Genomic DNA, 285,737 nt, shown 5'->3' with positions numbered 1-285,737 from the left:
ATGATGCGGATCTTTTTTTTTTTTTTTTTTTTTTTTTGGTTTTTGGTTTTTTTTTGTTTTTCGAGACAGGGTTTCTTTGTGTAGCCTTGGCTGTCCTGGACTCACTTTGTAGACCAGGCTGGCCTCGAACTCACAGCGATCCGCCTGCCTCTGCCTCCCAAGTGCTGGGATTAAAGGCGTGCGCCACCACTCCCGGCTGAATGATGCGGATCTTAAAGACGGGTTCAGAGAGGTTAAATGACTTGCCCTCGGTCCCAGAGCTAGCAGATAAAGGAGTCTGGCTGTAAACCTACCATTACCTGCATCCCACCCCGTGCTGATCCTAGCCTTCCAAACTGTCTAGCAGTTACAGGATGGAAGAGTCCCTGGGGAATAGGCAGGGTTCCCTTGCCACCCCCCTCTCCTGGCCAGGACACCTTGAAGGCTACCAATCAGTGCCTGCGACCTGATTCCTGCAGGCAAGCACCAGCAACGGATCTGTGAGAGGCAGCAGTCACAGAAGTGAGAAGGTAGCCCATGCTTGGCTTCAGTTTATAGTCTACTCTACATGGGAGCTAACCCCAAGCTAGGGAGTTTCAAGAACTAAGAACAGCCTGGAAAGAATGCAGGACCCCAGGTTTAAGGGTCTGGACCCAGGAGCTGGAGAGATGGCTCAGAGGTTAAGGACACTGACTGTTCCTCCAGAAGTCCTGAGCTCAATTCCCAGCAACCACATTGGTGGCTCACAACCATCTATAATGTGATCTGATGCCTTCTAGCCTGCCAGTGTACATGCAGGCAGAGCACTGTATACATATTAATAAAGAAATCTTTTTTTTTTTTTAAGGGTCTGGACCCAGCCAAGCACCCTGAGTCCTCCTCCTCCGTTGCCTCAGCCTCAGTACCCATCTTCTTTCAGACCCAGCCTTTGAGCTGGCCTTCCATAGCCCAGGTAAGTACAGGTAGTTGCCAGAGATGCTGGGAAAAATTACTTAGTCCTGGCCCCAAGGATGACCCCATATGGTTTCAACTCCCAGAAAGTCTGGGCTGCCAAGGCCCTGTCCACCTACAGGGGCTCTCATAAGCATAATATAAAATAGCATTCCCACAGCCACAGCAGGGGCTGACCCACCAGGCCCTGTCAGACCCTTTAGGTATGAGTCAACACCATCAGCCTGCATGTGACCACAGCTGGCTGGATGCTGAAGCCAGCCTGGCCAGGCCCTAGAGGTCTCACTAAATGGGGAGAGATGGCCCCAAATGACCCACAGGAGCACATTAGGGAGAAGGAAAAAGGCAAACTAGAGACATGCTAAACACCAACAGAAATGAATTCAAAGTCAGGAAATGGTCACCCAGTACGTGCGCGCGCGCACACACACACACACACACACACACACACACACACACACACACACACACACACACACACATACCGTAGACCCACACACAAATGCACTTGTTTCCGTATGTGCACTACCTTATGCTCAAGTCCATAATACACATACACGCATACTGTGCGAGCATAATTCCCTCCCTCCCTCTCTCCCTCCCTCCTACACTAGCAACCCTTGAGTTGACTCTTTGATTGCATAGCTTTTGCTAAATCTCAGGGTACAGCATTTACAACCTGACTTACTCCAGCATACAAGGGCACCCTGTCCTACGCGTCCAAAGCAAAATGTTTGTGATAACTGTGGCTAAGGACAAGCTAGAGAATCGAGGTCCTGGGCACTTCACGCTGGATTGGGGGTGGAAGGGAGACAAATCCAGGTTGTATGATGCGCCTTGCGCAGCCGCAGCTTGGCCGACTTCTGGGCCCCGCCAGGAGGTCGCCAAGCCGAGCGCAGCCAGGAAGTCAGCTCAGAGTGACAGCTCCCCCCTACGCTGTTTGTTTATTCATGACTCATTCGCCTCCACAGACTGGCTCTTCTTTCTTCTAGTAGGAGGGAGGACAGGAGCGGGCGGGCGGGCGTGAGGGAGGGGACGGGAAGGGGAGCGGTCGGCTCCACAATAAACAATGAGGCAGCTGAGGCCGGGCGGGAGCTGCAGCCCCAGCATCCTAGGCCGGCCTGCCCCAGGCTCTGTGTCCCCTATCCCGCCGCCACCTCCAGGCTACCCGGCGGGAGCAGCCGTAATTGGATCTTTGTCGCCTCCTCCCCTCCCCGCCCCTAACCGGGGAGCCGGATAAATGCCGGGTACCACGGTACCACCGGCGGATCGCAACCTGTGATTTGGCTGCTGGGCTTCCCCGGGGCGGCTAGAGGGACACCCTGCATGCCCGGACCCTCCCCCACTGCGGGTCCCGCGTAGGTCTCCGAGTCCTCTCCGAGCAGCCTCCCTCGCCTGCTCCGGGATAACTGGAGGAAGCTCGGATCCCAGGCTTCAAGGGCCTCATTGTTCTGCCTCGAGGGGCACATTGAAAACGCCCCAGGATTCGCTTCCTGTGAAAACAGCCCGAGAATGGGGCGGGGGGCCGGGGGGGGGGGGAGATCCACTGTGGAACCGCTTTACCCCAACTGAAAGCTGCCTAGATTAGACGAGGAGAAGGAGGTTGTTTTCATTGTTGATGGCTCTTTTCTTTTTTTTCCCCTTTCCTTTTTCCTGTCTTTCCTAGTTTGTGAACCCACCCCACACCTCCTTCTCTCCGCGGGCCAAAGCTGAATCTTTCGGGCTGTTGAGCAAGTTGGAACTGTGCTGCCGTTTTCTGCATAAATAAGGCCGGTGAATGGCAGAGCCAGATATAAAATCTGATTCAAAGATTCAAAAGAAAGCCGGGCGATGAGGTGGGCATGCCTGAGGAGGCATTTCCCCAGCATGGCCCTCTGAGTCATGTCTTGCACCAGGAGGGGAAAAACACATCACATCACGCCACAATATGTCACATGCCTCCAGCAGAGGCATGGGCCTGCACCGTGGGGGACATAGCTCCTTCCTCCCCAGCTGGATTCAGCATAGTGAGGAGCAGCAGGGACTTACAGAAATGAGGTCTACTGGTCCCAAGGCCTTCTCCTCACCCTTAACTAATTGACCTTGGATAAACACAATACTAACCCGGCAGGCACAGTGCACAGCGCCTGCCAGGTGCTGAAGCCTGCACCCTAATTTTCACCATCCTGCTATAAGACAGGTTCTTTTATACCACGTATCCACAGAAGGAAGCTGGGCCTAAAGTCACACAGCTGGTGGGCTGGGAAGTCAGCCCAGCAGGCTCGCTCTATGGGTAAAGATGTCCACCAACACATCCAAGCCCTGGACTATGGCAAGCACCTTAGGGACTTAAGGGTAGGGGTGGGGGTTGAGAGTGCTGAGCAAGGACCATGAGCTAACACTGCTATTAGGTTTGAGTGTTTGGTTTATTTTCCCTCTAATCCTTTTTATCCACCTGGAGCTTCTTCATGACCCACCCAACCATATATACATACACACATTCTCCCCATCAGAGTGACCATAGGGCCCCCTCCCTAACCCTCGGGTTCCTACCACCTGCTCAGATCCAGCTGCGTGAGAATTTTTTTTTTAACCTCCTCTGACTTTTATTTTTGCCCTAAGCTCATCACCCTGCCAACACTGCAAGCTCCATTCCTATCATGTTTGCCATGTTGTCTGCCTGCCCCCTTCCATGCCATCAAGAATGCAAGCCAGCTCCATGTTGTCTGTCTGCCCCCTTCCATGCCATCAAGAATGCAAGCCAGCTCCATGTTGTCTGCCTGCCCCCTTCCATGCCATCAAGAATGCAAGCCAGCTCCATGTTGTCTGCCTGCCCCCTTCCATGCCATCAAGAATGCAAGCCAGCTCCATGTTGTCTGCCTGCCCCCTTCCATGTCATCAAGAATGCAAGCCAGCTCCATGTTGTCTGCCTGCCCCCTTCCATGCCATCAAGAATGCAGGCTCCATGAGTATGAGATGCTGTTTAGTTCAGAAATGGATGAATGGATCCTACACACAAAGCCATGTTTGTGGCACAGAAATTTTTTGAATCTTGGATGGATGGATGGATGGATGGATGGATGGATGGATGAGTGAGTGAGCAGGTTTTCCCCTGTTCTTGTGGGTAACTCTTCCTGGGACCTGGCCATGCTTCTTACTCCTGTGCCTTCTTCCTCTGGTCACCTCCCCCTCACTGCTCTTTGTCCCTGCAGGCCTGATCTGCTCTCCTTTCTTTACCTCCCACTGATTCTTCTCCAACCCTGCTTCTTTTGAGGATACACCCTCTGTCCTGTGGGCCTCCCAGTGGAACCCATACCTCTTTAACATGGCTGGTGGATCCGATCCCTGGCCTCTCCAGACCATTAGCTCCTCTCTCCAGAGACCTCCTTCCTTAATGCCCACCTCCTGCCCGGGGCTCTACCATCACACTTGCTTCTCCCAGTTCAACCTCAAAATTTTGCCCTTTGTTCTCATTCTCCAACTGTCCCAGTATTTTAGTCATTTGAGGAACTCTCTCTCCTGTACCCTAGAACCCCGAGTCCACCATATTCTCCTCATTTACCAGGCTGTGCCTTTTCCAAACCACACCAACCACATCTTTCCCAGTCACAAGCCCAGATTAGCCTGACTAGCAATGTTGGGTTGTGTCAATATGGGGGCTCCAGGCTTGCGTGGACCCACATCATGAGCACAGTGTCCATTGGCTGCTTTGCTTTCTCCAGCTGCCTCTTTCCTACCTCCTCTGTGAGTTCTTTGCCTCCCTGGCCTTTTAAATTCATCATCTCAGGACTCCAGTCCATGCCTGGAGACACTGACTTTCATCAAAAACTGTGACACCCTTCTTCTATGTCCTGTTGCCCCTCACCACACACTGTGACTCTTCAAAATAGTCTTTGAAGAGAAAACTCCTCTGACCTCAGACAGACATCCTGCCATCCTGACCAACCTTGGGCAGGGCCTGCACTTGTATTTCTTCCAAGGAACCTTCCATGGCTCTGCTGAGCCTCAGAGCCTCCCTCTGTCCCCACACTTAACCAGTCCCACCAAGCTTTCTATCATGTTTTCACCCAGAGCAGACCCTCCGTGCATCCATCCACCAAGTCCCTATGCAGTAATGCAGTTACCCTCTCTCACTCTTGCAGCCCTGGCTTGAGGCTAGTGGGTTGGATACATTATTCTTTGTGCCTGGATCCCCACCCCTTATCCTCTGGTCTTCCCTGATCTCTTGTAGAACCTTCTTCTCCTCCCCTCTAAAGGTCAGGCTTAGAGGAGGCTGATATGCCCCTGCATTGCTGGTCTGCCTCCTCCAGTGGTTGTGGTGCCACCCCCCATCTTGCCCCACACCTCCACTCTAGCTACTGTGCTCAGCTGGGTCACGCCTTCTGACTTCCACAGTCAGCTACTGCAGCACTCCTGCTGTTCTTCCTACCTTGTAGCCTAAGCCTTACCACAGGTAAGATCAGCCCTGAGTCTGAAGCTTGCTCCAGCCTTCCCCATGCCTCCTGCTGACTTCAGCCAGGAGAAACTGGCCTGGACTCTGCAGGGCATCCAGGGACTCCATCTTGCCACCTGGCCACTGCAGGGTTTATCAATTCATTCTTTTCCAAGTCCAAAGGCAAGCCCCATTGTTTCTTGCCTGAGCTATTGCAGCAATCTCTCCACCTCTTGCCCTTGCTTACTGTGAGTCAACTGCCTCAAGACTGTCTAAAACAGGGACTTAAACAAGCCTCTTGCCAGTTCCAAAGCCTGCAGCATGAACTCAAACTACTAAGGGTGACAGACCAACTTGGTCTCCGAGACCTTCAGCAACCCCAGCTCCATTCCCAATCCAGGCACGAAGCACCAATCACTTTAAGCAGCTTGAGGTTCACTATTTCATGAGCTAGCAGCACTCGGCGCCCTGTCCCATGGGCAGTCTGCTCGATTCTTTCTTGTCTTTCAAGACTCTTTCTCAGGCCTCTCTCCTGGGAAGTATTCCTAAGTCCCTACCCTGCCCAAGGATGCTTTGCTCTGGGATCAAATTCCAAGGCTCAGGGGCCTGCTGAACAGGCCATCTTCTCCAAGTGTCACCAGACTCTTTCTTGACGTCTGTAACCTCTGCACCCAGCACTAATTAGGTGCTCAGCAAAGGCAGGGAGGAGAGTAACCTTCTAATGCCCAGCTGTCCTCATCAGCTGCTGCCCCAAGGACAGGCTAAGGGTAACTCACTCTTCCACCTGAAGTATTAAAAATGCAGGATGAGTTTCTTGGACTGGCTACCCTTCCCATGGCTGATGTGTGGGGCTAGCAGCTTTCGAGGCAGTCAGGTACAGTTTCTGCACAGGCCTGATTCAGGTCTTCCATCTGAAGGTCCTTGCTGTCATCAGTGCCTTCGTTGGCTACCCGCTTCTAGCTGTGTCCTCACAGCCTGCAGGCCTCCCCGGCATAATTTATTTTCCTAAATAGAATCAGTATGTTTCTGCTACTAACCCTGGTAGAAATCTGTACTGGTTCCTCTGGCTCTGGGCCTCAGTTTCCCCTTCATAAAAGACAGACACAGAGGAGTCTTTAACGTACTACATATAGAATTTCTGGGGACATTGGATGACATTTTTGTCTGCCTCGATAGGAACCCTGAAGGCCCAGGCTCCCCTCTGCTTTCTCTATGTCCTGTGCTTCATCTTGGCCCCCATACAACTCTGGTTGCCAAACACGAAAAACAGAGCAGAGGCCTGGGGTATATATAGCTAAGCTGCTTGAGTGCTTGCCTAGGATGTACAGAGCCCTGTGTTGGGTTTGGTCCTTAGTACAAAATAAACGGGGCAATGGTAGCACATCCCAGCACTAAGGATGTGGAGGCAGGTGGAGCACTATTCCAAGAACTGTATTTAGCTACATAGCAAGTTTGAGCTAGCCTGAGAACCATGAAAAATAGTATTAGAAGAAAGAGAAGGAGGAGGAGGAGGAGGAGGAGGAGGAGGAGGAGGGTGGTCAACCAAAGCAGCCAGCTTGCAGGGAAGAAGGGGCTGGTTTTGGGCGGTCAGTAGCTAGAATCTAATCCAGCAAGATCCCAGGGAGACATGGCTTGGCCACTCTGAGCTGGTCTGACCCAGAGATACAGGCCATTCTTTGTGGTGGTGGCATTTACTGTCTCCTGTCAGCACCACAGAGTTATGGCCGGGAACCCAGTCTAGGCATGTTCAGATCATCTGTGAGATTTGGTAGAAGACATGAGATGCTCAGTCAGCATTGGTCTGCTAGGCCAGCCAGCATCAGGAAAGGGGCAGGTGGGATGTGCCCCCCCCCCGCAAGAGCCTCAGCTGTGCCTTGAGTGGGGGGCACTCAGGACATTTGGGCAATGCTTCATAAAAGAGGTAGGGTTTCAAGAGAGAGAGCAGAGAGGTAGAGCCAAGGCACAATTGTGACCTTGTCACTCCTAAAAAAAAAAAAAAAGGCCTTCTTTGGCTCCTGACTGTCAAGTGGACAAAATCCAGACCCATCATGGTGGCATGTGAAGTCCTTCCCACATTGACCTCAGACTGACTTCTCTCTCCAGCATCCCTGGTCTCCTGGCCCCATCCCACCCTCACTCACATCCCAGCCTGGATGACCAGACATGCTAAGTCCTCTCTATCCCCAGTGACTTTCCACTTGCTGCAAACACTGACTGCTACACCCTTCCTGCCCCTCCCTCAGCCTGGTCTTTATCTCATCTCCATAGACCATTCCATCTTGTTCTTTGAGGGCCAACTCCAATGTCCCATTGTCCACAGAACCTACTCCAAACCCCCTGGAGCTGTGAACAATTTGTCCTGCCATCCTCCAGAGCAATGCTTTCTATGCCAGACAGACAAACAAATAAACAGGGCTGTGTTTCTAACCGTACAAAAAGCTGTTAACTAAGAGACAAGCTTGTGCTGCAAACCCCATCTTCTCTAAGACAGCAAGATGTGCACACTGGCTGCAGCACACAGTAGGAAGTCTCAGGAACCTCTGGTGACTTGTCCATGGCCACTTGGTCATTTACTAACAAATCTGGCTCTATATTCTAGGCTCCAAGGATTATGTGCCCAATTTGAATCATTTTTCTCATCTTCCCACCACATTTGCCTAGATCCTCATGTAGACCCCCTCAGGACCGAGGGAAACCCCCTCCTTTCCCCACCCAAGTGACCTAGAAGGAGTGGAATCTCGGCAGCATCAAGTGAGGCAACAGAAAGATGCTCCAGCCACTGGAGCAGTGGGAGGCAGCAAAGCCTGTGTGCTTCCTGGGCAATGGCCAGTCATCCAAGGATATAGAGTAAGAGCTGCTTTGAAGCCCCAGAGAAGAGGCATTTTGTGCAGGGACTTCACAGCTCAGGGACTCCAAAACCCAGATGAGTGAGACATCTCCCCAGGGAAGAGACCTTAACAACCATTAAGAAGAGCCAATACCTATATATGTTCACTGTGAGGTCTACTTTCCTGAAGAGAAGTTTGGCAGAAGCATCAAAGACAGAGTAGCTCCCCTGACATGCCCTTCTCGTGGGCTCCCTGCAGAGCTAGGAAGCATAAGACCATCAAAGCCCAGAGGAAGAAAGTGTGGACACCCCATCACAGTAGTCCCTATGGGAGTGGGGCCAGCCTTCCCAGTGAACTATCCCCACACCAGCAGCTTGCTCCCCAGACCAAGCCTCTGTGTTGGTATCTCTGGAGGTAGGAGACATCTCAACTGCCAGCAACCGGAGATAGCTGCTGCGAGGACAGCCAATGGAATAGTGAGAGGATGCCTCAGCTGGGTCCAGTTTGGCAGAGCCCAGGCACCAGGAGCTCTCTGTCAGCCACATTCTTTACATGCTTCAGCAGGGAGCTTCAGAAGCAGAGGGGAACATGTACCTCCCAGTGACCAGTGCCGTACAGAGCTGGGGTTCCAGCAAGGGGCTCTGCATCTGGCTGCTCCCCAGGGAAGAGAACAAGTCCCAGCATGGATTCCACATGCTAGGCACAGGCCAGTCAGTCCCCAGGGCTTCACCAGCTTTCACAGTTCAGACTCCACCAGGATTTAGAGGAACAGGAAGACTACTAGTGCCCAGTGAAAACTGAATTTCTGAGTGTCAGTGACTGTCAGTTTAAATGCATCCCACGCAATACTTGGGAGATACTTATACTGAAACTTACTCCCTGTTTATCAGAAGTGCTGTCAGCATCTTGTACTTTTATTCACTAGATTTTGGCAATTCTAAATGAGATGGCTCAGTCACACAACCCCACTTGTCTTTCTCACACGCACCCATGGCTTCCACATTGTTCCTGGTACCTATCCTTGGTAATAAGCTGCCCGGAAACTTAGTGTTTTGAGCCAGAAATTATTTCATGTTATGTCAAATTTTGTTGACTTGGAATTCAGGCAAGGCTTTGTCCAGTGAACCTCTGGTCTGTCTAGGGTAGATGGACTTCATTCTGCTGGTGCTGTTGAAGTAGGTGTGTCCATATGAAGCCTCCATGTTGGCATCACGTGTGCCTGGGGCCTTGGCAGGGGATGCCTGGAGGGCAGAGTGAGCAAGAATTATCCCTAAAGTCTTCCATATGCCCTCTGCAGCTTGGTGGCCACGGGACACCTCAAGGCTCCTACAGACAGTCCTGGGGCCCAGGTCAGCTTACAACTCCCACTTCCAAAACCCCAAATGTCACTTCTATCATATTTGCCTACAGACGAATTCTAGACTCAAGCATTAGACTGCTCGCCTTGTTGAAGTGCAATGACACACGACCATCTTCAGTCCATGCACATGGCCTCTCCCTGTCCCCTCCACACCTCCCTAGCCAGACTCCTGTGCCGGGCTGACACCCTTCCTAGCAGCCTTCAAGCCACTTTCTCTGACTCTGCCTTCTGATGTATTCTCTGCTTACCCATTTTTCCCACTAGGGTGTGCCCAGCACTTAACACAGAGCCTGACACATAGTAAGGGCTTGGGAAACAGCAAAACAAATATCCGAGTAACTGAGCTGTGCCATAGCATCCAAACTGCATAGCCTGGTCTACACAATTTTTGGCAATGTGCCCACCAGCCCATCTTGGCATCTTGTATGCGGCCCTATGGTACTTTACAACATTCCTCAAACATGTCATCTTCTCTGAATGACTTCTTATTGCCTATTCTTTGGGCACAGGCTGTCTTTCTCTTTCTTGCCTTGTGAACTCTTATGTACTCTTCAAAGCCTTACCCAACCATCACCTCCTAATTGGAAACCTCCCCAGACTATCCTGCTCTGGTTCTCATGTGAATGCTCAAATAATAACATGCAATAAGAGCCTGGGTTTTAGCTCCTCAGCTACATGGCTCAGGTGAAGGGCTGCCTGAGTTCCAGGGGCAGCCTCTCACTAGATCAAGCACACTAGCAAACACTATGAAAAGCAGTTAGATGTCTCTCCCACCTCTCGGCTTACAGCACATTTTGGCCTCACCTCTTTTTGCAAAACTTTCCAGACCCATCTTCCGCTTCCCACAAATGCCTCCTGTGGTCTCAAGCCCTGACTTCCACTGCACTCAGCCTGCACTCATTTGACCCTTACTGAATATTGGCAGGCACCAGCCACACCTCCATTTATTCCACTAATACCCCTGTTGGAGAGGAAGGCCTATGCCTAGGGCAGGAGCTACAGCCCTATTGCGCAGAATCCCAAGGCGAAGAAGACAGCTAACAAGGAAGCAGAGGCAGCCCAGAACCTGAGGAACAGCTAGGAAGGGATTACTCTGTGCATGGGTTGGGGACAGTTGTCAGGGAAAGGAAGTTAGCTTGAACTTTGAAGAAAAGTGTCCCCTAAGTGTATCCAATGAGTAAAGGCCTGGATCTGAGATACTAACTCAGGATGAACATTAAAGATTACAGTGACTGGCCTTTGAGCAGAGAGTAGGAGGGATGGAGGCAACCCCAGGCCAAGGTTGAAGAGCCTTCCAGGTAAACCAAAACCTTGAGGTTTGACCCAGAATCCTGGGTGCTCTATTAATATTAGGTAATATTAGCAGGAGTCCACCTGTACTGCCTGGACTGTGATCCAAGCATTTCATCTCTGCTTAATCTCACTGAGCCCTATGACCACTTGCCGGTGGAGGGTCTGGCATATGCAAAGGCCCTGTGCAAGATAGAGTAAGTTCAATGGGTGATGACTCAGTCCCATTATCTCATTCACAACCATGATGGATGGCTAATCTACCTTGTCAACTTGACAACACCTAGAATCAACTAAAAATCCAAAGTGGGAGTGTAAAGGAGTGTTAGGGATTTTCTTTTTTTCTTCTTCTTTTCTTTCTTCCTTTTTTAAAAAAGGAGTGTTTTAAAGATAAATTCAATCTTTTTATTTATTTTTTTGCTGTTTTTCTCAGCCTGCATTTTACCTATTTATTTATTTATTTATTTATTTATTTATTCATTCATTCCCTCCTCACCTCCCAGTCTCACCCTCCCTCCCTCTCCTCCACCCCCTTCCCCTATTCCTCAGAGAAGGAAGCCCCACTTCCACAGGGGAAGAGAACATGCTCAGTCCTGATGTGACTTGATGGGCTGGGGTGGTAAGGGTTTTTTTTTTTAGTCAGACTTTTTGAAGCAGGAAGGCCCACCCTAAATCTGGGCCACACCTTTTAGTGGCAACCCACATGGAAGAAGGAAACTTTGCTTTTTGCCTGTTTGCCATTACTCATACTGGTAAGCTCATCTACCCTAGAGCTGTGACTAGCATTAATCTAACTTCTTCACGGTTCCATCACAGATCAAAGGCTAACAGTTCTCCAGGAGGCATCCAGAACACCAGACTGGGAATGCAGAGACATCTAGTCTCGTGGACTGAACAACTGGATTTTCATGTAACAGGCACTGTTGGACTAACTGAACAATATCCTGTAAAGTCAGGCTAGTAAGAGTCCCTGTCCTTATGAATGAGGGCACATTTGAGATACGGTCTTCTTATGTATCCCTGGCTATCCTGGAACTTGTTATGTAGACCCGACTGGCCTCAAAGTCACAGAAATCTGCCTACTGCTGCCTCTCAATTTTAAGATATATTTCCACTTTAACAGTTGTGTTCCTTTAGAGGACCCTTGCTAATACAACAACTGTTGCAGTATGCAGTGTCCAGTCAATAGAGGCAGAGGCACCTCATGAAGGCCTGTGTTCCTGTGGGGGAACCTTGGCTCAAAACTTCTTTGTTGGATGCCAGGGTAGGGTCTATTCCAACTCTCCCTCCTCTTCCCCTGTCTCCCTCAAGAACATCCAGAATAGGACCAGGACCCTGCAGAGACCAAAGGGTGTTCACCCTGCGTTATGACACTAAGTCAAGGAACACATCTCCACTCAGTGTCTCTTAGCAAGCAGACACTAATCCCTTCCTCCTGGAGACTAGACAGAGATGAGGGACATGAACCTCATGTTGCTAGAGCCTAGAATGACCCACCAACAGGGCACTGTGACACTGCTGCAGGGTACACATCACTGTACTGTGAAAAGGCTCTGCCCCTAGTCTAGATGTCCTGACACAGGAAGGAAGGGCTGCCTCATGCCACACAGCAGATCAGTAAGTGGTTAGCCCCTGCACAAGACAGTAGACCACCATAGGAGGCACTGACATCACCACTCCAGCTGTACAGAGCAAGTGCCAGGAGCTCCTGTCTCAATGCCCTCTGCCAAAGGCATCACTACATACCCTGGAGAAGGGGTAAAGCTGAAGTAGCCCAGGGCTCCTCCGGATGCAGGGGGGCCAAGATGAGCACAGCACAGGAAGGGGGCCACACATGGGTCTGGCCTTAATTCATTCTCTGCCATCCTTTAGTCCTTTTCCATCCTTCAGCAAGGCCTCAGAGGGCACCCTCCAAATCTCTGCTTCTTGGTGTTTGCGTCAGTGGGCTGGTGACAGTGAAGACAGGGTCCTTGTTTGAGTATAGGAACTATGCTATGAAGGCTGGAGGTCACTCTATCCCTGAGCCATTCCAGTGTGCCCACACATTCAGGTCCCCTGTTTGTGCCCAGTCTGCTAGCAGCCTATGATGTCATCACCTGCATGTCACTAGGTGTGCCAGCTGCTCAGGATATAAAAAGAGCAAGCCCACCTCATCTCCCTCTCTCTCTCTCTCTCTGTCTCTCTGCCTCTGTCTCTCTCTCTCTCTGCCTCTCTCTGCCTCTCTCTCTCTCTGCCTCTCTCTGTCTCTCTCTGTCTCTGTGTCTCTGTCTCTGTCTCTGTCTGTCTTCTCTCTGTCTCTGTCTCTGTCTCTGTCTCTCTCTCTCTCTCTCTCTCTCTCTCTCTCTCTCTCTCTCTCTCTCTCTCTGGCATTCATCCCCTTTCCTGCTCTCCCATGCTTCCATAATAAACTTCTCCATATCATATTTGTTGCCTGGCATCTTGGTTTTTTTTTTTTTATATTTAATACCCTGGGGATACAGTTAAAAGGTATGTTCAGCAGCATCAACAGAGGAAGATGGAAGAGGCCACATGGCTCCACTAATGATAAAGCCAGGCAGCAAAGTTTGTATGCAGGTCACTCTCTGTTTGATTGAAATGGGGAGTGACTGGGAACGGGTACAGGAGTTCTTTGGGGAATGATAAAAAATGTTCTAAAATTAGACTGCGGGGACTGAGGTATAGCTTAGTTTAGTAAAGTGCTTGCCTAGCATGCATGAAGCCCTGGGTTTGTTCCCCCAACAAAGCACTGGAGTTTCTACAAGAGAAATCCATTTTCCCAAAAGTCTCAGTCTTCGTAGACCACAGATTCTATACATACTCAAAGCTAAAACCCAGCATGGTTTTGGATTTCGCTGCCCAGGGGCCTATGGGCTTAAGAATGAGGCTCCAGGGAAAGCAAGCACATGGAGATAGGCCATGGTACTCCAGGAGTGGCACCCTGTGCTGAGCCTGGTTGTTTAAGGACTGAGTCAGCATGGCCTTACCCACAGAACGCGAGCCTTTAGCCTTCCTTCTCTCCCTCCCTCCTAGGAGTGGGGCCCAGAGAAGTCCAGGGCTCTGAGGACCCAGGCAGGCCTCCTAACCTCAGCCTGGAGAGTCAAGCTCGCTCCATCCTGACTCCCTGCAGAGCCCTCTTCTCATGCCCCAAAGTGGTTGGGCTCAGAACAGGAGCCCTTCCTCTGTTCCTGTCTCCTCTTTCACAGTCTATAGCAGGGTGGGAAGGGGGGCTCCCTGCCTATCCTCTGAGCTCTGTCCTCATGCCCCACCCCACCCAGGGCCATGGTGGAAGCCCCAGGTGACCCTTTACTGGAAGCACAGCAGGCAGCTGGAGAGAGGCCTTCCTTCAGCTCAATGGACAGAGGACAAAGCCTTTCTGCTGAGTCCTGGCAGAGAGAATCTAATGACCCCAGTAGGTACAGCTGAGGAAGGTAAGGAGGGTAAGGGGAGAGGAAGGGCCTGCCTAGGGTCTCACACACACTGAGTGTCTGTCTGTGGTCAGGCCATTATGTTCAACTCAGACAAGCAAAACACACCATCACAGTGCAAACACTCAAGCCAATCTCCCTCCGTTCATTTCCTCCCTTCCTCTTTCCTTCCTTCCTTCCTCTCTTCTTTCTCTCTCTCTCCCTCCCTTTCCTCCTTCCCTCTCCTCTGCTTCCCTCCTTCCTTTTCTTTCTCCTTCTCTCCTTTCTTTTCTCCCTCTCCCTCCCTTTCCCATCAAGTTTGCTAACCACAGAGGGCAGATGTTCCCTCTAATGTTTCCGAGTTTCAAGGAACAAATCACCCAGAAAACAAAACAAAACAAACATAATGACATGATCGGCAGCGGTTTCCTGCTTTGCTCATAAGTCTAAGTCAAGCGTTGGCTGGAAGGCCAGTGTGTTTCTTCCACCATTCCCAGCCGAAGCTGCACCGCTCAGATGCTGCAGGAGCCTCCCAGAAGAACAGCACACCTGAAGGCTGCCAGATTGACTGTCAAGGCTGGGGCTGAATTCTTCTCCACAGACACCTGTGTGTGGGTCATGCTGTGAGCCCTTTGGTGAGCATGGTAACTGTATTTCAGGTCAGGTGCAGGGTCCTACAGCCAGGATGCAGAAATTTCTAACTCCTAAAACGCAAGGCCTTAGAGACCCACTCAGCATTGTCTGCCATATTTAACTGGGCAAGAACTTCTGGAAGTCAACTCAAAGGTAGCCCCCTCCCCTATCCCCATTGTATGCCAGAGGGTGCTCATCAAAAAAACAAACAAACAAACAAACAAAAAACCATACCATCAAAGTGTCCCATCCATGATTGAGGGAAGGTTTTTATTGTGGATTAAAGAAAGAGAGCATCCAGAAGCATCTGGAAGAGTTCAGAGCAGAGAGAAAAAGAAGCAGACAAGACAGCAGCCCTGTGGGGAAAAGTCATGCAGTTATATGGAGGGGAGGGACGCCCATAAGACGGAGCAGACCTGGGAGTTTAGGGTAGAGGGGGAGGTGAGAAGGGCCAGGATGCTAGTGTGGAGGCTTTGAAACATATGACAGGCACTTGTGAATGGGGACTATAGGAGCCTGGAAGCCAGCATGGGCTTTGATATAAAGCTACAAGTATGTGTCAATGGAGAGTCACGTCTGTCCCCTCTACCAGGGGCAAGGAAAGTGGCTCTTTTTGGCTTACAAGGAACCCCAAGTTCCTGAGGAATGCTAGATTTTATCTAACTGCCAGAAATCTTTCCATAGTTCAGCTTGAATTGAGCCTAGACTGCCATTTCTGGACATATGCACATCTTGAGTCCTAACATCCATTACAGGTGCGTCAAGACATTTAGTTTTTGTTTGTTTGTTTGTTTGTTTGTTTGTGTTTTTTAAAGATTTATTTATTTATCAAGCATACAGTGTTTTGCTTGCATGTACGCTTGCACACCAGACCTTTGGAAGAGCAGGCAGTGCTTTTAACCTCTGAGCCATCTCTCCTGCCCTTGTTTGTGTTTTGAGACAGGCTTTCTCTTTGTAGCCCTGGCTGTCTTGGAACTTGCTCTATAGATCAGGCTGGCCTCAAACTCATAGATCCACCTTCCTCTGCCTGGCAAGTGCTGGGATTAAAGGTGTGCACCACCATTGCCTGGCTAAGGCATTTAGTTTTAAGACCACCACAGTATAGAGGATCAAGATACAAAAATCAATTGTATTTCTACTAAGTAGTAATGAAGAGCTGGAAAATAAAGAAAATAACTTATTCATGCCATTAAAAAAAGAACAAAATATTTAGAAATAAACTAACAATTGAAATAATTATGCTAAGAAAACAATACAAAAAATAGTAAAAAGAATGAAAGGACACTCAAATAAATGGAAATCTAAATAAGTGTTCACAAATTGGAAAAGCAATGTGATTAACATGGCAATTTCCCCCTCCCCCCAAAAAAATTATCATTGAAATTCCTATAAAATCTGCATCAAAATCTCAACAGGCTTTTCTTGCAAACATTGCCAAACTGATCCTACAATTCCTGCAGGGATGACAAAGGGTAGAAGGGATCACACTAGTTGGACAACCAAGGGCCAAGTGGAAGGGTTCCCACTAGAGGGTCTGATGGCAGTGTCCTGGCAGGATCCAACTGGTGCAGCGACAGACAGGAGGTCAGCACCACAGAGTGCCATCGGGAGGTGAACGCTCACACATGTGTCCAGTTGTCTTTCAACAGAGGATCAAGTATATCTAATGAGGAAAATAGAGTCTCAATAAAGTGATGCCTCAACAACTGAATAATTATCTGCCCCCCAAAAATTAACTCAAGTTGTTTTTACCCCCACATTATACATAAAATAATTCAAAATGGATCCATGCTTTTAAAGTAAAAGCTAAAACTACTCAGTGTCTAGGAGGGAAAAACTTTGTGACTGATTAAGAAAAAGATTTCTCAGCTGCGACAAGAAGATGCGATCTACAACTTTAAAAAGAACGATGTTAGAAGTCATCAAAGTGAAAAACTTTGACACCTCATCTAGGGGAGGTGCATTAAGGAAATGAGAAGGGACCAGTGAGGTGGCTAAGCCAGTAAACATGCTTGCCACCAAGTCTGATGAGCTGACGGGACCAGCATGGTGGAAGGAGGGAATCAACTCCCAAAAGTTGTCCTATGACCTCCAGGAACATATGTGCACTCTTCCCCAAGTCCCCCCCCCCAAAAAAAAAGAAAAGAAAAGAAAAGAAAAAAAGACAATTACAAAGTGGGAGAAAAAGCTTACAAGTAAATACAGATAATGAAGGTGCCATATTGAGAAACATCTACAACTCAATAAAACGACCAACCAGTGCAGGGTTGGCTCAGTCATGGAGCTCTTGCATAGCATTCTAGAGGCCTTAAATTTACTCCCCCAAAGAAGGGAAGGAAGGAGGGAAAGAGAGAGAGAGAGGGAGGGAAAAATAAGCACATCACCAAAGAGACACAAATGAGCCATCAGCCCATGAGATGCAGCTCATCGTCATTAGGCATGAGGGAAACATGAATTAAAACCACAAAAAGACTCCCCCCCATGTACCTCATTTAAAACAGTTCTAATTAAAAAAAAAAAAAAAAAATAGGAAGGCACCAAGTGTTGGAGAGAAGGAAGAGAAACCAAAACCCTCACCCAATGGTAGTGAGCATGTACACACTGTGGTCACATTTTCCTGTTCTGTTTTGTGAGATGGGGCCTCACTATGCAACTGGAGCTGGCCTTGAACTTTGGACCTTTCTGCCTCAGTCTCTGGAATGCTGGGATTCCAGTGTGTGACACATCAGGCTTCAACAGCCATTTTGGAGAACAACCTGACAGTTAGTGTCCACTGACCATACAACCCTGGGCTATGGCTGCAGGGGAAATGGAAGCATATAAGCCTGTGAAAAGGATGGTTCATAAGTGTTCCGAATAGGATTATTTGAAGCTGTCACACCTTGGAGGCAATCCAAACATCTGTGAACTGGAGACAGAAAATATGGCATAGCTACCCACTAGAATACTACTTATCAATGAAAGCAACGTGTTGGCAAACGTGCCGCTGAAGTATTATAATAAGGCTAAAAGTTCAGACACAAACATTTATCATCCCGGGGGCCCGAGATGATGACTCAGTGAGGGTAATTACTATGCAATCACGAGAGGTCCCCGAGTTCGAATCCCCGGAACTCACATAAAACCGAGCCTGGCTATGCACACCTGTAAGCTGGGTGCTGGGGGAAGCAGGGCAGGAGCAGAGTCAGAAGGATGCCAGGATCCTGCTGCCCAGACAACCTGGCAGAGAAACAGTACACCCCAGGCTCAGTGAGAGACCCTGACACAGAAAATAAAGTGGAGAGCAGTTGAGGAAGACACATGACATTCATCTCTGGTTTCTACATGCATGTACACACATTGCTTATTCACTGGAAAAGACATGTGCACACTCATACACATAAACATGTATGCACCCATACACACAAAAACTCCCTCACAATGGTTTGAGTATATCAGTGATTTTTGCATTGGGTTGCATTTCTAGCTATCTTGAGATGCACTGGGCTGAGGCAGTGGTTCCCAATCTTTCTAATGCTATGCCCCTTTAATATACTTACTCATGTTGTGATGAGCCCCAACCATAAAAATTATTTTTGTTTTACTTTTTGTTACTGTTATGAATCATAATGTAAATAGTTTTGAAGACAGAGGGTGGCCAGTGGAGTCACACCCCACGGGTTGAGAAACACTGGCCTAAGGGCAGACGGCTGGATGCGCTTGGCAGCATCAGTGCCACCTGGGTGCTTATTAGAGGCTTGTTTAAGCCCCACGCGGGGGGATACTAAACAGAAACAGACAAGGGACCCACATCATTATAACAGCTCTCCAAGTGATTTGGTTGCCCTTCAACAGGGAGCCCCAACACTGAGAGTTCACCCTAGTCTGAGTCAGGAAATGTACTGAACAGGGGTGTGGCCTGAGGTCCTAAACGCCACCACACAGCTCTCAGTATAAAAACCAAACCACCAGTGGTGATGTTTCCGAGGCAGTTTCCATTTCCCCACAGGAAACCCTTACCGGAATGAATACAAAGTTGGACCTGCAATTTCCCCACCCTTAAGAGTTGACATCAACCTGTCACCCCCAGTGTGAGAAGCATTGTGTCAAAACAGCCAGGCAGCCTGGCTGCCTCGAATTGGCCCCCTCACCTGTCAGGCTCTGCACTACCCCACCCAGTCACAGCCTGCCAAAGCCGTGGGTAGGGATAGGTGGCTATTGTCTCTGTCCTTTCTTTGGCAGACAGAGCTTTGACACCGGAGCCTGACAGCTTCTGAGACCTTTGTCTCCCAGGCATGGCCAGTGGCCATAATTGATATGGATGTCAGGGCTTCCGTCCTTGCCCAGGCTGGCAATTAGCACTTGTGTTGGTGGCTGCCAGGGATTCCTGATGCTCCAGAGCAAAGGCTTGTCAGGTTTGCAGCCACGTGGCTCATTATATCAGGGACATGGGCTCCTTGCCTGCCCCCCTCCACCTCCTCCACCCCCACCCCAAACCTTGTCACTTCCACCCTTTGTTCAAGCAGGTAGACAGAGGCCGACGGTGACAACCATGCATCTCCATCTACAGTCCCTGGGTCCTACACAGAGTGACCATTGCGAAGGGCTGTGGCAGAACTCAAGTGGCATCAGAAAGAGATATGGCAGTGAGGGGCAGATGCCTGGGACAGTTGGGCCTGCCCAGCCTGTAGAGTAAGGTGGCCATGCTGTGTGGCCTTTATGCTAAAGTCCCTTGTCAAACAGTAAGGAGGAAGAGTGGGCCATATCCAAATTCTCTAAATTGCGGATCACATCCCCTAGTGGTCCATATAAGTAATTTAGTGGACTGAGGCAGCATTTTAAAGACCAAACACTGGAGAGATAATCCAGTGATAAAGATCACTTATTGCTCTAGCAGAGGACAGACATTCTGTTCCCAGCACCCACATGGTGGCTCACAACCATTTATAACTCTAATTCCTGAGAGTCCAACATCTCGTCTGACCTCCAAAGGTGCCTACTTACATCACACACACACACACACACACACACACACACACACACAAATGAATATTCTTTAAAAAATAAAAATGAAAACTAAGAACAGTGGCCAGGAAGCTGGTTCCATGGATAAAAGCTTGCAATGCAATCATGAATACTAGAGTTTGGATCCCCCAAACCCACATAAAAGCCAAGCAAGTATGGTAGCCACCTGTAAGGTGACACTCAGGAGGCAGACACGGGAGTGTATCCTCAGAACAAGCTGGCTAACTAGACCAGCTGGAATTGAAAAACTTTGGATTAAGTGATAGACCCTGCCTCAATAAATAAAGTAGGAAGCCACCAAGGAGACACTTAATGTCAGCTCCAGCCCTCATATGCATGTGCACAGAAACACAAACACGATGCTGCACATGCATATGTACACACACACACACATACACACACACACAAAGGAAAAGACAGGCCAGGCTGGTATGAGTGCTAGAAGATTAGATAGGACAGAATCACGTGCATTTTCTTCATTAAAGGCAAGTACAGTCTCCTAGATGTTTGTCCAATTACATACACATAGCACGCACATACAAAGACTGAACAACACAAACACTTTCTCTGGTTGTGTTTTTGGTGATGCTTCCCTAAGCAGCCTCCTAGGATGGGGCTGAGTACTCCAACCATCCCAGGCATCTCAGTTTGCAGAGGACTCTGGAGGAAGTTAAGGTAGAAGAAGGCTCAGATGTCTTCTGGAAGCTTCCAGAAGCTTCATTGCAGTAAGAGGTGACCAGAAAATCTAAGCAGTCACTTGAGGCCAAGAGTTCCAGCCTCCCCTTCCCGGCCCAGTCTTTTAATCATCTGGGAACTGGGCTGTCTGGACCAGACATGAGGTGTTATTGGCCGGCATCTTAAGTGCTCCTTCCTTCGGAGCCCACACTGAGTGAGGGATGCTGGGATGCTAGGACTCTGCGCACATGAGGAAGAACAGACATCAAGGTAGCACCGAAGCACACAGCAGATTCCATCACTATCAAGTTAACACCTACACTCAACCCAGCAACAAACAAACAAACCAACTAAACTAAACTAAAAAAACAAAACTCTACTCTGGTATGGTGAGAATTGCAGGATCCTTTAACTGTGTGGGGCTCAGGATCGGGGGCTGGGGGTCGGTGGGGGGCTGGAGGGAAGCGGAGGGCAGGGGGGGCAGGGAGGCATGTACAGAAAGGGCCCCTCTCTAACCCCTGCCTTGCACTTGTCAGTTTCCACACTTTCCCATACATTTGCTTAAACATTTCTCTTATACACTCCTCACTGTAAGATTCCTCTCCTGGTTCCCAAGTCACAGTGGAGGAAACAGGAGCCCCCCCGCCAGAAGTACAGCAGCAGCCTGCTTAGAGACACACAGCTAACAAGAAGATTAGCCAAGGCCACTCAGCCTGCCTGAGGTCAGCCTCACCCACACCCGCCGTAGTTATTATGCCACACCCTCCTGGACAGTTGATGATCTGACAAGTGTAGATATTTTGGAAAAATTTCTGCCAAGCCAAGTCAAATTTGACAGGGATCAACAAAGGCTTTATATTCTTTCTTTGATATGAAATCATACTTTCTTTTTAAAAGCTTAAAGCTACACAATTCACGATTAAAAGCAGCTAGTTCCAGACGCTGGTAAGGTCAAGACTAGTTTCCACCCCTAAAGTGTGCCTGGCCCCACCCCCGCCCCGCCTCCTGCTACCCCAGTGAGGCTGTATGGGCCATGAAGACAATTATCTGCCCTGAAAGCCAGCCCCTCTCCAGACAAAGGCACTCCCCCACTCACATTTATCAGTTTTATTCCCTTAATGATTCAAACTTGTGCGGTGATGTGCTGTTCAAAACGGAGGGTTTCATGGATTTAACAGTTTTATTAATTTAGGAGGTTTCCACTGAGCGCCAGAATGGCGCAGTGTGACAAAGAAGGTATCATAAATGAATTGATTTGTCACGTATCAGAATGTGATCCAGCAGCGATTTCATTATTGGAGTTATTTTCCTCCAATTATCTGCAAACTTAAAATGCTAAAGAGCACCCCCCTCCTGCCCCCACCCCCAGCAGCAGTCGGCCTGGATCATTTGAGCAGGAAATAAATGGAAATCAATGGCCCAAATTTGCTGCCACATGCAAAGGCTGCCCTGCCTCCCTCCTCCTCTCTGTGTAGCCACTAGGGGAAAACAAAGCCAGGGCACAGAGGCCACAAAGGCCACCTGCAGCCTTGAGGCATGCTGTGTCTGTGGGGCTGTGTCTTATCCCAGGGCCTGGCCCCAGATGACCAAAGAATGGTAGCAGACTGCAGGCCCGCAGTCTTGAGCATGGGGCGTGTGTGTGTGTGTGTGTGTGTGTGTGTGTGTGTGTGTGTGTGTGTGTGTATGTGAGAGAGAGAGAGAGAGACTATGGAGTGACTGAGTGCTGAGCACAGAGCCTGGAACATTCCAGACACTGAAAAATTGTCATACCATCCAAAGTGTGGGTTCACTTGCACTCCCAAGCTACCAGATGCTGTTAATCTCAGCCTAGGGGATACCCATACTTACCCCAGACCCCTTCTGTGTCCCCCACCACCCAGTCTTCTCACTATAGATCCAGCCAGTCCCTGCATCCTTTCTGTCCCAGCCTTCCGTACGCTTGTCCACTGAGTCCCCTGTCTACCACACTTCCTCTGATGTCACAGACTCCTCATCACCAAGATGAAAGTGGAAATAAATTCTAGCTTCCTGCTCAGGACACTGTCCAACACGCCAGAGCCCCTCCTCACCACTGAATTTGGTGTTGTGCCAGGCACCCATGAAGGTGGAAAGGTGGGTACCAGTTGCCTTTGGGGAGCCAGCCCCTCCTCCTGCTCTCACAGAGAAGAAGATGGGGTTTAAAGCCAAAACATGACTTGAGCCTAAACATTAAGACTCAAATTGACAGGGCTAACTAGCAACAAGAGGGAGTCATCAAGCCAGCTCCCCAAAATGAGAATTTTCCTCCCTACCCCTTGGCAAAGATCCAAAACCTGTTATCATCCACTAGGGTCTCCAGGGGAAGGCAGCAAGATCACGTGTGTGACACCTTTTCTACATGCTAGAGCCCTTCTCATTTTTTTTTAAAGATTTATTTATTTATTAAGTATACAGTGTTTTGCCTGCATGGACACTTGCACACCAGAAGGGAGCACCAGATCTCGTTGTGGATGGTTATGAGCCACCATGTCGTTGCTGAGAATTGAACTCAGGACCTTTGGAAGAACAGGCAGTGTTCTTAACCTCTGAGCCATCTCTCCTGCCCATGCCCTTCTCTTTCTTACAGATGAGATTTTTTGAAAGTGAAAGGAGAAAGGCTCAGAAAGGGAAAATGAGCTGTGAAAGGTCACAGCTAACCTAGCCCGGGTCTATGTGACCAGAGTGCCCCTCCTTACTACACTGGCTTATGTCCCAGTTAGTGGCAACTGGCATCTGGTGGAGAATCCAAAGGCTGCAATCAAGGAAGACAGGGCATACGGCAAGGCCAGTCCCTAGGGGACAGGTAGGGTTATAGGCGGGGTCCCACTTGGCCCATTTGTTCATGGAGTAGCTTCGTCTGTCCAGAGAGCAGAGACTGTGGCCAGGTCTCCTCAGTATTACTGAGTGAGTGGAGGAGGAAGTACATGAGAGACTGGGAGTTCCCTACCCAAGGTGCTGTGGAGTGTGTGTGAGAAAGAGAGATAGTGGGGGCAGAAAGGGGGGAATGCTGTGCATTCAGGAAATGTACTTGGTCCTCCAGTGGGGCTCTACATCTGAGCCCTTCCAAGCTACTCACACCTGTAGAGGGCAGAGGCAATGCCCACTCATTTGTCTGTCAACAAACTGTGTTCCTCAGGCTCGGTGTGGTGTGTAAGACCCAAGGAGAAATCAGAGTGGCAGGCAGTGGCAGTGGGGACCAAATGGAGATCTTCCTGAAGTATAAGCCAAAAGCCATTAGAGGCCAAAAGAGCCTCCAAATGGTCTCCCTGAGCAATTGTGATAGCTCCAGACTAAGGATCCTCACAGAAGCCCCCTTGAAGAACCAGGAAATAGGTCCCAGTGTTGAGGAGCACCCTACTCTATAGCCGACCATCCCACCTTCCCCCAGCTCAGTGTAAAGCTCCTTGCACATCGAAATCCACCGATTCACACGTGTACACACACATGTATGGTACAAGGTCAGTAAACTTACACAATTTCAGCCCCTGGATATTATACTCTGGCACAGCCATTTGTACACACTGTCCAGGCCTGGTGTCTACCCAGATCAGATCTGGCCTCCCCATCACTCTCTCTGTTTACCTGCATCGCAGCTCCAGAAAGCCCAAGGACTCCTAAGGTCATGAGCAGCATCTGACAGATGAAGAGCTGCCATGGAAACCCAGGGGAGATGGACAGGTCCCAGGTTTATCTGGATGGTCCCCTTCTGCCTCTAGGACTGCATCACTTCCCTGACCTCCAGCAGCCAATAAAGGTGTTTAATTCATGTTATACTAAAAATAGCTTCCTAATGGAGTTCCAGGCTATCTCTGAACATTACTGCCGTGACAAGCGATCTGGGTCTCCATTAGCCAATCTTTGGGTACAGAAATTCTCATTTTTTCCAGGGTGGGCTAATGCTTCTGAAAGTTTTCCTTCAGTAGGGACAAGGTACATACTGGAAGACACTAGAACTTGTCACTAGGCCAATAGAGACAACTGCCAACCAGTGGCTCAGGACAATGGCTGTGCTCCACAAACCATGGGGGAATGTGTGTGTCCCTCGTTTGAGATTCAGAGCCCCCTACTCTGTTTTGCTCTGGCCCAGGGCCTGCTACTGTGTGAAGAATGGAAGTTTTTTTGTTTTGGTTTAGTTTGGTTTGGTTTTTTGTTTTTTTCAAGACAGGGTTTCTCTGTGTAGTCTTGGCTGTCCTAGACTTGCTTTGTAGAACAGGCTGGCCTCGAACTCACAGCGATCTGCCTGCCTCTGCTCCCTGAGTACTGGGATTACAGACATGTGCCACCTCACCTGGCTCACAAGGAAAGTCTTTGAACTCTCCCTTGACACATTTTCAGCTGTTTCTAAACCAAGGGTCATACAGGGTTTTGAGGCAGACACCAAGAACAGCGTCCAACCCTCAGGCCTGCCAACTGGGCAGCAAGGGCTGGTCAAAGCAGACAGACAGCAACGACTCAAGGCTAAAGGAAGTGAAGGTGTACAAATGTATCCATGGTAGAGCCCCCAAAAGTTATAACTTACTCCTGTCAGGAAGAATCCAGGAAAGCTTCCGGGCGGGGGGCGGGGGTGGGGGGATGGTATTTCGTCATTCTTGTCCCATTCTGTGTTTGCATAACCCAGAAAGATAAACTTATTTTGGGGGGCTGCAGTATGCGGTTGAGCAGGATAGAACCTGGGGCTTTATACATGCTAGGCGGGTGCTCTACAACTGAACTATATCCCCATGGCTAACAGAGACACACTGTTTGGGGCCTGTGAGCCCCACCAGTGCTGACTCCTGGAATTCCTCTTAAGATTCACCACTGCATTTTCCAGGCAAAGCCCATGTCTCTGTCCACCGTTCCTAGACTCCTACCAGCATAGATCAGATCTCCCAGGGCAACCCCTGAAGGATGCTGAGCCAGTTAGAGCCATTCAGGTGAACTTCCATCTTCTCCATGACCCCATCCCTAAACATCACCCTGTTCTATCTACTCCTTTCCTCCCAGATAGTCTCAGTTCAAGCTCCCTCTTCCAGGAAGCCCGTCCTGGATGCAGCATGTCTCCTCTGCCCCAACCGGTGCCCAAACTATTGGAGATCTTCTCATGTGGAGTTTCTTAGTCTTGTAACTTCACGAGGGCTGAGGTCAAACCTGCACCCCCACACACCCACAAGCATGGTCAGCACATCCTCCATCCCCGCATGCCCACAAGCATGGCCAGCACATGGCTCTCATGCATGACATATCTACATTTCCATTATGTGAGATTCCTGTTGCACAGAGAGGGAGACTGAGGACCCAGAAAGGAGAAGCACTGCCCAACATCAAGAATCAGCTGCGACCCGCAGCGGGAGAACCAGGCCCCTCGTGCCCTTGAGCTGGGGGCCAAGTTTGAGACAATAGCCCTGAGAGGAAATTAGCTCACCTTGCACCACGAGACAGATCTGTCCTGTTTTCTGAACAACTGTTGAGTTTAGGGGAACCAGTTTCTTCGACACGGCGTTTCCTCTGCCTTTGCTGACAAAGGGGAAGAGTGAATCACCTTTTTCTCCCCTCTCCGTGTGGGCTTCCTACCAGTCTCCATGTGCCCACCAAGGAGAGAAAACAGCTTCCCTGTCTTCTCCCTGCTAGCGAGCTATGGAGAACCGCCTCCTGAAATCTCTTATTGCCAGGCTATTGATGTTGGCTTCTTTCTATCTGGGCCTGTACATCTCCAAAGGCTATTGCCCACACCCAGGAGACTGCAAGCTCAGTGGGGACTTCCTCTTTGGATATTCCTGGGGACATTTATCTGGACTCAACAAATCCCGCCGGGTGTACCCCCTTCCTGTGTGGTTGCTGCCTACCCTCTGCCATACCATGGTCCTTCCCAGAATGTCTTGCACAGAACCGGAAACACGGCCCAACAGCTCTGCTTCCTTTCAGAAATCCCATAAGCATAGAGGACAGTGAGGGCAGGGCCTCTCAGGAAGGGCTTTAGCTACTGTTGTCCCACGGTGCCCTTCCTGTGAGCATGTGGCATGACTCTGAATTGTCCTTCAATGTAGTTGTCACTTCCTCCAGGAAGTCTTCTCTGATTACTCCCACCACTCCCAGGCCAAGAACCCTGCTAACTCAAAGACAAGTGCAGAGACTGGAACTTTATCTGAAAGGCCATGGAAAAGCCATAAGCAAGAAAGGAGGACTTTCTATTGTGCCTACAAAGACCCCATGATCTTTAAGTAATGACATCTGGGCAGAGAAGCAATGAAGACTAGTGTCCTCCATTCCCAGAAGACAAGAGGTGGTGGCAGCTGGCAGAAGTGAAGGGGCAGTGAGATGGAGAGGACCCAAAGAGAACCGAGGGACATGAAGGACACAGACCTCCGGGCTGCAGATAAAATGAGGGGACCTAGGGGGCAGTAGAAGGCCAACAGGTACCCCAAGATCTTGTCTGGGGACTAGGTGAGTAGTGGGACGTCACTAACCTGGCATTTCCAGAGGGAGGTAAGAATTTCTTGAGACAGCCACAAAACTCTGAGTCAAAACTACAGCATATACAACTCATATTTTTAAGGCACATTGTTAAAGATCCCTATGTGTGCTGGGGCCACAATGGTGCACGCCTTTGATCCCAGCACTCAGGAAGCAGAGGCAGGTGACTCTCTGAATTTGAGGCCAGCCTGGTCTACATAGTGAGTTCCAGCACAGCCAAGGCTACACAGAGAGACCCTATCGGGGGCGGGGGGGGGAGGAGGGAGGGGGAAGAGATCCTTATGCACAAGTTAGCCAGAGAGCCCTGGGCCCACTAGTCCCTCTGATGACTACCTTATCCTTAATCAGGGTTTCATCCTCCTGCAAGAAGGAAGATGACCTCCCAACCCTTGGGGCTGCTCCCTCTGATTCTTTCCAGAGCGCCCTGGAGTCCAAGCTTCAGACAGACTCCCACCCGCTACTTAGTCACCTAGTGGGGGCCACCCTGCATAGATCCCCTTCAGAGACTGTCCTTCTGGCTATCACCATGGCTGCAGAGCCGAGCCTCAGGCCTGGCTTTGTAACCTGCGACCTGGCTGTTGTTGTGGAATATGTCTTTAACTTCCCTGGGACTCAGTTTCCCTACCTGTCGGGAAGGGGGTGTTAATAGTTAACACCCCCTTAAGTGCTCTGGGGCTCAGACAAGTGCCTACTGGGCTACAGTAACGGTTTAGTCCTGTGCCTGGCCTAAGTAACTCAGTGCATAGCCGCAAGGACTGCGTTATTTCTAAGATGTCCAGGGTGGCCCCTGGCCTGGGAAAAGAAAGAGAGCAGCTCTCTAAGCCTTCCTCTTTGCCCACCTGCTCATGATATATTTTAAAGGCTTTATATTTGCTCTTACGGGTGGCAATACATGGCCTGACTGCCATTGGCAATAGTGGCCACCCCATAACAGAATGGCATGCCAGCGGAATCTCAGGGCACTGGAGGCCACGTGCATATGAGGTCGTACCTTTTCTTTGAGAGCAGCAGTGGTTAACTTTGTCACTCTAGCATCCTGCGCTGAGCTCCTCAAGGAACCAAATAGGCTCCTCCCCAGCCTCACCTACTGTCCCCAGTGCCTCCACCCTGAGACTAAGAGGTGCCCTGCCCTCTCTGCTGCCTGAGATGCCTTCTTCAAGAGTGCACTCCGGAGGCTCTTATCACATAGGCAGTGGCTGAGCTTGCCAGCTCAGCACTCTGCAGCAAGGGACTGAAATTGCTCTCGACAGTCCTCCACACAGCTCAGCGAGCCAACAGGAGCCAAACAAAAGCAGAACAGAGGGAAACTGGCCAACTTCCTGCCAAGGTGCTGAGTGGACAGACAGGCTGAAGAAGACAGAAGAGGGAGAAAAATCAGTGGCCTTGACCATAAAAAGCATTGATTATCCCGGGATGCATCACAAACCCCAAAGTTGATGGAGCAGACTTAGCTGATCCTGCTTCCTGGTACCTTCAACAGGTCAGGTCAGGAGGGTTCAGTGGGCTGATAAATGTTGGAACAAGAGGAGGTTGGTGAAGGGTCTTCAGTTAGGAGCAAAAGACAGGACTTCAAACACACAGAAAACCTAAACCTGGGTGTGGGGAAGGCTCAATACGACTGTGTCTTGGCTTTAGATTCAAGTGGGACTCAATATAAATGGCCCTCTGTTCTAGCAACTCATGTTCTGTCTACAAGAACGTTTCCCCACCTGTCAAGCGGGAGTGGCAATCACATTTATTGAGAGCTTGCTGCATACTGGGCACCTGGGACCAACCTCACCCACAATAACACACCACGGCTAAGGATCCCACGGAGAGCAGCTGTTATCCAAGCAGCATTTTACAGCTATTTTTACTAGGGCCCAGAACATTAAATGTTTTCAGGTCCCACTGTGAGATACATGACAGCATTCAAATCCAGGCAACAGGTTGTATCTAGGCCCTTGTCCATTCTACTCTGCTACCTCTGGCCAGGCCACCGACATCCATACCCCGGGGCTTCTCAGGGTATGCTACAGGGCGTGGTGGCACACGCCTTTAGTCCCAGCACTCGGGAGGCAGAGGCAAGCGGATCGCTGTGAGTTCGAGGCCAGCCTGGTCTACAAAGTGAGTCCAGGATGGCCAAGGCTACACAGAGAGACCCTGTCTCAAAAAACAAACAAACAAACAAACAAAACAAAACAAAACAAAAGTTGGAATGAGAGCAGTCACTGTGTGTGAATGCAATGCCTTCACAGCATTCACACAGTAACCCTGCAGCGTGGGGTGATGCTCGCACAACTGTTTCCAGGGAAGAGAGAAGAGGTCTCACCACCTGCCTGGGCCACCAGGCTTGCAAGCAACAAAGATGGGAGCCAAGCACCCACCACCTTGCTCCAGAGCCAGCACTCTGCCTTCTGAAAAGGACCTGACTGGGCCTGCATACAGCAGCACACAGTGGGGGTCTGTGGGGATAGCCTCAGCAACATCCACCTCTGTTCTCTCTAGACAAACAGTTTCATACTGCAAAAACTAAGGTGGAATCTCTTGTGTTCCCTGCATGGCAGACTCTGGGAGATCAGAGCTTGGCTACATTGCTCATGCCTGCTCTGCTAGCCTGGCCAGGTACTAAGGTAATTCAGAAACACCCCTTGGTCCAGGAAAATTGAAAGAATCTAGAAGAGGGGGCTAACAGGTAGGTAATCAAAGAGTGAGGAGTAAGAGGCACCTCTGTTGAATAAGAATGACAGGCAGGCTGGCGAGATGGTTCAGTGGATTAAAAACAAAAACAAACAAACAAACAAACAAAAAAACCTCTCTCCCACTAGAAACACAGAAGAGAATTGACTCCTGAAAGCTGTCCTCTGTGGTGCAGTGGTGCACGCCTATAATCCTAGCACTAGAGGAGGCAGAGGCAGGTGGATCTCTGTGAGTTGGAGGCCAGCCTGGTCTACAAAAGGAGTCCAGGACAGCCAAGGCTACACAGAAAAAAAAAACCTTGTCTCAAAAAAACAAAAACAAAAACAAAAACAAAAAACCCTTCCCCCAAAAAAAGTTTAATGAAAGTGTGAACAGGTGAGAGGCCCTAGCCGACAGGTAACTTTCAGCAGCCGACAGATGGAAGGGCTCTTAGAACTTCCCATTTTAAAATGTCCATTCATTTTTGGCTAGGACAGAGTGACAGGGAGCAACTAGTGGGAACAGCAAGGTTGTTTCTGGCACACGAGTCTCTGCGAGTGACAGGAGCAGCAAGCTCCTCCACCCAGTGCTCAGGGCTCAGGCCAGTCCTAGCCCTGTCTTGGCAGAAAGCCTGGGCCTTGGGCCTGGGCTCACACCAGCTTCTAGCCTGGGACATACTGGAGTCTCTTGTGCTGACCTTCCTTTGGGGTTGCTTGTCTACAGCATTACAGCATGGTACTCTGAAGGTTATTATAATCAATAGGGGTGCTTGTCTTTCAGTTCCTGCAGGGGTGAGTCTGAGTGAGAGTCTGTCCCGAGGACCAAGGATAGGATCTCCTCCCTCCCAAGAGCAGAGATGGTGGCCGGCCCTTGCTTGCCCACACCAGGGTTCCCAAGCCTCCTTCCCAACAAACCACCCCGAATGACTTCTGATGCCTACCTTGCCTACCTCTGAATGTGCTGGGCACCTCCCCAAAGTGCCTATCCATCCTCATTCCATAACCAACTGGCCCCTTCAGGGAGGAGTCTCCATGACCCTTCTGAGGGCAGAAGTCAGCCTCGGTCAGACTCAAACACTTCCTGGTCTGTGGACAGTTCAGTGTTCACGCTGTTTCCTTTCCAGCTGCTCCAAAGGACAGCCCACTTAAAGAGTGGAGACCTAGCTAGGTGACTTCTTAGGCTCTGACAATATGTGGGTGGTAGAGGCAAGCCTGGATCTCAGAAGGTGTGACGGTCTAACTGATGTCACCTAGAGGAAGCCAAGCAGGAACCCTGGGCCAGAAGTTGTCCCTAGATGACCCCACATCCCCTGACTTCCTGGGTGTCTGTGCCCAATAGAGCATAAATCCACAGAGACATGGGCAAGCAAGTGGAATAGTCAGGCCTGATGTCCCTCAACCAGAACTGGAAAGGACAATATTGAGAAGGCCCCAAGGAAAACCGTGGAGCTGCCTCCTCACACACTGACACACACTGCCCACTCTGTAGACAATCCACAGGCTGTGATTGCCCATGGCCTCTCAGTAAGGAGGTGAGACCCAACCTGGTGCCGTAGACCCCGTGCTCCCTGAGCCCAGGTCTTCCCAGACTAATCTGTCCTCCAGGATAAGCCTGTTGGATCTGTGTCATCCATAGATGGTTATCTAGTCCAAGCAGCCATTGCCCCAGCTCAGGGCTTTCTCTGCTGTCCTGGGAATCACTCAGACCTGGGCAAGAGGCTCTCCTGCCTGTCCATAGAATCTTGGGAGACCTTCTCCCAGCTGCTTGAAAAGAATGAACAAGGCTGAGCCTGCATGGATGGAGTCAGGTCTGAAGTATTTATCTCCTCAAGGCCCTGGAGAGCCTGGCCTCCCAACAGCCCATCTTTCTCCCCCAGGTGGGGAGTACGTAGATAACTGTTAGTCAGTTTTCTGTTACCACAACCAATACCTGAGGCAAATCAACTCACATGGCAAAAAGGGTCATTTTAGCTCACAGCTGCAGAGGCTGCAACCCATGGTGACTTGGCCATGCTTTATCCATAAAGCAGCATATAGTGTTGGTAGTGCGTGGTGGGGCAAACTGCTCATTTCCTTAGTTAGCTATAAAGCAGAGAAGAAAGTCCAGGCTTCCCCATGGCCTCTTCAAAGACACATTGCTAATGACCTAATTTCTACTATGGACCATCCCTCTCAATAGCTTTGTGAGCTGATGGGGCCCAAACATTTAAAGAGGCCTTTAGAGAACACTCCAGACCCAAACTATAGCAACACTGATTCAGGAGCAGGAGGGACAGATCAGGAACAGAAACACAAGACAGAGTAAGAGAGTACTATTGGGCATGTCCTGTGCTCCAGGCACTGTCCTTGGAAACCAATGTGAACTCACTCATCTTGTCCCCAAAACAAGGGTATGACATTACTGCCAAGGAGGCAGACATTTACAGAGATTGTCTAACATGGCCAAGGTCATGGGGTCAATGAAACAGGACTTGAAGCTGAACTTGCTATGTCATCATGACTCTACGGCCCATCACGCAGGATGCTGACTCCGACCTTTTGTCAGGCTTCTGAGGGCAGCCCAGCATGCTGCGGGAATGGAATGGCACCCAGGCTGGAAACCAGCTCTTGCCTCTACGGGAGCCAGCCCAGTAACAGAGTCATTGTGCCAAAGGTAGGGAAAAAAACAGGTCTCTCTCCCTCTGGGAGAGAGCTTCAGAGGGCCCTGTACTGCTCTGTCAACCATGGCCCAGCTGAGTGTGGTCACTGGACCAGAGACTTGTTCTGTCTGCTGTCACCTCTGGATTCTTTAGCCCCTGGGGCCTCCCCTGAAGCACTGGCTCCCAGGCAGCGTTCTCTCACTGTGCTGAATGTTTGTCATCTCTTGACACTAATATTATTTAAGGCCTAAAGTCTAATGTAAGGCTTCCTTTTAGCAAGATTGTCTCATTTAATAAAACTCCCTGTCTCCATCCCCCAAGGTAATCATGTTGATGATAGCGCACTCCCTGAGCTGTGATTTGATCTGGGAATAGAATTATCACAAAGCCCAGCTTGCCTGTCACAGACACTCTGTTTGGGCTTTTCCCTTGAAGTAAACAGAAAGCATCCCAGTGGAAGGAGCAACTCAGCAGCTACTGTGGCAGCTGGCCTCCCAACTGGCCACTCTGTCCTCAGTGGTCACCATTCAACGACTTAATTAATAAACTTTTCCCAGTCTGTGCTCTGGGCTGCTGTTGATGCAGGTAAGTTACCTGATCTTGTTTCTCTCTCTCTCTCTCTCTCTCTCTCTCTCTCTCTCTCTCTCTCTCTCTCTCTCTCTCTCTCTCTCTCTCTCTCTCTCTCCCTCTCCCTCTCCCTCTCCCTCTCCCTCTCCCTCTCCCTCTCCCTCTCCTGCTTGTTTGTTTTACTGAGTGTGTTTTTGTTCTTTGAGACAAGATCTCATGTAGCCTAAGCTGGCCTCAAGTCACTTTGTGGTGATGATGGCCTTGAACTGCTGGTCCTCCTGCTTCTACCTCTCAGATGCTGGCTTATGGGCCTGTACCATCCCACTTGGTTTATACAGTGCTGGCACTTCATGCGTGCTAGGAACCCCCAACTCTCATTTACGGTGGGTGAAAAAACATAGACGACACAAGAACAGAAGGCTCAAACAGTCAGCTCAAACTGGTCCTTCCTCCTGCTACTGTGACCTGGATGGAGTGCCTTCAATTCTGCAGCCCAGTGTCAGCTGTGACATGATCTTCATCACAAGGATGCTAAGAATGGTGGATAAGCAAGTGAGGACCCTGTAACATGAACTAAAGAGGTCCTCCCTGTACATGATCCAAAGAGAAGAACCCTCTAAAATTTTGTGCACATTTAGGAAGAAGGAAGATTAGTTGAGATAATGTATGCCAAGTATTCGACCTGTGGTAAATGTTCAGGAAAGTGTTGTTGTTGTCATCATTATTATTCAACACCACCCTTGCCACCGTTGCCACTGCCACTACCACCACTGCCACCATAGCTATGTTTATCATGTTTATCACCACCACCATCATCATCACCATAGCCATATTTATCAGTGTCATCACCTTCGCCATCATCTCACCACCACCACCATCCTCATAACCATTATGATCACCATTAGCATCATTATCATCACCATGACTACATCCTCCATCACCTTTACCATTATCAGTACCATCATCATTACCTTCAACCATCATCATCATTCACCATCAACACCACCACCATCACCATTCCCATTCTCTCCTCCATCACCACTGTCATTGGCGTCACTGTGCCATCACCATCATCAGCACCATCAGCACTGTTAGTCTTCATTAGGTGAGTGGTGAAGCCTTTAGAACTCTAAGGGTTACAGTGGTTGGCTGCCGTCTCATAAGCTAGGCCTATGGGTTCTCCCCTTTCTGGCCTAAGTGTCCATCTGTGCCCAGCACTGTTGAACTTGGAGACCTGAGTAACTATGAACATATGTGGTGGCATGTCACTCACCTCACTATGCGGCGTCTCCCAGGGCTAGAGGACCCAGGAAAGAACAAGAGCCTACTGGACCCCAACTTATAAATGATACATACAAAGTCTCATGTGACCAGAAACTGGGCCTAGCAGGCAGAGAGAGAGAGAGAGTATTTGAGTATTTGAAGGCTCCAGGGGAACCAAGTCAGAGCTTACTGAGCTCTGGTGGGCTGGTGACTACAAACTGTGAGCTGTGCTCAGGCAAAGAGCACACTCAGAGCATGCCGCTGGGAGAGATGGGTTTGGGTCCTCTATCCTCCATGCAATACTGAGGGCCCTTGGGAACTCTGAGGCCAGGTGTGCACCTAGTCCTGTCAGAGGAATGTTCACTTAAGAGACCAACAAAAGAGTTAAAGTATGGGCAGGGTTAAATGACACCAGATAGGGGTGGTGGGCTTCCTTGGGGTTCCAGCTGTGAGAGCCACTTCATCCCAACATCCTCAAGGCCACAGTAGGAGGAGCATCGCTGCTGCCCATGGAATGCTGAGTGAGCCAGCGTGAGCCCGGCGGCTGACTAAGTCGGTAAAGGCCTTGGTTGCCATACAAACAGAAGGGCCTGAGTTTGGATGCTCAGGACACAAGTTTTGTTTCCTTATTTGTTTGTTTTGTTTTGCTAAAGGCATGGCAGCATATGCCTCTAACCCAAACTCTGGCGGGAGGGAGATGAGCGCACCCCTGGTCAACTGGGCTAGACAAATTGGTAAGCTCAAGATTCAGTGTCTAAAAAATAAGGTTACATGTGATTGCAGCTGATACCTAATGCCATCCTTACACGTGTACACACACATAGATGAACACAGTAGGGCAGGTCACACTTGCCAAATGCCTGTTTCATGTTTCTGAGGGTCCGTTTTACTGTCTGTCTGTCTTTCTTTCTTTTTTAATGTCCTTTATTTTCTGGTGTTTTGTCTGCATATATATTCATGTGAGAGTGTCAGATCTTGGAGTTACAGACAGTGGGGAGCTGTCGTGTGGGTACTGGGATTTGAACACAGGTCCTTTGGAAGTGTAGTCAGTGCCCCTAACTGCTGAGCCATGTCTCCAGCCCCTTCCCCCATTCTTTACTTTCAATGGGACTTTACCTCTTCTTGAATCTGGTTATATGTGTCGTTGGAAAAAGAGCAAAAATGACAAAGGGTAAAGTCAGACTTTGGTTCATGGAAGTAAGGCATCTTCCAGAGGAACTGTCACACTGCAAGGAAGCCCACACAGCCACACAGAGAAATGACATGCAAGTGCTCACGTGCTACCTTAACTGGGCTGCAGAGTCAGCACCATGTCCCATGGGAGGAGTGGAGGTGGGAGTAGCCTTCAGATGATGGCATCCCAGCCAGAGTTTCTAGAGAGTATGGAACAGAAGCAAACCATCTCTGTGGTATGCCTGACCGGCTTCTGGAAGCACAATCCGGCTCTGGTGGTTTCAGCCTGCCAATTTTCAAGAGGCCATTTTAGGCCACTGGGTAGTGAGTAATGCAGAAGTCCTATCTCTAACAGGCCACGCTGGCTAAACTCAGCCCAGGAGCCAGGGAATAAGTGACTCCATAAGGGACACCCTCCTGGAACAAGAGCTGGGGGAAAGGAACACAGGGCAGGGAGTCAAATGTCCACCTCATGTAGGGAATACGTGAGAAACAGGATGCTCCAGAGAGTGCGCCTAAACCATTTTGATGTGGAGTGGAGGCTGCATCCCACCAGCCCATACATGTATCCCAGTTGCCTGAACAGCCCACGACATCTTCCATCGTCTACCTGGTTCTCACTCAGCCCAGTTTTGTCACACTGCCAGCTTTGTCACACACACCTTCTCATCTTGAAACCCCAACTTCCAGTAGCACAAACTTCTTAGCCAGCAGAGCGGGGGAGGGGGGTTTGGGGGGATGTGGGGGGAGAGGGATGAGAGGGTGGAGAGGGCCCTGCACTGTGAATAAAGGAGGAAGGTGAGGGTTGTATTGTTGACTTAGAAGCTGGCTCCACCTCCCTCCGCATGCTGGCCTCAGCTCTGCTCTGCTCTTCCTTTGGATTTTATTGAAACCCTCCATGCACCCAGCCTCTTCCGTCACTGACCCTCTGAAGAACCCTCTCCCACTTTCTCTAAACCCCATTCAAAGAGGCAGTGTCTGAGTAGGGGACAGGCAGGACAACTGTGGAAGAAAGCCATTACCAGCAACAGGGCATTACTATGCCCTGCCACCCATATGTCGCCAGCATTTCACTCAGGCTTCTTTCTCCACCCTGAGGATCACACGTAATCGCTTCTTGAACTATGCCAGGCCCGTGGCTTCCTATTGTTCCCAATAAAACAATGACCTCACTTAGTAACTTGGCCACTGTTACCCCACTCATCATATTTTCTCTTCAGGAGCCCCACAGCACATGGACAGCAGCTCCGGCTCAGGAAGGAGGTGGCCACCCCAAGGTCATCCAAGTAATGAGTTGCAGAGACAAAGTCAGAACTCTCCCTATGTGATGCCTTAGGGCCTCTTCCCACTCCAGCACTGCACGCTGGTCCTCCAGGCAAGGAACAGGTACTCAATAAATCTTTAGAGAAAGACACAAGACTGTAGCTGATCCTCATAGTGTGGTAGCAAGCAGAAACCAACCTTCTGCAGCAATTTCCAATTCAAACACCATGGCTACATGAGTGAATCGTGATACACTGAGGCCTTTTGGGTTTTGGGAGGGGCGTGTGCGTTCAACAGTGAGAACCAGCACAAGATTGTCCCCAGAGGACCCTGGGACTCACTTGTGTACTAGGACTTCAGATGTGAGATGGAAAACATTTTACAGCAAACAGATTCAGCTTATCACAGAGAGGGGGAGGCAAGAACTCAGATCCCATTATTTAACAGGTGACAACGCTCTGCTCTTAAGGTCACTCAGACAGGGATGAACACCAGCTGCCTTGATTCCCAAGCTAGGGACAGAGCTCTTGTATATCCGGTTACCGGCAGCTCTTTAAATGACCTGCTCTGATTGGCTTTTGAGGAAAGGGCAGAGGGCACAGCCCTGAACACAGCAGAGGCTGTAAAGACGTCTACTCCAGAAATGGTCATTGGCCCAAGGACCTGCCCACTCAGGCCCCCAGTTTCTGTAGCAGGCGACCATCAGTGCACATGGCCAGAATTCCTTTCCTACATGGTGCTTTGTAGAGAAAAAGGAAGGGACTCTACACTGCCCATGGCCCCTCTCTGGCACCAGGGTGGTGTCACTTGACTCCTCAGAGGACCTTCTAGCCAAATGACTACAAACTTTCCAATCTCATCCAAACTATGGTACTTGGGGATGAAGGGAGTGTGACAGAGGCTGCTCAGCACCAAGAGGAAGGTAAAGCTCCTTTGTCCCTTGTTTGACCTTGAGATCTTGGACAAATTTCATCTCTTTAAACCTCCATTTTCTTGTGTGTTAAGTGGGGCTCACTAGAGCTAAACACCTTTCTTCAGGTGGGCTTAGTGTGAGATTAGCCTTAAGATCATACCTGCCCTGTCACAAACAGGCGTAGAATTGAAAATTTGACTGATAAAGAAGACAGAGCCTCCAAGGTGAAATATTATTCAAAGTGTCAGTCTTTAGACCTGAGCCTCCTGGCAGAAAATGCAACAAGGGATACATAACATCCATGACATATTACAACGTTATAAAGCCCCATTCTTGGGAAAGTCATAACTGCTTCTGGTTGTAACGCAGATGTTCTTCTGGGCAGTCTTCATTATAGAATGACACAGAACAGACAGAAAGATTGGGAGAATGACATCATACCAGCAATTTGTTCAACAAAAGCAACCCCATAGAGACCAAAATACTATTCTTTGGAATACAACCTTCCCTGGCTCAGTTTTAGGCTTGGGCAGATGAAGTCGGAGAGTTTTAAGAATGGGCCAATCTTGTTTTCAGTGTTTGTTTGCATATCAGATTTCATGTATGGCCAGTGAGATGGCTCACTGGGTAAAAGTGCTTGCCGTCAAATCTGATGACCTACCTGAGTTCAACCTCCAGGCCCAGTAGGGTGAAATGTGAGAACTGGCTCCCACAGGATGTTCTCTGACCTCCACACATATGCACATGCTTTGGCATGTACATTCATACACATCTGCACATGCATGTACACACACACACACACACACACACACACACACACACACACACAGAGTTCTAAAAGTCATTTGTGCTACTTGAGATGACCAAGCAATCCAGAGGAGGACTGGGAAGCTGAGCAGGCAGGCAGGCCTGGACCTTGCCTTCCTGGGCCTGAAGATGAGGAGAGAGACAAATAGGCAGCTAAGAACAAACTAAAATCTAATAAGAGTCTTTTTGTTGTTTGTTTGTTCATTTTCCAGACAGGGTTTCTTTGTATAGCACTAGCTGTCCTGGAACTTCCTCCATAGACCAGACTGGCCTTGAACTCAGAGATCCACCAGCCTCTATCCCCCCAACCTGCACCCTGAGTTCTGGAATTAAAGATGTGGACAGGCACCGTCTGGCCTAATTTGAGTCTTAAGGGGAGTCTTGGCACTATGCGGAAACAGATGAGGGGACCTCACGGTGCATTTCCAGGAGGGTGGCCTGGAAGAAGTAAGGTCAAATCCATTGGGTGAAGCTGGCTGAGTAAAACCTGACTGGGGGTATAGGTGCAGGAAGTGAGCAGCAGGCACCAGACCATTAGAATTAACTGCTGAGGAGCCTACAGGCAGTAGAGAGACCCCAGACCCCAAGCTGTTATCATGCCACGCTGTCAAGAGCAACCTGAGGCAAAATGGACCCAAGGTAAATATGCCTGCCCCTCATTTTCACAGACACGGGATATCTGGGTCCACCAGAGGAGCAATAGGCATTTGGATAAGCCACTCTCAGGCCTGAAACCTATCTAAGACTCTGAGGTGAATAAGTCCTTTCCCAACTGCTCAGGCTCCCCCACTTCCTAAGTAAGGGTCCTGAGGCCCAAGAGGGAAGGGAGGTATTGAAAGAGACCCAAGTGACAGGTCTGGAAGTACAGAGCCAGAAGGAAGAAGAGGGTATGGTGGCACTAGGCAAGTCAGCCAGGAACCCTTAAGGACAGTATTCTCAGGAGAGTAGAAGGGGCCTGAGCTTGGAGTCCATTACTGAGACCCAGGTCACAGGGCTACATGCCCCAACCTTGGATGGCACAAGGAGACCCCGCAGGTTACTGGGAAGAACTGAGGGTGCTTTGTAAACCATTAAGTCTTATGTGCTTCCCCAGGTGCCAGGAAGAGGGTGACTTCAGGGACAATGAACATGTGTAAGCCCACACTCAGCTCTGCCAGTGGCCTGTGAGGAAGGAAGGAAGGTGTCCCCCTAGCTCCTAGACCACAGAGCCTGGCTTCACTCACATGCCGGTTCGGACCCACGCTCTCTCTGGGGAAAGGGGATTCAGAGTCCAGGTCACACACCCAAGGGCACAGCAGACACACAACAGAAATGTGAGCAGGGAAAGCAAAAATCTAACCCCCAGGAAACGCAGAGACCCAGCCTTATGGCCTCCGGTTTAGGCAACGTTGTATGAGATCAGTCTAGCTCATAAACATGGAGCCAATGACCTCGAGGGGGCTCCCATGGCGACTACGTGATGTGTCCTTGGTCATATATTGTACGATAAAGCCCTCACATTCTCTGGCCTTAGAACAGTTTGATTATGTGTGTCGTGTCTGTGGGCCTGGGGTTCAGATGTGGCATAGCAGAGACCTTGTGGTTCTGTGCCACAGTGTCTAGGGCCTGGGTTGGAACACTCAGGTATCCAGGAAGTCTAGGAGAATGTGCTCCTGAGAGTCTGTGGGCCACCTTGCCTCTACCATGGCCTCTGTCCTTTGAGCTTCCTCAGGACATGGCAGCCTGGGAGGGGATACTTCGTACTCAAACAGAGCTTCAAGAGCAAGTGTCCTAGTGACACGATGGAGAAACTGGATTGGGGTTAAAGTTAGCATCTCTTCTGCCATGCTCACTGGATATGAAAGTCACAGATCGGCTCAGATTCAAAGAAAGGTAACAGAGACCAAACTTTTCTGTGAGGGGGGCAGGGGGGCAATGAGGGGGGAATTCTAAGGATGTGCAGTAATGCAAAAGCTGAGCACTGGCCACCAGCCTGGCAAGGAGGGTAGTGAGCCACCCTTCATAGACTGCTCAGAGAGGCTAATGGAAGGAATGGCATGGTTAGGGTGACCTAGGACCCACACAGACCCGTACTGCTCGTGACCCTGGCCTCTTACAGCCCATCTTTGGCTCCTATGTCTTCCCCTATAATGATCAGAAAGCTAAGCCAGGCACTCCCAAAAGCAGGGTCAGATCCCATCTGCTGTGGCCAGATGACCCTGAGTGAGCCATGTGACGCTGGGAGCCTTGGATTCAACATCTTCATAATAAGGCTATTTATTCCCTCCCATGGCTCTGGAGAGGCCCACAGGAGATGACATGTGTGAAACCCAGATGCCACTGCTTTTTTTCTTGGGGCTGAGGTGGGGCAGGATGCCCAAGGTAGGGATTGCATTTGAGATGCTGACTCACCAGGCCCTTGCTGCAGGGGTGTGTCTGTACTTGACACTGTGGCAAGTACCTCTCAGACCTGTAGTACCAACTCCAATTACAGCTCTCTGGACACACTTTCTGTTTGAGAGATGACAGGGACCCCTCAGTATCAACAGATAAGCAGCTGGCTACAAGACCTCCATCTCTAGACGTCTTTTAGAGTCCCTGATGGAGGAACAGACCCTAAGGTCACCCTGTCCTCATTCTGCCCCTGGGCTCACACCAGGCCACCACCTCAGCCATGGGATTCTGATCTCTACTTGCACAGATTCAGTGACAGGAAGCTTAACACTTCATAGCCAGTCTGTTCATGTCTAGGCAGCACAGGTAATTATAAGAATTCTAAGATGGGAGGTGGTGGTCCACGCCTTTAATCCCAGCACTCGGGAGGCAGTCAAATCTCTGTGAGTTCAGGGCTAGCCTGGTCTACAGCACAAGTTCCAGGACAGCCAGGGCTACACAGAGAAACTCAGTCTCATAAAAAACAAAATGAAACAAAACAAAGCCAACAACAACAAAAGAATTCCAAAATCAATCTGCCTTTCACTTCCAGCAGCCACCCCCAGGCCCACCAAAAAAGGGCAACCAGGAGCAAAGGAAAGGGTGTGGTCTCTGGGGTCAAGCAGGAGGAATTGACCACACTCTGGTCTTAACTCTGCCTACTCATGGTTTGCAGCTTCTGAGTGCTCAAGCCTCCCATCTGTAAAGTGAGAATAATGACACCAGGGTGAGGGCAGCTTGAGGAGATGAGATGTCATAACATACATGAAAACATTTGGCACAAATTATTCCACTTTCTATCCCTGCTTCTTGCTCACACTGTTCCACAGTGGCTTTTGAGGCTTGGGTCTAGTGACATGCTTGGACACACACGAATGGCTACTCTGAAGAGTCACCAATTGACTTGGGCAATCAGGGAATGCACAAATCCATGTCATCTGACACATGGTTGGTACTTCAAGGCAAGCTTGGGGGTACGGAGCTTTCCCATTGCAACTTCTAGCTGCAACTTATCCTGTAAAAGATGAAAACAAGTATGTGTGTGGATTAGTGGGTGGGTGGGTGGGTGGGTGGATGGGTGGATGGATGGATGGATGGATGGATGGATGGATGGATGGATAGGTGGGTAGGTAGCTAAATGTATAGGTAAGTAGATGAATGAATGGATGGGTGGATGGGTGGGTAGATGGATGAGTGGGTAAATGGGTGGATTAACAGATGAATGGATAGATATGTGGGTGGGTGAGTAGGTGGACAGATGGGTGGGTGGGTAAATAGATAAGTGTGTGAATGGACAGACAGGTGGGTGGATGGGTGGGCTGTGAGTGAGTAGGTGGATGGTAAGATCAGCAAGTGAGTAGCTTTCCTGCAGTCCCATTAAGAATAACCACCTCTTTATTACAGCTGTTGGATTCTCCTGGGGGCGGGCAGGCATGGGAATCATCTTTTCCTTGAGGACCGGGTAAAGTGGCAGTGTTGAAATTTGTTCAACATAAGAAGATGTTTTATGAGTCTGGGTTTCCAGAGTCTACCAGCAGAGGTTCTGACTCAGGGATCTGGGCAGACCTGAAACTCTATGTTCCCAGCCAGTTCCAGTTACATCTCAGCTGCTTTGGAGCTCCACTAGCTCCACAGACTAAGCCTTGTCCTCTAGTGAGGCTGGGAACTATACCTTCTGCAGTGGCTTGAATGATACTCTAATAACCTTGCAGACAGAAATGTGGCACAACTGTCATCTGAGAGGCTTTATCCAACAGATAATGGAAACAGACCCACAGACCCACAGACCCTCAGACCCACAGCCTAACGTTAGGCAGAACTCAGGGAAGTCTTGTGCAAGAATTAGGGGAAGGACTGAGGGAGCTAGAGGAGTCAAGGACACCACATGAAGACCTCCATAGTCAACTAACCTTGGCCCATGGGGCCTCATAGAGACTGAACCTCCATCCAAAGAACAGGTACATGAACAGATGAAGCTGATGGGCTGCTTGGTCCTCAAGTGAGTCACCTGACAATTGGAGCAGGGGCTCTCTGACTTGGACTCTGTTGCCTCCCTCTGGATATCACTTCCTTAACAGGGCTGCCTTGTCTTGCCTCAGTAAAAGAGGAGGCACTTAGTCCTGGTGTGACTTGATGTGCCAGGGTGGGTTGGCACAGGAAGGGGATATGGGCGAAGTGGGTAGGAGGGTGGGACTGAGAGGAGAGGAGGGATTGTAAGATGTAAAATGAACAAATAAGTAAATTAATGAAGAGAAAATGGCCCCCATAGGTTTATAGGGAGTGTCACTATTAGGAGTGTGGCCTTGTTGGAGTCTGTGTGGCTTTGTTAATGGAAGTGGGCCACTAGGGGGTGGGCTTAAAGGTCTCAAGCTCAAAACCAGGCCTAGTGTTTCACAGTTCACTTCTGCTGTCTGGGGTCAAGGTTTAGAACTCTCAGCACCTCTTCCAGCACCATGTCTGCCTGCACACTGACATGCTTTCGGCCATGATAATGACTAAACCCTGAAACTGTAAGCCAGCCCCAATTACATGCTTTCTTTTATGAGATTGCCGTGGTCATGGTGTCTCTTCACAGGAATAGAAACCCTAACTAAGACACCTTCCAAAGAACCTACCCACAACCCTCCAAACTGTACACACCTCAAGATCTTGAAGAGACTCCAAGCCATGGAGAAGAATATTTTCTGGGGTCCCATCCATAGATAGGGGATTCAGTCTAGATACGGCTTCTACCACCTTTCCCGAAGGTCAAGCTGCCCAGAGTCACCCTCGTGAATGAGTACTTGTGTCATGGGTATTGCAGGAGTGCTTGGAGGTCCTTCATAGACACCCCATCTCTGCCTGCTCGGTCTATCACTAATTCCAAGTGCCCACACATGACCCAAGAGTCAGAGGCAACCAACCGTGTATCAAGAAAGGAGATAAGGGTGGACTCTCTGAGCTAAAGCACAATTCTGCAATCCTGAAGCCAAAGGACACTTTGGATCCACAATCCCATTTTTTTAAGCTATGTAAGATAAGACCATGAGCTTGTAAGGACTCAGGACTCCAGAGATCCCACTAAGATTTGGCTGGAACCTCCCCCTGCCCCTCTGAAGAGGGGCTGAGACTGTATCCTCCTCTCCATCCTGCCTCCCAAATCATGCTGCCCTTACCCTAGCTGTTCTCAACCCCAGCATCTGTTTCTCCTTCTCACTCCTGCAAGCACAGGTTGCCAAGCTACAGAACCTGAGTCTTGCTCTGGGCTTTGTGTACACTTCCTGGCATTTGTCAGACTGCGGTGGGGCTGTGGGACACCCAAGAGGTCCTGCAAGTGCCTTGGGCATTGCTAAAACATTGGTTCTCCCTGGCGTCTACAGAGAATGAAGGCTAACGTGTTTCTCTTACACCATTTACTTTGCAACCTGCAATGGGACCTTTAGAGCTTTGTGACAAGTGATGTCAGAAGCATAAACACAGAAGCAGGAGTGAGAAGCCAGCTGTCCCCGCCTCAGGGAATCACAAAAAGAGAACGGCAACTCAAAGCAGTGGCATGCTTCCCCTGAAGTTGCTTCAGTTTTCAAAGCAGTTAAGTGTGTGTGCCTCTGTGAGCATGGGTAGTGTATGTGCATATGTGCATGTGGGTGTGTAGGTGTGCTCACACCTGTATGTAGAAGCCAGAGGCTGACATCCAGATGTCTTCCTCAGTCATATTTCTCTACCTTATTTCTTGAGACAGGGTCTCTCCCTGAGCCTTGCTTTGGCTGTACTAGATGGCTATCAAGCCACTGGGTTCCTCTTATCTCTGCACCCGAGTGCTGGGGTTACAGGTCCATGCCACCAAGCCTGGCTTTTACAAAGGTACAGGGAATGCAAACTCAGGTCCTCATGTCTGCACTGCACACACTTTACCCACTGAGTCATCTCCATAACCCCTGGAAAACATGGGGATTTTTTCCCTTGCTCCCTACCCCTTTTACAAAAATACTGTCAGCTTATCGTGCACACCTTTAATCCCAGAACTCTGGAGGTAGAGACAGATAAATCTCTGAGTTCCAGGCTAGCCTGGTCTACAGAGCAAGTTCCAGAATAGCCAGGGCTACACAGGGAAATTCTGTCCAACAACTAAACAAAACCAACCAAACAAAACTTTACAAAGACATGGAATGGCGAATTCTTGGTGCTCTTAAAGAAATATTGTATAATTTCGAATAGGACAACTATCAAGAGCCACACCCACATGCAACAGATGCTCTTTGGGGTTCTTGATGGTGCTAAAAATGAGACACAATCCGGAGAGGCAAGGTTTGGGAATGCTCTTTGGAGGAAGTAGCCCAGCCCTTGCTGATTGGCTAAGGAGGAGAGTCTGGCCAACAAGCAGCTAATCCAGAGTCAGATGGTGGTCTGGGAGATGAGGAGGGAGACATTAAGTGACCCTAGGTCATGGACCTGGAATCAGTCAGACAGCCTGGGAAGAGGGTCAGCAGCAAGGCCTAAAGAAGAGCCAAGGCCTCATATGTGAGGGGCAGGGCCTGAGCTCCAGGCCTCACCCACAGACAGGAAGAAGGAATGCAGGACTCAGTGTCACAGACAGATGCCTTGAGGTAAGGGAGGGTATGCTTCATGGCACATGACTACAGCTACAGGGACTTGCTCATAAACCGGGCATATTCTGGTTCTAGAAAGTTCCACAGTACACTCCCAGCTCTTCCTGCACCCCATGGGTTTCATTAAGTCCAGCCCTCACAGTGGAGTCTGGATTAGGCCCATTAGTCCTCGAGGTCACCAGTGCTCTTCTGTTCCTTGCCATCTTCGGAGCACAATCCAAACAGCTTCCAATTCTGTCCTGCCTCTGAGACTTGGGACAAGCACCTCAGATCCTTCACCATTGTCATGAAGCTGGCGAGCATGGCTCAGGGAACAGCAGAAGAACGCACAAGAGGCCTAGCAGTGTGGCCTGTGGAAGGGCCTGTCCAGGGGCTTGGCCCTGGACAGATACAGTCAGTCTAGGGATATTTGTACCTGCCTCAGCTGCCCATGTGACTATTTGTGCAAGTATTAATATCATGGCAGAACATGGTCTTTCAAGGTCAGACTCCCCAATTCAGTTTTCTTGTGTGATACAGAGGCAGTAATGGATTCAGAGTCCACTCTCCTGTCCCTTCCCTGTGCCCAATAGCCCACAGGTCCAGTGTTACTGGAACAAAGGACATCAGCAACATCCATACCCACATCCATCTAGTCTTTCAGAAGTTGTGGCTTTAAATACATCTCATAGGCCAGGCACATGCCAAGTGCTATCTGCCCACAGCAAGGCCTGGCCCCAAACTAGTTTAGTCAGTGCTTGTAGACTGATTCTTAGCCTCTCCCATCCGCCTGGACAATAAGAAGCATGACCACGGATAGGCGCTGGGAAAACTCCCATGAACAAGCCCCTGACCACCAGGAGCAAAACACAGCTGTTCCTCCCACAGCTCATGAGCCCCTCACTTGCTCTGACTTCCTCTGGGGTGAGCAAGGCTCTATTTCCCTCAACATAAGAGGCCACAAGGCATAGAGAGATGTACTGTCGGTCTGCAGACACACAGCCAGAGCTAGGAGCCTAGACGGTGCAAACCCCAGCTTCCAGAATGTGACCAGCTCCAGCAAGTAGAGATGTGTCAGAATGTACCTGGGAGTTGGGAGCTGAGATCAATCTCCAGGGCTGGCATCAGGCAGAGTATAAGAGAGGAGTCCTCGACAGTGCAGGCATCACTGGAACCAAACCCAGCAATGGCTACCTCTACCAGCTGCTCAGCTGGGCAACATCCTCTCAGATGTTTCATGTTAAACTATTGGGCATCAGTACCAGACAAAGCCTGCTGTCTGGGCGAGAAGAAAGGCAGAGCCATAGCATTTGCAGAGCCACTAGACATGAAGTCTTGGAGTTCAGGGTCAGTTCTTAGGGAGGCAGCAGGAGCAGGCAGAAGCAGAGTCCTTCTGCAGAGGGGTCAGCTTCAGTTAAAGCAGCCAGCCCCGAGGAGGAGGCTGGATGTTTCTTCCTCACGGGGAGAAAGCTAGTAGGATGAGGGAGCCTTCCAACATTTTCCCTGCACCTCACTCTCAGGGGAGGCACTATACATCTCCCAAGCAGGAGCCATGCTTTCTGAAGGCAGGCCCAGGTAGACAGACAAGCCAGAGTCTGAACAGACAAGCTCAGAAAGCTAGCTCCATATATAAAAGAGTGCCTGTCCCTAGGCAGCCACAAGCCTGGCCCTGGCTTCCTGTCCGTTTTTGGCTGTGGCAATCTAGTGGGAAGGCAGGGGGATGGTGGTTGGGGGGAGGGAGTACAGAGGAGAAGGACTGGGAGCTAGGCGACCTGACAGCTGAAGAGTCAGCAAGACCCAGGCTGGGAGTCAGGCCTCACTGTGCTGGCAGCTATCCAAACAGCTGAGACTAGCTTGCAGTCCAGAAGCATGTGACACCCCACTAGTGAGTGAAGCTACAAGGCTGAGCCTGAGCTCCCATGTGAGCCTGGCCACTCAGGGCCACTTGGCAGGCAGCAGGATGCTCTCTCCTGGCTTCAGGGTGGATTCCTACTTCTGGGACCTGCATACATGTGGGATCTATCTTGGCTGTACTGCCCAAGGGACACATGTCTAAGGTCCAGCCTTGTCCAGCTCTCTGGACACCCTCAGGCAAGTCAGTGACTGCTTGCCTCTGACTTCAGTGCCATGGATGAGGTCTGTGATGAGGTTTCTGCCTCCCCAGTACTGTTCGCACATGCACCATCATGTGCATGTCCACGCACACCCTGCACCAGTATGGCACTCCATGCAGAAGAGTGCCTTGCCACAGAAAGGCTGGCAAGATAGTGAGGCAGAGGGCCCACAGCAGGGCCCATAACAAAGGCGGGGCGTTGGCAGCTAGCAGAATAGGGGCGGGCTGAGATGGATGTGGCTTGGAGCCTAACAGGCCACCAGCAGCCGCAGCATCTGCTTTTTCTCACCTCTAAAGGGAATCGATTTGTCTCTGACTGATTTCCCTGACGTCTAGTTTTCTTCTCCGCCAGGCTGTCAGCCCAGCCACTGTGCACAGGGCGGGGGAGGCCCTGGCTGTCAGCCTGCCTGCCTGCCTGCCTGCCTGCCTGCTCCTACCTCCCCAAGCACCCACATCCTCAGGGCATGCTGATCTCATACTCATAGCCACAAAAAAGCCCACACCCCACAAACAGCCCACCCGCCACAGACACAAACCCCACAAGATATGCACATCACACACTTCCACACACAGACAGCCTGCCCACAGCACACACATCCCACCTAATACACATCACACATACACACAGACATAACAACCTGCCCACAACACACACATCCCACCTAGTACACATCACACATACACACGAGATACCAACCTGCCCACAACACCTTCACAGCCACACACAGGCCACTGGACAGTAACATGCCCACAACATACATATCCCATGTAATATATGTCCCATACATACACACACACACAACATACTTACAACATGCACTCTCTACATATCATGTGTACATACACATCCTGCCCATTAAAGCCCACAGTATGCACACCCCATACAAACATGTACACCTAACACCCACTTACACATAACATGCCCCAGTATACACACATCCCATACAGTATATGCATATACATATGTGTTATATGGAATATAAGTTATATATATGTATATACCATATACATATATATTACTTCTACCCATACACAACCTACCCTCAGCATGTATACCCCACACAATTCACATACAGTACAAACTCCCTTCCAGATGCTGTCTCCTCCACAGACATGCACCCTGCGCAATATAGACATACCATATTTTCACCTGGAGATGACAGACCCATACATCCTGTACAATTAACACATACCCCGCACACTCCCACTTAACGTGTAATGTGCCCATTACACACACACTCACATGATACTCAACCCACATAAATCAATCCACAGACAACCTCACCACAAACTTGCACATACTATACACATCATAACATGAAGACAGCTAGCCCACATTACGTACACAACACACAACACACCCCTCAACCTGACCGACAGACCTGCTGCTTGCCATACTCATGCATGCCAATATGCAAAATGCACACATTCCTTTACACTGTGCACACATGGACAGACACACATGACCTCCACATTTTCCTCCAGGCACCACAGATGGACCACCCACCTGACACACACCACACACTAAATGACACTAGAAGAAGCCACCCTTCACACACACACATTACCTTGCTTCTCTGACACAAATACTCCTATACTACACACATTCACAAGCTAACCAAGAAAGTGTCCATGTTTACACAAACATCTACAGGACAGAGACACAGACAGACAGACAGACAGACACACACACACACACACACATACACACACATGCACACACACACACCAAACCACTCCAGCTCTTCTGTTTCCATCTGACTCCCAACCCTCACATTGCTGACTGCCACACATGCATACACACTCTCCACCATATGCACCTTCCTTCCACTCCCCGAGACCTTGGTCACATGTCCCTTGCCCATGATTGAGTCTCCTCGGGTTCTCCTGTGTGTAGTGTTGTGCACCATTGGACTATCCGCTCTTCTACTTGTTATGAAAACCTGTACAGAGGGAAAGCAAAAATACCAGAACCCCACCATGTACCATGAGCTTGAGAGGAGGCTCCTGGGTGTGAACAGAAAAGGCAGCCATAGTCAGGTTGAGCAGGGCTCAAGGGCACAGTGGGACCTCTTGGGTAGCTTGCTACAGCCCAACCCAGGTGAAGTGCTGGATTCTGGCAGGGCTCAAGTCACTTGGGGCAGAATGGGGCATTTCAAATGCCCAGTACCACAGGATGGGGACAGGACTTCCTGTCACGGGTACCTGGGCAGGGCTTCCAGGTCATTCTCTGTCTAGCCAGTCAACAGTAATGACAGCAGCAAACAGAACTCCGTGCACTGGCTCTCAAGCCACAAGGCCATGGACTAGGGCCTGAGAACGCCCAAGCTTGGCAGTTCTCTCATCTCAAGAACGAGGAAGTCGAGATAACAAACTGCGGACAGGGCTTGCCTAAGGTCCCATACGTGTGGTCAGTGAGTTTAGAGTGTGACAGGAAACTAGTCCTACTAACATTATGTCCCAAAACTCGGATCAAACCAACCAACTCCATCAGATAGTGGATCCATCTGCCCTCAGAAACCTCCTAAGACGAGCCAGGTGCAGTGACGCATGCCTGTAATCCCAGCATTTGGGGAGGCAGAGACAGATGGATCTCTGTGAGTTCGAGGCCAGCCTGGTCTATAAAGTGAGTCCATGACAGCCAAGGTTACATAGAGAAACCTTGTCTCGAACAAGCACGCAAACAAACCTCCTAAGGCCATTCTCTCTGTACCATGCTCACCTCAGGAATCACACACCCTCAACCTGGACCAATGTGGTGTTGATGTGTGGGCTTGTACACAGAGCATTGCCTGACTGTTAGAGCACGGGACAGGGGTGCCAGGTGGATGGGTGGAACATATGCACATGTGTATGGCCCTCTGTGGGGATGTGAGCAGCCAGAGGCAGCTGCAAGTGGATATGGTTTTTATGCATAAGAAAAGTGCAGGTAGCATGGGTCTGTGCAAGAAAGAGGTGATGCATGTGCCCCAAGATGTACCCACTGGTATGCATGTGACCATTCACAAAAATTATGAGGTGTAGCTCCAGATAAGAGAGCAGGCTTCCCTCCTGAGCCCATGTCTTTTTCCCCTCCTCCTGGACTTTATCTGGCCAGGCAGCCCTGCTCTCAGCTCAGGCAGCAGATAATTGATTAATAGGACTGGCTCTTAGCTCTTCAGGGTCTGATTGTAGATAAGAGGAGACGGGAGCACCAGCACAGAGGGGATGCCCTGGATTCCAGGACTGAGCTCTGAAGTCACAGGTCATAGGTGCCCCTATCCCAATCCTTCACTCTCCTCCTTCTAATGCCAGGAATCCACAGCACTAGCATGTACAAGGCAGATGCCCCCAGTGAGAGCCTGGGGGGCAGCAGTAAAGCCCATCTTCACAGATGGATTGAGGCCTGCCTCCACAGCTGGAACAGGGATTACCTTCAAGTCCCTATGACGACTATACTGAGCCATGTTCATGGGTGCCTGTGCTCACACATGTCTTCACATGGTCCTTCTTTACTCTACTACCTAGGTAAACTGAGGTTGGCTCCCAGAGCCCCAAAGCCAATAGGCATAGATCTTGCCTCCATGACCTCCAATGACCCCTCTAGACAACCAAGCAGAGAGACTGCAACACCAACTCCAAATGCCCAGTCTAAGAAAAACATAGGGAAACACAGATCTGCAGCATGCTGGGGCCCAGGATCCCACCAGATGTCTGCATGGGACAGATGTGAAAGAGGGTTCACAGTGTGTCCAGGAACAACCCTGCTAGGAAGGGCCTTTCATTTGTTTTCTGTGTGGCTAAACTGTTTACATGACTGTTACATTACCTGTCCGCATCCTTGTGGGCAAGTCCCCATACCATCCCACTCCAGACTTCTCATCTGGAAGATGTGCAAGATCGAGGCAGGTGAGTAAATAAGATTTCATAAAGACCCCTGTCTCTAGCATAGCTGCTCTCTGAGAGGATTGAACCAGATGCTGAGAGTCACAGCCAACCACTGGGCAGAGTACGGGCGCCTTGTGGAAGAGTGGGGGGAAGGATAGAAGGACCTGGAAGGGACAGAAACTCCACAAGAAGACCAACAGAGCCAAATAACCTGGGCCCAGGGGGCTTGCGTTCAATGAAGCACCAACCAAGGACCATGCATGAACTAGACCTAGCCCCGCTATACATATGTACCTGATGTGCAGCTTGGTCTTCATGTACATCCCCTAGTAAACAGAGCAGGGGCCGTCTCTGACAAGGACTCTGCTGCATGCTTTTCAATCACTTCCCCCTGGTGGAGCTGCCTCTCCAGGCCACCGAGGAAGAGGATGCACTCAGTCCTGATGTGACTTGATGTGCTAAGGTGGGGTCGGGGGAGCTCCTTGTTTCTGAGGGGGAATAGAGGGAAGATGGAGGGAGGGTGGGAATGGGAGGAGAAGAGAGAGGGGGCTACAGTTGGCATGTAAAGTGAATAAATAAGTTAATTAATTTTTAAAAAGACCCCTGCCTCTGAGAGTACAAGAGAAATACTAGAGTCATTGGTAGAAGACATGTAGATATCCATAGATTCTTGCAGGATCAGATATTGAGTGGTTGGGGATCCCAGGACTGAGGCAAGAGGCTGAGCTGGAGAAGGTGGCAGACCACCCCTGCTTCAGTTTGGAATGGAACATTCACTGTCCTCTGCAGGGCAGAGCAGGAACATGTACCCATGTTCCCAGAACACATGCTCTGGCACCTCCAAGGATGAGTGCACCTCACAGTCCCCCATCCACTCCCTGGAGAGCTCTGATGGCTGGCCTCTAGGGAAAGAAAGAAGCTACCTCCACATCTACCTGACAAGTAGCACTCTAGAACTTTCTCACCATCCAGGCCTCACCTCAGCATAGCATCCGCTGCATCTGACTTCAGCATGGCCCACTCCCAGATGGTATAGCTACTGAAGCCAGGTTCCTGAGGCAGTAAAGCTTCCTTCTAGTGGAGAACCTGAGGCAAGAGTGCATGAGCGACAGTCAGGGTGAATATAGCATAGCTGGTCAGCCACAAGACTAGGTTTCCCAGGGGTTGGCCCCAGATCTCGCTAAAGCAGACCACATGACCCGTCTGCTTTCCACCTTTCCCCTTAGCATCTGGCCTTTTCTAGATCAGCCCCGCTTTCCTCTGCATCTCTTCTGCCTCCAAGACTTCCTCTTCCTCCTTCCGTTCCCTCTCCGTTGTTAATACTCTTGCTTAAGGGTAGCCATACAATCTCCTCTGGTTCTTGATGAAAGGATTTTTCAGGCCCTACTATTTGTGCTAGACAAGCCATGCCCTTTCTCTGTGCAATGGAACAAAATCCCCTGAGTTCTGTGGAGGGACATTCCCTCTCTCTCTCTCTCTCTCTCTCTCTCTCTCTCTCTCTCTCTCTCTCTCTCTCTCTCTCCCTCCCTCCCTCCCTCCCTCCCTCCCTCTCCCTCTCCCCCCCCCTCTGTGTGTGTGTATGTGTGTGTTGTGTAGACTATAGGTTGATGTCGGGTGTCTTCCTGCTTTACTTTCCATAGTAGTTTTTGAAATAGATTCTCTTTGCTGAGCCTGGGTCTCACTGAATGGCTAGATTGGTAGTCAGTGAGTGAGCTTGAGCTCTTGGATCCTTCTACCCCTCCCAGAACTAGGATTACAGGTGCCATGCCTAGCTTTCTATATGGGTGTTGGGAATCTGAATTCAGACTGAGGGCCATCTCCTCAGCCCTCACTTATTCTTTTGTGAGCACCACTCCCAAGCACCTGCCTTCTCTCTATACTGCCCGTCCTGGGAAGAAAAGAAGAGTGAGAAATTGGAGGGGAGAAGTGAGAAGAGAAGGGAGAAGGGAGACATTCGTCCCTACCGAGATTGTATTGGAATGTTTTACTGTTTGCTCTGGCACGGGCACCACCTTAGTTAATGGTGTGTCAGACTAAGGTATAAATTTATAGCTGAAGGTTTACATCACAGACAGCTGCAATGAATGACCATAAATTAATTTAAAGTGCTACCAAAGTATATGTGCTTATGAGCTCTGGACTAATAATTTATAAATGTACGCCTTTTATAATCCCGGTCTTAAGTCTTGAAAGCAGCTAGTTAAAAAGCAGTCACATGACATAAATTATTTTTATTCATATCACAGTGTATGGTGAGGTTGTGAGAATGGAGAGGATGGTGGCCACCAGCCCATGGCTCCTGCAGCCAGCCATGTCTCCCTAGTCCCTGCCCCCTGCTTCTAAGCAACTTAGACCTCTTCATCCTTGGCTCCATCCTAGCGCTGACCAAGCATGCCCCACATCCTGACTTTCTTTCCTAGGTTACAGTTAAATTCTCCTCCACTATGAGGTCTCTCCTCCAAGCAAAGAGTTATGGGGACATCTTCTTCTTGCTCCTTGGAGAGAAAAGAGCAAACATTTTTTATGTGCAGACAATCAGCACAAGCATTGTCACAGGAGGTTAGGGAGAGACTCCTTGATCCTTTGTAGCATTACCTCTAGAGGCAACATCACAACACACAGTCCTCGCAGGGCCATCAGAGGGGATTGAGGCACATATTAGCCCTTGGTAAAGTGTGCTTTCCACTACCTGCCCTATGAGGGCAGAAGCAAGTTCAAAGTCCTTTATGACACTGGCACCCCACCCCACCCCACTCCTGCATTGCCTGAAAGCTCTCCCTAACACTTGGAAGCTGCTCCTACCATGAAGCTGACTTGGTTCTTGCCTCCTTTGCTTGGGTTTGGCCTTCTGCTTTGACATTAGACTAGGCCAGCCAGGGTACCACACATTTCTGAGTTGGATAGCAAGGTGCCTTGCTTTCCAGTGGCCCTTTCCTCGGGTCTGTAGGCCTTGCCTGATTTTCTTCCCAGACCTAAAGGCCCAGCTGTTGCCTGGGCTTTCCTTCCGAAGGGTTTTCAGACACAGGACTCACTCTTCTAGCGCTCACCTTTGCTTATTTCTCCACATCCACCTGATCCTCCTTACTTGCTCTTCCTCCCAAGATTGGAACTGCCCTCTACTCTACTGCCAAGTTCCAAATCTGGTGCCCTGTCTCTGTCCACTGTTCCTACCTTACATACCCCAGGGTCAGCCCCAGGGTCTAGGAAGGTGTCCCAGTGGGTAAAGTGTTTATCTTGCTAGCTCAAGGACCCGAGTTTGAGCCCCAGAAACCAAGTAAAAATGTCAGACATGGGGACTAAAGGGATGGCTCAGTGGTTAAGGGCACTTACTGCTTCTTCAGAGGACTTGGGTTCAGTTCCCAGTACATACATGGTGGCTCACACCTGCCTAATACATGGTGCACATACAAACATGGACACAAAACATTCAAACATGTACAATAAAAGAAAACTTTAAAAAATTTTAAATGTCAGACATGGTAGCATGTATTTGTAATCCAAGAGCCAAGGAGGTAAAGACAGGAGGATCCCTGGAGCTCGTGGACCAGCTAAGCCAATGAGAGACCCTGTCTCAAAGACGGTGAGCATCACCATCCCTGACAATGACACACAAGGTTGTCCTCTGTCCTCCACAGGCACATGCGCTCACATACATGCACACACAGACACAGATGCAGACAAACACACAGGAGCAGGGGGGAGAGGAAATGAGAGAGAGAGGGAGGGAGGAGAGAGAGAGAGAGAGAGAGAGAGAGAGAGAGAGAGAGAGAGAGAGACAAAGTCTTGGTATGGCAACCTCTCAACTGGCCTTTATCATCTAATTGAAACTGTTTTCTCCAAATCTAGGTTGCTTGGACAGCCCCTCCCCCAACCCAACCTCTACTTATGCATTCAGTCCCTTCTCCACGGAGAAGACTTTAATTATATTGTTTTGTAGCTCAAATGCCTTCAAAGGTTCCAGTTGTCTTCCTAATAAAAGTCACACTTGGTGTGACATACAGGCTCTCCATATCTGCCCCCAGGGCTTCTCCAGCCTCATCGCTGACTCTTCCTTATACCCAAGTAGCTCCTCTGCCCACAAGCCTTCACGTGACTGGTCCTCCTGCATGGGCACCCTTCCTCCAGGGGCCAATAAATACCATCCATGGCAGGCCTTGCCCTCTCTAGGAAGCCTGTCTGAGCCTGTAATCCTTGCTGAAGGATTGCCCTGTGGGTTGCCCCACTGGACTCTCTCATTTCTTTTCCATCCCACCCACAGTCTTCCCGGCTCTTCCCTCCTGACCCACTGATCTGCCTGAGTAGTCTTTGGAGAGTAGTTTGTCCTTCAGCAACACAGGCAGCTCAGGGTGGGTGGGCAAGAGCTGCCTGTCCTAACCAAGCACAAGATTGGGAAAGGGATAAGAATACTCCATAGTAACAATTGACAAGTGCCATCGTCACATGCCTTCTGAGCCACACCAACGCCTGATTCTGACCATTTGTAAAGGAGTTTCTGCCTCCTGCCATTTATCTACTTGGCCATCTAACAGTCATCTGCTGGTTCATCATGTGCCAGTCCTGAACAGACACATGAATGACAAATGACTGAGTTAACAGAGTTGCCTAGATATCAAAGGGACAACGCTACTGAAACACACAAAGGCATGGCGACTCTCACCAGCAAAGCATTAAGAAAAGACAGACACAAGGGCTGCGTGCTGGTGGGTTCCGTTTCTGTGACATTTGAGAAGAGGCAATCTAGAAGTGAAGGAAAGCAGACCCAGTTTCCTAAGACTTGGGCCTCAGTAGAGTCAGGCAGAAGCTGAATTGTCTCTTGGCTCAGTGGGTAGGTGCACTTGCTGGACAAACATGAAAACAGAGTTCAAATCCCTAAACACCCATGTAAAGATCCGCCGTGGCCACAGTTGTGGTGCCAGTGTTGTGAGGGGATAGAGACACTGGGCCTTCAGCCCATCTATAGGTTCAATTAGAGATCCTGTCTTGAGGATATAAGGGGGAAGGTGACAGAACACAGCAGTCAGCATCATCGTGTGGCCTCCAAAAGCTCATTAGGAGATGGGCCACAGTAGAAAGTGGTAATCTCTGGTCTTGAGGACACAATACAAACTCCCAAAACTGAACTGCAAAGAAGAAAGAGAAGAGGGAATAGATGGAGAGAAATGGAGCAGAAGGGCAGGGTGGTGGTGGTGCACACCTGTAATCCCAGCACTCGGGAAGCAGAGGCAGGCGGATCTCTGTGAGTTCAAGGTCAGCCTGGTCCACAGAGTAAGTCCAGGATAGCCAGGGCTACTCAGAGAAACCCTGTCTAGAAAAACTAAAAAGAAATGGAGCAGAATATGCAGAACTGTAGGGCTTCAGACCATGTGCTGCCTGTGACGCAGGAAGGAACAGAGAAATAAAATATTTGAAGCATTAATGACCAAAAACTTCCCAGAATTAATGTCAGACATCTCACATAGACCCACTAAAAAGATAGTGAGTAGACTGTATTAGCTCTCTCTCTCTCTCTCTCTCTCTCTCTCTCTCTCTCTCTCTCTCTCTCTCTCCTCTCTCTCTTTTTCTCCCTCACACTCTCTCCATTCAAACTACAGAAAACCAAAGATGAAGGTGAAAATATCCTGAAATAAGTAGAAAAAAAGGAAGGAAAAAATGTACATGTATGAAATCAAAGATAAAGTTTGAATCATTGCTTTTCAGACACTATCCCTGAAGAAAGAAAGAAAGAAAGAAAAAGAAGTAAGATAAAATATTTAAAGAGTTAAGAAAAAATGTCAACTACAGATTCTGTTTCCTGCCAACTTGTCCTTCAGAAAGGAATGAAAAGGCAAGCCTTTCTCAGATAAACAAAAGCCAAGGAACCCTGTCTACACTAGAGCTGTCTTGTAAGATCTATAAAACAAAGTTTTTAAGAGGCTGAGGAGACGGCCTGAACACATGAGTTCAAATCCCTGCATCCACATAAAAATCTGACCACGGCTGTGCACACTTGTAACACCAGTGTTGGACAGTGAAGACAGGGAGTTCGCTGGCTTGCCAACCTTACCAAAATGACAAGTTTCCAGGTCAGTGAGAGACTTTGCCTTAAGGCCAAAAAACAGAGATGGATTCAGGAAGATACTTGACATCTATCTCTGACCTCTATATGCCAGTGCATGGATGTGTGCAGCTGTAGACACATGCACATGCACACACATGCACACGAAACACACATATATACTCACCATACACATATGCTAATGGAAGAACTTTAAAGAGAATAAAAATTATACAAGTCCAGGCCTCATAGCTACATAAAAAGGAAGAATATCAAAGAAAGAATAAGAAAAAGTAAAAGAAACCTTTTCTTATTCACAATTGACCCAATAGACAGCAATTTGATCAAAATAATATGAACAGTGTGTTCAAGGATCAAAACATAAATATGATCTGTGTCTTATTCAGCCATCAGCAGAGAGGCTTCCCCCTGCAGGAGATGGGAACAAATACAGAGACCCACAGTGAGCTATGAGAGAGAGAGAGAGAGAGAGAGAGAGAGAGAGAGAGAGAGAGAGAGAGAGAGAGAGAGAGAGACTGGAAACACACAGCTCTAAATGGAATCTCTCAATCAAATTCCTCCCCTCAGAGCTCAGGGAACCCCTCAGAAGAGGAGGTAAAGGAGTGTGGGAGCCAGAGGAGATGGAGGACACCAGGAGGCTCTCTAAATTAACTGAGGCAAGCTCATATGAACTCCCAGAGACTGAGATAGCAAGCCTAGGGTCTACGTGGGTCTGTGCCAGGCCCTCTGTGCATGTATTATAACATTCCGTTTAGTATTTCTATGGGGCTCCTGAGTGTGTAAATGAATGGGTCTCTGATTCTTGTGCCTCCTCTTGGGCTTTTGTTCCTTCTGTTGCTTTGCCTTCTCCAACTTCAATGGGATGGGTTTTGTTTTATTGTATTATATTGGCCTTTGTCATGTTTTGTTGCTATCTCATGGAAGTCTGTCCTTGTGGATCTGTAGTGGAGAGGAGGTGGGAAGGAAGTGGAAGAATAGAGGGAGGGGAAACTGTAATCAGAATATATTGTTTGAGAAAGGAATTGAGTCTTTTTTTTTTTTTCATGTGCATTCTTGCACATATGTCTGTGTGAGGGTTTTAAGTCCCCTGGAAGTGGAGTTACAGACAACTGTGAACTGGCAGCTGGGTGCTGGGAATTGAATTCAGGTCCTCTTTGGAAGAGCAATCAGTGCTTTTTACTACTGAGCCATCTCTCCCGCCCCAAGAATCTATTCTTAATAAAAAGAGAAAAATGTTAGAAAGGAAGGAAGGAAGAGAGGAAGAAAGGAAGCAGGGCTTTATGTGAAATTCTTTCTATACATAAAAAATTTTTGGAAGATCTTAACTAAGTAATCAGAAGAAAATATTCTTCAAGCAAATGCATGTATGTGAACCCAAGACCCGTCAAACTTCTATTGTCCTGATATAAGTAGAAAAAAGAAAAGAAAAGAAAGCAAGGTATATCTTATACCTAGAACAACTAACAAAAAGCCCACATGCTTTTCCCTTTGCTTGACAAGCTCTTTTCATTCTGCCAAGGCTTCCAGGTCAATACTATTGCCCCACTTTATATATGCAAGAACGGAGCCTTAGAAGACTCTGTTGGCAGTAATATAGAACTCACTTTAGAACAAAATGTTCTCAAACCAAATGTCACTGTTTTTTTCTACTTTTCCAATAAACATGGATTCCAAAGAACCTTCCACCACCCCCACCCCCACCTCCGCCCATCCCCCCAAAAAAAGGAAAGAAGAAAGGTTTAAAACAAAAAACCAAAAAAAAAAAAAAAAAAAAAACCTTTTCTCTTATTCACAATTGATACAACGGACAACTTGCTTCAAAATAATAGCAACAATGTATGCAATGAATACGTGGGAGGTGAAAGGAAAACCTCATAGGAGAGATAGAGGCAAAACCAGGAATACTTTGTTTCTACAGGGTACTTATAGATGGTAACACAGTATAACATTGTTTGACAAGAGAGTTAGAATAGTTACAAATATATATTGAGTGCCTGGGATGTGGGCCCTGGTGTTCCTATAAGCCCAGGATTCAAGAGTATGCTATACATTGGGGAAGGAAAATAAACTCTAGGACAGATAAATTTTTTAAAGAAGTATAATTGCAGCACTGGGGAGGCAAAGGCAGGTGGATCTCTGAGTTTAAGGCCAGCCTGGTCTTCAGAGTGAGCTCCAGGACAGCCAGGGCTACACAGAGAAACCCTGTCTTGAAAAAAACAAAAACAAAAACAAACAAAACATATAATGATATACTAAGGGGAAAATGAATCATATAAAGTGATAAATTAGAGCCACACAGGGCAGAAGGAGAAATGCACAAAAACAAAAACCAAACCAAACAAAAACCCAGAAGGCATGCTAGGAGCAAATCAAAAGCAGCAGCCAAACAGCTCCAGGTACAGCACAACAGGACACATGACTGTTTGCAAGAGCCATGGCTCTATTCACACTGGCAACCCACGAGGCCAGGGTCAAAATCAACAAGTATCCACCTCAACCTCATACGCTAAAATCATAAAACATCTAGAAGAAAAGCTGGGAGGTTTTCTTAAATAAGACACAGGACGCACATGTTCCTCGGATTAGGAGAATGGCCAGCTACACCCCAGGTATGGGGAAATACCTGCAATGCGCAGATTGGCAAAAATCATGTATCAAGAATTTGCAGGGAGACTCTTTGAACTCACTAATGACAAAACCAGCGACCCAGTCAATGCGGGCCAAAGATTCAAGCAGATACTTCATCAAAGAAGGTGTGTGTGCATGAGAAATGCCCAATATCTTCAGCGTCGGCCATCATCGTGCAGGTGAAAATCACAACAGCAAAGAGGTGCCATTGAATACTGACCGGAACAGCTCAGAGGAGTGGCGGGTAATGTCAAGTGCCTAATGGCTACAGGGCAAAGGTACCCTCCCTTATACATTGCTGGTAGCTGGGGTGGTATGAATACATGATCAAGAGTTTGCCTGCTTCTCTTTTTTCCCCCTTTTCATGGGTAGCCCAGGCTGACCTAAAACTTGCAATGTAGCTGAGGATGACCCTTAATTCTTGATCCTCCTACCTCCACCTCCTAGGTACTGGAATTACATGGGTGTGCTGCCCTGCCCACTTTTTAAAAATTGTTCTGGGGTTAAAGTCAGAGCTCTGAACAATGGGGCAATATCTCCAGATCCCACCAATTTCTTATAAAGTCAAGTACACAGTTACCATTCACCCAAGAAGTCCACTTATAGGCACTGATCCAAGAGAAATGAAACATACTCATCTATAGCAGGCCCCATTGTACATTGGTGCTCACAAGCGTTTTGTTCAAAAAAAATCCTAAAAATGAAAATAACCCACACATAGAATGACTGGCGAATGGAAAAGAAAACTACACTGTGTCCACTGACAAGAATATTAGTCAACAGTGGAAAGGGGCTTAGTGGATAAAGCACTTGCTGTGGGAGCCTGAGAACCAGAGTTCGGATGCCCAACAGCCACACAGATGCTGACTGGGAGTGGCAGCCCACCTATCACCTCACCACATGAGAGGCAGAGGCAGAGATGAGGTCCTCAGGGCAAGATGGCTAGCTGTATTAGCCAAATTGTGAGGCCTGAGTTCAAGTGAGAGATCTTGCCTCAACATAAGGTAAGGTAGAGGGCAGTGGAAGAAAACACCAACATCCAGCCTTACCAGAGGCAGCCATGGAGACAAATCTGGGTCCACAGGCCCAGAGTTAATTCCTTTGAGGATTTTCTTTCCCTTCTCTGGCACTGCCCCCCACCCCAGACAGGGTTTCTCTGTGTGTAGCTTTGGCTGTCCTGAACTCGCTTTGTAGACCAGGCTGGCTTCTATCTCACAGAGATTCACCTGCCTCAGGTGTGTGCCACTGCATCCGGCTTCTGTGCATAGTCTCATACAAAGTATTTTTTATTCTGTGCATTATTTTCAGGAATTATTTATTGAGCACCAACTGTTTTGCATATCCTACACACTGGGAGATTTGGTCATCATGACTTTGAAAATACCAAAGTCAGATTTTCTAGATTCCACCCTTGACTGGGTGATGTTGACGAAGTTCCACAATTTGCCTCAGTTTACTCGGTAAAGTGGGTCTCCTTGGGGGGGGGGGGCTTGTCATTGGTACTCAATGCAGTAGTACTGGAAATGAGCGCTGTGGTTGCCATGGTTACAATTCTGAAAGCCCCTATGCCTGTGCATCTTCATTCAGTGAATCCAAAAGCTGGGCTGTAACCCTGTCTTCACATCATAGCTGTGTGGCCTGCAGAGAGCTGTGTAGCCTCCTTGTTTATCCTCTCAGTGCCTCCAGTTCCTTTGCACAAGCCTCCCTCGTCGGATTGGTGGGGATGAAATGAGCTGAAAAATCCAGGGAATGCTTATTTCTTTATTTATGATATTTTATTTTGTTTTAGTTCATTGATACAGGGTCCTCTGTGCAGTCTTTTCTTCTTCAAGACAAGGTTTCTCTGTGTAGTCTTGCCTGTTCTAGACTAACTTTGTAGAACAGGCTGGCCTCGAACTCACATCGATCCACCTGCCTCTGCCTTCTGAGTGCTGGAATTAAAAGTGTGCACCACCAGCCCTGGCCCTCTGTGTAGTCTTGACCACACTGGAACTTACTTTGTAGACTGGGCTGGCCTTGAATTCCCAGAGATCAGTCTTATTCCACCTCCCAAATACTGAGATTTAAGGCATGCTCCACGATGCCTTAATTGACCTTGAATTTTTGATGCTCCTGCCTCAGTTCTTCAACAGCTGAGATTACAGGTAGGAATGATACCTGCCTTTAGAAATCTTAATTATTCATAGACTTTGTACAACTGATGCATTTCAGCAAAGAAAGCTGAATCTCAGTGATCAGATAATCAGAATCACACAGCAAGTCAGCAGGGACAGGAACCCTTCCTCCCAGCTCAGAGGAGAGTGTATCTGACCAGAGTCAAGAGAGTGTTCCTCCTGTTTCTTCTCTTCACACTACACCAGGGCCTCCAAAGACCCTCTGGAAACACTAGGAGTACGTTGCAAAAATAAGGCCCTACTTGTCTCTCCTGCCCTCCCCAAGGGTAAGGAGGTCAGGACAGAGGTAGCCAATGGTCTGTAGCCATACAATCTAGAATATGCCCGATCTCAGCTGATCTCAGAAGATGACCAAGTTTAGCCTGGTTGGTTGTAGGACAGAAGCTGAACCAGGTTAGCCCTGGGAAATTGCCTCCGTCCCAATTTGCATGTGACCCTGCTTTTCCAAAATATGAGAGCGGCTACCCAGACATAAGAAGAAGTAGAATCTTCTCCCTCCAGGACACACACACACACACACACACACACACACACACACACACACACACACACACCTACCTCAGGGGCAGGGGATCAATTGAGCTGGAGTCTCATTGGATCATATTGGAGGCAAGACATCCTAGGCTGGTTAGAAGCCTATCTAGACAGCAGACATGAGGGCCGTTGAGAACTCTACAAGGAAATGGCAGTTCCAAGTCCCCAGGAGACCAGCCTTGTCTCTATTCCAACAAGACATTGGATAGTGCCTACTATCAAGCCAAATTGCTTAAGCATCACTTGGGGGCCGAGCAAAGAGGTAGTAGCTTTCTCTATAGGTCCAAAGCCCTAGGGTCCAGCCTGGCTCTGGTCCTTCTTCCAGGGTGACCTTGGCGGGGAAATTACTAGAAACACAAGGTCAAGGGAGTAGGCACAGGGCTTTCTTGGAGCAGTTGGGTGGGTCATGACAGGGTAAGCTACAGGAGAGGGATAAAGGCCAGTAGCCTGTGGGCTCCAGCAAAGGAGATACGTGTGCTGGCACTGTAGGGGTAGGTAAGTGCAGGCAGGCAGGATATGCCATCTCCAGGGGTCAGTGTGTGCAGGGATATAAGATCATGAAGCAGTCATGCAGGGAGCCCTGCTGGGCTGCAGGGTGAGATAGGCCAAGTATGCTGAAGGAGGCCCAGGGTACCAACTGACTTCTGGCTTTGGCTACACTGAGCTCCAATGCTTGCCTCTGGGAAGCGGACAGATCAGGTACATCCATAACAGGTCACTAACCTCCTTCCTTCCACAGGCCAGGGGTTCCACCTGTTTTTTTTTTTTTTCAGCCAGCTCACCCAGGAAGCCACTGTGACTACACCCCTAGAATTTCAGACCAGAAGGCCACAAGGAGAAATTGAATCTAAGACCAAATTAGAAAACATTGCACTTTACACTCGGCTCAGGGTCAAATCTCAGCTCTTGGATATGGGATCCCAGATAAATGCTTCTCGGAGCCTACCCCTAGATCTATCCAGGAAATGTTACTTTCCTTATGTGTCAGAAAGAGCAGACAACAGGCTTCTCATTTCATATGGGAGGAAACCATGGCACTCAGGACACCTCAGTGACAGGCCTGGTGACAGCCCAAGCACATGAAGCTGTGCTATAGGTAGAGGTCAGAGGTATCCATTCCTCCCCACGTGGCACTAGGAGGGCATGATAGGCTAAGCTGGGTCTCAGCTATCTGTCTGTCCCACAGTCTTGCTGCTCAGGAGCTTTGACACCAGAGAACTGTGGTTCTGGCCCTGATCCTGTAGTTCCAAGAAAGAGATTTTTGAGATATCACAAACTCTCCAAGCCTCAGTTTCCCTGTCTGACACACAAGACTTGCGGTACTATATCTAGGGCAACCTGCTGAACTACAGCTCGCAGGTACATGAAATATCACACTACTTTTTGCCACAGTTTTAGGGGTCCCAGAGCCTCACATACACTAGACAAACACTCTAATACACAGCCAACTCCCCATTTTTAAAAAATCACACTCATCAAGCCTGGCGTCCTAGTGCACACCTTTAATCCCAGCAAAAGAGGGGCAGAGACAGGAGGAACTCTGCAAATTGAAAGCCAGCCTGGTCTACATAGTGAGACCCTGTCTTAAAATAAAAGAGAACAAAATAAGATATTGCACTCTTGAATTTCCTTTCGAGAAGCTTAGCTCTGACCATCCTGACTCCATCACTAGTACATTCTCACATCTTTGTGCCCCTTGTAAAGGCAGAAATACCCAGGAACCCAGGAAGTATAGGCAGGGTCTGTACCATCCAGTCTGTTTTAACCACCACTGAGGACCCATGGTCTGAGACAGTGTGGCCACTGGCATCTTGTGCCATCCTGCTTTCACGGGTCGAGGTCAGAACAAAGTACCAGACCCACCCTTACAGGGATGAGAAAGGCCAGATCATATTCCAGGCCTGGGCCTACCATCTGTTTTTTGCCTTGCCTGGCCCTCTTCCACTCCCAACACTCAGGAGCTCTCTGGAACTCACTCCTCAAAAGCAATGATAAAGGGGGAGGAGGAGAAAAAAAGAGAGCTTCTAGTTCCTGGCAGGCTTGGGGCAGTTCTGCTTACAGCCTTCAAGCCCTGAAGTAGAGAACTACAAATGTTGGCAGGTGTGTTGGCATGTGCTTGTAACCCAGTACCCAGGAAGCTAAGAAGGAGGAGCTTGAGTTTGAGGCCAGCCTGGGCTACATACACTCCCCCAAGGAAGAAAACAAAGAGAGGAGGGAGGGAAGGAGAGAGGACGAAAAGAAGGTAGAATAGAGGGGGGAAGGGGAAAAGGAAAGAAGAAAGGAAGGAAGGAAAAAAGGAAGGAGGGAAAGGAAGGAAGGAAGTTAGGTAGTTTGGACCCATTTTGCAGGAAACAGCCTGTACAAACTAAGCATTCCTTGGGCCGGAGAGATGACTCAGTGGTTAAGAGCACTGACTGCTCTTCCAAAGGACCCAGGTTCAATTCCTAGCACCCACATGGCAGCTCGCAACTGTCTGTAACTCCAAGATCTGACACCCTCACATAGATATACATGCAGGCAAGACACCAATGCTCATAAAATTAAGAAAAATAAATTATTTCAAACAAATTGAGCATCTGTAATCTGGAAATCCAAAGTCTGCGGCTTTCTGAGTGTGAGTACAATGCTCTCCCTGATTCCTGTCTGCAGAAGACCTCCTGCACTGCCAGAGGGCAGGCAGATGGTAAGTGGATTGGTGAAATTCCACTGTGGTACGTGTGGAGCTGTTTGAAGGACAGAGGGTCTTGCAGAATGTGGCTGCCCAGTGCTAGTTCACACAAGAGGCGTCAATTCCCCTGATATCTGTATCCTTTGGTTCTTGCGAGCCCACAAGGTATACCTTGCCGGGGATGATGGAGAGCTCCAGAGAGTACATGAGGCTTAGAGAAGCTTGTGCAGCTAGGCAAAGTACTCAGGGCATTGTTATACAGTGTTCCTGCACCACAGAAGCCCATTGCCAAGAGAGAAAAAGAAGCTGACTCGCGCTGTGGGTGTGTAACTGCCAGCCTTGTAGGGGATACAGGTCCCAATGACAGCTAAAATTAGAACACACTGGAGAAGCATTTTTATTATGAGACCTGAGCAGCATGGGGCGAGGAAGAGGTGTAACCCAGGTGCTGCAAACACTGGCTCAGGGACAGAAAAGACCTATGTCCTTCTTGCTCCTGTGCAGACCAGAAACCACGAAGGCAGCTTGAGCTCCTGTGCTAGGCCTTGGTTTCTCTAACTGGGAAACGGATTCAGTGGTCCCCAGTGGACTATGAAGACAAAGATGCCTTTATCCAGAGAAGCTTGCTGAGTGGGGCTGCGAGCTAGTTCAGTGTAGAAAGATGCTTGCTGCCAAACTCGATGGGCTGAGTTCAATCCCTGGGACCCACACTGTGAATGGTCTCTTGAAAATTATCCTGTGGCCTCCACACTGGACAATGGCACATGCTGCCCCTCCATGAATGAATGAATGAATGAATGAATGAATGAATGAATGAATGAATTGCTAAAGAAAAGGTGGCCTCAGTCTCATACCTTCCTTCCACCAAGATGAAGAACCAGGCAACACACTGGTTTTATTTCTACCTTCTTGGCAACTAATGGGAGGGTGGTGTTCAGAAGGGGCATCCAGAAGCATGCTCCCCAGTCATACGCCAGAAGAGGCCCATAGGGAATCAGCCCCAGGGTTAGAGCTGGGGGATGCTGCACCAACACTCCCCAGCGATGCCAGGGATGCTCCAGGCTGAAGGAAAGAAGAGTTCTCATCTCTTACCTACCTGCTGGAAGAGGCCAAAGACTGGAGATTCTGCCCCAGGTGGGCAGGAGTGAACAGTCTGACCTCTGTGATTCTTGCTCTTAGTGAGCAAGTGAGTCATTTACATTTTTCTGCAAAGAGTTGAAATTGTCTGGGTGACCTTCAGTCCTGTTCTGTTGTGCTACCTCCAGGATCTTTTTAGAACCAGAGCACTCATTGGCTCACCCACCTTCAGAGCTCCCTAGCACCTCTGCCATTTTCCTCCAACTGGCTGACCACATGAGCTTCCTCAGCACGTGAAATCTGTAGCCTCTTGCATCCTAGCTCCAAAGTCTAGGCTCTTAGTCTGGCTGTGAGAGTCTCCTCCATGACTTCTGATACCCAGAGAGGCTAAGGGTGTGGCTACAGGCCACACAGAATTCGAAGAGAATTGAAATCCTAGTTGAGCTCCTAAACCTCACCGAAGCCTGCGAGCTTGACACAGCAGTTTCTGAAAACCATGGTGCTTGGTTCTGCTGCACTGCCTGTGCTAGAGGAACAGGCAAGGAAGGGGGAGTTAGGGTGGGACGCTTTAACACCACACTGTACCCTGGGTAGAGACTAGACTAGCAGTTCAGAAGCCCGGCCCTCAGCTTTCTTCTGGCTCAGCTACCTGAGTGGGAACCAGCTGGCAGCTTCTGACCAACAAGCTTCCTTAAGAGCCTGAATTGACGCTACTGCACCAGAGCCTGGACCAGTACAAAGATCCAGAGTCCTCAAGGCTACGGATAGTGCCTGCAGTAGCCCCAAATCCCACTAGGCCCAGATGCTGCCCAACGGATCACCAGCACACAGCAGTACTCTGAAGCTCAGTCAAGTAGACCACCCCCACCACCAAAAGGAAGCATTTTTTAAAAGCAACAAGGAGCAAGCACCTCCCCTGCGCTGCATGCACATGGGGGCGGCAGGAAAAGACACATCACTTCAGAGAGGAAAGGGCAATGGGGTGGGGGCAGGGGCCAGGCTGAGGCCGCTGAGGAGAGAAACGGAGATCTGATAAAGAAGCCGCATGCTGAGCAAGACTGGGGTGTAGCCAGGAGGCTGATGTGCAGCATGCAAGTTGGGGTGCAGCAACAAGTCTGGGAGGCCAGGGGCATAGCAACAACTCAGCCCTCCTGACCTCTGAGCTGCTGGGGTAGCTGGGTAGTCGGGTGTTACCCATCCTGCAGTACATTCAAGTCCTGGGTTCCAGACTTGAGAGGATCTGAGCCCTGCCCCAGAACTGATTTCTGGGGTGTTTGCACTGACTACTCTGGCCTTGGCCTCCAGGGTACAGAAGGGAAACTGAGGCTGAACAAACCTCCCAACTTCAGTTGGTGTTGTCTGGGATTGCTCCTGCTCCTAGCCTGGGCTACTCAGAGAGGAGAGATGGGAATGGGCGTGGGACTAACCAGAGACTCTTATGAGCATGGTGCTGTTTACTCAGCTCCTCAGCTGACCTGCTCATGGCCCTGGGAAGCGATATGGCCCCTTTGCGTTCACTATCCTCCAGAGCCGCGTGTGGACCATCCATCTCATCTGAATTCTGAAGAGGTACCATCTAGCAGGTGAGGAGGGCAGCTCCCTGTGATGCAGTTCGTAGCACCATGGCTTAAGCCCAAACCATCCCAATTCAGAACTACATCCCAGGACAACCTCAGGCTGAGGCTCACTGTGACTGTCTTTTCCTCACACTCGGGCCTCAGATTCTTTCACTGAGACTCTAGAGGCCCTTGCCAGCCCCCTGCCTGACTCTCTCCCTCCTCGACAGACTACAACCTAGCTGGAGAGACAACAGCAAGCCTCTCCTGGGACTGTCAAGCATGTACTCAGACGCCCATGTAGGCTCTGGGGCAGGAGCCTGTGACTCAGAGGATCTGGGAGGTATGTAGCCTGGCCTACGGAGAATAATAGGAACAGTATCCCAATGGCAGCAGTGGTGCAGAGTGAGCCTCAGGTGTCACCTCTGAGTGCTCAGCTAGGTGGTAAATACTGAAGACCCCAATAGCCAAAATTCCAAGTCCACTCTCTCCATTCTTTGAATTCCTTAGCTGTGGCCATTGCCAAATGACTAGCACCAAAATAAACAGAAACAATGAAAGCTCAGTAAGCAAGTTGGATTTCTTTGCATTTTTTTTTCAAGCGAAGAAAGGCTTTTCACAGAAATGAGCGCCCCCCCTACACAAAAGGAGCTCTGAAAGTGAGTGTCTGCCCCCCCCCCCCCCCCCCCCCCGCCGCCACATGCTCCCTGATTTTCTGCACAGCTTCCTCTGAGAGGAGCAAGGCATGAGGTAAGGCTATGTGGTACCGTTCCACCCTGATGGGCATCCATGGGAGCACACATCACGGGGCATGCTGCCCGCTCCCTCAGTTTTGTCACTATGCGAAGGGAAGTCTTCATGTTCCTGTTAGCTCTGGCCTTTGTTTCAGGCATAGAACTGGTGCTCCTCCTGCCTCAGTCTACCTTGGTGCTGGAATCACAGGAGTGCAGTATAACACTGGGCCACATTCCACTTCCTTCGTTAGTAAACAGAGGCTGGGCAAAGCAAACCAATCTGCCTGTATTCTAACAGCGCCAAGTAGATAAGGAATATGCCTGATTTCTTAATTCTGTATGCTAATAGCCGAAAGCCAAAGGTTATACAGGAAATAGACCAGCATGCAGGGAACTGGGGACATGGGAAAAGGAAGCCAGGGGGTCTCCCACTACAGACCTCACCTCTGACTCTCTGTGTCTCCAAGGTGGGCAGGGAGGGAGAAAGGGTTTGCTGAGGTTGGGAGACATGTAAAATATGCTCACAGACTGCAGCAAGGCTCGCTTTCCAGACAGGAGCCGTGTGCGTGCGTGCGTGTGTGTGTGTGTGTGTGTGTGTGTGTGTGTGTGTGTGTGTGTGTGTGTGTAGCCATAGATGGGCTGTGACTCCCCGCCCCCAGGGCAGAAGAGGCCCCAAGCCACTATGAGGTGCCCTCATGCCACCCTGCATGCCCTGGAGGCTCCTGCACCCATTGCTTTTTTTCACCAGATTCCCTGAACAGGATTGATGAACAACGTAATAATGGGGCCAATCACATTATTCCTGAATGCATTTTAATAAAAATCAAATAAAAGCAATTATGTGAATTTCCAAGAGGATCACCTCTCCTCCTTTCCCTGAGGTAGGAAATGGAATGAATTCAGGAAATCATTAAAATCAGAAACCCAAGCCGGCTGCACAAAGGCGGCAGGAAAGCCTAGTTCCCACAGGCACAAGGCAGCCAGCAGCGTGGGCGCCTTTCTTCAGCTAACTGAGTGGAAATTCCACCTATGGGTGACAGAGGGTAATTAAGGGCCAGAAGAGTCACTTTGAAAGCAGGCCGCCTTTTGCCCCTCTAGTGTAGACTGGCAGTTTCAAAGGGACCTAGCCTCCCCTCAAAGGAACATTTCTATCACCAGCAGCCAGGGGCCTGGTGAGCTCAGAAGAGAGTTCTCAAACTACTCAGTGTCCCTCAGTGGGGACATACAGAGCTTGATTAGCCCAACTGGATGCCAGAAGACTGAGTGGCCTGTCCTCCGTCATTCCTCAAGAGCATAGGCGTGTTACTTGCAAGAACCTTCTGGTGCCCATCCGCTGTTCTTATCTCACCTAACCCTTGGGTTGGTACACACCTTTGAGATGGATGTAGCTGTAGCCACAGGGGGCTATGGTGACATGCTGAAGGCTCTCAACTGCTAAGGCAATGCCAAGTTTGGATGCTGGCTCTCCTGGGACCATCAGGGCAAGCACACATCCCGCGCTGCTGGTGGCCTAAACCCAGTGGCTTCCACCAGGCACAGGCCTTGCAAGATTCAACTGAGTGTCTCAGTTGTGTCCTGGGCTGGTGTGCTAATCTCAGGTACCACTAAGGCAGTACAACTGTGGGACAAGGCTTCAGTAAGGCCAGGTCCTTGTGTACAACCCTGCAGCTGGAAATGAGGAGTAATGGGTTCCACCAGGCTGCCAAAGTTCCCTGCCTGCCGAGACACAGGGCCACTAAGGGAGCTTTCACTTAGGCCTTCTAGGTGGCCTTTGGGAGCTAAGACAAGAAGGTGCCAGGCTCTATCATCACACTAATAAATAGCCCATACTACCATGTCCCCTGAAAAGGAAGGCCAGAAGGACCCAGAAAGGACTTCCTGATCAGGCCAAAGTTCATCTCCCTCAAACACAACTAACTACTTGAAACTCGGTCGCAGTAAGTGCCACAGCTGAAGGTCCCCTCTGGGGGCAGCCTGAGTAAAGAGATAGGCTGAAAGGTGTGTGTGTGTGTGTGTGTGTGTGTGTGTGTGTGTGTGTGTGTGGTATACATGTGTGTACATGTGTGAATACACTGTGGCAGGGATGACCTGGTTCCCAGGTCAGACATCTGGTGGTGCTGTTCTTCCCTGTCCAGTCTCGCTCTGCTCCAGGCTGTCCTAAGGCTCTGCTGTTGCCTACAGCCTTGCTCCCTCCTATAGGACACTTGTGGAATGTCATGGGGGGGGGGGGCAAAATCACGGCTTAGGTCCCAGGAAGCAGAGAAGAAGGGGGTGTTGCTGGCAGCTTCCTGCTGCCAGCTTCCTTGTGGAAGTAGGATTCTGGCAGACCCTGCACTGATGGCACTGAGAAGCCAGCACAGGCCACCTGGCTGCTGGTGTTGTGGTTCTGGCTGTACTGTTGACCTGCAGGCATTCTGTCAGGCGTCTGATGCTAGGGACTGTATATGGGAGGCCATGGTATTGGAGGCTTTTAGGGCTGGTGAGCAGTCTAGGATGACATGTGAAGTTATTCAGTCCCCTCAAGGGCCAGCTGCCTCAGCCAGGCCCTGTGGTCTAGTACATGACAGTGCCTTGTATGATGCTCAGAGATCAAACAGGCTTGTCCATGGAGAGAAGAAAGTCCCTACATCATGTTCCACACACCTGTGGACTTCATATCATGTTATACACATATGTAAGTGTGTGTATACATACACCCACACATACACACACACCTGTGTGTTAACAAGTGCACTTACATGTAGGCATGTCTATTGACGTACACATCCACCCAGCAGGTGGGTATCAAAGCAACCCCAACTACTAGGAGCCTCCCTGACACTTGCCTCCAAGTCCGCAGGCCAGCCTAAGCCACAGGTCCTAGGAAGAAGTCTGTATCCAAGGAGACTCAATGCCCAGGGCTGGTCCCCTGCTTCATGCACACTCTTCAAAGCCACTCTAAGAATGTCTGCTTTGGGGCTGATGCTCAGCTCCCCTGGGATCTGGGTACTAGATGGGTGCTCAAAGACACCCATGGGTACAGAGATCAGCTCTCCCAGAGAGGCCTCCCTGCAATGAAACCTTGGGGCTGGAGCTGGAAGAAGGAGCCAGGCATCCTAAATGGGAAGAAAGGGGTCCTATGGGTAGTGAGCACCACCCAGGCAAACACAGTAGCGTGCCTTGCTCAAGGAATGTCCAGCTGCCAGGTGCTGCCCTGCCCTGCTGGCTGCACTAGGAACACATGCCCCATTTCAGGGCATTTGCTGCATGAGGTTCTGAGTGGCCCTGAAGAAAAGAGAGACACGAGAGTACAAGCTGATCCTCAAAGGTCCCCTTTCCCTTAAAGAAGTCATGCCTTCTGGGATCGAAGAGTTTAATGCCATGTCTCAAAGGTGTAATCTGCCCAGCAGTTCTGCACATATATGCTGAAATGATTTGTTTAAAAGAGGGAGTAATGACCACATATAGGGGACTGGTTCCTTCTGGGAAGTAGGAGGCACACAGGCAGGTCTTCCCTAGTGCACAAATAGTCCATTTCTTAAGGACAATGGTCAGGAGCTCTCATTGCAATGTGCTCATAGCTCACAGATAGTTTTTTATATGTAGGAAATATAATGTAATGAAACTTTAATTGTGTATAAGCCCAGGTTTACAGGGCTGTTGCCAGCCTGGCTTGGCTGAGAGGTCACTATGATGCCCCGAGGCTGGCATCTTCAAAGGTGCCCTAGCCTGCTCTGCAGCAATGTGGAGGGCTGGGCTCTCTTCCCATCTCCCTTGCACACACAGAAGATTCTGGTCATGTCTAGAACAAGGCTGGGCATGGGCAGGAAGACATGCATAGAAGGCCAGCTCATTCTTCACATGGACTGAGCATATCTGCCTGGGCCTTGTCCTCTCTGTCCAGTGATGAGCTCTAAGGAGCTGCTATCCTAGGTTTGCTCAGACTGTACCCCTTTAGCACCCAGTTTCTCCAGAGACTCTGCCTCCCCATAGGCAGCACTATTGTAGTGGCTGTGAGGAATGTAAGAGACCATGTAAGGTCTAGTGCCCACCCCACCCCTGGCATTTATAATGCCTCTAGCAATGTTGGTTAAAAGCCAACCAAACGAAAACTACCTGAACAAAGCCCCTTCGTAAGGACTGGAGTCTGGAATAACTGAGCTCATGGCCTGACTCTGCTCTTAATGGCCAGAGCCTCTGGTTATTTCCTTTCTCCAGAACATACTGGGCTTCTGTGTGACATGGGACCATCAGAGTCCTTCTGGAGAGAAGAGGGTCAGCCCAGGAGAGGGAAAGTGAGAGTGAGAAAGTTCTGGCAAAGGAGAGTACAGTGCATATGCCAGGCAAGCGACTTGGGCTCTGATCTCCTGCCCAGGAATAAAACCCTTCTGCTTCACTATGGACATGCCTCACCCAGGGCTTTAAACCCAGCCCCAGTGCAACATTAAGGCTCCAGCTCAAACTGGGACTGTGTGATGGATCAAAAGCAGAAGACAGTAGCATCATAGAGAGCCCCTGAGGATGAGCCTGGATTAATTTACCCGTTCACTGCACCTCTCCCCACAGCCTCTCATGCCCCCCAAGGGCCCTGGGAGCCTGCCTGCGTTGGGGAAGGGTCACTTTTCATTGTAGGGCCCTGTCACACACCTGAAACTCCGTTCTTACAGGAGGCTGGAAGGGACAATGGTTTGGGCAGACTTACCAAAGAAAGCAGGTAATGTATTCTATAGCGCCTGCCTTCAGAAGACATGTTTTGCCTGTCCTGAACTGGTGGGAAGAGCAGGGCTCGGCATGGATCTGTCCCTGTACATACCAACAGAGCTGGCAAGCCTTTGGCAACAGAAAACAGGTGAGAAAGACTTGGCAGACTTGGTATCTGCCACTGTAATCCAGGCATGCTAGGCTCCTCCGGCCCGACCATCTCCTCTCTCTCAAGTACTTCCACCCACCCCTTGTCTCAAGAAGTTCCAGCTCCCACCCCTGGCCATCTGTTTCATCCTTCAACTGACTGCAAGGTCCACTCTTCCTGCCCATTCTGCAGGAGAAATTAAGGCTCAGAAAAAATGGAAAGATGATCCCAATAAGAGGTGAATTCTGAGCCTAGGATTCAGAACCCAAGACTATGGAAGCTCAGAGAACCTTCCGAAGAATCATATCATCAACTTAAGCCAGACCAGCCCAGGTCTTTGCTCTATACTGTCTTCAAAGATCCATGAACACCCCCACAGCCTCTGCTCCCCTGCCTTGTTCCTAGACGAACCTCGGGGTGTTCTCCCACTACACTCAACCATCATTTCTCTGCCCACTTTTGTCAAGGCCCATCACAAACGTCTCTTTCACTGAGCCTCCCATTGCTTTACCCATCAGTGGTCTCCCTGTCCCCTGGAGGTGCTCCTCTGTTGGGTACTAGCCACTTTACCTTTCGGGAGCCCCTGAAGAGCAGATCAACGGCTTCTCCACATCACTCCACCGCTTCTCAGGGCCAGGGTAAGGATGGGCAAAGTCTGGGAACATTATGGACACCGACTCCCAGTCACACTCCCAGCACTGGCATATTGCATCAAGTTTAACCGCTAGAGCTCTGAAACAGATTGTTCTGGATTCAAATCTTAGCTCCTTCACCCAGTATGTATGACCTTGAGCTTATTATGTAACCTGTCTGTGCCTTAAATTATTATTATTATTTTTTTTTTACTTGAATGACTGGCTGGATTTGGGAAAGGGTCCCCAGGCTAGCATCAATTTCCTGATATTTCTCCTGCCTCAGTCTCTGTCATGCTGGGATTATGGGTGTGTGCTACTGCACCCAGCACATTGTCTGCTGTTCATGGAAACAGATGAATTCCAATGTCCCAACTTGGAAGAAATGCACCCACATATGCAAGTCCTTGGACTAAGACCCTGTATTTTGCATTGTTACATATGTGTCTGCTGTAAGTGATAGTAGAGACTAATAATTAGACCAAGAAGAGGCAATGGCACAAACTTTATACAGAAGAAGATGGAAGAGCAGACAGGAACCGGAAAGGGGGGTTACATTTTAATCCCACCAAATGGCCAAAACCATGTTGGAAGTGGTTATCACCAGGCCTGCCTTGAAGATAAGGTAACTGAGGCTCCAAAAGGTGGTGTGAGCTCCAGAGAATGCATATCCCTAGGGACAGGGCTGGGATGGAAGGCCAGGTCACATGGCTCCAAAGTCCACACTTTCAACAGCCGGAGCTGCCTCTCTGTCTGGCAGAGAGATAAGCCGTGTACACAAATAGCTGTAATCCGAGGTAGAAAGTGATAAGTGCCAAAAGGGACGATAAAGGCTCTGGGAGGGTTTGAGAGGAAGGCAGGAAGAGAAAGGGTGGTGGTCAACACAAGCTTGGGAGAGTGGGTGTCAGTCTGAGTGGGGTCTGGGAGAGGCAGGGTAGGTGGAGGCAGGGGAATTAGGATATGGCCTGTGTAGCCACAGTACCTAGCACCATAGCGTCACCAAGGCCCAATAAATATTTGTGAAAGGAAGGGAGTAAGGAAGGAAAGAAAGGAAGTAGGGAGAAAGGGCAGAGGGAGAGAGGACTATACCATCTCCACTAAGCCCAGGTCTACACATCTCATGAAGTTCAGACCAAGATGCGAAGGGCCGCATGTGGACAGTGGGGCATTTTGCTTCATGCCAGAAAGAACTTTCCAGCAAGTCAAGATGCACCAGGCTTCTTTTGGGGGCGAGGGCAACTCTGTACTCTTGTACTGGCTCAGGAAAGGCAGCAGTTAAACTTTCACCAACTGTGTGAACTGCTAAGCATGCAGCACCAGGCCACCACGGTAGGACTATTTACACTAAGGGAATCAACAGATACTACGAATCAGGTTTTCCCCAGTCTGGAGAGCCAGATGTTAAACATTTACTAGCACACCGATGGGCAGAGGTCTGCTCTGTGAAGGAGCGAGCATTCTATCTCCTCCGGAAAGGGGGGAGGTGGGGGAAGGGAGACTGTTACTTCCTGGAAGGGATGAGGTTGAGGTATTCTTGCTTAGTGAGGGCTCAAGTCAGATGACCCAAGAAACCCCTCTCTGCCTTCAAGTGCCCAGGAAAAGTTAGGTTTAGGAAAACACTGCACAAGGATAATTACTTGTGCCAAGAAATCATTAACCACTTGATCTAGAAGGTGGGAGTAGGGCAAGGACCTAAAAACATGGGATGGATGTCAGGAAAACCTTTTCCAGTCCACATAGCCAGAAAGAAGAAAGTCCCTGGACCCTGGGCCCTAGGCTCCTTCTGGGGCACATGGGCTGAACCTCTGGGAACAGGCTTCTCTGCACAAGGCCTGTTTGGCTGGTTTCTTCCATCAGAATTATCAGATGGTGGCAGTATGGCTCACATCTGCCTTCTCTTTGTCAGCTCCCTAGCACTTAGCTCTGTGCTCGACACACAGTGTATAGCCAATAATTATTTGTTGAATGAATCAAAGTGTCTGAGAGCCTGTTTCCTGGCAACATCTGGGGCTAGGAGTGGCATCTTTTGAAACATCACTGCCTGGGTTGGTGACCTGGAATCAAATGATGAGGGTTCAAATCCTGACAAGACCCTGCCTCTCCCCCCCAACACACACCCACACACACCTGTGTGATACTGGATAAGCCACCAGGCCATTTTTCTTCTTCCACAAAGTGGGTTGTGCAATCTGCCTGCCTCCTGAGGATGTTGCTGCACTTACATGGGACAGAAAGTGCTCTTTACAAACGCAAGTGTTTTTTCCCATGGGAGGAGGGAGCTTGAGAAACCAGCCCTGGCAGCAGCTTCCTTGTAGACCCTAGCCAGTGACCACAGTGTTCTGTGTTCCTCCTGCAGGGCTGATCATTGGGGTAACCTGGGTCAGCCTTTACCCACGGCCTGGGAAGGTCAGAGTTCAGGTAAAAGAGGAAGTTCTCAAAAGGGGTGCAAGCAAAAGGAGACAGCCACGAGAGACTTGGGGAGTTCTTTCCAAGGAGCATATAGGTGGCTGTCTCTGCAGAGAGCTGTGTGATGTGCCTCTAGGTTCCTAGTCCTCTATCCCTGCAGATTGGCTTCCTTCCTGGGGGTGGTGGAAAGGCTCCCGTGTTCACCCTGGAACCAAACCAAAATTGAATCAAATTAAAGTGATATTAGAAGAGAGAGTTTTGCAATACCCCCGCCCCAGATAGGTACCATGGAGCTTTATTGGTAGAGTGGGAGCCTGACAGAGAAGGTGTCTAGCTCACCCAAGGCTGCTGGTGGATGAGAAAGAAAAGCATCATAGTGGGCAGTGGTCCTCCAGCCATTCCAAATGGCACTTGATGCTTGCAGAAGGTGGGAGGCAAGGTCTCTCGGCAGCTGGTTCCTACTCCATCCTATGCAGCTGATTCCTGGTTCTGGTTGGCACCAGGTGCAGTTGGGAACAATGCCTTGATTTCTCTTTTCTCTCTCTCTCTCTCTCTCTCTCTCTCTCTCTCTCTCTCTCTCTCTCTCTCTCTCTCTCATTTTAATTAAGGGGAGAAGGACTAGAGCCACTAACAGCCCAGCATCATCAAGATGTCTGGGACCATGTGTCCTTCAAAAAGAGCACAGTTGAAGGAGCCCCAAGGCAGGTTGCAAGGTGCAGAAATACCTATCGCTTTGGAAGCCTTGATACCATCCCACCATTGCTGAGATCTTGTGCAGACCAATACCAATGTTCCACTTTCATCTTTTTTTCAATAATTTCGATGAGAGCTTGCCTTCCAGACACCTGTTCAACATCAGTGGTTTTTCTTCCCTAAACCTGAAGACTGGCATCTGATCTGGGCAGTCTTTCCTGGGAGCCTGGTATGTCCATGTGTGTCCAATATCTTCATTGTAAGTTGACAGCATACAGAGATGAGCCATTCTACCTCTAAAGGTGGAGGGACTGGGTATTAACGAGCTCTCCACCATGAGGTGTTACACTGGAAACTGAGCTTTCCTGGGTCTCAGCTTTCTTATCAGTGAAAAGGAGCCATTGGCTCTAATTCTCAACTCAGGTGAGGACCAGAGTTCAAGTGTAAGAGCTACTGAGGATCTGGCCCACAGCTGGAACTTAACAGGCAGTCGCTATGGTCACACTGATATGGAGGCACTCTGGCAGCATTCAGGGATGGAGAAGATGACATAGACATCAGGGTAGGCTCCTGAGCAGGTGGCTGTTAAATATGGACTGGAAGGCTGGGGTGGGTGTGTCTAAGGAGACAAAAGGAACTTGTGCAAAAGCTGGCAAGGAGGTGGATGCATGTGACGGTGGTACTCCTGGAAGCCACGGAGCAGACAGACAGGTTAGGGCAGGAGAATTCGAAAAGCATGCACATATGAGATGTTGGGCCCGAGCTCTTATGCACAGTGAAGGTGCTGCCGGACGGAGGCAGGAAGCTACTGTACTCCACCCTTGGCATGTTGCATTTGTCTCCCCAGCTGTCCTTCACACAGCAGCCCCAGCCTGCTGCTTGATAGAGTGCTAGTGTAGGGAGAGGGTGCTTGCTGCAGGAAGTGGTCCGCCCTTCATGTTTTGTCTGTGCTTCCCAGCCCTGTGGCTCAGTGAAAGCTCCCACTTCTCTCTGTAGCTCACCTTAGTCACCCAGAGAAGTGCCATTGTGAGGATCAGAGGATGGCAAGGCAAGATGACACATCCTAGCTGGGTGTGGTGGCTCGCAGCTGGGGTTCAGGCAATACACAACTCTTGAGTTCAAAAGCCAGCCTAGGCTGTATGGCAAGACTGCCCGGACACCTGCCTCCCCAGGAAACCAAAACAAACAAGTCCTGGGTGGTCATTGCACTGGGAATCCTCCTCTGGTACACCAGTTTTCTGGTGTTCAGAGAAGGGAGGAGACTCTAGCAGGAACACAGAGGCTCTGTTCTAGAGGGTGCAGGTTTTCTGTGTTGGGTTAACTATCTACTCCTGAAAGGTATAGGCACAGAGCTGGGCAGGCCCCAAAGGTTCCTGGCCACCCACAGGTGAAGACTAATTAATTTCCTGTCCCTCACTGTCCAGGAAGGGCTTAGACAGAGATCCGGTCCTAGCAGGTGGTTACATCTTCCCCTGGACCACTTTAAAGGCCACCTCATCTCTCCCATACCTGGTAAATGAGAGGAGCGCCAGACCTGGGACCCTACCCTGGAGCAGCCAGTCCGCCTCTGTGCTCCTCCCTAACCCTGGACATACCAGCTGGAGACATGGAAGGAGAAGGAGCTCCAAAGCACCTGGCCCACGGGGAGCACTGAGCTGACTTTCACTTACCTTTTGGATCCAGGAGGAGAGTAGAGAGGCAGCAACTGCCACCTGTATGCCTGTTCCTACCTCCACCCACTGATGGCAGCATGGTCCAGAGGCTATGCTCACTGCACCCTGCACAGATCCTCTGCACGCTCAGAGTGCCCATGCCTTCCTCCTGGCCCTTGGACTTCCTGCTTCCTGGCACTCCGGGTCAATCCCCGCCTTAGCAGTGGCCCTCTTTCTCAGTCTCCATAGTTCCATGAGGGTAGGAAACTAGAAGCACTCAAGCTCCCTGGAGAGGTGGGTGTAAGCTGAGCCTGCAATGCACAAGCCACACTCCGGTGGGTACTGAAGCTGCCTTCTGAGCCAGGGGAAATCTGGAATCTGCACTGACTGGGCAGAGTGTACCCTCCACCTGTTTCAAACAAGGCCTACTGCTGCTGAGCCTGGGAACTCAGGCCATTGATAGCAGCAAGGCTTGATCACTGCTATGAGACCTAGCCTTTCCATCAGAAGGGACCCAGAAGGGGAGAGCAAGTTGCCTAGAGCTACATAGACTTTCTACATAAGGATGCAGAGCTGGGGTTGTTGGCTAAGAAGCAGCTGTGTTAAGGAGTGCCGGAGCAGCATGGGGACAGTAGTTCCTTTGGAGGGTACAGTACTGTCCCTAAGTGCAGGCAATAAGTTAATACTCATGATGTCCTTATCAGTACACAGTCGGCACTAAATAAGCCATACCATGCAGGACTCCAGAGGGAGCCAACTGGTTCAGTTACCTTCTGGGTGGGTGGGGGGGGGGAAGGTGGGGGGAAATAACAAGGGCCTGGGAGCCCCAATGCTTCCGGTGTGGGGCCCTCACAAGAGGCCTGGGTGTGATTTCTCAGACACATTGCTCCCAGTGTGGTGGGCTGGGAAGGCTGACAATGCTGACTCTGTCCTGCTAGACTCCTCTGCCCTCTGCGGCTACCTCTGGGTTTCCAGATGTATATGTTGGCTAGAAATAAGGAGGGGGGGGAGCAGCAAGACACTCATCATTGGCTAAAGGCTTTTGCTGCCAAACCTGAGAAACCAAGCTCATGCCCAGGACCTACGTTGGAGAAAGGGAAAAGCCGACTCCCAAAAGTTGTCCTGTCACCTTCGTGTGTATTCCACCCCTCAAATAAATAAAAACAATGCAACTTTTAAGAACAAAAGGGGATGGGGCCTCCTGGATAGGAGCTTTTTTGCACATGACTGTTGACCAGAAGTCGCCATTTTCTCCACCTCCTGGTCCTGGAGGTGACTACCTCTGGGTACTTACAGATTTGAAGAAAAGACTGGGAGGGCCCAGTGCCCTGACTTAGGTGGTCGTCAAGGAAACAGGAACTGGTCCCTGTGTGGGTTGGGGCTGGATTCTTGCATCCCAAGTCTGACAGGGGTTGTAGTGTTGGGGATGGAAGTGACCTTCTGGGTGTCCCAATGGTATGGATGTCTGAGGGCAGCATGGCTGTGGTTCCCTTCAGCAAACTGAATTCTTATCTTTCAAGCTTTCCAGGATTTCTGACTACCCTCCCCATCCTGGGCCACCCACGAGGTGTGTGTGTGTGTGTGTGTGTGTGTGTGTGTGTTTTCTTGGAAATGTACTGGGACCAGGTCATTTCAAGTGTCCATGGAGGGCTGGAAGTGATTTCATGCCACCCACTTTCCCCACGGATCCTCAGTTGCCACCTGTGGGTGGGTAGTGGAGCAAGTTGCTAACAGTTCATCCTGTAAGACAGGTCCAAGGACTGAGGCCAGAAAAGAGCACCGCCCCCGCCCCACCCCCACCTGCACCCGATGGCAGCAGGAGGCAGAATTTGCTCCTGGAAAGGTAGTTTCCCCTCACCCAGACACCCTACTCCATGTCCCTGTGGACCTAAGCTCAAGTCTACCCTCAGGAATTCCAGGCTGAGTTCACTGCTCTGAGAATGAATTCAAAGCTAGCAAACGCCTTTTGCCTCCTTGTCTTGGTGGTGGAAGGGGTGATCTCTCTGGCCCTGAAGGAGTTCAAGCCGAGGTCAGAGACGCCAGCCCTCTGAAGGATATTCTAAAATGGGGGGGTCTGTAGTGGGGGAAGCGCTCCGGCCTGCTCCCCCTGTTGGCCCGCCGTGCGCTATGATCACCACTCAAGGGGCTCAGGAACCCGTGAGTCTGCGTGGCACCTCTGCGCTCCCATGCGGACCTCGTCAATCAAACTGCGCCCGGGTGAGGCTGAGACTTCTCCCACCCGCTCCAGACCCTGAAGACCCCCGCCCTGGCTGCCAGCCCGAGCCCGCCCCCAGCGGTGTCATTGTTCTCTGACGTCACGAAGCTGCCCCGCCCCTCTCCCCCCACCTTTCCTCCCCACCTCCGGTTCACCCCGCTGGCGGCCAAGCTGCCTCCGACGACCCGGCAGAGCAGGGCTCCCCCCGCGGCCCGGCCGGGGCTGCGCCCCCTTGCGCTCTTCCCAACTTGCCTTTGTTATTCCAGCTCCCTTCCTTGCCTCGCCTCCGACACCGTGGCTGCCTGCAAAACGCGGAGCACGGAGTCATCACCACACCTGGATTGTCTAGCGGGCTCCTGCCCAAGCCTCCCCCGCCTGCCCTGGAGGGCAGTGCGTGCCTGCGTGCGCGCTTGTCCAACCTAGACGCTTGCTTGCTATCTTTAGGACTGGAGTACCTCTAATCAGGAGGGTGTGTGTGTGTGTGTGTGTGTGTGTGTGTGTGTGTGTGTGTGTGTGTGTGTGTGTGTGTGTGTGTGTGTGTAAGAGTAAGGATGTGTTTGTATGTGTACAAGAACGTGAGAAAGCTTTCTGTTTTGTTTTTTAAAACGTACCGAGGATGGTGTACAGCCATAGTTGAGTGTACAATTGTATGAGTCTGGGTGCTTGGGCATAATCGTGGATGAAAAGTGTGTTTGCGGAGGGGACGGGTTGCGTGCTCTGCTGAGAGGGTAGGTGCAAACGTGTGTGCCGTTTGTGTAGGAGTTTCTGTGTGAGTGGCAATGGACGTGAGCCAAAGAGAGTGCGCACTTGGATACTCTTGGGGGCGGGTCTGCGGGGGAAACCCCGAGAGTAGGCTCACCTAACTGCATCTTGAGTGCCCATCGCCCCTACAGGAGTGTTGTCCACCTCTGGGCTGGAAGCTAGGTTGGGTTGTTTCCACCTCTGCAGCGCGGGAGCGCTCGGCTCGCGGCGCCCTAAAGCGCTCCCTACAAGGCACTAGGGTATTCTTGCGTCTCTGAACTTCCAGTGACCATAGGAACGTATGGTTCTCTGCGCACCCCTCGCTCCCCCTCAGATGTCAATGGAGACGAGCTTCAGCCTCCCCTACGCCACCCGTGATGAAGGTTAGGGTTCTCCCACCCTCTCTCGGTCACCCTGTTTTAAGAATAATCCCAAAGTCTCTGGGGGAAGCTTCGCACACCTCTCTTTAGCAACTCAGTCACCCCAATTCGAGTAGCTGACAGCACCTGAGGCCCCAGTGCATTCCCGCAGGGGACCAGCAGGAAGCGGGGTACGTCTTCTGGCAGTAATTTTGCTATCAATGCGGTCCCTTCCTAGGCACATCAGTCTCCGGGCTCCAAACTTACGGGATGGGGGGGGGGGGGGGGGCGTTGTTAAAGAGCTAGGAAGGGTGGCGATAGGAGGTACCAGCAGCATAGTGGGGTGGGGGTGGCGCGGAGCCTACAAGGGTCGAGTAGAGAAAAGCTTTGAGAGAGCTGAGACCTAGGGGCAGGGAAGAAAGGGAGGAAAAGAAGAGAGGAGAGAGAGGCTGAAAGGAAAGGGAAAGGGAGAGCGCAGTAGGCGCTCAGATAGAGAGCGAACCAAAGCAAGCAGAGCTGAGCACCGGAGGCGCGGCGCTCCGCTCCAGCCGGTACTCCGTGCCGGATTTTGCGGAAGGCCGGCGGCGCGGGGCCCTTTGGAAATAGAATAGCCAATGTAATCTGACACTTCAACTTGCCCGGCTCCGGGCGAGTTGATTCACTTACTCACCCCCTAACGCCGAGTTCCTTTTCACTGTCTGTGGACATTAAAAAAGCAAGCGGCGGCGGCGGGCGCCCGGGAGAGCAAGCGGCCGGCCGGGCGGGCAGCTATCGGGCCGCAGAGCAAGCCACCAGCGCCGGCGCAGCGCGGTGACCCCAGCCCCGGCCGGCGAGGAGCCGGAGCTGGAGTCGGAGCCGAGAGAATCTCCGGGCTCTTGCTGCGCTCCTCCCGGCTCCAGCCGGCCCTACCCGGCGGCGGCGGCGGCGGCGGCGGCGGCGGCGCGTCCTCCAGCGGTGGCATTGGTGCTCGCAGCGCCCGGTAAGTTTGGGGACCGAGCCAGGCGCCGGTTAACACCGACGCTTCCACCCGCTCCTGGTAGATCGTCTGGGTGCGAGCGCAGGGTACTGGTGGGGCTTTCCGCTTAAAGGCTTAGACTTTGGTCAGGCGAAAGGGACCAGCCGTTCCGGGCTCCGTGTGCTTCCCTAATCGCCGGGGGCGGAGGCCTTAGCCACCAGCGAGCGCCAAGCTGTGTAGAGCAGCTTTACACAGAGGGAAGAGCGCGGGGACCCGGGGATCATCAGTGTGCGGGGCACCGTGCGGTTGTGTGCGCGCGGACTCGGTGCACGCCTCTTGCCGGCGCTCCTCCAGCCGCGGCTAGGAACAGTTGGGGGCCGGCCGGGAGACTGATTGCGAGGAGGGAAGGAAGGACCCAAGAAGGACTGGCTGGGTCTCCCTTGCCTCCTTTGGAAAGATGGGAAGTTGTGCTCTCCTGTGCGTAGAACGACCGGGAAGACGCCAGATTCCAGGGTGGCCAGGGTTGGTGGTGTTAAGTTGTGCCTCCGAATTTCTATGGAGAACACACTTTTGTACATGGGAGATGGGGGCGCGGTTAAGTTGTGTGTGTGTGTTTTTTTTGGGGGGGTGGCCCAAGGAAACGCGGCGCGTGGCTGAAGCAGGGCTAGCTGGGGGATAGTGTGTAGAGGCTTCTCGTTCGGGCTTCGGAAGCTGAAGGGGCTTTCAGGCCAACGCCTGATTGGGGCTGCCCCAGCCGAGAGGCGAGCCCAAGGGGGAAGATGTGTCTGTGTGTGCGCGCGCGCGTTACAAATACGAAAGTAATTTCTCCGTGTTCTTTCTTCCTCTCTGTCTCCGGCGGCGGTAGCCCCGGGGGAGTGGGAGGCCGGCCCGGGCGGAGGTTGAGGGGCTGGGCTGGAGCTGAAGCTCGGTCGGGATGGTATGGGGAAGCTCTGAAAGCCTGCTTCATATTCCTGGCGTCAGGGCCGGGGAGAAAACAGTGGGGAGCATGGCCTCGGTGTCGCGGTACTGGCTACGGGAGCGCGTCGCCCCCTGGCCGGGGACATCTGTCCAGGAAGCTGCCCAGGCAGGGAGAGGGCGCGGTGCAGAGGGCAGGCTCCCCGCCCTGGAGCGGTGGGGGCGCGGGCGAGGGGCGACCGCCTCTCCCGGCCATTGTGCGCCAACAGATTTTCACGGGAGACTGCCCCGAAGCCGCCGGAGAAGGCCTGGAGCCGGCCACAGCCTCGGGTTTAAAAGACACTCCAGGAATGTAAACAACACGGGCGGGAGGGCAAGCGGAGGAGAGCGCGCCAGGACTGCGGGTCTGGGCCCCTCACCCTTCCCCCGGGACAGCCGATTGGCGCGGCTACACTGCCTTTCCCTCTACCTGCGGCAAACTTTTCCCTCCTCTGCTTTACAGTTCTACCTTGTGCCTCCAGCCCCGGGCTGAGATAGGGCCTCTCTCAACCCAGTCTCAAGGAGTCTATCCTGCACCCTACCCGGGAGTTCCGGCGGCTAAATCTTTCCTTATGCCGGGAGCCCGGGCGACATCTGCCCTAGGAGCTGCAGCTTCTTGGGCTGGCAGAGCTTAGAGTAACTGGGGCTCAGAGTCTGCCCGCCTGGATTGCTTGCTCGCTCTCTCCCGCCCTCCTTCCCGCGGCTCCTTCCCCCGCTCTCCCCCTTCCCCTTTCCCCTGACTGCTTTTCCAATGCCCTGACATGAGGGAGGAAGATTTAACTTGGCAGCCCAAACAAATGTTCTCTCTGAGATCTCCAAGAAGCTGGCTGGCGGCTGGGCTGGCGGGGTGAGTGCACCGCTCGGCCAGCCTTTCCCTCTTCTCTGTACTGCCAGGGACATTTGGAGACCCGTGGGTGGACAGCCCTGGGCATGGACAGTGGGGACCAACCCCCGGGATTTGGAAGGGCGGTCTGTGGGCTGCGCCTGTGGAAGCCCCTGCCGTGGCGCTACATAGAGAACCATTGGCTCCAGCTGTCTCCTGGTGCCAATGGTTTTCTGAAGGGTTTTCTTGAGCAACAGTTTGCCTCTGCTGCAACCTGGGAACTGGGCCTGGTAGACCAGAGGGTTAACTAGTGCGGTCTCCTCCCTCCCTCGTGGGTGTGAGGACAGGCTGGTTACACAGGGCAGGGCAGGAGGCCAGAGGCTGTTCCCAGAGGTGCCTGGTTTTGCTTATTATTGTTTTTTTGAAGGTACAGATGAAGGGATGGTGGCTGGGGTTGGAGAAACAGGCGACTTGGCTGCTGGTGAATTCCCGCCTGCCTCCATGTGTGCTTGCATGGTGACTGGAGTGTGGAAGAGTTGCCTGTAAGCTATTTGGGAAGTTTAGATGAGGGAGCAAACCCATGGTCTTTCTTATCCAGGCTGTTTTATTTTTTTTTTAAGGAGGTCCAAAGCAGGGGACTTCCTGACTCCTTGCTCAGGACCCCTGGCCCCTGAGCAGAGGCAGAGAGCTTGTGAACACCCAGGAGCCTTGTGCTGACCTTTCCCTCTTCAAGAAGAGGATGTCGAAACACCAGCATCAAACAAAAGGCACATTGAAAGCCCTATCTGCCTAGGAGCTGGAGCTAGGAGTGCTTTTTGGAGGGAAACTGTGTTTTCCTCTGAGTTTTACGGTTTTGGTTGTTTTGTTTTTCCTCAAAAGACAGAAGCATCACTGGACCCGAGTCAGAGGGTTTGGAGACCTAATTTTCTCCTATAATCAGAAGTTATAGACTTGGGCACTTGGTGACTGGGGCTGGGGGGAGGAGCCACAGAGTTTCCAGGACTTGAGCTGTGGTTGTAAGACTTTCTGAGTACTGCTCACAGGCTCACAGAAGGGACTGGACTCTGAAAAAACTTTGAATAAATAGCCTTGTCTGTGCAGAAACTGCTGCTGGCTCATTTGTGGGGACAAAATGTTCTTTTTTTTTCCTCCTAAGGAAAAGGGGGGGGGGATCCAGGGCAAATGAAGAAAGACTTAGAAGCTGGGGTTTGGCTTCATCGCCCTCGTGGTGTGTGTGTGTGTGTGGGTGTGTGTGTGTGTGTCTCCGTGTGTGTGTGTGTGTGTGTACGCTAACACATGTAACACTCCCCTAGCCACAGCAAATTCACATTTATTTTTTTAATCCTTGGCCCCTCTTTAGATGACCCAACACAGCACAGTTGTCCACAGGTTCACTCCTATCAGGAGATTTGAAAGAAGAGCCCAGCTGAAAAGCACCACGAATGTCCTCCTCGCTCTGGCTAATGGAGGTGGATAAGGAAGGGAGATACTTTTTGAAGCCTCCCTATATCCTCAGAGTCTGGGTACAAAAGGGGCCCATGGAGGAAGTTTAACTACCTAGGGCCAGCCCAAGGGAGGTCCATTGGGTGGCTTGACCCAAAGTCTTAGGGCACAATGCTGTAAGAAATCTGTGGAGCACCAAGTTAATTGGGGGAAGTGTCTGTGGGCACGGTGTGGCCTGATACCAGGATGTAGGGTCTGCTGAATGGTGACTGGGTCCCATACATTTTCATTCATAACTGCTCCCATGGGTCCTTGCCAGGCCCCTGCCTCCCTTGCATCTTTATGAGACCCCTTGGGTTTTGTGTAGACAACAAAGGCTGCTACCCTAATTACCCCTGACCCTGACCCTGCTGCTGCAGTTTCTCCTGGTAACTGTTGGATCCTCTCAGCAGGACACAGTGGCCTCTACCCAGGCCCTCTCCTGGGGGGTGGGGGGGCGGTGAATCTTTGTCCAAGCCCTCTCTGGGGGGAAAGAGGGGGAATCTTTGTCCTCAAGATACCCTGAGGCTGGGGTTGTGGCAGTCTGCCTGGGTGCATGGAACCTGGCCTTGGATGCTCCAGTCACGAGTCTGAGGTTAGGCCTTCCCTCAGGGAGGCAACACACTGCAACCCAGACACAAGACAGGGGGAGAGAGAAAAAGGTCTCAAGGGGCGGCAGCCTGCTGGCCGTGTGGGACAGGAGGCAGACTCTGCTGGGCCTCAGTCTCCTGCTTGGTCACAGAACTCCTGTAGTCCCACATGGTTCCTGGGAGGATGAGGCAGATACAGCATTTGAGTCTTCATCCTGGAGTTTAGGCAGACTCTGATGCAGAATAGATAGATATCAAAAGGACCAGGTTGAGAGTAAAAGCTGCTAGAGATCTTTTCCAGAAGTTGCTTCATTATCCTTACTAACCTCCCCGATAGCTGACAGCTGACTGTTCAGCCTCAGCTTGCCTGCCTCCTGTGATGGGATGCTCACCATCTCTGGGCAGCCTCTGTACTCACTGGCCAGCTGCGAGTTGTGTGCCTTCTGGATTGATCCTGACTTTGGGCTTAAGATGCTGGGGCCTCTCCCAGCCACGGACTCATTTTTCCTTAATGATCCTGGGGTCCAAGTCCTGTATCCAGGCTATAGTGATATGTGTGCATGGGGGAGGAGGGAGACAAGTGCAGGGAAGGGGCTGCCCAAGAGGTTCTCTTCCTTTGGCTCTAGGGCACTAGGCCTGCCTTCTTTCCTTGAATTGCTTATGACCTGGGAGGAGCTGCATAATAAGGACCTGGTCAGGTCAGGGACCCAGGATTGACTATTCATGTGTTTAATGAGAGTTCACAGAGTGAAGACAGTGGCCCAGAGACCCAGAACTGTGCAAGACACTCTTAGGAGCTTTTGTCCAGCAAGGAAAGAAAGGCCAGTCCAAATAAATAATTACCCACCCGCCTCTGGCTGCCTGCCATGTGCACATGAGAAAGGGTGTGGCCACAGCCCCTTCCTTTGCCTGCCATGGCCCATCCAGAATCACTTTTCAAATTTGTTTGATCCTATTAACAACGGTGTCAGCTACTGTACGGAATTACTTTCGTTTACCAGAGAAGAAAACTAAAGCTCAGAGAGAGGCCAAGAGACTGTGGCTAAGCCTTACAGACCCCTGCATCACAGTGCATTGAGCAATGGCCCCCAACTATGCTGGGATGTGCCCCAGAAACCTGTGTGGGCCCCAGGAGTGGGAGTGAGGGGATGAGCATAAATAGCAGTTGTTTCCAGGAAGGGTCACAGGTGGGCAATACATGGTCTATGTCCCTAACAGCTTGCACTCGCTTGTGCTCTCTCTCTCTCTCTCTCTCTCTCTCTCTCTCTCTCTCTCTCTCTCTCTCTCTCTCTCTCTCTGTGTGTGTGTGTGTGTGTGTGTGTGTGTCTGTCTGTCTGTCTGTCTGTCTGTCTCTGTCTCTGTCTCTTTGTCTGGCCCATCTAGGACTTACACTGAGCCGCAGATGCTGCCTGCCTAGACGAATGTATGTATGCACCAGGCTCAGCTCTGACCCTGGAGGAGGAAGCAAAATTGTCCCTGGGCTGCTATGGTTTCTATAGATACAGAGTGTGACTCAAACTGCCCCTCCTTTGGCTGAGTCAGTCTCCTACACTATGTAGGGTGGCTGCCCTATAGGGCCCTTGGATTCTTTCCCCACCCCCACCCTCAACCCCCATAGCCAACACCCTTGCTTGCATCTGGTCATCTGGAGCCTAGCTGAGTGCCACCCTTTGACACCCACTTTGGTTGGTGGGGCTGTAGGCAGTGGGTAACTAGACAGGCTGAGATGGCACCTCCCCAGGATGTCTGACCTGGCCTGGTCAGGCACACCTGTACAGGTAATGATTGTAGCCTGGAGGGCTAGGAGCCTGCCCCTCCTATCAGGCCCAGCTGCCAGGGTTACTACAGGATTGTGCTGGGGGAGGCCGGGGTGTCTGAGCTAATTAGATTTCTTAGATTTCAACGCTCCCCTAATCCTGTTAGCCTGGCTGTAATTGTAACCACTTCAAGGTTTTGGCCATGGCAGGCTGTTGAGGACAGACGGTGTGTGGAGACTCTGTTCTGCCCAGCCCTAGCCCTAGACAGACAGCTGGGGATAAGGACTGCCTTTCCTGGTCTCTTGGGTGGTGATGGGAGGTGTGTTTCTACAGCATGTCTGTATCCCAAGCTGTCAGAACCAGTGAGGAAACTGAGGTTGAAGAGTCACAGAAAGTGACAGAGGGCTTCAATACCTGGAGTAGCTTGTTTCTGGGAGCATCAGGGCAGGCCCCCAGAGACAGGGATTGAGGGGGCCTGTTCCCTTGTTGCTGGTTACCCACTCCACTCCTCCCTCCCCCTTGAGCACACATGCAGGTGTGCACACATGCTGAGCTCTGCCTATCTCCCTCCCTTTCCCTCAAATATGGGAGCGTTAGATTCCTCTTGTCTAGCCGTCTTTCCCACATCCTTGTCAAATTCAATGCAGAGCAGGACACTGCCAGGCCACTGATGGGGAAACAGTGTCAGAATGTAACTCTTTGTGCTTTCAAAGGCTCTGTGCTGTCCAAAAATCATTTGGGGTGTCTGGCTTGAATGGAAACTGCTCACAAGAAGGGATTCCTCTGTGGTCTGCAGAACCCCTCCCTGGAGGCTCCCCCTAAACCCCAGAAGACTCACTCTATAATCTTAGCTCTGGACCATAGGAAGAAATGCCCCGTCTACCTCAGAACCCACTTCTCTGGACTTTGGACCCCTAAGCCTGTCAAGTTGGGGGACTGTCCGTCTTTTTCTAGCCCAAGAAATGGAACCTCAGAAAGCAATGAGTAGCTTCATTCAAGGTTAGCAGTACAGCTGAATTGGGCTCTGCCAGTTCATGAGTTCATTAGATATTGACTGGACATCTGCTGGGGCCAGGCCTAGCTCCAGTCTTTCGTGCACTTAAATAAAGGCAGTTTGTAACCTAGCTCAAGAGCCCAGCTGAACTGAAGGAGAATAGGGTGGCCCTGAGTTCATTTTAGGGATAGCCTCTAAACCTCTTTTATCACACAAGCTGCAGCATATGCATGTGGGTATATGTTTATAGGTTGAGTACAGTGCTGAGGTTAGGGAAATGGAATCAAGCTCCTCTTGGGAAAGTCCAAGCTTTCAACTGTCAAGACTTCCTCTCTCTTCCCTTCAATGCACCCCTCTCCCCCCTCCCCCAACCAATTTTATGCTGACTTTGAGCTTGTATTGCTGATGGCTTGTTTGCCTGCTGTTGTTTCCTCTGTGGACCAGGAAGCAAGGTTGGAACTTGCCTGCTCCACCCTCAGAGTCACCTGTGTCAGGTCCAGGTGACAGCTGCAGGAGGAAAAAGGGACTGGGCTCTGGATGCAATTGTCTGAACCTTGCCCTGTCCCCAAGGCTGCTCCCTGCTCCCTGGTCCCTGATTCCTGCTCCCTGGATGGACCTTGACCTCAACTAGGTCAATAGAGAAGCTCAGAACACCATTCAATAGCAGGCAAGGAGCCCCACCAAGAGACAAACACAACCAAGAGCTCTCGGGAAAGAGCCTTGACTTTTTCTCCTGGTGTTTGGAATCGCAGGGTGTCCTTCCAGAGTCTCTGTTTTTGTCTTTCTGGATGGCGGTTGGGGAAAGCCTAAGCCTGAAGGAGTTCAGGGATGGGTCCTAGGTCCAATGGGATGGCTTTCCTACAGCAGGGTGTCACAGCAAGGAAGCTGGAGAGGGGCTGGTTCAGGCAGAGAGGCTTGTGTGTCTCTGAGGTTGCTGTTTGCACACTTGAAATAATTTACTGAAAGCCCTCAATCCCTGCTGCCACTCCACTGTGTGTGTGCCTGTGTATTTGTGTGTGTGTGTGTGTGTGTGTGTGTGTGTGTGTGTTTAGGCAGGCCCGAATCTAATCTTAGTTATTTCTCCTGAGGACAGCCATCCACTTTCTGTTTGGAGACAGGGACCTTAGCTGATTAGGCTAAGCTGGTTGACCATAGAGCCTCAGGGATATTCCTGTTTCTGCCTACCAGCCCTGGGACCATAAGGTGCCCCCCCCCCCCACTTGCCTTTTTATACATGGGTCCTGGAGACTGAGCTAAGTCCTTTTTGTATTCTAATGGAGCGCATCAAGGATGGGGATACCTGTCTCCCCAGCTTTGTTTCAGGATTTTTCTCTGGCTTCCTGGAGTCAGCTTTCAACTCTGCATTTTATGTTTGACATCTGTGACCTTGGCCTCCGCATCCGCAAAAGAGTTATTCATGCTCTAACAGTGACTAACACATTGCCCTCCTGATAGGTTAAGAAGCCAGAAAGTGCCCAGTGCCTGGTATGTAGTGTAAGGGCTTAAGGAACAGTAGCCTTAGTCACTGTCATGAGTGTCCTCCCAAAGCCTCGAGTCCAAGGTACTGCTTCCTCAAGGTCAAACTGACTCGGGACCAACCAAAGCTTTCTGATTCAACCCACCAAGTAGCCTGTTGTCCCTGGAGAATGTTCTAAGTCATCTGGCTTCCTATTTTGAGAGCCTTGTTTTCCTTTGGGCAAACTGAGGCGGGAGATGCCAAAACTTCCCTTTTGGCTTCTGTCCGTGTGATAAGAGCCAGGGTGGACCAGCCCTCCCACCCCACCTGCTCAACTCTGAGCAGGGCAGCTGTGAAGGGGGACAGAGAGTGGTACCTTAGGCTGGGGCCCACTGGGCTTCAGTTTCCTTACCCAGCAATTACAAATGACATCACAGCATCCTCATGCGGGTTGATGGGATACCACAATCCCCCCTCTCCTGGAAAACTGTCAACCTAGTTTGCCTGAGAAGGAACTCTTAGAGTAAAGAGCGCTCGGCCTCATTCTGGTATCGTCCATCTTCTGGAGAGATGGCCTACAGCTTGCTGCAGTGTCAACACCCGGGAGCAGTATCAGAAAGATGCCCTTGCCCACAGAGCTGGAGTCCCTGGCCAGGAGAGGAGTAGCTGGACGTGTCTTGAAGCTCTTCTTGGCTACATCTGAGCTCTGTGTGTGACCTCTCCCTTCAGAGATGTTGTCTTTAGAGGCTTCTCATCCAACTTGACATTTTACTGGTGAGAAAACTGAGGTTGAAGGAAGAAAGGACTTGACTAAGGTCCCTAACAGAAGAGGTCTCCTGAGACATATAACCTGGTCCGGGACTTGCGTGGTCCCAGGGAATGTAGGGTGAATAGTCACAAGTATGGCCTTCTGGGGTAGGCTGATGTCCCTGGGAACTAGTCCTGTCTTCTGCGGCATGGGCTGTGCTGTGTCTGGATTCAGTCCCCAGCTCTTTAGGGGGATTAGATGGGGAGGATTTCCCCTATCTCTCTCTCCTAGGAAGGGAGCAGAGCAGATCAGAGCTGATGTGGGTCATCTCTTCCTGGGGTTAGGAGCCCTGCCACTGCCAAGAAGGATGTTCAGCACGTAGAAGAGCTGGTTGCCACGAGACACTGAGGTGATCTTCTCTGGGGGCATGCTTGGCATGCAGAGAGGCAGTTTGGGTAGGGCCTTGAGGAGGGATGTGACCCCCACCTGCCACTGTGGTCAACACGTCATTTCCCTGGCTCACAGAAAGTCACATGTTTCTGACTTTCTAGACTTTGGGAAGTGGACTGGGTGGTTGGCAGGGAGAGGAGGGTGTTCACTGGCCATCAGCCTCCCTATTCATTGTGCATGGACCATTGGAGCCCCGGCGCCTCATTATGTCTCAGATCCTGGGAGAAGGCCTGAAAGTCCAGGGGGAAACTCTAGTTTTGTTTTGACCATGGGCCTCTTTGCTGAATGGAGGGGAAGGGGACTTCGGGGCTCCTACCCAGCCTGTTCCTTGTTGCCTAGCTGCTCTCTATATGCAGGGGCAGGCCTTCTTCGAGAGTTCGAATCCGTCCAGGCCTGAGAATTCTTGGGTTTCCTGTCTTGGATAGTTTCCCTCTTTGCCTGTTCCCTGGAGCTGCCTACGTGGCATGACTTGTGCCACTCATGGGCTCCTCACACCTCTATTTCCAGTACTCCTAGGACCTTTGCGTCCCAAGTTCTCAAGCTACCTTGGCAGCCACATCCTCTGATGCCTGTCATATAGATTTAAGCCTGTGCATGACATCCCCATAGTGTCAAGTGTGGCCTGTGCGCCTCCAGGAACCGCTTCGTACTCCCCAGCAGTTCTTTCCCCTGGAAAAGTTCCATGTTCCGTGAGGCTTAAAAGGGTTCTCGAGGCCCAGTTCTCATACCAGAACCACAAAGAATCCAGGACTCAGCCCTCTCTTACACAGCAGAACTGTATCGCCCAAGTCTTCCTCAATGGAACCTAAGGCGGGAGTAAGCAGGGTGGACTCCCAGGAGGAGATATGGCTTTCTTTTGGCTCCGAGTTTCTTAGTTAGGGCTTCTGTTGCCTTGCCAAAACACCGTGACCAAAGCAACATGGAGAAGAAAGGGTTTATTTCATCTTACAGCTGGCAGTCCACCATCTGGGAAATTCAAGGCAAGAACTCGGCACAGCAACCTGGAGGCAGGAACTGATGCTGACTCCACGGAGGAGTGCTGAGCAACGCCTTGCTGCTCCTCAGGGCTTATCTAGCTTGCTTTCTTCAGAGCACCCACCAGCCCAGTGATAGCCCTGCCCACATAAGGCTGGGCCCCTCCCACACTGATCACTAAGTTAAGAAAATGCACTACAGACTTGGCTATAATGGTAATCTTATGGAGCCATTTTCTCAATGGAGAATCCCTTTTCCCAAATGACTCTAGCTTGTGTCAAGTTGAAATAAAACTAGCCAGTGCACAGGGTCCTTTTATTTTCTTTTTGTCAGGGCAGCTTGAAGAGTTCAGGCTGGATGGGGGAAGTAACACACTTGGGGCGTGGGATGTAGGAATGGCTAGGGGGGTAGCAGTGGCAGATTGTTGGGACTCAGGGGGAAGAAAGTGGCTGGCCTTGGCTGAGCAAGCAGGATCCTGTACTGCGTGCTTTTGGAGGACGGTTTTGTCCTTTGGGCCCTTCCTGTCATATTCATTCACCGCTAGAGGCGGAGCCTTGTCCAGGAAGGTGGGGGCAGTATGGATGCCTGCCTCCCACTGGTACTCGGTTGAGGCTAGTTGTCCCCCCCCCCATTTTCCACAGCCGTCTTTCTAGGCACATCCCACCCAAACAAGAATCACAACTTTTGGCACCCTGCTTCCCACTGTGGCATCCGTTAGGGGCATTAGATGGGAGCCCCTACCCTTGTCGGATGCTGTGCAGAATCCCTGTGTCAGACAGCAGAGCGTACTATTACCACATGCCCAGCCTAGGCTGACCTCTCATATGTCCACTGAGTCTAAACCCAGAGGGATAGGACCCTAGGTATCCCAAGCATGCAGCATGTTGGCCCCATGCATCTGTCCCTACACAAGTGCCCTCCCCCACCGGAGTAAGTGAGGTCAGGGACAGGGTCCTCTATGGCTGTCAACAGTGGTGCTAACCTGCTTGGGATTTCTGCTTTGTCTCACAGAGGTCTGGGCCTTGTACCTCTGACTCTTCTCTCCAGAGCTGTAGGGCCCAGGGCAAGCATGAAGGTTTTTATTCACTGTGGTCTCTGGGGTACTGCTGGTCCCTTGGTCATGGTCTGCCCTGGCTGCCATCCTATAGCAAGATACTTCTCAGTGCATATGGGGCTGTCTTGTATTTTGCCAGCTGGCACTTTGAGTAGAGCCAGGGCCCCAGAAACTGTTGCCTTCTGAGACTCCTTGCCCATGTGTATGGCCTATGTGGCCACAAAATGTTGCCTTGTACTAGATGACAGTTTGGATTTGTTGCTGCAGTATCAGGTGACATGGCCCCTCCCAGATCCAAAGGTGGCTAGCGGGGGTACGATCAGGAGGGAGTGTGGGAGCCTGTCCATCTCACCCTCCTTGTCCCTACTTTCCAGTTAGGAAACTGAGGCCCAGAGAAGGGAAGCAAAGCTAGCAAGATGCTGGGTGCTCCTACCTTAGCAGTCTGGCCTCCCTTCGCCTCCATTTTCCACTCTCTGAGGCTGGCCTCATCCCTGCTGGACCAAGTGCACACAGCATAAGGGAGCACAGACAGAACAGCAACCTCTGTGTGGTTCTCGAGGCTCTTAAAGTCATCATCATGTAGGCCAACCCTGCTTCCCCATGAGGGTTAGGGAGTGGGGGCAGTAAGGTTGTGTCTTACTAGTCTGAGAACTAGGCTGTGGATTTTTGTCCCATCCCCAGGGAAGAGTGGTATCTGGAACCCTTTAGGGTGGTCACCTCTCCTGCTACAGTGCTTACTCTACACTGTCTCCATGCCCATTAAACACTTGCAAATGGGAAGTGTCCTGGGCATCTGGCCTACACTTGGCATCTGGTCTCTTGTCTTTCTTTGTAGCCAGTGTTCAAGCCTTCATCTTGCTTCCTTCCCTCTTTTCTTTGTAGTACTAATGATTAAACCCAGGGCCTTACCCATCCTAGGTGAGCACTCTACCATTGAAGTCCCCTCCCCGACTTTTTGAGATTGGTTTCTGGTCTGGAATTCACTCTGTAGCTCCCTGAACTCCTGGTCCCCAGCTGCTTCCTTCCAAGCGGTGGGACTGTAGGCAAGCACCACTACATATGGGTTATTCAGGGTTTGGGGAAGGGGGGCCAGGCCCAGAGTTTTGTATATTGAGCTGCACCTCAATCCCTATTAATTTCTGATTTGGAGACATGATCCCACTCACTTGCCCAAGCTGACCTTGAACTTACTCTACAGTCAGTACAGGAGGGCCTCTCACTTACCTTCCCACTGTCTCAGCCTCCCAAGCAGCTGAGCCACCAGGCTCACACAGCACACCGCAGGGTTCTTATGTGCCAATTACCTCAAGCCCTGGGCCTTGACATTTTCTCTAGCCTCTTCATTCAGTCTAGTGAACTCCTATTCATCCCTGAGAAGCAGGTCAAACTGGGAGCTCCTTCCTCTGAGAGTGTGGGGTGCTGGGAAGCTTTCTACTGAAGATTCTCCCTCCCCCTGCCCTCCCCTCTGCTCTCTTTCTCAGTTGCTTGCCCTCATCCTAGGCTGGGGCTGGGGCTGGGGCTGGTACTGTGCCTCCCTTCACACCCCCTCTTTCCGCCCATGTCCTCACAGGTTGACCCAGGGCTGGCACTGAGGAGGTAAGGAAAACATTTCAGTGTATTCCTGGAGCAGTAGCTGGTTACTATGGAAACAAGGAAGTGTTGCAACTTCCTGAACTTGAGGTTAGGGTCAGAGTAGGCAACTCTATCTTGGTTCCATGAGATGGACCCAGGATGACTGTCCTGGGGTTCTTCATAACTCAAAGTTGCCTGTGGCAGCCACTTTCCTGTCTCTGAGCCTCAGTTTACCCTTCAGGAAAATAGAGCCATTGGATACTTAGTTTGCAGATTTAAATTAATCTGTCTTCTCATGTGGCAGACAGTCCCTTTGCCCTCTTGAGGCCTCAGTTTCCCTACTCATCTATTTCCCTAACAAGATACTTTATGCAGTGCCTAGACCCAAGTCTCTGTAGCCTGACTGTCCTTGCCTGCACCAAGATTCCTGTGACTGCAGGGGCACAAAGAAGGAAGTCCCCATGGCCTGCGTGGCAGAGAATAGAGCACGAGGTAGGTGGAGGGGTTGTGGGCAAAGCAGGTCAGCTGACTCTGGTCTGAGCCAACACACACTGGGTCACTTTCCCTCGCCCCAAGGGTGGCCTGAGCCAGCATGGGTCAGAGTGGCCCTTGACTATGCTGAACACTGCCAGCTTTGCTTTCTGGTGTCATGCTATGGGGACCCTGCCCTGCCCTGTCCTCTGAGGTCTGACATGATGTCTCCTGCCCACAGCAGTAGGAGAGCAGCACATTCTGTTTTCTCTCTCTGCCTCATTGCTTGGAGCCTCAAGTCATCCAAGCTCAAGCTGCAGTCTCCCCCTCAGCCCAGCAGTGCAGGCAGGTGCATCTGGGCTCAGCTGTGTCCACACACGACGAAGAAGCCGGGCCGAGAGTCAAGCAGCCTAGCCCAGACCCCACTGCCATGCATCCCTGATACTGAGCTAAGTAGGGTGACTTTGAAAAGCAGACCAGCTCTCCCCTACACCTGGGGCCAGTAGGATTATCAGGAAAAGGTTTCTCATCCTCTCCAGATCAGTTTACTAATCTATAATATAGGCACGAAGTGAGGCTGAGGAAGACTGCCTGAGTTCTCTGGAGCCCAGGCACACTCAGTGGGACTGTCAGTCGCTAGAAAAAATTTGGGGGGGGGGGGAATGTAAGTCCAAGTGCTGTGGTGTGTGTAGCTCACTGGTAAAATATTTACTTAGCTGACTTGAGTCAGAGATCCATTCCGGCACAAATGGAAGGAGAAGGGGTGGGAGGGAGAGAAGGAGATAGGAGGGAGAGAGGGAGGGAGGGAAGGAGGGAAAAAAAGGAAAGAGCGGTCCTGGTTTTCTTCTGTTTTTGACTTAGGAGCCCAACAGATGTCCAGCCAGGTCTTCCCTCCCTGCTGTTGCCAGCTGTGTGTCTTATCCCTGGGGCAGTACTGGAGCCTGGGAGCAGCTCTGGCCAGGGTCTACTGACTAGTTGCCCCTACTCTTGCTGCCTCTCAGCCTCGTAATCTGGACAAACCCTATGCTCTCCCTGCACCATGGGACACTGAGTCCGTGCCTGCATCTGGAATGCTTTTAGAAGCCTGTTTGAGCTGTTTTGTTGGCCGAGTAGGCAGAGTCATCACACTAGACACCCCCCATCCCCACTCAGGTTTCATGTCAGGTTTCATTTGCAGGAGATTCTCATATTGTGGGTGAGTGTGAGTTTGTGTAATTGCTTGCTGAGGCCAGACGACCACCTCAGATGTCATTCCTCAGATGCTGTTTGTCTTTTGTTGTTGTTTTAATTTTTTTTTATTAGTGAGAATACATATGTGTGCCTGGTGTGTTCATATGTGGATGCACACGCTACAGTGTATGTGTGATGGTCAGGAGTCTGAGGCCAGCTCTATGGAGTCTGGATCCTGGGAATGAACTCAGATCACCAGGCTTGTACAGCAGCAGCCTTTACCTGCCCAGCCTTCTTGCTAGGCTCCTTGTTTGTTTGCTTGTTTGTTTGAGTCAGGGTCTCTCACTGGCCTAGGCTGCCTGACAGTACTAGAATGATAAGTGAACAAGCCTTTTTTCTCACGGGCTCTGGGGAATAAACTCAGACCCCTAAGCTCTTAGCCCTTGGAGCTATCTTCCCAGCCCCAGGGTTTGTGCACGGCCACAGAAACCAGCTCTTCACAGTTTGGCCCTGTGAGATGGAACCTCTTACTTCTCTGTTTGCTGAGGTCCCTTTGGGGGCCCACCAGTGCTCTGCCTTCTTCCTGCTTTGAGGTATGTCCCCAGACAGTGCCTGGAGCACAGAAGCCCTGAGTCAAGCTGGGTGTAGCCTCGAGTGGTTGGAAGGAATTATCTACCATCACCCAGATGACTCTAATGCACAAACCCCCCAGACTCTCAGGGTGTGGGGTCTTTAACATGTTTTCCCGCTAACATTATGCTTTTGGGGATTAAAAAAAAAATTAGTTTTTTTTTAAGCCCCGAGCTATCGCTGATTTCTTTACCTTTGGCTAGTATCTAGCTGTCAAACCAGTGCTTTCTGTTTCCTGGTTGGGTATTTCCTTTATTTGCCTTGTTTGACCAGCTACTTTTTTTTTCTCTTTTGGATTCCATATAGTAATAAATACACGCCTCATTTTATTTAGATTTCTCATGCCAAAAAACCAGGAAGGGTTAGTAAACTCTGCCTTGCTCGTTCTTCGCTTTGGTAAGAGGCTGTTGTTGCTTGGTTGGTTTTGGACTTTACCTCTGTGTGTAGGATTTTACCTGCTATTTCTTTCTACCCGTGAGCCCCAGGCCTCCAACCTTTTCCATTGCTCACAGGAACGTGTGTACTAGTATGGCTATACGTGGTAGAGCAGGTTGCACACTGCACAGGTGGTGCTTATGTTGTAGCTCCCCACAGATTATATATTTATTAAATAACATCCTGGAAAATGGTGGTAGAGTGTTTTGGGAGGAGGTAAGCCTTTATTCTGATTTGCATAAAGACTCAGACTAGGGTTGTCATCGACTCACTGCTCCGGCTGCAACTTGGAAGTCACATTGATGTCACCCTAGGACTGCAACCATGAGATTGAGTTTCTGTCCCAGAAGCTTATCTTGTGGGAAGACACAGGAGCTCTGGATGAGACCTTCTGACTTCCAAAGCCCTCGGCCATGTCCTCCATATACTCTGTCCCTGTCCTCTCTGTCCTCAGCCACCTGAGTGGGTCCAAATAAAAGATACCTGAGCTAGCACCACCTGCCCTTTTTGCTTATTTCTTCTCTGTGCCTTACCACACCAAAGCCTGGCCTTCAAGGCTGTCTGGTATCCAGCCTCAGCCATGCTTTCACTTGCATGTGCTTTGTGCATATATATCTGTTTCCTCTGCGTTGTCTGCCTGGGGTACTCCTAGGCATCCTGCAAAGCCTACTTCAAGCCTCAGCCTGCCCTAGTGACCAGCCAGGTCAAGTGTATGCCTCCCCCCCCCCCCCCCCCCGCCCCTGCCTTGCCCCGATCCCCCAAGCACTCCTTGCTGACTTCTGTGGCAGCCTCTGCTGTCAGGATGGCCGCCACTTTCAGCTTCTCCTCGCCAACACACCCTGCACTATGTCTGGCAGCTAGCAGGCATTCCAGAATGCTCTCTGCACAATGAATAATAAGTGACGCCACCTTTGACACGGTGCTGGTGGGTTTTGCGGTTTGGAATGCACATCCTCAAATTCAAGAGGAATGAACGACCTCAGAGTTGGGATCACAGCTGGACCCTGAGCCTGGCCCAACGGCTCTGTGATTTCTTAACCTTCTTCCCCTTCCCAGTCGGAGCAGAGGGCCAGGCCTGGCTCTTGGAGCACCTTCAGGGCAAGGTTGTTATGTGCAAAGTGACCAGGTCTGTAGACACCTGTACTTGAGTTGTCTCCACCTTGCTGACTGCCCTGGTTTTGCTGGCTTGGAGATCTGTCTTAGTTTTAGCAGCCTGGCTAGGCTGAAGGGCCTCTTGGGCAAGACCCTGGGCAGATCTGGGGCCTGGGCCACATAGGCAGCCTACACACCAGGCGAGTCTATAGTAAATAGCCCTGCCTTGCCAGCTCTGGGGAGGGTAGAGGGAGGGCCACCTTCTACTGGGTAAACATGGTGTCCAGGCCTGCCTGGGCACGTCCCTGGCTCTTTCGGTTAAAGACACAGGACAACGTTTCATTCCACCAAGGCTGGAGTTGCTGGGCGGCAATGAGAAGTGACAGGCAGGGACATGAGGTAATCTAGAACCCTTGCTGGACTCAGCCCTGCCAGTTCTTACCAGACTAGGGCACAGGCTGAAGGAGGCTGTGGAGGGGACCATGTCCCTGGGCCAGCCTCTGACTACAGTACCTCCCATCACTACCATCATTTCTCTTTTGGCTGCTCCTGGGCCCCGGGGGAGGGTTAAGCCAGGTGTGAGTCTCATTGGAGATACATTTCAGTCCACTCTTACTCAAGGTGGCTCCTCATTTGTTGGGCTCTAGGCAGAGTTTTTTGGACTTGTTCTTAGAGATCTCATCCGTTTACTAGGCTTGGAGTGGAGCTCTGCACCATGTCTCCAGATCTTTCTCCTGACATGAGGCCTTCTGCTGACTCTGTGTGTGTGTGTGTGTGTGTGTGTGTGTGTGTGTGTGTGTGTGTGTGTGTTGCACACATGCCTCAGCTTGTGTGTGGAGGTCAGAGGGACAACTTTTAGGAGTTAGTTCTTTCCTTTCACTAGGCTCAGTGGCGTGTCAGTACCTGCTGAGCCATCTCTGGCCTGACTCTGTTTTGATCTGTCTGTTGGTGTGCCTGAGTAACATTCTGGGCGTAGTGACCAGAGTTGCCGGAATGGAGAGCCCTGAGTATTGTCTGGGCTGTCATTGCCTATTTGGAAAGCTTCTATGGTTTATGACGGAGGCAGAACTATTCCAGGCACTCTGTTCTCATCCACGGAGCTGAATGGTCTTGCTCCATAGCCCTTGACCCTCGTGTGAACAGATTCCAAGTCACCTTTGGGAACAGAGAACAGGGCTGGCACCCCAGCTCACGTGCCTTCCCAAGATATACTTGCTGGGCCTTGATCTTGCCTGTCTTCTGCAATGTAGGGCTAATGTGGCATCCTTGGTGTGTGGCCGCATAAGCAGTGATGCTTCCTTATGGTCCTGAAGGCTGAGAGGTTCCTTGAGATCACTCTCTTAGACCCCATAGGAGGCAGGTAGGAATTGGAAGTCCTGGGTCCTGGTGGACGGAGAGAGGCTTGTGATATGTGTGCCTATGCACTCAGGTGCACCAGCAAAATGCCTTTGCCACTCCATCATAGACCTTGGCTTGGCAGGCTAGGAACTCATTATCTGGAGAGCTAGCACCCAACTCTGACCCCTAGCTGTACCTAGAACTGCGGTCCAATTCCTGCCTTTGTCTGTGTCCCACTCCCCACTCCCAGGCTGCCACTCTTTCCTCTCATGTCCCCTTGACCATGTAGGCCCTCTGGAGCTCCTGGTTTTCTGAAGGGAGGGGACAGGTTGCAAAGATCCGGGAAGAGCTGGAGTGTAATTTTATTTCTGTGGTTTTCCTTTCAAGCTGTCACGGTAAATCTATTTAACTTGTCACTTTGTAAGTCATTATGCAAAATTAAACCTTTTACTAGCTTTTAAGGCTTCTGCAGCCACGGACAGCCCACTTTGCCCCTATGCTGCCTTCTTCTCTTCCTCCCGCCTGCCTGGAGAACCTCTAATGCCCCAGGCAAGCCCTGCTGCTGTTTTCTTTAGGCATGGTCAGCTAGATTGCATATGGGACCCAGGAAACAATGTGACACTGCTCAGTTAGCTACCGTGTTCCACGAATGGGAAAACATGGGATTTTGGGGTTCACATTCAGTTCCTTGAATGCCTGTTATTCCAAAAAGTCTCTGAAGTGTGGAGGCTCTGAGAGCCAGAGGGCATGGGGTGCTGAGATGGCGGGGGTTGTCCCCAGCATCCAAGCAGAGTGGGGCATCTCCTGGGGCTGTGCCATGCGTGCTCCAGACCTATGGGGATTCTACTTTAGATCAGAAGAGCTGCGAGGAGCAAGAGAAGGCCTTTCTGTCCCATCCCGGGCCAGGGTGGGTGAGCAGGGGTGGGTAAGCAGGGGTGGCCTGGAAAGCACACTGGGTACAGCTAGAGATGGGAACGTGGTATGAGATATCAGAGATCCTATATCCTCTGGCATATAGGATCCCGTTTGTTTACCCCTCCAGAACTCTGCCCAGCTCAGGAGGAACCCTTCAGCACCAGCACAATGGATCCGTTGATGAAGCTGCTGAGAGTTGCTCAGAAGGACCAGGCTGCCAGGCCTCCAGCTAGCCCAAGTGCATCTCTCACAACCAGTCCATCTGGGGAGGCCCAAGAGTGCCAACCCTGTAGGCTGCCACCATAGCAGAAGTGGATGAGGCTTGTGGTTGCTGCTTAAATCTAGGACCCTGGTGACCCGCTCTGGCCAGCCATCTTGCCTTCTGCTTTTTCTCATCCATGGAGATAGGTAGTCTTGCTGGAAATCAGGGCTTCCCGAGCAGTCTGTGCTGGTGACGTTTCTGTCACTCTGCCGAAGCTGTCCCCATATTGGACGGAGCGTCAGCACATGCCCAGCTTCTTTGTATTGAACCCTGACAGAGTGTCACCCCATTGGGAGGACCCACTCAAGTGGGGCCCTGGGCTTAGTTCAGTGGGCTCCCATGGGAAACTCCTACTGGTTCTCACTCACTCCTGCGTTCCTCTCACCACCAGCAGCTTCTAGGCTTGCCTGCTGTCTCTGCTGACACGGGGCATCAGGGTCTAGCATTGAGTGGAGGATGGCACATGAATATCGACACCTGGACCGTGGGTCTCATAGTTTAAATGGGAAGTTAAGCCTTGGGCCACTGGGAAGAGCAGAGAAGATAAATATGCAGAGCTCCACAGGTGACAGCGACGAGGTTCACAAGAGTGAGAAGAACATGGACCAGAGTGGCCAGGGAGGGCCAACTGGAGGAAGGGACAGTTAAGGAATGCTTTAAAGATAAGCCGGGCATGGTGATGCACGCCTTTCATCACAGCACTCAGGAGGCAGAGGCAGGCCTGGTCTACAAAGTGAGTCCAGGACAGTCAAGGCTAACACAGAGAGACCCTGTCTCGAAAAACAAAAACAAAAACAAAACAAACAAACAAACAAAAAATGGAGTGGCTTTGGCAAGATGGGAGAAGAAAGGTATTTGTGGGATGGAACCGCATCAAGGGAGGGACGTAAACGCATGGGGATTCAAGCAGTTCGACCAGTGCTGTGGACTCTAAGGGAGTAACTGTAAAGTTTCCTGGAATGGTCTGAGTAAGGTGCTGCCTGGGTAGGAGTTGGGGCTCCAACAGGGAGGGCAGGGGGATGAGCAGCATTTTAGGAGATTAATGCGGTGGCAGGGAGCCGCCAAGGCTGGAGGAGGAGCCCTGATAATTACACAGTGAGTCCCCTGCCCTGTACTGGGCGGGAGGAGGGTTGTCAGGGGTGGAGCTAGGAAATGGCTCCGCCTCCGGAAGTAGAGGAGTGTTTTGTATGTCTGATCTGGTATCCTGTGGGGTGTCATGAGGAGTCAAGAGAGGACATCTCTGTGAATTGACATTGGTATGTTTTTATCTGTCTGGAAAGCAGACCCATGTTGGTGCAGTCATCTCATGGCTGCCCGCATCCCTTGGGCTTTATCCGGGTTCCCTTCCATGAACGAGTCTGTGCTGAGAGGCCTGGCTCCAAGTGAGCATGCTACAGGTTAAAGGCTTGTTTTCTGTTGACAGGACTCCAGCCACCCCGCATGCGCATTGTCACGCCAGCATTTCAACTTTTGATCCACAGCCTTGGGCTCTCAGACAAGAGGTTCTGATGCACTCCTCTTGGTCTCTGGTGACTTTGTCATGTTTGCTTGTGCCTCCTGTGCAGTTCTTGGAGGCCTTCATGGTTCCAGTCCCCGACAAGCCTGTTACAAGGCCCGTGCCCCTCAGTGCTGGTCTAGATTCTAAGAGCAGAGGCTTTCTAGGTAGCTTGTCTATAAGATGGGAGTTGAGGTGAGTTTTGTTGTTTTGTTTTGTAATAAGTTTTGTTTTTCATGATGGAAGAAGAGGGAATCCAGGAAACTCCATTTTTAAAGCTAAAATGCCCCTTCTTCCCAGTGGCCCTCCCTAGCCACTCCTGTCCATGCTTTTCTTCACTGTCACCTCTAGAGCTCTGAGTATTTGTCCCCCCCCCCCCATACAAAAATTAGATTATAATACTGGCAGTTGAGGGGCTGAGTTGCCAGCCAATAGGAGACTGGCTCCTTAGTAATTCTTGAACAGTGGAAGAAACTAAAGCCCGAAAGAGCAGATGGTGTCATTCGGCAGCTGCCCAGCAAAGATGCAAATGGGTGGCAGGTCCAGGCCCTACTCAATGGTGTCTGTACCATTACAAGCAGTACACTTACTAGGTTCTCTCACAGTACCACACAACTTCTGTGATTATCTCAACTTATTCTCCAGGGAACTGTAGAGAAGGAAGTGTTGTATCTTCATTTGACACACCGACTTACTGGTGTGATGTCACGGCTTGATCACAGCTGCAAAGAGAGACAGTGTCCACAGCAGGACTTGAGTGCAAGTCTCTCTATAAGAAGGCTCTCTCCCGTTGCCCCCTTGGTGGCCCCTGCCCTGGGTCTACTTCTTAGGCCAGCCCCAGAAAGCAATGGGAAAGCATTTTCCTCTTTCTAGCCGTGGGTGGGAGGCTTTCTGTATTGGGGAGATAAAGAGCACTTTCAGGATGATTTTTATCAGCCTGAGCAAGCCTGCTTGACTTACAGGAAGAAGGCCGCTCAATTTGCATTTGGAGAGAGAAGGGCAGCAGTGAACACTGGGTAGGTTTATAAATAAACAGTCTGCCGAGGGCATTGTCTGTCCCCAGCCGGACAATGCTGGACTCATATTGACACCACAGCCTGTTCTGCACGTCAGAGCTGCCCTTTGGACAGAAAGACCTGCTTGGGTAAGAGAGCGCTGCTGAAATGCCAAGGAGCCCTTCCTCCGACTGGCTTCCCCAGAACAAGCCTGCTGGGTGAGTCCAGCTGCCACTGGGCCTGCTTGCTGAGGCCACAGCCTGGTGCCCTAAGTGTGCAAGGAGCACAAGATATACAGCCTGCCCGTGCTGGTACTGACTTGTGCTGTGAGGGCTGGACTAGGCAGCCTCTGCCCTTTTCACAGCCTTGAGGGAGCACCTGAGCTGGGTCCTAGGAGTAGGAAGTGCCCAGTTGCCCCAAATGGTTAACATTCTCTGGAAGAGGCAGGCAGACCCCAACTTCCACTACCACTCCAGGCTCTTCCCAGTTTGGTGCCTCCTCTCATTAGCTGGGAAGCTATGTCGGCTGCCTGCTTCCCAGGCTCTTTGGAAAGTGGAAGCCCACAGTAGCTGCATCAGGTGGCCTGGCCCTGTCAACTGGGTGGGTGATTTTGGTACAATTCCAACGCCTTTCTGGGCTTTCCTTTTTAGAAAGTATGTGGCCTGGGAAATCCTTCAGTCAGTAAAGCACTTGTCACGCAAACATGAGGACAGGCACTCAAGGGAAAAGCCAGGTATGGTGGCATGGTGCCTTGTAATCTCAGCACTGGGACCGCAGAGGTGGGAGGACCCCTGGACTTTCGTGACCAACCAGTTTAGCCTAATTGTTGAGCCCCGGGCTACACACACACACACACACACACACACACACACACACACACACACACACACACACACCCCAAGGTTGTGGGCTAGACAGTTGACTCAGTGAGTAAAGGAGCTTGCCACGCAAGCCTGGCAACCTGGGTTTCAGTCCTGGTGGCAACCCACTCCCAAAAGTTGACCTCTGACCTCCACCTATATCCTATGGCATGCGTCCTGCCCCAACAACAACAATAATAATAATCTTCAAAAAAAAAAAACCAAGGTGCCTGACAGCTACTAAGAAATGACACTCAAGTTTGACTTCTGGCTACAAGTGTGCTCACAGACATATACCTGAACACACACCCATTCACACCTGCCATATGGAGAGAGAGACAGAGACAGAGAGAGAGAGAGACAGAGAGACGGGGGGGGGGGGGGGGGGGGGGGGAAGCAAGCGAATGCTGAATGCTGGTGTGAGGCCTGGGGACCTGCATGCGTGTGCACTCCCACCCATTCTCACACATGCACTTGCTCATGCAGAAAGTGACTAGCCTGAATGCCAGTGAGAATCTCTGACCCTCAGGGCACAGGGCACGTGGCCCGGTGCCGCCCTAGGTTCACACTGCACTTCACACGTGCAGGCTCTTGGGCAGTGTGGCATATTCATTTCCTGGGGATAGTGGAGTCATTAGGGGATGAAATACAATAATGTATGCTTAGTGCTCACTGTTGAGCCAGTCCCATGGTGAATGCTTGTAAATAAATTATGTCAGTAATATTTATTTCAGGGGAAAACTCTATTTTCAAGTCAGAACACTATCTATTAAGTCAAATGTTCCCCTGATTTAATTCCAGCTAGCACTAAATAACAATAATCGCCATAATAGCCATGGTTTGGAGACTGCCCCAAGAGGTCCAGGACTGTGCCTCTGAGCTTGCTTCCTGATGGGGGCTCTTGTGCAGAGACAGCCCTGAGAGCCTGCCTGGCCTATCGTTTCCTGGCTGCCTGGGCCTTCCTGCTGTCCAGCTGGTCTATAGAGCAGCTGCAGGCGCTTTTGTCTTTCTGATGCTCTGCTGGGTGCAGCTTCTTCATCACCATCTCTGGACCTGAATTTCTCTGGCTGAAGCAACCACAGCCATGAAGAGGACACCCTGGATATCTTTTCACCCAGAGATGCCAGGGGCATCTGTTCCATTGCAGGGCAATGAGTCTGTCTTCCCCAGAGGCCAGTTCTCATGGACCCAAGCCATTCTGGGTTCTCTTCCTGGGTCCCCAGATATCACCCCCCTCGTGGTCGGCTTGAAACATGTACAGTAAGTATGCACTGCTCACGGCGAGCTAGGGACCCGTCTTTCCTGTTGAGGAACCCAAAAGTCCCTAGGGACAGCCAAGACCACAGGCCTCCTCTCACTCCTGATTTATGTATGGGTCAGAGGATTGGCAGAACTTACTGCTATTATGCGTTTTGTTTAATTGATGGGAGCAGAATTGGATCCCAGCTCCTGACCTCAGGTCCTCAGCTGCCGACTGGCCCTGCTGTCCAGTATGTTTCTAGGGAAAGCTGAATGTAAAGAATGGTGGGGGGAAAGGCGGGGAGCGGGGAAAGAAGAGGACAAGTCTCCACAGCGAGCTAGGTATGAGAATGTGTGGCACAGCTTCTGGCTGCCAGGAGAGGCAGTTCAGCTCTGAAACAACTGATATTTTTTTTTCCCCCAAGAATTTCTTTATCCTAAATCACTGCATTCAGGGATGGGCAGGGGCTTGAGGTTTACTGAGGCCAAGTCTCTGCTAGGCACTAAGGACAAGATACCGACCTGGAGTTAAGATTCTTGTCTGTGGGGAGGCAGAGAGAAAGCACAGGTAAAGAGCTGATTGCCCGTCCACGCCTTTACTAATCATAGTGAGTGCCAATGGAGAAACAAGTGCCTGACAGGAAACTCCTGGAGGTGGGTTGCAGGGGCCCGATAAGGGTGGAGAGTAACTGCGAGAAAAGACTGGGAAGTTGAAAAGGAGACCTGTGTGGCAGGGGACAGCAGTCAAAGGACAAAGTAGGGGTGAGATAAACATCTTGCACATCTTCAGTCCCATTTGTCCCTGGAGAGCCGGCAGAGTGATGAGTCTGTCACAGGCGTGCATCCAGTTGGGGTGTGGCCCACAGATGATGATGGGTTGTACAAGGGGCCAGCTTCCTGCTCAGCTAAGAGGCACCTAAAGATGACATCACTGTCTATTTATGCCTCCTGAAGGCCACCTCCTTCTTTGAGGCATGAATGGGAAGCCTGACCTTGGCCCTTGTTCTATTGTCCTTGTGAATACCACCTGCCATGCCCGAGGACCTTCAGCTGTCACAGAGGGTGTGTGTGTGTTTGGAGGGGGGGGAAGACTCATGTCCAATACATTCTCTGTGTAAGTTTGGGTTCTCCTGCCTGGGGTCACCTGGCCCTGTACCTTTGTTTATTGACTTTGGTTTTTGTTCAGGCCTGTGTAGGGAGCTGTGTCAAATGAAATGTGGAGAGCTGGGGATGATAATGAAATCAACTGGACTGTTTCCCCAGTAATTCCAGAGACTGATGCATCATTAATGTTGGTAATACAGTGCCTGTCAGCTCACAAACTTCTCAATAAATGTGCAGCTGGCAAGCTCTGATAGAAATTGGAGGCAAGGAGAGAATGAGATTTGGGGCCTTTGATATATGGGGTGTCAGTGGCACCGTGAAGTTTTTATCAATTTCTGTCACTTTGGGCTTTTGTGCGCGCTACATATGTGGTCTGCATGGCTCCTCTCCGTGGGCTGTTTGGATGCTGGCTGTGCCTCCACATTAGTGTGAGGAAGAGGGGTTGTTTACAGGGGCCTCCCAGAGGCTTTCCCCTGGGGCCTGTTATTCAGAGTTGCTCAGATCAACCCAGGCAGGCGGCACCAGAGGCCTCTGGACTGGCCTCATGGATCACTCAGCCACCACGTCAGCTCTGAGTGAGAGTCTGTCCATCGCAGTAATTCTCAGCCTTCCTGAGGCTGTGACCCTTCTGTACGGTTCCTCGTGTTGTGACCCCACCCTCAACCATAAAATTCTTCTTGTTGCTGCTTCATAACGCTACCTTTGCTACCGTTATGAGCCATCAATGTAAATATCTGTGTTTTCTGATGGTCTTAGGTGACCCTTGTGAAAGGGTCGTTCTATCCCCAGCGGGGGTGGTGACCCAGAGGTTGGGAACCACTGATTTAAAGAGACTCGGACTCCCAGATGAAAGCCTGGAGTAAAAGTTTGAGCTTAGGGGTGTGGGGATCAGAACTAGAGTGGAAATATCTGGGTGAACTACAAGTAGGGCACATTAGATAGGAGAACCTATGTGGATCCCGGCTTGGAACTGCAGATAAACCCAGACGTTTTGGGGAGTGAGGAAATGGACCAGGCTGAGCCTAGATGCATAAGTGAAAAGGAGAGTAGATTTTTGAATGCTGCACAATGTGATGGTCGGTGTGTGCGTTCTGGAGCCAGGCCTCAGCTCTTGTGTTTGCTAACTAGGCAGCCTTGTTCGGGTTCCTTCCTTCGTTAGATGGGGAACAGGAATAGAAGCGCCACATGCCTCGAAGGCTCTTGTGACTGAACATGAGTGAATATTTGTAGGATGCCCAAGTTCATTCAGCTGGTCAGACACAGAGCTGGGGTTTGAGCTCAAGTGACCCTCAAAGCCTGAAAGCTTGAGGAGGCTGCTGAGGTTGGAGTGCTTGTGGGGACACACACACACACACACACACACGCACACACGCATGCATGTACCAATGGCACATGCAGACACGCACATGCGTGGGCACATACACAAACTCACACACACAAAGGAATGAGGTCTCAGCTCTCTTCAGAGCTCTGAACCCAAATGTCACCAGCAAGGATGTTGGTTGTGGGAGGAGACCATGAGGGAGGGGTTCAGGCTCTCAAGGGCCAGAGTGTAAGTCCATAAGGAGCTTGGATGAAGATGGCAGGGGTGGCAGACACATGAGCTATACAAAAGCCAAATAGAGCAGGGCGGGGGCTTGGATCTTCCTGTCATATCCCATGCACAATTTGAAGCAGGCCCCGAGAGGCCCAGTCTCTGGAAACCGGAAACTAAGGAAGGACCCTTGGGTTGTAGGGAGAACTGGAGCAGAGGGTCCCTCTGCCCCAGCCACAGCGTCACCGACCTGCTGAGACCTGACATGGCCTAGGAAGGTGTTCACTGTGCTGGTGCTGGGAGAGCCATGGCTTGGGGGGCATTCTAGAAGAGGGGCGTCTCACACTCTGAACAAGGTGCTCTTGGGCCTTCTTCCCGCAGGCTGCCTGAGAGGTGCTTTTCCCTCCCCAGTCTCTGTGAAACCCCAGGACATGCCTCTAGATGCTTAGCCTGTGTTTGCTCTTCAGGAGGGCAGTGCGCAAGGCCTATGGAAGCCTCAGGAAGAAGGGTCCTCTACTACATGCCAGCAGGGAGCTTCTGTGCAGAGGCTGGGAGCCTTCCTTGTCTCTATCCCACAGCTCTGGAAGGCTTACCCTAAGGTCCTTGTGTCCTTAGCTTAAGGAAGTCACCCTTCTTGTCAAAACGCTCACTCCTGTGCTGTGGAAGGAAAGGTGGCTGTAGGAACATTGTAGGGGTCAGCCGCCTTCCCCTTACACCCAAGGGGCAAGTCAGGAGAAGAGCTGCAACAGCCCAACTGCTGCTGTGAAAAAATGTGCCAGGCCCTGGAGGAGAAGCCCAAACCAGGATCTCAGAGACTCACTGGGAACGAGACAGGTCAGGAACTCCCCACAACATGGCTGTCTGGTGAGCTCTGCCAAGGGAGTAGACCTGTTAGGGAAAGGCAGTCAGGGAGGGCTTCCCAGAGGAGGAGGCCTTTGAGCTACATCCTGAAGGATGCCTTGTTTCCAGCAGAAAAGGTCTAGAGAGGACATCAGCGCTACATCCACAGAGCTGAGGCCTTGGTATACATCATGGTGGCCTTGAGTAGCAACTGTTCCTCAGAGAATGCAGGTAAAGAGTGATGCCCGACTCCTATTAGCCACTGAGGGAAGGGGCAGAGCAGGAGCTGAGTGTGTCTACAGAAGACTCTTGAGGGAGCGTTGGAGGGGGCTGCGGGGTGTACACTTGGCTGGGGCAAAGAGAAAGGAGGAGCGAGCTCTTCCCTTGAGGGTGATTCAGCACAGATAGTTACAGCCCTGTGCAGTTGGGTTGAAGAGGGAAAGGGCTCAGCCCAAGGGAGCTACTGTCTCCTGGAGAGGTGTGTGCAGTGCAGGCTGGGAGCTAAGCTCACTGGTGGGAATGTGGAAAGTAAGGAGGATTCCTGGGCAAGAAGGTGAGGGTGGGGCATGGAAGCACAGGCAACAGGAGAATTAGTGAATGGGGGTACACCTGCAGAAGTAGGGAGTCAGCCAGGCCTCCCAGACAGAGATTAAAAGTCCTGGTGTCTGTGCCTGGACCCAAGGTGCTGTGCCCTTGGATGCTTCCGGGAGGTCAGTGCTTGGGTGACAGTGACCAGTCTGTGTGTTTTTGCATGGTGTAGCCAGATTCGTGGAACTACAGGCCAGAGAGTATGTCAACTGTGCACAGAGGGAGGTGCTCTCTCTAGGTCGGGTCCACCACCTGCCTCTTGGATGTTAAAGTCCAGGGTAAACCAGGTCAGGAAAGGAGGCACAGGGTCAGGTGACAGCTGTCCTGGCAGGTGTGCCATTATCTGGCATGAAGACTGCTGTGGGGCCCAAGGGTGGCCTCATTTCTCACCTAGCTCCCTGCTGTCAACATATACATACATGGTGCTATGGGTAGCTGGTAGCATGCCCTGTGAGGAACAGGTGCCCAATCCCCAAGGACCAGAGAAAGCTAACAACCTAGGCTAGCCACACAGCACACAAGTCTTCCATTTGCCTCCCGGAGTCCCATGCCAGCCACCATGATACTGGAGGCTTTGGGATAAACTGGTTGAGCCAGGATCTGGCCAACTCCTCTGTCATTCAAAACACACTTCCCTCAAAACACACATGCAGGGCCATGTGCCTACTCAGCGTGTCTTTACCCTACCTAAAAACAGAGGCAGCAACCAACTCAGGAGGGCTGGGCCAAAGTCTGGCTTGGACCAGGTCTCCTGGGATGGCAGTAAAGTTCCCGAGCCCGCTGACTGAGAGGCAGAGTCCCAGCCCTGCAAGCATAAACATGGCTATTTTTAGCCCTCACAGGGCTGTGAGTGCAGCAATGTGACCTGAATTTGGCTTGCCCCCCTCATCCTGCCCCACCCCAGGACAGCAGGCCTCTCCTGCCCCTGACTCTCCCTGTCAGCTCAAGGCAGATCTGAGAGTTACTGGACATGCTGAGGAAGGGAACCCGAACAAGCAGGGGTCCTCGAAAGGATGGCCACTATCATCCAGTCAGTCCCATGGGGCGGCTAGCTTGGGCTCCAAGGACAGGATGTGGTAGGTAGACAGAGAGGTGGCAATCAAGTCTCAAGAGGAGATGGGCAAGGCATCTGTGTTATACTGTTTTTCTCTGTGGTGCTGACTACCCTTCTGGTCTGGCTGGGCCTCAGGAAGCCTGGGCACCCCCCCCAGGGCCCCTTCCCCTGCACCCCCCCACCCGCCTCACAGATACCCAGCCAGCTGTGGCTGTTCTCAGTTCTCAGCACTTTCATCCAGGGAGTAGGGGAGTTGGCAGATGTCCATTCACTTTTTTTCTTTCAGCAAACCCTGAGCTACCATTTTGTGCCAGCCGCTGGACACGACCACAGAGATCATCAGCCTGACTAGATGCCTACACTCTTGGGCTGCTGTTGTGGGGCAGAGATGGGATGGGACCACGGAGGGCAGAACAAACACGTACGTAAGGAGTCAGCTTTGGGGGCATGCAGCATAGGAATGGTGGCATTGAGTGTGGTTACGGAAAGGCATGTTTCAGATCAGGGCACCACAAGGAGGGACTTCTTGGGAAACTGTAGAGCTGGTCACTACGTGTGGTCACCGTGCAAAGGCCCTGGGGCAGGAATTCATTTGGTGTCTGAAGGGACTTGTGGAATGGACAGCAATGGAGAGGCGTTTATAAAATGAGGTGAACAGGGACCAGGAGCACACAGGGTGGAGGCGGCAAACAGGACATGTTATACCGGTGCAGGGACAAGGAAGTGGGTAAGCATAGGAGCCAGTGACAAGATGGTGCCCTCCTGCCAGCAATGGAAGTCGGCAGGGTGGGGGTTGGGGGGGCGCAGTGGGCAGGTAATCACCCGATATGAGGGTCTCTCCGATGGTAAGTAGCTTGGCTGAGGGCAGCCTCAGACTTAAGGACAATTGCTTGGTTTCAGGGTCTTCCCTAGGAGTCTTGGTCCTGGGCCCCTGTGGGACAGACATCAGTTGATCTAGAAGGAACTGTGGAGAAGGAGGGGGGAAAACTGGATTGGGGGAGATGGGGACAGTGCAAGGGCGGTGTCATGGTGAATGCACTGGCTTGCCGTGTCTGTTGTAGACAGAGATTAACTTTACAGATCAAACCCTACGCTAGCAGGCTCCACTGCCTGGGGCGCTCTGCCAACCTCCTGGAACAGTGGGCAGGACAGACCTGGCCTTTGCTTCAGTGCATCTGGAACCATGGCTTCTCTGAAGCTTGGCTTCTAGCTTGCCTGGGCTGGGTGGAGCTGTGTGTAGTGGGTAGAGTCTGCAGCCTTGGTGCCAAGGGTTAGAAGCCCCACCAGGAAGTGTAGCCTTGGCACGCTCAGAAGGTTGCATGCCTTGTGCATGGAACACTGTTCACTTTCTCCTGGCCCTGGGCCCTGGGTGTCGCTGCTGCTCCCTGCTCTCCACTGGCAATTTCTGCTTGTGCCACAGCAGCTGTCTCTGCTGTGCCCACTGGGGTGTGGGGCTTTTCACAGCAGACTGTTTGCCTGTGTCATGTGGTGGCCAGCGTCTTGGACATGTCCATCTCCTTCTAGAGCCTTGGAGTTTCTACCTAAATCTCCAAAATGCAGTGGCAGATCCTCAGGGCTTTGGGACTGGAAAGGTCATTTTGTGAGTCAGTCAGGGCCAGTGGGCTGGGCCTGGCAGAGCCCATGGGAGCCGGTTAGTATGGGATTAGATAGAGCAGGGAGGGCTGTGACAGCTTGTTACTTTTGCTCATTGTAGAAGCCCCCACCCTCACCCCCACCCTTGATGATGCTGATGCCTTGCTGTGGCCATGGTTACTATGGAGGTCACACTTCCGCAAGCCATTAGCAAGTGCCTGGTTCATCCAGCTCCAGCTGCCTTTCCCCAGTCCTACACTCCAACTAGAATCTAAATTCGGTAGGAGGGCTCCTTGACTGTTGGGGTTTCTTTCTAAGAGTCATAATCCCAGGCCCGGGGCACCTTCCAAACCTAACAAGGAGGCTGTGAACCTCACTGACTCTTGTGGTAGCTTTGAGGACTGTCTGTGTTGTCTCTGCGTATCTCATGCAGTGCGTGTTGTGTTTGCCTCTCTGGGTTTGTGCCGCAGTAGAATGTGAGGAAGAGAGCAGATGTTACATCCACTTGTCACCAAACTGTCTTGAAATGCTATAAATATTTTTCTAAAAGACAAACTTCCCAGGCTGATGCATTAGTACCTGTTCAGAAGCTGATTCCTGAAAATTAAGACAAACAACCTCTTAAATCATAGTTGTTAACCTCAGGTGTAAAAGCTGTTAGCACAGCCACGGGTCAGGGTGACTCCACTCTGCCTAAGTGACTGTGCAGCTCAGACATGGCAGTGCAGCAGAGACGGGACACCGTGGTTGACTCCTCAGAAGGCTTCAGTAACAGGGCTCACCCACTCACTGCTGAGTGATTTTGAGTCAATGAGTCCACGTCTCTGAGCCTCATTTGACAACAGAGTGCTGCTAGTGGCCACCCCTCAGATCCGGTGAGCCTTGGTGAGATGACCTCACACCCCCAAAAGGTCCAGGCTGTGCTGTGTTCATTGCTCTGTTAATCAGGACCAAGGAAGCTTGTCTGTCCCCAGACCACTCCGCCTTTCAGCCCATGTCAAGGACAGCTTCCAATGCTCAAAACACTTGCCATCATCTTCTGATGGAGCTGGGCTGCTGGGGGCATCACTGTCCCTGAGTCTGCTCTCATCTTTAACTTCTATTCATGGTGGCTAAAGCTAATTTCATATTAAGGTAGTGCTGGGAATTTTTTTTTTTTTTTTTAAGAAATGTATTCTAATAAGAGTTGTGAGTTGACTTCAAGTAGAACATTCTGAGAACGGCCATTAGGAGGGTGGGAGCTGTGACGATGGATGGGATTATACCTGGGATGGGATGCTGGTGGGCTGCTCTTTCTCTGAGGGCTCATGCACGATCTTGAAGCTGTGGCTAAAGAGGACTACTGGAAGGATAGACTCCAACAACACCTGGAGAAATCCAGGCCCAGCGTCCAGGCAGAGGGAAGCTGCTGTGCTCCTACAGAGTTTGAGCCAAGAGTCTGGAAGGATCCAACAGCAAAACTGTCTCCTGCCTTTACACCCAAAGTGTGTCTCTCCTACAAATCTCAAACGAGGGTCTCAAGCTTGCACCTGCCAGCTGGTGTCTCCCACTCCAGAACCAGAACTAGGCCTCACCTATGCTGGCCATGGTGTGATTGTCACTCCTCCAACAGGGATGTCACTCATTGGTATACCCCATCTAGAAGTGATAGCCCAGAGTGCTATGTAGACTAATAATTCTAAGGCCACCCTGGAGCTCTGCAAGAGAGCACAGGGATTGATTAGTAATGCCTGCCATAGGTGTGGGACAGGAACTTGGGGACACTTGTGCTTTCACTAGTTGCCCCAGATCTTGTGGCTGGACCCCATTGCCCCTCTATAGCTGACCACTGGGATTAGCTAGCAAGTAATAAAACCTAAAAGCTCTTGTGAGGACTCAGAAGCTGCCCTTGGGGTAGCCCTTGGGGGTCATCATGGAGCTGGATATATGTGGGTGACCAGGAAGTATATCAGTCAGAGTCTAAAAGGATCAACTCACGGTCAGGAAGTACTACAGAGGTGCAGTCATGAGGAGTACTGTGGGGAGGGGCTAGTCATCTAATCTTCATGTTCACTAGGCTCCTCACCTCCATGGGCTTTTAGGTACACAAGTGCCCCAGATTTTTTTCAGGGTACTCCTGTTTCAGATCCGTGAATGTCTTTAGTAGACCCAGCAGCATTTGAGCTGTGGTTTGGGGGACCCCAGCTGTCCTTTGGTCCTTCTGAGAGCCTTTGATTCCACCATTGCCTTCATGCCTGCAGTGAGAGGACAGGCTCCATTCATCCCATCTGAAGAAATAAGGCCCCGGGGTTGGCAAGGGACTTGCTTAAGATCACACCAAAGGTGAATGCAGAAACCTGGCCTGAACCCACGGCCCTCATCTTGGGACCCCTTCACCATCCACTTACGTTGACAGCTCAAAAGATGGTGGCTCGGTCCCCACAAATGGTGTTTGACCTTGGCTGGCTCATTACCTTCAAGTCTGGGTGGCCTGAAAAGTGATACCTCTGCAAGCAAACGGCCTAATGTGCACTCTGCCCAATTCCTTTCCCTCGGTTTCTTGCTCCATCAGATGGGGCATCACCAGCACATGGGCTGTTGGGAAAGTCTGCATGGTGTGTATACGTGCAGGGTAGACGGGTCTGGAGGCCCCAGCGCCATCCACTTCCTTGCCCTGTAGAAGTGGGGCAGGGCACTCAGCAGGAACAGCTTGTGGTCTGACCACTGGGCAGCCACATAAACAGCTCGAGTGTGTTCATGTTCACAGCAAGGCCAGAAGGCCCGAGCCCACAGGACAGAGAGATGGTGGCTGTCCCCACTGTCCCCACTGTGGGGAGGAAGGTGTGGCAGAAAGACTCAAGCTGTGCAAGGAGACAGCTTGGAGTGGGGATGGGGTGGGGGACCAGGGAGGAGGACACCAGACAGGTGTAAAATAATGTGGCCAGCATCTGTCCCAGGGCTGACCCAGTCTCGCACCCACCGCATCTGATGCGTCTTTGAGTAAAGCTCAGGGCTCTAGGCAGCAGGGCAAAGCTGAGGAGCTAAATCTTAACAAGTTTTTCCCCCTGGGGGCAGACACAGAGAGTCCTTCCCTGAGGCCAAGCCTCAGGGACTGTCTGGTGTTCACTGTCTGATGAACTGGTCCTTGCCGTCTGTCTGTCTGCCTGCCTGTCTGCCTTCCTGGCTGTCTCCGCTTTTCTCATCTGTCTGAGCAGCACAAACAGCTCCTCCCCTGTGCTCCATCACCACAGGCATCCACTCTCAGGCTGGTGGTGACACCGGCAGCCCATTCAGAGACCTATTCATTCTGCTGCCGGGGCACCGGGCCCGGTTTTAATCATATGTGCTTTACCACGAGCTACAGATGGCTGTATTATTAATAGTCATAATTAATCAGCATCCACGAGATCTTTTCCCCAGCAGCAGATCCTCAGCTTGAGCAGCCCCAGAGGCCCCTGCGCCCATCCCTACTTTACAGACGGGAAGTGATGGGGCCAAGGGAGGGGACTCCCCTTGGGTGGAATTGACTGTGGGTCCCTGCTTAAATGCCCCATCTGGTGACAGCCCACAGGGTTCCTGTTGAAGAATGGACTGGCTCTCTCCCCTCCCCCACCCTCATGTACCCATAGGATACTAGTCCCTGGTAGAAGCTGTCAGTGCTAGGAACTGGAAGCCAGTGTCCAAACTGTGAATTCACTCCAAGGCTTGGCCGAACATGGAGGAAGCTAGGTTAGAGTAAGGAGGGCCTAGCAGCTAGCAGGCAAGGGGGTCTAGCTCAGGTGCAGGTGGGGAGGCAGTCCTGGAGTGTGTGTGTGTTGGGGGGGGGGGATGCCAAATGCCAACATCTTCCTTCTTTTCTGTCCCCAGCTGCTGGCCCTTTGTCCTGAGTGCCAAGTCCAGCAATGGCGATTTAAACAGCTGTGGCAAGTGGCTTCCTGATTTATGGGGCTGCTGTGAACAGTCCCATCCACTCAGCACCCCGGCAGTAAGGGTTCGTCACCCAGTCCTGTAGATGGCTGCCTGCCACCTGCTCTCTTTGTTTGTCTCCCTGTCCCAGCCACCTTCGGAACTACTGTGTCTGGGACCATGTGCTATGTGCACCAGAGGCTGGTCACATCCTTGCTCTTGATTCAAGTGTAAATGAACACTATGTGCCACACAGGTGTACCTGCCAGCACTTAGAGCAGTACTGGTCCTGTCAGGTGGATGTCTGCTTATCAACTTATATACATGCCTGTGTTTGACACATGTGACTGTCAGGGATGTGATGGGAGATGTCCATACATAAACACACATGTGCATAAAGCCACTGACTTGCCTTGTGCTATACACCCTAACAAGTCCATGTGTATGCAGACAGGGCATGTACAAGGAGGATATGTATGCATGCATATCCATGTGTGCATGTCTGTCTGTCTATGCACATGCACACACACACACACACACACACACACACACACACACAATATTCAGTGTGCATCTGGCCTGATCATAGGTTCATGGATAAGGCCTTCTGCCCTTATCATCATTAGGAAAGAGTGGCCATGCCAGCAACCCTGAAGGCAGTAGAGATAGCTTCATTTATCCTTGGAACCCTTTACCCATCTTTCTTGCCCCTGCTCCTTATCCCCACCCCCAAAGCCCCACACAGTCTCAGTTTCTCTCCTACCATGTCTACCAACTGTGATCCAGGCCATAAGAAAAACAGTGTGTCACAAAAGCCCATTCCCAAATCAGGCAGATGAGGGCACCAACCAGGGTACTGTCAGGAGCATGTAGCTCTTCATCCCATGTTTTCCTGTTTGCTGTTAGCTTTAAGGGGTTGCTAGCTAGATCACTGGGTTGGCCATGCTCCTTCCCAGTGAGGCTTGGGGTTTCCCATCAGTCATATGGTAATATTGACCCTCACTAGCTGCCTTGAGGAGCTTTTCACTGTGCCCTGTTTGTGGTGCTAGGGATGGAACACGGGGCCTCACCATACAAAGCAAACACTCTTTTTTCAGGCAGAATCTTAATAACTTACCCCGTCTGATCTCAGACTTGAAATTCTCCTGCCTCGGCCTCCTGAGTGTTAGGGTTACAGTCCTGAGCCGGCATGCCTAACTTCCCAGGATCATTTTGAGGACCAGATGAACAACGGGCTCTGACAAGAAGATGAGATGATGGCTAAGATGATGCCCACAGCACTTGTCAAAAGCTCTGAGCATGAGCAATGAGGAGTGTGGGGCATTCGTGATGGAGGCCTGGACCCAAATTCTCAAACAGCAATTCTGAGGTGTATCCTAGACAGTGCCTTTCTCTTTAGCTCCATCCAAGTCTCTGTGGAACTTGGAGTCTACCTTTCATGCTGCTGCTGCTGCTGCTGCTGTGCACGCCCCCCTCCTTCCTCCCCATTCACTGGAAGAAGGATAAGGGTGATGCGTCAAATATAGTGGCCGCTCAAGGCAGTGGCATCCATCACTGTTTTGTGGCCTGTTGCTATACAGGTAGCTCTGAATCTGGAAATGCAGGTGAGCACATGCTGAACAGCACCGCACCAGGAAAGGATGCTTATGTGTGAGGTTCTGTCTATGCCTCTTAAGTACACTAGAACCAGCTATGTGGTATCTAGCCCTTTGCAGGGTGGCACACCGAAGAATGAACCTGTTGGTTCTAGTCTTTGCTGGTTGAAAGCGAATTGGCATTTGGCACCATCCAGCTCCACCAATCGAGGCCTGAGGTCACCTTTATCTCCTCCTTTGGCCCACATGGCAGTTGGACACAGGCCCTGAAAAGAAGCCTGAGGCGGTGGGGAGCAGATCACGTCCCATCTTAATCTGGTGAGAGCTGAGGCCCTATACCAACCCAGCCAGCGGCCAGCCCTGGACTTAGAGCTGTGGGATTCAAACAGAGCCCTGCATCAGGTGGGTCCCTGGGGATGCCAGCTTCCTGGCAGCTGCAAGGGTGCAGAGGAATAGACAACATTCCCAGCAGAAATGAGTCCCAGGCACCCAGGGCAATTCAGGTAGCCCTCACAGAGACATAAGCAGGGCTACAGGCATTTGGAGCTGAGGTGGAAGGCAGGTTAGAATGCATGCAGACCTCAAAGGACAGCAAGGATTTGGCTAGCTGGAGAGGGCAGTATGACGGAAGGTTGTGGGTGTGAGGACGAAGGTTTGGAATGGCTCTCAGAGAAAGGCAAACTCTCTTCTCTTAGACATCAGGGATGCCCTGGCTCAGATGCTCTTGCCTCTTGGTGAACAGAGGCCACGGGGTAAAGCAGATGGCCGGTGGGGGCAGGGGCAGGGGTGCCCTCAGGCCTGAGCCAAGCTGAGCCAAGTGGCCCACATAGGCCAGAGTCGAAGGAAGACCTTGGCACAGGCACTTGAGCTCTCAACTTGAAAGTTAATGATTCATTTGTGGCCAATTTCTGTTGGCATTTGCCTGGAAATTCCCAAGCCTGCCCCTTCCTTTGGCTCGGGAACTCCAAGAATACAGTCCTCATTACTTTTGGCTGAGAGCTCTCACCCACTCTCTGGGTACTAGCTTTTAAAATTGCCCTGAGACCTATGCAGGTTATCTGTTAGGAAGAACCGGTTCTAGGTGGTGGGCTGGGGACTGACGTGGAGATGTTGAGTGTAATAAAGTTAGAGGCTCGCTCTGACCCTGTGTGCCAAGGGCTGATGAAAGGAACCCTGTTTGCATTCATCATGTCCCCCACTTAGTTCAGAACAGATGTGACCAGAATCCCGTCTCGGGTAATGTGTAATTCATGCAGTGGTTACAACCGGAGAGAGCAGGGTTTGGCTGGGTAGAGAACACACTGTCATGTGCAAAGGCCCAGGGGCATGACAGTCCAGGAGGGTTGAGTTATTGTGGTATGACTGGGGCACAGAGACTTCTGTGAACACAGCAATGAGTGAAGAACAGGGATCTTGGCAGCAACAGTGCTAGTCCTAGAAGTCAGAGCTAGAGCAGGCTGTGTGTGTGTGTTTTGGACTGTGGAGTCATTTGCCCATCTGAGTCTTGCTTTTGCTGGTCTGCAGGACTCTCTAGATAGCCTGATCCCAGGTTCTGCCCAGGGCCATGCACCTGTGTGAAACCTGGATTAGAGAGAAGAGGGCATATGTAACAGCCCAGGTGAGTGGTGACAGGGCCATACAGGAGCCCGGAGACATTGGCAAAAGCACAAGTGAGGGAGCAGCCAGAGCATGATGTCACTCTGAGTCTTAGGGTGAACAACGCCGTGTTGGTTGGAGTCAACCTCAGGAATTCCATGTGCCTGGCAGGCTGCAGGCAGCTACCCTGGAGGTCACCCCTTTCTCATGGGAGCCATGTTGCTTTCCCCAACCTGTGTACAGGCAGAGCCCAGGAGGGGACAATTGATGGCGTAGCAGGGCCTGGATTCAGGGTCCCACCTCTGCACTAGCTTCATGTGCCCAGACCCCTACTCCACAAGTTCCTGCAGCCTGAAGGATATTCCCTGAATCCCAGGCAGCTCTTTCTGCACGAAGGTCCAAACATCTGAGAAAGGGACCCTTTTCCGATCCCCACTTGGCAGACTGAAATCCTTCTGGTGATGCCTTAAGAGTCCCTAGTGTGATGGTAAACATCTACTCTCCATAAAACATCTCCCTGAGACAGCAGCTTGCTCTGACAAGGGTGTGATCCACTCTTGGCAGGGCCTCTGCCTCAAGTGACAGCCTTGAAAAACATTCAGGAAGACCAATATGTGCTGGGCATGGCGAGAGGAGCTGGGCAGGGTCCGGCTGAGCAGCCCAGCTGGGTCTGGGATCCTCACATGGCCTCTGGCTGTGGCTGGTCCCTGCACTGTGAGGTGGGGCAGTATCAGGTGTCTGCTGGCTCCCACAACCCTGGTGTTTGGCACAGTTAGGCAGCAGTGAGGAGCCTGTCTCCCAAGGGTAGTATTGCCAGGCCTGTCTGTGGCTGAACGCAGCAGGGCCTTGGACCTACAGCCTCCAGGCCTGCGTCACACACTGGCTTAGGTGTCCTGAATCAGAGCCAGGAAATGGATCTGCCATACCAGCGTAGTGGGGATACCAGCCCGGGCAGCTGGGGTAAACCCCAAGCTCCTGCTTGTGTATACTAAGGATGCTAGCCTCCTACCTATTATGCCTTCTACTCCCTGTGCCCAAGCTCCCATCCCACCTAGTCAGCAGCTGCCACTCAAGCAGGTCAGAGCTATTGCTTTAGTGCTACTCCCCACTTACCCTCAGAGCTATTTTCCAATCCCATCTAAGAATTTCCCCAGGAATTACTTCAATGTACCCTTCCTTGGCAGCTTCATCCCGCCACAGCTGTCCCCTCTTCTCTGCATTACCTCCCCGCGGACCTCTAGTTTGGGCTCCGTCATTGTGTAGTAGTCACACTGCCTTGCAATGGGTTCCTCACCACCTCCCGTTAGCCCCTGAGGGCCTTGTGGCTTGGTTATTTGTACATCCCTCGGGCCTGACTTATAGTAGGTGCCCAATAAAAGCAGGCTGGATTTAATTAAGAGGCTCCTGAAGGCAGTGCTGGAGTCTCCCTTTGTTAATGATATGTAGGAAAGAGCAGAAGATTTCCCATTTGCAAGTGAAAGCCTCACCTCCTTGCCCCCACATACCCTTACCCAAGGTGACTGCTGGGGCTGGGACCAGCCTGCTGCTGGCCTCTCTCCAGCCGTTGCCTTCCTTGCTGGCAGGAGCCAGCTCCCCGGGCTGCCTGAGTGATCACTCCAGAAAACACCCCAGTGGAAACTGCATGAATGATTGATAAGGGCTGAGAGCTGTTTAATATTTTCCTCCTGTTTAATGGCTATCAATAATTTAATACGCTCTCTGTATGTTTTTAAGAAATAGCACCCATTTTGCCGTCTCCGGTTTAGCGGGCTAAATGATTTAAGTGTTGGAAGTGTGCTCAGAGGAGTGAGGTGGAGGGAGTCAGAAATCTGGAGTCTGGAGTGGGTGGTAATGAGGACCACCACAGCCTCTTGGCCTGGCTGAGTGTGTGTGTGTGTGTGTGTGTGTGTGTGTAACAGGGCCAATGCCTTTCTGCTAAGAGCAAGATAATTGCTTTTTCTGGAGCCTCACTGAGCAGCAGCCCAACAGCTGTTGCTCCCCCAACCTTGTCCCATACTAAGCGTGTGGCTCTGGGGGGCTGAGGGGCTGAGGAGGAGCTGGGCTAGTACCACCACTGTGGGATGGATCCCCCTTGCAACGCTACCTCTCCTCCCACATCCTGAAGCTTTTAAATCGTTGTTAATGATGTGCTCAGGCCACTGCCCTGGAGGGCTGCTATCTTCCAGAGGGTTTTGGGGCGGTGGAGAGAGATATTCAAAGCTGATAATCTCTGGGCCCCAGAAGGACCTGGAAGGTCACCTACCAGTGCCTCCCATCTTTCCAAATGCTGAGGATCACCTGGGAGGTCTTGTTAACAATTTAAATTTCTGGGCTGTCTTCCAGACTCACATTCTCTCTGGGGAGAGAGGACAGGGCACTGTGGGCTCAGCAATCAGGCTAGTTATCTGAGTGATTTGGTCCTCAGGGGAGTCTGAGAAATTGAAGTCCAGCTTGCTTCTGATCTACCTATGACCTCATGGGCCCTCCCTCTGCTTGCATACCTTTAGGGATGGTGTACTCACCTCACCCACCCCTACATATACAAACAGCTGCCGTTCCTGCTGCTCTTGTATAGCTGGCTGTCTTCTCTCCTGTAGGACAGACCTCCCCGCGCCCCCAGGACCTGGTGTCCTTCCCTCACCCATACTGACCATACTTTGGCTCACCTATGCCTCTGCTCAGTAGGGACTTCCTTTCTTAGCAAAGGGTGTCTGAGGCAAGGAGTAGGTGTTATGGCCTGTGTGGAGCAAGGTGGCTGAATCAGATTGCTGCTAGCAGGAACTGTTGCTGGCCACAGTGGGGACAAGGTGACCCGAGACTCACAATCACCTTGACCTATTGGTATTCATGCCTTCCACTGGAGAAGGAAAACAGACCCATCAAAGATGGCTGAATTAGCCTACCACCACCAGATAGGTGGTGAGCTAAGGGACTAGTGGTCACACATACACTTAGAACAGAGCTGGAACTAGGAAGATGAAGACAAGAGGTCCACAGTGGGTTGGTTGTATGTACCTAGGACCTAGCATTGGGGCTCAACTGTTACCTCTAGCAGGGTGGGGAGGCTGCCGTGCAGGTAGCCTGGAGGGCTACCCAGAAGGACCTCAGAGAAGTCAAAGTCCTGCTCTGGCCCCACACCTCTTCCTTTGCCTTTCGAAGGTCTTGTGGTCTTAGTGTAAATAAATAATTATGGGAAATGGCATACGTTTATAGTTCCATCTACAACAAGAGAAACCCTTAAACCTTCCCACTGTCGAAACCTCTTTGCATCCCCAAGTTCAGCCTCCCCTTCGATCTTCACTGCGTATGGTGATGGTGGTGGGGTGAGTGTTGCCTTGTCTGAGCTGGCCTATGATCTGTGCCACCTGGAGACTGATCACCACAGGATGGGGGGTGGGACTGGGCGGGGAGAGACTCTTCCCTGGGGGGAAAAGGAGGTAGAGAGTACCACCTAACCCCACCTTACCCCGAGGGCCCTCTGCCTGAAGAGCCTTTGGAGTCAGAAGAGAAAGACTTAAGCCTCCTAAGACAGGCTCTGTCCCCTCCCACCCAGAACTGTATAAGCACCTGTGAGCCCAGAAAAGGATGGGAGGGAGATCCAGAGAGGCTCCTGGAGGAGGCAGCCACTGGCATGGTGGGAAGGGCCAGGGCATCCCAGGTGAGGCAGCTGTGGAGTGTGGAGCATAGGGAGGTAGGGCAGCAGGACAGTCCAGGGAGGGCCCAAGCCTGTCACTCAGGCCAGGGCTTCAGGATTTTTTTTTTTTTAGCTGCTATTGAAGTTATAACTACTTAGGAAAGTGTCTTACCCTACTCCTGTAGCTGGATAAACTATCGCAAAGTGAAGATGCTTGTGTAACCTCTGTTACACCTAGAAATGCAGCATTCCCTACTTCCCAGAGCGCCCTGTGTACCTTTCAGTTGCCACTCCTGCCATGCAAAGGATTATGACTTGGGAAGAATGACACTCAGTTAGCTCTTCCACTCTAAAAGGAGTGATCTGGGGGTGGGGGAGGGGGGAGAAAAGTAATCCACAAGAGGCCCCTCCCACTTGTCTGTGGCTCCTCCCTCCCCCCCCCCCCCCCCCCAGTCACCTGAGGTAGAGGCCTCTGCCCCACCCAGCAGTGGGTTGGGCTACTGGCTGCGCCTTCCTCTCCCTCTAGTGAAGTGGAATGTTTCCTTCTGAGGTCTCAAGGCTTTCAGAGAGTCAAGGTCAGAAGGTAGAGCCTCCTGTAGCTAGGTGTTTTTCACCCCAGTGAACTGTCACATTCCCTGAATCCTGCTTCCTCAAAGCAAGCTTGAAAGCCCACACAGATCACAGGTGAAGAGCGTGCCTATGCTATAGCACCCAGTCCCCTTGGTTCTACTTGACCTTGGTCTGAGTGGTCTCCAAATGTGTTCCCTCCCATGTCTGGCTTTCAGATCAGTGCTCTGTTGGTAGGAGTTACCCAAGTTGCTGGATATGGCTAAGGGTCCCATCCTCTCGATACTTTGAGGGAATACATGTCATGCACTGGTTGGTCCATTCTGTGCCTGATGCACCACACTGAACCAATGTGTGCATTGCTGCAGAAGTGGACTTGCTGGGTTGTGAGCTAGCCCACCAGACTGCGTTTCCACACTTTCCACACCCTCCTCTAAAAATGGCGATACTAGTGTGTGCTCCAACAGCAGTGTTTAGGGTCCAGAAGGGAGTTTTAGAAAGGCCTGATGTTCATCCACATCTTTGCTCATTGACAGCTGTGGAGATGCTGGGCCCTAGCATTGGGTGTCCAGGCTGGAGGAAGTACAGCTAGCAGGCTGGGCAGTTTGTCCTGAAAAAATCTTTCTTCCCCGTGGCACTTTTTCCAGCCCTTGGGACTTCCTATCTTTCACAGCTGACCCCCAACAGACGGCTGTCTGGAGACACAGTTTAGAGGAGTCTGTCAGAGCCACCTCTGTACTAGACTCTGTCAGCAGTGGGCAGAACTAGAAGACATGGTGTACTTCTGACCTTGTGCCTCTTACTTACTGGGAAGAACTCAGTTTCCTCATTTGTAAAATAGCAGAGAATCAATCTCTCTCTCTCTCTCTCTCTCTCTCTCTCTCTCTCTCTCTCTCTCTCTCTCTCTCTCACACACACACACACACACACACACACACACACACACACCACACCTGCCACAGCCATCACCATAACCACCATGTTCTGGAACCAGACAGCAGGGAGCCTTTGGGGATGCTCTGGAGGCCTCATAAATAAAGGCACATGGTACCTGATCCACAGGTTCACCCTCCCTGTGCCAGGATTGCTGATCTCATTGCTCACCCCTCCCCATACACCTCCTCTCTATCCAATACCGAATGGTCCCTGTGACCCTTGATAATAATGTCAGAGGAAAGGTACGCTGGACCTTCTGATGAGGCTTTGGAAATCTGGGAGAGATTTGGTCAATCTGCCGCAAGCCTGCAGAGAACAGAGGCAGGTGGTCAGAGAGGGCCTCCCAGAAGACCCTAGCATGGGCTCCTAGGCCACTCAGGCTTTGAAAGACAAAGGAGCTCCTGCTGGAGGCTGGGAGGCCTGCTGGTGGGGTATAGTGGTGGTGTGCACAGAGGTGTGACTGCCACTGCTGCATACAGGCTAGAGGCCACTGAGACCAATCTGGCCTCTTGAGTATGATTTCAGGACCCTGTGCCCAGTTTCCATGAAGCTCTCCTCTTGGGCATGTGGCTGTATTTTCTAGTTTAAGGAACCTAGGCAGGCTGGACCCAGAGGTCAGCTAGGGGACTTGGGCCTTGCCTGCAGGCCTGAACCGTAGCTCAGTCTGCTCTGCTTTCTCTTGCAGGACTGTGCAAGAGACAGCACTGTGCTCAGACAGCATAGAACCGACTCGGCACCCCCTTCACCACGGCCTACCTCTCCCAACATTGCAACAGCCTTGAGTTGTGACCGACTGCCAGAGGCCTGGGCAGGTGAGTGGATGGGCCAAGTATCTTGGTACTGGGAATCTGCTGCTCAGGGGTGGGCAGGTGTATGTGGCCACCTGAAATAGGCAATGTGCCTTGAGGAGCTGGATGGGGAAATGGTGGGTTTCCCAGTTTCTATTTTGTTCCTGGAATCCCAAGCCAGAGAGAAGAGGGCACGGGCCTGGGCTAGGTGTTGAACACATGGTTCTTGTCTGCTGTCAGTGCCCTATGTAGTCTTGCTAGGTAGCTCTTTCCCTCCTGCTAAGGGCTTTTGCCTTCTAATCTAGTTCACGGAGATCATAACAGTAGTCACAGCATTAGTGATGTCTCCCGTGGGTACTTGACTGTGCACTGGTACCATGACAAGCATTTTCTCTCCATAACTGCCCTTGAGAGAGTGGCTGTCACCATCACCATTGTACAGACAAGGAAACTGAACCTTGATCCGGAAGTACATCCTGAGTCCACATACCTTGCTTTGGTTCAGATCTGGGCACCTTTGAGCTCTGTCCTGGTCCCCCATCTATGGCACCTTTTTGATGGTGGTGCTGAGTGTCCTCAGAAGACACAACACAGTGCAAAAGGAGATGCCTTCCACAAAGTGACAGTGGCCGCTGGCTGCTGTGATCTAGCTTTCTCTGATCCGGCTCCCTCTGGCCATTTCACATTGGATGGGGTAACTGAGGCCTAGCGAGGGTAGGCTACACAGGCAGAAAATGACAGGGCCTGAATTGGTATGGACTGACCACACTGCACCCAAACCCCCCTTTCTGCTAGGATCCCTCCCTGGCATAAGAATAGCATCTATAGTAGGGTAGAAGGGCCTAGGAATGAACCCTGGGAAGTGGAGGGTGAGAGAGCCTGGAGAAGGAAAGAATGTTACTATGTTGCTATAGAGGAGAAACAGGAAGACCAAGCTGGGGACGCAGCTCCTAAAGAAAGACTCCCAGGAAAGCTGAGTTCCAGCCATTTGGACCTGCACCTGAGTGCCGGTGATGCAGACCAGCTGTATCATTTTCAGGGCTGGGTGAAAAATAAAAATCACAGATTATCAAGGACTTCCCGACAGTGATGGCGCAGTGAGGTCCCTTACAGCTGGAGGACTAATGTGCCAAAGGCCAGCCCATGAAGCCAGGCCTGCATAGAATTGGGATGACGTGGAAGCAATTGAGCACGTGTGCAGGCTCCATCACTTACACACCATATACAGGCCTGCTGACCCTGCATGGAGTCCCTTGGTCTCTGAGCCTCCTTGTCTACTACATGAACAGTGGTGTGCCCCTCTCACAGCAGGAGATCCTGTGATATCAGGGGCCAAGTTCTCTCAAGAAGTTGGGGACATGGGTTGTGTGGGAACTCTCTTGGGTGCACTGTTCAAGCCTGCCCTATAGTCTCTGCTCCCAAGTCCCATCCTCCCTAAAACTGGCAGCCTGGGTTTTGGCCTTTTCTCAAGTCAGCCAAACCAGGCAGCATGTCTGACAAGAGACAGAGAGAAAGGAAGATGTGTCAGCAGCAGAGCTCCAGCAAAGTCCAGAACTTTCTGTTTGCAGAGCTTCCTGTCTGCACTCCCTCCCCCTCCCCCCCCCCCCCCCCCCCCCCCCCCCCCCCCGCTCCACCCTCTGCCTGTTTCTGTTCACTTGCTCTTGTGGGTTGGATGCCTGGAGCCTTCCGTGACCCAGTGCTTCAACCAGGTGCTATTTCTTATGGTTCTCTGCAGTGGGCAAAGTGCTCGCACAACTCATTAGCTCTTGTAAAAGGCATTATTCCTATTGGCTGGATGCCAAAACAGAAACTGTGAGGCCTAAGCCCACTCTGAGCTTCTGGGCTGTGGTGAGATCCACTCAGGTCATGAGATGGCTAATGGCCATAGAGGGCCATACCTGAGCTCTGCCCTAGAGGCTGACGTTTTCCTCTTGGTAAATGTAACTTCAGCCACTGGTACTAGAGAGGCTCCAGGTTCGAGTCTGCTTAAGATGACCTGGCAGGTCTTGGAAGTCTTGGTCATTGAGAGGGGATGTGGCTCAGCCCATACACAAAGCTTGGGCAAGCCACTTACTGGACAGAAGAGAAAATACTTGAGTTGCTTCTAACCATTACAGTTGTAAAGGCCAGATGCAGAAGTGAGGATGTCCTGTCAGGTTGTGGCTGGTATGTATCAAAGGCACACTGGATGAATGCATCGACTACTACAGGGTTAAGAATGTAGGAATGGGGGCCGGGCATGGTGGCACACACCTTTAATCCCAGCACTCGGGAGGCAGAGGCAGGTGAATCACTGTGAGTTCGAAGCCAGCCTGGTCTATAAAGGGAGTCCAGGGCAGCCAAGGCTACATAGAGAAACCCTGTCTCAAACAAACAAACAAACAAACAACAACAAAAAAGAATGTAGGATTGGGGCCTAAGATTTGGGGGTATCTGTAGCTCCTTTTCCCCATTTATTATTGCCTCCTTCTAGTGAACCCCACTTCATCACATGCAGATGACAGAGGTGTCCAGTGGTTGCTTTGCTTCCAACAGGGCCTGTGGATGGGTAGTGGGTAGCAGGTAGGGTATGTGACATGGTTGACCCCAGCTGTGTGGCTACACGGGGGCAGTTCCGAGAGAGAGGCTTGCCTGTGGAATTGCTGAGAAGACACAGTGGGAAAAGGTGGTAGAGATCCAGTTGAGGAGGTGATCTAGTACATATTCCGTGAGCAGCCACATGACAAGAGCCACACTCCTGTCCCACCAGCCCTCAGGCTCCAGGGTATGACGTCAGGTCTCCAGGTCTCTGTAGTCTGTGCGTTTCTTAGGTTGAGCACAGTGTGGGCTGCCTGAACAGACCTTGGGTACCAAGGCCAACACACAGAAGGCTGGCTGGACCCAGCCTGAGGTCATGCAGAACTGGACTTCCAGGGCCGCCTGTGGCATGCCTGTCAGTCTTCAGTCCAGCTGAGAATGCATGCCCCAGCCCCTGCCCGGAATTTGTGGCCTCCGGGCCACCCCTCCACCAGCAGCCTCTGTAGCCCTGCCCCCCACCCCCTAATCCAGCTACTCCAGCCTGGAGCTGGAAATAGTCTACAACCTGCTGCTCATTCCTGCCCCAGTGGGTCAACAGGGTGGGGCTGCCTTTCCATCAGACCTGCTGTGTGACCTCGGATAAGTCCCTGCCCTTCTCTGATGCTGTTCTTTAGCCTATAAAACCAGAAGGCGAGGCCTTTAAAGGCATCAACAAGCCAGTGAAAGCCAAATTTGTCCTATTGTACAGGTGAGGAAACTCACAACACAGAGAGACTAGGAAACCTACCCAGAATCACACAGCCATTGGTGGAGCTGGGAGCAAGTCCAGTTTCCTCTGAAACCATATGTTCTCCCTGATGTCAGACTGGCTCTCACAGGCACTGGCACCACACTGGGCCCTCATGCTAAATGCAAATGGTGGTTAAGGCAGCTGGGTAAGTGTGAGTCCAAGGCAGCAGTCACAGACCTGCAGTGCATGGGCACAGAAATGCCAGCCAGTGAGGATGAGGACCAAAGAAGCAGCCAAGAAGTCTGCCTGGAGGAAGGGGAACAGTGCAGCGTTCCTTGCAGGTCTGCCTCGGGTGTCTGTGTGTCCTGGAAGCCTCAAACCAGCCGGGAAGATCTGTTTAGCCACAACTGGAAGCAGGTGCGGCAGCAGCTCCTGGGGCCCCAGAGCCCCGCAGCCAGTTTGGCCTGGCTTCTTTCTTCTGTAGTGGGAGCAAGAGCCTGGGACTTAGGATCCATCCTCAGGCCCCACACTGGATAGAGCCAGACCCTCGGATCCACCAGGTCTTGAAGCCCCCAATACCTTTTCTGGGAGGGAAAATTCCACCTACCCAAAGACAGGAAGCTAGTCCAAAGACGAACCAAGTGCCACCCTCTTCTGCCACCCTCTGCACATCTGTTGGTCCCTCAGTCCTCAGGGGCCTGAACTCAGCTCAGGAGCTTGCAGTAAATGTTCCTGATGGACAGGTTAGGATTGCAGAAGCCCAGAAACCAGCCTGAGTACACACTGCTGCGTTGTGGCAGACACAAGAGGATACGAGTAGGTGTCATCCTTCCCAAGGTGGGCAAGCTTGGGTTTCTCTCTAGCTTTACCACTTAGCTATTTTTGTAGGGATGAGGGCCCATAAAGAACTCAGAGATAGGGGCTGGAGAGATAGCTCAGTGGTTAAGAGCACCACCTGCTCATCCAAAGGTCCTGAGTTCAATTCCCAGCGACCACATGGTGGTTCAGAACCATCTGTAATGTGATCTGATGCCCTCTTCTGACCTACAGGTGTACATGCAGGAAGAACACTCTACATAATAACAAATACTTTTTTTTTTTTAAAGAGAGAGGGGCTGGAGAGATGGCTCAGAGATTAAGAGCACTGAATGTTCTTCCAGAGGTCCTGAGTTCAATTCCTAGCAACCACATGGTGGCTCACAACCATCTATAATGTGATCTGATGCCCTCTTCTGGTGGGCAGGCGTACATGCAGAGCACTGTATACATAATAATAAATAAATAAATCTTGAAAAAAAAAAAAAGAACTCAGAGCTTAATTCAAGCAATTTTTCCTCCCACTGAGGTTTCCCTGGAGTTTACCTTGCTTTCATCTGTGAGATACTCACTTCGGCCACACTTGTAAAGGACAGATCTGCCTGTGCTTTTTGTCTCTGGGTCCAAAGCCCCCACATTCCTCATAGGAAAGGAAAAGACCCTGAGCTGGCTGCTTACTGTCTTGAATCATCAAAATGTTACACTCTCTCCCAAGGAAGGAGTGTTTTTCAGAAGCCACTTGGCCAAGTGCCCTATGGTGTACAGAGACCTGAGGCCCAGAGGTAGAGATATACACAGTCATACAGCACAGCTCTCCAGCCTTCTACCCATGCACACTGCCCCCTAAACTACTCTGTCTGTGTGGAAGGTGATGACGCTGACAATGGGGACCAGCACTGTGTTTACAGAAGACCAAAGTCAACTGAGGCGCTGTGGCTGCAGAGAATGGGACCAGGGAAGGGAAGCCCAGTTGTCTGTGGAAACTTACCTAGAAGGGGCCGAGAAGCCCAGCTCTGTGAAAACTCATTACTGCCTTCTGTCATAGTCCTCCCAGTAGTGACAGCTCCTCCACCCTGACCCATTTGAGGACAGAAGTGGGCTGGAGATGAGAGCTTACCATCAGTCCCCAGCAGCTCCCTTCGCAGAGGGACACCAAGCACTCCCCCACCCTGCATCTTAGGAGGCTGTGGTATGGCGTCCCTGTTGCCTTGGGTAAGGGCCTTCAGCTGGTCCTGAAGAATGAGCTTGAACTGGTCTGCCAGTGCCCAAGCCACAGGAAAGCTGGGCAGTAGAGAGGCTGCCCCGAGGACCGTGTAGAGAGGGCTGGCGGGGGAGGTGAAAAAGGAAAGAGTGGGAAATGGCCTTGGACATGCAGATACCAAAGAATGGAGTTTGTACCTTTTTTTTTCTAACTCCCTAATGTTCCAGCTCTGTGCCTCAGTTTACCTTGCATTTTCTCTGGGCTTCAGGCACTGAGGAGTCACCTCCAGGCTTGGATGGGAACATTTGCCTTTGGTCAGCACAAGCTGTGCTTGGGTTTTTGCTGAGGTAGTGACTGAACTGCCTAGGTCCTTAGGAGAGCAGCTGGCTACAGAAATTGCAACCAGACTCTGGCTTATCCCTGGCTTCTGTAGGCCAGCTTAAGACTCTGAGTTTCCCAGCCTCGACCATCGAGGGATGGTCGAGACGGGCCTTACTGTAATTCTACCTGTGGGCTATGGATCTTGTTCCCTGCGTGGGTTTGGGGGGATCGCCTGACTTGGACATCCTATCTTTCCTCTGACCAGCTGTTTCTTGGCGGGGGGGGGGGGGGAGCTGGTGGTATGCAGAGGGTGGTCCTCCTAAGGCTGTGCCAGGTGGCCCAGGCTCTGATGCAAGTACAGTACATGGGGAGACCTCCATGGCTGCCACCAGTCTCCAATCAGTAACGGTGCTGGGGTCCTGTGGACTCCTCCCTGATCACTCCACATTATGTGACAAGTGCTTGTTCTCAACTCTCTCCTGTGTGTAGCTACAGCCACAGGCCCCTTGGACTTCAGGTCCTGGAATGGCATGACTCTCTCTAACAGTGTGCACAGCTGCCTACAGCAAGTGGGGACAGAAGTCCCTGAACTCAAAGCCTCTCCATGACCCCTTGATTCATGTCATTCTCAACAAACCCAGCTGGGTATAAGCCTGATCCCAATGGGGCAAACTAGAGTCAGAGAAGACGGGATATTTGGCCAAGGTCACACAGCCAATCCAAAATCAAACTGAGGCTCAGGGTTGGGGTGGGGGGCTGGCCATGCTTCTCTGGGGACTAAGCAAACGTTGTCTGTGTGTTAGGGGAGCCATTGGCTAAAGCTGCTGGAGGCCTGCAGGAAGCAAGGTCTTTCTCTTCCTCCTGGGCTTCATCTGCTCTGATTGGCCGCACGGTACTGGTGGTTCTGACATTTACCTGGTAAGGAGAAGGGCCTGCCCCTGTTGCATCAAGATACTAAAAATAGCTTGGGCCAGCTTCCCATAGCCCCTGCCCAGCCTACACTTGCTCCCCACCTCACTGACCTTTTTCCTGGGCTTGCATTAGGTTCCGCCTTGCAGTCTGAGGAGACTCTATCAGGTCTCCACATCCTCCAGCTGTCAGGCAGAGGCCCTGCTGGAACCCCGCCTCCCTTTCCTTGCCTCCCTGTGGGCACTCCCTGTCTACAGTGGTCACTCCATCCCTGGGCTCCAGCAAGGAGCATGCTCTGTTCCCCAGTGATCTGGTGCTCAACTCTCTATAGTGATCCGTGGTGGACCCAGTCACAGTGAGGCCTTTATCCCAGTGCTGTTTCTCCATCCTTGCTGCTCCAGCAATAAAGAGGGGCCAGGCTTTGACATGGATGTTGAGACCCAGAGTGCATCTCCACCTCTGAAATGGACAGCACCACATGACCAGAGTATAGCAAGGACATACTGAGGCAACATACAGAAAAGGCTAGGTCAGGAGCTGAGCCCCTCTTGGGGCTTTTCTCACACAGTTACTCTGGGAACCTAATAAATGAGAAGGATATGCGGGAACAGGAAAGGAACGTTCCAGAACAGGCTAAGGATTGGCAACTTGTCATCCTTCAGATCAGAGCCTCTTGCCCATTCCCCGTGCACTTTCAGCATGGCCTGCCATGCCTGCCTAGCCAGCGTTTGTCTGGTTCATGTCCTGGGTCAGCATGACCAGAAGTGTGTGGACACTGGCCTTCATCCAGTGGCTAGCTGGCTTTGGACTCAGCCCAATAGAAACAGAAGTGGTTTCCCAAGTTTGGGCTTGTGCCTGGCACATGGTCTTCTCCACTGTGCCTCGGTTTCCACGGCTGAACCAGTATAATGATCTAACTAACCCTAAGTAATCCGAGGGCTCAATCATTAACACATGAGCACGCAGAAGAGCGCGTGTCCAGTCAGCATGCAGGACACATCGGCTGGGCTTCTTGCTAGTGAGGCTAGTGGCACAGTTGGTAGTAATGACAAGTGACCACCTGCTGTGTTGAGTGACTGGTGTCAGCTGCTGAGCACAGCACATGGGATGCTGACTTCAGGCTCCAGACCTCCCCATACAAGGTCTCATTATACACTGTGTTCCAGATGAGGAAACTGAGGCACACAGAGGCCACCCATGGTTGGAAAGGGGTGGAATTGGAAACCAGAATCAAGAACAGCCCAGCTAGAGTGACCAACAGCTGAGCGTGCCTAGCACTGCCCCGGTGTCAGTTCAGTAACACAAGTGCCACATCCTGGACATTTCGTCTCTCTTCTGGGTGACACAGGCCAGGTGACACGGCGAGCTCTAGCTAGTCAGAGTGCCTCCTCTACACAGGCCCACTTGGATCTCTCTCAGCTTGGGGACTTACTTGGTGGGTCTGTGTGGACTTGGCCCTTCCCGTGCCTTATAGACTGCCCCCTGCTGTGTGATGGTCACCTCTGTTCATGTCTCCAGACCTCTACCACTGTGTTCCTCTCCGACTGCTCTTCCCCACCCTGTTCTCAGGAGGGTTCTAGACCATGCCAGTTCGGTCTTTTCCCAGGTTGCAACAGTAGCTGCCTGATTGATCCTGGGTTGCGGCTTCTCAGGCCTCAGTTTCCCAATTTACACAGCTCTCCTCCTATCCTTTTGAAGATTTCTGGGACATCATGTATGTGATGCGCACTCAAGGTGTTCAAGGGCCATAGTCACATGCAGAGGCCGCCTTCCTTCCACCTTGTTTGAGACAGGTTCTCATTGTTTGCCCCTGTGCACACTAGACTGGCTGGCTTGCGAGCTTCTGGGGACTCTCGCATCTTGCTGTCGGAGCATTGGAATTACAAGTGCGCACTACCGCCTCTCGCTCGGTATGGGACTCAGTTCCTCACACTTGCGCGGTGCTTTACCAGGACTCCTCCATCTCTCTAGCCCTAAAACTTAAGAGGGAAGGCAGAAGGAGCCCAGCCCCAGCCCCAGCCCCAGCCCCAGCCCCAGCCCCAGCCCCAGCAGGGCTTTTCTGGTGCAGTGATGGAGAACACCATTGACAAAGGAGAACTGTCAGCAGACGGACAGAACAGAGCTGGAGACAGCTGCTGGCCTGTGTTGCCCTTCCCCAAGCCAGGACTTCCTGGGTGAGGAGCCAGTGATTTTGGGGGTCCTAGATCAATTCTTATTGATATAGAATTCTGTGCATGTTGAGGCTGAGTCTCTTGTGGAAGAAGCCTGCGATGCCATCAACACTTTCCTCTCTCTCATCCATGTACTCTTTAAATTATCTCTGAGTCTGAGCCAGGCTTTACCATATTCCTGCCTCTCTGTCACCCTCTCCAACCCTCTCTTGTGTCCCCAGCTTTTCATTGCCACCAGAGGAAAAGTCCAAATTACAAGATAGCATCAAGGCCGTCTGAGAGCTGTTTGGGTCTCTCAGCCTACCTGAGACTTCTGAGCCTCCCACTTTTGGTAGTATGGATGGTGTGGCCCCTTTGTGAGGGCCTGGTTTTGTCCATACCCACCCTCACTGTGGACACGGTGTGTTTAGGACCAGAACAGCAAAGTTTTCACCCCACAGCCTTCTCAGACAGCACCTGGAACTGCTGCCCCCATCTACCCAGTGTGGCTTGGGCCCCAGCTTCCGGAGGCAGAAGCTGCCTGGCTGCCTGCATGGATGCTGAGTTTCAGAGAGGGGAGAATTGCACAGTGGGGAGTGAGCAGGTTTATGTGGTAAAAACAGGCATGTGCTCCCTCCCAGCTCTGCAGCTATGTGACTTTGCGCAGCCCAGATAAGCCTCCGTAGTGTAATTTATGACATGTGGTAACAATAGTGCCTTCATCACAGGATACTGGAGTCAAATAAAGGGACACATAATGAACGTGTACAGGGTCCTAGGATATTGTAAGGGTGACAGGACAGTGTTTATCTCCCCCCGCCCCAGAACAGGGAAGCACTTTGTTCTTGAGCTGTCAGCCATCTTTCAAAAAAGCCTTACCCAGTTTGTGATGTAACTTGCCTTTCTGCCCATCCCCACCTTTGTTCTGTCCTAACGTTCCGTCGCAAGGGCTCCTGACACCCCAAGAATCCCAGCCAGTGCTTGCTGGTCTGTGTTGTCACTTTGTCACCCCATCTACACCCGAGCACCTTCTGATCGAAACCCCCAGGGTTCACTCATTTTTCTCCTCACAGGTGTCTGGACCCCAGGGGTGGGGGCTGATGACAGTGTGTTGGGTGAACCCATGTTCAAGCAAAATCATCTCCAAGAGCAACACAGCTGTGGCCAGCCAGGATTCTGTGTCTACCCATAGGCGGCTCCGGACATATCTAGGCCACCTGGAACCAGGGACAGCACCCACCCTAGTTTCATGGGGACTCATCAGGCACTGTGGAAGGTGATTTGCAGCTGGCTCCCTGTATGGTTCAGAGCCTCTCTCTGAGCTCTGTTTTGTTTGCTGAGGTCCTGCCCCACCCCCACAGTCCTCTGTTAAATTGTGTTATTATATTTAAACAAATCAATTCCATTGCAGAGTTTTCCCGTCCTAATGATGAGTTTGCAGTGCAGATGCCATTGATTTCTCACAGCCCTGAAAACCAGCTGATGAATGGTGCCCAGTGCTTCTTTGGAGAGGCACTTAGGCAGCCCTGCGTGTGCCTCAAGCTTCCCGGGGACACCGCCTCACTCCACCCTCAGCTGCTGCCTGCAGTTGGGACAGAGGTCATGGGCCAAAGGAGACCCTAAGCCCCTCCCTGGCTGGAAGGAATGTCATGGCAGGGTCTGCTCCTGTTCCAGTGACACAGAGAATTTTTTAAAATTTATTATTGATTTTGGCCCAAGGCACGACTTACAGAGCAGAGAAGCTTCCAGGTGTGATCCTGACTGGCTAGAAATCCTAAGCGCCTCCTTAGGAGTTGGCACCTGGTTCTTAGATATGGTGGAGCTGCCAGTATAAGCCATTTGAGCTGCTTTGGGGAAGGGAGGTAAGGGAGGGTCCAGAGCCCTCTGTATGGGAGAGGTTGAAAGGACTTTCCTTTGGGGAATCCAGCAGAACCCATGGTGTTCTAAGGCACTGTTAAGCTTTGGCTCTCAGATACACCCTCCCCCACCACCACCACCCTTGCCTGCTTCTCTGGGTTCCTGGGGTAGGAGGGTTCCCAGGGTAGAGGAGTCTCCTGCCTGTCATGACGGAGGCACAGTGGCCTCTGAGAGTCAATACTTCTGTGCGTGTCACAGTGACAGGGAGGCTGCCCTCACTGCCAGCTTTCTCTTATCTGACCTGGGCTTCTTCTGTCTGTTTGACGCCAGGCCCCTTGCAGGTTTCAGACTTAGCTGTCCACAGCAGCACACCCAAGGGCCTGTGAACTGGGCTGGTGGGAGACAAGAGGGAATGGTGGGGAGTGTGGTGAAGGTCAGTGCTCCTGCCTGGCCTGAGTTCCTCTGAATGCTGATAATGGCGGCACATAACTCCAAGGGAGAGAGCTGGGGCTAATTCACTGCCCCTCCCCTCTGCTAGCTCACTCTTTGTTTTAGCAGCCAGCACCTCAGGCTGCAGTGGCTGCAGTTGGAGTCGGGGTAGAGGCTTGGGTATGGCTGTCCTGTGCTTCCCAGGCTTCGAGACCACCCCTCACTGAGGACCCCAGGCCAGTCCATTGTGCATCCTTCCTGTCCATTCCCAGCATCCACCCCAGCCACCTCCCTTCCTGCAGACTGACAGCTCCTGTAATCAGGTTAGCTTCCCTCTCTCTGCTCAGGGCTTGCTCTGCTGAGCCAGACCAGCTGCCTCTAATGGCCTTCCACCTGGCCCTCTCTGTGGTGCTGGGGTGGGGGCAGGGGAACTGAGGAAAGAACTGACAAAGAGGAGGCGTCAGCAGACGTCTCTCTAGGAGTCCAAGTCTGACAACTAAGACTCTGCTTTCCTCTCCCACCTCATGCCCCTGGGGCACCCATGAATGCAGTGGCTGCCCCTTTTCACAAGAAGATCCCTTTGCTATACAGTTCTTAGAAAACTTCTATGCGTCCTTGGAAACCCAATTCCTATCTCTTCCTCTGAACTGCTTCCCAGGCCTCCACCTGCACCGGGTGCCCCTTCTGTCCTGGAACTTTTCAGTGCCAGTGTGTTCAGAGAGCATTATGCTTGGATCCAGTTTCTCAAGAGGTTCAGGAATAAAAGACAAACACTCCCTTTCTCTGTACCTCAGGTGGCAGCTTGAGAAATACCCAGTAAATGGCCAGAGCCAGCCAAGGAAATAAGCAACCAGGGGAGAGAAAGGGACAGCCAGGAGGGTCAGGACAGCTGCTACCATCTCCACGCACACTACAGCCCACTTCCGGCCGGGGAGGTCCATTCCCAGCTTCTCTCGACACATGCCAGGCCAGAAATAGACTCATGGGACCTTGGTGGTGTCTTCATTGCCCCTCCTCCCTGCTGGGCACCTTGGCTCCTCCCATCCTGGCCCCTGCTTAGTGCCAGGACCCTTGCCAGCCAGTAGGTCCAGGCCATGCTTTCTGTCCCTACTTACTTTGCTTAGTGTTAACATGGTGTATAAGTAGCGTCTGCTGCACCCCAGGAGTGCGTGTGTAAGGATTGAGACACTACTGCTGGCATAATTGTGCTACCATATCCATCAGCTGCCTAGTTACCATTCATTTTGCATTTATTTCTGCTAATTAAGAAGAGAGGAACTCCTAACAACTTTTACGTAAATATATATTTGTTCTATGTAAAGATGGGATTCAAATTTGCTGGTGATTAGCTGACTGTCTAATCTTGTAGCTGTCACACATTATGACCTTGTCTCCCCTCCCCCCTCCCCAGAACCCAGATGCCCTGAAGGCTCCTGGCTGGGTGTTGGGGGAGGATGATCAGAAGGCCTGTCTGGGGCTCACGGGGCGGGGGGGTGTCACCAGGCATGTCAGATACCATGAGTGCTTGGGCTATAGTCTGAGTGATAGAGCTGGGGGGAACCCCTGGTTCACGCCCCTATACATATAAGGAAATTGAGACCCACGCCTCCCAGCAAGAGGTAGACTCCACTTCTGGTGTGTGGGCTCCATTCTAGTACCCACCCAGTGTGCTATGCACTCTATGGGGCCCAAACTGTCCCTCCTGTGGAAGATGCCCCCCCCCAACCCCAAGCCCTCACACTCTTCTAGAAGTCTCTGCCTCTTCTTGCTTCCCATCTGTGCTGCAGCTCCCCAGCAGCCCCTGTGCTCATGGAGGCACCCTCCCCACCTGGATAGAGGCTCCCCCATGACAAGCCTGCACCCCACCCAGGCCTTGCACACTGATGTACCAAGAAGCAGGTGTGGGGCTGATTTTACATTTTTAATATTATGTATTTATTTTCGTGTGGATTAGAAAACCTGTATAATTAGTATATAAGACCCATGATTTGGCAGATGATAGTGCTTTAAATGAGGCTAAGCAAAAAAGAAGGTGGTGCGTTTAAAATGATTTAAATAAAGATACACGAATTATTACGGTAGAACACAGATGGGCTTGTGCTATCTTGTGACAGAGGAAGGGGCACAGTAAAAGAGTCTGAATGACAATGACTACCAAGTCAGAGCCAGGCCCTGGCACTGGGGCTCCAGAGTCCTAAGTCCTGCCTGCTGTTTCCTGGCCTATAGATACCCTGCCTCATCCTAGGAGCTGATGGCACACCTGGGTCATCCCAGAGTCTCCCTGACTTTATTGGCCATAAGCAGTAACCCCTAAAAAAAATACAGAGTGTAAGTGGGAGGACCTGTGAAGTGGCTTCTGCCCAAGGTCACTTGACTCAGGGCACAGGCCCATCCATATCCCGGCCTCCATGGTGTCATAGGTTGTAGATAGGAGGTCACTGAGCCCCTGGCTGGCTCCCTACTATCTGTCTATCTTCCAGGCCAGACTCAAGACACAAGGGCTGGACAGCTCCAAGACTCCAGTGGCTTCTAGCCAGGGTTTCCATCCTGCCTGATGCTTCTGAGACCTTGACCTCCTCCTCTGTTCAATAAGAGATGGTGGGGCTGAGGCACTTTTGAGAGCCATGTGCAGAATGTGTTCCTTGGAAAGTACTCAGCTTGGCCATGGTATACTGTAGGTTCTGGGTGGAGCCCTGAGCCACCCAACTCCTAATATCTGTGGTAGGGGACCCCAGTGCTGCCAGATACCTCATCAACTCTTTGGTGATCCTGGAAGCCTTTGGGGCAAATGGGAGACAAAGGGAAAAACAAAGGGACATGGCCTGTGTGGCCGAAGACACCTGTCACTGCCATCTCTTCCTCCTCTCGCTCCTCCATCAGCCATCAGCCAGCCTGTTCTACCATCATTTGGCCTGCCCCCCCAAAAGACTAGCTACAAACCTCTCAGGAACTCACTGCAATTGCGGGTGAGCCCCTGTGGACACTACGCTCCAGCTACCTCTTGACTATGACATGGGAGACAATCTGCCAAGCTGCTGGGTGACCTTGAGCCTCACTATGATCGCCACGGTGCCAGCCAGTCTCTAAGGCCTCCGCCACTCCAAACCCTGTCTACCTGCCCTGGCAAGCAGAGGCAGTGTCCACTTCTGCCTACGCAGAAGACCCAGCGTGGTGAGGCAAGCAGGGGGCCTGCTCACGTGCTGAGGTGCCGGTGCAGGGTGGGATGAGTAAGTGATTTCATTCATGGGTAAATGCATACACGAATGGGTATACTTAGCATCCGCCCTTGGTTGCTGCCGCCATTGGAGTCTCTCCAGCTTCTCAGAGCAGTGGACGGGAGAACTGGCCAAGGACTGGCCACGGCACAGTGCCAGCCTGTCTGGGTTCATATCCTGGCTGTGACCTTGAGGTGTTTTCTTCGTGTCTTTCTCTGTTTCCTCGTCTTCCTAGGATGCCATGAGATGAAATGAATCAGTTGACATAAAGTGCATAATGATACAGCCAAAGGCCCTTTAAAGTTAGCTGTTGGTAACACTTTGCCCAGCACTGTGATGGTCAGCAGAGGACAGGGAGAAGCTGGATGGAGTCTTGGAGGCCCTGGGAGATATGGAATGTTAGAGGTAGAGAGGCGCAGCGAGCTGTGATCCAGAGCTTTTTATTATAAAGCATTTCTGGGAAATTGTTTAAAGAAGCGTCACCAGAAGCAGGACTTGGATCCCTTAGGATTCAGGAGGTTTTTTTTTCCCCCCTTCTGATTTTTTTCTAACTCTAACGAGACATTTACAATTGGAATACATTTTTCAAGAGGGCCACCAAAATTGCATAATCTTCCTTCCTATAGACCTGAACTACAGTTTGTCCATGTGCCTGTTTCTATGCTTCCTCTTCAGTGGTCCCAGCAAGAGGTGACACCGTCACTCTTAGCCTTAGACACCAGGCTGGTGTGCAAGCTGGCCTCTTAAATGCAGTCCTCTAGCCTGAGTGTAGCCTGAAGGATTCCAGGCATCCCACAGGGAGAAAGGGACCCCAGAACATCTCCTGCCAGGGACCTGCAGGACACCAAGAAAGGCAGTGCTAGGTCCTGTTGCCACTGCCTTTCTGAGCTGAGGGCCATTGCACGCAAGCTGGTACAACCCCCCCCCCCTCAACACACACACACACACACCCTGTGTATGCCCTGATGTGGGCAGTGGAGATCAGTTAGGCTATGGGAGGCAGGTTGCTGAGTTGTAAGATTGTCACTGGAGTGACTGTGTGCCAAGTTCTGGGTTTAATGTCAGGTAGGGACCCAGGATTGGCTTTGCCCTCAAGGATCTTTTTGGCCACCAAGACCACAGAATTCTCACCTGAAGGGTAAGGAGCAGACAGGAGAAGATGGGGGTCAGTCACCTTATCAGTAATCTCAAAGTGTACAGAAAACCATAGCTCAGGGCAGATGGAACTAGCTTTCAGGCCGTTAGGTGGGGAAGACCCCTGGGTAGGCACCATGGACACTTGCTGCCTCCACTGGCATCGGGGCCTCTAGACCCTGCTCTGAGAGGGACATTTATAACTCACAGCTGTGCGGTCCTGAGCCCAACTGACTGCGGTAAACCGATCTGGCTTCAGGAAGTCCCAACCCAAGGCCACTCCCAACTCTCCTCACCTCCTGACACCCACATCCTGTTCTCAGCCAGAGGGCAGGCAGTGGGGCCCAGCCAGGGTCTCCAGCTGCAAAGCACCAGGATGGCCCTAGAATAGTGAGGCCACCAACCTCATCAAACCCGTCCCAAAGACAAATATATAGGGAGACCAAGGTCAACAGAGGCCTGGTGGCGGCCCCAGAGGCTGAAGGCGCAAGGATCAGGAGTACAGGTGGTCAGAGGCATGCTGGGAGCTCCCAATATGATCCAAAGAGACTTTGGTGCTTCTAATCCCTGAGGTGACCGCTCCAGCCCAGAGAAGTCTGATGGAAGAGAGGGAGAGCGTCAGGGAGTGGTGAGGGGAGAGACCATCTTGGATCGCAGGCTTCCGCATTGCCACCTTCATTCTGTCCCCCTCATTCTCTGAAGGCCCTGCACCATCCCCTGAGATTGTGTGGAGCTGGACATGGGCTTGAGAGAGAGGCTATGGCTACAAGCTTCCAGCATGCTGTCACCTCCCTTGGTCCTGATGCTTGGGCCAAGCATTTACCTCTCTGCCTTGTTTTCCCTGCAGACAGACCTGATTCACTGGGGTGAGTTACCAGAAACTTGGCCCAGAAAACTCTAGAAGTTTGTGACCCAGATATTAAAACCAGAACCAGAAAGGACATACATTTTTGTCTTACTGGTTATGTATTTATTAATGTATATGAGAAACACACTAGAAATGCCTAACTATATGACAGACTCATTACTTTGTGGCTCTCCTCTGCTATACGCTGGTTCTAGAGGATGGGGAGACGGACACCGGTGATTCCGTGGGGCTCAGCAGCCAGCTAGTCCAGGTTCAGTGAGAGATCCTGCCTCAAAACAAAACAAAACAAAACAAAACAAACAAAACAATGTGGATGACCACGTGTAGTGGTGCACACCTTTGGAGGCAGAAGCAGGCAGACTACAGTGAATTCAAGGCTAGCCTGGTCTTCATAAGTGAGTTTCCAGGCCAGTCAGAACTGCTTAGTAACACCACGTCTCAAAAATGTAACAAACAAACCAACAAAAAAGATAGAGAGTGGATATGGAAGACACTCAACATTGACCTTCAGCTTGTGCACATACACATGTACAAAAATTTTTCAAAAGGGCGGGGGTGGGGTGTAGAAATGGCTCGGTGGTTAAAAGCATATAATACTCTTCAGAGGACCTAGCTTTGCTTTCCACCACACACATCAGATGGCTCACAACTGCCCTTAGTATTAAGGGGAGGATCCAATGACTCTATGCTCTGGCTTCCATGGGCAACTGGAGGTACCCTCATGTAGCCATACCCACACAGAGACACAAGTGGCTTAGGAAAGAGAAGCCCCGGTAGCTTGGGACAGCGGCTCTGATGGCTAGTTAAGGAAGGCCTTGTGTGCCTGTGCGCTTGGAGGCTAGTGCAGCGGGGTGGGGGGTGGGGGGGGGAAGAGGAGGAGGAGGAGGGTTTCAATTGGAGACAAGAGAGGGGATTAGAGATGTGGAGGCAGCAACAGTGGGGCATGGAGTCTTGAAGGCTGGTTGCCAGGTCCTCAGAAAGCTGGCAGTTGGCTTGGATTGGGGGTGCTGAGGAAGAGATGAGCTGCCCCCAAGTCTAAATGTTTCTGAAACCCTGCATCAGGCTCACTGCAGACTCAAGTGGATCCTGTGGCTCAGAGTTGGTCAGGGCAGACTGGTGGGTTTGGTACAGAGCCTGAGGAGAGAGATTGTCATTTTCTCATCCCTGAACTGTTGGGAGTACAGAGTGGGACCCAAGCACGCACCCAGCTCTGGGAAGGTGGAGGCCCTGTACCTTTGAGCCACAGAGGGCAAAGCCAGGAAGCAGCCAGACCTGAGTCTGGCAAGGGAGGCTGCGGTTGGAGATACACATTCGGGAATTGTTTGTAACCGGTGTTGCAAGAGACGTAGCCAATGAGGTCACCCCTAAGAGAGCGCTTGTTGAGAGCATGGAGGCTAGGAGTCGGAGTCGGAGTCTGAGTCACAGCCATCTGGCCCTGGGGAGGAGCACAGATGGGGATGGGGACAAGAATGGATGTCATGTCAGGGGGTACGGCCAGCGAGGCAGAGGAGAGGAGAACCAGCTCTAAGTGGACACACTAAGATGTCATCGGAAAGCTGGAAAGGCCACCGCAATACAGAGGGAACATACACAAAGGTTCAGAAGCCTTAATAGGGAAGCAGTGCTCAGCAATGGCAGTTAAAGTGGGAAGAGAGACTACAGACTTCCTCCTGTTACACAGGTGGAGGGGACCCTAGGCATCCCACTGGGCTGCCAGTGAGCCCACGTCCTGGTCTTGTGTATATCTGTCGAAGCCCACCATGTCTCTAGCCCTAAGGTCTTGAGCCATGGTAAGGCCTCTTCCTGTAGCATTTCTCTGGAGACAGTGCATGGGAAAGACAGAAACAGCCCCCAATTGCCTCTCTGGGCAGGAGCAGATCTTTGCTTTAAAAAAAAAAGAGAGAGAACCACTTTCCGGGGCTGCCGGAGGGTTGGAGTGCCAGCCCAGTCAGTAGTCATGGCACTCTGCCATGGCAGGGGACTGGGTTCTATCCCATTGTCATTTTCTTTTCTTACCTAAGCTCTGCCTCAGGATGTCCCCTCTGGGCCAGAACAAGGCTGATGAGACACAAAAAGAGCACTTGTTGGTTTGAGGACCAGGGGTGGAGTTGTAGGGGAGGTGTTCCCCCCTTGCTACCATGGCAGGACTTTGGAAGCTGGAACTGACCCCACGCTGGCAGTTGCAGGACCCAGCACACTGAGAGTCCCTGAGCCATCTCCTTTCTCTCTAATGACCCTGCCAGCTTCCTCATGTGCCTCAGGGCAGATAAATAAAGGAGATAACAATGGGTCTCCACCCCCTCCCATCCCCCAGAGCTTTTGGAAGTACAATTGAGGCTGATGGGGTGGGGTTGGTGGTAACTTGTAACCTGCAGCGTGCCAGAGCAGGCCTGGTACTCTTTAGAGAGGAGTGCTGCACTGCCTGTGGTCTCAGCCGGGGCACGGGCTCAGTAGGACAGAGCTTTGGACATTAGACATGGAGCTACAGGGACTGAGGCCGCCCCCGAGCTGGAGCGGACACTGGCAGTGGTGGTAAATTGTTGGCTTCTGACATTTCTAAATCTTGAGAGTTGTGTGGAACCTAGGTGAGGACTTGGTGACCCCATCTCGCTTGGAACAGAGTGAGAGGGGGGTGTCCTGTGATTCTGCATTAGGATTAGGGAAGCCAGCCAAAGCTGCTTTGATGCTATAAGGCTCTGTGTCGCCTCCATGGCAGGAGACTGTGGGTAATCTAATTAGCATGCCCCTGTGGATGGCTAAGTAATCCCAGGCCTTCAGAGTCACTTTCTTTAAGCCCCCTTCCACCTGTCTCTGTCTTAATCCCCTCCTGTCCTGATCTCTGGCGGGCTGAACTTATCGCCATTGAACAGATTGGTAAACCAGGGCTCGAGAGGACAAAGTGTGTAGGATACCAGAGCTAATTTGTCAGCAGGGGGGAGGGTGGGGCAGCGAGGGGAGGCTTTTTCCCTAAGCCACCTGGACCCAAAGTCTAGGAACTTAAAACAAGCTCTACCGTCTCCCACATTCTTCTAGAATATCCAGATATAAACCACCTTTTGGCATTCGCACTGCCAGTAAGAAAATGGAGGACCAGAGAAAGCAGGACACTGGCCCAGAGTTGACTGAACAGCAATCAACCAGGCCTAGCATTAGGATCCCACCTGGTACCCTGCTCCCCAGGAGAAGGCACAGTTCACCTCACACTCTGCCCCACACTGCCTGTAGCACCTGCTGCATTGAAACTCTCCAGTAATCCTCCCCTTTTGAAGGCACCCATTTCTGAACCCCAAAGCTCTCTGGTGCCCATTGTTTAAATATAGATTACTAATGAAATGCCTTTTCTTCGCCTACCCAGTGAATAGTTGTGTAAAGTTAATTTGCAGTGTTATGTAAATTCTGTTTAACTTCAATCAAGTTTCTAATTATGTTTTTACCGCAGTAATTCCCATTTGATTTGTCATCTCCTGTTAGGTATTTAACGATTGGTGGGCAGGCTTGCTTTCTACCGGCTCTCCATTTCCCAGCACCCACTCCCTGCTGACATGCCTGCCTTTCCCCCATCTCCTCCCCTGCTCTCCTGTCCATCGCTCCTGTCCCTTCCTCATTTACGGGGTTCCTTTTATCTTGCTCTTTCAATTTTTGAGTCATCCCTTCCCCCTCTTCTTTCTTCCTCCTACCAGCTCTTATTTCTCATACTTTCCTCTGGCCCTCTGCCCACCCAGGTCTCTCTCTCTCTCTCTCTCTTTCTCTCTCTCTTTCTCTCTCTCTCTCTCTCTCTCTCTCTCTCTCTCCTCTCTCCTCCTCTTCCTCGCTCTCCTCATCTCCACCCTCTTCTCTCCTCCTCCTCTCTCTCTCTCTCTCTCTCTCTCTCTCTCTCTCTCCTCTCTCTCTCTCTCTCTCTCTCTCTCCTCTTCTCCTCTCATCTCTCTCTCTCTCTCTCTCTCTCTCTCTCTCTCTCTCTCTCTCTCTCTCGTCCCCCTGTATTCTCCATTTGTAGCTCAGAAAGTGTTTCTTCTTCCTCAATTCTCTCTGTTCCCCCCCCCACTCCCTTTCTCCTTCCCCTTGTGCCCTGAACCATTATGAGGCATGTGTAGGGGCTAGTTTCTAGGGTCCCCAACACTCAGGAGAAAGTGAGGTTACTGAGTGTCTCTCCAGAAACCAGGGTCTGGCCTTGGAAATGTGGTCAGGAACTTACTAGGTAAGGGGCCTGGACCAACACTAGGGTAAATAGCTCCTGAGGCTGTGCAGTGGGACGTGGGTGAGAAGCATGGGATCTGACCGGGATAGGCAACAGCCTTCTTGTTAGTGTTGTTTCTCCGGCTTCGCCCGCACCCCACCACTATCTGTGATGTGGAGTGATGGGAGTCCTTATGCTCAACCATTGTGAGGATAGATGAGGTGACTTCCTCAAAGAGCTTACTGGGGCCAGATGGAGATGGCCTTTATCTGGGAACCCTCGGCCACGCCTCTCACTTTTTTCTATGGCTTTCTCGGGTTGCTTTTATAAGCAACTTCTGATCTGATATACAGACCAGGCCTAAGCCAGGGTAGGTGAAAGCTAGCTGCCGGCACTCACACAGATCCTACACACACACGCACACAGGAGGAGGGGGACTTTTGAGACTTTGCCCCATAGAACTCTGGCAAGGAAAGCACAAAGGCAGATGTGTACCTTCCAGGTGACAGCAGGCGCCCCTACCTTGACCTCAAACATCCCCAGAGTCATGCTGTGGAGTCCAGCTATGACATTTACATTATGTTTCCAAGTCCCTGAGGCCTCCTTTCTGGGCCTTGAGTCCAGCTCTGGCTCTGGGTTCCCCTTGATAGTCCAAGGGGCTACCTGGCATGTGTCTGCCCTTGGCGGGCAGAGGGAGGAAGGAAGACAGCAGACAGAGGCCTGGGTGGGCATGTGTCCCTCCTTGTTCTCATCCTGTCCTCCTTGTCCCCCATAGTCCTGGCTTCCCACCCAGCATGGCCAGGAAACAGAAAACAAACACCTGCAAGGATCACTTCTCTAAGTGAGAAAAAGCACTGGTCACTTGTCCTTCAGAAACCTGAGCTGGCCCAGCCTGCCCTGCTGAGCCCTGTGGCCACCTGACCCACAGTGGGTGTGTATGCCTACATGCGTGTAAGTGCAAGGAAACCTTGACCATCACGTGGCTGCTTTCCCCCTGTTTATTTAAGTAAGCATTTCAGGCCAGCTGAAGCAAGGAGGCAATGACAAACAGCAAAGGACAGAGGACAGGAACTATAGTGCAGTGGAGGGTCCTGAGCCAAGTGTTCTCCTAGTCCTGGAGAAGACTAGGCTGGGGCTGGCTCTGTACATATCCTCTCCACCAGGATCTCCAGCCTGCTCCTGCCCCATCCGACCACAGAAACCATCCTAGCCCCAACACAGAGAGGCTGGCAGCTCTGACAAGGCAGAGCTCCAAAAGACAACATCCTAGCCGGGGGGGGGGGGGGGGGGGTTGTATATAAAAGCTGCCTCCAACTATTGTGGTACCACACATACCCAGAAAACCACTGAGTGTGTGTTAAGTACCTACTGTGTGTCAGGCCCTGGTCTGTGTGGAGATAAAGGGTTTCCCTAGGGCCTCTGGGGGACCCCATGTCTGACATGTTTCCTTTCTGTTGGAGGATTGAGATCACCCCCCCCCTCCATGTTGAGGACCCTATGACATTGTCATGAGATGCCCTGCCCCACCTTCTACCAGTCAGGAGGCTGAAGCCCCAGTGTTGGGTCGGAGCTCAATAAGGCCCGTCAAGAGACTTGTATTTCTCAAGGACTGAGGACAGAGCAGGTGTTTCTAGCTGAGGAGGTGCCCTTTCCTCCAGGGAGGTAGAGCGAGAGCAGCTGTGTGCAGCTGGCAGCTATGCAGGCCAAGATGACGTCTGCACATCTGGGGCCTTCTATGAACCCTCCAGGTGGGAAAAGACAGCCCTGAAATCACTCAGAATGGGCTTCCTGTGGTCTTTACCACGTTCACCAGTCTTTGTAGGAACGGTGGTGCTATTCTCCCAGGCCCGGAAGGAAAAGAACTGTAGTGACCTTTGGGTGATGAGGGAGTCATATTAGGTGAGCTACCTGTGTTCATGTCTGTATCCCCTTCTTGCCTGATTCTTCTCCTCCCTCCTTTCTTTGATGAGCATTTCTTGGCCACGTGCTCCAGGAAAAGCAGCCCTAAAGGTTCTAATTGCAAAATCAATGGTGGCTTTCCGGATGGGCCAACAGGGTCAAGAAGGCAAGGCATGTCAGAAGTGGCTGTGGATAGGAATTGGGCTAGAAATACCCGGGCTCTGGGAGGGAGAGGGATTTGTGGTACTTGGTATCCACATGAGGAGGTACCAAGGACCACCTCAGACCCTGCAGGGCATCTCCAGGCTTTGCCCTGATAACAGTTAAGGGTACAGTATTCAATGCGAGAAGGTAAATGCAGAACCTCTGTGCAGAGAAGAGCTAGAGGGGTGTAGCCAGTGGCTGCCATCTTACTGCTCACATCTGAATGTGAGTGTTGGGCAGGGTGGCAGTGGGGCAACAAGGCTAGAGCCCACATTGCCATCTGGACCTTATTCCCAGCTCTGGCTCGCACGCCACACCTCCAGGGTTGGGCTTCTACTGCCCATGGTCATCTGGTAGCTCTAGTGCGCTGGCCACGTGCCAGGCCGAAGCCTGACCTCTGTCCTCCACCCCACTTGTCTGAGGCCACAGACCATGGGCCTTCAGCATCTCTGAGCCCCTCCCAAGCTTCCTGCCTCAGAAGTCCCAGCAGTCTAGATCAGGCCTCTCGTCCACAACTGGTAGCCAGAGTGTGGCTCATGTCGGTTCTGCCGAAGCTTAGCAGATGAACCTTCCTACCTGTGAGGGTTTCCAGGGCCAGGAGTCTTGCTGGTGTAACCCTTACTTACAAGGTGCTTGGACTGCCATGTATAGACATGAGAACAAGGTTCCAGAGGAGGCCTGGTCCCTTCTACTCTCAGTGAACAGGAGAGAGCCGTGGGCCTAGGGGCCAGCTAGGAGACATTTCTCACTCTGGTGTCTAGCAGCCTAATGGAGACCCATTGGCTGGGGAGCTGTGAGGGGCCAGGGAGGGAGTGAGGGCTTTGTTTATATCCTGCAAGTCCCCAAGACAGGCCTCGGACTTCCTTTTACACTGTAACAGCAGCCTGAGTGGGTGTGTCTCCAACTCCTGAGTCATAGAGAATGGGCTGGGGTCGCCTACACTGCTAGAGTCAGTGTGCACGGGTGACTCCGTGGGCCTTACCTGCATGCTTCTCAGGTGGTCTGACGTGTCAGCACTAGGCAAAGCTAGTTCCGAAAGGCCCTGCCCAGCCATGTCCAAGGTTGCATGCACAGGGGAGAGAAACCCAGTGGTACTTTTATCGTGGCCTCATCCTGTAAAACAAATGGGCAGAAGCCCAGAGGTCAAAAGCCACAGTGGCCAAGCCTGTCAGGCTTCCTAATCTGTTGGCCTCCTGAAATCGTCAGCCTTCATGCAGAGGCCTTGGAGACACTCCCTCCCCCCTCCCCCCGGGGCCCAGTGGAGCGGATGGGACAGGAAGCCAGGGCAAGTGGGAGGATAGGTCTAGCCCAGGGATGAGGTAAATGAAGCGTGTCCTGTCCTCAGGGCCACAGGCACAAGATCACCCCCACAGGAAGCCCTACCCAAGCACTACCTTGGCCCACCCAAAGTTCCTATTCCCGTGGGAGCCACCACCAAGAGTCCTAACCCTCTTGAGAAAGGAAGGACTGCCCTGGCCCTGACCTGTTCTGATTCCTTCCAGGCTGTCCCACGGGTAGAGACTCTTTGCCTGCACCAGCCCTCACCCTACATGTGCATGACTGGGCTCCTTCAGACAGTCACTGGCCTTCAGGCCCTCAGGGTAGGCCTGCAAGCCAGAGACCCAGAATGCAGATCCTATGTCCAAGATCGGCACTGCTTTGGTGATCCAACTGGGCAAGTCACTTGTCCACTCTGGGCCTCATATGTAAAAAGCCAGGGAGAAATAGACTCTGCCTAGGGTAAGCCATCGGTGAAATGAAACCCATGGCGGGGGAGGAGGACAGTCTGGCTTGGGTGAACACTCACAAGCCCCTCACACATTCCATCTCTCAGTCCACGAGGTGGAACATGTCTTACCTGTCCTTGCTTAGGCAGGTATATCAGATCAGTGGATCTGTAATTGTGTGTGTGTGTGTGTGTGTGTGTGTGTGTGTGTGTGTGTGTGTGTGTGTTGTGAGCAGATCCTCTAAACCATTATTTTCCCTTCTGGCAGATACTCCCACACCTGGGACATGTCCTCAAGCTGGGTAGCACCAGCCCAGCCCAGTACATTGTGTACATGGGTGTCTGGTCCCAAGGTAGCCAAGGAAAGTGGGTTCCGGTTATCGTGACTTGGAAGGGTTAAGGGAGATGGGGGCACCTTGAACTCATGTGCCTGTTGATGAACAGTGGTGAAGTCCTTAACACAGAAACCCCTCCACCTCAGGATCCACGCCGTCAACTAGGCCTCACAGAGCCTCTGTCACTTGGTGTTGTGGGGTGATCCCTGCAAGTCATATAAGGGAGACCTGAGCCTTCCCAGGAACAGAAGTGCAGAGGGAGGCAGACATGATACCCCTAAGGTTCGGAGACTGAGACATCGTAGGCTCTTGGGGAGAGAAGTTGGCAATGACCAGTCTGCATGTGCATCAGCATGGGGCCCCTGAGTCACGAGGAGATAAAATTAACCTGAGTGGAAGCCAGCAACAGGGGCCAAGGCCGGCCTTGGCCTCTCCTGTGGACTGGACTGCTTGTCCCAGGCTGACACTATGCCCCTCACCGGTTCCTTTGGGTGTCTCCTGTCCCACCTAGCCTTAGGTGGGTCCCATTACCCTCCCTGTACCCTGCCAAGTTTTGGCCACAACCCAGAAGCACTGATAGTGGGTGGAGCCATGGGATGGATGGTTGTGAGTCAGTTTTGCTGAGCTTGTGTATCGTCAGACTGCATGCCGGGCTGGCTTCCCCTACTGGCTGGCTGCCGCTTCTCTCCCACCCACACACATAGGCCGCTTCTCTGAGTGGGACAGTGCTGTGTCCAAAAGCTCAAAACAACCCAGGTCAGAAGAGCTGGAGGCTCAGCTCCAGGCCCCAGGATTCTCCCAACCCAGAGTGGTACCCTCCATCCTCAAGGTCTACTACTCCCAGTGGAATGGACTGATCATGGGCAAGCCTGAGCTATTAGCCCTGGCCTCAGGGGAGACTCCAGACAGTTTTGAGTGATAACGGCCTCAGACCAGTGAAGACAGGTCCTTGAGTATAGCCTGCAGCAGGCTGGGCTGCTCTGGTTTGGATAGCCTCTGGTGGCTGCCTTCTCAACTCTCTCCACGGGCCCCTGGGAAGACAGTCCTGTGGACTCAGGTCACAGAGGCTAGAGCCAGTGCTGACCACTTTCTGCACTTGTTGACTCTAAGCAAGTGGCCTCCAGTACCTGAGCCCATTTTCCTCTCTTTCACAATGAGGATGCCGTTGCCTGCCTTATAGGATTGGTGTGGGGGGAGGTATAAGTGTTTTCACAGTGGGCTCATAGGTATTAACCAATGTCTTTAGACTAGGCCTGGGGCAGGGGCAGCAAACACCATGTAGGTGGCAGCTGCTTGCCTCTTTAATCCAAAGAGAGCCCATAACCTCTAGCCATCACTGCTCCTTTGCATCCAGCTAAGTCCTTGCCTTGCTCTGTCAGTTTCCGTTGCTATAGCAAACTACTTGAGACCCATGGTTCTGGAGGCTGGGGAGTCCAAGTGTATAGTGTTAGCATCTATCTGCTATGGGCTTCCCAAAGAGGTGTTGCATGGCAAGACTGAGCTCTGCTGTGAAAAAACTAATGCCATCATAAAGGCCCCACCTCCAAGTCATTAATACATAGACCGTGGGGACATATTCAGACTGTAATTAATATTGGGATATCTGCAAGCCTAGTCTTTGGATGGTAGAGCACCACGAAGAGACTGTTCACCTCAGGGGATATCCTTGTGGCTTCCAGGTCCTTAGATTGTGAGTTTTAAGCATGAATGGGCAGGTGAGGGTGTCACTTCTCTCTCTCTCTCTGATGTTCAAGTCACTGGGATGAGAGCCTCTCCTCCTGGAAGAACAGGGGATCCTAGCCTCTGTGGAGAAAAGTACTTTATGCCTTCAAGAAGACCTGGCTAGCACGCTCCTAGGGATCATCAACACCTCCAAGACAGGGAGGCAACCTGCTCTGGGTGTGCCCTGGCTCAGGGAATGGATGAGCTGACGCCACACTCATAATTGGTACAGGAAGATGCAGAGGCTGAAATATATTGGCACCATCTAGGGCTACCCCACACATAGCAATTCTGACTTGGATTCTAGGTCTGGCCTCGGACTTCCCCCATTCATCTTTGTGTTCCTGTCTCCTATTGTGTAAGGTGTGCAGGTTCATAGCCACCTGAACAGCGCTTCTCAGAGCCTCTGCCAGGCCTTTAATACAGCATGTTGAAAGTCCCAGAGGAGGGGAGAATGTGCACCTCCTGAGCAACCCCAGGACAGCAGTGGGGGAGAGAGGTGGCAAGCAATGTCAAGAGATAAAATTCCTTTTATGGTCCCTGAAATTGAAGTACCTGAGTGGGTTCCAAGGCCCCTGTTTTCCCCACCTTGGGCCAGGCCCCCTTCTGAGCAAGTCTGTGGCTCCTAGAAGAGGAGAGGTGACTGTGGCATCCTTGGGGCGTGTTGCAATGGCCAATGCCAAAGGGAACTACCACCCAATGTGCGTCTGGAGGTTGCCTAGAGCCTGTGGCTGATCCAGTGGAGAGGGAAGTGGGCGCTTCTTCCAGCAACAAACAGCCCTGACACAGACAATCTGGGCCTGCTCCTGGGGCAGCTGTGGGAGAGACTAGGTCTCTATCCCTGTGATTGGGGCCCAGAGGCTTCCACTGAGCAGGACCCTCTTTCTGCCGCTGCTAACAGCTATAGTCAATGTTGCCCTAAGCATCTCTTAGCCTTGCATGCTATCCTTCTACAGCACAGGAAGGCTCTCATGGAGCCCCTCCTACAGATGAGGAGACAGCTCCTAGAAGAAGTTCCTTGCCCAGCACCACATAGCCCAGGAAGTGGCGAAGATGAAGTACCCCTCTAGTCACACCATGCTGTCCGTCCTGTGTTCTGAGCCTGAGTCAAAGGAAGAATTGATTTTTCTTTTTCTTATGGACTGGAGAAAGGCAGGCCTGTCCCTTCCCCAGTATGAGGAGCCATATACCAGAGGCTCTGCTGCTTAGGAGTGTTGGCTGTGGCATTTGGGGGCTTTCTGGTGAGTCTTGCATTCCTCCTCTTGCCCTTGGTGGGATCTGGTGCTGAAGTCTCAAGAAGAAAGTCTATTCTCAACCTGGGCCCAAGTTCTAACCTTAGGGTTCTCTTTCATCCTGTGTGACTTTGGGTAGGCCTTTCCTCTCTCTGGACAAGCCCCCTACTCAGAAGTTAGGGTGGCTTGGGCAAAGGACAGCAAGCTGTGTATGTCCCACGGGCCAGAGCACTTCCAAGAGGAAGGATGGGTAGAGCAAAACTCAGGGCGAGCAAGGGATTTCTGGTCAGCAAGGTTCTCTGCAAGATTGTGCAGGGTCATTCAAACCACAACAAGTCAGGGTTGCAAGAACAGAGTTAGCCTGAGCCTCTGCCTCATGTATATGGCTGTCCCTCTCCCTGACATGCCTCGGACTCCAGCCCCAGCCCTGGGACTGTGCCCCAGGAGTTACCCACTACTGATAGACTCAGTCTACACCCAAAGTGGTATGCCCCCAAGCCCCAGTGTAATCCCAGGCCCAGATGGATGATATATGGCCTGGGTAGATGTACAGATGGACAGACTAGAAGACACATACATTCTTCTCTGCTCCTGTGCCCCAAGATACCCTGGAACCCCCATCCACCTGCCTTCCCAGTTCAGCTCAAAATGGGAGCACGAACACTCTGTCAGGCAGAGAAGTGGCCAGATGCTGGCTTCCAGCTCTGCTTCCCTCCTCGCCTTCCATCACTTCTGTTCTGCTCCTCTTGCATGTGGTGTCCAGAGTCATTTGTTAAGGGAAGGAAGGAAGTTTCTGAGGGAGAAAATGAGTGAATGCCAGGGCCCAGAAGCCAGTTGACATTTTAAAATGAGAGGCTAGTCTCAGTGTCTCTCCTCTAGCACCGTATCTTTGGGTTCCTGAGGGCCCCTGAGTATGAACCTGAGTTTCACGTGATGCCTCTCCTGTGGGTGGTTCCTGCCAATGTACACTTCTCCAAGAACAGTCTGGACCATCCCTTGATGCTCAGAGGCACCTATGAGGGCCTAGGAGGCAGGTAACTGCCCTGGTCTTCAATTGTCACCTGCCCAGCAAGTCAGCCCACTGTTCCGGCCCCTTCCCTGGGTCCTTGGTCAGAGAACCTGGACCTACTTTGATGCAGGGCAGGGCTTGACAGCAGGCTTCCCTGGGCTGGTTGACACTCTGTGAGCAATTCTTAGGCCAAAGGCCTCCCAATAATTATTCTCAGGTATCCATGCCCATGAATTCCCAACCTCAGTGGCCAGCCCACCTGATTGTCACCTGGAGGCCAGTGAGGTGCAGGAGACTCTGAGAGGCTCAGTTGTCCCCAGCCTGGGTACAACTCCACCCTTCCTGGAATGAGGATAGCCAAGTCCTTCCTTCCTTGTGGCCTTCATGGCTCAAATTATAGACGACTGCCCAGTTCTAATTATGCAAAGAGAAGGAGACACTGTGTGTTCTGAAACTCTGGAAAAGTCTTGGATAGGGAGGGACACCTGTGAAGGCAGCATGATTGCAGGTGGCCCTTCAGAGAGTGAAGGTGGCCAGGGTCCACAGATCAATGACAGAGATGCTGAAGGTACGATGTGAGGTGGGACCTCAAAATTCTGCTACTTTGGGCCAAAGTCTTCCACTTTCAGATGTGCAGTTTCAGGTCTGCTCAATGGGACCCTTCCCGTTATAGGCCCCAGGGCCATGCTAATGGAATGGATAGAGTTGTTGAAGATGGGCCAGCAGGTAGGAGAATCCTTGTGGTAGCAGGCTGGACCACACTGTGTGTGTGTGCGCGCGCACGCGCCAGCAGTATCAACACAGATCTCATCCCATACCCGTCTCTGGGCAAAGCCAGCCACCTGCCAGAAGTCTGTGGTGGTAGGCCCGTGGGTGGCTCCTGCCAATGTGCACTTCTCCAAGAACATCCTGGAACATCCCTTGTGGGCGCATGGGGGGAAGGTTTGAGGCAGCTCTGGCCTAGCCAGCCGACCTTGGCTCCCCTAGCTCTGCAGCCTGAGTCAGGCCATCCCAGTCCAGATCCCCAACCCACAGCTCAGCTCAGCGAGGGTTAGGTCAGGGAACATGTATTCCAAGAATGCAGGAGGCAGAGCTTCAGATAAGGTTTGGATAACCATCTGGGGTAAATATTTGCCTTGTTTCTGGAGCCAGCCCTGGCCTCCAAGGAAAGACCAGGGCCTGGGCTCAGGGTCACCTCAGGAGATGTGTGTCTATGAAAATCTCCCAGGTGAGGAAATCCCTGTCCTCCTGAAGAGTTTGGGTGGGCCCAAGGGAGGACCCATTCCCCACTCGCAGCCCCTGATATCTCAGCTCTGCAGCATCTGCCCCATCTGTAAAGTAGATGTAGGACAACTGCTCTATCCATATCAGGCTCCAAGAGGGCGGGGGGCGGGTGGTCAGGTCATTATACCAAGTCTGCCAGGAATGGGTGTGCCTGCCTATACAATGGAGGTTCTGTGCCCTCTTAGCCACTTGTGACTGCAGCACTTCTGTACTCACCAAAGGTGCCTTGTCGCCATTCTTTGGACTCTTCCTCCACACCTTGTGAACATTTCCATGTCTGGTTCAGCCCTCAGGGCTGGGCTGCCCCACACACTGTAAGGGCTCTCTATCCACTCTTGGTTTAGATACATTTATGCTCAGGCCAGGATCCACAGCAGCCTGGAGCCTCCCTTGCACATGAGTAGCTGGACGAAAAGCTGTCCCTTATTGAGAAAGGGGCTCCTTTCTCAGAGAGCGGCTCAGAGAGGCTGAGCAGCCTGCTCAAAGTGACCCAGCAGTAAACAGCAAAGGCAGGAACTCGGCACAGCGCTACCCATCCCTGCCCTCTGACGTAACCACAGAGGCTAAGCCAGGGTGCCAATCCAGATTGTGCTGTCCACTAAAACAACCCCCAGTTCTGGGGAACCCCTGGAGTAGGTGGGAACGGGAAATCGACAAATGGTTGGGGGAATCTGTCGTGGCCCTGGGACAGTTTCATCCCCAAATGATCTCTGCCTTATGCAAGACCCTTTGGGGGGGTGTATGGACAGGACTCCAGCCACAAGGCAGCTCCATCAGTGACACAGAGCAGGGCCCTGGGACAGTTTCATCCCCAAATGATCTCTGCCTTATGCAAGACCCACCAGGGTACACCCACTCTCCAGCTATGATGGAACCTCAGATGACCACATTTCCTGTCTGGAGCTTTGGAATCCAGCTCACCAAGATGGGCGTGGCCCTGCCCTGTGTCACTGATGGAGCTGCCTTGTGGCTGGAGTCCCGCCCATACACCCCCCAAAGGGTCTCCATCCACAGGAAACCAGGGTGAGCGTCTGCTGCCCACAGCTCTTCACGATACCAAAGGCCTTTGAGGAAGAAAACAGTGCCTCTCAGACCTGTTATTTACCCTGTGGTTTGTACTGTCTGGGAGCAGCCAAGGACGAGTCACCTCTTGCCTTCTGTCCTTGGCCTTCCTAGGTGTCCAAGCTCATGGCAAGCTGGGAGCTGGAGCAGAGGACACCAGTGAGGCTGAGAGAGTGGGTCAGGCACCCTATCACTTCTATGTCCACAGCCTAATGCCTGGATTCCTGAGCCTCCTTCTGTAGGGGGAGGGGCCTCAGACCCACTTGCTCTAAGTAGGGCTAGACTCCAGGGCCAGGCTGTTCCATTTATTGACTCTGTAGTAGCTGCGTGACCTGAGGCAGTTAGGGAACTTCTCTGGGCCTTAAGCATAAATTAAAGAGCATTTTCCCCCTGAGGCTAATTCCAACCATTGTGACCCCACAGTATGGCATCGATAAATGCCAGCTTCCTGCTCCTGTCTCTTCAGATATAATGCAGGGCTCACACCCCTCACCCAGGCTAGAGCTCAAATTCCAGTGTCCTCCACTTGTCACCCTTCCCTCTCTGGCCTGTTTTCCCCTTTGCACAAGTTTAGGGCTGCAAGGGTTGGGGAGATGTGTCTATGTTGGACCAGATGCTTGAGGGAAAGCCATGCACCCTGAGCAGCAGGCCTGGCAGGCGCGGATCCTTAAGGCCTGCCTGAACAACACTCACCAAGTGAGCAAGGCCTTCCCACTCTGGCTTCTGTCTCTGCTGCCAAAATAATCATTTTCTCTTTGTCAGCGGCTCTGCTGGCCAACTAGACTCGGGGAACCGCCTGGGCTATGGGTGGCAGGAGGCAGGAGGCCCAGTCCCCTTTCACCCCAGCCCAGTGGCTGCTGTGTATAGGACCCTGGTCCTCAGTTTCTTCCTCTGTAAAATGGAACAGCGTGGCTACAGAAGCCAAGGACTATTTATAGACTATAGTAAAGGGACTCACAGAGCTGGAGGCTGAGAGGTGACTGTGGTGGCTCTGGGACTCTGTGCTATATGGAACCCTGTCCTGGCCCCTACAGTGTGATTCATATCCCATCTACCGGACAAGAGTTCATGCCCTATATCTACTGCCTTACATGGTCGGTGTCTGTAACTGGGGTGCCCATGTCCCTGCAATTGAAGAAACAGACAGGGGGGTGTAAGAACTATGTGCCCTGCACACGTATTTAGATAAAGGGTGAACCTGGCATTTGAAATTAGTTCTGATTAAAGAGCAGACCTTAAACCCCAGGATTCAGGAATCTCTGGCAGCTGTGCCTGCTGGGCAGTGAGAAAGCCTGGGCCAGACAGGAGTCAAAGCCAGGATGCAGGGCTTGGCACCGCCTGTCCCACCATCAGCCAGGCCTCCTTGCTCTGAGAGGCATGCCACCCTGTAGCCAGCATTCCTAGGACTCAGAGGCAAGTGTGCTGGTCCAAGGAGGTACAATGCTTGCTTGTAGCCGTAGATCTGCTTTCTAGAGCCTGGATGGGAGATGGGATCTGCATCTCTTACCAGAGAGCCTCCTGGGTACCTATGTACCTGGGCAGTGGTGAGCAGCCAGAGTCCACTCAGTGAGGCTAGTCCTTCCCTGTGCCCTGCCACCCCTCTCGCAGATCTTGAAGCAGCCTCCTTGCTGCTCTTCCTACCACCGTCTTCCCACTAAGGTCTTTTCCCTCAGCAGCCATGGGAACTCTTCCCAAACTGGACCTAGGGTCATTCTCCCTCTGTAATTGTTTCTGCCCAGTGCTGCTCATCCTGCCCTCCCTCCACCTCTGCCAGGAGTTCAGGCCTCCCATTCTCGAGTCCTCCTCTATGCCACGCTTTGCCCCCCTTGGCTGATACTGTCCGTCTACACAGTAGACGGTTCCCTGGCTCTTAGCCTGCATTTCTGGTCCACCCTTTAACTCCCCCTTCCTGAAGAGGCCGCTCCACCCTTTGTATCGCTGTAAGGGAAGCCCCTACAGATAGGTCTGGTGTTCCGTTCTTAGCCACTGAAGCAGCACCCACTGTCACAGCCTGGGTGTTCATACCATGTTTGTTGAGTGAGTGGCTGTCACCACTTTCTCTTAGGGGAGAGAGAAAGAGAGGAGAGACAGACAGAGAGACAGAGCGGGGGGGGGGGGGGGGGGGGGGGGAGAGAGGAGAGAGAGAGAGAGAGAGAGAGAGCGAGGAGAGGAGAGAGAGAGAGAGAGAGAGAGAGAGAGAGAGAGAGAGAGAGAGAGAGAGAGAGAGAACACTATTAGGCAGGGAGACTGAAGTCTGCAGAGATGGGGTGTCTGGGCCTGCCTGCATCACCCCCATAACACTCTCTTGCAGCTCCCGTCTGTCTATCAGCTGGCCTGCTAAGCTTTACCTCTGGTATCAGATGTGGCAGTGTGTTCATCACTGCAGGTTCTGCAGGAGCAAAGCACACTGACCACCCCCTCTCATTGCAGGAGGATGGACCTTGAGTGAAGTGGAGGGGCTGTGAGCAGCTGACCAGCACAGGAACACTAGTGACTCTTGGCTCACTGAGGTAGGTGCACATTTCTGCTTATGGCTCCTAGGTGCAAATGAGGGCTGGGGGGCGGGGGGTCCCATGTTAGTCTGAGCCACACTGAGTCCCCACAGTGGGGTCCAGTGCCACCATCTTTGCCGGATGTTGTTGTGCCCTGACAAGTACTCCCTACATCTCATGCCCCATGGCCTCTGGCTTGATGTTTCTCAAGTAGCCGCTGAGACCAAGTGACGAGTGCTGGGACACAGGCCTGACATTCCCAGCCTTGGCACAGCAACATTACGCACAGTGGTAACTCCTAAACCCAAATGGAACATGGGCCTGGATGGCAGAGAGGCATGCTCACCAACCAGCCACAGTGACCACTGCTAGCTGCAGAGTGTGACTTTGACACTTGTCCACTGGAGCCTTGAAGAATGGCTCTGTACCTTGGTTTACCTGTCTGTCGAATGGGAGTAGCATGACAGGGATGTGCACAGGGACCCCCCTCTCCACACACCCCACATGACCCTCACATCATTCCTTTCCTCTGAGGATCTTCCAGTGCCAGGGTGGGTACAGTCAGGCCACCTGCCTGATGGAGAGCTTAGGTCTGTCCTTTAGGATGCTCCTGAGAGTGGTGGGGACGAAGGCTCAGGATAGACTTCTGGCCTGGACATCAGAGTGTCTCATCCCAGGATGGCATTTCAGGGTTGATCACACTTGGCTCTCTACCAGAGACACCTGTGTAATCTCTATTTACTTTTTGGCTGTCAACCCTGAGGGTTCAGAAGTCTTACACAGATGCTTATTGGCCCAGAGCCCTTGTCTCAGGGCATCATGGCCCTGGGCCACCCTGGGAGAATGGAGATCCCTGCCAGCTGACTGAAACTTTTCCCTGGAGTACAGTATTCCAGGAGTCCCTGGGCTATGTCCCCTTTTCTGTGCAGGAGCCCCAGTCCCTGCTTCTCAGATATATGACTGTAGGTGGGTAAAGCCCCGATAGCAAGGGCAAGTGTCACTATTCCCAAATGAACATGCACACTATGGCAGGCAGGCCTGCTAGGAACGTTAGAAGCCTCTACTGGTATTAAGTTTTGCCTCTTCTGGTACCTGGATTGTGCACATAGGACACACTTTCTCCCCCTACACCCTCCTGAGAGCCTCTAGAGGAGGTTTGTGTAATGTCTTGTTTACCAGAGCCTCTGTAGTTAAAAAACAAAAACAAAACCAAAAACAAACAAAACAAAACAAAAGCATTCAGCTGTAAGTGGTGGAGTGGGGATTTGAACTGAGGTCTGTCGGAATTAAGGAACATGTGATATTGAGGTCGGAGAACAGGGAGGTTGTGTATAGATGCAGGGAAAGTCACCTTCACCTCTGCTTCTTCAGCCTCCCAATACTGCTCTCTGGAACCAGAAGCCTTGCCCACTACCTGACAGGCTGCACATGCCCGTCTCCCAATAGCCACAGAAGTTCTCCTGTCCAGTGCGGCCTACCACACTGGTCCCCTCTCCAGTGCAGCCTACCACACTGCTCCCCTCTCCAGTGCAGCCTACCACACTGGTCCCCTCTCCAGTGCAGCCTACCACACTGGTCCCCTCTGCAGTGGGGCCTACCAGCAGTCCAGTCTGGCTGGAGGAATCCATGCTAACTGCCAGGTAACCTTTTTGACTCTCCTTCATGGTGGGTTCTCTTTTCGGATGTTTTTCAAGGTAATTCATTCCCTTTCCAGAAATTGCCAGTGGCAGAGCATTAGGCAGCTGGTAATTAATCATGGGAATGGCTTCAAGTTTATTCTCTTTAAAGAAAAAAAAAGGAAAAAGGAAAAACAGTGAGGAACAGAAAGCCATGGTGGAAAAAGAAAAGAAATCTTTTCCAAAGTAGTGCTGGTAATCAATACCTCTTTGTCCTAGAAACAGTGGGCCGGGTGGCAGCCAGAAGCTGTGGTTAGCACCTGCAGCAGGGAGAAATCTCACTTGTAGCCATCACCTAGGTGACCCTGGGAAGTCACTGCCACCCTCTGAACTCAGGTTTGCCAATGTAAAGTAGGTTAAGGGAAGATGTGGACGAGACAAGTGTGTCCATGGCTGTGACCCAGTGCCTAGCACACAGGGGCTGCCCTGGAGATATTTTTCTGACTGTCTAGTTACTTGGTTCCTAGTGAGCTGACATCAGAGAAGGTAGTGGCACAGACAGCAGGGTCATGTGCTCCTTCAGTCATTTTCTAAATGACAGAAGGACAGTTTGGCTCAGGGGCAGGAAGGCCAGAGCCCCTTGGCACCTTCAACTCCAACCTTCTAGGAGTCAAAGCATGTAAGCTGGAGTTGCGGTCCTCGGGGCATTCAGACTGTGGCCTGGTGCCCTGGAGCATCCCTGAGTCTAAGTGGGAGCAGGACAGTCTCCATAGTGGACCCTGGGGGAGGGCCACAGGAAGATGACCCTGGCAGGATGCAGTGCCACAGTAGCTGCTGCCTGCACTGGCTCTGTGGTCTGGGTACCAGAACTGAACAGAGGGGGAGAAAGGTCTAAGCTCCTGATGCTGGGCTGGGCCAAAGATATGCATTGGTTATCCATGGAATAGCATCTGCATCTTAGAGGTAGGGTCTCAAACCTAGGTCACATCTGCTGGTCACGCTATTTCCATCTCCACCCCCACCTCTCTCAATGACTGCATTGTCCCCATCGTTCTCCTTGGCTGTCCTTTGCCCAGTGACCACACATGAACTTCTCCTCCTTAGCATGGCCGCTCTCCCCACTCTGCCCAGACTGGCCAGCTAAGCCTAGGCTCTCCTCACCTCTGTTCGCCTTTATCATCAGAGCTGCTCCTTGCCAGGCGCCCAAGACTATCTCTGCTCTGTCTTCGTATTCAGTCTCAGCGGAGCAGATACCTCCTGTGTTCCTGAACTGCCAGTCACGGGTGCTTCTGGCCATTACACAAGGTGCAGCATGGGTGCACAGGGCTGGGTCTGCCATTCACAGATGCTAGGAGGCAGCATTGCTTATGTGGCCGGCAGCCGGCAGTGGGACTGCACTAGCCCCTCCGTCAGGGTTTGGACCTCTATTCCTCCTCTATAGCCCAGAGATGAGGGGCCTGTACCCACTAGCAGGGTCTTTGAAAACCAGGCATTTCCCTGAGGCATTATTGAAATTTTCACTATAATTAGAAGTGAGGTGTGCAGGAACTAGCTGCCTGGTGGGAGTGTGTGTGTGTGTGTGTGTGTGTGTGTGTGTGTGTGTGTGTGTTTGTGTACATGCACGCATGCGCGTGCGCACATGCTCATGAATAAGTAAATTACACTCTCCCAAAGGAAAGTCCCAAGGGAAAGAGAGCTGGAGGGTGAGCTCCCATAAAACTACAAGCCTAGGAGTATCAGTGACCTGGTCACCCTTGGGAGAGTCTCTGGCCAGTATCTTCCCGGAAGTGCCTACTGAGCACATAGCATAGTCAGCCTGGCGTGGTAGCTGCTACCCTCTGGCCACTACTTTCTTTCCTAATGACATCACAGACCAGCCTCTGCCAGTGCCCTGAGGTGGAGCTCCATTGGCCCTCGCTATGTCTCCCCACACTGCGCCTTGTCAGGCGGCCCTCATCCAGCAGTGTCCCCTTCCTCTTTGCAGTGGCTTCTTCGGTGCCTGCTTCAACCCTGAGCACTTGCTCCCTCTTCTCAAGTCCAGACCCTTCCTGTCCTGTGCTCTCATGACATCCTTTTGGGACCTGCCACAAAGTTTCACATTGATCGTGTATTGGAATGATAATCTATTGGGTTCCCAGGGCAGATGTTTTACATTTGTTCTTTATATTGAGCCTTCACAGTCTGGTGTGCACTTGCTAAGTATACGCAGCTCTCACTGTTCAGCCACCACCATGGCTATTGAGGACACAGCAGCCAGTGCAGGCTTGGAGGGTCTGATTTCTTCATTCTGCAGTTAGGAGTGAGGGGAAGAAAAGCTGGCAGGGCAGGAGCTGAGGTCATGAAAGTTGGATGAGGCCAGCAGGACCATGGCTGAAATGCTTGGGAAAGAAACTTACTATGCCTAGAGGGGAGACCTCATGTGGGCTCTGTCCACAATGAGCTCAGGTATGTGGGGACTGCCTCCGTACTCCAAACAACCATTACAGGCGTGGACGCATGGTTCTGCTCTTAACCCTCATCCCTTTCAGCATCTAAACAGGGTGCTTAGTTGAACCCTGACTTCTCAGGAAAGGAGCACGTCTGACCTTCATGTCTATCACCTCAAGCAAGCATTCTAAACTGCAGAGGCGTTCCAGGCTTCCAGGAGGATGGAGATTACTGGTATCAGAGAAGACTTCATGATCCAAAAAGGGAGAAAGGACCTCACCTGCTGGAATCAGAGCCGGGGTGTGGGGTTGTGGGGTAAAGGGGTGTGCTCTTCAGAGGCCAGGCTGGCAGCCCAGCCCATTTTTGTCTTTGTTGCTATCAAGCCCCGCCCACTGCACCTGGCTGCTAGCACCATTTCTGCTCAGTTCTCCTGACTGCCTCTGCTCAGGCAGTGTGGTGAGCCATGGCCGGGTCAGGTGCTGACCCACTCTCCTCCAGAGGGCTTCCTCTGCCTTTGGCCTGCCTCTTCTCACTGTGTTCAGTGTATGCTGAGCTGAAAACCCCCCTTTCCCTGTCTGCCTGCTCAGATTCACAGACCTTACTTCTAAAGCCCTCAAACCTCAATCCCTTGGCGTTTGCTTACTTCTGTTCCTTTAAGCCAGCTGTCTGCTGTCTTTTCCTTTGAGTACTAGTGATTCAGCTCAGGACTTTATATATACTTGGTAAGAGGCCTACCATGGTCTACCACGGAGCTACACTTGAAGCCTTAGCTTTGTTTTTTGTGTAAATTTTGAGATAAGTTCTTTCTACTCTGCCCGGCAAGCCTCAAACTGTGTGATGTGTAGTCCAGGCAGGCCTTGACTTTGTCACCTTCCAGCCTCATGGGATTTAAAGATGTGTGCTACTCTGAGCCACACTCCCAACATGGTACCCGGCTCTCCAGTGCTGAGGGGGTCTCAGGAAGCCCATGTGTCCTCAGCCCCCCGGGGGTGGCAGTGAGGCTTCGTCTGTTTAGCTCTTTCCGAGCTTGGGGGACAGAACTAAGAAGGGCTCTGAGGCTGCGTGTAGACTCTGTGGGAAACAGCATGAGTAGTCCAAGGCATACATCTGTCTGTCCAGCTCCTGCTTCCTAGGGCTGGTTCCCTCAGTGGGTTCTTCACTTCCGGTCTATGTCAGTACAAAGGAAAGGAAAGGGCAGTGCCATCTACGGGCCTCAAGGCCATGTATTCACTCTGACTGCTGGGCATCTCTGCCCCAGAGTGTGCCTCTTAATAGAGAGCAGGACCTTGGGTCTTTCAGAAGCTCACGCCTTACCTCTGTCTCTCCCGTCCAGCATGTCTCATCCTCTGCCATTTGTCTGGTAAGAGCACATCTTTCCTTTAAGATATCAGAGACCCTCGGCTGTATCCCCCAGGGCATCATTGGAGGCTTTGTTCAGAGCCTGGGGGACAATTCCAGAGGGATCATCTCTGTGGCATGCTCCACCAGCACCCTTCCATCTGGTCATCCTACTCCAGAGGACAGGCTAGCTCAAAGTGACTCCCATGGAGAGGCCCTGTCCCCACCAGATGCCCACTTGAAGCCACTCCACCCTGCCTTTCCCTCCAGTGAGAGCCAGCATTCTATACTCTGCTGTCCCCTGGTCACCACAGTCCTGGGTCCAAAAACTTTTAGGGTGGCAAGGAGTGCCCCTGGAAGGCTGATGAGCCAGAACCTGAGCACAGCGCATAGGGTGCTTCCTCTTAGTGGATGATCTTTGCATCCTTTGGGCTATGTAGCTTGTCCCATTTGGCCTCAAAGATGGCTACTATGGGTTACCTGTCTTATAGCCATCTCCAGTGGCTCTTCCTATGGCTGCTTGGTCACTGGAGAACTCAATACCAGTTTTACCTCTGTGGTTTGGGACAATAAAGGCCTGAGTGGTACTATAACTCGAAGATAGGCCAGAGCTCCTTGGACCACTAGCATCCTGCTTATAGATCCAGCCTTGGGGTATGGAGCCTTGTGCATGACTATGGTTCATTCCCAGGTGGGAACCCCAACCAAGTGCTTGATGCAGGACCACTACCTGAGCTCTGCACACTAACTAGTCTCTTTCCCTTGCACCCTCCACCTTAGTGTGCATGAGAACCTGTGTTTGTATGAGTTGTATTTCATATATTATGTGCAATGGGAAAGAGCAGGGTATACAGTAGACACTGTATAAATGCTGATGGAATCAAGGGTACAGAACATACACTGCGGTATCTGTGGAGAAACTGGAAAGCCAGACCAGAAAGCATCAGAGCTACAAGAAGATGTGAAGCCACGCCTAGGTGACAAGGACAGAAGCAAGGGCTACTCAACATACTTCACTGGAGCTCAAGGTAGGCAATGCCTACTGGGGCCACCCTCCTAGGCCACAGCACCACTTCCTCCCGGCCCAACATCTCCTTCCCAAGCCAATGCATCTTTCTCCTAAAGACCCAGTGTGGCACCTAGCTAAGAGGCTCAAGGGAGAAGAGATGCTCAGAGCTTAGCTTTGGAGTAGGGCAGCCTCTCTGGGGTGATTTGTACACAGTATTTGGTACCCCAGAGACACTCACCCTACAGACTCTAGGTCAGGAGAAAAACAGCTTTTATAGCACCCTGTCACTGAAGGGCAGAGTCCAGCGGAGCCATAGATCCCTAAGAGAGTAGTCATTAGTGATAAAAACGGTAATGACATCATCCTCTCCACCCTGTCAGCCCCATGGCAGGTGAGGATTAGAGGCATCCCTGGTTTGTAGATGAGGTAACTGAGCGATGCTATGTAACTCTAGGCTAAACTCCTCTTCTCTAGCCCTTGATGGTGAGATGTAGTGCAGGACCCTCAAGCAGCTCTTTGGACACAAATCTGAAGGGGGCACAGGCTGTTAAAAGCTGATATCATTGTCCATTATTTGGTATAGGAGATTGAGGCTAGCCTGGGCTACCCTGCCAATCAATCAATAAGGCCCCTTTATTACTCTACCAACTTTCTTCCTGGACCTCCCCGCCCCCCAACTAGGTGCAATGTTTCTTCCCGGAAACAAGCCCTTTATAGCAGAAAGGAAGTGAGTTCTGGGCAGTGTGATAATTCGGGTGCTTCGACGAGAACACGGGGCCAGACGGAGAGAGACTGTCACCAGACTGTACGACTTTCCCAGATCTCCCGGCTCTGCCTCCGAATGAGCTGCCCAGTGCTCAGACTTCCTTCATCAGAGGCCTCTGGCCTGTGAAGGCACAGGAAGTGATGTGGCACCTGGGAAAGCAGAGTAAAAGCCACAGGGCCAGAGGACACCCTGCTGGCTGTAGCACTGAGATAACCCGATGCATAGGAGGGGACTAAAGAAGAATTTTAAGAATCTACCTTGGTGGCTAAATAAGCAGAGCAAGTGGCTTGCCCATGGCCCCTGAACCCAAATTTAAGGCCCAGTCGTTGCTGTTAATCGTGGTGTCACAGTGTGGAGTGCACGAGCCTGCTTAAGATTATGTGGTGCGTCTTTGGGGAGCCTTAATGGTAGCTGTATTAATTGCTACTTGCTCCGATTGCTTTGCATACACTGTCTAACTTAAACTTCATACCAGTTTGTTTTAAGCCTGGAGCGGTGGTCCGCTCCTGCAGTTCAAGCACCCATGACTCCAACCCTGGGTCACTTCAACTTGGGCTACATGTCCAGACTCTGCCTCAGAAAACTAAACAATGACCACAAACTGTTTGTAAACTAAGGAACTGACAGGGGACGTACTCACCTGTGGCCACACACCCACTGGAAGGGGAGGCCAGAATCTGAAGTGACCTCACCTGACTTCCGACCTGAGTCCTCAGCCTTAACCATAGGCATGGGAGCCACCCCAAGCTATGCAAGGACAGAGATCCCTACTAGCTTCCAAAACGACAGGCAACTACTTGAAGGTCCACGGCAGTGTTGTCTACACAGAGCCTATGCTCTTACTCATTTTCAGACCATGGGAGAGGGAGAATGGTGCCTTCTCATCCAATGAGCCCAGACTCAGCCAGGAATGCCAAAATGGCCAGCATATCCCACGCTACCAGCTGTGGCACAGGCCATCCACGTGGGAGCCTTCTTGGCATCCCCTAGGATAGTTAATGCACCCAGTTTACTATAGCTGCAGAACCAAAGTGAGTCACTGTAGGGCTGTCTGGGACCCACAGCTCCTATGAGAGGGGCAGAGAGAGGCCATGCTGAAGTGTGCAGAACACAAGAAGACATCGGGAGGAAAGCCAAAGCCAGCCCTGTAGCTGAGCACTCAGGTATAGCTCCAGAAGGATTCATGAGAGGCATGTCATGAGACGAGATCCTCTGGGGAGCCAGTGGAAGTTGGATTAGTTAAAAAAAAACAAAAAAAGTGAGTGAGGCCATTTCTCCCTGGGTTTCCATGGGAGGATATTCATGTTGGGGAGCCCTTCTGTAGCAGAGTTGCCCTCTGGCAAGCCAAGAATCAAGAATTTAAAAGGCTAGTCCAGTGAGGGTGCCGATTAGGATGTTCAAACTGTTGATCAGAAACAGGGTGCCAGGGTGGTTGGTGCAGAGCCCACCGAGCAAGCCAAATGCAGAATTCTGGAGAAATTAAGGGCCAAGGGCTCCGAGGATGCAGCCAGCCCCATGTCTTCTGCATTGGTGGGAACAAAGGCCCAGATCTGGGAAGGGCTTGTCTTGAAAAGACCCAGAGTCTTTGCAGTAAATGCCTAGCTCTGGCCTCGATCTGACACAGCTCCGGCCTGCACCTGCTTTCCTGAGGGAGGGCTCTTCCTGGATGCTTCTGACCTCAAGCCAAAGTAAGAAGACGATGCCCGAGACCTGGAATAGCTCACCAGGATCTGAGCAAGAGCATCCTCCAGGAGACAGGGAAACCCTTCTTTTGCCCCTAGATATTGAGGCAGCCACATCTGTGCTGTTGCTAGTATCCAGTGGTCATCTGCCATTGCTGTCCTCCTGGGCCATACAACAATTTCACTTGGTTGGAAATCTGCCAATCTGGGCAGTGGTCTGTGGAGTGGTCCTGAGTGCTCAGTTGCTAGGAGTGTGAAGTGTGTTGGGGACCTGTGGCCATAGCTGCTGGGGGAGTAATGTCCCAAGAGGGGGGGGGGGGGGACCCTGACTCCATGTGCAGTCCAGCCTGTGAAATGAAAACACGCTGTTTCCTGCTGGAGGCTAACACAGGGCTGGGCTCCATGTGGCCTTGGTAAGCTGGCCTGGTTCTCAGGAAGCCCTCCTTCCCCCCACCCCCCCAAGCAGTGCCACAAAAACAGTGGAAAAGTGAGCCTGCTCCAAGGCTGTTTCCACTGTAAACAATGGCTCTTCAGCTGGTCCCCAGCCTCCTGAGTCAGAGCCAGCCTCCTCCACCCCACCCTGCCTGTGAAGCACCTCAGCTGCCCTCTATCCCGACAGTCTCTGGGCCTTACTTACAGTTCAGACATGCCAAGAGCCTTAGTCTTCACAGGAGGCCTGTGAAGGCAGGAGATCCTCCGGGAAGTACAGCAGTACACAGAGAAGCATGGCCAGTGTCACACAGCAAAGACAAGACAGACCCAGTCTTCTTCCGGGATTGCCGGTCTCAGAGAAAGATTCTGTGTGGCGTTCACTGCCTGATGCAACCTGAGTTTCTTTGACTTTACCTCATAAATGAAGTAAGTGGGCAGCATTTAGCGGCAGCAACATCTTCATTTTCAATTTTAATAATGTCCTGTTTTCCTTAGTAACGCACGTTGCTTGTAGCCAGCTTGGAAGTCACAGAAGTGAAATGGGAAAAACAGAACTGCCCCGGCTCTGCCCACAGAAGTCCTCTTGCTCAGCACTCGATTCATATTCTCTCTCTCTCTCTCTCTCTCTCTCTCTCTCTCTCTCTCTCTCTCTCTCTCTCTCTCATCTCTCATCTCTTTCTAAGATCCTTTTGTCTATTGGTCTTATGCCATCAGGAGCCTCTTTTTTGGAGGGGAGGCTGTCATTGTTTCTAGAAGCCAGGGTTCTTTACAGCCCCTTGAGGAGTTGAGGGCAAGCCAGGGCACTCCCCCTTATTTGACAGTGACTTTGTGCCTGCCCAGATGGCTAGGATGGGTGCTTCTGAGGATGTCATGAGGAGGTACCTTACCCTGGAGAGATGCTTCTAGGGAAAGTAGATTTGGGTCCGGGAGCTAGGTACCAAGAAGTTTTCTGCCTTACAGTTTGACACAGGTTGCCTGGGGATCATCCTGGGGCTGACTCGCCTGTGCCCACACTCCGTCCATGAGTTGACTATAGACATGACTGTGCCTTCCTTCCCTCCCTTGGTCCAGAAGTCAATATTGAGTGGCTACTGTGTGTAAACGGTTAGGAAATCCAACAAAGGTCTCAAGCCCCTCGCCTGCCCCTCCTGTCACCCGTTCTACTCTGTAACCCTCCCAGCCCCCTCTTTAAGATCCTCACCAAGACAGATCTGGAGGCCAGCTGGGCTGTGAGGGCAGCAGAGGTCCCAAGAGGAGCTAGCTCCGGTCCCCTCCCCCACCACCGGCATCCTTGGTGGCCCTGAGACAGCTTTATGGAGGACAGATTGAGGCTGTCTCCCTCCTGGCAGGTTTATTTCTTCATCTTTCAAACCCTGCTCTGATTTTTCCACCTTGGCCTCCCTACCCCCACTGGCTCCCTGGCAAGCTTCCTCTCCCTCCCCCTCATCTGTCAGCCTGGCTAGGCAGAGGGCCACTGGCCTCCCAGGTGATTGAGTTATGGGGGAGGCAGGCCAGCTTTGCAGGAGTACTTTTGGCATCCTGCCTTGCAGAAGCTTGGGAGGCTGGAAAGGTGGTGAATGTGGGCCACAGATCCCCAATATGGCTCCACCTCTTTAAGACAACCCTGCCTGTTGACCAGGGCAGTCCTGCTCAGGCCTCAGTTTCCCTTCCTGAGGGAGGAATGAGCAGGCCCAGAGCTGGAGGAAGGCAAGGTGTCAGAGCAGCTGACTACTTACTCATCATGGAAAACTTCCTAACCATTTCTGTCTCTGAGCTGGAGATCAGAGACACATGGAGGAAGAAGAAATGGGAGGTATATATTTATAAAGAGCCTACTGTGTGCAGCCACCCCCAAGCAGCAACCTAAAGAGATAGTTACTGGTAGCAACAGGTCAGAATTTTTTTTTTGGTCAGGTTGGTGAGTTTTCTTTGTTTTAGTTCTTTTCTGATATACAGTGTTGTTATGTACCCAAGCTGGACTCAGAGGCAGTGGGTAGCCCAGGATAACCCACAACTTGTATCAGTCCTACTGTGTCAGCTTCTGAGTACTTGGGCTACAAGTTTGTGTGGCTTTCTTGCCAAGATTAGGATTATGAGTCCCTGGGGACTACAGAAGGTTAGACAATGAGGCGGAATTCAAAAAAGAGCTTAGGGAATTTGATTATACCAAAGAGAAATCAGAGAAGTGAAAAAGGCAACCTGAAGTCACACAGCTAGACATAGAGCCCTCTTCCGCCTGCTTCCTATATCCTACTTGTTCTCTGTGGCAGCAAGCCACTTCTCATCTGACTGTTGGCAAGAAGGGCTTGCCATTCCAGCTGGCATCACCCAGCCGGTGCTTGCCACGGTGGACTAAGAGCATGGTGGCTTCAAGGTTTGTCCGTTTCTCACAAGCCAGTGCCTGACCCTCTGCTAGTCAGACCCCCACCTGCTGTCTCTTCCCCAGCCAGGAAGGAGGGGGTGGGAGGAAACCCCACCACCACCACCACCACCACCACGCTGCTCCTGCACTCTAGCTCATGGGAATGAAAAACACATTGGCTTCATTATCCTCGGATTGAATGAGCAGGGTTGCTATGGCAACAGCCATCTCAGGCCAGCAAGGGGGCAGGGAAGGGGTTGGTGAGACCGAAGCAAGTGGGGACCGGGCAGCGGGTGAGCAGGCACATCGGGTGGGCAGGCCACGGGAACAATTGTCATTTATGCCACTCTCTCTCTTTTTGAGGCCCCTGGCTTCTGATCAACAGTCTTGCATGGGGAGAGGCAACACGGACCGAGAAGGCAGCAGCATCCTTCCCTAACTTGCCCCTCGTTCCTATGCCTTTCATGGAAGGGTGCCAGGGTTGTGGTGGGCCCATACCCAGAACCATTCAGTGGGCCGGCTTCCCAGCAGAGACCAGCCAAGGGCCTCCACTAGCCTTCTGGGTGCATGATTAAGAGGAAGTGCCTGAGCACACTTGAGTGGCCATGACAGGTTATGAACAAGCTCGCAAACTCATGTAACTGTCCTGGGAGGCTGGCTCTCTAGGCATGAATGGGACAAGGCAGGTGATGGTGGCTGTGGAGGCCTCTCGCATCCAACCCTGAGCTTGTCCATTTCCTGTGACCCTAGCAGAGCCGAGTATCCTGATGCCTATAAGAGGCCCTTCTCTACCTGGGGCCTGGATGCACCTGCCCATCCACCCCACAGAAAGTCACCCCCAGGTAAACCCTGTCCTGCTACCCTCTGCTCAGCCTCACTCAACGGTGGCCAGCTGTAGTCCTTCCTCCTCTGAAGAACTACAGCTGTTCACCTGGAGGGACCCCAGGCAATCAATGCAATTTCGTCTTATCTGGAAGCCTCAGATGTCCCTCCCTGTGATCCAGACACTGGAGGCACCAGCTTGTTTCTATACAGCACCTTGTATGCCCACAGGGCAGTGCAATCAGACAGAGCCACTGAGAACCCGAGCGCTGACCCCAGCTGAAATGCAGCAGCCTGGCCGGCCCCCCTTGCACATATGCCCCTTCCTCATCACCTAGCTTCTACTCCAGCCTTTCCCTCCATGGAGTAGTCCCAGGCCCCGCCTCTGGGTCCTGCCTCTTACTGTGTCAACTTCAATGAGAAACTGAGGCTTGGAAAGGAAATGACTTGTCTACGGCTATTGGGGGGAGGGGGCTCGGGCAAGGGGCAGAGGTCAGGGCAACCCAGCCTGACATGGGCCTATCTCTTTTCAAGCCAGGCCCTTGGTACCCACTGTGATGAGCCAAGCCAACCTCCTCTAGGGCTGGTAACAGCTTCCCTACCACTGCTGGTTGCAGGAGACAGATCCTACAGTACCAGGTTTGAGAGGTTTTTGGTGGCCTTCCCTGCTAGGGAAGAACTCTTGTGTGTGATCCGAGCCTGAACTCTTCTCTCTGAGCATAGGGGTGGGGCGAGGGGGTCATCCCTGTGGCCCCACCCACAAATGGGCCTATGACTTCTAAAGAGGCAGGCAGAGGCAGAGTGGATGGCCCGGAGTTGCCCCACCCTTCTGCCAAGTGGGATATGTGAAAGGGAAAGACTGCAGAGAGGCCGCTCAGGGTTTCCAAGCAAGCTGCAAATCCATCCCAGAGGCTGTTGTCAAATGCAGGCTCTGGAGCCCATCTAGAGACCCAGGGACAAGCCAGAGAGCAGTGCTTTGACTTTGCCCCCACGGGCTGGCCATCCTTCCTCAAGAGTCTGAGGCCTGTGCCCTGAACTTTACTGATGGACCTCCTTCCCCTAGCCTCAGATCAAGCGTAACAAGCCTCTGCTGATCCTGCCCGGGCCTCGTCCATCATCTCTTCTCTCCCCACATTCCCCATGGCATCTTCCTCTGCTGTTGACCTCCCATGACTCCACGCCTGTGTATCCTGGGCCTTCCTCCTAGTCACCACCAGGGCTACAGCTCGGCTCCCCACCCACAGGACTTTAGAGGGCGGCTGCTGGGCAAGCCTGTCATTTTCCCAGCTGGGGATTATAGGTTTGGGGTTTAGGGTGTCTTGGGGAGGAGGAGCCCAGACCCTGGTGCAATGCCAGAGAGAGACACCTCACTCTAGGTGGGGAGTGGTGCTGTTTGGGCCTGGCTTGTGACTCCTGCAACTTGACTGAATGCTATCCCTCTCTCTCTCCTCCCTCCCCTCCCCTCTCTCTCTGGTGTGTGTGTGTGTGTGTGTGTGTGTGTGTGTGTGTGTGTGTGTGTGTGTGTTAGGTTTATCCATGCCTCTCCTGAAGGCCAGGGTCTCTCTTTACTCTGATGATTTAATCCTCTCAATGAACCCAAGGACAAATCTAGTTTCAGATTTTTCCAAATTCAAAAAGGACAGGACTGTGGCTGGAAAGTGACTCACTCAGTGAAGCCCTTGCCATGAAGCTCTGAGGACCTGGGTTCAGATCCCAGGACCCCACAGAAGCAGCTGGGTACAGTGGTGCTTACTTGTAATCCCAGGTGTGTTGAGGTGAGATGCAGAGATAGGCAGGTCACCGGAGCTCACTAACCAGGTAGCCTAGCCCACTCGGCAAAGTTCCAAGCCAACAAGGACCCTGTCTCAGACAAAAGGTAGGATATGCCTGAGGAATGATGCCTAAGGTTGTCCTGTGACCTGCACATACAAATGTTCACACAGCTACACACCTGTATGCACACACACACACACACACACACACACACACACACACACATCACATGATAAAACTTAGAAAGAGCATCAGACTCATCCGCCTGGCCTCATTCACAGCAGGTAAGGCAGAGCCAGGATCAGGCCACTCCTGGTGCCCAATGGGCAGCCTCATACTGGGCCACTCAGCATCCCAAGATGCTGGGGAAGGTGGTGTTTGATTGGTTTACCCCACCTGTACTGAGCCTCTCCTTCCCCTCCAGTCACAGAGACCTAGGGTGAGCTTGAAGGAGACGATGTCAACTGGAGTCAGTGTGATCACTCAGTATGATCCGAAAAGTCTCCCGGGGTCCATCACATACCAGTTGGGGTAGGGCCACACACCTGTGGAGTGACCCTTCTAAAGGATACAGCAAAATATATATGCCCATGATAGGGCCTAAGGATGCCTAAGGGGCTTGAAAACTCGAAGAACTTGTGACTCAAGGAACATGGTAGAATGGTTCTGAGTGAAGGCTCTCTCTCTGCTCAAGTCTGGAACCCAAGTCATGTAAAGTCATGTTAGAAGAGGTGATGGAGCTGCAACTGGCCCCTTGGTGCTGGATGACTGTAATGCTTGTTCGGGGGCTCTTTGCTCTGCTGGCTGTTGGTATTTAAGGCCCTGTACACCATCTGAACAGTTAGGGCTGGAGCAGGGCAGCCAGCATGCTTCAAGCAGCCAAGAGGGGTCCTTGGAGCTCTCCTGGACTGTGCCACTGAAGATCCAACAGTTTTGACAGACCACCACTTCCTGTGTGAGCCTGTGTGGCCTTCTGATGGCAGCCAGAGGGACCTCATGGAGCCAACCTCTGACTCACTACAGGCTGAGGGGAACAGGGAGGTGGAGGGAGCCAAGGCTGGGGGAGACCTGCCTGTTTCTTGAGAATTCATGATGTCTGCTTGTTGCAAGCATCCCGATAAGGAAAATTTGTGGGTGAGATTTGCAATTCTGTTTTCTCTGATGGTTATAAATCAGTGGCACACACATCTTGCATGCAGCATCGGCTGGAGGCTCAGGAGCACGCACAGGAGCATGCACACGGGAACACACACCAGTGCCATCCCTATTTGGTGTTCTCTGGAGCACGACAAAGACTTCATAAGGGAGGGGAACATTGTGGAGGGAAAACCTAGAGATCCTAGCTGCCACCTAATGGGCGCAGAACCAGAGACACAAGACTGAGATGGGCAGGATTACTCGTGTGCGAACTTTCATTCAACTGTTGGCTCTGCAACTTACTGGCTATGTGTTCTTGGCTATGTGGCTTTTAAAGCTTCCTACCTCAGTTTCTCCATTTCTGAAATGAGGCTACTACTTATGGTATTATTTCATGGCATAGTTGAAAGAATAAAATAAAAGATGATTACAGGATGCTAACAACAGCACAGGAAACACAATGGGATCTTGGGAAGGCTTGATCGTCATTATCTATTGGCCCTACCTGAGCACCCAGCCCTTGCCCTATGAGCTGGTAACTACACAATCGCTGGATTGTGACCATGCAGTAAGAGGCCCTTGGTACATGGCCACCATTCCTGTGTGTGCTGGAGGTGGCCTCAGGGACTGGAGCTTTGCTTTGAAGCCTCCAGGTGGCCCTGTTCTGTGGCCTGTCTTCCTGGGGAAGGACAGTGTACCAAATGTTCAGAGGACAGGGAAACGCTCTGGGGAGGGGAGCCACGGGGAAAGTCTAGGAACATCTGTCTCCCTTTCTCCACAGAGGAAGAAACCACTAGCCATATTGTCTCTCCTGTCCCAATTCCCCTCCCCTTTCCCGTGAGAATGGGCCTTGGAGAGGGGCAGGTGTGAGTCACGGCTGTGCCATGCACTTACTGGGTGGCCTTGGGCAGGTCATATAATCCCTCCAGTGAGGGATAATTGTGCCTGCCTTGCCGGGCAGCTGGAGAGCGTGTTAAATGAGATAATGCATGTCAAGCACTTAGCCTAGCGCCCGGTGGCAGCCTCAGGATAAGTGCTCTGCAAATACCATCAGGGCTCGTCTCCTTCCTCCAGCACCTGATGCACGGATGGCATCTTCTCGGGCCAGACCTTGTAATATTTCTCTCTGGGAAAATGAGCTTTAAATCCGGGACATCTAGGAGCATGGATAGGGGAGGGGGGGTGAGGGAATCAGAACAGCTCTGCTCCCACACAGGTCCTCTTCGTCACTGTGTCAGAGCTCAAGTGTACCATGCACAAAGCCCAGCCCTTAATGGCCCAGTGCTGCCTCCCACTCCTATGCCTTTACTGCCTCCTGGGGTCCACAGGTGCTGTCGATGTGGGCTTGCTTCCAAGCTGCTCCTGGCATTTTTACCTGCTCAGCCATAAAGCCTTGGAAAGCGATGAATCTGAGGATGAGTAGCTGCTCGCACAAGCGCTGGGGTGGGGGCGAGATGGGGAGCAGTGGCTATATTTTTGCAGAGCTGGCACTTTCACACCTCTCCCCCCACCCCCATCTCACTGCTGGGGCAAGCAGGACAGGGAAGCCTTGGCCTCAGATAATTGTCGGGGAGCATCCCAGGCCAAGCCTAGTCTCCCAGTCAGAACTTTGGGGGCTGGACTTTTCTGTTGCCAGGGAAACCAGTATTCCCTGGAAAGGAAATCAACACCAGTGCTTTAGCGGCTGAGATGCATCCACTCCCTGCCTGTCCCCCCCCCCCACCCCCAAATGACTTCCCTCCAAAACTGATTGCCCCTGAAGGCGCCCAGGCGGCAGCATCCCACCTCCTCCCCAGCCCACTGAGATGCCCGAAAATGAGCTCTGCCCCTGACCTTGCATTTTCCACCTCTCTTTAAAACATTCCATTGTAGTGCAAGGACGTGGTTTTTGTTTTTTCTTATCTCCCTCCCATGCCAGCTGGGGTTCTGAGTCTTTCTGTGCTCTTGTTGACTAGAGCCAGAAGGGAAAGGCCTTCCACCTCTTTCTCCCCTTCAGCTGTCAGCAAAAAATAAACAAGCCGCTTTATATTTGGAAAACAGAGGGTCTTGGCCACCAGATTGCTATGTCCGGGGCAGGTCACAGCCTTGATCGTTCCCTCTCCTGCAACTGGAGTTTGAAATCTGACCTGCAGATTTGCAGAGCTGTGAGTGTGGGTATAGGTGTATGTGGGGGGGGGGCGGTGTCTTTATTCACATAGGCATTTAAAAGCCATTGGAGGGTCATTATGATTCTCCAGTGGCCAGCAACACGGGGCCTTGGAAGAGCTGGTTTTTAGAAAGACTAGCCGGGGACATCCCAGAGCTGGCAAGCTGTGAGCAGGAGTGCCTTATTCCTGTCTACCCTGTACTGTACCTACCCAGGTCACAGATGGTCACAGATAGACCTGGGCCTATGAGGAGGACATCACCACATCCTCTAAAGAGAATCTTCTTGTTGTGGTGGTGGTGGTGGTTGTTGTTTTTGTTTTTGTTTTTGAGACAGGGTTTCTCTGTGTAGACCTGGCTGTCCTGGACTCACTTTGTAGACCAGGCTGGCCTTGAACTCACAGAGATCCACCTGCCTCTCTCTGCCTTCCACTGTCCTGCTCTAAGGAGAATCCTGAGGAAAGACCCATTGTTCTCCTTGGGCACTGCTGGGAGAGGACTAAACAAAGCAGGGAAGCAAAGAGAAAGAGACTCAGACTGGCTAGAAGAGGGTTGCTAGTGACTTTTAGGGTTCAGTAGAAGAGAGTGAAGCTACAAAGAGCCCTTGGTCCAAACAGCAGTCAGACCCTTCCTCCTTAGAGCCTGAACCAATTTGTTGTTCAGGCTTTCCTGTGACCTGAGCTACCTGGACCACTTTGTTTTGGTGATCTGAGGAGTTAATTTGTCACCTACAAGTGACTCCCTGTTCCATAAGTCATTTTAAACAAACCCTTTCCTGTTCCTAAACTTCCTCGGGAAGCAAACATGCCCCAGCTGGGTTTTCCCCTGTCGGGAGCAGGCTTGTAGACAGCATGTGGTCCAGGAAGTGTTACCATCAGTCAGGCAGCTGGAGCCCCAAGCTCCAGCCATGTGAAGCCCTAAGTCAGGCACAGGCACCACAGGAGAGCTCGAGGAAGTGTCTTGGGGTCTTTAGGCCTTTGCACCCTCATTCTAGGCTCACGTGGATGTTCCTGACGCCCTGTCAGCTCTTGCTATTAGCACAAGGCTCTCAGAATGTAGAGTAAACTAATGAATTACAGCATGATTACACAGCACATAATTAACTTTGTAATTAATATGCAACTGCCACTTAAGCTAAAACACTGCTTATAGAGACGTACGGCAATAGGAAATAACAGGTCAGAAACGGGCTTCGGGATTTTTAGAAGACTGAGTGGAAACAGGGGATCATGCGAGGCCACGGGGCGTGTTAATTAAAAGATGGAGAATAGTGAGAGCCCTGTTTTCATTCTTTACCTTCTCCTTTAACAAAGACCCCGTAGCACTTGCCAGGTTGATCAGTCAGGATTAGCCAAAACAGCCCCTGAGTTTTGTATTTGCAAAACTAGGACAGGCCTCACCTTCCTGCCCACCCCATGCGTTGGCCCTTGGAGCCTAGCTGTACCCTTTCCTCTTCCAGAAAGCCTGTGGGGTACCCTGCCTCCTCTGGACAACTCCCCTGCCTCATCTTCATTTTAGGCTTCTAGAAGTCACAGGAGTCCATTGTTGTTTGTTTGGTTTTGGTTTTTTTTAATCTTTATTTATTATTATGTATGCAGTGCTCTGCCTGCATGTACACCTGCAGTCCAGAAGAGGGCATCAGATCACATTACAGATCGTTGTGAGCCACCATGTGGTTGCTGGGAATTGAACTCAGGACCTCTGGAAGAGCAGACAGTGCTCTTAACCACTGAGCCATCTCTCCAGCCCCAGTCCATGGTCGTTTTTATTCAATCTTATCATTCTCTGGCCTATCCCAAAGTTTTAAATCTAGAAGATTCCTTAGAAATTATCCTACCCAGACCCCTCCTCACACCAAGGCCAGAGTCAAGGGGCTAAACACCTCAGCCACTGATAACATGGGGATGAGCCCATCAGGAAGCCTTCAAACACTCCCCTTTCTGCCATAGGCTGCTACCAGACAAGTTGGGATTAAGCCAGAGCCCAGTCAGACAGACAGACAGACAGACAGACACACACACACACACACACACACACACACACACACACACACACACACCATTTATGTGTTCTTGGGAAGGTTATATGATGTCTCTGGGCTTTGGTTACTATAAGGAACAGGCAGTGAGATCCACCCCCCAATGGGCTGGAGTGAGAACTGGGTGAGAAGATGTACCCCCAAGGAGCTTGTTGGAGCAAACACTATGTATAGAGCCATCTAAGCTAAGGGAATGGGGTCAAAGAGGTCAAGGGCATGTCCACAGCACTGCACATAGGCAGGTGTGCTTGTGACACCCCTCACCCCCCAAAAGCACAAACACCCATTTATGGACCCCTGTCCATGGATCCTACCCTGAGCTGGCTCTTTGTGACTGAGTTCTCCTGACCCTGGGGGCCACATGCAGATTGTTGCACTCGCCTGAGAGACCTGGGTTCAAATCCTAGTGTTCCTTCCTGACCTGGGGCAGGCTTTATGCTCTTTTATTCTCTCCTGCCTGCGCATTCCCATCAGTAGATGGCACTAGTCGATCTGCCTTTGGCTGGGTTGTTACAATTTATATGAAATGTCAAATGTGAGCCTGGCACTGGTGGCTAAGGTGCACCTGTTCGCATTACTATTCACAATTAGTGGAGGCTGCAGAGTGGCCACCGCCTCCCCACAGCCTTGGGGAGAAAGCTTTCCTTCTTTGGGCCACTGGGCCTCATATACCTGGCTCCTGTGTCCTTTGCCTGGGTGGGAGAGGGAGGGATACGAGCCTCAGCAGATCTGGTCTTCTCCTTAGCTAGCTAATTCGGCCTTTGCCGGTCCAGGAAGTGGCTGATGTTCTGTTCCCAGCCTGAGGCAGCCCTGCTGGGGAACGGATTTCCATGAGGAGTGGTCACTCATGAAGTTTCTCACGGTCTTAGATCCAGGACCCAGGGTCCAGCTCTTCCCAGGGCTTCTCTTCCCAGAGATACTTTGAAGTGGGGGTGGGGGCGGGAAGGGTGGGAGGGTGGTGGGAGGGGTGATCAGCATTTCTCAAAGTGAGTTCTGGGGGCATCCGTGCTTATGTAGTTTTTTAATGTGTCCAGGGAAAGGAGTGTGTGTCTTACCATGCAAACCCTGTGGAGATGGCGAGCATTCGAAGCAGTGTGGGAACATGCATAGGACTATATCCCAGGAAGGCAAAACTAGAGCGACTCATCTGACCTGGGCCTCAGTTCTTCACAGTGACCTCCAGGGACCCTGTTACAATGGACAGATCACAGCCACTGACCGACCCCTCTTAACTAAACCCTTCAGTGGGCCTTTTCTGGCCTCCTGTCCTCAAGGCAGACACTGCCTGCCTGGAGAGGCTCCACATGGGTCCCAGGCCCCGGCCTGGAGAGCTCACAAGTCTCACAGTTCCTGCTGTATTTCTTATCCACACTGAAACCTTACAGACCTGCCCTTTCCCACTCAGTGCCTCTGCTTAGTATTCCTGCTGGTAAGCTGGCCTTGCCTCACTTTTATTTCCACTCGCCCACATCCCCCAAGACCCTGTGGAGGCTCTCTTAAGAGATATGAGAGTTGGGGGCCTAGAGCAATGGCTCAGTGGTTAAACACACATACTACTCTTCCTGAGGACCTGAGTTTGATTCCCAGCACATACAGCGGGAAGTTTACAACTGTCTGTAAACCCAGCTCCAGGGGAATCTGACCCCTCTGACCTCTGTGGGCATTTGCATCCATAGACATAGACCCTCCCACCCCCACCCCACATACGTACACATAATTAAAATAATAAAAATAAATCTTTAAAAAGAGGGATGCTGCTTTAGTCCCTCCTCCTGGCAGCCTCGGTTTACAAGCTGAGCAAGTTTAGGAAACAGGCTTAAAAACTAGGTTGTTGGGTTTTCTCCGATTTAGAATGTTTAGCATTCAGAGTAATGGCATGTAAGCCTTCCCCAGCAGGCGCCAGGCTTTGCTGTCCCCTCCCTTCACAGATATTGTCCAGAAGGGCCAGGGGCCCTGTGCAGAGCTGGTAGGTGGGGCTGGATGGAGATTCATGTTCAGTAGCTCACTGACTGAGTGAGCCCAGCACCCTGGGTGGCTGCTGTCATCACTACTTCATGTTTGCAGCCCAGCCCAGGCCTCAGAGGCCAACAAATAATAGGGGCAGGATTTGAACTCAGTGGCCTACTGCCCTTACCACTAAGCCACTCTGCCTATCTAAGACTGGGTGATGACAAGGTCAGAACACCCAAGTGTTCTGTGAACCACAGGATGTAGCTAGTGGAAGTTCTTATTGCTGTTGCCAGGCAGGAAGTAAGGTCTCACTTATCCCTGGTGCGCCCCCTCCAAACAGAGACAGCAGTGGTTTGGTCCCCTGAGACCCTCACACCCCAGAAACTCCCTGAGCTTTAACAAGATGCTAGACAGTATGATGGGGCTAGAGACAGCTTGGGGTCACAGTTCTGCAGGGAAAGCACGGCCGCTTCACTGTGGGTACAGAGCTTTTGATCCTGCCACCCTTGGCGTGGGCACATAGCCCTACCCAATGGGCTGGCAGTTCCAAGCAGCCCACTGTGGCAGCTGACTGTGGAGTGACTGCAGCCTAGCCTAGACCGGCATCTGCAAGGGCCAACTGGGATTGTGAGGGCCTAGGGAGAGCTGAGACACTCAGGGCAGCTGGGCACTCGGGCCTAGGTGGGACCTACCCACTCAGGCTTTCAAGGTTCTCCTGTGCCAGTACCCACCTCTCCCGGGTCTGTTTCCTCAGCTGTGAATGTCAGGTGGGCCTGACTGCTTCCCCAGAGCCCTTCCAGGTCTAAGCCATGAGAATTGTTGCTTGCTTTTTCTCTGCCACTTTTAGCACAAATCTGTCTCCCTTCTGATACTTTTCCTTTTAAAAACAAATATAGTCTTTGAGAAATTTGACAGGCAGAGGCAGACAGAAGCTGCTATAGGGGCTAGAGAGATGGCACTGGTTAAAAACTCATACTGCCTTCCCCTCACTCACCACTGAACTGTCCTCTTCTTCTGGCCTCCACTCATGAAGCTGCTCCACTGGACAGCCACACCTCTGTCTGGCTGAGAGAAATAGCACAGTCATGACAAGCCTCGGTTTTCCCATCTGCAAAATAGAATACTAAAGCCAGATGTGCAGCTGTGCTGTGAGGCTGCTTGGCTGTGTGAGTGATCCCTCCGTGCAGGGTCTCTGGGCTTCAAAAGAGCCTTGGTCGCACTCTGTGATCAGGAAAGCACACTGAGTCAGGAATCCGGAAGTAGGTGTGTGGGCTACCTGATGGCCTTTTCACTCTCCTTTTAGAGATGAGTCACTCAGGGCTGCGGAGATGGCTCAGTCAGTAAGATGCCTGCCACACAAGTACAAGGACCCCTAGAACCTCCATAAAAGCCATTTATAGTGGTGCAAGCCTATCACCCAGCATTGGTGTGTGGCAGCAAGAGAGACAGGCAGATCCCTAAAGCTCATTGGCTCCAGTGAGAGATTCTTAATAATAATAATAATAATAATAATAATAATAATAATAATAATAATAATAATAATGATAATGATAATATAATAATAATAGTTATTAACAACAACAACAATGTTGGTGGTGGTGGTGGAAAGAAACTGAAGAAAGGCGCCCCATGTAAACCTTTGACTCCATTTGAATATTCACAAACATACGCTAGCACCACACACACACACACACACACACACACAAAGATGACTCACCTGAAAGTCTTCATTTTCTGGGTTAGCAAAGAGTGGCTGGGCAAATGGTTTGGTAGACAATCCTCTGTCAATGTCTGGCCCGGCTAAGCAAGAAGAGTGCCGTAATTGATTAGCCATGTCTGTCCGGGGTGCAGGAGTTGGGGATGGTTCTACTTTCAGTCTTGCTCTCAGCCCTACTAACCCTTACAGAGCTAAAGGTGTGGGGAGCCAGAGGTAGGAAGACAGTCAGAATAACTTCTATGCCCAGAGCTAGTGCTGTAGGAGCGTCTGCCCTGAGCATACTCCTCAGAAGAAAGAATCAAGCTTCTCTGTCCCTGAGAGCCTCCCCAGCCCCTCCCCACTTCCTGGCATCTGAGACTTTGGAATGGCCACGGGAGCCTGAGGCAAAGCCAGGTCAGGGCCTCTGCGCTTACTGCTGTCCTGGGAGATACTGTGGCCTGGACAGTGTCAGACCTTTTAGCAGTGTGCAGCAGTGATGGTCACTTCCTTGCTCTGGGCAGTGGGCTGGGAAGGAAGCATCCAGCTGAGGAAGACCCGCCTTGCTCCTGTGCAACAGAGGCTCTTGTGGTCAGAACAGGGGCAGAATCCCGGCGCCACTTCTCAGCAATGTGGCCTTAAGCAAGCCACTGGGCCTCTCAGAGCCTCGGTTTCCTCTCTGTGGCTGGACCGTGATAATTGGGACATAAGTCACAGCAGAGGTGACACTAAGTGAGGTGACACAAAGAACCTAGTGTCTGCTCCTTGCAGGCTCAGTGGGGGGACTGGCTCTGGGGAGAAGAGGAGCCGCAAAGGCCTTGTGCAAGGCTAGACCAGCTCTTCTTTGCCTACTGAGAGAGAAAGAGCAAGTCAAGGACCTAGAATGTGCCCAGAGGGAACAGGAGGGCTTGGCTTGAAGGTCTACAAGGCTGCTAAGGCATCCTGTGCCCAGAGGACAAAGAGCCTAGATGTAGTGCAGTTTTCAGCCTAGTGTGGGTAAGGACAGTGGCTGCCAATTCCAGGGCCATGTTCCAGTGTGTGTCACTCCTCTAGACTAGAATGCTAGGCATAGCGAGGTGGGACCTCCCTTCAAGACCCTAATGCAGGAAAGCTGAGGCTACGCTGTTTTTTCTTTAACAAACATCAACAGTGGATTCTCCTGTGGATAGGTGGGTGCTTGGACATTTGGTCACTGAGAGAAGAGGGCCCACCCTTCCAGAAACCTCCAATATGGACTCAAAGCATCTGGAGTCACTGGCCAGATGGTGCGGGCCTTATGGAGCCTGGTCACTGGGTGCTCGCCCTGCTTGGGTAAAGGAAGCAGGTGTGGGCCATTCAGAATCCTCTCCTAAGGGTCTCTGCTCACTCAGCTTCTCCGCCCAGCAGGGAAGGGAGATTTCCTGTCCTCCCACAGAAGACACAGGCTCAGGAGGTAAAAGGGCCTTCCCACAGCCCACAGCCAGGAAGGCCTGGCTCGCAGCCCACCACCCACTGGAGCCCCGCCCTGTACAGGCCTCCTGCCTACCCAAAGCCTGTCCTCACCGCCTGCTGTAGTGAAGGACAGCTGGTCTCCAGCAGCTCCTCTGGCTCCTGCCTGCCCTCCTTCCCCTGGAGTAGAACACCAAAGACAGTCACTCCCGCCATCTGCCTTGGCTTCCCACACGCTTCTCTGAATTTCCATGGCTTCCCTTTTAAGATGAGGAGGGGCAGAAGTCTACATTGGAGCTTCCCTAACCTCAGTCCCATCCATTCCACCCCACCTGACTCTCAACTATAACTACATTCAAAATGACCTTTGAGCTCACTTAGGTCAGCCGCGGGTAAGTAGCTTAGCTCCATCTTAAATAAGGCCCATGAATTCACTCTTGGTCATTTCCCTAGACCCAAGACTTCACTATGAAAATGGAAAGTGTTTGCCCATAGACTACCTGAAGTCATCCTTTTCACCCAAACACTGTCCTAGATGGCTGGTACTTCCCAGTCCCAAGATCCCCTGGTTACAGCTAAGATTTCAGTTCTCAGTACCTTAGCGATAGCTGATAGGCACACATCTACCTTTGTCTGTCCTTCGAGTGAGCACATTCTCAGTGGCAGCTTCAAGATGCATAACTGCCAGACATCTCAGGTGAAGGGGGGACAGGTGTGTGACAAGGATGCTGAGGGGATAGGAGTAGAGTGAGTGAGTAGTGCCCCTTGGTAGGTCACAGTTCGCTGGACCTTGATGAGTGAAAAGGCAGGCATTCTGACCTGATGGCCAGGCCAAGTCAAAGCTGTAGGAGTGTCTTCTGGGCTCAGACTAGCAGTCAGTCAGCCAGCCGCCCACTTGAGGGGCTTGGGATGTGAGCTAAGAGCGGTGGGAGGTGGGGACTAGGCCAGGGAAGGCCATGGGTGATGCTGCTGCATCCCCAGGCTCCATCAGTTCTATCCCTTTTAAAACCTAAAGCAGCTGAAGGGACAGCTTCGGATGGTACCCTAGAGCCTGCCCCTCCCCTCCCCTCCTCTTCCTTTCCCCAATCTCTCTCTCTCTCTCTCTCTCTCTCTCTCTCTCTCTCTCTCTCTCTCTCTCTCTCTCTCTCTCTCTCTCTCTCTCTCTCCCTCCCTCTCCCTCCCTCCCTCTCTCTCTTGCCCCCCCCTCCTGTTTCAGAGCACAGTGTCTACTCAGGCTGTGGGTAGAACCTCCCACCCCTGCTGCCGCCCCCTCCCCCCCCCCCTCCCCACTGGAGCTGCAGATGCGCGTGGTGATTGAATCATTTCTGCACACCGTTGCTCACACAGCTCCCCAGAGATGTGCTACTTGCCTGTGCAAGCTGTCAGGAGATGTGTGTGCTCGAGTGCATCTGGGCCAGCAGCCCATGTGTGCACATACCAGCTATGGAGTGTGCAGAGGGGTAAGCACGTGCGTGCACAGCGCAAAACCACCTGCATCTGGAGGTGCTCAGGTTTCCTAGCTAGGGCTAAAAAGTAAGAAAAGGAAACACATTGTTTATAAGATCATGAAGTGGTCCTGCCACACCAGGGTGCTATAAAGGGCTCCAGGGGCTTGTGGTACAGTAAAAATTCTCTGTTCCTGTATCCAGGGAAGACCCCAGGGCAGGCCTCTGTATGTAAGACAGTAGAGGGTTCTTGTCTATTTGAGGCTTCTGTCTCCTCTCTTCTGCCGCTGCCGTAGTTGGAGAAGTTGACTTCTTAGTTCCTTCTGCTCTCTGCGGTTCATTCTCAGAGAGGCACACAGGGCAGGCTTGATCTGAGCTTTGCTAGGAGGTGACAAGTGGAACAGAAGCTTCTCGCAGCATGGCCACCCCCTGGAGATTGAAAAGACTCAGCCTGACTACCGTGGCATCACCTGAAAGCAGGCATCTCTTCAAGAGAGGCAGTGACTGGGGTGTTGGGCCATCTGGCAGTGGGGTGGGAGAGTGGCGGGACTGGCATTCATGGAGCTTTCCAGGCTGCAGGCTCCCCAGCATTTTTAAAGTTGAATGTTCTGCTCCCACTGAGGTGGAGTTTCCAGGCAGCCAAAGGCTGGAGTTTGGCAAGCTGCCGGGGGGGGGGGGGGGGGGGGGGGGGACGCTGACTAGCCCAGCCCTTCATTTTACAGAGAAACTGAGGCCCAGGCTTCTTGCCCTGTTCACACAGTGGGAGGGTAGCAGGGCAGGCACCCATTGCAGACCTAGGCTAGCTGGAAGGCTTTGCCCTGGCTGAGCCCATGCTCACTCAGAGGGCAGCTGAGTGAAGAGGCTGCCAGGCCTTGCTCTTGCTTGGTAGAGAGCCTGGATCTGCCTGGGTCCTAGAGCAGCAGCCACTGTGGATTTTGTCAGGACTTCAAAGGCAGCTGGAGGCAAACCCAGCTGAGTGGTGCTTCTGTGGCAGTGGGGCGACCTCTGCTGGCTGCCGAGGGCTCACCACCTCCCAACAGCAGGGTGCTATGCTGGGGTTGCCTTGCAAACAACTGGCTTCTGACAGGTTGAGTGGAACAAGGACGCCCTTTGAGACGCAGTCATGGCTTGAGATTAGGAATATACAGAAAAGCCTGTGGCCATCAGTCTGGGAAGCATGCAAAGAACAGTGTGTTAACGGTTACGGTGGCAGAAGTTAGCCCAGCCAGCAGCTTCCTTGCACTTCACCTCCTGAAGGCTTTGCGAATTGAGAAAAATCAGCCCTGCCTCAGAACTGGGCTGCCAATAAAAACAGCATGTATGGAAGTCAGACTGTCCCCTCCATGTCCCATTTCTTCTGCCTGGTGCTAACCACTCCTCGGGCCCTTAGCTTTCAAGCCCTTGCCCTATGATGTATGGAATTCAGACCCATCATCTCCATTCATTTCTGATATTAATGACCCCATTCTACACCGTCAATATGAGCGGTTTAAAAAATGACAACTCGGCTAAGTAGGATGGCTCAAGAAGCTGAAGCAGGAGTTTTATGAGTTCAAGGCCAGACTGAGCTACATAGAAAGACCTTGTCTGGGGAGAAAAAAAGAAAAGTAAAATAAGTGTACTGCATGTCACCTGGCCTGTGTGGGTCTCTTTCTTCAGCCAGATACTTTATTTTATAAATAGAAACATGTGATAGCTGAGTGTTTGTAATTCCAGCTCTGGGGAGGCGAGGGAGGACTGCCCATGAGTTTGAGACCAATCCGAGCTACAGAAAGATTGTGTGTATTGTAGGGAGGGACCTCCCTGTTTCCTGTCTCTAGTGTCTCCTGACAGCTGCTATCCTATGAGTCTCACAGGTGTTGGAAGTGCAGCTGGTCACATCTTGATTTCATAAAATGGAGCCTGGCCTGGAACCCTGTCCTGGACAGATATAGACCATATCACGTTGGACAAAATCATTGTGGGTTTTGGGTTTCCCAAATAGACTCCCAGGTTGGGAACAACTTCGCCCCACTGATGTCCTGTGGATCTGTGAATCCACAGACCCTATGGAGGCTAGCCTGATCTAGAATGGTCCTGTGTCTCTTTGCTCTTTGCCTCTTGAAGTGAGACCTTGTGGCCCAAAGGTTGCTGGCCAGGGAGATGCAAGCTCCTCATATTTGCTAGAAGCTTCTTTGGATGGGCAGAGCACTCTTAGACTACAGAAACTATAGACATGTGCAGGCATGTGTCAAGACCTCTCAGTGTTCCTAGCCCTAAGTGGCATGGCCATCCTGGAAGATCCTCCTCGGAGGCAGAGCTTGACGGGGCCTCCATCATGCCCTTGTCTCTTATTCATGGGGAAACCGAAGGTTTGAGACCAAAGAGGACTGTTCAGGGGGCTCCTCCTGACTTAAGGGCATCTCTCAGCTTTTAGAGTGATGGGAAGAGGTGCCCAGAGGACTTGGGAGTCTGCAGTATCAGTTTCCTGTCCCCAGGGTGCTGTGCTTTGCCTACAGTGCCCCCTGCTGGCTGCTTAGTCCATAAAGGCCTTTTCCTTTGTGCTGGTTATTCCAAACCTGGGGTTTCTTTCTTTTTTAATTAAAGATTTCCTTATTTATTATTATGTATATAGTGCTCTGCCTGCATGTACACCTGTGGGCCAGAGGAGGGCATCAGATCACGTTATAGATGTAGATGGTTGTGAGCCAGCGTGTGGTTGCTGGGAATTGAACTCATGACTTCTGGAAGAGCAGTCAGTGCTCTTAACCGCTGAGCCATCTCTTCAGCCCCAAACCTGGGGCTTCTTTGTGCTTCCCTCCTGTTCTTACCCCCAGCCACTTATTCAGCTGACCTGGCCTTGGTTTTCTGGGCTCCTTTGACTCAGTGTCCTTTTCCTAGCGAGCTTCAGAAGACAGACAGACAGACAGACAGACACACACACACACACACACACACACACACACACACACACACACAACTTATACCATGTGCATGCCTAGTACCCAAGGAAGCCAGAAGAGGGTGTCAGATACCATAAAGCTTTAATTACAGATGGATGTGAGCCATCATATGAGTAGTCCTCTGCAAGAACAGCAAATACTCTTAACCACTGAACCATCTCTCCAGCCCTAGAAATCACACACTTTACAGGGACCCTGGATGCCATTACTTGACCATATTTAGAGTGGGATGATCATTCACAGATCCTCAAATATAGCCAAGAGCCAGGATAACCTGGGAGATGGTGTACCATTGGCCTACTTCTGCTCCAGGCCTCCCCTTGTTCCTGCTTTCCTTGTGGTTTATTCCGAGCCCCAAGAGCCTTTCTTGGTCACCTGAATGCGGGCTGAGTGTCTGTGCATATGTTCTCAGAAGGAGACAGCCTGTGCTTGAAGGACTCCTAAAGATGCCAAGGTGTTCTGCACCCCTACTCGCCTCCAGCAAGGACACACACACACACACACACACACACACACACACACACACACACACACACACACTGCCGCCGCCACCCCAGGCACTGCCCAGAACCTGTTTCATAGGTTGGAAGAGGAAAGCCAGCATTCTGTCCTGGATACACTGAGTCTCGGTGTCCTCATTCGTACCGAGCATGAGACAGTTGTGGCATCTGTCAATGCCCTGGGCCTTGACCATTGGTGGGAAAAGCTCAACCCATTGTCACCTAGGCATGACCTAGGGTAAATGCAGGCTTTTTTCTTTTGAGATAGAGTCTCAGCAAAACTGATCCTCCTGCCTCAGCTTTGCAAATGCTGCGATTACACACATGTGTGCCAAGAATTCCTTAAACATTGGAAGATCGTGTGATTTTCTTTTTTTGGATTTTGGTTTTTGGTTTTTCAATATAGGGTCTCTCTGTGTAGTGTTGGCTGTCCTGGACTCACTTTGTAGACCCGGCTGGCCTCGAACTCACAGCGATCTGCCTGCCTCTGCCTCCCAAGTGCTGGGATTAAAAGCTTGCGCTACCCCACCCAGCTGATCATATCATTTTCATAGTCCTAACCCTGGCCTCAGCCCTGGAGTTCCTGCAGCATTCCCAAGCAAGTAGAAGCAGAGTGCATAGAAGATGGAAACTCACAGTGTGGGCAATGGGTATAGGGATCTATGGATGGATGGACCACTTATCTAAGTCAGGTTTCCATGGCTGTGATGAAACACCATGACCAAAACCAGCTTGGGGAGGAAAGGGTTTATTTAGGTTATATACATTGACTCACAGCTCATGGAGGGACGCCAAAGCAGGAAACCAAGAAAGGGTGTGGGTGGGGGGTTGGGGTGGGCACACAAGAGCTGCTAACTGGCTTGCTTCCTATGGCTTGCTTATGCTTTCTTTTAGAACCCAGGACCACCAGCCCCTGGATGGCACCACCCACAATGGGCTGGGCCCTCCCTCATCAATCACCAATTAAGAAACTGCCCAGGGGCTCTCCTGCTTATAGCCCAACCTTATGGAGGCCCTTTTTCTAACTGAGGTTCCCTTCTCTGAAACGACTTTAGCTTGTGTCAGGTTGACATAAAAACTATCCAGCACATCAACAGACAGACCGTCATTGAAATAATAGAGAAATGATGAACAAGAAGTTGGATGTCAGGTGCCAGGACAGTGAAAGGAGGGCAGGACGCGCAAAGATGGAGGAATAATACAAGCACAGCCCCCACCCCCCACCCCCCACCCCCCACCTTTACCTTCTTGCTGGCAAACTCTTTAAGATAAAGCTGGTCACCCAGGGCCTCTAGGGCAGGGGCTGCCAATGTTGAAGTGGGAGGGTAGCTGAGAAGCTGTGTGAGGTTGTCAGGTGGAGCCCCACCCAAGTGACACTTTCTTTCCTCTCTCCTCAGGCTGGACCACGTTCATGGCTCTCGGGTAGAACCTAGCGAACCGGCCAGAATGAATTCTATGGATAGGCACATCCAGCAGACCAATGACCGTCTGCAGTGCATCAAGCAGGTGGGTGTGGCCAGTTGGCAGGGTGGGTGTGGCCAGCTGGCAGGGTGGATGGGAAAGGCAGGGGGTAGGTCTGTGCTGCAGCAGTATGGTCAGTCGGTCCCTGGGTACCAGCCTAGCTCTAGATTCATACACCTATGAATGCTAGCCCTGCCTCACTTGTACTCAGCTGTGTGACTTTGGACCAGTGCCCTGCCATCTCTGAGCTTGGCCTTCCATGCTTTGAGTTGTGGTGGGTGTGGGCGCACAGTGAGGTCCCTAACACAACGGTCCACCTTCTGCCACCTCCCTTCCCAGACCTATGCTCCCAGGCCCCTGCTCTAGCTGTTTGCTAACAGTAAACAGAAAGGGCCTGGTATGGCCTTTCTGTGACACAATTCAGTGATCCCTAGCACTAGGTACATAGAAGCAGAAAGATCAAGAGCTCAAGATAATATCCAGCTACACAGCATGTTTGGGGCCAGCATGGTCTGTATGAGACCCTGTGTCAAAAAGTTACAAGGAAAGGAAGAGTTCTGGGAAACTCAGTCATTTTACAGGAAAGGAAACTGAGGCATAGAACAGGAACATTGTTTCAGTGGTATTAAGACAACTTCATCCTATTGTCAGGGGTTACCCCAGCTTACCCACACTCTGAGTCCCAGAGGCAATTCACCTCCAGCATCCCTGGCATGGGTTGTTGGGAAACAGGGAACCCCTCACTAGACAGCCCAAGAGATGACTGTGAATGATGCTCTACCTTTGGGTCCAGCCAAGGCCTGTGGAGTCTCAGGCATCAAAAGCTAATCAGAATAGAAAGGCGAGTGTTTGCATGCATGAATGGCAAATGTGTCTGCTGGCTGGGCTCTGGCTGATACAGGCTGTGGCTCCCACCCTAGGCCTCACAATCTTGGGCTTTCAGCACCTACCTCACCCTTCCCAGCCACATTCCCAGTCTCCGTCAGCCCCTGGCATCGAACACCTTGGCACAGCGCAGCCCTCTTGGTTGGTTGCTCCTCTTCTTTAGCCCCTTGATGGTGGGAGAGCCAAGGCTTCCTGTTCACAAGGTGTGAGTCTCAACTCCTGATGCTCAGTACCACAGGGGGAACCCTGCTCTGTGAATTAGTTTTTTAGGCCCAGCAACCTCCCCAGATCCTAGACAGCCTTTGGAGCATCAGCACACCCTCTGCCTGAGCTCAGGGGCTTCCTGGTCGTCCAGTAACCTCACCATGCTGCTCCTCCTTGAGCTAAGGCATGAGGGTCTCAAAGTTCACAGTGTGTCCATTCAGGATGGGGCCATATAGTCTTTCAGGTGGGCCAATAAGCAGTCACATAAGAGGATGGTTGATGAGTAGGTAGATGGACATATGGCTGGGGAGTTATGTAAGTGAGAGGATATAGATGATGGATGGATGGATGGGTGGCTGGCTCGATAAATTGGCTTCTAGATGAATGGGCAGATGAATGAGTGGATGGCAAAGGGATAGATAAAGTGATGAATGGACGAATGGGCAGATGGGCAGGTGTATATGGATGGATTTGTTCTGGGTGGATGGATAGACACTTGGATGAATTGTGTGACTCACAGAGGGGCTGGTGGGCAGCTGGATTGATATGCCGAATCTGTCACCTCCTGGGGAGCCAGCCTTGCTTGGGGAGCATTGGCATGCCCACTGCCCACCCACCACACTCTGTAATCATGGATATAGTTCCAGTCCCTTGAGGAATTCTGGAGATGGGTGAGCTTTCTGATGGGAAACGGGCTGTTGATGTCTGGTACCAGCCACAACTCGAAGCCTCTGCCAATGGCTCAAAGTGTGTCCCTACTACAGGCTGTTCATCCTAACCCTCACCTGGCCACTCCCTTGGCCACTGGGGTCCCTTGTAAAGTGGCCAGGTGGCTTGGCCTCAGGAGAGGAGCTGTCATTAGGATAGTTGGATACTCACGCACCGCTCCTTTCAGACCTTTCCCTGCGCCAGTCTAGGAGCCAGGGCTTCCTAGGAAGTTGCCTCTGTGCTCTGGAGAGCCTTGCATGAAAAACGCCAGTTGCCATCAGCCGTATCTGTCCCCACTCTGTAACAGGCTTCTCTCACATTTCTACACTTGGCCACAGCCCTAAAAGCTGCCACCACCACCACCACCCCAATCCCTACCCCTGTTTGACAGATTAGAGCTCTGAGGATCAGTAATGTCTTTGGGGCTGCATGACTCCGTGGCTGAGGTGAGGTTTGAGCCAGGTGTGCACCTTGTGTCCCTCTATGTACTTAAGCCATAATGAGGCAGAGACCAGCAACCAGAGCAGAGAGAAGGGCCTCAGCTGAGGCTACAGAGCTCCAGGCAACAGCCAACTAAGGGGGTGCTACTATTCACTTCATCTATGAGATGCATCCCATAATGAGCCAGCTGTGACTGGCGAGGAGGGAGATACAGGCTGGCAAGAGACAGAATGCTATGCTCAACTAGAGCCTGAGCAAGAGCAGGCTTGGGGGGATGAGCATCAGAGGCCATTCAGGAGCTCAGATCTCTAAAGGACATTGCTATGGCCACCTGAGAGTGGTGTGTGCGGAGGTTGCTGACACTGCTGATTGGTTGTGGCATCACATAAATAAATGAAACACCTGGTTGTCAGGTGGAGCGCAAGCCAGAAGAAGAAGTTGCTGGGCAGCATTGTTCCATCAGAGCCCCAGAGTTCCATAGAGCCTCCGTAGAGGCAGACTCAGAAGCAGAAGCAAGGCCAGGCAGCCACCCTCCCAAAGGCATGACTGTGTATGCATCGGTCCCTCCTGCCTTGGTGATCTTTACCTTTAGACAGCTAAACCTGGGAGGCTCACACAGCTGGGCTCCTGCAGGAGAGGCTGGGAACCTCTGAGAGCCTGAGACAGAGCCCAAGTTAGCCCCATGTGGAACCATCTCGCCTGCCAGGTACTCTATCCAGACCACATACCCCTAGCCCAGGCTTGTTTAATCCTTACAGGGTCCCTGTAGCACAGGCTTTATTTCTTCCCCCAGCTGTCTTTTTATCCATATAGAGGGATGCTCTCACTGAGTCTACTTCCTCCTCACTGTAAGCCTATCCCTGCATGAACCACACTGTGACAAACACAAGGAACCAAAATTCCCATGATCACATGGGGGTCTCTCAGCCTCATCTTACAGATGGATGGCTGGATCTGGGAGGGGTGGAGGGACCATTCTAGATTAATAAGAGGCACAGGCAGAGTGATCCCACAGCCCTGATCCCAGAGGAGCTCCCACAGCCTCATTCAGAGATGCCAGCTCCAAGGCCCATGCTGCCCTGGCTGTGAACGGACTCATGCCACCAGGGAGTTACAGGCCTATCTAGGCCAGTGAGGTCCTGCTGCCCTACCAATACCAAGGGGTCTGGAGATGCTAGCATCCTGTCTGGGTGCACCTGGTTTCTATTGGACCTTGGTAGTACCCTGTAGGACCACACCTGCCACTAGACCAAGTGTCAGCTGTAAATCACAGCTGTGACTCTAACTTGCCTTGTGGCCCTGGTCTTCCATCTCCTGGTCCCAGTGCCAAATGACAAGGACCCAGGAAACCAAGGATCAGTGTTAAGGAGGAAGTGAGAACTTTCAATTTCTCCAGGCTGGCAGCCTGCTGGCCTGAAGTAACTCTAAAGGCTCCAGGATTCTGACTTCCTCTATGTGAGGCAGGGGGAAGAGGCTCCCAAAGTGCCCAGAAAACCTAGGCCTAGAGAGCTGGAGGTGCTTGAAAGCTAAGAGCACAAAGCCACATACACCATATAGCATACATGATGTGCCGAGTCCTTCCCAGTTGCATGTGTTCCCCTGCCCTGACACTCAAAGGGAGGACCTGGGTGAGAGGTGATGCGTTGTTAGTAAGGCATCTCCAGGGTCTGCTAGTCTCAAGTACAGAGACTGTGTACCACCTTCCAACCACTCTAAGACTCCTTCCCAGCCCCCTGCATCCACTTGAATGTCTGGTGGCCCTGGTCTTTACTATCCCTGGCTCTCATCCTGCTGAAGTGGGCCAGGCTTTGCGTAGAGGGTGCTTAAGAAAGCTGGAGAGCCCAGCTTCCCTTTTGCCCCTTTCTGTGTGTGTGTTGTTTCTGGCCAGTCCTAGGGGTCCTCTGTTCCCTGGCTTCCTCTTGTAGCCTCAAGCCTTTTGCTCTTCCTTCACAGCACTTACAGAACCCCGCCAACTTCCACAATGCTGCTACAGAGCTCCTGGATTGGTGTGGAGACCCTCGAGCCTTCCAGCGGCCCTTTGAGCAGAGCCTCATGGGCTGCCTGACGGTGAGTCTTCTCCTCCCCCCACCTAGCATACTGGGAAGCATGGATGCAGAGCCAGAAGCCCTGTCCACATGCCTTTCTGTGAACCTCAAATGCCAGGCACAGCTGCCCATGCTGCAAGCTGGCCCTGCAGGTACACCCCACCCAGGTCTGATATGGAGACAGTCTTCATAGGGTGTGTGGCTTCCTCGCTCCATCAGAAGCAGAGCAGCTTGACTTTGGAAGGACTCTGCCTTCCTTTTCCACAGCCATTTGTTCCTTCATTTACTGAATATCTATTGAGCTCCCCTGTGGTCACCTGTCCTGTCCACTCAAGAGCATGTATTGAATCCCTGTTACATTCATCCATCTGGACAAATAAACCATGATTCATCCCTCATTTATCATGTGTGGTCCCCTCTGCCAAGTTCTGGATGCCCCAAGATAAATAAAACGTTATTAAGTTTGATTTCTTAGTAAGGGGTGGCAGTGTGGAGAGATGACTGTGAAAACGGGGTAGGTGACAAGAACGGAACATGGGTCTTTGCCAGCTGGGAGGTGGGGCTAGTCATGCAAAACCATGCATGCATATGCCACAGCATACCAGGCTGCTGGCCTCAGCCAGGGTATCCCTGGGCCACAAAGCAGCATGTGCAAAGGCCCTTGGTATCCAGAAAACTGGGCAGGATCTTGAACCTGAGGCCCAGAACATGAGGCTAAATAGAACAATCTGGGAGTCGCTGTAGCTTTTCAGTGTCCTGCATCCATGTGCCCTGAATTTGGAAGTGTGAAGCCTGCAAGGACAGTTCCTCGGAATGCCTGTAACGAGCTTGGAAAGGGAGTGTGGCTGACACTGTGGGGAGCCTGCATGTCCTGAGGGCAGAATGAAGGCTGGAGATAGATGCATAGTCAAGCAGAAATGGTGTCTCTTGAGGTGCTCCAGCTGGGAGGGAGGCAAAGAGCCCAGCCTTAGCTGTGGCTGAGGAGGAGAAGCCGGAGTGGCCACCCTGGCCTCTCTCATTCTGAGAAAGGCTAAGTTGCCTGTAGCACATGGCACCTCCCAGAATCCACCTGTCCCTCCAGTTGCCCAGAGGAGGATGCTCAGACTCCGAACTGACTGCTATGCCACCCAGTCTTAAAGGCGGCTTAGTCTCTAGCTGAGTGAGGCCTCTCTGAGGCAAGAGGGGATGCTCCAGTCTGCTCCTCTCTCAGAAGCTGCCCCATCTGTCTCACTGAAGCCACCTGCATGGCCCTGTCTTCCTCGTCCTTCAGCCCCCAAGCTCCCCTCTCCCCACAACTGCCTAATCCTCTTTGTGGGATCTGGGTCCAGCCTAAGCCCCATAGAGAGGGCCAGATGTTGCCCAGGCCCCAGTTCCTACCCTAGTTTCCTGTAACTGTAGTGGGAAGAGAGGGTGGGGGCCATGCACAGTATGTCATCAATCTAATATGCTACCCCAGCATACCACCCCAAGCTTGGTCTTGCCTAGATCATGGACCTGAGGGGAGACACTGGCCCTGGCCAGCCTGGATGGACTGCCTCGGCTTTGTATTCATCTGTTCATTCAGCGGACACTTACCAAGTACCTTCAGTGGACTACCACAGTAGCCCTGAAACACAGTAGGAATTCAGAAGCTCTTGTTCCCAGGAAAGAACCCACAGGCTAGGAGGACAGAGCCTCCATGTCAGCTGGAAGGGACAGTTTCAGGTGGCAAAGAAGCAGGAGACTGAGAGCTGTGCTCAAGTTAGGAGGAGCTGGTGGGGGAGGGGGGTCTGTCATGTGTGTAAGCAGCAAAGCAGGGCTTCCTGTGGGGGGCGTGTCTCCTGGGAATGAGCAGCAACACAGGTCTTCCTGGAGGAGGGGCTCCCTGAGGAGGACCCCTTGAGAGCTGCCTGGGTCGAGAAGATATGTTTATCCAGGCAGAGAACACTGTGGACAGACACCCTATGTCAGTTCTCTGGGCTCCCTCACTACCTGCCCAGGATGTGCTTGCTCCTTCCCTGCCTCCCCCCTCCCCAGTTGCATGCCTCCCAACCAAAGAAAGCCCTTGAAAGCCCCTCTGACACTCCCACAAACATGGCCTCCCACTGCACAGACCCCGGTGAGTTCAGGAGAGCCTGCTGTAGCAGGGATTGGAGAGAGGAAGGTCACAGAAGCTGACCTTGGCAATCCAATCTGTTTTCTGAGGCTCTTTCTTCATGGTGTCTAAAGAAGAACCTTCCAGATAGGCAGAGAAGGAAGTCACCGCCTTCATCCCAGTGCTGCCACAGGAAGAGAGAAATGCTACACACACTAGGCTGCAGGCTTGGGTCCCTCCCTAGCCAGGGGCAGCTAAGCCTGAAGGTTGACACAGTTCCCTCAGTGACCTCTGGGAGCTGGTTCCAAATTCCTCCAGATCGGCTTACTTTGAGGATATAAATTAAAAACCACTCTGCTGCAGACAACAAATGGGCATGGAGGGGGTTTTTTGTTGTTTTGGTTTTGATTTTTCAGGTTTTTTTGTTTTGTCTTGTTTTCATTTGGTCTTTGGTTTTTTTGTTTGTTTGTTTTTTGTTTTTGTTTTTTGTTTTTGCTTTGCCACCAACCTCTAAGCTGCCCAGGCTCAATTCAAATGTGAGGCTGTGTGCCACAGGGCACCTGAACCAAGCCCTGGAGGCCTGTCTGGATTCATTCCAATCCACCAGCCATGGGAGCATTTGTACCCATTTCACAGGTGAAGGAACTGAGGTCCAGGAAGTAGGTAATCGAGTAAAGTGAGGTGACTGGCAAGGCGCACGTGCAGAGCCCAGATTCATACCTAACTTCAGAAAAGCAGCTGCAACAGCAAGACCATATACTCCCGTAGACAAGTCCCCTCCCGATCTTGTCTCTGCTACACTGTTTTCAGCCTGTGACGTGTTAAAAGTAAACACCCTGCCAGGTGCCCCTCTCAAGGTCTCGGTGCCTGGCAGGTAGGCCCAGCCGACCGGCCTTAGACTAGCTGGTTTCTAGCATGCATCCACTCTAGGGCAACCACAGGGCTCTCACTGGAGTACAGCAGGCCTCTCTGAGATACAAGATACCCAGAAAGCTACACCTTGCCAAGCAATGGCCAAATGCGCCATACCTTATGAGACCCTCCTGGGAGCTCAGACTCAGCCAGGGTCTGGGCAGCACACGAGGCTTTTTAGTGTCACTGGTTCCAGCTTGCTTGCTCTGTCACACCTTTATTGTACAATCTTGAGCAAAACCTTTCTTTCAGCAACAAAATACAGCTTGAGCCCAAAGACCCTTTAGTATGCCAGATTTGGCCAGAGCAGACCCACTGGCTCATTGGCTTAAAGTCCTTACGGCCTGCTCATAATCCCAGGCCTCTCTTGCTCAACTCAGCTAGAATTAGTTTTCTAAACCAGAGCAACAAGACTGGCCAGTATCCGGCCAGGCAGGGAAACCTTTGCCTTGCTTTCCTGACCCAAGGCCCAAGGGCCTCCCTTGGAGGTGGAGACAGCTTTAACCCTTCATTGACTAAACTACCTGGACCACACGCACATGCTGCACCCTCGTCCCCTGGGAGCCAAGTTCTCAGGATACTGTTAATGGCATCAACAGTCCCACATCGTAGACCTCAGCATTGTACCAGTCCAAACACCGTGACTTCATGGTTGCACCCCCTGATTGTGCCAGAAGGAGAAGGCACTACAGGCAACATCTACACTGCAGCTCAGAAAGTCCAGAACATTCCCCCACTTCCTTGAATACCTGATTACAAACTTGAAAACCTCTACAAGCAAGATTGCATTAGGGATCCAGGCTGAGCCAGACAGTGAGGAGGCCCCACTCTAGGTGGCTAGAAACTCAGGTACAAGCACAAAACCAGGGAGCCCGGCAAGGAGGCCGGGGAACATGGAAGGATTCTGTTTGTATCCTGGCTGGCATTGGCCCTGCAGGGGGTTTCCAGGAGAAGGAACAGAGGATCCAGAGGTCTGCTGTGGCAGGTCTTAGGAAAAGGCACTCTGCTGGCTCCTCCCTGATTCTGTTACACTCCATCTGACCTTCTGTGTCCCTTCCCTTTAAATGAGGAGATGGAGGCAGGCATGGTGGTACCTATGCAGTCTCAGCACTAAAGAGGATCAAAAGCTGAAAGCCAAACTGAGCTGTGGCAGGATACCCTTCCAAAGAAAGAAAGATCAGGGTGGGGGGAGAAAGGAAAAGGAGAGATACCCTCACGGGCATCAAACGGGTCCTCCCTTTCAGTCATAGAGCCCTTGTGGCAAGCCCCCAAAGTGGACAGAAAAAAAGTAGGATGCTATTGTGATGGCCAAACCCACTGTAACCTCGACAGCATCCAGGCAGGTGGCCCGCAGAGACCTGAGGACTGAGGCTCCCTTCCTCAGCAGCTGGAGCTATTGCGTGAGGGAAAACTCCTTCCCACTCAGCCATGGCCTCCCCAGCTGCTCTCCTGCAGGACTACATTTTCTAAGCTCCTTCCTTTTTGCCACTGTTAATGAGGTGGGAGTGCAAATCTGCAAGCAGTGGGTCACCCAGGGACAAAGTCAGATGCAGGAACCTCCAGAGCCTCTCTCTCTCTCTTCAGTTCCTGGAGCACCCCAGCTCCACACAGTACCCTACAAGGCTCCCATCTCTCAAGATGGATGAGACTCTAAGGGCCTGGTGCTGAGTCAGATCCCAGGCTGAGCTCCAGAATATAGGAGCCTGCGTTTCTAGGCTGAGATGTGATGATCTGCAGAATCAGGTATTCCCTGGTCCAGGAGCCCTTGGCATACACTAGAAAATTGCCTGTAAACCGTGGGAAGGAACAGCAAATCCCTAGTCCCTGCTTTTCACACTGTGGCTGTTGATGCGGGATAGTAGGGGATGCAGGGCATCTCCAGGAGACACCCCAAAATGTGCTGATGCCTGGGAGCAGCTGAGGTCTTGAGCACCTGCAGAGGTAGAGATAGAAGCTCTGACATGGTGGGGGAAGGCTGAAGGGAAAGAAACATCCTGGGCCCCGGGACTTGGGAGGTAAGTTGAGGAGCCATGCGATGATGTGGAGCGCCTAGCCGGGGCCAGTCTAGTGAAGATGATACTACATCTGCAGCTAATGGCTAGCTAGGTCATCATCCAAGCCACTGAAAGAGACGGACTAGAGTCCTGGCTGGCTTTCCGCCCCTGCCATAGCCAGGCTGCTTCACCTGTCTCATTATGCAGTGGGTATATGTCTTTACTCGTGTTCAGAGCTCTGAGGGAGTAGTAACTCACCTGAATTTCCTCTTTCCCTGCTGTCAGGTTGTCAGCCGCGTGGCTGCCCAACAAGGGTTTGACCTGGACCTGGGCTACAGACTTTTGGCTGTGTGTGCTGCCAATCGAGACAAGTTCACCCCCAAGTCTGCTGGTAAGTACCTGTCTGGGGATCCACAGGTGAACTGGAAGGTGGGAAGAGCCTCCATGGGCCTAGGGGTGATGCAAGCCTCTGAGGAGGAGTGGCTGAGGCCATCAGCTCTACAGCCTACAGGTGGGGCTCAGCCCTGTTTGTCTCCCAGCACAGCACACCACTCTCAGGAACCCTGCACGCCAATATAGGCACTGTGCTGAAGGCAAGTCAGGCATCTTCTCATTCCATCACTGCAGTGAGCACTTGGCATAAGCTCCGTGTTATTTATCTAATTGCACCAGTGAGGAGACTGAGGTTCAAAGAAGCAGAAGAGGCTTTCCTGGTCATGGAGCTACACATAGCCAGGTCTTTCCTGCAGAGCTAGCATGCACAGTGATCCTTACACACCACTCACTCACTCAACACCCACTTAAAGCAAAACAAAAAAAGAACCTGTCAATCTAGCGTTTCTAAAAATGTTTTCTGCCAAACCTTGTTTATTTAGACTTGGCCACAGCATGGGGCTCCTAAGCCCATGTTCTACAGAGGTTGGGGGAGGTGCTGGCCTGTATTCTGTCTCGGGGGGGCCGCATTACAGTTACTAGAATTTGGGGGTAACCTGGGCAAAAAAGATAGACTCCCCCCATCTCAATTTTTTAAAATTCCATTTTTGCATCTGCTGTCAGCCTCCTAAAGGTACATCGGATTTTAAACAACTCAGACAGCTGAGTATCTGGTCTGCTCTTGCTGAGTGTATGATTTTCTTGGGAAAGCAGGAATGACAGTGAGACCTACCTTGCAGTGGTCATGGTAGGTTCTAGAAACAAATAAAGTGCCGAATATCATGTCAGGGTGATACTAGCGTTCTTTATTGATCCAGAGTAAGTGGACAAATGACTCCGATGTGTGTGGGAGGGTACAGGCGCATGCATGTGCAGCTGTGCACATGTGTTGAAGTTTCTGTGCGTTCAAGCTGTGCTGAGGGCTATTAAAGAAGAGTGTAGGAGAGGCTTGGAAGGTGCACACTATGCTGGGTCAAGGGAAGCTTCCCAGAGTTGAGAAAGAATTGAATATGTGACAACAGCTTCACGGGTGTAAGGAGCATTCTGCGCAAAGGTCCTTGGGTGGGAGGGGCAGGGCTTTGTGTCAAAATTAAAGTAAGGATGGTGCTTCTGAAACCTAGAGGCAAGAAGAGCACATGGCCAGAGGGAGGCTGGTGAAGTCGCGTAGGCCTTGTCTTAAAGGTTGTGTTCTCCGTCCTGAAGGTAATGGGAACATGCCTAAATCTCCAGTCTATGACAACCATCTCTGCTAGCACTAGGAATAAATTGCATGGGGGCAGGGGGCAGTGTGGACACAGGGGCCAGCAGCGGATCTCTAGGGAGAGCACTGGGGCATGGCATAGTGGTACAGTGTTTGCTTAGTATCTTATTGCTGTGATAAACTACAATGCTCAAAAGCAACTTGGAGAGTAAAGGGGTCATTTCCACTTACCGATAACCCTATGCCATCAGGAAGAAATGCCGGCTGGAAGTTCAAGGCAAGAACTGAAGTAAAGGCCATGAAGTAATGCTGCTTATTGGCTTGCTTCTCACGGCTTGCTCAGTATTTATGCAATCCAGGACCATGCGGCGCATGGGGATGGCACCACCCACAGTGAACTGGGCCTTCCCACATGAATCATTAACCAACAAAATGTCCCACAGACTTGTCCGCAGGCTAATCTGATGGAGTCATATTCTCAAGTGAAGTTCTTTCTTCTCAGATAACCCTAGCTGTGTCAGGTTCACAGAAAACTAACCAGGACACCTAGCATGTATGAGAGAGATCCTGGGTTCCATCTCCCTTGTATGGTAGGTAGGTAGATAGATAGATAGATAGATAGATAGATAGATAGATAGATAATAGATGATACATAGATAGATGGAAGGAAGATAGATGATAGATAGATAAAGATAGATAGATGATAGATGAAACATAGATAGATAGATAGATAGATAGATAGATACACTGATAGATACATAGATAGATGGATGGAAGACAGATAGATAGATAACAGACAAATGTCAAGAAAGATGATATAGGCAGAGAGGAAAAATGCCAATGGCAAGATAGGCTGTTCTGGAAGCCAGAGCTACTCCTCAGTGCAGGGGGAGGGAGGATTCAGGCCCTATGAGACCTGTCCCCTGGGGCTCCTGAACACCTCTCCTGATGACTCATACAATAGTCTATGGAGTACTATAAACCTCAGCTTTGTAAGACACAGATTATCTACATTTATGGATGAGGACGCTGAAGTTCAGAGAGGTCTTGTGGCTCGTCTGAGGTCACACAGTTCCCAAATGATCCAGCGGGGACTAGAACTCCAGCCTCCTCTGAGGGCTTTGCCTGCTCCATCACAGCTGACCCTAGATGTGACTGGATCTAGGGGGACCCATGAGGGGTCTCTGTTCTCCCCATCTAGGACCCAAGCACTCCTTCACTTGGCACAGGCCTCTGCAGCACGATTCTGAAATGGGGATTTGTTCTTTCCTCTGCCTGCATACCAGCAGTGCAAGGTCACAGTTCGCAGTACCCCTTCCTGGGCTGGGCCTGGTGTCCCTGTACTCCTTTGTCTGTGTATTCCTTTGGGAGCTGGTAGTGCAGCATGCCTGTGGCTTGGCAACCATAGACTGTTCCCTTGTCAGGAGTCAAACCTGTCAGAACGGACAGCCGTGACTCACCACCTTCCTAGGGGGTGCCTTTAAGAAGCTAGGGCATCCCCTGCTTGGGAGGAGAGGCCAGCCTTGGAGGTCCCAACAACTGGTTTCTTTCAGAGGGTGAAGGGCTTGCCGGGGCACAGGCTCGATGTCTCAGCCACCTTGCCTGCCTCAGAGCTGGTGTCCGAGGCCTGCCCCCCTGCTGCGTAGCTGCCTGTGGGAACTCAGAGGGCTCCCTCAGTGTGGGCTGAGAAAGAAGGCCAGATGGCACCTGACATAGTGAGCACCAGTAGATGCCACTTTCCAGCCATTCTTCTCCATGCATCTGTCCCCAACATATCTCCTGACCTCTCCTTTGGCCAAAAGGCACCTCGCTTCCTTTAGCTCTGTGGATAAGTGGGTCCATTGCCAGATGTAACCTTCAGGTGCATGTGGCCCTCCTAACCTCCCAAGATGCCTTGGCCCTGGCACTCTGTACTCACAGCCTGTGGCACCCCAGATGATCTCCCTGCTGTCTTCCTCCATTTGCCTAGGCACCACTCTATCTAGCTTACCTATGAAGGGTCACTGTCCTTCCTCCCCAGGGGCCTCTGCTGGCTGTCCCTTCCTTATTATTCTTGACCTTATCTATCCTCCTTGACTTTCTATGCCTTTTTGAGTTTCTCTGCATCTCAGACTTTATCCCCACAGTAGGTACATGTGGCTGTACATGTGTGTGGCTGGGCATGCATGCATGACTTTATGTCAAGTATGTGTGGTGTGTGGCTATGAATCAGGCACATGTGCATTGTGTGTGTGTGTGTGTTTCTATTAGTGTGTTCAAGGTATCTTCCTGCCTGATATTTCTGGCTGTGTGTGTGTGTGTGTGTGTGTGTGTGTGTGTCTGTCATGCATGTGTACATTGTATGTATGTTGGTCGTTGTGTTTGCATGGCCATCTGCCTGTATGCTAATGCCTGGTATGTCTGTGTGGCTGTGTGGAATGTGTACACATTTTTGTGTCTGATGAGACTTTCCGTGTATAGTGGAGGGGTTTCATGCATGTAGACCTGTGGGTATGCACAGCTGTGTGTGGGCTCTGGGGGTGGTGCATGATTGTAACTGTGAATAGCTGAGCAGTGTGTGTGTCTGCGGCTGGATGCATCTAGAGGCACCTCTCCCACCCCTCTGCCGTCTGCCTCTCCTGTCAGGAGGCCAGGACTGGGGCCCAAGAAGGCCACGCAATAAGATCATGCCGTGAGGAGAGATGCTTTGTCAAGAATGCTGGCAGAAAGTTAGGCTGCATGTGTGGTTGTGACAGTGAGCAGGGTGGTGACTGTGAGCAGGCTCAAGCCTGGGGGCAGCACTGTATGGCAAAAGCGTGAGAGAGACAGAGACGAAAGAGCAGAGCCCAGACACTACAGCAGGCAGCTGCCTCCACGTGGGGCCCTCTGATGCCCAGCCCCCAGCTCTTTGTTCTGCTGCAGCCTTTAGCCTCTGCGCACACGGGAGCAGGAGCACGCGTGCGCACATGCACTTGGCATCTTCATCTTGAGGCTCCTGAGGGGCTAGCTGCACCCTCCCACCCACCCCCTACCCTTCCTCAGCATAGAAGGTCACCTGCCCAGCTCCCCCGCCCCCCACACCTGACACCTCCCAGACTACAGCAGTGCCCGCCAGCCTAGAGTCACTTGGCAGGCTGTACTGAAATGCCAGCCTCTTAGGCACTCAGTGGTTCAGCCTTCTGTTCAGCCTACATGGGTGCAAGTACCAGACAGTCGCCATGTCCGAGGTCTCTAAGAGTCGTCTGCATGCCTCTGCTGGTATCTGTGCTTAAGTATGTCTATGTAACCTCAGTTGACTCTCTCAGGTGCCAAAGCACACAACAAAATAACAGAATAGAGAATGTCAGAGCCCATAAGGAAAGCAGCCCAGGGACCAAAGGAAAGATGCACTCAAGCCACAGTGGGCCTGGAACATGGGCAGGAATGCAGGCTGCTTTTCTTCTTCTTCTTCTTCTTCTTCTTCTTCTTCTTCTTCTTCTTCTTCTTCTTCTTCTTCTTCTTCTTCTTCTTCTTTTCCTTCTTCTTCTTCTTCTTCTTCTTTCTTCTTCTTCTTTCTTCTTCTTCTTCTTCTTCTTCTTCTTCTTCTTCTTCTCTTCTTCTTCTTCTTCTCTTTCTTTCTTCTTCTTCTCTTCTTCTTCTTCTTCTTCTTCTTCTTCTTCTTCTTCTTCTTCTTCTTCTTCTTCTTGCCCTCTTCTTTCTCCCTGACATAGCCAAGGCTGTGGGTTCTTAAGGCTGTTACTGGCAGAATGGAAGTGTGGGCACCCAGCTAGTGTGGGAGGCATCAAGGATACCCAGGGCCACCCTGACAGGCAGAGGATGTTTGCTAACCAGAGCACAGCCAGGCTGCCCAGGGCTGGATGTGAACACCGAACCGCTAGGTGGCTTTAGAAAATGCCTGTTAGTTAGTTGCCTGCCTTTGCTCTTTGTGGACTAGTACCGTCCCGCAAACCTTTCAATTCCTTTGGACAGGAACCTTGGGTCTGCATTCTCAAGATGGATAAGGTCTAGTGGGTTCTCCCCTTTGAGACAAGTAATGTGCCTTAACCTCCTACCTACTATCTGACCCCCAGCCTGGCACTGTGGGCATGCCTATGTCTGGTTCTAAGCACTCCTTCTCACCTACCGGCACAGCAGCCCAGGCCCCAAAACAGGAGTGGAAACAATGCAGCTTGCTGGCTTTAATTTAAGTCCCCCAGATATATTCCTGCTCCTCTTCCCTGGTGTGTGATGTGTTCATCACCTCCACAGGAGATGTCAGCTGGGCAGAGACAAGGCATTGAGACGTGCCTTTCCCCTCTCTGCCTGTGACATATGGAAGAAGCTCTTAAGAGACACTGGTCTCATCCTAGAGCCCTTAATTCAGAGATATTGGGAGGGCTGGAATGGGGCCTTCTACACTAGCTTGTGTGGCAGCCCTTTAGTTCATTTGTCGTGGGGTTGGGATGGGACACAGGCTCCCAAAGCCAGTCAGGTCATTTCAACTTTCTAGCACACAGGACTCATTACAATAGGGAAGGCAGGTCATAAACCAGGGCCCCGCTGTCTTGGAAAACAAGCCTTCTTGCAGCCACCTGACTAAATAATGGCTCTAAGACACCTCCATGGTGGCCAGCACTTCTGGTCTCTCTTAGTGTCATGGCTGCTGTCTTTACCTTTACGCTCCCACTACAGCCTTTCCCCACCCTCTGTCTCTGCCCACCCCAGCAGAGCACTCAGCTTCCTTCCCTTCAGCATGGAGGACAAATAGCCCCATTCAGGGACACCCGCCACAGCTGTCTCCATAAGACAAAGCTGTGTGCAGCTCCGCGTGAAAAACGGCTCGCGGCCGCCCAGTGAGCAAGCGGGATTGGTGGGTGCAAATTGCAGGGGATTTGTTACCGGCTGCCAGCTCCCCCAGAGATAGCAGGAAGGCAAGGCCTTGTCCTTGAAACACCAGCCGCCTGCCCGGCTGGGGCACCTTCTCAAGGCCACGGACAGACTTCCTCCTGGACACCACGTGGACTCTCTGCAGAGCTGGGATGTGGGGGAGGACGTGGTTTCCTTCCTCCTGCAGGACCTTCTGTCCCTCTCAGGCCAGGTCCCATGGAATTGGCTCTGGATTTTATTGCCAGCTTGTGAGAACTGACTAATATGTGTAGTGGCCAAAACCTATGTGCCCAGTGCCATGCGAGAGGTCACTGGGACTTTCATTAGCACACCCATTTACAGAGGAGGAAACTGAGGCTCTGAGAGGGCCAGACAGACTATAGTAATCTGCTTGCCAAAGAGTCACCTTTGGGCCCCAGGAAACTATCCCTCCTTCGGAATGATCATGAGTTACCCAAGAAGACAGGTTGTCCTGGGGCAATGGCCCTGGTTCCTCCCCAACCCCCAACTCCCAGTTCCCTGGGGGAATGCGGCCTGGGATCCAATGACCTTGCTCTGCTCTTCCAGAAAGAGGGACAGTGGGAGGAAACTAGTGGACCCAGCATTCCCAGGCTAAGGAACTAGGGGGGTGGGGGGAGGATGCTCCCTCGGGTATTAAAACCTCACGTTGCAGAAGGGGCAGAGCCATGTCAGAAATGGGGCAGATGTGGGAAAAGCATTGCACTCAGGGAAAAAGCTGAGTTTCCCCACAGCCACAGTGGCCACTAAAAGCAAGGGCTGTGTGGAAGTGCCTGGGACGTCATCAGGTTAACCTTTTAAGAACATCCGACTTTACCAAGGAAGAGCGCATCAATTGGCTGTCCAACACTAAAGGTCAGCCCTGAAAACATGTGTACAAGTAGCATTATATGGACCCAGCAGATTGGATTTATTTATTTAGGAATACACAGAATACATGTACTCTCTCTCTCTCTCATGTATATATAAACACACACACACACACACACACACACACACACACACACACACACGGGGGGGGGGCGGAGAGGGGGACCTGTCAGGTACAGAAATTGCCTATGAGTACACTAGGCCCAGAAAATAGGTACTGCCCCAAAATATTGATGTACAAAATAGGCAGCTGAGTGTGTGGCCCTTCCCTTGTGTTGAGCTCATTGGAGTTGTTAGGGGTGGTGAGAACAGAACCAAACCCTGGGCGCTTCGGCTATTTCCCTACACAAGACAGCATGCATTGCTGGCTGCCTCAAGAGCCTGAGGGGACAGGCCTCTTCTTGTCAGGAGGCCATTCTTCCTGCCTCTCATGGAGTTAGCTCAGTCCTCCCCACCCTGCAACAGAGACTTGTGCAAGACCAGGGCCGCCTGAGGCTCAGCCAGGTGTCTACTCTGCAGGCTCATCTTAACCGAGAGGCCAAAGGGAGTAGGGAGGAGATGAGGGCATCCACCCACGGTAGGAGGTGTCTGCGGCTGTGACCCTGCCAGGTGATGTCAAGCTTTCTCAGCTAGAAGCACGCTGGGATCTGTTAGCAGAGGGGAAGGGATCAAGGATATTTGGGGCAGAGGAGGCCAGGCTGCTGAAGGTTTCCTGCTGGGTAGCGTGTGTCTGACATGGGTCCCCCCCCCCCAAAAGCAGATCCTGCAGTGATGATCCCACTGTATGTTGCTTCTTTGGAGGGGGTGGGGGGGATGAGGGGATGTTGTAGAAAGCATGATGGAAGAAATAGCATGGATGAGAGAGAGAGAGAGGCCTCAGTGAAATATGGCTCTTAGGCATGCTGTCTGCTGTGGACTCCTGAGGCTCAGTCTGCCTGCAACTCTGATAGGCAGAACTCAGTCCTCGCCCTTACCAGTTAGGAGGCGCGGGGGAAGGACTTACCCACCATCCCTTGGCTCTCATTAGTGGATGGCTGTCTGAGATGAGAGATGAGGTGGATAGACCTTCCAACACGGAGGTAGCTCTGTCTGGGGGTAAAGGCACTTGCTAGATCACTGTGTGCAGTGTGGCAGGGAGCAAATATAGCCCCATAAGACTCCTTTTACCCCTCTCATGACCTGGATGGATTCCAGTCTAGTCAAATTTGATTGCATTACTGAGGGTTTTGCTTTATATGTCACTAGCTACAATGGAGTAGCCACCCTTTCGACATTCAAAAATTGTCAAAAAACAGTGAAAGCCACTTTCTTCTCATGGGGATTTGGGACCATTTATTTTAATCATGTCCTGTGGTTGATGGCAGTTTACTGGACATATATTTCATCCGGCTTTGAGTTCTCCTACCATCTGAGCCATCCACACCATTTCATGGCCGCAAGAGAAAGAAAGAGCCAGGAGATGTTGAGTGCTTTTCAGCCTGAAAAATACCAAACAGGAAAGGAGTGCTGGGGCTCCCACTATAAGCACAAGGTGCAGATGCATATCGGGGAGGGGGGAAGATGGGGGGCCAAGCTCTTGAGGTCTGAAATAAATAAATGCTTCTGTTCTGTGGGTGACAGATAACAGGAGTGCCACACACACCACAGCTCTTCACCAGTCTTCAGGCCCCAAGGTAGGCTTTAAGGAAGAAACTGAAGTTCTCTGCAGGTAACAGGGACAGAAGTGGGGACAGAGCTCTGGCCAGGCCACCTTTGCATCTCTGTAGGGTGCAAGGAACTCCGAGTAGCTAGAAGGGTGCTCTGGTGATGCAGAACCCAAAGCACTGTCACCCTACAGGTGACTCCTTTCTATATCCGCCTTCAGCTTCCCAACCCAAAGGTACCCTCTGATGTCCCCTGGTACTGCAAGGAGGTGTGGCTTAATAAAGCCAACCACAGCCATTAATGCTAACCAGGAATGTAAGAGGATCAAGTAAGCCAAGGCTTTGACCTAAGGTAGGTTTAGCATTCACAGAGGAGAGGGACTCTTGGGGCTTCCAGGACAGGAGGGTGAAATGGATCCGGGGCTTGGCAGGAAGTGGGCAAGTTGGGATGGGAACTTTCCTAGCAAGCGTTGCAAGTCGGCAGCCTTGTAAATACCTTCTGCAAGAGGCAGACAAGAATCAGCAGTTATTATCTGTCATGCCTGTTTAGATGTACAGCCAGGGCAGGTCAGGAAAGGGCATCTGGATTAGGACAGAATCTAGTTTATATCCCCTTTCAGCCATAACACAGCAAACCTTAGATCAGTGGGCAGCCGTCACTCATTCTTGCCGTGATGCCAGCTACTCTCATTCATTGCCCGGCGTAGGTGAGCAGGCTGAAGTTTAGAGAGGTTAATGTGAGCCAGATCTCAGTCAAGCAAGACTGTCTGCTGGATATGGTGGGGAACACCTGGGACCCCAGCACTTGGTTGTAGAAGCAGGAGGCTCAGGAGTTCAAGACCAGTCTCAGCAACATAAAGACTTGATTGAGGCCACTCTGGGTGGCATGAGACCCTTTCTCAAAAAAAAGTGGGGCTGGACACATGGCCCTGGGGTAGCACTGGCAAGGAGAGCTTGAGAATCTGGGTTCTAATCCCCAGCACCCACATACAGATGAGTGCGGCAACATCTGTCTATAATCTCAGTGTCCCTGTAGCATGATGGGAGGCCAAGGTGGGAGACAGAAGCTTGTAGGATTCCAGCAACTCAAACAAGGTGAAAGGCAAAGACTGAGACTCGAGGTTGTTCTCTGACTCCATGTGTGTGCTATAGCATGCACATTCATTAACATATGAACATGTACACACATATAGCCACCCTTATCATACAAACATATGCATGCACACACACTTTCTTTCTCTCCCTTTGTCTCTCTGTCTCCTCCCCCACCCCCCCCCCCCCTCTCTCTCACAGTGGTGATAAGGCAAAATGCTGAGCTGGTAAAAGTGGCTGTCACTAGGTCTGATGATCTGAGTCCATTACTGGAACCCACATGGTAGATGGAGGAAATCAAATGGTGCAGGTTGTCCTCTGACCTCCACATGCATGCCATGGAATGTATGCACACACCCTCACATATTCACAGAAAAATGGAAAAAGAAAAGAATATGGGCCAGCTGGAGGATACAAAGTTCAGGGCCAGCCTGGGCTACACAAAATAAATGAATAAGAAATAATAAGAAATGTTAATGACTCCAGCTATCCAGATGGCCTTAATTTCTTGCATATGGCAGAGATTTGTCTCTGCTATCGGTTAAACACCTTCCCATCTTTGGGGTCATTTGGTACTCATGGTGAAGGATAGAGAGTCTGGGATGGCACTAATTGGCATCAAGAACTCGTTCTAGCAACCACTGAATTAGTTCATACAGAAGAGTAGCAGTAAAGCATGCAGTCTCTGAATGCCACCCAACTCCCTACTTACCAGCTGTGTAATCTTTGTGTGGATTTGAGAAGGGACTGTTAACAGTGCCAACATCACAGGTTTGGACTGATTGGCCTGTGCAGAGTTGCTTAGAACAGAGCATGGTGTCTGGTGATGGCTACGTGTTGTCATCCTTTTTTTTTTTTTTTTTTTTTTAACCAGCACACTGGCATCCAGTCTCCTGTGGTGCCTAGGGGAGCACTAAAGCTGGGGCCTGACACGTAAAGGGCCTATTTGCATCAGCGGCAAACAAGGTAAATGCTAGCCGCATCTATCTAGGGAAGGCACAGGAGTGGGCACTCCCCGTGACTCCAAGTACAGAAAGCTCTGGGCTGTGGTTTCCGTGGAGTTCAGTATGTATCTCCTCCCTTGGTGAAGAGGAGGCCGGGCCTAGCGTGGGAGGCAGGACAGGGCCAGCAGTGCCCAGTCTGTGCCCGAGGCAAGAGCTCTGTCTCAACAGGTGTTCCCAGCAACGTTCTCAGAACTCAAGATTGGAAGGAGGGAGGCAGTAACATTTATTGAGCTCCTGTCTGGTGCCATGCTGGGTGTTTTGCTTGTTTTTGTCTTGTGTTTTCGTTTGTTTGTTTGTTTCTTTAGTCAACCTTGGGGCTGGACATCACCATCCCATCCAACCTATTACAGGGCCTTGGAAAGTGGGCATGCTGATAACAAGGCAAGAAAGAAGAAGCCAGTACCAATGAGCATGTAGCTTTGGCCTGCTGACTCCAGGCACAGCGCTCCCTCTCCTGTTCCTTGGCCCTCCCTCTTTCCCCTCCCTACCTAGGATCAGTCACTGTGTCAAGGAGGAAGCACATCTGCCTTTTCCCCAGCTGATGCAGAGTGATGTCAGAAACTAGGTCCTGGAGACTGGATGTTGGCCTGGGGGCCTCAGCCCTTCTTTTGCCTCTTTCCAGTGATCTTCCTCAGATCCCAGTAGCTTCTGTGACAGGGATGCTCATAGGATACTCAAGCTCAGAAGGAGAAAACAAAGTGAGGCCCACCTAGAGCAGGGGTCCAGCTCAGGCTGTAGGGTCAGCCTGATGCAGCAGCCTTGCCCCGCCATTTTCCTGACCCTGGCCTTATCCTGAAGCCCCAGACTTTCCTAGTATGTGACAAAGTATGCCACGGGAGGTGGCATCTACCAAAAGCACTGGATACCAGACGGCTGCTCATTTATAAAGCCCTGCTTTGTGGTCCAGGCCAGAAAGCTACTGATCCTGCCTCGTGGAAATCACCTCCATTCTCTGAACTTGGAGTCCAGTACATCTAGAATCCAGGTCTCCAGCTAGAGAAGCGGCAATTCTGTTTCCGTGGCAACCCTGCTATCTCTCGAGGGACCATCTGGATCCTGTCACCCTGGCAAGGTGCTGCCCAGGCAACCAGGTGTTTGTGTTTTGCAGTGGAAGCTCTGCATAGTGATAATTTCCTCTCTGGGGACAGGGTGGTGGCCAGGCAGGTGGCTGGAAGGGAGCAGGACCACCTTGACTGTGTCAGTTGCCTTTGCTGTAACAGGATGAGAGCTCTGGCCAATGGCTTGTCATTAGCAGATGCCTCATAACCTTCCTAGGAACATGGAGGTTTGTTGAGGCTGGCCAGCTGGGGAACACTGCCCAGGGGCCGGACTCCTTGCAGGGAATTTCAGAGGACCCAGTCTCACCTGTTTGGAATGAAGAGACTCCATTGTCTCTGGCAGGAAACAGGAATTACTAGGAGCCTGCCTTTCAAACTGCCTCGTAATTATAGTCAGCAGAAACTCGCTGCTGAAAATAAGCTGAAATCACCCCTGCAACGTAAGCACCTGTGTGCCCCGAGATTGTCTGCACCTTCAAAGAGCTCACACACTGGGACTAGGCAGGGACATGCTTAGGAGGAACATGGCCACATGGCCCAGGTAGGGTAGAGTAGGGGGGTATGTAGAAGCTTCTGCGGGCCATCTAGCAAGAAGCTAACCCAGACTAGGATGGAGCCAAAAAGGATGAGACAGTGTGGGCGTGGAGAAACAGCCTTCTGCCATTCTACCATAGCAGCTTGTGATGGAATACTTGCCTCTTCTGGATGAGGAAACTTAGGCCCATAGGAGTACGGTCTAATGCTCAGGGTCACATGGGTAGAGACAGACTAGGCGGAGGCAAAACCAAGTGACTGCACCCTGATGGTGTGCTACTCTCATGTTGGGGTTGCCAGGGGAGGCTCCATTTCCGGGGGGGGCTGAGGCTTCTTTCTGAGAACCCCCCCACATCTCCCTGCCCCTCCCTCCCTTCTCTCCATGTCCCTTCCTCTTGTAGTTTCTATTTCTTTTTTTTTTTTTTTTTTTTTTTTCCACCTCTGTCCCTTCCCCAACCCTGCCCAGCCCACTCTGTTCGTCTTCTTTGTCTTCCCCTGTCCCCTAGGGATCTTGACGCTCTGCAGTCATGGCCCTGCTGGCTCAGCTATGCTCCACCTTGAAGTCACCATCACATCTTGTTCCTCTGTCTGAGGCACAACCCTAGGATGCCCACTGCTGCTTAGCTCTGCCTATTCCTGACTGCTTTCAGCCACAGAAGTAACACAGCCAACACATAGTCCTAGTCCCTAAAGTCTTTTTTTCCTCCCTGGGCCTGACCACCACCCCCCCCACCCTCTGCTCTCAGATGTACCCCAGATATTTGCAGTCACTCCTTCCATGAGGCCAGGATGCGTATCTATGCAGACAGGTTTGGGAGAGAAGATGGAGATGCTGCCTTCCTTGAGGAGTGCAGCCGGATGTGCAGCTGTGAAGTCCAGTGAGGATGCCCAGGCATCCATGTGCGCTCTCCTGTGTGCAGAGGCAACTTGGTGATCTCAGATTCAAGTGCCCCCGCCCCTTTTCTGAGGCTAGACCTTGTGTCTGGCTTTCCTACTACAACTGGAGAAAAAGAAAGAGAGGCTCTCCCTTTGAATATGGGAGCAGGATGCCAAGCCTCAGGGCCTTAGAACCCAAATTGGACCCCGGTTAATTTTAAGGCTTTAGTCCCAGGTTCCTCCCTTGGGAAGGGAGAGCTCCCTTAGCTCTATGTGCGACTCCTATCACCTAGCTGAGCAAGCAACCCAAAGAAGGCATCTCAGCTGAAGGTTCCAGAAGTGGGCTGGCGTTCTGATCGCCTGCAGTGAGCATCCTTGTGCAGTGAACAACAGGGAACAGTGCACATGCCTCCCTCCCCCCACAGAACTGCCAGGGCTTCAGATTCTACAAGGAAGTAGATAGGTCTCTTGTTGTCAGCCAGCTGTTATCTAAGGCCATGTCCTGACCACCCCAGTGTATTGATTCTCTGTGACTAGTGTGCAGCCATTGGACTTAAATGACTTGAGAGACAAGTATGAGACAAGGAGGGTCCATCTGGGGAAGCTCATAGCAGTGGCTGCTGCCCTGGGTTTCCCGTCTGCTTTTGAGATGTGACTTTATTTACCTACTTAACTGGTGCTGAAGCTCAAACCTAGAGCCTCAAACATGCTGAGCACACATCCTGCCAGGGCACACAGCCTCAGCCCTTGCTGCTGTGTATCTTTAGAAAACTACCGCTACCACTCTGCACCAACTCTGGTGTATCAAGAAACAGAACTATGATCCCTCCCTCCTGGGGTTGTGTTTGTAGAAGGTGGAATGGGATGCTGTGGGGGTACACTGTGCTTTCTCTGCCACCGAGACTGACAGGTACAAGATACTTTCCTCCACCCACTAGAAAGAATTCCTTGTGAGAGAGGAGACCCTGGGTAACAGGAAGGTCAGGCAGGACAGCAACGTCTTGCTGGGGATGAGATAATGAGCGTCGTGATGACATAATGGACTTCCTGCTTCTGTTACTCTCTGGCAGGAGTGTTGGGGTGCAGAGGGTTTGTGACCCAACTCCTATCTGATCTGAGCAGAGACAAACAGTGAAACAAGGACTCCCCCACATCCCTGACCCTTGTAGAGCTGGATTAACACCATACCATGGCTACTACCTTTGTTTTTCCTGTCACTACTAACAGTCCCAAGTATTTTAAGAGTTGTTTGTTTGTTTTTAAAGTGGTGGGGATCTTTTCTTTGTTTGTTTGTTTGGGGTTTTGTTGTTGTTGTCTGATTTTTGTTTTTGTTTTGGGACGTTGTTTTTTGTTTGTTTGTTTGTGTTTTGTTTTTGTTTTTGAGCCAAGATTTTATATAATCCAGGCTAGCCTTGAGCTCCTCCCGGTCCTCCTAATACCTTCTCCCAGACTCTGGAATTACAGGCCAACACCACCATGCCTGGCTGTTAAATGCTCATGGATGGAAAATTCCACGCCCAAACCCATGAGACAGGTCACAAAAGCCAGGACAGGACTGGGCATGTGGTTTGGTTGATAAAGCACTTGCCTGGCATGCACAAAGCCCTGGGTTTGAACCCCAGGACAGCATAAAACCAAACTCGGGCCGGGCGTGGTGGCACATGCCTTTAATCCCAGCACTCAGGAGGCAGAGGCAGGTGGATCGCTGTGAGTTTGAGGCCAGCCTGGTCTACAAAGTGAGTCCAGGACAGCCAAGGCTACACAGAGAAACCCTGTCTCGAAAAGCCAAACCAAAACAAAACAAAACAAAACAAAACCAAACTCGGTGTCATACACCTGCCATCCCAGCACTCCAACAGTAGAGGTGGGAAAGCTAGGAATACAGAGTCATCCTCGGCTACATCCTGAGGTTACCTGCCCTATATAAGCCCCTGTCTTTAGATTTTTAACAAGTACACTGTGTTGTTAATTTTTTTTCCTTCATTTTGTTTACATATAAGGTGCCTTAATTTGGGAATTAATTTAGCGTTAGACTTCAGTCCCCTTCCAAGGGTATATACATGTACATATTTTACTGCCCCCTAAACCTGGAAATCAGAGATACTTCTGGTGTCAGGCTGCTCACTTAGCAGGTTGTATTGACTTCTCACCATGCTGTAGATGCTGCACAAGCATGACACATTCATTCTCTCCTTTGCTCCTTACAAAAATCTTAAGCTGGGGCACAGGGAGGCAAGTGGCACGCTGGAGAGCCCCCAAGTAGCAAATGGCAGGACTAGAATTCACACCCAGGCACACTTGAGCCCCAGCTCAGGCTGTATCCTTAAAGGAGGGAGGAAGATGCTTGGAAGTCTGGGAACATCCAGAGGGGCTGAAGTGGGCCAGTGGACCACTGACTCAGACTGACCTGTCCTGAACTTCTTCCATATACCAGTCAGGATGCAGAGGCTTGTCTCTGCTTAATGAGCCTGCTGGCTTACGTGACCTCAGAGAAGACATGGAGGCTACGGGGGTCCCAGACCCATGCAATTCATGTGGGACTCCAAGCCTTTCTTCCTCACCTCAGGTTGAGGGCCTGTATCTGAAGAAGTGCTTGGCCTTGAAGCAACCCCTACCCCATCCTGACAGGCCTGTGAGGCACATCCCTACCCTACAGCAAGCTCTCTAACGATGCTTCTACAAAGGGCAGTGAAGGCAGCTGGTGGCTGAAAACTTGGGAAGCCATAGCTGAGGAAGTAATTATTGCTAGAATGCCCCCAAAAGCAAAGTTGCTCTGAGAGAGGGGTGAGGAAGAGGGAGAACACATGCCGGAGGCCCCCGGGTACAAAGGATGTGAGTTCCAATCTCTTTACTGTGTTTTGTATACTAAGAGCAGCGCCACCTACCTCCAGGGTTCCTAGCATCTGAGGAGGTGAGGGTTCTGAGGGTGTGGGTGCCTGGAGAAGCTGGTTCCTATCTCCCAGCTCCTAATTTCCAGCCACCCCTGACACCCAGGGCTCTGTCAGTAATGGTTGTTCCTTGGCTCAATGAGTTAATTAGACCAAATTCAATTACATGCCATGCTCCCAGGTCTGTCTGGAACCCAAGGTGGGCGTGAGCCCTCTGTGCTCCAGAGCATTCAGCAGCAATGACTAGAATCCCAAGGCTGTCATGCTGCGCATCCCAGTTGAGTAAACTGAAGTGGAAAGCAGGCAGTGCGCAACATGCTATAACAAAACGCTTCAGCCTGGGTGAAGTATAGACAACAGAAATGTCCAACTCATGACACAGAGTCTATGATATGGGCCTGATGAGAGCCCTTGGCATCTGGCGGCACCTTCTTCCTGCAACCTTTCCCAGCAGGTGGAGTGACAGGGCTCCCTAAATCCACTTCATCAGGGAAATCCTCTCCTCTCTGAGGGTAGCCTCTCGACCTTCTCACCTTCCAAGGCCCCGCCTCTCCATAGTCTCATAACAGTAGATTTCTAGAGGATACACAAATTCCAGAGGGACATTGTGCACAGACAATAGTGTACCTAGACCACAGTGGCCCACAGATGAGGCCTCCTCGCCAGCCTGGTCTGCTGGCAGGGACTCATTGTTCCTCGACCCTTGGAACATCCCAGAGCTTGGTGGACAGGGCGCTGAGAGGCTCCGCTGCCCTGCCACTCCTGCATGGCCATCGGCTGTTGTCCAGCACATTAACTGGAATGTAGAGAGAGCAGTAACACGAGTAGAGTAGGCAAGGTAGGGTCCATACACACAAGCACTACAGCGAGCGAGAATCAGACGAGAGCTGTGCAAGCCAAGGACCACACCACTTGAGGCCATGGATGCCAGTCTAAGAAGCTGGACCTCAGAACTTGGTCCTGGCAGCTGTAGAAAGCAAGGGCACTGTTTAGACAAGTTGAGTGACATGGTCAGCTTCAACTTTTAGAAGAAGACTTAGCCAGTAAGAGGGAACTAGAGGGCCAGAGGCAGAAAACAGTTTAGAGACTGGGATGGGACTCTATGGGGGTGGAAGCTGGACATGTGGGAGAGATAGAGGGCAGCTCTCCACCATGTCCACTGGCCACACCTCACCCCAGGCCATCAATATGCCCAGGCCTCTGCAACTCAGTTGGTGATAAGTTGTTTCAAAAGTGTACCCAAGTTACTGGTTATGAATACTATATATAGCACTTTTCACAAAGGAAAAAAAAGTCTTTACTTTAGATTTAACTAATTCTAAAATAAAAGTTGGTTTTATTTATTTATTTATTTTTTTTTAGGCCTAAAAATAAATACATATCATTTTTAGGACAATCATGGAATATAGACAGTAAAAGGTAAAGCTGAAATTCTACCACTAAGCTATTAGTCATTCAATAAGCATTTGTCCAGCACCTGTTTTGCTCTGGGCACAAAATCATCAGGGATGTGGCAGTGAGCAAAACAGACAGAGCGAGCTCCTGCCTCTATGGAGTCCCTAGTCTAACAGAATTAGATCCCCATAAACAAGCTCCAAGAGACGAAAAGGCCAAAGAATCATGTGAGTCTGCTACTTTAGAGGCAGCCTCTTGGTCCTGACAGAATGATGTGTGCTGTGGGTCTCTTGCCTAGCCCAGTGCCACCTTCCCAGGAAGTGAGCAAGGTCACCTCAATGAGGTGACTGCTTCTTGGGGCTTCCCCAGCCAGACTTAGGGAAGCCAGCGTCCTTCATCAGAAAGAGAGGTGTACAGAAACTATACTAGCTGTCTTCCCTGTCAGTGAAAGGAGACCAGGGCCCAGAGAAGGATGGTGGCCCACTCTTGGTCCCCCAGCAGACCCACAGAGCTTTCTCCCTGCCAGGCATCTGCTGCTAGGCTGAGCTCAGCTCCAAGGATCATGATTTCAACATCGGGCCTCCCACTCTTTGCCCTGCCCTAGCGGCCACCTTCAGATTTTCCCCAGACAGACATTCCTGCATGGCCTGTCTGGTCACGTCCAGAGCCGCTGGAGGTGGGGGACATCTGGGACCACACTGGGGAGAGGAAGAAGCGCCTGGCTCACCTAAGCCACGGTTGGAAATAGGACTGGAAAGAAACAGAAGGCCAGGCGACCCCTTCTCACCCCAGACAGAGTGAGAAGAGGGAGAGGTGGTACCAGGTGGTAGGTTCCTGGCAGACTTCATGGGCCTGCAGAGTTCTGAAACTTCTTCCCAGAACCCTGAGGTGTTGGGGCATGCTCCCCTACTCAATTCACCTCTGTGGTCCCTGTCACTGGCACCCCAAGCCTTCAGAAACTAAGCCTTCCAGGACAGGTACTCCTGTATGTCCCCACCTCTTCCTTCCCACCCCGCTCCCACTGCCACCCTCAGCTTACACACTTGGGCTAACAAGCCAGTCACCACCATTCCCGAGAAGACCCCCACTCTTTACATGAGGTCTTAGCAAAAAGCACAGCCCTAGGAAAAGTGGCTCGGGGATGCAGCTCCTAGCTGCTATTTTGCTGTGTGATGGGAAGCAGCCCCTGGGCCTCTCTGAGCTCAGCTTCCTCATTTAAAAAGGTGAGCTGCTGGGTAGCCTGTGTTGCAGCCCTGGCCGGTCCACAGCCTGGCCAGTGTGTGTTGTCACATCGAGTCTTTTCCCTATCTAAACCTCACTTTCATCCTGTGCAAAGTAGGTGCTATCCCCCAGGCTGTCTTGCAGAGACTAGAAGGTGTTCAATAACACAAGGAGACAGACAGACAGACAGACAGACAGACAGACAGCTCTGGAGGTAAAGGAAATTGCATTTCCAGCTCCAAGGAACTTATGTGGGTCCAGGCCTGGAGCCATCTGGAAACCTCCATCAGAGCCGCGTCCTGGGAGAAGCAATAAAACCTCCAGGACTGCCGAAGCATGAACATCCGAGCTGCCTCTGTGCCCCTCCCCTCAAAGGCAACTCTAGCAATGGGAAAAGATTCATTAGAGGCCTGGCTCATGTGGCATGCACCCACCACTTCCCGGCCCCTTTGTCTGAGCTTCCTGTCCAAACAGACTTCCTCCTTGGGAAATAGCGTGTGTTCTGCCAGACAGCAGGCTGGCCACCTAGTCCCTGGGTAAGCAGGCCCAGGTAGTGAGGACATGCAGATCCCTGGAGCCTGTGATTAACCACTGCACCTTCATTCATTTCTTCACTCCCTCATTAATTCAGGCAGCCTTTCTTGGTCTCCTTTATTCAGAGAGAATTTATTAAGCATCCAAGGGACACGTTTATATACTTTCAACACAACTCATACCAGACAATGGGCTGGTTGACAAAGAACTTGCCTTTTGGCCAGAGAGACAGAGTTAAATGAATAAATACTTGAAACATCTGAGTGGCAAAGCTAAGATAGGAAAGAAGCACAGGATGAGGCAGGAAGGAATGCAGTGTGAGACAGTGTGGCTGAGGAAGGCTCCCCTGCGAAGGGAGAACCTGCACGAGGTAGCAAAGTCCTGATGGTAAACTCTGCTGTCTGAAGCAGGAAGCCTGCAGTGGTGTCAACAGAGCGCTAGGTTTAGAGCAGTGACTGGCCATAGGGACCGAGACCCAGATCATGGGTCATAATCAGAAATGACTCGGCCAGAATCTCTGCAATCAGGATGGGCTGAGCCTTAGCTTTCAAAAGGATCACCTTGTATTACTTTTCTGGGCTGCCATTAATAAAGGCCTCAAAGCACATACCATAATGGTGTACATTACCTGTCTCACACTTTTGGGGACCAGAAGACCCAAGACCAAAGTATGGGTCCTATCAAGCCACTGTGTAGGTGTCAGGGAAGGAGCAGCCCTAGGCCCCCTCCAGGCTACTAGAAACTCCTCAGCTAGGCCTATAAGGCTGCTGCCCTCTCTGAGGCCTCCCCACTCCTTCCCATTCCTCCTTGAAGAGGATACGCATGTCTGCTTATTGCATCCGAATGTCCCCTTTTCTCAAGAACACCAGCCATGCTGGACCAGGGCCCACACTCATGACCTCATCTTAACTTGATCTTCAGCCATGACTCTGTTTCTAAATTGGGTTTCCTTTACAGGTCCTGGGGACTTCAACATTTGGGGAGGCATACAGTCCACCCCAACACCATGGCTTCTCAGCCTATCTCGGTTGTCTTCTTTGGTCTAGTAGGTTCTGAAAGCCCTTGTCTCATCCAGTGTTTGATTCTAAAATCCTCTGCCTCCCGAGTCCTTCAGTGAGTCCAAGAACACACCAGCTCTTCTCTTGCCTCCACGCCAGCCCTGGGGCCAGTTCCCACCCTTGCCTGTCAGGCGCACCATCAGCAGTGGTCCTCACAAGTATAGAGCTTCAGTCTGGCCCCCTTGACAGCTGAGCAGTTCAGAAGACAAGCAGTCCCCCAAGCCTAAAGGGGCCATTCTGAGCTAGCGCATGAAGCCCCCCCCCCCCCACCACCACTGACAGCCCTGCGGGAAGCTTTCCTGGATCTCCAATAACCTGCAAATTGTAGGGTTTCTCGGACGTGCCGAGTGGAGGTGAGGGACAGGGGGCTGGTGTTGTTTTCAAAATGAAATGATTATAGGATTTGGGTAGAAGCCAAATGCAGGGTTCTGAGAAGGCCGCCTGGGTCTGGGATGAGGAGCTAGAGGTGATTCCAGGAAGAGCCAGGGGGCACTATGATGGGAGGAGGGAAGTAATGAGGTCTCCTTCCCACATGATCTCAGGTGGAGCCGACTCTGCCAACAGCAAGTAGGTGAAATGCTGGGCTTTACAAAGAGGTATGCTAGGAACAGTCTCAGAGTTCTGCTCACTATGCCGCCGGCTGTGTGGCCCAAGTAGGCACCATCAATGTTGAATCTAGGCTTCCCATGTCAGGCAGTGTCATGTGTAGGATGCTGAGAGTGTATCAAGGCTCACAAGTAGCTTAGATACTTTCCAAACTTTGCCTGGCCTCTCTAGCCCTATTTTATCTTCTCTATGACAAAGAATAACCCTAACCAAAGAAGGCAGTAAGGATCCTGTGTGTCTGTGCTCAGAAACTGCTGGGACCTACATGGCAGCCATCAAGCATTCAGTGGCCAGGTGTTAGAGGGGGAACCCAGTCTGGCGCCCCTGCCCTGTGCCCCTGGTGTAGGTGAACTTCTAGGCTCCCGTAGTAGTCACAAGCCAAACCTTACCTGTGCCTTCCATCTTCAGAACTAAGAAGGGCTCGCCAGGGCTAAGGACGGGGGATAGCATAATTCGAGGATGTGTCCTTTGTGTCCTAACCATGCAAAAGGAGACCGAAGCCCTGGAGCGGTGGTCCCTAGAGGCAGATCCCAGGAGGTGACTCATATTCAATGCTGTCATTTGATCCTTAGCTGTCTGTGCCTGGTGCCCTGTGACCCTTTCTCTGCACTGGTGCTTCAGAGCAACACTCCCTTCTGTCTACCCTCCCCCTCCCCTCTTCTTCAAGCTTTCCAAGGACCAGGTACACACCCACCTGGGACTTCCCTGTTCACCCTACCTTTCCACTGGGTGCCTGAGTCCACAAAAGTGACATCTCCAGGTCATCAGGATCCTTGTTCAATCCCACTGGGTCAGCAAACTGCTTCATGTCTGGGGCTCAGAACCCAATGCTCAGAATCTGAGCCACAACATGGCCCATGGTTCTGCCTCTCCTGGTCTTTCCTTGTCTTGAGAGTTTGGACTGTGCATGCCAGGCCTGCCTTCCGGCCTTCCTTCTTTCCTTCCTTCCTTCTCCTAACTTCTAGTGGCCTTTGAGCCCCTAAGCCTCCCACTATTTAAAAAAAAAAAAAAAGCTGTATATGAGAAGTGACCCAACTTGCAACCACTTTGGCCCCTGGGTCGCCTGCATTCCAAGTAGATGTCTTGGTTCCTTTTCTTACTAGACTGATTCCAGCTAACCAATGAGGCGGAGAAGGTCCCTCCTTTGACCCAAGCTTGGGAGTGGTGTCCTGGCTTCTATCTCCCTTAGCACTCCTCCTCTCTATGGGTCCTGCAGAGGTGGACGCCTCCACTCCACATCCCACACCCCACACCCCACTCCCAACAGGCACACTAGAGGATAAAGCGTTCCCTCTCCGGAGCCAGCCAGCCATGCCCCAGCACAGTATTTATTGGCGGCCCCTCTTCACTAAGGCCCACAACCGGGGTTCAGACACTCGCTATTGATCCTGGTCAGCCCTCGCGAGCGTGGCGGACATTTATCAAGGAGCCACAGCATGGGGCTACAGTTCGCCTTTTTCTTTTCTTCTTCCTCCCTAGTCATTCCCCCCCCCCCCCGTGTGCCCCGGGGGAGACTGGGGAGGGGGAGGGCGGGAGGCGACGGACTTGCTGAGGTCACTCAGAGAGCTGCTGAGCTCCAGAGAGTGGAGTCGCAGGATGCCTTTGTCTGCGGGCCTCTTTGCTGTAGATCCTTATCTAGGCGCGCCCGGGTGGGGGAGTGGGGGGGGGGTGGAGCAGCGCCTGTGAGCCCCGGGCTTTTGAGCAAATCTTTGGAAGTTAGAGACGTGGAACTTGGAGCATGTCTGTGAAAGTCCTTCTAAAGAAGATAGTGTGTGGAGGGCTGACGTTTCTGTAGACTCCTAGCGGCAATCCTAAAAGGAGGCTGCTAACCAAGAGGGCCGCTAGGGACTTGATTCTGGAGCTGAGAGCCTAGAAATTAGCAAGTGAAAGGGGCTAGTTTGGACTGAAGAATGGGTGCTTGAAAACAATTTGTTTTCTTAAGTATGTACATATGCTATTGAAGAGCATGCACACGTTGGGTTACCTCGGAAAACCCTGAATATTGCATATTCTCTCCTCTGGGCCCCACTCTGGTGCTTCTGAAGTGGGTCCCTAGGAGAACTAGGAGGTACAATCAGGAGGCAAAAGCAACTGGAGATTGTCTCTTTATAGTTTCTAAAGGGTTGTCACTTCCAAGTCCCTGTCCCTAAGTGTAAACTTTGCTCAGTTCCAGCATGAATTCTCACTCAACTCGTAGAAATGATTGTGTGTGTGTGTTAGTATAAATGTGTTTGTCTGCTAGTATGTCTGTGTTCCACTTGTGTGGCTGGTGTCCTCAGAGGCCAGAAGAGGGCATTGGAGCCCCCTAAAACTGGAGTTACAGATGATTGTGAGCTGCCATGTGGGTGCTGAGAACAGAACCCAGGTCCTCTACAAGAGCAGTAAATGCTTTTAACCTCTGAGCCATCTCCCCTGCTCCAGAATTATCTTTGTAAAATTAGCGCATCCTGCTGCCAGATATGGTAAGCCCTTGGCGACCGAAAAGGCCCTAAGAATCAGATGAGAATTGTAAACTGTAATTGTATAAAACTTTAGGACAATTGGGGCGGGGGGCGCAGTTCCTGGTTATTTAGGGTCTTTGGTGTTTGGAGTCTGGTTAATTAAGACTTGAGCCCTGATATTGTTAAGTCTGCCTTGGGGACCTGTGTCTCCAGGCTTGCCCTGCACTGTTTGTTACCTATGCTGAGCAGTGGGGGAAGATGACTCTTCACCCATCTTCTTGGAGCCCCAGATCTCTGTGGTCAGTAAATACCCCAGTGAGTACATGAATGTCCTCGAATACGCCATAATAATACAGGAGGGGATGAGAATGAGCCCCACCTGAAATGTGAGCACAGCAGAGAGCAGTCCATCCCTGCCACTGCCCCAAGCTTGGCCCTGCAGGAAGGAGATGCTAATTAATCTCGCTTGGAGAAGCTAGTTCTTGTGAGGGGTGGGGGAAGAAAAAAAAAAAAAAAAACCAGTTATGAAGTAGGAATTAATCCATTTAACCAGCTCCTGGGAGGGAAAGCCCATGACAACTGCATTTCCAAATGCCATCCCGAAAGTGATATTTCAAGTGGCGGTGGGTGGGATTAGAGCCTGCTAACGACTGATGTCAAACAGGGAGCCAGAGCATAATATCTAGATAAGTGATTTGTCTTGCCGCTTCCGCGGCGGGCAGCAAATCAAGCAGAAACGCTGAGGGGCAAATCAGGAACTCATAGTGGATGGGCGTGTGCCATAAGGAGAACCCTCAAAGGCAAAGGGGGGGGGGTCGATTCCCCATGCTGGCGAGATCAGTGTCCAAATGCAGAGAATTTAAAGCCTCTCTTGGCTGCCTTTCTTGAGGGTGAGTGACCGGCCTTACCTACTTTCCTAATTGGGGCAGTTAGGAGCTCATTCAAACAACTTTCACTGGCGAGTGGGCGGGAAGGGGGTTGTTATAAAACAGTTTCTCCCTAGTGAGTGATCTAGGTGGGTAGAACCCTCCAAAGAGGGAGGGGAGCCGACCTCTTTGGGCAGGACAGCAAAAGGGTTTCCAGGGGTGCTGTGGTGCAGAGGAGTGGGAGGGGCAAGCACGGAAAGCCTGGAGCCCTTGCGACTACTGGTTGGAAGGAAGAGGCCGTGGCCACCACAGGATGCAGTGTCAGGAAGGCGGCAGCTCCCAGAACAGGGGCGGGGCCATACACAGTAGCCGCCCCCGGCTTCCCTCCCGCTGTCAGCTGCGGGGCACAGGAACTCCTAAAGTCCGGGAGCCAAAGAGTACGTGCCCCGGTTCACCCTACCCTGGGCCCAGTGTTCGGGGAATCCCAGGGGCGACAGGGACCCTCTGTGCCAGGGGAGTAAGAAGCCAAGCTGGAGACTTTCTCCGCCCCCATTAACCAGTTCAGAAAACCCCTTAAACCCAGGTTGCAACTAGATGTCCCGTGCCTGCCCCGCCCCTCCCCCGGCAGAAGCCACCGGGGCCCCGCTGCAGACCCTCATTAGCATGCCCTCTTGGGAAGCTTCGCCGGCTGGGGCGGGAGGCACCCGAAGTCATCTACTGCTAGCGCCTTCCCGAAGGCCCCCTCGGGTGACAGCGCTCCAGGAGCCCCACTCTCACAAGTGTTGCTTCCAATTAATTGCCAAGGCGGGGGAGGGAGAGGGGCCTGGTCGCCGCCCCCGCCCGGAGGCTGGAGCTCCACTCGTCGGGTAGTGCGTTTGCTCTGGCGGTGGCGTGCACCAGCACCACCCCTGCCTGCAAGTTTGAAATGTGAGCTGCCTCCGATCCCTAGTCACTAGCGCTCCCTCGCAGTGAAGTAGCTGGGCCAGCGAGCTGCGCACGCGAGTGAGTGCGGGCTGCGGGGCGGGGGTGCGGGCGCGAGGCTCGCGGGGCGGGGAGGGCTCCCCCGAGACGCCGAGGCAGGGCCGCTCGCCTTTCATCGTCCTCCTCCGCTCCTCCTCCCTCCCCTCCCCCGCGTCGCGGCGTGCCCGACTTCCCCCGAGCCCCCGGCCCCACGCGGCGGCACGCAGGCTGGGTGGTCACGCCCGCGGGGTCCGGGAGCGCGGCGCAGCGCAGCGCAGCGGGCCGTGGGAAGTTTCTCCTGCGCGCCCAGTGCGCCCCCGCCCCCCGCGCGCCCCCGGTCCCCATCCCCGTCCCCGAAGGGCTGTCGCTTGCGCCCGGGCGCGCGGCTGGCTGCCTCCTCGGCGGCGGCGGCCCCATTAGCGGAGCCTCCGCCTGTGATTGGCTTCGCCCGGGAAGCTGGAGACGGGCGATGAATAATTGATGTGTGCGGTGCGGTAGCCGGACAGCGGCGGCGGTGGCGGGCGGCAGCTAGCGGGAGCGCGGGAGCCGAAGCGCCCTCGGAGCGGGCAGCGCGCAGCGAGCGGTCGCCGGAGCCGCCCGGGGCCCCCGCGCCGCCGCCGCTGCCGCCGCCCCGGCGCGGAGCGGGGATGCAGGCGGCGCCCGCTGCCTGCCTGCAGCCTTTGTTCGGCGCCGGCTGATCCCTGACGGGAGTCGCTCGCCCCGATCGCCGCGGGCTGTGCTCCAGCCTCCGGGGGCGCCAGGGCGGGACCGCGGACCGTGCAACTTCTAGGTGAGTGTAGGGCTGGAGGGGTCGGCGCGGGGCGCCCGCGGGCTGAGCCCCCCAGCTTCCTCCGGGCGCAAGGGTGAGTGTGCGTGCATGTGTGTGACAGAGAGCCGGTGCATTGTGGGTAGCACCGTGTGCTGCATGGTGTCAGCCTGAGGCTTGGCCGAGAGAGTGGCTTCAGCGTGCATCAGGCCCATTTTGTTCACCCAATGAGGAGACCTTGGTTCCTTCTCTGGATGTGAGGGTGGATGGGGGCACCAGACAGAGTACTCCCCACACCTTCTTCCTAAAGGTGAAGTGTTGGTTCCTCAGCAGACATTTTAACAATGCTTCATCCCTGGTAGGTTCCCTTTGAAAAGAAACAAAAAACAAACAAAAAAAAAAAAAAACAAGAACTAGCCCAGCAGCCTTTGGTTAAAGGCAGTGGCTAAGGGTTTTAACTTAAAGCTACTCCTTTGTCAGAAAGAATCCTTGGTGCTGGAGAGACCCATAGGCTCCCATCCCTCCTGGGCTCCTGTCCCAGAGGTGATGGGTCCACAACAGAGTTCTGACAAGTGTTTGTTGGAAAGGGGGGTGCTGCTGCTGCTGCTGCTGCTGCTGCTGCTGCTGCTGCTGCTGAAGGAGAAGAAAGAGGAGGAGGAGGACGAGGAGGAGGAGGAGGAGAAGGGTCAGTCTGCACTAGAGACCCAAGAGGGGGCCCTGTCTGTGTATTGGGTGGTGGCGGCTGACATCTGCCTGTGAGGATCCTCTACAAGACCTTGCAGAGAGGTTTCTGCGAGCACTGCAGGGGCTAAGAAGCAGCTGCCAGAAGTCCCCAGCATATGGCTTTAGTGTTTATTGTGCCCAGGGCACAGATAATTCCCATTCCCAGTTCCTGATTCATTCACCTGTAAGCCAACTGCAGTAAGACTAGGAGGCAGGTAGCTTTCCTGAGATGGGCTTCAGGAGAGCATCAGGTCTTACAGCGCCCCCTCCCCACCCAGGTGCCCTGTCCTTCACTACCAGGTTTAACTGCCAATGGGCCTGGGCATAGCAGGTGGTTTTTTTCCTAAGAGGGAGATTTTGTGAGGCAGCTGCTGTTAGTACCAGTATTTCACAACAACTCATCCTTGAGAGTGGGCCAGAAATCAGGCCAAGGAGGGCACAAGGCCATGTCACCAGGAAACCTGGATAGGGTATAGAGAGACTTCTCCATTTCAGGGGCTCTGGGTTCAACGCTCATCTCCCACTGCACAATGTATTGAGATTTAAGGTCTATATGGCTTATAGTAAGTTGCCCCCACCTTTATTTCTTAACTAGGCAGTGACTACCCTATGAGTAGCTGGAATCGAGTCCCTCTGGGGCTATTTTTACCCCAAACTTCCTTAGTGAGAAACCACCAAACGGCGAAGCTTTGGTGAGAATCTGAGTCTGTACCGGAAACAACCGCCTGCACAGAGTTTGAGGCTTCCTAATGTTGCTTGTTCTTACTCTCCCCTGCACTGCCTCCCTCAGCCATGAGCACTTCCCCTCACAGCCTCATGCACTCCAGAAAGCAATCTCGGCTATGGGGGAATAATAATGTGCCATAACTTCTGCTGGAGCAAGGCCTTGACTTTATGATCAAGCCTCTTAAAGGCAAGAGCCTTGAGTCCTTGCCACCGTGTACACCCCACTGCTCACCACAGTGCTTGCCAGTGAGTGGATACTCAGTGACTGCTGAGCGATTGCATGAAGGTGCAGAGCCCACACAGCAGGGTTGAAAGAGCACACCCAGATCTCTGTCGGGTGTGGGCTGAGAGCCTACTGAACTCCCAGCTATTTGCAGATCCTAGGAAGTCTAAGATGGATTTCTGAGCTGAGGTCGGGTGCTCAGACTGAGGGCCATGTTCCCCGGTGGGGGGGTGAGGCGGGGGAAGAGTAGTTAACCAGAGTCTTACTTTGACTCTTTCTCAGTGGCCTTTGCTAAGTTACCCCCATGAGGCTGAGCTCACTGGAAAACTACCATCCAATATGGTGGCCTCTAACCATATATGGCTGCCTCTACGTTTAAACTGACTTAAGAATAAAAGATTTGTTTAGTTCTTTTATTTTCCTCTTGAGTGTTGGGATTATAGGCATGTGTGTCCAGGTCCAGTTTGATTTGTGACTAGTACTTAACCAAGTGCTTTTTGCACAGTAGACAAGCACTGTATCAACTGAGCTACATCCCTAGCTGGAGTCATTTTCTTACTGGCACTGGCTTCACTTCCAATGCTCAATAGCCACACAGGCTAGTGGCCAGTTTACTGAGCACCATGGGTTATAAAAACAGCCTTCTCGTGGCAGAAAGATCCAGTAGACAGTGCTGGGTGAGGACTTAGAAAACTTGAGGTGAGCCCACCCTGAAACAGTGCAAGATAAAGCTTTCTATGTTCTGAACATTTTGAGTCATGGCGGCGTCTATGTTGGGGCAGGTATAGACTAGCCAGGGCTCCCAATTAACACCGGGGGTGGGGTGGGGGTTCTGTTTTGCCAGAGGGTGTGAGCCCCAGGTTGCCAGTACTCTGCTGCACAACAGAGGTCAGCCAGGGGCCATGGATGGGCAGCAGTTCCAGGAGCAGCCTCCCTGAGGACTGTCGTGGTGCCGGCAAGGCGTCGGGCTCTGTGAAGTCATGTATCGATCGGGCGGTCCTGGGAACAGACAGTTCTGAACTGGCAGGGCAGGAAGGAAAGGGAAAGGTACTCTGGACCTGGGAGGTGTTTACCTTGCTGGATGAGGCTTTGGTCCCTCGGGAGAGACCAACTCCTCCACAAGGAAAGGGATTCATCGCTGAGCAGGTAGCCCGGTTGCTTGAAGCCACCCCCAGAGAAAGAAGGAAAGAAAGACCAACAGAGAGAGCCCCAGGGAAAGGGAGGTCTGGCAAATGGTACAGCGCGCACCTTGCTGTCGTCCACCGGGGCCTACTGCCGCTGGTATCATAGCATACCCTCTGGGCTTTGCTTGCCCTGGCACTCCCTAGAAGCCTCAGCTGCCTGGGAACCTCTCCAGAGCCTTCAAACAGCAGCCACCTCCCAAGGGAGCATGCTCAGGGAAAAACAAGGCCCCCACCCTCAAAGCACATCCAGCTTCCAAGGGAGCTCGTGAGCAGTACCTCTAGGCTGGGAAGGACAGATGACAGCCACCACCCAGGGACAAGGGACCAAGGTCATAGCAGGGCAGGCCTAGGATGGAGCGAGGGTCTTCTACAGATCCCTCCCTGAGAGCTGGAAGCTTAACTATTGCTGCTTTCTTTCCTGTTCCCTTGCTTCAGCCAGGCAAGGTTAGTGGCTGGCAGCCTTGTCCCTGTGTCCTGAGCCTTCCACCTCTCAGCACTTCACCCCACTGTAGTCTTGGCCTCCCCAGGCCCTGGGCTAGCTGAAGGGATGGATGGCTTTCTGCACACCTGAAAGGGAGTCTTCCCTACCCATCTAGGGGAATATGAAGGCGGAAAGGGGCTTTGTTTGCACACTCAGGTTGTAGCCCTGTTAACGGGACCGCTACAGGCTGCCACAGATCTTTTTTCTTCAGTCTCACTGGCTATGGACTCCTCTAAGGGGATTCAGGAAGCCAAGCCCTGCCTATCTATACTATGTGAGCACCCTGGGACTGGGTTTATCTGCCAGTGGCCATCCAGGAAGTTCAGTAGGGGTCCAAATTTCCTCTTACAGAGGCCAGCCTAGCTGTGTCCCTGACTTTTGCCAGAAGCCCACTTTGGGCCATCTTTGGACCTACATAATCCTATGGATTCTCCCACAACCCTACCTTCAGGAGATGAGGCCTAGCCTAGGGCAACAGTGGATGCTTCCTGTATTTGGTGCATGAAGAATTGGGGGTGGGGGGAGGTGAGAGAGCTTGTACAGGACAGCCCTGCCTCTGAGGCTGCCCCCCACCCCGACCCCCATGGTTGTTTTTAGCTGGGAAGAGCTCCCCACATATTCTTGACACTTCTCGGGATAACACAATTCCTCAGGCACAGCCCTCCTGTAATCATCGTATCTGAAGTGTGGTGTAGCATTAATGCGTGACCTTTGACAAGTCACCTTGGGATGAGGGTGGGGCAGAGGGCTCTGATATGATAGCTCTATCCTGTCTGTACAGGGGTGGGGGGTTGTAGAAGGTAACAGGAAATGCTGACTTTGTGGCTGGATCAGCCTGAACTTTCCCAGAAATGAGTGAACAGGGTAGTAGTAAATGTCATGTGGGTGAGTGTGGCTTAAGGTGTGGTGCTTGAGGAGCCTGGAGGTAGACCAGAACCTCCAAAGGAAGCTAAGTAACCTGAAGCCCTCGCAGGCTTGATTCCCTGGGGCAGTGGGGAGCCTTGGAAGGCTTTGGAGCCACAGAGGCCCATGGAGTTGCAGTTTCCAAGAAGTAAGGGTACTATTGCTGAGCTACAGACGTGAATCGCCGTGGAAGAGGGCGGTTAACATCTTGCGGGCGGGAATGCCCTTGCTTCCGCTGACAGTGAAAAGCCCTCTCTAGTCACAGGGTTCCTGTTTTGTCATTGTCATAGCAAGGGTCAAAAGCAGTGCTCTACCTCCCCAGAGCTCTGGGAACTTGCTGGAACTTGTCCAGATCCGCACCCCCCCCCACCCCCCGCAGGCAGCTCTCCTGAAGAAAGGGGGGCTGGTGGTGGAGAGGGAGAACAGGGTCTTTTTTGTGGACATGTAGCCCCTTGGGTTCCAAGCAGGTCTGGGATGTTTTATTGCAGGGAAGGCATTTCCCCAAGGCTAGGGCTGGGACAGGTAAAAGAGCACTTCCCAGTGTGGCCCAGGATCTAATCCCTGTCTCCAGGGTCAGAGCCTGAGGCAACTCATGATCTATAGGACCTCATCTGTCTCCCAAGAGTTTGACATAGAATCACCATATACAGAGAACATTCTGCAACATCTGGTTCCATCCCTAGTTACCCTTGGTAGGATTTTTTAAAAAGAGGAGAGGCAGCTTTCAAAGAAGAAGGAAGAAGCAGGCCCCAGAACCTGCCTGATTTTCTCTCCTTCTTCCTCCTTTACTTCCTTCTTCCTTTCCTGCCTCCCCTCCACACTCCCACATTTTTCGTTCTTCCTTCCTCTCTGGCGTTTTTTTCTCTTTCAATGCTGGAGGTTGAACCTGTGGCTCACAAGCTAAGCAGACTGTACTGCCCTTGGCCTTCTGTTTATTCGTTATTGGCACATAGTCAGTAAACAATGGAATCCACTAGATACAGAGTAACACCTTCCGTACTAGGCAAAGATCAGACCAAAGTAGGAGTCCTCTTTCATCTCTCAGTTCTGCTGGGTCGAGGCACTGCTCAAAGGCCGCCAACCCAGGAAGCTACCTCTGGCTGCTAGCACACACAGAGCCACTTGCGGCACAGGCAGCTGAGGATAGCGCAGAATGAATACAGCCCAACACATTAAATTACTTAAAACATTAAGAGATATGTTTGCAGGGTGTCTGTGTGTGTGTGTGTGTGTGATATTATCATACAGTTTTCAAGTGTAAGCTTTGTAATGACAGTGTTGTGTCACAATCTCAAAAGGTTAGACATGCCAGCCTGTGATCACATACCCACAGGGTGTCACCTTGCTGCCTGACTCTGATGGCAGACAGGTTATGTATGAGGGATGTCAATACTGGGTGCCTCATAATTGTGTTACATGACCAGCCCAGGGCACACAGGCTGGTGATGAGTGAAATGGTCATCCAGGGAGTAAAGGAGAGGCCTGAAATCCTGCAGAGGCAAGAAGATTGCCATGAGTTTGATGCTGGGCTAGGTTACAGAGACTCTGTCTAAAACAACAACCACCACAAAAGTTGGCAGGATCACTGTAGAGTACGCGTGTGCGTGTAGCTGGGTTCTTGATCTAAGCTCCGAGTGCCAAGATGCACTTGTGGTGTCTTGGAGACCCCATTTTTCATGATTTATTACACTACCCCAAGTGGTTTCCGTAGCTACCTGTTGTGTTTTGTTTAAATTTGAGGGTTATGTTTTTGAGACAGGTTCTCACTCTGTAGCCCAGGCTGACTTAAGCACATGCCACCAATGGCCCGGCATGCATGGCTATTTACATGTATTAGTTAAAATGAGATCATTCTGAGTCTTCAGTTCCTCAGTCCCACCATTTGAAGTTCTTGGTGGACACCACATTGAATGGGGTGGCAGCCATGCAAAAAGGCAGGAAGTTCTGATGTCTCAGAGTTACTGAGGGCTCTCAAAGAGATCTTATGAGCTCTGTGGGAGGTAAGATCTGTAGGGGGCTTCAGACTCACAAGCTAGAACCTACCTGCCTGCTCACCCCTCCCCCACACCCTCACCCCCATCACCACCATGATTCCACCACATGTAAGCCTCTTAAAACAGGCTCACCCAGTATATTCCTAAGCCGTGTTGAAAAGTAATTATGAAACCTACATCTGTAGCTTCCTGGGTGACTTTGCGTAGGTCACCTAATTCAAGCTTATTTCCTGATCAATAAAACAGCTGCGCAGCCTGCTTGGCAGGTTACAGTGGGCCCTAGGGCTGTGGAGCACTTAGCTCTGTGTCTGGAATATAGCAGTTGCCCAGTAAATGACAGCTCTACTCAAATCTCTCTTGCAGTTTCAAAAGTAGCTGCTCCTAAGCGTGAAAGATCAGGTTTTCTCTTGACCTGCCTTGCCCACACAGCCTTGTCTGGGCCTCAGTTTCCTGTTGTGTCCCAGGAGCAGATTCTTGGGTATGCCCTATAAAAGTGACATCCCTTCCTTCTGAATGGCCACCACACCTGGACATCCCGGAGTGGTGTGGGAGAGAGTGACAGTGTTCTTGTTGCCTACCGTCCTGGTGTAAAGCTGCAGGGCTAACACTGGGAAGTCCCACCTCATGTCCTAGCTGTGGAGGAAGTACCCAAATGCTGGCAGCCACTTTCATTTCCTTCCTGAGGCATGAGCTGGGTGGGAGTCTACACATTGGGCTCCTAAGGCCCTCTGGCATTCTTCACACGAGCATCTTTCTGGCATCTATTTGTGGCCCATCGTGGTCTGGAATCCCATGGCTACCTAGGCTGAAGATCTGTGAGCCAAGCTATGTTGAGGTGATTCTTTTTATCCTGTACCCCTAAAGAGGATGGGCTTCTGAGAAAAAACCTGGTCAGTCCTGATAAACCATGAGCTGTCCTTCTAGCTCTGCAATAAATCTCTGTATTTGTATAGAGCTCTCTGGAAGTGTACCACCCTCCTGCCCCAAAGGAAGCCTCTTAGGCATGCACTGCACACACTGTCTAGCCACGCACCCTCTGTTTTCCTCTGAAATTGTTGCTTTGCCAAGCACTGACATGGACTAGTGGCCATGCAGAATTCCTGCCTTCCATTGAACCTGAGAAATTTCGGTGTGTTGCTTGCCCTAGGATCCGCGCCCCCCCCCCCCCCCCCCCCCCCCCCCCGCCAGGCCTGTCACTGTGAGTTCAGGGCTCCTACAGTGTCTGTAGGGGAAAGCGTTGTGTCTTCTCTGCAGAGAGCTGAGGACAGTTTGAGGGGGTGTGCTTCTTATTTATCAGCCATTATCCTCCAGTGTTCCCTGGCAGAAGTCAGCACCCAGTACATAAAACCCCTGGCCAACCCACTGGGCCACACCCAGCCATGACCACTGGGTCTCTAGTGACTAGGAACTGGGAACTGGGAGCTGAAGAGGCTCCCAGACATCATTAGGATGTGGAAAGGAGCAAGGGCCCTTCCACTTGCCTCCCTTATGGGCACAGCATAGGATCTGTCTCCTTCCTGGTCCTGCTGCCACCCAAAGGCCCAGGGGGCAGCAGGAAGACTGGGGTACAGGAAAAACACCCCTGCTAGGTCTCTCCAGCCTACCCACCTGAGCTAGAATCAAGTCTCACCAGGGCCAGGCTGATCAGGGGCTGGTAATCCTCTCAGCTTTTTGTGCTGGGCTCTCTCATGGAAGTTCTTCAGTGACAACCCCTGGGACAGATTTATCTGGGTCTCTTCCCAGGTTGTGGGATCTCCCCCATGAACTCTTCCCTAATAGACATCCAGCCCCTATAAAGACCTGTGCAGACCAGCTTCCCTGGTCTTGGGTCTTGTTAACTGAAACTTTGCTGTCCCCGACTCAGATAACCTGGAACTTGAGATCTTAACAGCATGCCTTCAGCCGTGCCTCCCCAATAAAGTGTAACCCTCCCAGTGTGTGTCCCTGACATTCTGCTGGGGACCCTGGATGCATGCCCTTTCTGTCCTGCCTTATTCCTGACTCATACCTGTGGCTCCCATAAGGCACTAAGTCTGTTACTACTGTTCAGTATTCCCTGGGTTTGTGCAGGAACAATGTTTTCCAAGTGCCTTGATGTAACTCATCCACGTTTGTGTGTTTAGCATCCAGGTGGGTGAAATGTAAGCAGTTATGTTTTTGAATGTGTGAATAAACAAAGAACAGGGTCTGGGTGGGGCCTCTGCCCTCTTGGGCATTTAAAGTCCCAGGGGCACTGGAAGGCACATAATGTGCAGGGCAGCACTCAAATCAGGAGGCAAAGTGGGCAGGCTTGTTGCAGAGGGTGTGTGCTAGAGATGAGATAGGTCATTTGCAAGTGTTACATGGGTTTCTGTGTGTGTGTGTGTGTGTCCATAGAGATGAGCAAAGGACATTTCCAAGTTGAATCCATTAGATGGCTCTGGGGTGGTGGTGGTATGGATTTGTGCACACTTGGATGTGACCAATCAGTGTGCCTGGCACAAAGGATGCAGTGTGTAGATACCATAGTGTAGGGCTAGAGGGATGAGCCCCAGCTGCCCCTTTCTCTGTGCTAGCAATCCCTGAGCCACGCCCACAGGAAGGCAGGCAGGCCTGCCACTACTCCAAGAAAGTATTCCTATGGGTACTGCTCCCAGAGGTGGCTCTCAGAATGGGGGCAGGGAGCCTAGGAAGCTAGGGTGACTTCAGGAATAGAAAGGCTGAGGTAGGCTGCCTCATCTTTGGGGATCTTACTGCACTGTGATCCTCTCAGGCCTTGGGAAAGCGTATCCTATGGCTTCTCCGACCATGTCTTGGTACCCACAGTTTCCTCTCCCATCTCCAGTGACTGGAAGATAACTGTGCATGTCATCACAGCCACCTGTGCAGAGATACTTTCCACGTTTTTACATCAGAGCACCTGGACATCCAACAGAAGGTGTTTCCATCACAGGACCTCTGTTTTCCCCATCTGAAAAATGGGCCTGTCCATTCCTCTTCCTGCTTAACACTAGAATTAAAAAGACACTGGAGAGGCTGCTCTCTGAGCCCTTAAAACTCAGTGCCTCTGGACATGGCCACCTGGGGAGGCCTGGGATGGAGGGAGTCTCTCCTTAATAATTTAGCATCTTACCTTGAGTCTTCTTACCACAGGGCATAAGGAGAGACAGCTCTCATGTGACCTTATCTTAAACCTGACCCAAAGCTCCAGATTACAGGTTGAGGTCAGAGATCAGTGACAAGTTGCCACAGTAGATGTTCCTAGAGCTCTTCAGGGTTCAAAAGGGACTTTCCTGTCACCAGACAAGGAGGTATTCATGTGAACTAATGGGGCATGTGGGGCCAGGGAGTGTGGATGGTCAGGTAGAGCCACAGGCTGTCTAGCTTTCTCCATTCACATATTGTGTCCCACACCATCAGGAGACCCTTGCAAGCTCTGTCTGCTTCCCTGGCAGTGCCCAAAGACCTGGCAATCCAGACAACGGAATTTCCATTGGGGTCTGGGACTTGGATAGGAGCCCCTGTATTCAGGAGAGGATGACACCATGACCCCAAAAGGTGATAGTCATGACACTGTATCAAATATGGTCCATGTGGATGCCCCAGTGGGTGCATGTGTGCACGCGCGCGCGCACACACACACACACACACACACATACACCACTTATAAACAGCCAAGTACACACTGCTTTTACACACAAGTGCACTCCAACCTCCAAAGAAAAGGAAAACAAAAACAAAAGCTATGCTGCTCCCCCACCTTGAGTTTTATCTCTCCACTTAGAAAGCTTAATTGTAGGTAAAATTCATGTTTTTAAACTGATTTTGTTTTGAATATTAAATAACTATGTCGTGTTTGACATACTTCAGAAAACAAAAGTCCCCTAGGGAGAAGTAGCCTGTTTAAGATGAATCTTAGTTCAGTGAAGAACATTCATTCTACTTCTAGGATTTTTTGGAGTGCTCTGCCATGCCCTGCTATGCTCTGAAAGGCAGCTGGACACACACACACACACACACACACACACACACACACACACACACACACACGGGTCCAGCGTGGTACAGCATAGATGGAGTGCCTGTGGGAGGACTAAGTGGTGGAAATTTGGGGTCTGGAGCCTAATGCGCTACTGGGGGTAGCCCTCTCCATTCAAGAATGGGCTGAGGCAGGGGAATGGGCCAAAATAGTTGCTTGTAACAACTTTAAGTCAAAGTAAATAAGAGCTGGGGTGTAGCTCACTGGCAGAGCACTCTTGCCCAACATGCTCAAGTTCTGGCGCCAACACTGCCAATACACAAACTCAGATTATTGCCCATGATCTCAGGGCCCCGCCTATCATTATTATGACAGCACAGGACACAGAAGCAGAGCCTAGCACTCAGGCTGTAAGCAAAGGAACGGAGTGAGATCTGGGTGGCGTTGGGCCCAGGTTGCCATTGGGAAGGCAGCTAGTGAAAGCACATTTCTTTGCAGCTAGGAACTTACTGAGGTTAACTGCTGAGCCAAGGGGAAGCAGCCTACCACAGTTACCCAATGCTAATGATGACCATTGGTGCTGTGGCGTCCAGTGGGTGAGCAAGACTCCTCAGAGAAGACGTGACAGAGGCCAGGAGTGTTGCTTTGAGGTCTTTGGAAAGCAGTGTGCCTTCTTATTTCCAGTCTTCAGTCCAGAGTGCCATGGTCTCATTCGCTCTCGCTTCCAAGGAAGGCTGTGCATTCATAAAACCATCTGCCTTGCAGCCAAGCTCAGCCTGCAACATCCAGGTTTGCCTGAGCTGCACATGACAGCTGGTGCCTGCTCATGTCCTACAGGGCTGTTGGCCTCCAGCCTGGGCTGGTTCCATCCTTCTGTGCCTCAAAGTGTCTACAACAGCCTTGGAAGGCTTTGCCTGGCCTTCCCCACCCCTCCCAACCATCACAGGGCCATTCCCTATGGCCTCTGGGAGGTTCAGGTTTCTGCCCACCAGGTGGGCAGCTCCCCTTGTCCTCCCTCCCCCAGACAGCAGCTTGGCTCACAACACTGCCCTGTTCCTGCCACATGGGCCCCCAGGTGCCATCTGCCACCTTGTTTCAGACAGCAGGTAGGCGATCTCAGGACAAGGGCAAGAAAAAAGCGTGTAGTCCTAGGACAGGGAAGGCACGAGGTTGCAAGCAGGGCAGCCGGTCGCCCACCTGCTGTCTGGCATCTTCATTGCTCTGTGTCTTTGTAGGGCTCATAAATGTGAGCATGGGGGTGGGTGCACCAAAGAGCACCCACAGTGGACCCCCACCTTCATCTCTTACTGTATGATCGTGGGGTCCCTCTGGATATCTCTCTGTGGATCTGAGTTTCAGACTAGTTAGCAAACTGTTCAGCAGGGGCACCTTGTGTCTCACCTTGTTCTCCGTTGCCTTCCTGTATTCTGTCTATCACTGCCTGCGCTTCTGGGACAAGAGTGTCTTTGAACCGTCCCCCCCCCCCCAACATTGGTCTGCTACACTTAATTTCATCTTCCCTAGGCTCCAACTCAGAAATAAACCCTCCCTGCCCACCCCTGCACTTCTTGGATTTAACAAGCATGCTGGAAAACAATAGTGATTTCCGCATCGATCATAAACAGAAGTGATTACCATACAATTACGGCCTGAACCATCAGCCTGGATGCAATCACAGAGCCGAGCTGTAAATCGGAAGACAATTGCCTGCAGAATTACCCCCAAATTGGTTTAAGTGGCAACAAAGGAGTGTTGGCATTTTGGGGAAGGGTGAGGGAATTCTGGTGGTCCTGGTAGCAGAGGGCCTCCACTAAGGCACTCCCTAGTACCTCCTTGGAAATTAAGGAAGTACAGGGAGAGCTACCGCTTTTCCCCCATACCCCGTTTACCCCTTCAACTACTGCTCCTTTTGCCTGTGTTGGCACAACTTGTTGTAAACTTGTTTATATTAATGTGTGAGTGACTAAGTATTCCTTGAAACCAGGACAGAATAAAGAAGTGAACCTGTGGGAGTGTGCCCTCTGGAAGCCTAATCGCCTACAGTCCTTTCTCCCAGCATCCTTTTCACCTGCGGCTCTTCAGGTCAGCTCCTCTCTCTAGGCTTTTCTGATCTGCCCCTTCTCCACATCCTTCCCGCTCTATCTCCTAGCCCAGTGGTGGACTCTATCCAGGTCTCTCTCACACACCATCTAGGGCTACATTCTGAGGAGTGGCTTGCAGGTAGCCTCAGTAGTTCAAGCCTGCTCCTTTCCAGCATGTGTTTCTGAGAAGTCTCCGACAGCGGGATGCATTTAGGTCTAAGTCTTAACTGTGTGTGTGTGTCTGTGTGTGTGTGTGTGTGAGAGAGAGAGAGAGAGAGAGAGGAGAGAGAGAGAGAAGAGAAGAGAAGAGAGAGAGAGAAGAGACAGACTGCATTGAAGTTCCCAGGAACCAAGAACAGTCTTCCTGTTCTGCCAGGTGGAGCCAAATCCACCCCTGACAATGACTGCTTGGCACGTCTTGTCTCGTCCTCACAGGAAGGTTCAAGCATACTTGTGACTATGCCCTGGTTTATGGTGCTAAAAGCTGCCAGATGAGGTGGGTTGGTCCAGGCCATATGGTCCATCTATGTGAGGAGTGGGGTCATCAGAATGACATTCTACAGCTTGTCCTTAGTCGTCATCTCTCTACTGTCGCAGCCCTCAGCAAGGCCTGGTCTTTGCCTGGTGCCTGACCTGCCCACGGCCTCAGACAGTTCTCAGTAGTGAGTACACACTTGCTCTTTCACCAGTTCATCCCCAGTGTCCTGAAGAGATAGTGGTTTTCTCTAGGGGTAGCTTGAGGGTCAACGTCAGGCCCAGAATTCCCAACAGGCCTCAGGTCCTTGCTAGCCAAAGCTCCACCTACCTGCTAGACATCAGAGCTGGGCTTGCTGTTCTCCAAGAGTTCTTGCTCGGCCGCAGGATGAAGACCTATCTGTACCTGGTACAACTAAACGTTGTGGTGGCTTCTCCATCTCTGTCCTGGACTGCAAAGCTTTGGCCTGAGAAGCTAGAGCAGGCTTGGTGTAGAAAGGGGGTGGGGGCAGCCACCACCAGCTTTGCTCTGGCATCGAAAGGCCGCCTGTGTGGCCTCTGTGCACAGTGCGCCTAGCCTTTGGTCCTGCTGACTTTCTCCTGACCAACGAGTGAGTGACACAGTGAATAGCCATCTTTGGCCTGAGATCCAGAAGGGAGGGATCCAGGCTTTGTGAGCATTCGTCTGGGGTCCCGTTCTGCCCTGGGCATGCTGAGGACTGAGCTTTTTCTTTCCCAGTAACTGATGGATCTAGCTTGGCAAACTGGGAGGCAGGGGCCCCAGGTGGCCATCGACACTTGAATTCAGTGAATTAAACTTAAAGAGACTTAAGCTTGACCCCTCTGTTGCAGGCCACAGACGAAGTACTCCACAGCCACACATAGCCCCACCGCTTGGCTGTGGGCAGCACAGAGCTAGAACATCTCCACAGTTGGGGAAATTCCATGGTAGTGCTTTACTATGTTACTGAACCATTTCTCAAGTGTGACGTTGAGGACTAGGTGGGTGACATGCCATGGGCGGTCTGAGCTGGGACACAGGCAGGTCTGCCTGCTGCACTCTGCCTTTTGACCAGTGTAGAGCCTTCCTCTCCCACGACACTTGAGAGGGCTCACTGAAGGCACAGCCTGTACTACCCTTCCTGGGTAATTTGAGGTGTTGAACCAATGTCGAATGAATAAATGAATGAGTAAACATCACCTGAATGCAGCTTTGGGACAAACTTGACTACCTTCCTGATGGAATTAGCATGGGGCGGGTAGAGTCGGCCGCTGAGGAGTGATGGATGGCCCCCTCTCTCAAGATAAATGCAGCAGTCGAGGTAATCGGATTGTGTGTGACGGTCTAATTTGTAGGCGACGGTAGGGAGCGCCCAGCCATGCCTCGCCCAGCCGCCCATATTAGTTTAATCAAATGCCCGGTATCTAAATGTCTGGGCCCAAGTGATAGATGACGTGAGCCTTGTTAAATGCTGTTGCCCTGTCGAGTCAAACTTCCTAAAGCCCCACCAGGCTTCTGAAGCTCTTTAGTTTGTTTTTCCTTGCTTGGTTATCTCTGTGTGGAACAGGGAAGTTGGGCCTCGGCTCTTTCTGTCTTGGGTTCTCAGAGGCTGAAGAAGAGGCCCGAAATGGCTAACATGAAATCCACTTCCACCTCTTTCCAGAAGCCTTCCTGAGTCACGGCACTGTCTTGGGGAGACAAGCTCTTCAACATGGGCTCCTCTCTTCTGTCTCAAGACTCTCCCCTTTGCTTCATTCAGCTGGCCTTTTCATTTCCTTTCTTCTTTCCATCCTTCCTTCCTTCCTTTTTTGTTTATTTATTTGTTTGTTTTTCAAGACAGGGTTTCTCTTGTATTCTTGCTGTCCTGGACTCACTGTGTAGACCAGGCTGGCCTCGAACTCACAGAGATCTGCCTGTCTCTGCCTCTCCAGCACTGGGATTAAAGGTGTGCACTGCCACAACACACACACACACACACACACACACACACACACACACACACACACACTCAGCTTCCTTTTCACTTTCTTACTGGGACATTTCAGTTGTAGTTTTTCTCTGTAGTTGACAAATGCTCAACTTTCCATTAGTGCAGGGAACCTTCCTGGAGAGTCTTCTGTGACCCTCAGACAAGGGAGTCTTCCAGTCTTACCATCTGGACAGTGGTGTGTGTGTGTGTGTGTGTATGTGTGTGTGTGTGTGTGAGAGAGAGAGAGAGAGATGAGGTAGGGATTACAGCCAGAGTCCCAAGGCTGGGTCTTGAAAGAGACAAGGTATATAGAAAGCATAGAAGAGAGAGTCCTGTCCTCTGGAATTGACAGTGTATTTGGCCTCAGGTCCCCATTCTTGAAGAGGGATTCATGCAACTCGTAGAAAGGGCTTCTTCCTGCCTTGCCACACACCTCGCTGCCTCCAGTAGTGCTTGTCCCTTCGTCACTGTGAAAGTGGTGATAGAAGCCGCACAGAGAAACTTTGTCACTGGAAAGCTGTCATTCAGGTAGGGACTGGAATCCCTCGGCTAAGATGAAGTTTTAAGCAGCAGGTGACCAGATCTCAGCAGACAATGAAGCAGGGCTGGCAGGCAGGTAAGTCCAGTGCCTGGGAGGAAGCCCTGGCTGAGGTCAGCTGATGAAGGAACACCCCAAAATGAGTGTCTGGGTAGGGTTCAAAAGTTTTACTCTGAGTCTATGATAAAAAGACCCTGCAAGGGGGGTGGGAGGGTAGCCTGCAGCAGCTATAATCCCTGGGCAGAGGAACTGGGGAGAGGGGTCGAATGGCACTGTTTCCGCTATTCTGTGTGCATGCATGGCCTCTTCAGAGAGAGGGCAGGGAAACGGATCGGGTGTTGGAAGAACACTGGATCTGAAGCCTACTCCCTCTTCCTGCCTTTGTGAGTGTCTGCCCTGAAAGGAGCATATATTTATGGACTTTGCAAACAAAACGTAGTTTTTCTCCTTCAAAGAGGATAGATGCCCCTGCCATTTGTTCTTGCTGGTTGTCCTTCAGCAGGTCCCTCAATGTCTCTGGGGGCCAGGTGAATAGTCATAGTGATCAGTGGTTCCCAGGACTGTCAGGACACTGGAGCAGAGGGATGTTCTGATTTGTCAAGCATCTGCAGCTGACCTTCTAAGGGCACATGCCTGGGTGACCTGGCTCTTTTAAGGTCAGAGGAAGAATTCTCATCCTCAGATTCTCCCTAGGCTCAGGATCTCAGGAGAGTCCAAACTGTAAAGTCTGGCTCCGCAACAGTCCCTGGACTTGCTCCAGCTGACTGACCACCATCCATGACCCTGTGGCCTTGCTAGGTTGCCAGTTGTCTGGCCAGGCCAGCGCCTAAGGCCTCAAGCTTGCCCTGCTGGTGGCCACTCAGCTTGGCCAGCTGGCCATCCAGCCCCAGACCCTCCCGCCGCAGTGTTTCTCTCTCTCTCTCTCTCTCTCTCTCTCTCTCTCTCTCTTTCTCTCTCTCTCCCTCGCCCTCGCCTCAAGCTCTGTTAATTTTTCATGGCCTCCATCAGAGGCAGAAGCAAAAGCTGTTTCCTGCAGGAGCAGGAGTTGGAGGGGCGGAGGGAGTGCTGTGTGGTGATTAAACACTGCAGAGGCCTAAACAAATGACAGTTACCTCCTCCAGAGGCTCTGAAGAGGAACCAGGAGAGGATCTGGGAATGACTGAACAGCAGATGGCCCGGTCTGCTGTCTGTCTTGGGTCTGCCCTCGCCCATCACAACCTGCCTTACCTGGGGCCACTCCTGAGACCCCACAGCTAACTCAGCCCTGTGGCCACAAGGAAGAGTACTCAGTGCCACTCAGCCAATCCACCAGCTACTGATGGTGGCACTGAGAGCTGCTAGGGACAGACCCATGGTTCCCAAATAGAGAAGCTTCAATCAGACTGTTCAGACAGAGTCACAAGAATAGGACCTGACCTGAATCAAGCTCTCCACCTGTAGTGCCATCGTGCCTCCAGAACACCTGTGTAGACAGAAAGGTCACCTGCAGGTGAGGCAGGTACATACCACACCTAAGCCTTGTTCCGTAAAACCAGGGCTCCACCCATTCCTGTCTCCAGCCCAGGATGCTTTTTTTCAGAGAGGGTCCAAGGCCAAACCTCTGCAGACAGGATGCAAAGGTCAGGGGAGGTCAACAGCAACCCAAGAGGCCGTTAGAACATTCGTCAGTGAATGAGAGAAGGGTGAGTCGCTCAGATCCACTCCCGAAGCACTTGAGGGAACATTTCACGCAGCTCTTCTAAGTGAGAGCATCCACCTCGCCATAACCTGATGGCAATGCAGATTTTTGAGCTCGGTCGTACTGAGTCAGAAAGCACAGGGACGGGAGTCTAGTGCTTGTCCTGTAACCAGCCTTCCAGACGATCCGAAGGACTGGACAAGAAGAAAGTCTGGCCCGGAAATCCAGATGGCTCAGTCTTGCTCTGGGATATCCCTGTCCAGGACACACTGGTGTGTTGCATGCTGAGTGACAGGGTTAGCCAGGAAGCCCCGCCCCTGGTGTCAGTAGAGTTACTTTCACTGCAGCAAGATGACTGCGTATTTAAAGAAGCCCACAGAGAAGTATATTAGGTTAAAAAAAAAAAAAAAACTTAAAAATCGCTTTGCTTGCCCCACCCTCCACTGTATTATACAAACTCTCTTTGAGGGTCTGCTTGAGGTGACAACTATTTAAAACCACAGCTGTCTATGACTGAACAGGTAGTGGCATTCTGGGACATGTCCCAGAATGTTTCTCCAGGCCATAAAAGGGACCGCTGTGGTTTAGAAGAAGATCCAGTGGCATAAAGAGGTGAGTCTGGCATTTTCTTGCAGCAGACTACCGACCTACCAACCCTGATGGGCATCTGGAGAGGAGGGGGACACAGCCAGAAACAGGTGGTTCCCAGTCAAGAGTCTCCATCAGGCTTTTTCAGAAAAGGTGTAGAAAAGTCAGGCAGAGAGGGTGTAGAAATGAGACTGTGCTCTTGTTTGGTGGATAGGAAGCCGGCCACAGCCACGCAGTTCTGGGTGGAGAACCCACCTGAAGACTGGGCAAGAGGGAGCCTCTGAGGCACCCCTGCTGGCCACATTTGGAGCCCCAGGACTGTGAGGTCGCCTAAAGAAGCACATCTGTCTGTCCCATAGTGACTGCAGCCAACCTCATAGCCTGGGGGTGGGGGGTAGGGGGATGGGGGCCCATCTGTGTTTCGCACCAGGATCCCAAAAATATAAAACTTAATTGGCACCGGGCAGAGCAGGAGATGGTGGGTGAGGTGAGGGTGAGGCCTAAAGACAGAGGGCAGATAGTACAGGGTCTGGTCAGCAAGTGCTCCTGAGTCTACCCAAACTCAGTCACTCATGAGTGCTGCCACCCCAGTCTCACCTATACCTGTCACCACGCTCCATGCCCCCTGAGTTTGGGGAACTGCCTCAATGGTTAAGTTTGCTGTGGGGTGATCATCTTCCCAAGGCTTAGTTACCCCAGATAGCCTCTTTGTTGGTGTCATGAGCTCTGCCGTTTGAGGAGCCCTGGAGTAACCATTGGTCGCTGACTCCCCTGGGATTGGACACAGTGTAAGCTGGCACACAAAAGTGTGGTCTGTTGTCATACAGCTACTGCTGTGTTGAAAATTTGGGGTTCTGTGCTATCTGAGGAAGAAGTGGGGCTCACTCCAGCCTCTTACCTGAGGGAACCATACCTGAGGCCTGCTGAGATGTCTCAAATTACCCAGGGAGAAAGAGGCCCCCATAGCACTTACTTAGCTCCCCAGTTCACCCTGAGCAGAGGATAGTGATGTTTTAGCCTGCAGGAGAGAACGTGTGCAGAAAGGAAAATACCTCTTGAGGCTATTCCTGCTGCAGATCTAGGCAAAACAAAGCAGGGCTCCTTTCTCACCTTAGAGATCCAGGCTTGGGTGAGAGGGCGTCATGGTCTCCCAGGCCGGCTGACTTCATCCCTCTACTGCCTCATTGCCACCTCAGGGCCGCTGAGCTAGGTGCTCCTTAGGGCAAGAAGGGCTTGCAGGGGGGCAGGACAAGAATCCTCAAGTAGCCCCTCAGGAACACCGATGTGTCCTAAGAGCAGGTCTGTCATGGGCGTAGGCCCAAGGCTCTAAAAGGCAGACCATAGTCACCTCCCTCCTCAGGTCTCCTCCTCTCTGCTGCACATTTGCTTTGTCTGTCTGTCTGTTGTAGTAATTGGGATTGAACCTAGAGCCTCAGCCATGTTAGGCAAATATTCTACAACTAAGCTACCATTTCCAGCACTTGCATTGCTGTTGGTTTGTTTTTAAGATACAGTTTATGTATCCTGGCTGGCCTGGAATTTTCTATGTAGACCAGGCTGGCCTCAATCTCAGAGAAATTGTCCCGCCTCTGCCACTGCCTCCTGAGTGTTGGGACTTAAGACCCAGCCTGTTGCGTTTTTTGTTTTATTTTTTATGTTTATATGTTTGTGTGGGGAGATAAAAGGACAGCTGATTTGAACTCAAGTTGTTAGGCCTGGCAGCAAGCACCCTCACCCACTGAACCGTCTCACTAGCCCCCTCACTGTGTTATAAATGCTCCTTCACTTCCCATTGTAGTTGCCTGCAACCCCTAGCCAGCAAATGTCCATCCCTACAGCCTAAGATGACAAAGGTCACGACCTGTCACACACTAAGCAGTGGCCTGAGTCAGGCTCCTGACTTGTGCTGGATAGGAGCTGGAACTGTCCGCCCACAGGAGGATCTGTGGGAGGACCCGGCGAGCCACTACTTCAAAAGGGAAGTCTCCAGAAGTGGCTCCCTGCCAGCTGTTCTCAGCCAACAGCAGCAGCTTGCTGGCTCGCATCCCAGCCTAAGCCCATCCTCAGGTCCACAGCACTTTGAGAGGACACTTTGCAGAGGTGGAACCATCTTAAGGGTAGGACACTCTCTTCCTGATGAAAGCACACTCTTTCTTGACTTTGCACTGGCGGGTCTCAGGATTTGAGCCTGAATTATAAGGCTAGCCCGATGGAACTGGGAGGTGGGCAGGGCACTTTTCAGACCGGGTGCTTTTGAGGCCCCAAGAGGCTCAACTCCTCTGCAATCTCCTTGGGTCCCTTCTTGCTCTGCCTGGACAGCCTCCACAACACAAGGAATGGCCAAACCGGTTTGGGAATCAGCCCTGCAGGCTCCAAGGTCTCTCAGAGTTCAGTTCCCAGGGTGTGTTCACACGCCTTGAGACTCCAGCTTCTGCCAACCAAGAGCCCTTGGGAAAGGGGAGTGGGAGTGAGCAGGAGTGTTCTGGAAGCTGGGGTGGGGGTGGAGGTGGGGTTGGCCTGAAGCTACCCAAGGCAGGGCCACACCACAGGATCCTTTGAGCCCACACTGCCGCAGCCTGAGGAGCTGTCAGAGAACTCATGTGTATGTCCCAGGCAGGCTGCACACCTAGCCAGTCCTTGCCTGTGGAGCCTAAGCTCCTTTCAGAGTGAGGGGTAAATGATAGCGTTCTCAGCTAATGTGCCAGCAAGCAGCTCCTCCTGGGTTTGCCCTTCTTACCTCACAGTGATGGGGATTATAGAACAGGGAACAGATGATGAGGATGTCTGAGAAAACAGAAGCTGTTGAAGCTCAGGCCAGCGCCTTACTGAGAAAGGCGGGGCAACAGTGTAGCAGTTCCTCCCGAGCTTCCGTCACAGAAACCAGGGCCTATTGTCAGCACCACCAAAGTCCAGCTCCCACTGACCATGGAGAAATCCCGACCCCTTTTGCTAAGGCTGCAGAGTACTTCCCTCCCACCCAACCACATGCTCTTCTGGACTTAGAAAAAGGACAAAAGCTGCTCATGGTCACACAGGAAGTTAGTGTGGAGCTCAGCTCAGATGAGAAACTGGGATGGTACTTCAGTGTCTCCTAGTGACAGGTCTGCTCTCAGATATGATGTCATACACCATGGACACTAAAGGGAAGACCTGTGCACCAGTGGCAGAGCCACTGTCTTATAGTCATCTTTGAATCTACCAGTTCCCCCCTCCCCTTCCTCCAATACAGTATCGTCCTCAGGCAGCCTTTGAGGCATGGGAGGTGAGACTGAGAAGCTGAGGGTGTGACATAGCTGGGAAGGAGAAGGAAGTACTCTCTCTGTGTCTCCTGGCAGATCCTCACCATTCCGCAGCAGGGTGAGCAGGGTCAGAAAGGCCACCTGTAGACAGATGTGCCTGCACAGCCTAAGGCTGCATTACCGAGAGTCAGTGACTCAGAGCAACCTGCCCCAGCCCAAGACTAGAATCTTGTCTCGTGGTCACGTGCTTCCTCTGTGGGTTCCTTCTACGGCAGGGAGTGGAGCCATTTCTCCATTTCTGAGGTGCCCAGCAGAGAGGGCCTGCAGAGACCAGCAGGAAACAGCCTGTCATTGTGGCAAGGAAGCCGAGTGACAATTCTGTGGACATTTCTGTTCTTCAGGTTACGGGTCCAACTGCCCGACTCCACTGGGAGAAGAGCCCTGGCCCCTGTCACCCTCCCGCTTCTTTCAGGGCACAGTTGGGTGAATGGCGAGAGCCTCCCAAAGCTGCTCTGCCAGAGAGAGTGGCTGTAGAGCTTGTCCCAGGCCCTGTGCTCAGTGCCCTTACAGAGAGTGGGTGTCACCAGCCTGGTCCCTGGCACTTTGAGCACAGGAGCTGAGGCAAGAATAGGTAGGTGTTAAGATGAGATGCGGGGTGATGTACAACCTTGTAGAGGAGCACTGGGTGTGGACCCTGTTGGGTGCCAGAGATGGCACTGCCCACCCCAGGGAGCATTAAGCATAAAGGTGCCAAGTGGGCAGTTTTTAGCATCTGTGTACATCTGTGGCATTCTTCTAGAGTTTGAGAAAGACAGATCCACAAAGGACCAGGTCCATTTTTCTATGTGTCAGGTGTCTCAGCATTGGAAGGCCTTACAGAAGAGGAGCTCAGCAGGGAAAACCAGTCCGACTTATCCTGCAGGATACTCTACCTGCCAGTGTGGTATCAGCATTTGTCTGTGAACTTGTTCAATGTCGACCTCAGGAGGGAGATGACTTGCTGCTTCTCACCTGAGCCTCCAAAGTTCAGTCTGGTCTGTTGTCTTGGGGCTCCTCAGAGTAGGCCTGTAAACAAGAGGAATTCTTACTGTCTCCCATTTTTACACACAGAAGGAAGGGATGATCCCAGGCCAGTGTGTCCCTGGTGAGTTCTAGCGGATCTGGCCCAAGCAAGAGGCCCGCAAACGTTCCAGTCATAGGACAGGGACCTTGTGCTTGGTAGATGAAAGAGGAGGATGTGAGAGTGTTACCTGACCCTACATAAAGGGATAAGAGCTTATCTCCCAACCCCCACTCCCATGGTTACTCCATGGGAGATGTACAGACACCATGAGCATTAGTGCCAGCACATGAGCAGATGACATGAAGGTGGCAGTTGTCCTCAAGTCACCTACACTGATGTTTCTCTAGGGCACTTACATTTAGTCTCATTACCCTGTGGGTGTGCGGCATGACCTGTGTCAGTGGACTCTGTAGTAGGCTTTAATATGGGGACAGTGCCATGGAGATTGGATCGCATTCAGGGGCCTTACAGTCAATCAGTCTACAGCCTGGGTTTCAGATAGAGTGCTCGGTGGCTGACCGTCTTCCATACTCTCACATACTGAGCTATTTCTGTCTGTGACTCACTGCAACCTGTTAGTCATGTGTTAGCTGCGTAGTTCTTACTAAATGCTACACTGAGAGCTGGGGACTATGGAATTGCTCCCCTCCAGTCTCATGTCTGTCCCCTGGGTGGCCCAACTCATGGGCCCAATTGCATCCATGCAGCTTATCCTGACTATGCAAAGCAGGGTGGGTTATTGACAGGCATGTTGGGAGACAGACATGTGACTCATGACACATGGTGGGTGGTTCCTGTTGCAAATCATTGCAGAGTGTGGAGCAGGCAAGGCGTTAAGAGAACTGGTTGCTGAGACCATCAGCACGCCGTGACCATTTGGCTGCACAAGGGCAGTGGTACAAATTCTTGAGATAGTTAGGGATGCTTCTGGGCCTGGAGTGGATATGTTGGTGGGGGCTCTGCTGTCTCTGACTCACCAGGAAGTGCCTAGCTCATCCTGCTGCTGTGTCATCGTCCCCTGTGCATCTGAAATGTGTGACTGAGCTATCTATTGGAGTAATGACCCTTCCTAGCTTCCTCCCCTTCCTAGGTTATGATGTATGGAGAAGGAGGCTCCTGTGTCTTGCAGACCTTTTCCTGGCCACTTCAGAGTCCTTCCTGGGTGTCCTGAGTCTCAGAAGCCACTCCTGCTATCCCTACTGTGACCCATGCACACATATACCCCTCTTTTTCCCAGCTGTCTTCTAGCCGTGGGAAGGCTTTGTGCTCCTCAGAATGCCTTTGTTTTCACTCTGCATTCCCTGGTGGCAGCGTGTTGGATAAAGATTTTTCTATTCAGCTTCACCCCGGGCTCTCTGATCACCTCCAGAGTGCTGCTCAGGCCCTGCATCTGGTCCTGCCCAGGCCTGTGTCCAGACCGCCTTACCTGGCTGCACAGGAGCCTGTTTCCCTGTGACTGTCCTGGCTGCCTCTGGTATTTTGCAACATTTCAAGCTCAAGCCCAACCCAGCCTGGTGAGAGGCAACCTCTCCTCTCCCTCCTCCCTCCTCCCCTGCCCCCACATGCTTGCTGTCTTAGATGCTAAAACCCAGCCTTTGCTCCCTGTACCCCAGCTGGATCCCAGCCTCACTGGCCACCAAAGGCTGGTCTCTGAAGCTCCACCAGGTGTCCAGGCAGTTCCCAAATTAGAGCCTTGCTGCCTCTGCCTTTTGCCTCCTCCCCATCTCTCTCTGCTAGGAGGGGCAGATACAGAAGCAGATATGGGGCCTGTCCATGTCCCCAGGGAAGGCACACCTAGGGTCGGTCACGAGCTTAGTCAGGGCCCAGGGCTCTGCATTCCACCCTGCCTTACCTTTACCCTAGATTCCTTTTTCTTTGCCCTAAGGGGCATTGTGGTGGTACCTGCTTGTGAGAGTTGTTGCTAGAAAGATCTTGAAGGGGGAGATGTGGAGAACCTGGCTCTTTCATACCCTCTCAGACGCACTTCCTGGAACCCAGTCATCATCTCTCTGTCTTCATTTTCAGAAGCCATGAGCATGCCACCTTACTGTACTCCCCAGGACCACTGGTATAAAGAACCTAGCTATCTCCTCAGGGACACAGGGAAACAGAAACACCTTTCTTCTGGGACAACAAATGTCTTTGTGTCAGCTGAAGAGGCACAGCTGCACCTGGATAGGAATCTGCCCTTCACTTTCTGTCTCACAGTAGGACACTGGCTGCCCTTCTTCTGCCCTCTGGCAGCTCAGGGAGAAGAGGGAGAGCAGGGCCGAATGCAGAGCCTGTGTTGAATGAACAGATGGCTCCATCATCTGCCCCAAGGCCTCCGTCTAGCCACAGGTCTCCTGTGAGTGTCTGGAGCTCATGTCCACGCAGGACATTGACTCTGCATTCTGCCCTGCGATCAGAAGTAGACAGATACACCAAGACCCCAAGGCCTGCCTTATTGTCACTCCAACTATGGGGGGAACGATGCTAATCATCATCGGCCGAGCACACAATTACTGACCGTGTGCCTGCCATCTTCCTGTACTTCAGAGCCGTGACTCAGACCATCCTCGCAGCGCCCTGTGACCTTGTCTAGGTGTCACACAGTGGTGGTCTGGTTCCTCAGTGTTTGTCTCCCACTGGTTACGTGGTGAGTGCTAGGTTGCTAGGGCTGCCTTTCTTGACAACATGCACCATGGAATCTTTGGCCCCCTAACCCCATTCCCATCCTATCACCTTCTTGGCTTCTACTTGCACGTTCCTGGGGACACAATACATCACATCTGCTCTGCAGAGCAGGCAAGTCTGTCTTCTAGATTGGAAATGAGCCCTAAGCTGAGACATAATCTATGTGGTACACTGTAGCTAGAAAGCAATAGGACTTCGGGCATAGCTCTCCCAGCTACCGCTCCCCACTAGTACCCACTGGGGGCTGTGTGAGCACCTTTGGAAGGGACCCCAGGCCTTCCTGGGGAAGCCGCCATCAGAGGAGCACAACATTGCAATGGAGGACAAAAAGAAGTATTTTCTGGGCAGAATATTCAGGCCAAAAGACCTGAATGTCATGGTGTATTGGAATGGGAGTCCTGGAAGCTGCTGGACAAAATAGACACTAGGAATGAGGAAATGAGAGACCATCTTCCATTTCCAAGACACTCTCCTGCCTGCCCGAGCAGGGTGGATGCATTTGCAGGTGTCCACCTAGGGGCACTCTAGCAACACCCACATGGTACCCAGACCCCTCTACCTACCAGCCACTGTTTTAAGTACTTTATCTGTATCAGTGTCGTTGAAGCATCACAGTGACCCTGAAGAACAGACATTAGTGTTAGACCCGTTGGCAGATAAAGGCCTAGAGAGAACAAATGATTGCTTAGTTAAAGGTCTCAGAGCTGTCAGGTAGAACTGTTTTGATCCTAGATTGCCCTGAATGCAGCTGACCCTTAAGGTGTGTACAGAGGAGCCTCTGAGCATGCTGGCTTATATGAGGGAGTCTTACCTAGTGTAGAAAGCCCTCTACTCAGTAGGTGTTCAGCAGCTGTTTGTCAAATTAAAACAGGCGCTCTGGCGCCTAAGGTGGCAATGGATTGGTATGGAGTCTAGTAATAAAATGCCAGCTAGTATTTGTGAGTCACACACATGGAAGCATTATGCCTTTAATGCCAGCACTAAGGAGAGAGAGGCAGGCAGAACTTGAGTTCAAGGCCAGCCTGCTCTACATAGTGAGTACTGGGTCAGCCAGAGATTGTCCCCATGGTGTCCAATGGATCATCTATTTTAATTATTGACGTTTATTTGTGTATGTGTATTCATGTGGGTGTGTGACACAGCACACATGAGGAGATCAGAAGACAATGCATGTGTGGATTCTCCTTCTAGCATGTGGGTCTCAGGCATGAAATTCAAGTCGTCAACCCCTATGTCAGCTTGCCAGCCCTCATTTGGTCATTTTAGATGTGTTTGTGTTATGTCTGTTTGGAAATGGTTTGAAATCTGGGTTGAGTCTCCGAGTAGGCAGTTGGGGTCCAAAGTAGCCCCCGTTGCTCACATGGTGAAGTTAGCTAGAACAACGCCTGGTACAATATTCTGATAACCTAGTGAAGAAACTGGCCCCCTCCAATCTGAGAGGCCAGACTCCTAGGGCTACCCACCTCAGTGCTTAGATGGTGTGCAAAGCCTGCCCCAGGCAGGCATCAAGAAAGGGACCTGTAGGGACCTCTCCCCAAGCATTGTATACAAAGAGACAAGTTTGCAGGCGGATACGTTCTACCCTCAGGACAGTCAAACCCTGCCGTGGGTCCTTCTAGAGCAGAGGGGGCAGTGGGTGCCACTGGCGTCATGTCTCTGAGTGCCAGGTCTTAGACTGCAGGCCTCCCTGGACCCCAGCTGTTGTTGACAGTGTATTCATTTGCCTGTATGAACATGCGTCTTGGGATAAGGTGAGGGCCAGCAGTGTTGACCGTCTGGATAGTTGATGGGGCAGTTTTGACCAATCTACCACAGAGAGGGGTACACGGTATGACCAGAACTATCTCTGCTACCCCTCCTGGGACAGCTTCACCAGCTAGTACACAAGTTGAAGCCAGTGCTGAGAGAAGCAGGCATAACTTGCCTTAGGGAAGCAAGGGGCCCCTTCCCAGGTCAAAGTGTGCTCGACCCCATCTGGCTAGGTCATTCAAACAGACCCACACTCCCTTTTTGGCTGTCAATTTCCATGTGGTATTTGTCTCCAAATAGCTCCTGTTTGTTTGTGCCCTCATAAGCCTGCATATTGCTCCTGGCCATTGTGAGGGGACTGCTGTCAACTTCTGTGCTCCCCAGGCTCTCAGCCAAGGTGGGGATAGAAGGGTCCTCTTTCCCTCTTGGTCACAGGATTGTGGCCTTCCAGGCATGAAGCTAAAATCCACCAACTGCCTTCCAGTTTCCAAGGCCAATACTATACCTTAATTATCTTTCCAGAAGCTACACTACAGACGAACAAGCCCTTCACCTGTAGGGTAGTCTGTGGTAACCAAGGAAAGCCCTGAATCCCACAGTGGCCTCCCTGGCACCCAGAGGAGCAGGGAAGGCTAAGAGAGTGAGGCGGGGCTCAAGCAGCCGAGCTGCATCTGTCCTTTGTGCTGGCAGCAAGCCTCTTGGAGCTGCAACCCTTCGGGCCTCGTGCTTGGCATGCAAATGCCGGAGCTTCCAGATGCTGGGTCCCCTGTGCAAGAAGCATAACCAGGGCCTGGACAAGATTGGAGCAATCTGAAAACACACCTGTGCCTGGCCCCAGCCTTTCTGGATGGCCAGCTTTCCCTCTTGCCATGTCTGGTGTGTGCTGGCTAAGAGCCTCTAGGAGTCACTCAGAGCCTCACTCACTTCCTAGCAGATGCATATTGGGGCTAAGGTCCTGTGCTTATACTCGCTTTCCTCCCTGTGCTGGTGATGGCGAGGGCACCACAGAGAGGGGCAAGTACATCTGCATATTCAGTCTCTAGGGAAGAAAGAGGTGCCCCACTTCCCTCCTTGGTAAGGCACTTTTGTGCACCTCCAAGTGGAGCGAGCACCTGGCGGCCCCAGTGAGACCCGTTGGAGTGGTGGGAGGACCTAACAGGGCCTTGCAGTTTGAAATACTCAGCACGCCTGGTCATTGTGCCTTTGGGCATATTCTTCCCCAACTGGCAGTGGTGACTTCAGGCTCCTTATTTAAGCAGGAGGAGCCAGGAGGTGAAGGCCAAGTGGGGTCTGAGCTTTTAAAGACATTTGGTCTTCTGTAGGGTCTCTCCTAGGGCAGGGACACCATCTCTACTGATCACTCTCTCCTTGACTACTGTGAGTGACATCATATGCCTGAGCCACAGGACAAGAATCTGCACCCCTCTTTCTCTTCAAGCAATCTGGGGCTTAGAGGTGGGTCATACAGAGAGGCAGTGACAAGCCCAGCCTTACCATGTCCCGCCCCTCCACTTGACTGTAATATGGAAAGATCTTAGGAGGCGTTTAGTCCCTAGTGGGTATGTTGGAATGTTGAGAGGAAAACTCCTTCCCCAGCGTTGGTTCACTGGAGACTCGGGCTGGTAGCAGAGACACTTGCACACACTGACTTGGCCATCTTTAGCACATACACACACACACACACACACACACACACACACACAGAGGCACATGTGCACGTGTATACACACACACAGCCACCCTCTGCTGTGGAAACTTTTCATCCTTCCAAGCATTTGAATCCAACAGTGTTTGTGTGTGTGTGTGTGAGAGAGAGAGGAGGGGGGAGACAGAGGAGAGAGAGAGACAGGCGATGTGCACTCAGCAGGAGAGTTCTGGCTAGGGCTTTCAGACAGCATGGTGAATGCCCCTGGGTCTTCAGCCGCTCCAAAAAAGACATAAGTTGTATCTGCACCTTACAGTTTCTAATATCTCCATGGTGAGAAGCCAGGTAACACTAAATGTTCTGAGTTTGGGGTAATGGGGTCCCCTGGAAGTCTGTGGGGGGCAGCAGTGCCTATCCGGATCCAAAGCCACTGTTGGCCCTTTTCCTCACCCCACCCTTGGCTCCGTCTCTATACCTTCCTCTTCATCGTCTAGATTGTTCGTCGGTGCCTCTCCACCTGGTGGCCATTCCAACTGGCCCCTCTGGTGGACTCTTGGCACAGATGGTTTTGATTTCTCCTTCGAGAGCATTAGCCCATTTCGTCGTTTAAAACACTGAAGGCCCCCAAGGAACCTTAGCAAGTTTCCCAGGAGCAAAACCAGCGTCATAAACACCCTGTGTGGGAAGTGTGCAGAGGAGGCTTGAGTGTGCCCACTGACCATCTGTCCTTTCTTGCAGCCCTGCTGTCCTCCTGGTGTGAAGAACTTGGCCGTCTGCTGCTGCTCCGACATCAGAAGAGCCGCCAGAACGACCCCCCTGGGAAACTCCCCATGCAGCCCCCCCTCAACTCCCTGAGCTCCATGAAACCCACTCTGTCGCACAGGTGAGTGTCCACGCGCCTCCAGGGATGGGCTACATGCGGGCAGGCACTGAGCCTTTCTAGCTTCTTGGTACCTGGGTCTGCTTAGAAACCTCCTGTAGTGCAAGCCCTGGAGGTGGGGCCTCTGAGAGGCCTTTAAATCCTCCTAAATGATGTAGCTTCTTCCCATCCGGCAGGGTTTTCCCCCCTCCCTGCTGCCTTGTCCTTCCAGAGCTGGTACTTGGGCACTCTCAGGGAAACCAAGTTAGGGTCTTGGGACATCCCAGGGCTGGTGGTCCCACCTCAGCATGGAGCAGGACCAGTGTACACCCACCATACTGGAGCAAGTGAAACTGAGCTGGGTCTGCCAAAACCCTGGATTCTAGGCAGGAACAGGCTTGCCAGGGGCTGCCAAGCACCTAGGAACTGGCCGGACTGCCCTGCACCAGCCTCAGAAAAGCACGTGGCGAGACTGGCAATTCCCTGTTAATTATCTCGCAGGCGCCTTGCTGAGCTGATGCTCTGCGTATTATGTGGGCTGACCCTGCAACAACAGGGCCCGTCATGCTGTCTGCACTCCCCTTGTGGGTCCTCGCTAATGACTGGGGCCTCTGCAGTCAGCTCAACTCTCATTATCCTGCCTGGCCGAAAGACTCACAGCCCAGAACATGCTGTAGTCAGTTCTGGACTGCATGGCCCAGGCGCTGCCAGAATTCCGTGTCAACCTTGTCTTCTAAATCGAATTAACTGTCAGAACCAAAAAGGACCTCAGCACTCATCAAAGCCAAGTGTCCTGCCTGGCCGGGATGGCCCAGCTATGTGTTTACCTGCCACAAGCACAGCAAGCCCTATCTCGTACATTGCCTCACAAGGCTCTGATAATCCAGACTCTTCCTTCTGTGACAGTGTTTCCTAAGGGTTGGTACTTGGCCTAAGTAGCTATATGCAGTGGGGTCGTTTAAGGTGTTTGCCATCATGGGCCCCCCCCCCACCTACCTTGCTTCTCTGATGGCTGCCTCCCCATCCCTAAGCATCGCAGCAGCAAAAACACCCAGCACATTTGGAAGAGTAGGGATGCCCCCTTAGTTGAGAGCCATTGCTGTCAAGAGACAAACCTGCTTCCTTCTGCCTTCCAGTCCTTATCCCTGGTCAGGCTGTCGGTGAACAGGACTTTGACAGTTGATCTGATGATGTTTTAGCTTGACAGCTTCGTTTGGTGTTTAGAGGCAGTCTCTGTGCATGGCTTAGGCTGATCTCCAACTCCTGATCCTCCTGCCTCTGCCTTCTAGTGCTAGGATTACAGGTGTGTGTGTGTGTGTGTGTGTGTGTGTGTGTGTGTGTGTGTGTTTTCATACTCAGCTATGTCTTGCTAATTCTGCAGAGCCCTCTGCTCTTTAGAACCATCCTGACTCTCATCACCCCATTAACAGGCCCCTCCCAACTTTCTTGCCCAAGTCATTTTACTGAGGGTGATGGTGATAGGCCCAAGCACTGTAGCCTCCCACTAGTGATCTATCTCAGAGCTGCTTGGCCAGGACTATTCTAGCCCTGGAGTGTGGCAGGTTTTGACCACAACCAGTCCATTACTAGGTCTTCATCAAGTTGACTTCCTATGGATTATTTGTCATTAAACAAAGGCGAGGAGTCTCTTAACTTAGAAGCTCAATCTACCAGCAGAAGGGGAAGGATCCTGGCCCAAAGAGGGAAGCCTGGGTCCTGAGTCTATGAGGAGAGTAGATGGGGCTGAATGTTAGAGGGTTCCTAAAGGTACTCTGGCCATGGAGGAGCCAAGGCTGAGGAGAGGCAGTCTGCATTCTGTGTCCTCAAACTGGCTTTGCTAAAAGCACTGTGTGTGTGAAAAGCCACTGGCCAGCACCCAGGGTCCTGGTGCCTCTGCTACCATGACAGGTTTGGGGCCTTAAAGGTCCATTGAGATGTCTGCAAGATTCAATATCAGAGAGGCATGTATTCTGTGGCCTCCAGTGGCCTTTCAGAGATAGCCTGGGGAGCTGGAGACTTGCCCTAGGTAATTACCATACTGCTGCCACATTACAGGAGGGCAGCTGGTGGACAATGGCCAGTGCCTGACCCTTCTTCAAACCCAGGACTGTGGTGAGGACACTCAGTGGCCTTTCCTCATAACCTTCATGCATCTTCCTCTGGAAGAAATCTCTCATTTCCAGGGGAACTCTGGAGGGCCCTAGCACCTGCTAAACCTTTAATGTAAATTCCTAAACACGGAAGCATAATGGAAGAGAGAACAATTGAGAAACTGACTCTGGTATCTTCAAAGAGGCTGTTGTCTTCTTACTGAGGATGAAATGCAGTCTGTACACTGGGAGTCTGGCATGTGGTACCCAGAGGAGCCAGGGGTTTAGAGACTCTGGATCCTCAACTGAAGGCTCTGAAGACAACCAGTGGGGAGGAACCGGAGCACTGGAAATCCTATCTACACCTGGAGGTCTGGAGTGCCCCCTGGGGACTGCAGTATTGTCATGGCTCAGCCACTGCCATATACACTGTAAGCCATGGAGATGCAGTGGTGCCACAGTGTGAGGCCACAAGCTGGAGCCCAAGTTCTCTCCCCTTGGACTGTGCTGTGCCTCCAGCCAAAGCCTTTGACCTCTCTGAGCTCCTGAGTCCCAAAGAGACATGATGCTATCCATCACCATGAGAGAAATGTAGGGAGGAGCCAGGCTGCTCCCAAAGCACTTTGTGAGTGTGGCTGTGGCCTCATGAAGAATGTGAACCAACTATAGCTTGTAAAAGTCCTTAGCTCCTGACTTAGCTTCACCACTGACCATACCAAGGTCATCTTCCACTCAGCAAAGAGCCACAGAAACATCTTATAGGCCTCCCCCTATAACTCCAGTATGGAAGCCGGGAGGAGCCTGGAGGATCTGGCCATTGCCAGGGCAAAAGGGCATCTTCAGTGTCCCTGAGGTGATCTGGATTTCATCCCAACTTCCGCTTCCTCATCCAGGTTTCTAATGAGTGGTTTTAAAAAGCCATTTGTGATTAGCACATTGTCTCTATGCAAATCGGTATTGCAAAGCTAATTAAGACTCTAATAAATCTTGTTTATCTATTAATTTGATTACAATCAAAGCCTCGGGAGCCTCTGAAATCAGGGGTGATCTCGCTCCACCTCCAGGGGCAGGGATTTGCGATATCCAAAGAAAGGTCCTGTGTACTGGATAGAGACATGGGCTGGAGCCAGGCTGCTGCCTGCTGTGAGACTGGGCACCAGTTTCTGACCCCCGGTTTCCTCATCTGTACGAAGAATATCAGGACTGAGTTTGGTACATAGGGAGCCCCAGGGACTTGTGTGTCCAGCAAACATTAACTTGATATCCCCATGACAGGCTCTTCATTGCCAGCTAATAGATAAGATGAGTGAAAACAGCCCCTTTAAAACAGACAGGGGGTATGGGTCACTGGTAGAAATGCTAGTTTTGCATACCCAAGGTCCTTGCATACCCAAGATTGCCAACACTACAGAAAGCAAACCAAAGGCACTCCTACCAATAGTCCCAGCACAGTGGAGGCTGATGCGGGAAGATCAGAAGTCCAAGGCCAGCCTGGGCTACATAGTGAGACCCTGCCTAAAAACAAAAAGATTAAAATATTCAACTCTTATGCATAGTTCCTTTTTGCGTAGCCGTGCCAGCCTCTGTTCGTAATAGACCCTTCTTGACCCCCAGAAAATTGTTTTTAAAAGGAAAGCAAAATGGGCTATTACTGAGATAGCCCAGTGGACGAAGATACCTGTTATCAAGTCTGACAACTAGATTGTTTGATCTCCTGGAACCGACATGGTGGAAGGAGAGAACCAGCTCCTGCAAGTTGTTCTCTGACTTCCACATGTTCACTGTGACATACATGCTCCTCCACTTGTGCAAACGCAAAATAATTTTTTTTTCCAAGACAGGGTATTACTAATATAACTCTGGCTGACCTGGAACCCACTATGTAAACCAGGCTGACTTCTAACCTATAGGAATCCACCTGCCTCTGCCTCCTGAGTGCTGGAATGAAAGCTGTGTACTACTGCACTGTCTATATTTCTTTTAAGGCCAGAGAAGAAAGCTGGGGCCATTGAGAGTCCAGAGTTCTATCTGGCTTCCTGCTGGGCTGTGCTTACATCCTCTCCCAAAGGCCTTGGGACATATTTCCCAGAGCAACGCCCCCTTCCCCACCCCCTCCCCAGGTCTTTTTGTCACTTGGTCTCCTCCCCAGCCAGCCCTTTTTTTCTACTGGCAGAAGAGCTTGGTTTGTCCTTGGTCTTGGACACAGGGACAGGGGTAGAGGTGACACATCACAGGCCCGATGCTGTGAGTGCCTATAGAGTTGAGAGCCCTTACAAGATGATGAATCACAGTGTGAAGGTGGATGCCACTTCTGTCGTGAGACCTGAGGCCACCCTCTTCTGTGCCTGTCACTTGCTTCTCCAGTATGCATCCAGCAGTCGATAGGCCCTGTGCATTGTGAGAATATGGCCACCTTTGTTCTGGGACAGTGAACCTGCTAGCCAGGCAGGGGAGTGCCCACTTTGGGAATGTTGGCTCACTTTGTTCTCTGTTGGTTGTGGGTGGGACAGGAAGAGGCTGATTTCCTCCTACAAGGCTCAGCTGTGGTGCTGAAGGTAGTAGGGACCTTAGATGCAGTAGCCTGGGAACCAAGGTGGTGAGAGACAGGCGCCCCCCCCCCCCCCCCGAAACCTGTCCAGCTGCCATGAGTACAACCCTGGCCTGGAAGGTGTAGGGAGTTTGTGAAGCAGTTGGGGGCCGAGGGACTTTTGCTTTCTTAGGTTACTCCAGAGCCTGTGTCTTTCCAGCACACCCAAAATGGGAGTGTAGCAGGACAAAGGATGGCCAGGGGTCTCCTCTTTATTTTGGAAAAACATGTCCTGAAGGGTCTCCCAGCCAGACCCCTTGTGCAAGCTGTGGCTCAGCCCCTTCTACCCTGGCCTTAAGCTTCACTTAGTCCCCAGTCAGCCACCTGTGCCACTGGGCCCTGTTCTGTCCAGTCAACAATGCCCTCTTTCCCCATTCTATCCCTGCTCTTTCCCCTTGGACTCTGAGAATAATGAGCCTGTGTCATTTTAAGGACAGCTCTTTACCCTCTTAGAATATGTCCTGCTCAGCCTCCAAGGTCTGTGCTCATACTTAGGTACTTGACTGAGCCTCCTGGTACTGATGCTCAGTCCACTGTGGCAGATATGTTGAGAGAACAGTATTGATCTGCACTGTGGGCTATTGTATTCTGTGTTGTGTAGTTTGGGTTTAGGATTTTGTTTGTTTGTTTGGTTGGTTGGTTGGTTAGTTTTGGTTTTTGAGACAGGGCCTCATACAACCCAGGCTAGACTCAAACTTTCTATGTAGCCAAGAATGACCTGAACCTCTGATTCGCCTGTCTCCTCCTCTGAGATCATAGAGTGATTGAAGATGTTTGCGCAGTGCTGGAGATCAAAGCCTGGGCTTTGTGCATGCGAGGCAAGCACTCTCCCAACAGAGCTACAACCCCATTCATCACTGTCATCTGCTCTGTCATGCTACTGGGCATCAGGACCCACTTTTGTATTTGGGGGAGGTGCTGAAGGCTCTTCTCACAAATGAGAGCACCGGAACCTGCCCCCAAGGGAGACCTGTGGGTGAGCTAGTGAGGAGGTGAGTCCAGGACTGCTTTCCAGGTTGGCTGATACCTGGCCAGGTAGCAGGGGTCCAAAAGAGCTTGAGGTAGAGTTACTCTGTTACCACCATGAAAGACGAGGGTGGAGGCCACAGAACTCAGTCACTAGAAAATACAAGTTTTGGTTTTGCATGCTCAGGACTTGTTCAAGGCTTGGCCGCCGGCCAGCTAGTTTGTGCGTTGACCTTTAATGCCCTCTGTCCCACAAAACTGCTGGATTCATCTCACTCTAGACTCTGTAGTAGAGGCTGGGAAGATAATAATCAAAGGTATAGTAAGAAAATGGTGTGGTGCTGTGAAAAATACGTAAAAGACAAGGCTGGGTGCTTCTCTATGTTACGAGAAATGGGAAGGCTTTCCAAAGAGGTGGCTTTCCAGAGAAACAGGAAGGAAGTGAGCTCAGACCAGTGGAGGTGGATCCAGGGGAGAGGGTGTCAGAGATGATGCTCTGCTGCTCTGAGGCACAGGTACAGTGTTTTATGGCTCTCACAGAGGAAGTGCAGGTCAAATACAGTGAGCCTAGGGACCCTGGCAAGTCTTAATGCTATGAATCACTTTGGGCCCTTCTAGCTCCTCCCACACCACCCTGGCTGCCCGGAAGGCCTTCCTAGCTTGAGCCTGGAGTAGAGGAGGTTGATTCCTGGCTTCTAATGTGTGTGGGCTCCCTGGAAAGCTCCCTGTATCAGTGGCCAGCACAGGGATGGGATGAGGAGGCGTGGTGCAGGCCTGGGAATGAGTTGGTGGGATAGATCATTCTGGAATGCACTGGAAGCTGATGGTGCTGACTTGTAGGTAAAGGAAGGTCTTAGCCAAGCAGGGGTGTATACAAGACTAGGGGGTAGGGGGAGGGGCTCCCAAGCAGACTTGGTCCTGGGCCCAGAGGATGGGTAACAGGGTGACCTAAACCTGAATTCCAAAAGCCCAGGTCAGTGAGACTCAGCAGCTAATTTGTCATGAGGTGCCGAAAGCAAGATCCACCATAGGCCCTTCCAGCCTCTGTAAAGTTGGAACCAGGCTGTCCCCGGTGGAGACAATGCCAAGGCCCTGACTGTTTCTGGAGGGTCATGAGCAGTCAGCATGCTTGAAGAGGGGGCTTAGAGTGAGCTTTCAGGTCACACTGCTCTGTGGACCCAGTTAAGGCAGCTACCTAACAAAGGATGGTCCCTGCAGTGATGGGGGAGGGTCCTTCTGTCTGGCCCTTTTCCATGGAAAGTGCATCTTTTCAAGTGCTGTCAGAAGCCTGGAGTCCTAGGGATTCCTGGAGCTTGGTCATCTGGGATACTGAGATGAAGCCACCTGATTCCTGCCCTAGCTCTAAAGACCTCTTCTCTCTCTGCAGTGATGGGTCATTTCCTTATGACTCTGTCCCGTGGCAGCAGAACACCAATCAGCCTCCTGGCTCCCTCTCCGTGGTCACCACAGTGTGGGGAGTGACGAACACATCCCAGAGTCAGGTAAGAACCTTTCCCATCCCCTGCCGTGGCCCCTTCTAGGCACAGGTGTCTCACTCTTCCCCGAGGTGGGGAGGGAGGTTCTCCAGCGAGCCATGCCATGACAGCCCTCCTCACTGTCTGAGGACAGTCTCATGACATATCTGGGTGCCGATCACATTACTCTAGGAAGGGTATACATCTGCCTCATGAGGGACACCATCCCCATTGTAGGGCCTTGTGGGATAGAAAAGGGAGCTTTTCATCTGCCTGGCCACAAGTGCTCTTCTGAGACCAGGTTTACTCAGTTGTGTAAACAACAGAACCACGATGTTGCCTTTCAGTAAAGTGTACCTTAATCCGACAAGCCTATTTTCATTCTTTTCTCTCTCCTCGTCTCTGTCCTAACAGAGGGTCTCCCGTGGCTGGACCTGGGCCAGGCCACCCTGGAGGAGGCTATCATGCCTCCCTGGGGTCTCCACAGATAACTCTGGACCAAGACCCTCAGAGCAGCAGCTCAGGACCTCTGTGTCCAGCCCCCAGGCACCCGGGCCCTGTTGCAGAGCTGGGCCTGAGTAGGCTAGTGCATGCCAAGTGCCACTGACCTGCCTCATAGCCCTCTCTGGAGCCTTGGGGGCCACTTGAGCTAGCTTTGTGAGCCTTGGCTGTGCCTTTGCCTCACTCCATCCTGGGTGAAGTTCTCAGCCCACTCCTTTTGATCCCTTGTGTGATCTGGGGACTATTCACACCGCGCCCCCCCCCACCACCACCACGCTACTCCATTGTGTCCTCCCTGCGGTGTTTCACTCTTTTCTTGTTCCTCTTTCTCCACACTGCCTCAAGTACTGACCTCGATGACAGCCACCCTCTCTCTGCTTGCAGGTCCTTGGGAACCCTATGGCCAATGCCAACAACCCTATGAACCCAGGTGGCAACCCCATGGCATCGGGCATGAGCACCAGCAACCCCGGCCTCAACTCCCCGCAGTTCGCAGGGCAGCAGCAGCAGTTCTCCACCAAAGCTGGCCCCGCACAGCCCTATATCCAGCCCAACATGTATGGCCGGCCCGGCTACCCTGGTAGCGGGGGCTTCGGAGCCAGGTAAGTGACCAACCTGGTGTGGTACCCTTCTCTGGTGGAATGTTAGCCCTGCCTTCCTCCCAAATCTAGGAAGGACTCTGACTCTGAATTCCAGCTCCACATTGCCTGGTCCAGGATATGAAGACAGTTCTGCCATGTGTCTTATCAGGCTGTCATCAGCCCCACAGGGGCACAAAGGCTACATTGTCACTTCCTTCTTAGCCTTGTGTCTTTGTGATTTATAAGACAATGTGGTGAACTGGGAGAATTGAAGAGCAGTGACAGTGGGCCCCTCCTGTCCAAAGTTTCTTCAGAAAGCCCTCTGCCTCCCTGACCTGTAGAGGAAGGATGAAATGGAGGCTAGAGTCTCCAGCCTCAGACTGCTGTGAGGAAGGGGCAGAAACAGGCAAGCCGTCCTCCCCTATCTAAGCCACCTTGACCTCAGTCCACCTAGCTCTAGGGTCCACCGAGCTCTAGGGACAAAATTTCTGGGTTTCTTGTAGTTCAAAACAGGAGTCTCACACTCCCCAGTCCATGTCCACACCTCTGCCTCACGCACATCGCCATACATTGCTCAGGTCCACTAGAAGTTAAGCTGTGGTGGCCAAGGGAAAGTGGAGAGGCTGTGGAAATGTCCTAGCATCAGCAAAGATTCAAGGAACAAGTGGCTTCATCATCACTAGTAGCAAGAACAGCTGCCAACCCCAGGAGTCCCAGTTCCCATCCAGGGCCTCACATCTGCAAGCTAGGTGCACAGCGTGTGTGGCCGCAGCTGTAGACTTCCTCCTGGCCCTGGGCTTGTCCCAGGGTCAGCCTGAGATCACTCTCTGACCCCTCCCTCCTTCTCCACAGTTACCCTGGGGGTCCTAGTGCCCCTGCAGGCATGGGCATCCCTCCACACACCCGACCTCCTGCTGATTTCACCCAACCAGCTGCTGCTGCTGCAGCAGCTGCAGTAGCAGCAGCAGCCGCCACAGCCACAGCCACAGCCACAGCTACAGTGGCAGCCTTGCAAGAGACACAGAACAAGGATATAAACCAGTATGGACCGGTAAGGGTTCCTGCCTCCTGGTCTGGCCTCACCCAGACTGGGGAGATCTTGAATATAAGGTGCCATGGGTACCTTGGAAGCCCCTAGAAGGGTGTGTGTCAGGGCATGGGTGTGGTGGTATGGTTGGGTGTGGCAGGGGTGTTTTATGTGCTTTGCTCTGCGTGGGTTGGTAGCTCATGTGTGTATTTGGAGGAAGAAGTACCCTGTTGGTCTCAGTTCCTGCTAACCAAACAATGGGCTCTGTGCCTAAAATGGCTTTGTTACTAGTGTGTTCCCAATCACCTCTGAGGCCGTTATTGTCTGTTAGCCTACTCTGTGGATTTCACCTAGGCCTCATCATAGATCCAATGACCTTCAAAAGGACAGGGTGGGTGTGAAGAGGGGAACCCCACAACCATGCAGGGCAGAAGCACAGAGGAAGGGTATGGGGTGGGCAGGAGGAAGCGGGCTGGGTTAATCACACTCAGTGTATGGGTGGGGTGGGGGTGTGGGAGGTGTCTCCATTGGCCGCTGACCAAAGACAAGGCCAGGGCTTTCAGGAAAAGGCTTCAGCCTCCATCCTCATCCGCCTCTTCCTGTGTCCTCCCTGTACCCCTCCCATCCCTGCCTTCTTCCCTGTCTCCTGCCTGCTTCCCTGGGAATGCTGCCTGTGCATCAGAGTGACTGCTCCCTGCCCTATCTAAACTCCCAGCTGCATTTTCCCATGAGACCTGCAGAGGGCAGTAGTGAGCCCTGGAGGACTGGTCCTTTGAGACCTCCTGGTTCCTGGCTGCAGGCACATGAGAAAGTGTCCCTTCCCCTCAGCCCCTTAACCTTCCCTTCCTGCACTTTCAATGCATGTGGCATTTTATTCTTTTTTTTTTTCTTCTTCTCCCGTTGAAGGTGTGTTCCTCTTTCCAGATGGGTCCCACCCAGGCGTATAACAGCCAATTCATGAACCAACCCGGGCCTCGGGGGCCTGCCTCCATGGGGGGCAGCATGAACCCTGCCAGCATGGCAGCTGGCATGACACCTTCGGGGATGAGCGGCCCTCCCATGGGCATGAACCAGCCCCGACCACCTGGCATCAGCCCCTTTGGCGCACACGGGCAAAGGATGCCCCAGCAGACCTACCCAGGCCCCCGGCCCCAGTCCCTCCCTATTCAGAGCATAAAGAGGCCATACCCGGGAGAGGTAAGTGTGACAACAGGTGGGGGATGGGAAAGGAAGGGGCATTGACACAGGGACCATAGTAAAGGGTAGAAGCAGAAACTGTGATGACTGCTCACTCCTGTCCAGGCTCAACACTAACTGGATGACTTTGGGTGAGGACCCAATGCAGAGAGCCACTAGAGAGTGAACGCTGCTGCCAAACAAACCCTCTAGTACAGACTGTGTCAGGGAGGCCATCAGATGGCAGGCAATGTGTTGCTTGGGCTTACTTCCATCATAGTAGCTCTACTGGGCAAGATACCTACTCTGGGTCTCCCAGCAGAGGTACCAGATATCACCGGGTCTCAGTGACACTCAGAAAACTAAGCAGCACAGAAACCAGGATCCTGGCCCAGCAGGTGTCGCCACCTCACCCCAGTAAAGCTTGTCTTTAGCATGCATGCCCCAAGATGCCCTTTTTAAAGCATGGCACCCCAGCTCTTCATCTTCTCGGATCACATCCATCTGGCTGGTGAAGGCTGTGGCCTTCAGCAGATTTCTAATCCTCAGAAGCATAAGTTCTCCGTCGACACAGGTCCCTTCAGCAGCCACTTTCACAGAGTTTAGATGTGATAACTGGTGCAGGTGTCCTAAGCCTGAGTCTCAAGAACACGGGGCTGCATGCTTCACATATGCTCAGGAGGCTGACTCAAGCCCTGAGCCTCAACCCAGAGGGTACCTGTTCAGAGAGAGAAATTCAGAGGCCAATGGGCCCCCTCCTATCCCTGGCTACTCTTGGGGTGGGGCCTTAAGCCACTGGCTTCATTCCCAGAGCACAGCCCCACACAGTTGTTCCTCTTAACACCCTCAACCTCCTGATAGTCTGTTGGCTGCACTGGGCATGCATGTCTGTGCCTCAGGCTGCTGAGCTGAGATGAGACTGTAGAAGAACTGGTTATCGAGAGCCCTGCATTGAGGCCCTCTGTTCTTACTAAAGGAGTCTGCCACAAAACCCTGCTGCTGCCCAGCTGGTTCATGTTGTAAAGGCTGGGTGGGGCCCTGTCTGGAGCTCTGGCCTCCGCCTCATGGCAGCATGTTCATCCCTTGTTAGAAGTGGTACAACCTAGCCAGGTGGTGGTGATGCAGGCCTCTAATGCCAGCACTCAGGAGACAGAGGCAGGTGGTTCTCTGTGAGCTCAAGGCCAGCCTTGTCTACAGAGCAAGTTTCTGGACAACCAGGGCTACACAGAGAACCCTTTCTCAAAAAGACACACACACACACACACACACACACACACACACACACACACACACAGAGGTACCACCTTAGTGAAGGCGGAGTCATGTTATCTGGTCCCCTTTAACACTTCTGTAGACTGGCGGACACACAGGTACCAGCCCCTTCACCCCACAGTGAGAATCATGGAAAGTTCTCGAGCACTGCCCACTCTGATGTGTACTTCAAGGCAGTGGAGCATTGCTACCAACTAGATTTGAGCCTAGAGGATGAGAGACTCTTAGACAGTGAATATTCTTGAGTAGACAGGCAGGGAACCATTGGCTCTGACTACCTAAGTTACAGGAAGCCTTGGATCATCCACTGTTCCAGATAGGGTAGTTGGCAGGAGGTGGTACTGTCTCTGTTATGAGTCACCTCTACAGTAGGGGCTGTCATTCATCGCCCTCACTGACTAGTTCTCCCGCAGCTGTGTAGATAGTGGGTTGACACTGCTAAGAACGGGACACTGGGTATATGTTTTGCTCAGTGTAGGACATAGGGACAGTACTCTCCACATCAGTCTCTCTGCAGGGCTTGTCACCTCTTGGAAGAAAATTCTGTTACCTGCATCTCCCTGACACATTGGGGAACACAGCCTTAGGAGACACAGGCTTTGGGAGAAACAGAGGAATGCTTAAGGACTGAATGCTGAGGAACCCTAAGCATCCATGGAGTTCTGAGGGCACAGGCTTCCAGAAGAATAGTTTTATGGAGAGGTAGCCTATGATCCGGACATACAGAATGTGGTGTCCCTGGATGTCAATGCAGGCAGAGGCTTCCAGTACTTTCTGGTTCATTCTCTCCCTATGACAGGTAGAGAGGGCGTCTTGAGGGTAGGAGACAACATTGCTAAGAAGAGAGTTGGGGAGCTGAGAGGTGGGTCAACGATTAAGGACACTAATTGCTCTCGCAGAGGAGCCAGGTTCAGTTCCCAGGACCCACATAGTGGCTCATAATCCATAATTCTAGGGATTCTAATACTTTCTTCTGACCTTCACAGGCACAAGACATGTACATACTGCATATACATATATGTTGGCAATAAAATAAATCTGTTTTGTATTGAGACAGGGTTTCTCTGTGTAGCCCTGGCTGTCCTGGACATACTTTGTAGATCATGTTGGCCTCGAACTCGCAGAGATCCACATGCCTGCCCACCCCCCACCACACCCTCCGAGTGCTGGGATTACAGGTGTGCGCCACCATGCCCACCAATAAAATAAATCTTAAAAAAAAAAAAAGAAAAGAAAAGAAAAACCCGGGCCCGGACCTGCCTCATGAGTACATCACCACTGACCTGCCCCTGTCCCTTCTCCACTCCTACAGCCCAACTATGGAAACCAGCAATATGGACCAAACAGCCAGTTCCCCACCCAGCCAGGCCAGTACCCCACCCCTAACCCCCCAAGGCCACTCACATCTCCCAACTACCCCGGACAAAGGATGCCGAGCCAACCCAGCACCGGGCAGTACCCACCCCCCACAGTCAACATGGGGCAGTATTACAAGGTGAGTCCCATCTTCAGGGTACCCCAGGCACTCGCATATGTAACCCCACTCTCAGCAGCATTCTAACCCTCTGTATATTCCTAAAATTGAGGCGGGGGTGACATTCCTGCCTTTCTCTGGGAGCTCAGCTGTGTCCATGGGCTCAGGCGGTAGCTTTCCTTTCTATATTCACAGAACATGATAGTGACAGCATAAGTGCCACTGTGGTCTTGAGTCCCTCCCCATCACCTGCCCCCACCCCCCGACACTTGTTGTACGCTTGTTGCTATGGGCTGTCTCCGTCCTTGTCTCAATTTCTGGCTAGCAGCCCATGGAGGCGATCGGCACCATAGCTCACCCTGCTCTCTGTGTTGGAAGTTCGCTTCTCATTTTTCACTTTTACAATGCTGCTGTGATAAAGATCTTTGGGCATTTAACTTTTTCCAGTGGGTTATTGCGAAATACGTTCTCAGAAGGGAAAACCCCTCCGTACTTTATGCGGCAGCCTATGCTTACCACTTGGCTCAGACTGCGACACCCCTATCTGTTGCTATTTTGGAGTCTTTTTGCTAAAGTTGTGTCTGTGAACAAAAGAGGCAAAACTCGGGCCCCTCTGCTTTCCACCCTGGTCCTGGAGACCCCATCTTAGTACCCTCTTCCCCAGCACACGCATGTCTCCCAGAGAGTCGGGCCATGGGCCTGTTCTGCCCTCTGTTCATTGCACTGTCTTGTTTTATTTCAACAGCCAGAACAGTTTAATGGGCAGAACAACACCTTCTCTGGAGGCAGCTACAGCAGCTACAGCCAAGGGAGCGTCAACAGGGTGAGTGACCCATCAGCAGGCTCCAGCACTCCTTGCCTTCCTGCCCCAGCATCTCTGTATGGTTTTAGGGGTCCACGGTGGGAGAGGGGAGTACTCCCTGGCCATCTGCTGAGGCAGAGCTTTACCCAGGACCTAGAGTTCACTGCCTTAATGAGTGACAAGGACAAGTATGAACCCTACAGAAAACCAAAGACAGTGAGGAGAAAGGACCGCAGGGACTGGGACTCCTCCCCCAAACAGGGCCAAGGAATGTGACCTAGAACTGCAACGTGGGGTGGGGGCTGGAGGTGGGGAGGCAGCTGCCCTTTCCTCCTGGTGTAGCTTAAACAAGTCCCTAGCACACTGAGCCTGTGTCCCCTTGACCCCTAACTGTGGGAACCCCCAAATGTACCTGTCCCTGAAGGGCTTGGCAGGATGAACTTTGATAAGGGACAAGGTCCTTTCCCAGTCCCTCCTGTCCTCCAAAAGGAGGAGGATCTTGCAGGAAAGAGGCCTCCCCCTTGGGATGAGGGGTAGCCTTAGGCTAGGACTTCAACACAGATAGAGTATATGTCCACAGCTTGACCTTCCCTTCCCTTGACTTACCTCCCCGTGAGTTTATAACCTATTTCTGGTGTCTTTTTCCAGCCTCCCAGGCCAGTTCCTGTGGCAAATTACCCCCACTCACCCGTTCCAGGGAACCCAACGCCCCCCATGACGCCTGGGAGTAGCATACCTCCCTACCTGTCCCCCAGCCAAGATGTCAAGCCACCTTTCCCACCTGACATCAAGCCAAATATGAGCGCTCTGCCACCACCCCCAGGTGAGGAGTCCACAGTACCCATTCTTCCGTTCTTCAGTTGCCTCTGTCTAGAGGCCTCCAATGGGCAAGGTCAGAAGGCTCAGAAACCAGCTACCTGGCTTGGGAGCTATGCAGAAAGGGCAGGAGGGCTGAGAATAAGAATCCTCTTCTTTCAGCGACATCTGGTGTGGTGGTGTCCTTGCCCCTAGCCACCAGGAAGAGCCTAGGTCTTCAGGTACGGAGAGGCCAGTGAGAGAAATGGGATTGCAGGGCAGGGTGAGCCAGCTGAGCTAGAGGAAGCCACAGGCTCTCAGCCATGTGGTCGGACACACCACGCTTTCTGTGACTCTTGGCCCACGTTTGTGGTCTTTGAGCATGCTTCCCAAGGCAGTGTCGCATGGGTGAGTGAGTCCCATCCGTCCCCAGCACCGTAAGGTTGGGGTGCTCACCACTCATATGGTCCTTGTCTTTGCCCAGCCAACCACAATGATGAGCTACGGCTCACGTTCCCCGTGAGGGATGGCGTGGTTCTGGAGCCCTTCCGCCTGGAGCACAACCTGGCCGTCAGCAACCACGTGTTCCACCTGCGGCCCACGGTTCACCAGACGCTGATGTGGAGGTGAGGTAACCTGCATGGTGACTTCCTACCCCAGGCTCTGGAGTGGTCTTGCACAGGTGTTGGCAGTAGCTTCCTGTCACTGTCACCTCTTCAGCATCATCTATAGGGCCCTGTGCTAGGCAAGGCCCTGAAAATGTCACGGGGAACCCACAGGAGAGGAACCGAGCATCAACAGCTGGGAACAGCTGTTACCCAAGTCCTTAGTGTTGGCTGGACTTTTTGGAGGGTGAGGAGGCATGCAGAGCCCTAAAGGCTAGGAAGAGGGTATCCCAAGGTGATGAGTTGGCAAAAGGGAAAACCATCAACCCGAACATGGCTCATGTGGTCAGAGCTGGCAGTGTGAGGAGAAGAGGCTGCCGAGAACAGCAGGCCTAGGTAGGCCTATTAATCTCTGTATGTTGCAAGGATCTGACAACCCACAGGGTTGCGCTCAAGTTGCACGGGCCAGGTTCTGTGCATGACCTCCAAGATCTTGAAAGAGGCAATGCTTTTCCTTTTGATTGAAGGGGAAACTAAGACTAGAGCAGTATTTTAAAGAATGTGAGTTCTCACAACAAGAAGTAGAGCTAAGGTTTGAACTGGGGGCTTCTAGATTCCAAAACCCCTTCCTAGGTCTTTGGTCATTAAGCAAGGATCACCCAAGGCTTGGCATGGAGCCTCATCCCAACACAGCTGCCTAGGAAGGCCTCCTCAGGGCTGGAAGTGGGCCTCTGCTCCCAGCATGTTCAAACTCTCACAACTTTGGACAATCAGTAGGATATCACAGGCAAAAAATAAATTAAAAAATTAAAAATTAAAAAAAAACAAAAAACTAGGTGGGCACTCTGGACACAGGAGCTGAGACGCTAAGTCAGGAGGCCCGAGGCTTCAGGGCACACAGCCAAACACGGGCCACAGATGCTGCTCCTGCCACCACCTGAAGAGGGCCACAGTGTTGCTGCCAGTCTTGTCAAACAAAATCTGTCCTTTTGTCCTTCTGACCCTGGCTTAAGGAAGGAGTCACTCTTAGGCAGGCAGGGCATCTAGGGATGTGGGCGTGGCTGAGGTGTAGGATATGGAAATGCAAGGGCTTAGGATATTAGGATGGATGTGAATTTGTAGGGAGGGGAGACTCTCAAGGGCAGTGGTTCTTAACCTGTGGGTCACGACCCCTTTGAGTGGAGTCTATATCAGATATCCTGTATATCAGATATTTACATTAAGATCTATGGGGCTGGAGAGATGGCTCAGTGGATAAGAGCACTGTCTGCTCTTCCAGGGGCCCTGAGTTCAATCCCCAGCAACCACATGGTGGCTCACAACCATCTATCATGTGATCTAATATGCACTGTATACATAATAAATAAATCTTTAAAAAAAAAAAGACCTATAACAGTAGCAACAAGAATAATTGTATGGTTGGACAGGTCACCACAACATGAGGAACTGTATTAAAGGGTCACAGCTTTAGGAAGATTGAGAACCACCACTCTAGGGTGAGGGATCAGGGAAAGGCTGTGGCCAAGGACTAGGGGCCCTGAGAACTCAGGATCCCGATGCCCACTCTGCCCTCCCCAGGTCAGACTTGGAGCTGCAGTTCAAGTGCTACCACCACGAGGACCGGCAGATGAACACCAACTGGCCAGCCTCAGTGCAGGTCAGCGTCAACGCCACACCCCTCACCATCGAGCGAGGCGACAACAAGACCTCCCACAAGCCCCTGCACCTCAAGCATGTATGCCAGCCTGGACGCAACACCATCCAGATCACTGTCACCGCCTGCTGCTGTGTGAGTAGACTGGGCAATCAGGACACAGAGCACACCATCGGCCTCCCTCGAGTCCCCAGCCGTACCCTGGGACATTTTTCAATATCTTCAAAGTGATCTAAGCTGCAGTACTCTCTGGCCACTTCCATTAGACTCAGCCATTTCCCCTTTGCACTCAGCCTCCACTGGTCCTCCGCATACCTCCATGTATTTCTTGATGCCATCTCAGGCACAACCATCCCTATTCCAATGGCCAGGCCAAAGCTGTGATCTACTCTTGACCCATTTGCGTGAAGTTTTCATATTCCCACCACCTTTCCCCACCAGACCCACCTCTGCTAAATATGAATTTAAATCAATTCCTGTTGTCCAGTGGGGCTTGTGGGGAGGGTATATATGCATGCACTCCCACGTGTGCACATGAACACACACGTACATGCACACACAGGCACATATGCGTATCCCTCCTATACACATGACTTGGGGGGAACTCTCCTCCTGTCCCTAAAAAACCTGTCCCTAGAGCCTGAGACACAGGCCTTCCCTGGGATACTTAAAGGGCAGTAAGTTGCCTGCCTTCTTCTGCTGGTGTCTCTGAAGAGTCCAAAAGGAAACACTCTGGTCTCGTCTGTCTATGCAGAGGGGATGAGGCCACAGAGATCAGACACTACTTAAGATGGGGGTGCTTCATGAGGCTGCACAGCCATAGCATGAAGAGTTGGGGTGCACAGTCCTAGAAGGCTTCCTGGAGGAGGGATGGCAGAGATGGGCCCACTTGACAAGAAAGTCACTATAGGAGAACAGTAAATTTACTGGGTTCTAGTCCTGAGGCCGTGTGTACTGTAATCTCAGCCAGGAGGCTTTTTGGTGGGAAAAAAAAAAATCCACCATGTTAGCCTAGGATAGTTGTTCTAGAGGCCCACACTCTCAGCCCTGGGCCTAATTCTGATTTCCAGGCCCCTCCTCCTCCTCCCAGGTCCTGGGGATACCCTCTTCTAGAGAGGTGTCATTGAGATCCTGAAGATCTTTGGGCATGGGGTAGCCTGGACCATATATGCTCCGGATGAGGCAGGTGTGGGAACTGTGGGCCGCACTGAGCCCCTCTGTTCTCTCTGCAGTCCCACCTCTTCGTGCTGCAGCTGGTACACCGGCCCTCCGTGCGCTCTGTGCTGCAGGGCCTCCTCAAGAAGCGCCTACTGCCCGCTGAGCACTGCATCACGAAAAGTGAGTTTGGGTGGCTTGGGACAGGTTGGCTGGGGCCAGCCTCAAGAGGTGAAAATGCAGGATGCCAAGCCCTGGAGCACCTCTTGTGGGAGGTGTGAGCACCCCCCTCCCTATAGCTCTGTCCCTTAGTGTTTCCCTGCCTCAGGACCTTGAATACCACCGTGCCATCTGGTTTTTATTCCCACCACTTGCAGTGCTAAGTGCGAAAGCACCTGAGGGGGCTTTTTGCTGACCCAGTTAAATCAGAGGAGCAGCACCAGACTGGGTTTCTGCAAGCTTCGCAGAAAGTCCCTGTTCCTATTGAGGGGTGGGGTCTGTTCTTCAGAAAAGGGAATCTCCTCAAGCCTTTCTCCCCTACATGCACACTGCCTGCATCACATGTGGAATGCAGGCGCGGGGAATCCAGGACATGTTTAGGAGCTCGCTTAGCTCTAACCCCTCAGCAGAACACCCAGCCCTTACCCTGTGCCTCCTACCCCACAGTCAAGCGGAATTTCAGCAGTGTGGCTGCCTCCTCGGGCAACACGACTCTCAACGGGGAGGACGGTGTGGAGCAGACCGCCATCAAGGTGTCTCTGAAGTGCCCCATCACATTCCGGCGCATACAGCTGCCTGCTCGAGGCCATGACTGCAAGCACGTGCAGGTGAGCAGTCCCAGGAAGTGCACCTCTGAGGCCGGCTGCACAGAGTTGGCACGGTGACAAGGGGTAGGCTGAGGGGCCCATGGGGCCTGTTGCTCACCCTGAAGGTCAGTGTGGCCATTGGCACCCAATTCTACTTGCTCTCTCGGTCTTCTTTTCTCCTTCGGACCCATCTCTGGGGTTCCGAGGAGGGATAATGGTACAGAAATAGTTAGACAAACAAATATTGAAGACCAGCAGAGGCTCCTGGCTGGACACCACAGGGTAGTTAGGAACCTGCTCTGAGCAAGTTTGGGAAAGCGACAACCCAAGCTAGCAAAGACCCACTGTGCAGGGGCTGCCCAGGATGTGTGTCCCAGAGCAGAATCATAGGGCCCAGGTACACCATCGTCTGCCTCATGGTGAAGCACAGTTCATCCTGTAAGCTGAGTGGCAGACAGGACTTGCCTCCCGCTGAGTGTGGAGGAGTGGACATGTGATATGATTGCTTTATCTGATACAGGCTGATGGCCTTGATCAGATTCACCCCAGGTCCCTGGACTAAGGAGAATGCCAGAATCCACAGTCCCTGCCCTCAGTAAGAGGCGAAGGCAGTGAGAATTGCCTGGGGTGCAGGGACCAGAAGGGCTTCTTTGAGGACAGGGAAGTGATGTGTGAGGGCTGGTGCATGGTAGTGGCAGGCACAGCATGGCTGTCCTGTGGGGTGAGCAACAGAAAAGCTCTTCCTGGTTACTAAAGCCTTCCTGAGGATCCAGAGCCATGTCAAAGCATTTTCTGACAGTCCTAGGAGTCCAGTGCGATGGCGAAGCGTGTTCTGACAATGCTGATCTTACTTATCTCTCTGTCACCTACGTTTACAGTGCTTTGACCTGGAGTCATACCTCCAACTGAATTGCGAGCGAGGGACCTGGAGGTGTCCTGTGTGCAAGTAAGCAATACCCACCTTGCAGAGAGGAGGTGCCCTCTGGTCTCTTCTTGGGGCTCTAAGCTGTTTTACCCACCCTTCAGGCAAAACGAGCCCCTCGTCAAAAGCATGCCTCTTGGATCTCACTAATAGATAGCACTCAGGTGTGCCATATATACACATGTATACGGCCTCCATTGTGTGGTCAGGGGCAGGACAGTGGAGATGGGTGGGCTGTGTCCTGTGTCCAGGAGCAAAGACCAAACCTCGTTCTTCTCTTCCAGTAAAACGGCTCTGCTCGAGGGTCTGGAGGTGGATCAGTATATGTGGGGGATCCTGAATGCCATCCAACAGTAAGTGAAGCCTCCCCACTAGAGAGGTGCTGCCTGGCTTGGAGGAGAGAGGGGAGACACAGACAGTCCTGAGTACTTCCCCTGTCCAGGCACCAATCTGCAGCCTGACCTTAGGGACAGAACTCAGCCAGTGCAGGAACTTCTCTTTGGGGGACATGGGTAATGTCTTAGGGCCAGTAGCCCCAGGCTCAACCACTTGCTTTTCTAAGCCTCAGTATTGTCATCTCACCAAACAAGATGTGAATACCTCTTCCAGGCCTCTGTCCTGGCTATGCACAGTCCCGACACAGGAGATGTGTAGACATTGGCCTCTTGTCTCCAAAGCTAGCCACTTTAAGCCTCAGTCCCTCCACCATTGCTCTCCCCGTCAGCTCCGAGTTTGAAGAGGTCACCATTGACCCCACGTGCAGTTGGCGGCCAGTGCCCATCAAGTCAGACCTCCACATCAAGGACGACCCTGATGGCATCCCCTCAAAGCGGTTCAAAACCATGAGCCCCAGCCAGATGATTATGCCCAATGTCATGGAGATGATTGCCGCTCTGGGCCCTGGCCCATCACCCTACCCCCTCCCACCTCCTCCTGGGGGCACCGGTTCCAACGACTACAGCAGCCAAGGTATGTAAGGTGATGCTGGCCAGGGAGGGAGGGAGGGGGAAGAGGACAGCCTGGGTCCATCAGGGCCTTGGGGTTTCTGGGCTGATGCTAGCAGGTACCGAATGGGAAAGGAAAGGCAGGGTGGGCCTAGAGAAATGGCTCAATGCTTAAGAGCACTTATGGCTCTTGCAAAGGGCCTGGGTTCCATTCTCAGGACTCACATAAGGACTCACAGCCGACCATAACTCCAGTTCAAGGGGACCCAAGGCTCCCTCAGGCTGGCAAAAGATGCCACTCATACCCACATTACTCATATAGATATTAAATAAATCTTAAAAATGAAAGAGAGAACCCAAGGGGACACACCCTCTAAAAACATTTCTCAGCTCCCCAGACATGGGAGAATAGTGGTCTGAGCCCAAAGGTCCCACAGCCTGCTCTGCCAGGCTATCAGCCCTACCCTCTGGGCTCTCCCACTCTCCCAGAGAGAAAGCCTAGGTACTGGAGGCCCAGCATTTGCTTACCCAGGCTGCTATCGCTTGGTCCTACTCTCAGCTATTCCAGACTTCAGGCATCACCCCTACTGCCTTCCACTTGGTTCCTAGAAAATATCCTACCCTCTGCCTGAGGATGGTGGCCCTGTCACTCAGATCCCTAACCTTAGGTCTCCAAGGTGCCCAGATGACTGACTAGCGGACTCAAGTCATTAGTTTACTGGTGTGAGTCCTACAGCCCATGCCAAGGGCCCCAACATCCCAGCATTCCAACTCTCTGTGTCTCACCATCACCGTGGGTATGAGATACAGTGGCAGGACAGGCTGGGTTGTCACCTAGACCTGGTATTCTTGGAGAGAGCAGAATAGCCCCTGGGCCTGGGCTTGGTAGGAAATGTGGTCCCAATAGACAACAGCCTGCAGCTCCTGCTATGGGCTGAGCCTGAGCCTCTTCCAGTGTCTTCTTGCTTGACCCTTTGTCACAGCAGAGCTGCACACACACCTGGTGGATGGCTTTAGCACACACCTTTTGGGGTGCTTTACCACATACCTGGGATGCCACAGCCCATGAGATAAAAGCATGACTGCTCCATCACCTAACTAGAAACAAATGCTTCAGGAGCCATGCCTGTCTCAAGGGAGGGAAAAAACTTGGCTTTGATAATCTTGTCAGCGGAGGGTAGCCACCTTCCCTCTGGCTGACCTCTCCCCATCCCCATCTTATTCCCATCCCAGGAAACAACTACCAGGGCCATGGCAACTTTGACTTCCCCCATGGGAATCCCGGAGGGACATCTATGAATGACTTCATGCATGGGCCCCCCCAGCTCTCCCACCCACCGGACATGCCCAACAACATGGCCGCCCTTGAGAAACCCCTCAGTCACCCCATGCAGGAAACTGTGAGTACCTTCAATTTGTACCTCAACCTTCCCATTCGCCCATGTTCTCCTGCCAGCCTCACCTCGGGCTAACTGAGGCAGAGGGCTTTCCCTTGGGATCTTTGTGTGATGTGGGTACCCTGGCTCCCTCCTCAATGAAAAAGAAAGCTAAGAATTAAATGTGGGGGCTCAGGAGGAAGTGAGAGAAGCTGACATGGTTGGTCTGTACCTGTCAACTTGGCTGTTTCTTTGAGGATGCTGGATCCTCTTGAAATTCGGAGAGCTCCAGGCTGCCGCCTGCGACCACATGTATCACCTCCAAGCTCCTCTTCCACTGATGCCTGTGATCCCAGCCCCCTGAAATTAGCTCCCATGCTCGGGCGTTTAGTCTCTGGGACTGAGTCTTCATCCATGCATAGTCTCGTCAGCACCTGCAAAAAGGAGGTCCCAGGACATCTGACCTCCCTGACGACTTGCCCGACTTTGTCTCGTCTCCCACTTATTGGCATGTTCCCTATGACTGGAGACACCCTCCTTGGAGCAAGATGCCCAGAGCTAAGCACAAGCCATGCCTGCCTGTGGCTTTGGCAACAGTGGCAAGAGAGCTAGCCATCCTCTTGATCCCTTCCTCTGTTTGAATGTTCTATGTAGCAAATGCCCCTTGGGTCAGGATAACCAGTGGCTAATGTGGGTTCTGTAAGGCCTCAGTCATGTTGGTCTCTCACCTTGGAGATAAGGGCCACAGATAAAATACCAGTCGGGGAGGGTCCAGAGTTTCCACAGTGCCTGGTAGTGGGGTTGGAGGACCTATGGCAGAAAACTTACAGGAGCCCTCTCATCTCTCACATGGCCTAGAAGGAAGGTGTTGCACTCATGTCCCTGACTCCCTCTAAGAATGAGTACTGTGGCTGGGATACAGCTCCGTTGCTAGAGTGCTTCCCCCAGCCCTGCATAAGCAGTCAGGACACGGTACACACTTGCAGTCTCAAAACTCAGAGATAGAGGAAAGAGCATCAAAAGTTCAGAGTCATCCTTGGCTACGTAGCAAGGCTGAGGTCAGCCTGGGATACTTGAGAGCCTGCCTCAAAGGGGGGGCGGGGGAGGAGGAGACAGAGAAAGAAAAGTGCCCTGTGAGGTTTTCAACTTCTAGCCACTGATCTCTAAGCTCCCCAGGACCGCAACATTCCACAGCTAGGAGTCACCCACACATACTGTATACCCTAAGCCCTCACAGTCACTAGTCCTGGAAGACAGTAGGGAAGGCCATACAAGTGAAACATTTTTGCTTCTGGCTCATCCTGCCCCCAAAACTCTACAAAGCTGAATCAACCTCAGAGGTCTCCTTGAGATTCTTCAAAGGTGTTCCTGGTCCTTTCTCAGTTCTTTCAACTCACCTGAAAGCAACCAGACCCAGGAATGCATTTGTACCACGTGGGGAAACCATCCCAGCTCTACCCTTGGTAGTATATCTACTAGCTAAAAGCAGCCTGGGCCTGGCTGGGCACATGGCCGGAGGGTTCTCAGGAAGCCCGGGATTGGCTAGAGGGTTCCAGCCAACCATTGACTTGCCCAAGAATTCTCCCACACCAGGCGACAGATTGGCAGATACAATAGCAGTTCTCTGAGCCGTGAAACAGTCTAGCTCTTTTCAAGGTCAAGGAGACAGCTGTATGATAGGACCTGCGGTTTCTGCCCTGAGCTGAGCTGTTGATGGGAGTGTGGAGTTCCTCCCTGCCTCCTCAGGATGGCACTAGGACAAGTGGAGGACCCTCAGCTGGCCACTATATGGCCTTTTCTTCCAGCCACTTCATCTCATGCCACATGTGGGTCACCTGGGGACCTGGGCTGGAGGAGCACTGTGATACTAGTGTCACATTGGAGCCCTGCGTCCCCTCTAAGAAAGGGTACACCAGGATTTTTGGTAGAGACCAGATCACAGCAGACACACAGCTTCTAGCAGAAATGGGAGGAAGAACCGGGGTCTGGGAGACCAAGGGTGACATGATTGCCCCTTGCCAACCGTGCAAGGAAGAACCCAGAAATGGAGATAGGGCAGAGATGAAAGTCACCTGAGACCAAGGAAGCATTTGGTTACTAAGCTGATTTATTGTTCCGCAGTATGTGGGGGGTGGGAGGTGGGGGCGATAGTGGCCCTGTTCAAATGCACACAGCAGACTGAGGCCTTGGCTGGAGATGTACTGAACAGCCTCAGGCCTTCTGCTTTGAAGCGTCTTCTTGGAACAGCAAACAGCAATTACCAGACACAAGTTTACATAAAGACCCTTATACCCACAGCTAGCTGATTTTCAATACATTGCAAAATAAAAAAGATAAATTCCCTAGCTGACCTTTTAGAGTCTCCCAGCCCTGTTCCTCGCCATCCCCAGCATGAAGCCCATTGCTAACCAAGGAGAAGGCAGTACCCTGAAATGCCCCCCAGTCTGCCATTTTGACCTCAGATGAGTTCTGTCCTGGGAGGGAGGCAGGCAGAACACCTGTCTCCTCCTTACTGACAAGCCAGGGTCCTACTTGGGGGTCAGACTCCCAATCCTGAGCTGCACGCCTGCCCGTACCGTGTCCACGCCTGCTCTGCACTGCCCTGGTCCTCGGGGGGGGGGGGGGGTGGAGGGGGTGCCTGCACCACGCTGCCAGCAGCTACCCGCTTCCCAGAAACACGTCCATTTGCTTGTCCATTCTGCCCTCGCTGTTGTTCGTTGTGACAGTGTGGGGGTGGGAGGCTCTCTGGTCTGTGCCTGGCTCAAGGCCCTTCCCAGGCTTTGTGCGGAGTGAGGCCCCTTCCCCACGTGTCCCTTCACAGCCTTCCTGGTTGCTGGAGAGGATAAGTTTTTTTCTTCCTTTCTTGTTTTTTTTTTCTACCGTACTCCAGACCATTGTTCTTTGTGAGGGGTGCCCTTGTTTGGGGTCCGTTACTTCCCGGTTTGTTTGGTTTTCATTTTCTCCAGGCATCCCGTCGTTGTGCCTCGTCACCTCACCTCTCTTTTCTCCTACTCTCTCCTCCTCCACAGATGCCCCATGCTGGCAGTTCTGACCAGCCCCATCCCTCCATACAACAAGGTTTGCACGTACCACACCCCAGCAGCCAGGCAGGGCCTCCATTACATCACAGTGGGGCTCCTCCTCCTTCCCAGCCTCCCCGGCAGCCGCCACAGGCCGCTCCCAGCAACCATCCACACAGCGACCTGACCTTTAACCCCTCCTCAGCCTTAGAGGGTCAGGCCGGAGCACAGGGAGCATCCGACATGCCGGAACCTTCACTGGATGTAAGTCGGGGTCACCACACACCTTGGTCTGGGGCCAGGCATGGCACCAGGACCTTCCCGAGAGAAGGGGGGTACTTATGGGCTCAAGGCCCCGGGTGGAAAGGTGGGTGGGCGGTGGGTGGGCCCCAGCCAGTCTCCCCTGACTCTAGCACTAGGATGTCCCATATGGGGCAGTGTCATGCAAGGCCCACCCTTACCCATCAGCCCTTTGGCCCCATAATGCTGTTCCCCAGACCTACCCATCTTCTTCCTAGGCCCTTGCAGGGTCCCTCTGGCCGAGGCCTTGGAGATAGTGCAGGAGGGTCCTTGCCTTTCTTCCCACATCCTTCCCCATACCCCCATGTCAAGCTTGCTATTTCTGTATCTACCTTCTGGCCTGGGCAGGGGAAGAGCTAAGAATAACGCCCCCACCATCGTCTATGCTGGTCTTGTCTGCCTGCGGTTTCCTTGTCCATGTGTTTTCCATTCCCTGCTTCCGCTTGCTCCATTGCTCACTCCAAGAAGCCTCCGTGTGGGAGGACAGGAGGTGGGGGTGGGGGTGGGAGAGGGTATAACTCGGGGAGACAAGGTCAAAGTCGGAAGCTAAGACTCAAGGACTTCTCATCATCTTTAGACCTCGGTGGTCTAGAAGGGGCGGGGCCGGGCATCTGCCCATCCTGCCCCCTCCCGGAGCTATAAGCTGTAGTCAGTCTGCATCCCTAGATACTGGGCATCCACCCCAGTGGCATCAGAGAGCTCTTAGCCGGGAGAATTTGGCTATGTCTTTGGTTTGCAGATAATCTTGGTTTCCCACTCAACTCTCCTCCCTTAGCCAGACCAGTGAGTGCGATGCTTCTCGAGTCAGGAGCTCCTCTGCCCCTACATGGCATACATACTACAAGAGTTGTCACATAGGATGTAGGGACCATAGGGACAAGACAGGACAGACAGACAGCCACAAACTCACTAAGATTCTGGGAGAAGTCTAGGGCAGGCTAGCACTGTGGAGGCCACCTGGTCTTCCCACGTCCTGCCTTGTGTTCGTGGTTAGAACCAGATGGCTTATGCCAGCAAGCTGGGTGACCCAAAGCTGCTCATGGGAGGGGTCTGAGAGGACAGAGGAACAACCAAAAGGAAACCCAGCCCTTGCCCTGCCTTCAGGCTGACACTGAGAGAAGAGCTCAGCCCAGTGGGTCTCCAATGATAGGCTGAGGTTCTCCCTGCCCTTGGCGTTTGCTGAGGATAGACTTGCCTGCCCCGGGAGAGATGTAATGGTCTGGACTGGTCTTGCAGCCAGCTTCAGACCCAGTCTTGACACTGTTAGTTTTCCGTCTTTGAGGTAGAACCCCCAGGAGGCAAGTGGAAGGAAGTGAGCAGGCCAGAGAGACCCCTCTCTCCTTTTTCTGGACCACCCTCAGCCACCTCAACTGGGCCTCTTCTTTTCTAGCTACTGCCGGAACTCACAAACCCCGATGAGCTCCTGTCCTACCTGGACCCCCCCGACCTTCCAAGCAATAGCAACGATGACCTCCTGTCTCTCTTTGAGAACAACTGAAGGCCACCCTCCCCACTACGCCCTCCTACCCCCATCCGTCCCACATACTTTTCCTCCCAGGAGCCCAGGCTCAGGCCTCCCACCCCAGGACCTCAGGCTGGGGGGCTGAACAGAGCACACTAGGCAGGGAAGGCCATGTGGGTCTGCAGTCCTCTTTGCCCGAATGCTCTGGGACCTGTGCCCAGAGCAAGCCCGAAGACGGCCCCTGGAAGACGAACCCCAGCTGAGGGAATCCAGGCCCAGCAAGAGACATGCCGATGGCAACTTAAGCCCCTCCATGTGTGCTGACTCCAAACGACCGACCTTCCAGTGTCCCAAAGTTCTTCCATGTTTTGAAACCATATCCCTGCCTCCTGGCCCAGAGCCTCCTTCAAATGACTGGAACCCGAGAGAAGCCTGCGCTCCTTCCCTGAGGCCAGAGCAGTGGACAAGCCTTGGAGGAGTGGTGACAGTTTGCAGCAGTGAGAAAAACCACACACACACACACACACACACACACACACACACACACACACACACACAGAAAAGCACAAACCTCTGGGAAGGAAGGAAAACATCCCTCAGGGCCAAGGGTCGTGGCTTTGGCCTCTGACTTCTAAGCCAAGATGCCCTGTAAACACTCTCTCAGCAGAACAGGGACAAAGTGCTGTGTCTGAGAGGGCTTGCCACTCCTGTGTAGGGACTGATGGGAAACAGGTCAGGGCCTTCCCTGGAGCCAAGACAATGCATAGGGTGGGCTCCTTGACTACACCTTTTGGGGAGCAGACAGCACGTGCGCAAGCAAGTGTGCACCACACCAAAACGCGCCCTCTATGGCGTGCTCTAGGAAGATGTCAGCCAGAACCCATCAGGAGCAGCCAAAGCCTTGCAACTTTGCCCCAAGCCACTCCCTGCTTTTAAATGATCACAGCGGAAAGCTCTGAAGTCACCGAAGAAAAAGGAAGTTTTCATCTGAACAGCAAGCAAACCATTTCCCTCCGTGTTCTCTTTCCTTCCTCCTTCCTCTCATACCCTCCCTCTCCAAGACTATTCTGTGGGACCCACTTGGCTCTGGGTCCTACTTCTCCCTCCCCCAGATAGCTGTGGGGTACATGGTAGAGAGGCTGGGCAGCACAGGCACTCAGTCAGAAACTGGACTCACAACAAGAGTCCAGCACATCCATGTCTCTCCAAGCCTATCAGTCTGGTCCAGCAGGTTCTCAACTCAAGGCCGCCTCTGTCTCCAGCCCCAGGCCATTGCTGTGTGTACCAGGATATCTTGGCAGGCAGCTTACAGCATTTGCCCCTCCTCCCAGAGCTCGCTCCACACTCCTGCTCACCCAGCAAGTGCAGCCTCTGGCCCTGCGCTGTTTCACTCCACTCAGCTTCAAGAGTCCCCTGTTGGCTTGTCATTCGCCTGCTTTGTTCCAGGCTGGTCTGTGTCCCCTGAGCCCCATGGCCTATGGTGATGCCGGATTGTCCAGTAGTCCGAGTCCCATCTGTAAATTCTTTCCTCCTTTCTCAGATGCTGCCACCCAGGGCCCTCTCCTGCCTCCTGTCCACTGTCAGTGTCCTCATTTGTCATCACTCATTGGTCTCCCTCTGTGCTCCCTGGTATTCTTAAATAGATTGAACCAGAAAGGTGACCCTAACTGTTGAATTACTGTCACCCTAAAAAACGGCACAAGGAAAGCTGCCATCACCCTACTCCTTTTCTTCCTTTGTCCTGTTGTTGAGGTTTTTTCAAACTGTGTTCAGTATGCAAATCAATTATTTTAAGAATCGCTTTTGTAAATATCTTTGTGAATATTTTAGTATCGTCTTTGATAATATTCAACATTTTCATGACCTGGTTATAGCCTTTGCTGGTGTTTTTAAAATATCTTGACTCGATGACAAAACCTGAGTCCTTTTTTAAAAAAATAAAATAAAATAAAAACAAACAACAAAAAACAAACAAACAAAAAAAAAAACAACCAACCAGGGCTATTTGTACAGATGAGGGAGGAGCAGAAGAGGCGGCCACGCTCAAGTTGGGAGACCAGGCAAGCCGCTGCTGAGAACCACTCAGTCAGATGGTAGGGACGACGCTACATCAGGTACTGTGTGGCTGTCCCTGCCCAGCGCCTATGTCCTGGCGCATGGCCATGCTCTGTCGGACTGTATAGATTGTTCAGCTTCCCACTGAAAAGATGCCTTTCTCACAAGTTCCTGCTTCTTGCCGTGATACTGTGCCCCAGAACAGCCTGGGGTCCCTGTTGGTTCTTTTCAAAGCATGGCCAGGTTTCCCACAGCTTTCCAATGCAAAAGGCCTTGACACTCCCTGTAGCCCTGGCCTCTCTTGCCATCTCTCAGTTCACACCTGAGCCTGATCTCCTAGGCTGCCTCCCAGGCGAGTGTCCACCAGCAAGTTCACCACAGAGCCTGAAGCCCACACTCTGGCAATATCCTTCCAGAGAAGTGCTGGCGCTCATCCAGGGTTTGAGAGAGGCACAAAGATATCTGGGACCGGAGCCATGCCTTGGTAGTGACAGCTGCAGGTAAAGATGACATCATCTCTAAGCAGAGGCGGGCCTAGGCTCTGGAAAGATCCTAAGACCTTTCTGACAATAACTTGGAGCCATAAGAGCCTCAGAAATGAGGCCTCAGCAAGCCACTTTACCGCAATGAGCAACTCACCCATAGGCACGTACTGGCCACCACTCAACAAAATGGGCTGGCAGTCCACGGGCAGATGGGAAGGGCCCCCACAGGCGATCACCCCATCTTCTTGGTTTGAAGCTTTATTCGTGTCTCATGTCCCCTGTAGCCATTTTATTTTTTAAAAAATTCCTAATACTTTCTCCCTAACGGAAGCCCTAAGCCCCAGAGAGTTACAGGTCTGCTCCCAGTGGGCCCTTGGGCCTGACCCATCCAGATAAGACAGTGTGAGCAGCGGCGACTCAAGGGACGTGTGTACATATGTAAATGAGAAATAGACATGTCAACAAGATGCATTCATTTCTCTCGGAATGTGTATTGTTTTTATTTTACGAAACAAAACAACAAAAGGCTTGGAACTCCATCTTATGTGGAATACTAGATCCCATTTGTTAGCGTTTGTGACTCCGCCTTTGTCTCATGTAATATACTCTGCCCCTGTGTGGAAAGGCATTTTTGTTCTGTTTTGTTTTTATTTTACCTACCTACATGTACTATTTACCTTCGGTGTCCTAGCCCTGCCACCTGTGTATTTTTAGGGTGCTATGGAAACAATGAAGAGAAACGGGGATTTCAGAAGAAAATTGTAACCAAATTCATACTTTGTATAAGTTTTTGATATCATGATCACAGGTGATTCACACGTACCCACACCCACACGTGCAGCCTGAAGTGATGTCCACAGAAACCACCATTGTCTTTGTACATTACATCGTGTGTACACTGCAATCATTTCATACTTTCGACTGGTCAGAAAACTAATTGTGATTTCTAGTCTTGCAAAGCTGTATGTAGTTAGATGATGTGACCTCTAATATTTATCTAATAAAT

General features: G+C 51.8%; 1 protein-coding gene across 6 annotated transcripts; it reads left to right on the top strand.

Moving 5' to 3' along the window:
• Nucleotides 1-83,122: 83,122 nt before the first annotated feature.
• On the top strand, nt 83,123-282,250 carry Zmiz1 (zinc finger MIZ-type containing 1). 6 transcript variants are annotated; one of them, XM_051142241.1, is made up of 24 exons: nt 83,123-83,176; nt 126,521-126,647; nt 159,851-159,930; nt 190,815-190,923; nt 195,070-195,183; nt 200,427-200,532; nt 255,081-255,225; nt 262,232-262,346; nt 263,205-263,422; nt 264,254-264,452; nt 265,353-265,625; nt 268,189-268,371; nt 269,096-269,173; nt 269,801-269,975; nt 270,432-270,573; nt 272,131-272,341; nt 273,439-273,544; nt 274,028-274,188; nt 275,046-275,113; nt 275,374-275,442; nt 275,814-276,058; nt 277,267-277,433; nt 280,439-280,693; nt 282,120-282,250. In XM_051142241.1, the coding sequence occupies exons 4-24, from the start codon at nt 190,864-190,866 to the stop codon at nt 282,225-282,227; spliced, it is 3,198 nt and encodes a 1,065-aa protein (XP_050998198.1). In that variant the 5' UTR covers nt 83,123-83,176; nt 126,521-126,647; nt 159,851-159,930; nt 190,815-190,863; the 3' UTR covers nt 282,228-282,250. The 6 variants fall into 6 exon arrangements, with proteins under 6 accessions (XP_050998198.1, XP_050998176.1, XP_050998204.1 ...); XM_051142219.1 differs by having other exon boundaries at nt 265,335-265,625; XM_051142231.1 differs by lacking the exon at nt 83,123-83,176 and adding an exon at nt 104,505-104,959 and having other exon boundaries at nt 265,335-265,625.
• Nucleotides 282,251-285,737: the final 3,487 nt, after the last annotated feature.

The sequence above is a fragment of the Acomys russatus genome, chromosome 3 (genome assembly GCF_903995435.1).
Source record: "Acomys russatus chromosome 3, mAcoRus1.1, whole genome shotgun sequence".
NCBI classification, from domain to species: domain Eukaryota; kingdom Metazoa; phylum Chordata; class Mammalia; order Rodentia; family Muridae; genus Acomys; species Acomys russatus.
Note: the sequence above shows the minus strand (reverse complement) of the source record. Positions and strands in the feature narration are given on the sequence as shown.

Coding starts and splice junctions, on each gene's coding strand:
- Zmiz1 (XM_051142219.1), top strand. CDS start 190,864: ATGAATTCTATGGATAGGCACATCCAGCAGACCAATGACCGTCTGCAG. Junction 276,059..277,266: donor CAACGACTACAGCAGCCAAG/GTATGTAAGGTG, acceptor TTCCCATCCCAG/GAAACAACTACCAGGGCCAT. Junction 277,434..280,438: donor GTCACCCCATGCAGGAAACT/GTGAGTACCTTC, acceptor CCTCCTCCACAG/ATGCCCCATGCTGGCAGTTC.